The 288,358-nt window shown below is 39.3% G+C and overlaps 7 protein-coding genes across 13 annotated transcripts; 2 read left to right on the top strand and 5 right to left on the bottom strand.

Moving 5' to 3' along the window:
• Positions 1 to 112,425: 112,425 nt before the first annotated feature.
• Positions 112,426 to 117,148, bottom strand: colec11 (collectin sub-family member 11). 2 transcript variants are annotated; one of them, XM_063007286.1, is made up of 7 exons: positions 117,066 to 117,148; positions 116,290 to 116,425; positions 115,450 to 115,521; positions 114,428 to 114,499; positions 114,282 to 114,335; positions 114,079 to 114,174; positions 112,426 to 113,131 (listed from the first exon to the last, which is right to left on the bottom strand). In XM_063007286.1, exons 2-7 carry the CDS (start codon positions 116,402 to 116,404, stop codon positions 112,722 to 112,724), a joined length of 819 nt encoding a protein of 272 aa, XP_062863356.1. In that variant the 5' UTR covers positions 116,405 to 116,425; positions 117,066 to 117,148; the 3' UTR covers positions 112,426 to 112,721. The 2 variants fall into 2 exon arrangements, with proteins under 2 accessions (XP_062863356.1, XP_062863357.1); XM_063007287.1 differs by having other exon boundaries at positions 112,426 to 113,113.
• Positions 117,149 to 136,890: 19,742 nt separating this feature from the next.
• On the top strand, positions 136,891 to 137,982 carry htr1b (5-hydroxytryptamine (serotonin) receptor 1B). The gene is made up of 2 exons (XM_063007907.1): positions 136,891 to 137,676; positions 137,716 to 137,982. The coding sequence occupies exons 1-2, from the start codon at positions 136,891 to 136,893 to the stop codon at positions 137,980 to 137,982; spliced, it is 1,053 nt and encodes a 350-aa protein (XP_062863977.1).
• A 13,756-nt stretch (positions 137,983 to 151,738) lies between these two features.
• impg1b (interphotoreceptor matrix proteoglycan 1b) lies at positions 151,739 to 169,268 on the top strand. Its single transcript, XM_063007906.1, has 17 exons — positions 151,739 to 151,805; positions 153,731 to 153,943; positions 154,252 to 154,418; positions 154,540 to 154,580; positions 155,988 to 156,019; positions 156,102 to 156,145; positions 156,229 to 156,357; positions 158,505 to 158,563; positions 160,071 to 160,255; positions 160,356 to 160,600; positions 162,647 to 163,147; positions 163,994 to 164,078; positions 165,595 to 165,810; positions 165,912 to 166,122; positions 167,480 to 167,710; positions 167,794 to 167,977; positions 169,182 to 169,268. Exons 1-17 carry the CDS (start codon positions 151,739 to 151,741, stop codon positions 169,266 to 169,268), a joined length of 2,697 nt encoding a protein of 898 aa, XP_062863976.1.
• A 1,307-nt stretch (positions 169,269 to 170,575) lies between these two features.
• Positions 170,576 to 227,570, bottom strand: myo6b (myosin VIb). The gene is made up of 32 exons (XM_063006855.1): positions 227,480 to 227,570; positions 221,628 to 221,769; positions 218,594 to 218,663; positions 218,419 to 218,492; positions 215,879 to 216,008; positions 215,679 to 215,784; positions 214,553 to 214,608; positions 214,369 to 214,466; positions 213,919 to 214,083; positions 212,508 to 212,588; positions 210,880 to 211,060; positions 208,748 to 208,892; positions 198,514 to 198,671; positions 198,210 to 198,301; positions 197,416 to 197,488; positions 195,639 to 195,766; positions 193,343 to 193,438; positions 191,646 to 191,810; positions 190,791 to 190,829; positions 189,571 to 189,664; positions 188,995 to 189,125; positions 188,822 to 188,899; positions 187,861 to 187,990; positions 187,614 to 187,704; positions 186,929 to 187,079; positions 184,982 to 185,190; positions 183,601 to 183,679; positions 182,018 to 182,178; positions 176,864 to 176,967; positions 173,327 to 173,458; positions 171,781 to 171,999; positions 170,576 to 171,698 (listed from the first exon to the last, which is right to left on the bottom strand). The coding sequence occupies exons 2-32, from the start codon at positions 221,742 to 221,744 to the stop codon at positions 171,499 to 171,501; spliced, it is 3,753 nt and encodes a 1,250-aa protein (XP_062862925.1). The 5' UTR covers positions 221,745 to 221,769; positions 227,480 to 227,570; the 3' UTR covers positions 170,576 to 171,498.
• A 1,997-nt stretch (positions 227,571 to 229,567) lies between these two features.
• senp6b (SUMO specific peptidase 6b) lies at positions 229,568 to 242,267 on the bottom strand. 2 transcript variants are annotated; one of them, XM_063007649.1, is made up of 18 exons: positions 242,207 to 242,267; positions 240,240 to 240,395; positions 240,122 to 240,162; positions 239,712 to 239,815; positions 239,457 to 239,621; positions 239,305 to 239,338; positions 238,261 to 238,416; positions 237,905 to 238,089; positions 234,906 to 235,024; positions 233,726 to 233,842; positions 233,527 to 233,649; positions 233,356 to 233,448; positions 233,077 to 233,267; positions 231,847 to 231,905; positions 231,711 to 231,760; positions 231,535 to 231,603; positions 231,306 to 231,456; positions 229,568 to 230,240 (listed from the first exon to the last, which is right to left on the bottom strand). In XM_063007649.1, exons 2-18 carry the CDS (start codon positions 240,374 to 240,376, stop codon positions 230,103 to 230,105), a joined length of 1,932 nt encoding a protein of 643 aa, XP_062863719.1. In that variant the 5' UTR covers positions 240,377 to 240,395; positions 242,207 to 242,267; the 3' UTR covers positions 229,568 to 230,102. The 2 variants fall into 2 exon arrangements, with proteins under 2 accessions (XP_062863719.1, XP_062863720.1); XM_063007650.1 differs by having other exon boundaries at positions 234,906 to 234,994.
• Positions 242,268 to 243,826: 1,559 nt separating this feature from the next.
• On the bottom strand, positions 243,827 to 254,708 carry mapre3a (microtubule-associated protein, RP/EB family, member 3a). Of its 4 annotated transcripts, none has more exons than XM_063007210.1 (7): positions 254,608 to 254,708; positions 251,670 to 251,793; positions 251,414 to 251,559; positions 250,742 to 250,937; positions 247,442 to 247,578; positions 245,708 to 245,860; positions 243,827 to 245,583 (listed from the first exon to the last, which is right to left on the bottom strand). In XM_063007210.1, the coding sequence occupies exons 2-7, from the start codon at positions 251,788 to 251,790 to the stop codon at positions 245,515 to 245,517; spliced, it is 822 nt and encodes a 273-aa protein (XP_062863280.1). In that variant the 5' UTR covers positions 251,791 to 251,793; positions 254,608 to 254,708; the 3' UTR covers positions 243,827 to 245,514. The 4 variants fall into 4 exon arrangements, with proteins under 4 accessions (XP_062863280.1, XP_062863281.1, XP_062863279.1 ...); XM_063007211.1 differs by lacking the exon at positions 254,608 to 254,708 and adding an exon at positions 252,016 to 252,902; XM_063007209.1 differs by lacking the exon at positions 254,608 to 254,708 and having other exon boundaries at positions 251,670 to 252,902.
• A 7,618-nt stretch (positions 254,709 to 262,326) lies between these two features.
• dpysl5a (dihydropyrimidinase like 5a) lies at positions 262,327 to 287,321 on the bottom strand. Of its 2 annotated transcripts, none has more exons than XM_063007574.1 (13): positions 287,234 to 287,321; positions 279,505 to 279,773; positions 273,779 to 273,937; positions 271,811 to 271,990; positions 271,634 to 271,702; positions 271,438 to 271,482; positions 269,438 to 269,513; positions 269,105 to 269,261; positions 268,834 to 268,975; positions 267,342 to 267,484; positions 266,949 to 267,156; positions 265,722 to 265,890; positions 262,327 to 264,227 (listed from the first exon to the last, which is right to left on the bottom strand). In XM_063007574.1, the coding sequence occupies exons 2-13, from the start codon at positions 279,763 to 279,765 to the stop codon at positions 264,142 to 264,144; spliced, it is 1,695 nt and encodes a 564-aa protein (XP_062863644.1). In that variant the 5' UTR covers positions 279,766 to 279,773; positions 287,234 to 287,321; the 3' UTR covers positions 262,327 to 264,141. The 2 variants fall into 2 exon arrangements, with proteins under 2 accessions (XP_062863644.1, XP_062863645.1); XM_063007575.1 differs by lacking the exon at positions 287,234 to 287,321 and adding an exon at positions 286,864 to 287,075.
• Positions 287,322 to 288,358: the final 1,037 nt, after the last annotated feature.

Here is a 288,358-nt window from a genome sequence, read left to right as displayed (position 1 = left end):
AAGGCTATGTTCCAAACTCCCAGATATTGTTCGTTCCGTGATCCAGTATATCAGAATACTAATACAAACAAGCAGTTAATTTCAAGTGTAGTTATAATGGTAGGGATGGATAGATAGATGTGATGATAGGATTTTGTATGTTTAAGCATGTTAAAAAACACAAAACAATATGGCAGTTGCTTATATATAAGTTCAGAGGTTCTGTTTATTCATTAATTAATTTGTACTGCTTTATCCTTAGGGACAGTGGTAGCCTAGTAAGTAGAGCTTTGAACTATCAGTTGAAAGGTTGAGAGTTCGAATCCCAGCTCTGCCAAGCAGCCACTGTTGGGCCCTTAAGCAAGGTCCTTAACCCTCTCTGCTCCTGCGCCCTGCGCTCTGACTCCAGCTTTCAAACAAGCCGAAGTCTGGTCTCAAGCGACAATGGCCAAAATTTCACTATTAGTATCCTCAGTTTGCAGATGATTAGGAAAAGTGATGTAACACAGTGGTAAACATGCCATTTGTCTTTTTTTTTTAGTGTGTTGCAGGCTTCAAATTCTACATTATGTTCAAAAGATGAATCAACAATCAGCAAGTTAGCACCCAGGTGGCACAGCAGAATATTCCGCTAGCACACCAGCGCCGAGATTCTGAGCTCCTCAGTTCGAAACTCAGCGTTGCCACCGGTTGACTGGGCATAATCGGCCATGCCTGCAGCAGACACGTCTCTGCTAGGGTGGGATGACCGGACTATGTGGGTGGGGTCTTCACAGACTGTTAGGCCCTTGAGCAAGGTCCTTAACCCTGTCTGCTCCAGCGGCACTGTGCAATGGCCATGCACTCTGACCCCAGCTTCCAGACAAGCTGGGATATGCGAAGAATATATGTACAAATAAAGACAGTCTTTTTCCTTTTTTTTTTTCAGGATCACCGTGGTCCTGGTATTGCCCAGAGACACTGAGCACAAAGCAGGACTATATGCTGACTAGGCACCCAACTAAAAACTACAAAATTGCCGCTCAGGTGGTGCAGCGGTAAAAAGACACGCTGCAACCAGAGCTAGATTCTGAGTACATCTTATCAAATCCAGCTCTGCTTCACCGGTTCGAGGCTGAGTGGCTGTATGAGCAACGATTGGCCGGTTGCTCAGTTGGGGGGGCGGGACAAAGAACCGGATGTGGGTCTCTCTCTGTCAGAATGCAATTACGACCTCTGCCGGCTGATTAAAGGTGCCTGCACAGAGATGAGGAAGAGTGCCCTTAGGGTGAGTCTCTCCGCATGCAACGCTAAGTGGCACAACACTCATCAATGTGTGGGTGGCAAAAATGCATCCGGCTGCTGCCCATGTTTCGGAGTGGATATGGGTTAGCTTCAATGTCCTTGGTCAGGGCAGGGTTCGGCATAGACAGAGAGGAAGCGCGATGCAAATTAAACAATTGGATGTGCTAAAGGGGGAGAAAAAGGGGAATTTTTTTTTTTTAAAACTACAAAATTTCCTAAAAATAAATGAACAAATAAATGTAATCAAGAGCCTGGTAGTGGTTTGCGTTCAGTCATAGCACTGGAACAAACTTAACACCTTCTACAGAGTAAAAGAGAATTCGAATTATATCCTGGCAAAATAACAATGAAACTGTAAGTAAAAAGAGAGATAGAAACTATGTATCTGGAATCCATAATACCAGAGCCTTTCAGCTGAACCAGTGTGTGTGTTGTTTTTATTTTGACTATTAGTCAGGACTGACCTTGAGGATTGACAGTGGGCCGTTGACATCAATCATTCACGTGAACACTTCTGTCTGCTTCTTTACAAAGTGAGCTTCAGGAATACAATATTCTCAAAGCTGCCATCTGATCATCACAGCCAAGCTGTAGCTGTCAACTCATGTCAGCATCCATTTACGCACCTTTTGGGCTTTTACTGAATCTAGTGTTTCTACAACATCAATGCAGCAATGTTTCTCCCAGAATCCTTCAGATAGAAACCCTGCAGTGTAACAAATCAGTTCATCTGTGATGTAAGACTTGTGTTTACAGTTGTAGGAAAGTGAACCATGAAGGGAGTTTTGTAAAATGCAATAAAAAGAAGAATCTGTGATTTGTTAATAGTTTCCCATGTTTTCACTGATCAACTTCATTATATTTTTTTCTTCTTTTTCTCCAAATTTTCCCCCCAGTTTTCTCAGCTAATCTATTCGTATCCAATTACCCTGATTGCGTTACCCTCACTTCTACCGATACAACCCTCCACTGCTGACTGAGGAGCTTTGCAACTGACACACGCCCCCTCCGACACGTGATCAGTACTGACTGCATCTTTTTACCTGCACAAGGCGAGTTCATATGTGGATCAGCCCTGTGCACGGAAAAGCCACACCCTGATCAGCATTATTCCCCTACTCAATCAGCCAGCAGAGGTCGTAATTGCACCAGTTAAGAGGAACCCTGGTCCGGCTTACCCACCCTGTGAACAACAGCCCATTGTTGTTTATGTAGCCGCCCAGCCCAGCCGGATAGCAGAGCTGATATTCGATGCAAAGTATTCGAAATCCCAGCTCTGGTGCGCTAGCATGTTTTACTTTAACTTCATTGTATTTTGTAAATATAAACACAATTAAAATTTGATGCCTGAAACACACTCTGAGGCAAAAAATAATCAAATATTAATAGAATATTGAGGGTACAGTGTTTTGAAACATTCCACAATAACCAGGGGTGCTGGTAATTCAAAATTAGATTTAAAAGGAGGTATCAAAATTAAATAACATTTTTACCATCTTCCATACATATTGTGACAAATTCAGGGCACCCAGAGACAATTTAGGCTGTGATTGGCAAGGCCAAAAAGCACTGCTGAGTGTGCAACTGACTTTAGAGCTCTCAATACATTGCATGAGAAGCTATCATGTAGTCACTTGGGCTTCGGAAAACCAGGAAAAAAATGGTCAGGACCCCCACAGAACCACCACAGAGCAGGTATTATTTAGGTGGTGGATCATTCTCAGCACTGCCGTGACTATGACCTGGTGGTGGTGTGTGTGTTGTGCTGGTATAAGTGGATCAGACACAGCAATGCTGCTGGAGTTTTCTAGCGGTCACAGGACGCTGCCTATGGGGTGCTTTTTGGTTGGTGAACTATTTTCACTCCAGCAGTGACACTGAGGTGTTTAAAACCTCCATCGGCATTGCTGAAATTGAGCATCATGAAACTGAGAATTGGACAACAGCGACCATAGACTGTTAAGCAGCTGAGGTGTGGTATCAAGCAATAATGGACAAAAAATACTATTAGTATCCTGAGTTTCCAGATGATTAGGAAGTCTAATTATTAGTAAAGGTGATGTAAAACAGTGGTAAACTTGTCTTTGTCCAAAACTTTTGGATGTTTTTGACAGTTGGAAGAAAATCAAAATACAGACAAAAAACTCCAGGCAACAACTAAATGAAATGTGCTACAATTCTTCCCATTATTAAGTATTTTGGAAAAAAATTCTTAAACTGCCTGTGCTTGTAGCAATCACTTATCAAAGAACATAAAACCATTCTATAAAAGCATGATTTTAAGTCAAGGTTAATGTTAACCCTGCAGTATATGATAAACCAACCATGGCACATTCTAGGAAAAAAATCTGTAATTCTGTAAATTGGTCTTTATTGTGTGGGCACAAGAAGGACAAAAAACTAGCCTCAATACAATGCAGTGCACTGTTTATTTACTTACACTGTTGCTAGTTTCTGCACTCATAAAAAGCACATTTTCCAAAGTCATACATCAACTCTGAGACATGCAGCTGAAAGAAAATACAAAAAAATAAGATTTTCACAGTTTCATGAGCTGCGAGAGCTCCTCCTAGTCATTCAGCAGTAAATAAGCTGTCTCACTGAAATGATCCATTGCGTTGTATCTGGAGTTGCACTATACAGTAAGCTGGAAGGTTTTCATTTTCTCTGAGCTTGCTGTGTTGACAATTCAGAACAGTTCTTAACCATTCATTATTTTCTCACTGTAAATCATTACCATGACATGATCATCATCATAATGTAATGGGCCCACCTGCTGTGTAGATTAGCAAGGGGGTGCAGGGCAAACACGGTTACAGAATCATGCACTTCTGCTTTGCCATATCTGGCCAGCAAAGAGGGCATGGAGGCGCAGATAATTGATAGTCATCTGCGCCTGGTTAAGTGTTAACTGAAACTGTTTCTATATATGGTGTCTTTTTAGAGTTGCTGGATCTTGGATCTTGGACTTGGAACCACAATCCTGGGCTTGGTTTGGTCTGGTTTTCCACAGGCCCCACAGATACTAGCCTTTTGAAGTTCTTTTTATAAGAACTTGGTTGTTGCGTGCACTCTGAGCAGCTTGCCATATTGTGACAACCAATTTCCATCCTTTTCCATCTTTCTATGTTGCTGTGGATGTTTTGTGTCCTTTATTTGTTACTTTGTTTGGTTTTATTTCACCCACAGTGGTATTTATTTTCCCTTTTTAACATTTTGTTTATGGCTTTTTAGCCACCAAATTGTTCTACCTTGGTTAAGCATCCTGCTAATTGTATTCTTTTTTTAGATCTTGCACGTTTGGGGCTGCACCTGGTGCCTCATTTTCAAGGCATTACCCACTCTGTTGCACATGGTTGCCATTTCATTTCAGGTACATGTACAGTTTTTGAGTCTTTTAAAATAAAATAGATATACTACAATGTTACTTTTTCTGTCACTAATGTGGTATTCTCAGTACCCGCAATACAAATAGGCAACAGTGTATTGTGTAGATTTCTAACTTACACTAACTGGTTTCAGATTCTTATACAAATTGTAGTATATGAAAGAAAGCATTGGCCAAAAACAAAAAAAAGTCATTTTATTTAGGTAAAAAAGGTTATGCAACACCCACATCAACCAATTATGGGTAAAAAGCTGGACTTATGATTTTAACTCTTTGTATAAGTATGTCTAATGTATGTGTAGTTTTGCGGTAGATGTAAAAGAACACTCCACAAAGTTCCACAGAGTATCCCAATGGGTTTTGGGGTCATCAGTGGTTTTTAAATTAAAAGGCAGTGATTACTCCCATACATTTTGTAAAGAAGCACTCATGTTCTATGTTCTCTCTGTTTGGATATAATGGTTCTCAGTGTGGTTTGCTGGAATCCCCGTTTCCAGACTAATGTTTCAATAACTTTTCTTTAATCGTGGTATAGTGTGCTGCTTGTTAAGACCTTTTAGCCTACTTTACATAGCCGATTAGATCCTATTTAAGTGATGTTTAAATTCAGCAAGGCTGACAGTAATTGGGCCTGGTTGTATCTAGTCTAATTAAAGCCAGTCAATAATTACATTAGGTTCATTGGTTGGTGAGTAACTAAAGGGTCAATTAGCTTTATACACAGGCCTATTGGGTGTTAAATAAATTATTGATTTAATAAATAAAACAATCTCAATGTAATAAATCTATATGTTGCCTTATAATATATGCTTAATAATTTAGTATTTTTGTTTTGTAATTTAAGATTTAAAACAACTAATGGTGAGAAATTTGCAAAATAGAAGAAATCAGGATGGGGCAAATACTTTTGACAGAACTTTACTTTATAGAGGTTTAAAGTGTAATAATGTACACCGACTAGGCATAACATTATGACCACTGACAGGTGAAGTGAATAACACTGATTATCTCTTCATCATGACACCTGTTAGTGGGTGGGATATATTAGGCAGCAAGTGAACATTTTATCCTCAAAGTTGATGTGTTAGAAGCAGGAAAAATGGGCAAGTGTAATATGCGTCGCTTACCTGGGGAACACATGGCACCAGGATGCACTATGGGAAGAAGTCAAGCCGACGAAGGCAGTGTGATGCTTTGGGCAATGTTCTGCTGGGAAAGCTTGGGTCCTGCCAGCCATGTGGACGTTACTTTGACACGTACCACCTACCTAAGCATTGTTGCAGACCATGTACACCCTTACATGAAAATGGTATTCCCTGATGGCTGTGGCCTCTTTCAGCAGGATAATACGCACTGCGCCAAAGTGAAGTTCATGCCTCGATGGGTCAGGGCTGTTTTGGCAGCAAAAGGGGGACAACATAATATTAAGAAGGTGGTCATAATGTTGTGCCTGCTATTTTGCTATTTGTTTTACAACTCCGCTGGTACTGTAACAATACTAGGTGTTCATTCTAAACACCCAGTAAATTAACAAATGAGATTTGCTTTATTAGACTTAATTTTCTACTGCATTTTTCTGTATGACATAAAACCAAATGTTAGTTTTAAAGAAATGATTAGCAGATGTGACTGAAAAAAGTGCTCTACACAGATATAACCTGACAACCCTGAAAGCGTGCATTGCAAAGGGGGTAATTATTCAAGCCCTTTTTGATAAAGACATCCAAAAAGTTGCTGACATAGTTTGCCAACTCCAGACATGGTCCTAAAACATTATGGCTGATTATTCACAAAACGTCCGATCTGCATTGTAAATTATGCATGTTTAGATCTTAAGGGAACTTAACTGAACATGTGAAGAATTTGGATTGTTCTTACTGTGATGTTAAAGCCAACTTATCCTATCATTTAAACCACATAAAAGTTAACAAGCAGATCAAATTAGCACATATGGATCAGATGCATTACTTTATAATTTTAAATGGTTTTTAGTTGGCTGATCTTTCGATGACTTGGCTGTTATGCTTTAATGATCCAGAGTAATTAATGTGTTTTATTGCATTCAGCATCTGGTCTGTTAACTTGATCTGAAACTAATTTGGCGTGTGATAATGACATCAGGTTTTCACTGGAATCTGGGCAAAAAAAGTTACCTCAGTTATGTCAGTCTTTCTGTTGTAGTGGAATATTTACAAAACTAAGTATTACTGACTTTTACAATGCATGATTTAATAATATTTTATTTTCATTTTATTTCCAAGTTTTACCACTTCTTTACTCTGGTCAATGAAAACACATTGGTCAGGGTGACGATGGGTTTGGCTTCCTTAGTATGACTCTGTCGTCCTTACACATAGAAAATTATAGCAAAGTCTGCAGATGCCTGACTGGCTGACAGCACCTCTGTGGATTCAAACCCTGGATCATAGCAGTATTGAGCTAGTGATCCAACTGCGTACCCAAGTACCCACCTAACAAAATGTTTTACCAAAATACACTTTAGCATGAATGCTAAAGCATGAAATATCTCATTCACAGTGACGGTACAAACAGGAGTCAAGGTGTATAACCATGACGTCCAGAGTGTATCAAAAGACATGGATAAATGGTTGGGTTTTCCCCCATTTTTTCTACAATTTAGTCTTTTCTATTACTTTTTATTATTATTATTATTGTCTTTATGCATTTTCTCCCCTTTTTCTCCCTTTTTAGCGCATCCAATTGCCCGATTGCGTCATGCTTCCTCTCCACCAATGTCTATCCCTGCTCTGATTGAGGAGAACGAAGCTAACCCACACCCCCTTTGACACGTGTGCAGCATGCCGTATGCATCTTATCACCTACACTTTGACGAGTGCAGTGCAGCTCAGTGTTGTGTAAGGAAAAGACACACCCTGAGAGCACTCTTTTCTTATTTCTGTGCAGGCACCATTAATCAGCCAGCAGAGGTCGTAAATGCACCAGTCATGAGAGAGAGAGACCCCATCCGGCTTGGTCCCATCTTTATCTGAACAACAGGCCAATCGTTGTTCATGTGGCCGCTCAGCCTTAGCCGGCAGGCAGAGCTGAGATTCGATACGATGTATTCGAGATCCAGCTCTGGTTCCAGCGTGTGTTTTTACCGCTGCACCACCTGAGCGGCCGTCTTTTCTATTTCTTGATTGTGAATTATAATTTATGTTATATAGTTGGTTTTATACACATGCGAGAAGTGGGTGTGGCTGAAACACCTAAACTCAATACTTAGGAGGAGTGTCCACACCACAATCTAAATTATTAAGGAAAAGGCTACATGCTTGTTAAATAAAATAGACCGCAATCACTATGGTTACTATGTGGAAGTTTGTATTGTATGATCGAACTGTAAACCCACATCTGTGTGGGTTTCTTATTAGAAATGTTGTTTTTAATAAAAGCTTTCAGAGATACAGTCAAGCTGGAAAGTCTGCACACCCCCTTCACCTTCTCCACGTTTTATAAAGTTACACACTCATTCTATAATAGATTGAGTTCTTTTTTTGCCTCAAATATCTACACACAATCGCGTGAAAACAGGGTTTAGATAATATGGGGTTATGTATCTGAACACACCCTTAGCCTAATACTTGGTTGATGCACCTTTGGCAGCAATTACAACTTCAAGTCGTCTTGGGAAAGAAGCTACAGGCTTGGCACACCTGTTTCTGGACATTTTTGCCCATTCCTCTTGGCATATCCTTGCATGATTCGTCAGGTTGGATGGGGAGCATCTGTACACAGCCATTTTCGGCTCCTTCCACAGATGTTCGATTGGATTCAGGTCTGGGCTCTGGCTGGGGCACTCAAGGACATTCACAGACCTTCTCTGAAGCCACTCCTTTGTTCTCCTGGCTGTGTGCTTTGGGTCATTGTCATGTTGGAAGGTAAACCTTCACCCCAGTCTGAGGCCCTTCTTCAAGGATCTCGGTGTACTTAGCTGCATTCATCTTTCCCTCTATCAGGACTAGTCGCCCCAGTCCCACTGCTGAAAAAAACATCCCCACATCATGATGCTGCCACCGCCATGCTTCACTGTATGGATGGCATTAGCCAGGTGATGAGCAGTGCCTGGTTTCCTCCACACATGAAGCTTGGTATTCAGGCCAAAAAGTTTAATTTTGGTGTCATCAGACCAGAGAATCATTTTTCTCATGGTTTGAGAGTCCTCTAGGTGCCTTTTACTATGGAGTGGCTTCCGTCTGGCCACTCTACCATAAAGGCGGGATTTGTGGAGTGCTGCACAAATGTCTAAAAACCTGCTTTCACTTTGTCATTATGGGCTATTTTGTGTAGAATTTTGTGACATAAAAAAACTCAATCTTTTATAAAATGAGTCTGTAATGTAATAAAACGTGGAGAAGGTGAAAGGGGTGTGCAGACTTTCCGGCTTGACTGTATGCCAAGTTCACACTACACGACTTTCCAAGTCTTCAGGTCGCTGTACAGTTCACACTACACAACTGGATCTCTTGTAATCGGGAGTCTTTCAAGTCGGTGTGACTTTCACACTACACGACTGATCAGCGACAGGGGGTTTCACACTACACCATCTATCACCAACTGGAATCGCAGGCGAGCTTCTCTGGTCTCCCAAACTACATCTTGTCACGGAAACAAACGCGAGAAGTGACGAGGGGTTTACTGATACCACGTCCAAAAATGCACGTCAACAAGTAGCGAGCGATCAAAGTTGTTAATGCGCTGATATGCGGCGTTAAATCAAGGAGAAAAAATATAATGAATCTGAGTGGATTTGGTTTGGATTGATCTATAGTGAGCTGGAGGTTAATAAATATTTTTTGCAATGCAACGTGGGTGTTATGTTTTGTAGAAAACAATCAGGTCAGAAATACTGTAAAACTTGTGTGTGTGTGTGCCGATGTATTCTGATATAAAATATATTACGCCCCTGTCCCACTTTTCACAACACCTCCCCTGCGTTTTCCCTCACACTGTATCTAGCGTTCTCATTGGCTGTTCGACACCTCACTCATTGCCAGTCGGGCAACTCAGGTCTAGGTATCTGACATGCTAGAAATCTCACTTCGGCGAGCCGCTCGGATCCAGTTGTTGGGTAGTTCACACATAGCGATTGAGAGTCGAGTTTCGATCGCCAAGCGAACGCCGAGCGAATGCCGAGTTGCTCCCAAGCCGGTAAATCTATCGCCGACCAGTCTGTGAGCGAAAATCAGGGCAAAAATCGTGTAGTGTGAATTAGGCATAAAAGGTTTGGATAATATTATTTGCCCTTATGGTCCAGTTCCACCTCACCTCTAATCAGGATGAAACAGTTAGTGAATTAAAGAATAAACAAATGAACAAATTGATAACTTCATGAATACATAAATGTGATGTATCTAACTAGTATGTTATGGCTCAGCTTTTATTGACTTTAACAAATCCCAGGAAAGGGAGGAAGAGGAAGAAATACTTTTAGAATTAAATCAGTTTAAACCTGCCATGTGTTATTACAGCAAGTTGTGTTGAGATCAAGAGCAAGGCTTTTTTAGTTCAGGAGGGTTTTCTAATCTTGTTAATGCTCCAGCCAAGACATCCCGATGCCAAATACCATCAAAAGCAGTGCCTTTGATCCTCTAGCCAAGGCATTAAAAATACTGGAATGTGGTAGTGCCTGCATGTGCCAGGTGTATACAACTCAGTAATTAGGTCTGAATTAAATTAAAGTACTGTTGAACATATTCTGCCCCATGTTAAACCAATATCTGATGTGCCAGAATCAATATTCACACGTCTCTAAACCATCAGAACTCTTATCGGCATGACTGTATAAAAAGACTTTATGGTCAGGTAAAAGCCATGACTTTCAAACGTTTTTTCCTCACATCAAAGAGGTCGGATGAAACTCTAACCCCTTGCAGAGTATCTGTGAGGATTAAAGACATGTTTTACTGTTTACACATGGTGAGAGGTGTCAGTTAGGTCTTCACTTCCACTTTATAATGAGAGGAAAGAGATTTCTTGGCATGCAGCTGAGAAACACCCATAGCTTATGCCATAATCATTAAAAGGTATACACTGAGGTCTATACTTTTTGGAAAGGTTTTTATTTTCTAATACATTATACAGTGGTTCCTTGAAACTCAATGTCAATTGGTTCTAGGAGAAACGTTGAGTTTTAAGGTATTTTCTTCCCATAAGGAGATATGGGAAACCTGTTAATGCGTTCCATGGTTCCATAGAACATATATTTTAAGCTAATGTAAAATAATGGGGTTGTTTTTGAAACTTATATACTGAAAATAACACAAATATAATATAAAAAACACTGCATTACAATTAACAACTGTTAAAAATACAATAAAACCTGCACTTAACCTTTACTTCTTTATTGTTTCCTTATGCTTCTTAATCGTGGAGATGCTTGATCTTGGAATACTGGATCTTGGAATTCTTTAGCGATTTCAGTAAGGACGCATTCACATGAGAAGCAACAAAACAGCTTTTGCGCTGACTGTGCCGTTATTTCCTATAAAGTGTGACGTGCACAAAGCTTAACATGACTTATTGTACTACAACAATAAATAAGGAATTTCATTAGTGGAGAGAACTTATGAGCAGTAATAATTAAGATGGGTTTACTGTTCCTATGTCGTTCTTTCCTTCGACTCTTTTGGAAAACCTGATTTTTAGAATTTCTCTGAGCTATAACACAGGTTTAAAAGTGAAACAGGAGGAATATCCAGCTAAACACAGATACATGTGTATCTGTTTCTTTACATACTTTTTAGCCGCTTTCACCCTGTTCTTCAATGGTCAGGACCACCACAGGACCAGCACAGAGCAGGTGTTATTTAGGTGTTGGATCATTCTCAGCACTGCAGTGACAATGACATGGTGGTGGTGTGTTAGTGTGTGTTGTGATGGTATGAGTGGATCAGACACAGCAGCGCTGCTGGAGTTTTTAAATACCGTGTCCACTCACTGTCCAGTCTATCAGACACTCCTATCTAGTTGGTTTCACCTTGTAGATGTAAAGTCAGAGACGATCGCTCATCTATTGCTGCTGTTTGAGTTGGTCATCTTCTAGACCTTCATCAGGACGCTGCCCATGGCGCACTGTTGGCTGGATATATTTTTGGTTGGTGGATTATTCTCAGTCCAGCAGTGACACTGAGGTGTTTAAAAACTCCAGCAGCATTGCTGTGTCTGATCCATTCATACCAGCACAACACACACTACCACACCACCACCATGTCAGTGTCACTGCAGTGCTGAGAATGATCCACGACCCAAATAATACCTGCTCTGTGGTGGTCCTGTGGGGGTCCTGACCATTGAAGAACAGCATAAAGGGGGCTAACAAATCATGCAGAGAAACAGATGGACTACAGACAGTAATTCTAGAACTACAAATTGCTTCTATATGGTAAGTGGAGCTGATAAAATGGACAGTGAGTGTAGAAACAAGGAGGTGGTTTTAATGTTATGTCTAATCAGTGTATTTTCTAATACGTTTATATGATGTGATATATCCCATTTCTAGGTAGTAGAACCAAAGCTCATGTGCAGAGTGCATCCAGTGTCCAGGTCTTTCATTAATGCTTGTAGTAACTGAGATTATTAACAGGATCCGCCTGATTTTGAAGAATTCCTGCAGACTACAACTCAAAATTCCCAATTTGGCGCTAGGGTTTCCATCCATGAAATAATTAGACAGAGATACATGAGATATGGAGCAGTATGTACTGTATATAGTCTACTTTCTCATATCATTACATTATGTAGGAATTAAATAGTGCAGTGGTCTCAGTGATGTCGGACCCATCAAACACACAGAAGCACTAGGCTTTGCCCTACATTCTGGAACAGATACTTCAAACTCAACAAGCATGATGTAATAGCATCTTCTCCACTGGGTCTCTAGTACCTTGAGGAATGAAACCATTAACCATGATGTGCACTTTCTGAAACCTGCGAGCTCTGGGACATCTTAGAGTCTTAGAGGTTATTTCCAGCCTTCAAGTTTTCACTGCTTTAACAGGTGCCAGAGGACAAAGTGGAATTTCATCAAAATTGGCGATGTCTTCTGTGTATGCTAAGCTGTGATGGTTGTATTGGACATTTTAGAGGTCTCTTAGGCTGAAAATCTTTAGGGTGCTTATATTTAAATGTAAATGTGATTTGGACAGCATAAAAAGATCCATGGCCTAAAAAAACCCAATAATCTTCATTTTGTCTCATTAAAGTACATTCATATGAAATATTCAGTGGATAATATACTGATTTAATATTTATAGAACTAGAACTTTTAAACTAAAATACTACTATAATATTTTATGTGGAGAAGCCTTAGACCTCTATTAAATTTACATTAAAAATATCAAATCTAGTCTTTTTACTGGACATTTGATCTAACAACCAGTAATGGCCATTTACCATTACACCCGGACTTCTTTTAAAATGTACAGATCTAGTATTTATCTGCATAAATTATATATTACTGCTCTAGAAATACTGTTTTATTCTGAACTGGTATATTTTCTCACTTAGTAATTGAAACACTACTTCTTTGTCTGAAAGAAGAACTTGTTTATGTGTTTATATGGTATAGAGTCAAAAGTATACAACCATAAACTTGAGGGATGGCTTCAAGGTATTATGATTGGCTATAGCTGGTGTCTCCTCTGTGCCCATATGAATTGGGCTAGTATGACTGCACCTATTAAAAGGTGTACGGCATTGTATCAAGTCTTGGCTCTGAATGCTGGCTAGGCTGAGTGGCCACATGAACAACGATTGGCCTGTTGTTCAAATAGGGGTGGGGTATTGAGCCGGATAGGGACTCTCATAACTAATGCAATTACAACCTCTGCTGGCTGATTGATGGCACCTGCCTAGAGATGAGAAAAGAGTGCTCTCAGGGTGTGTCTCTCCGTACACAACGCTGAGCTGCACTGCACTCGTCAAAGTGTAGGTGATAAGATGCATACGGCTGCTGCCCACGTGTCAGAGGGGGCGTGGGTTAGCTTTGTTCTCCTCAATCGGAGCCAGGGCCAGCATTAGTGGAAAGGAAGCATGGCGCAATCGGGCAATTGGACGCGCTTAAAGTCGGGAGAAAAACGGGAGGAAAAGCATGAAGAAAAATATATACATATAATAAAAAAGTGTATGGATCAGTGGTCGCCTGCCAAGATTGGATATCATCTGCATTATGGTGGCCCTCAAAAGGCCGATTGTAACATATCCTGCTGTGATTGCAGTTGGACAATTTGTTGTTTTTCTTGGAGGCTAAATTCTGTGTTTGGTGTCAAAATGCCAAATGTATACTGTATATTTATAATGTCTAGCTACATTTACATTGTACTCCTTTACCACAGACACAGCATCATAACACATTTCTTCTTGAAACACAAACTTATATTCACTTTCTCATCATTCAATAAATTCTCTTCCTTCTGCTTCAATTTTGTCTTCTTGTACATTTTGGGATTATTTGTAAATATTTCTCAACATCACTTGTTGGAAAATCGTTTCAGTTAAACGCTGATGTGGAAACACTGCCATCTAATGGCAGGATGCGGTCACTCTGCGGGTCACAAAATCATTTACATTTACATTTTTGGCATTTAGCAGACGCTCTTATCCAGAGCGACTTACAGAAGTGATTCCATAGTGAACATTACCTTACTCTAGTTTAAGTAGTTTTTTGAGGGGGTTTTTTGCAGGAAATGATTAAGAGTGTTAGTAAGTAAGTACATGTCAGCTTAAGTGTTTAGTAAAAAGGTGCGTTTTTAATTCAGACAGACAGAGGAAGTTTGTTCCACCACTTGGGTGCAAGTACAGAGAAGAGCCTTCATGCTTGTCTTCCTCGAGTCCTGGGTGGAGGATCAAGTCGAGTGAGACTAGTAGCTTGGGGCTGGTCTATTTTTGGCTTTGTAGGTGAGCATCAGTGTTTTAAACTGAATGCGTGCAGCTATAGGAAGCCAGTGAAGAAAACACAGCAGTCGGGTGATGTGGCATGCATTGTGGGAGATGCAGTTTATGTACGATTTTACAGTGTATTTTAAGACAATAATACATTTTATAAGTTTGACACGTAATCTAGATTGATACCTTTTTTAATTGGACCTACATAGAGGAAAGACCAGAATTCTGATTTAGTTTAAAAATGCTTTTTAATCGCCTTTTCTAACTACAAATACTCATGGAACTAAATGACAGTGACCAAAGCCATGATTTGACCCAGTTCCCCAGAACCTATTTTGCTTGGCAGCTCCCACCCTATCAGTTGTACCACAAAACAGTTTTGGCAGTTTTTTTTTTTCGCCGGATGCTCTTCTTGACACAACCCTCCCTGTTTATCCGGGCTTGGGACCGGCACTACAATGCACTGGTTTGTGCATCTAGCGGCTAGGTATCTATAGGACAATTCAGTGTTTCCAATTAGCCTGGTGGCATGTTTTTGGACTGTGGGAGGAAACCGGAGCACCCGGAGGAAACCCACGCGAACACGGGGAGAACGTGCAAACTCCGCACAGAAAGAACCCGAACCACCCCATCTGGGGATCAAACACAGGACCTTCTTGCTGTGAGGCGACAGTGCTACCCACTAAGCCACCGTGCCGCCCACATTAAAATTTTCAATTAAAGTTTTAATACTTAATAACACTAAAAGTCAATTGTTTGTTTTGTTTATTTATTCTAATCCCTATATTTGTATTCCTCACTCTCAAACTCAGCAATAACAAATCCTCTTTTCATCGTAATTGGATTAATTTTGTAATTGAAACGCACTTTATCTTCCTCTTTCATGCAGCTTAGTGTTAGTTGGGACTTTGGGACCAGTTCAGGGCTTGTGAAGCACCTTGACCAATTAGGCCAAAGGTGTCATCCTTCTAGGAAATTAAGACTTCTCTCTCTGACTGTCTAATTTATGCTCATTAACTGACAGTCTCACTCATTTGCTCTGCAACTAATCCTTTTGGTTCTGTGCAATCCCTTCCCTAGTGGAACGGAACACAGTCTGCCTTTCCTTGACCTCCCCTCTACTGAGAGCTAATCAGGCTCACCTGGGCATTTCCCCTATGGCCTAAAAGGTTTAACTCAGCAATCTAGCGATGGGTTATGGGGTTGTGATTAACAGACAAACACAAGATGCCAAGGACTCTCTGCTTAAGTTTGGGTTTGTAAATCACATATGGGGCGATAGGAATGGATGGGGAATGCACATCAAAGACAGGAGGTCAGATAGATGGATTAGCTAATATTCATACCTATTCCCTTTATTGTTTACTGATGTGCATGTTAATTAACTTGATAAAAGTCATGACATTCAGGTGTCTGCTTACTTTTGGCAAAATTGTGAACTTTTTATTTAATCCCATTTGCCATTTTTGATGATCATGCATTTGACTACACTGTTTATTTAAATCCATTAATTTTTTAACTCATCTGCGAAAGCAGGACTTAGATGAGCTCAACCCAGCCCTGGTTCTGGACTGCTTTGCTTTGGGGGGCAGTGAGAAAATCTGGGGGGGCAATGCACTGACATGCGTATATTTGCTTTATAAGCAAACGCTTCATATTTGCTTCAGTGTAAATTAAGCAGGTGTTGAGAAGACAGAGCAAACAGTAGTAATAACATGCCGACACATCCCCTGTTCTGACTTTTGTGTCAGCCATACTTTTTCCATGCCCTTGTAATTCACACAAGAACTACTGTTCCTAAATAAAAGGGCTATTCTAAGAAAAAAATAATTTTGTTTCCTAACGTCTCACGGTCGTCACAATATTACTAGTTACGAAGCTAACCCACGCCCCCTCCGACACGTGGGCAGCATGCCGTATGCATCTTATCACCTACACTTTGACGAGTGCAGTGTAGCTCAGCGTTGTGTACGGAGAGGACACACCCTGAGAGCACTCTTTTCTCATCTCTGTGCAGGTGCCATCAATCAGCCGGCAGAGGTCGTAATTGCACCAGTCATGGGAGAGAGACCCCATTCGGCTTAGTCCCGCCCATATCTGGACAACAGGCCAATCGTTGTTCATGTGGCCGCTCAGCCTTAGCCGGCAGGCGGAGCTGAGATTCGATACGATGTATTCGAGATCCCAGCTCTGGTTCCAGCGTGTGTTTTTACTGCTGTGCCACCTGAGCGGCCCATTTGATGCATTTTAATCAGCGTTTTGCTTTATGCACTTTTTAAAGGGCAGTGATAGCTCAGTGGTTAAGGTACTGGACTAGTAAACAGAAGGTTGCCGGTTCAAGCCCCGCCACCACCAAGTTGCCACTGTTGGGTCCCTGAGCAAGGCCCTTAACCCTCAATTGCTCATTGTGTAAGTCGCTTTGGATAAAAAGCGTCTGCTAAATGCTGAAAATGTAAAAAATGTAAATGTAAACGCTCCCTTGATTAACTAAAAATTTACCAAATAGCTTTTTGAAATATATTTGATGGTTGTTTTCTCCTTGTTTACTGCAGAGTTTGTTTGTACAATTTTATTCATTTTTGGTAAAAACACATGCTGCAACCGGAGCTGGATCTCGAGTACGTCGTATCGAATCCAGCTCTGCCTTACCGGCCGAGGCTGAGCGGCTATATGAACAACGATTGGCCTGTTGTTCAGATGGGCGGGACTAAGGTCAGAAGTGGGTCTCTCTCTGTCAGAATGGTGCAGTTACGACCTCTGCTGGCTGATTAGAGGCGCCTACACAGAAACGAGGAAGGAGTGCTCTTAGGGTGTGTCTCTCCGCACGCAAAGCTAGGTGGCGCAACATTCGTAAATGTGTGGGTGGCAAGATGCATACGGCTTGCTGCTCACGTGTCGGAGGGGATGTGGGTTAGCTTCGATCTCCTCGGCAAAGAGGAGGCGTGATGCAAATTGGGCTATTGGACGCGCTAAATAAAAAAAATAATAATAATAAATAAATAAAATACAAGAAAAACAAATAAATGTTGATTTTGGAAAATTAAAATACGACCCGTTTTTCAATTTCTGTTTGTTATTTAAAGCGAAACTGAAAACTGAAACTTTTTTTAATTTTGGGATTTGAAGTGAAAAACGAATGACCAAAGGTACGCAGACCCTTTTGCTTGTGTTGCGCTTTGGGGGGCAGTGAGAAAATCAAGGGGGCTCAACCAACGAATCTATCAAACACCATGAATCTTATAAACACCTTCAAACTGCAATTTAGTGAAAGAAAAGCTCATGTAATGCAGCGGCGGCGCACACACCCTGAGACGTTTCTTTTACTTTAGGCTTAAAAGATTATCTCAGTATTGAAGACAGTAATGATGTGACATTCCTTACATTTTAAAATGAATTTTAAATTATTATAACATCGCCAAAGGCCAAATAATAATGCAGCCTCTGACATTCACATTCGGTACATTATAAAATGTTAAACAGTGACCAATGGTTTAATATTTGCCATCCGGCAGCCACAATGCGTTATTATCTTGATAAAGGACCATATTTAGAGGGACCATGTGTTCTAAACTTTTTTTTTTTTTTTAAATAAAGGCTGACAGTGAATATGTATACACCTTCACATTGTCTAAACTGAAGCTGGTTGAGATACATGGCATGATATAAACTCACACAGCGAGACAACAGGGTGAAATATGAATAAGTTACATATTGTATTAATATGTAATTCAGTAATTCACTATTTAAAAAGGCTTGAGGTTATGTAATTATCTGTGATTTCTGTAAGCTTGACTTAGAATACAGACATGCCGGTGGGGGCAGTACATTTTGATGTCAAGTGAAACACAGAAGTAAATCTTGCATCCTCAGTCCAAGAGTAAAAAAGAAGAAACTCCATCGTGCAGCTGCCTTTTATGTTCAGTGTCAGTATGAACAGGGATTGCAATAGAGGTGGAATTCTCAAACTTTTGCATGTCACCGCCCACCAATTAATCATTACTATGCATAGGCCTTCAAATTAGTTATTACTTAAAAAACATAATGTCACATATCCAGCCTGTCTGTGCTCCTGGAATGCTCCTATGTGCCACTCTCTCTGGAAGCACATGTTAGAGGAGTGTTTGTTTTTACTGCCAAGTCAACACCCCCTTACCATGATTGGTAAGCTGCCAATTAACCACAGCTGCACCTTGTTTTAGGAATAATGCTTAGAGGATCAGTCACTGGAGAATATTTTGATTTGATTTGTCTTGATTTTGGTTTGTTTTTGTCATGCTCTTGGCTAGTCCATGCTCTTGTATTGTTTTCTCCCACAGTCCAAAGACATGCAAGTGAGGTGAATTGGAGATTCCAAATTGTCCATGACTGTTTGACATTAAACCTGTGAACTAACTGTTATGTCATTAATGTAACCAAAGTGTGCAAAACATGATGTTAAAATCCTAATAAATAAACTGTTGCAACAGATTCCAGTTCTGAACCAAGTTTGTGTGTCCAAGAAGAAGTGGATTCTATATTAATACCCATGGTTTTGGTTATGATTAGACATACTATTGTAATAGTGTAATATGACACTGTATAATACAGTATTATGTGGTGCCCTGACTGGCTAAGTACATATAAATGGCTGTAAAATATCTCTATAGGATATAAAAATGTACTTAAATATAGTGTTCTCAGTTCATAATCTTAACCACAGAGACATTTCTTATAATTATAGCATGCTTAAAAAGATTTCATATCAAATAAATGACATAATTCAGATTAAAAGAGAGGAATCTGGAACAAAGACCAAAAGAAATACCCCAGGGTGCTTCATCATTTGTTTCTTATCAGGGAATGAGTCTTGATAATATCCCTTCTCATGACTTCAGAGGCATCTTACCTCACTGCAGATCTCATTAGTGACCCATTAATCTCATTAGGGAATGCTGAGACACCACGGCTCAATGACCAAACATGAATTTCTAAGCGGGTGTTGGAAAAACAGGTGTGGGTGTTGGGGTCCTTTCTTCAGGTTTAATCTGAGATGATACAGAAGTAAACCAAACATAATGAGTAATACATTTTAAAATTCAGGCAACGTTCTATGATTCACAACTGTTTTATTGTTCCTCTGCCTTGTGCCCATAATTCGTTTACATTTTCGGCATTTAGCAGATGCCTTTATCCAACGCGACTTACAGTACTGTGACAGTATACAATCTGGGCAATTAAGGCTTAAGGGCCTTGCTCAAGGGCCCAACAGCAACAACCTGGCAGCAGAGATGTTCGCAAGTCACAAAATACGAGTCCGAGTCGAGTCACGAGTCTTTAGGCTAGAGTCCGAGTCAAGTCACGAGTCTTTAGGCTAGGGTCTGAGTCAAGTCACGAGTCTTTAGGCTAGAGTCCGAGTCAAGTCACGAGTCTTTAGGCTAGGGTCCGAGTCAAGTCACGAGTCTTTAGGCTAGAGTCCGAGTCAAATCACGAGTCTTTAGGCTAGGGTCCGAGTCAAGTCACGAGTCTTTAGGCTAGGGTCTGAGTCAAATCACGAGTCTTTAGGCTAGGGTCCGAGTCAAGTCACGAGTCTTTAGGCTAGAGTCCGAGTCAAGTCACGAGTCTTTAGGCTAGGGTCCGAGTCAAGTCACGAGTCTTTAGGCTAGAGTCCGAGTCAAATCACGAGTCTTTAGGCTAGGGTCCGAGTCAAGTCACGAGTCTTTAGGCTAGGGTCCAAGTCAAATCACGAGTCTTTAGGCTAGGGTCCGAGATAAGTCACGAGTCTTTAGGCTAGAGTCCGAGTCAAGTCACGAGTCTTTAGGCTAGGGTCCGAGTCAAGTCACGAGTCTTTAGGCTTGGGTCCGAGTCAAGTCACGAGTCTTTAGACTTGGGTCCGAGTCAAGTCACGAGTCTTTAGGCTAGAGTCCGAGTCAAGTCACAAGTCTTTAGGCTAGAGTCTGAGTCAAGTCACAAGTCTTTAGGCTAGGGTCCGAGTCAAAACATATATTGGAAATGTAGCAGAGAAATAAACAAATAATCTGTAAGTTCAGATAAAAAAACAGATTAGGGACTGTATTTTGCCATTTTACTTCGTGCCTTTACTTTCCTAGGTACCAGTTAAAAGCTTAAACTGACGTTTTGTTTTCATTGCAAATCATGGCATAGTGTCCAAAATCCCAAACACAGCAAACAAATCCATAATACTGCTTACTTTAGCTTATGTTGTTCCAGATGCTATTACATTTATAACCGTGTGTCCCATTAGAAATATAATCCGTTATTTTGTAAATGTGCTTATAATTAAAAACCTCCAAACTTTTCCCGGGTGTGAAGTAAAACACTAACTTGTTAGAAAGCCAATCAAGCGTTTCATTGACACATCATCTGTGTGACTCTGCAAACTAAATACATGCAAAGAACAGCATTTCTTACTAAAAATTATATATCAGAAGGTCTGATTGGTTCAGAAAGCAATTCTTACAATCATTAGCACCAATTCTGTAGGAGCGTTCCATTCACATTATCTGTTACTGTGAAGTGCACTACGTAGGGTATTCCACCATGAAGCGACGCTTCATCACTACGCTGGAAGCTGGCTGTAACATTAACCCATTGCGTGTGTTGCGGTTTAAAACGGCCGGAGCGTTATTAGAGAGCAGAAAATGACATGATCATAATGATGTCGGATCATATATATATAAATATTTAATTGTCACACGTAACTAATGTTGCTGACTTTTGTTGTCCACAAGTCATTTTATGCGAGTCACGAGTCGAGTCCCCATCTCTGCCTGGCAGTGGTGGGGCTTGAACAGGTGACCCTCTGATTAATAGTCCAGTACCTTAACCACTAGGCTACAACTGCCCTCATTCATGCCAAGAGGACCACAGACTATGACATGCTCCCTCCGACATGACTAAAACCATATGGCTTTTCTTTCTGGCTGTTTTTTGTTTGTTTGATTGTTTGTATGTTTGTTTTCCAGTCAGCTGCAGCCTCCTACACAGACCTGTAACATGTACAGACAAACACAATATGTTCCTAGTATTTTCTCTGACAGTAGGAGTAGCTGTTATAGCGGCAACAGGGTGAGAGTGTCAAATCTTTACATACTCAAGTATGGACCCAGCCAGGCCGGTGGCATCGCTAAGACTTGAACTTGGGTCTCAGTGGTGGTGGACTAGGGGTATACAATGATCAGGCATAACATTATGACCACCTTCCTAATATTGTGTTGGTCCCCCTTTTGCTGCCAAAACAGCCCTGCAGCTGTGATGCACTGTGTATTCTGATAAATTTCTGTCAGAACCAGCATTAACTTCTTCAGCAATCTGAGCTACAGTAGCTCGTCTGTTGGATCAGATCACACCGGCTAGCCTTCGCTCCCCACGTGCATTAATGAGCCTTGGCTGCCCATGTCACCGGTGCAGACCACTGCAGACCGTGAACACCCCACAAGAGCTGCAGTTTTGGAGATGCTCTGACTCGGTCGTCTAGCCATCACAATTTGGCCCTCGTCAAACTCGCTCAAAGCCTTACACTTGCCCATTTTTCCTGCTTCTAACACATCAACTTTGAGGATAAAATGTTCACTTGCTGCCTAATACATCCCACCTACTAACAGGTGCCGTGATGAAGAGATAATCAGTGTTATTCACTTCACCTGTCACTGGTCATAATGTTATGCCTGGTCGGTGTAGACCACGGCATTACCTGCATGCCTTACATGTTCTTTTCTAACCAGATTGATGTTTCATAAGCATAGACAGAGTAAAACATCACTAATAAAATGCTTATGTGAGTTTTACAATAATTATAGGACATGGACTAATGACCATATTTTAGTTCATTTGGTTCAACTTGGGTCATTAATCTGGCTCATTAATTATTGCAGAAAAAGCTGCATTGCTGGTAAAGTGTAGCATTTCACATAACATGAAATCTCTGTTAGTGATGAAGTGAATGTTGGTTGAGCAATTTTTGTGAGATATTATCAACAAGCAATTTGCTAAGTGCACAAATTTGCTCGCACTTCATATTTAAAGTGAAAATATTGCATCACACAGGGAATTAACACAAGAGTCCAATACATCTTTACATTCTCCTGAGAGATTCTTATCGCTGCTATCTTCTGCAAGTTTAACGTTGTTTATAAACACAGAAATTGCAGTTTACTGGGGAATGACTAATCCCCAGTCTCATTACTTATATTACTTATCTTATAATTGCTCTGGACTTATTTTCTAAAGACAAATTAAGCCTGGATTTGGACGAAATTAAAAGAGAGTAATTCTTTGTAAGTCATTGTAGGTTTTAAAAATACAAGCCTCCCGAACAACCTGAATTTTTACTCAAAAACTGATCCTTCAGTGTTTTTACTGAACAAATTGGTCATTTCTAATCCAGGCTGGAGAGGTATGTGAACCTCTAGAACACGTGTCAAACTCAAGGCCGTAGCCTAGTGGTTAAGGCACAGGACTAGTAATCCAAAGGTTGCTGGTTCAAGCCCCACCACTGCTAGGTTGCTGCTGTTGGGCCCTTGAGCAAGGCCCTTCAGTTGCTCAGACTGTAATGTAAGTCGCTTTGGATAAAGGCGTCTGCTAAATGCTGAAAATGTAAATGTACATAAACTGCATATCCCACAATTTTGTGACCCGCAAAGTGACCGCATCCCGCCACTAAATGGCAGTGTTTCTACATCAGCATTTAACTGAGACAGTTTTCCAACAAGTGATGTTGAGAAATATCTACAAATAATCCCAAAATGTACAAGAAGAGAAAATTGAATGATTGGAAATGTGGAAAGATGGGAAAGTAAATATTTGTGCTTTAAGAAGAAAAACCGGTACGTCTCTTGTGTTATGAGGCCGTGTCTGTGGTAAAGGAATACACTATAAATGTAGATAAACATTATAAATATGCAGTATACATAATTTGGCATTTTGACACCAAACACAGAATTTAGTCTCCAAGAAAAACGACTAATTGTCCAAGACTTAAAATTCAGACTGCAATCACAGCAGGATACGTTCCAATCGGCCCTTTGAGGGCCACCATAATGCAGATGTGGCCCTCGGGGAAAATGAGTTTGACACCCCTGGTCTAGAATATCAACTTCTTTGAAAGTAAATTGTTCCAAAGAATAAAATGAAATTGGAGGTCTGGGCTATAAAAAATCCACATCTTAAAATGCTGTGGAATGACCTTTAGAGGGCCGGTTACCAAGAAAAAATAGCAAACTGTTCTAAAATTGCTCTTTGTAGTTCTGATCAGCAGTTCTGATCTGGAATACAGGATACAGGAAATTGCTACTGAAGGAGGTTTTACATGTTTAAATAAAGGGCTTACATACTTTTGCAGCATTCATTGTGAATCACTGAATATGACTATTAAGTGCAAATGTTTGTGTTACTAATTCAAACAGATATGTGCTTATCTATTATTGACATACATCGATTAGGCATAACATTATGACCACCTTCCTAATATTGTGTTGGTCCTCATTTGGTGCCAAAACAGCCCTGCAACTGTGATGCACTGTGTATTCTGACACCTTTCTATCAGAGCCAGCATTAACTTCTTCAGCAATTTGAGCTACAGTAGCTCGTCTGTTGGATCGGACCACACCAGCTAGTTTTCGATCCCCACAGGCATTAATGAGCCTTGGCCGCCCATGACCTTGTCGCCGGTTTACAACTGTTCCTTCCTTGGACCACTTTTTTTTTTTTTCCCAACTTTTATCCCCATTCTAATCGTGTCCAATTACCCTGATTGTGTCCTCTATACTTATTCGACCCTTTGCCGCTGACTGAGGACGCCACTCAACTGACTTGCGCCCCCTCCGGCACGCAGTCAGTACAGCCTGCATTTTTCACCTGCACGAGCCGAGTTCATACACCGAGAGACACTGCGCACGGAGGGTCACACCCCCCTCAATGTTATTCCTCAGCCCTGTGCAGGCGCCGTCAGTCAACCAGCAGGGGCCGCAGTCGCACCAGTAATGAGGACCTATGATCCGACTCTACCTCTAAGTTCCTGAACAACAGCCAAACGTTGTTCATACTGCCGCCCAACCCAGTCGGAAAGGTAGAGCTGAGTTTCGATACGATGCATCTAGAAACCCAACTTTACCGCTGCGCCACCTGAGCGGCTTCCTTGGACCACTTTTGATAGATACTGAGCACTGCAGACTGGGAACACCCAACAAGAGCTGCAGTTTTGGAGATGCTCTGACCCAGTCGTCTAGCCATCACAATCCTCAAATCCTTTGCATGCCCATTTTTCCCGCTTCTAACACATCAACTTTGAGGATAAAATGTTCACTTGCTGCCTAATACATCCGACCCACTAACAGGTGCCGTGATGAAGAGATAATCAGTGCTGTTCACTGCACCTGTCACTGGTCATAATGTTATGCCTGGTCGGTGTAAGTTTAGATCACTCCAGTGACTAATTCAGGAATTTCTGAATAGTTCAAATACTAATTTCTTGCATAGCTTGAAACACAACCGTGAATAGTGCCAGCACTGGTTCAGAGTGGTCTGTGACAAATTACTGCTACGCTTTACCCATGACTAAGGACAATTTGACATATGATGTGTGCCACATTTATTGAAGCTAATAAAAGTGCTGGCTAGGCCATTAACCTCCAACAGGAAGAGGAAAGCTGTTTGATGCATTCAGATTGGCAACTGCCAGTATTTCACCATGACACATTAGGAAATGAATAATTAAAGTGTTCAACATAATGGTCATACTGGAAATTAAGAGTGGCAAGATAAAACAAAAGGGTGGCAATAATTTCTTAGTCAATTGTCTTAAAAACCAATCAACAGATATGTCTGTGCTCCCTGAAGATAAAACACCATGTGGAATCCAATGAAATAAATAGGTTTTTGATGGCAGTGCCAGCGTAGTTGCGGCTATTAGGCTGGAGAACTCTCAGGATGGAAGTGGCATCCTGGAGCGAAGAGATCATGAAAATTTAAATAGGAAATTTACACGAGAAAGAGCATGGCACTGGCAGTGGAGAGGGCATGCCTGAGGACATATGTGTTTTCAAAGGAAGGAACACTATGCTGGAGATAAATAGTCAAACCGGCTGGTGATGTGTGCATGCGAATTGCTTCTAGAAAGCAAGGAAGAAGCGTGGCATGCTGAGAAGGAACGTTTTAAAACAGAAACTATATTATTAAACTCTTTTAAATACAATAAAAAGTTAATAGATTTTGACGACAAATGTGCCATGATTACATACACCGATCAGCCATAACATTAAAACCACTTCCTTGTTTCTACACTCACTGTCCATTTTATCAGCTCCACTTACCATATAGAAGCACTTTGTAGTTCTACAATTACTAACTGTAGTCCATCTGTTTTTCTGAATGCTTTTGTTACCCCCCTTTCATGCTGTTCTTCAATAGTCAGGACCACCACAGAGTAGGTATTATTTGGGTGTTGGATCATTCTCAGCACTGCAGTGACACTGACATGGTGGTGGTGCGTTAGTGTGTGTTGTGCTGGTACGAGCGGATCAGACACAGCAGCGCTGCTGGAGTTTTTTTATTATTTTATTTTCTTCATGCATTTTCTCCCTTTTTTCTCCCTCGCCCAATTGCCAGATTGCGTCGTACTTCCTCTCCACCAATGCCGATCCCTGCTCTGATTGAGGAGAACGACGCTAACCCACGCCCCCTCCGACACGTGGGCAGCATGCCGTATGCATCTTATCGCCTGCACTTTGACGAGTGCAGTGCAGCTCAGCGTTGTGTACGGAGAGACACACCCTAAGAGCACTCTTTTCTCATCTCTGTGCAGGCGCCATCAATCAGCCAGCAGAGGTCGTAATTGCACCAGTCATGGGAGAGAGACCCCATCCGGCTTAGTCCCGCCCACATCTGAACAACAGGCCAATCGTTGTTCACGTGGCCGCTCAGCCTTAGCCGGTAGGCAGAGCTGAGATTCGAAACGATGTATTCGAGATCCCAGCTCTGGTTCCAGAGTGTTTTTATCGCTGCGCCACCTGAGCGGCACTGCTAGAGTTTTTTCTTAAACACCTCACTGTCCCTGCTGGACTAAAAATAGTCCACCAACCCAAAATATATCCAGCTAACAGTGCCCCGTGACCACTGATGAGGGTCTAGAAGATGACCACCTCAAACAGCAGCAATAGATGAATGATCGTCTCTGACTTTACATCTACAAGGTGGACCAACTAGGTAGGAGTGTCTAATAGAGTGGACAGTGAGTGGACACAGTATTTAAAAACTCCAGCAGCGCTGCTGTTTCTGATCCACTCTTATCAGTACAACACACACTAACACACCACCAACATGTCAGTGTCACTGCTGTGCTGAGAATGATCCACCACCTAAATAATACCTGCTCTGTAGTGGTCCTGGGAGAGTCCTGACCATTGAAGAACAGCATGAAAGGGGGCTAACAAAGCATGCAGAGAAACAGATGGACTACTGTACAGACAGTAATTGTAGAACTACAAAGTGCTTCTATATGGTAAGTGGAGCTGATAAAAGTGTAGAAACAAGGAGGTGGTTTTAATGTTATGGCTGATCAGTGTATGTCCGTTAAGTGTGAAGTCCTTTCTCACAAGTGTAAACAATGCAGTAAAAAACTAACTTTTTTTAAATATATAAAGTTCAGACTACAGTGTTGCACAGAATGGTTAATGTGAAAAACAGTGTGTTGGAGCTAAATGCTGTGCTGCTACACATGATAAATCTTTAGAACTGAATAAAATGGCGAGTTTGTTTTTAAGCTTTGAGGACGTTATGGATTATGGAACACTTTCAGTGTTTGGGTGACTTTAAAGAGTAAAAAAAAAACTGTATTTTGCAGTGTTTAGTTTTAGTTTTATTCAAAGCCTAATCTTGCCATAAAAGGTCTGCGATAGCAGATGCAACTAGAAAGTTGGGTGCTTACTTTTCTACAGCACTGTGTATTAATGCACATGTTAAGAAATGAGTTTTCTGCATCTGCCGGGTGACACAGTGGCTATATGGGTAGCACTGTTGCCTCACAGCAAGAAGGTCCTGGGTTCGATCCCCAGGTGGGGCGGCCCGGGTCCTTTCTGTGTGGAATTCCCCATGGGTTTCCTCTGGGTGCTCCGGTTTTCTCCCAACAAACAAACAAACTGCATCTGCCCTTGATAGCTGTAAACGCTATTATGTAGGGAAGTCTGGTTAAAATCCAGTAAATTTTAAGAGCAAGCTTGATAGCTTAATCTGCTTCAGCTTTATCTATCTAATTAATTCCTAAAATGATAAATGTACCTTCAATTAGGTTAACACATTTAGTGATGTGCATTCGTTCCCTCCCATTTATATATTATTAAACCCTTTGCTGCATTTAATTATCCCCACCAAAACCCCCAAGCTTTGAAGAGAATGTGATTCTGAGCTGTTGGCTGCTAAACTAGACGCTGAGCGAGGTAAAGAAATTAGGTAAAAGAAAAGCTACAGAACAAGCGGAGTGGGCAGCTGTTGTGTGAAATGGAAAGCACATGTGAGAATGCCATTGCATACTGCCATTGCATTCTTGTTTCCACTTGGGTAATCAGAAGCAGTGTGTGCAGCCACTCAGTAAACACTGGCATAGGATGGAACAAACTAATTGCCATGCTTCATTTTCATCAGCCTGGGGATGGTAAAGTGTGGCATGGGGGACTGTATTTATTCTCTACTCTTCTCTGATGACTGATTTCAAGAGTAAAATGTTAGTTATTCCATTTGACAGGCAATCAGGGCCTTGACCATGAGCGTGGGTGCTCTCTCAGATGTCTTTTCTTTGAGAAAAAACCTAGAAGTGCCTAGAAGCTAGAAACTCCATTACACAATCTTTGGTGTATACGTTTTACTTTATTAAGCCTTGTAAATATAAAGACATGTGATATTAAAGAACAAATAAATAAGAAGAAATCAATGTAAAAGCTGTTAGACGGGTGTTTTGGATAATACAAGTGAGCAAATAAACCCCACCAGACCTTGAGGAATAGACTGCTAGAAATGCTGAGCGTTCCTACAGGCCTAGCAGGATGCTCCACAGATTGTTTGAGATAGGAAAGGTAAAAAAGGGTTTAATATTATCGTTGCTGGCGCTCGGGTGGTGCAGTGATAAATTGCGCTAGCCCACCATTGCTGGGATCCAGAATTCAAATCCCCAGATGTGTTATCAACTAGTCAGGCATCTACATACAGACGGACATGACTGAATATGATGTCCTTTATGGACAAAACAAGGTCCACAAAGACAAAGTTAAGAGGGATTAATAAATTGGTGGGTAGAAACTTAAGTGGCCTACTTAGAAGTCTGATCTCAACCCCTTTGACCCCCAACTTACATGAATAAAATACACTGGACTGTTGATTGTGAGCCTGGCCTTGTTGTTCAACGTTAGTATCTGACCTCATATGATCCTCTCTATGTACAAAATGGGCACAAATTTCCACAGATACTTTACTAAAAGTCAAAAAATAAAGGCTTGTACAGCCTTACTGTTGCAAATGGTTTTGGAATCATTTGTTTAATAAGCTCACGGTGAGGTTTGTACATAAATGTGGCCATAAACGCAGCTCTTACAGGGGATTATGTCTTAAATAAATGTATGGCGGGTGGACCAGACCCTGGGACGTATTACCATCCTGTGTGGGGTCTGAAACTGCATTGCTTTTAGTGATTCCTGGAAAAACTGACCCACTACAAGCATGACCAGGATAAAGTGATGGTAAAAAATATATATAATTTTAAAGTATTGCTACTGCAACAGCAATCTCTGTTTGGTCTAGGCTTTAGCATGAGTAGTGGTGGAAAAACACACAGGGCATAGCATGATCTCCAAATTTTGGTTGGTTGTTTGTTTATTAGGATTTTAACATCATGTTTTACACTTTTGATTACATTCATGACAGGAAACGGTAGTCACTCATTACACAAGATTCATCAGTTCACAAGGTTATATCGAACACAGTCTTGGACTATTTAGTTTCTCCATTTCACCTCACTTGCATGTCTTTGGACTGTAGGAGGAAACCGGAGCACCTGGAGGAAACCTCCCTGGCTTTCAGGAAGAATATATGGCAGCTGTAAAGCCAGCATGGGGATGGTGTAAGTGGTACATGTATTTTAATAGGGAATTGGAAATGATTAAATTGGAAGAAAAGAGGGAATGCAAAAGTTGACTTCATTTTTAAACTAAGATTTATTACCTGATTGATATGATCATATGAGTCATTCTTTATACCAGGGGTGTTAAACTCATTTTCACTGAGGGCCACTTTTGCATTATGGTGGCCCTCAAAGGGCCAATTGTAATGTATCCTGCTGTGATTGCAGTCTGCCTTTTAAGTCTTGGACAATTTGTTGTTTTTCTTGGAGACTAAATTCTGTGTTTGGTGTCAAAATGGCAAATTTATACTGTATATTTATAGTGTATATCTACATTTATATTGTACTCCTTTACCACAGACACGGCCTCATAACACAAGAGACGTACCGGTTTTTCTTCTTGAAGCACAAACTTGTATTCACTTTCCCATCTTTCATTAAATTCTCTTCCTTCTGCTTTAATTTTCTCTTCTTGTACATTTTGGGATTATTTGTAAATATTTCTCAACATCACTTGGGTCACAGCGGGTCACTAAATCGGCAGGCATATGTAAGATTTTACAGTGTATTTTAAGATAATCATACGTCTTTTAAGCTCTCGCTGGCCACATAAAATGACGTGGCCTTGAGTTTGACACATGCTTTATACTGTCTACAAGTAGGAAAGTACACATGCGGTGAACACCAAGAGTATCTGGTAGATTTTTTATTTTTTTTGTAAAAACATAAATTTGTAAAACAGACATTAATTGATTTGAATGAATTGAATAAGACAAGTGCAAAGAAGAGAAATTAGAATTCTGACTCTAAGAAGCACTTGCTGGTAGTGTTAAAGATCCATTTCCATTAATTCATGTTTTAATTACTTAAAGAGCTAAAAAAAAATGTCGCTTGCTTCACGCTGCTATTAATCATCCGACACTTTTTCATGCACACTTATTTAGAATAGCCTCGATAATTTCTGCATATTATTTATTCGTAATGTCTAACCATGCAATTTGCATATTTCAATATGCCCGTACTCTCTTATCCATACTGCTTAAATACTATAGCATTAAAAAGATTTGAGTGACGCCTGAGTGAATAAGTGTTTCAAAGCATTACAGATATGCGCAGTACATGCATAATGATTCCCAGCAATCTACAACATGAATTTTATTGCCCATTTATTTAATAACAGGCTGAAAAGAAACACTCATTGTTCAGTTTTAATATGCATTCATTAAAAATGTCCCTCTTTGTGTGCTTCCGCTCTTTTTGCAACTAAGGCCACATAAATCTTAATTATTATATTTTTATTTATCATTAATCCCTTATTTAATGGTTAAACTACAGCAGCTATCGAACAGAGACTGTGCGGCAATGCCTTTAAGAGCTCTAAAATTACAGCAATTAGTGGTGTTCAGTGCCGAGGCACTTAAACTGGGCTAACTGTCAAACTGCACATTACAGAGGTCAGGGTCTGTAGTGCACTAGGTCTGCGACACCGCTAAAGGGAGCATGTACACTTGTCCTTGATACTGGTGCCCATAGCTTGATTTGGTCAGATTCAGCCTGGCTGAACAGGTGCTCCACTCAGACGAGCCCATCAATCTGCCCACAGCTGTCTCTGTGGGATTCAGGGTTAATTATCATTAGATTATTCATTAAAAAGAGAGATGGCAAAGGCAAAAATACAGGGAATGATAGAGAGAGACAGTTGGTTCAAAGAAAAAAGAAAGACAGGTTATAACCCAAATTGTTACAGCTTACAATATACACCGACCAGGCATAACATTATGACCACTGACAGGTGAAGTGAATAACACTGATTATCTCTTCATCACAGCACCTGTTAGTGGGTGGGATATATTAGGCAGCAAGTGAACATTTTATCCTCAAAGTTGATGTGTTAGGAGCAGGAAAAATGTGCAAGCGTAAGGATTTGAGCGAGTTTGAAGAGGGCCAAATTGTGATGGCTAGACGACTGAGTCAGAGCATCTCCAAAACTGCAGCTCTTGTGGGGTGTTCCCGGTCTGCAGTGGTCAGTATCTATCAAAAGTGGTCCAAGGAAGGAACAGTGGTAAACCGGAGACAGGGTCATGGGCGGCCAAGGCTCATTGATGCTTGTGGGGAGTGAAGGCTGGCCTGTGTGGTCCGATCCAACAGACAAGCTTTTGTAGCTCGAATTGCTGAAGAGGTTAATGCTGGATTTGATAGAACGGTGTCAGAATACACAGTGCATTGCAGTTTAGGAAGGTGGTCATAATGTTATGCCTGATCGGTGTATAAATGATGTGCTGAACTTTTCAACTGTGAAATAAAATATGGTGGTGCATGCTTTATAGGGAAATATGATAGGGTTTTTGATAGGGTGTAATGTAATGCCACCAAAATATATATTACACCACTTTAATATTCTCTATCAGATATCAGTAAGGCTGTAACTAATTTACGACCTTGAAAATCGCATCACGGACCGTGAAATGAGCCGTTTCTTGTTAAATGAGCCGTTTCCTGTGAAATAAGCAGTTTCCTGTGAAATATGCAACTTGCTGTAAAATTCTAAATGTAAGGTTTGTGTTTAGCGATTTAACATTTTCCATTCGCGAAGCATATATGAAGGCAGTCCTCGCAGTCATACACCATTAGAATTTAATGTAACAGATTTTTCTGTGGTGTAGTGTGCTGACAATGTTTGATGTACTGTATGTGTTTATGTATTGAGTGCATTTTGTCCCTCTTGGGGATTCCATAAAGTATGCTTCCCTACACACGTGATCATCTCACTGTAGTCTGCGCTCAAAAGAACAAGCCAGTAAAGTATTATGCTCTTGATAATTTGTCCATGTACAGTTTATTTCTTTCTTTATAAACTCAGCAAACTCTAAAGACGCTCAGTTACATTAGCAGTTGGTTAGACAAAATGTCCAAGATGTCGAAGTCTAAAGCAGCTAAAAACACTACTCGGGTAACTGAGTTTGGAAAACTCCCAACCGATTATGTGGACGCAGAGGATGGTGTGTCAAAACACGGAGAAGAATTTTGGTCTTTAAGAGGGAGCTATTAGGGTGGGCGGTGCTGTGTATTGTAGCTACCATTGATTCTATCATTCAATTTATGAGTGTTATTTAATGACTGCTGTGAAATGTTGCAGTTTTGCACATTTTCCTGTAAATTTAGTAGGGCCCAGGTATCAGATATGTTACATAAATTCTATTAAAAATGTTATACGTCCAACCTTGTGGCAAAAGTTTAGTTTTTCCTGTACCAAAATGACTGACATGACGTCAACAAGGTCCACAAAGACAGCTTAGTTATAGGGATTGATGAATTGGTAGGAAGAAACTTCAGTAGCCTACTCAGAAGCCTGACCTCAACCTATTGACCCCCCCCTCCCCCAACTTAAATAAATAAAATAAATTGGACTGTTAATTGTGAGTCTGGCCTTGTTGTCCAACCCTAATGTTTGACCTCATATGATCCTCTCTATGTACCAGGCACGTGCACAGATAGACCCCTAGTGGTGCTCAAGCACCTGCCCTTTTGCCCGGATGAGAAAAGTGCCCTTTCTGCTGGAGCACGATTTTTTTACAAATGAGGAATAATTTTGCTTGGTAATTAACATTACAAACTAATATATGTAGAAGACTAAACATAATGCTCTATGATATAGAACAGCATACAAAAAATTATGAATAAATAGGAAAATGTTATTTAGCTGTCTATTTGATTTTATTGGCATAATAATAGGCCCACTGTTAACATTAACTACCCAAAGTGGGTTTCTGATTTGAAATCAAAGGTAGGTCTTAAGTTGAGCTACATGACAGTCTGGTGAGGTAAATTGATACTAGTAATGGTATATTATTAGTGTAATGCTTCAACTCTGTCAGAAAACAGTAAAATGATGTATACTGTGTTCTCCCCTTTATAGAGATTTAGTAAGTCACTCTTGATTATTATGCACAACATGATTTATCTCATTTACAATTATTATTTAATATATTGTTTGGTTATTAAAAAGCGTGCACAATATGGCCTTGTTTTTGCCTGTTGTTCATTTATTTATGCAATTTGATCATTTGAGTTATTTGATTAGATGTGTATTGATTGTGTTAACAAAAATAAATATATAAGTTAAATATCCTACTCTGTTTTTTTATTTATTATTATTAATAATTTTGGCAATGGGTGCCATTTTTTTTGGCTTGAGCACCTGCCCTTCAAAAATGTCTATGCACATGCCTGCTACAGTATGTACTATGTACAAAATGGGCACAAATTTCCACAGAGACTTTCCTAAAACCCGAAAAGTGAAGGCTGTTATAGCCTCAATGTTGCAAATGGTTTTGGAATCATATGTTTAATAAGCACGGTCAGGTGTTCATATAAATGTGGCCATATAGTGTAGCTCTTACAGGGGATTATGTCTCTTTATTAAATGGTCATCGTTTTGTAAATACATTTCACAAAATTGTTCGAAAAAACTTAAATAAAGTTAATAAAGTAAAAATTGTATTGCCCTTACTTTGTTATATAAATTCATTTACATTATTTACTTTATAATAAAAGTAATAAATAATCTTAGCAAAATACATTTATTTAAAGTGTTATAAAAAGTTAAATGGAACCAAAACTTTATACTTAATCAAACCTTTGCCAAAATGTCTTTATTTACTCCCTTATTCTTGCTGTAAACTCCAATATTTTAGGCCTCAGACGTACTCCAGGCAAAACATTTTCACAAATTGTCTAAGACATTCTGTAGGCTTAGCCAATACACAATATGCCTCCCCACTAGCAAATTTTCAGTAGGGAAAAACTAAAATGTCTGGGTAGAACACTATCATTACAGCAATCATTCCTCTGCGCCGTATCCACATTGCTTTAAACGTATCTTAAACGCTCAAGCAGACTTTTCTAAAACCACTATCATTCCACACAGACTGTTATCTCTACAGGCAATCTGCATCTCGTTGGATGGGTGAGCCGTGGGAATAGAAACCAGACACCTGTCTCAAAAGCGTCTGTGTTTTTTAAACTGTATTCTGCTCTCCTACTGGCTGGGCATATCAGGACAGTAGCCAGACACCCAGAGCACATGATAGTGAGAGGGCAGTATATTACAGGTTTCATGCTTTAAAGGCCAACTATCATCATGTTCACCATTTTTATTCTGGTTATTGCTGTTATTCAGAAGAATAAGCTCTATTTCATTTCTTACACACATTTTATTTCTTGATCTGTTCTCTGAATACTGTCATTGTATTGGTCAGGCATTTGAAACAGAATTGAAATAGGATTTTTAGTCCTTTTTTAAGTCCTGGCTGCAGGCAGCTTTTCTATAAGCTATAAATACAGCAGGTATGGACAGGCTTTATGCCTTGAGACATGTTTGATGGCAGGTGTTATAATAATAAAAGTATGAGAAACAATTTTCACATGGTTGTGTCCTTTTGTACAAAGCGACATCTGTTACACCTTAACCTCGACCCAATTAAACCCTTTTGGGATAAATTGGAATGTCAGTTACGAATCCCTTTCTTTCACTATTAGTGCCTGACCACAAAAATGGAGGAAGTCTCACTCACTCACTGTCTTAACCGCTTATCCAATCAGGGTCGTGGGTTGTGGTGCTGGAGCCTATCCTAGCTTTTCAATTGGCGCAAGGCACACAGTAACACCCTGGATGGGGCACCAGTCCATCGCAGGGCAGACACACATACATACACACACACACACACACACACACACACACACACACACACACACACACGTACACACCCATTCACCTATAGGGCAATTCAGTGTCTCCAATTAACCTGGCGGAGCTCTCGCAGGAAACCCACGCAGACACGGGGAGAACATGCAAACTCTGCACAGATAGGACCCGGACCGCCCTGCCTGGGGATCGAACCCAGGACCATCTTGCCGTGAGGCGACAGTGCTACCCACTTAGCCACCGTGCTGCCTGGAGGAAGTCTATAGCTACAAAAAAGATGGGTGAAGGGCTGCTTCTAAATTAATGCTTGTATTTTTTAAATTACAGCTTTATAGCACACACAAGTTTACCATTTAACTTTAATAAAACGTTATTTCTTTTGAAGAAGTAAACAATTAAAAACATATTTGTTTTGTTGTGTTTTTTTGAGCAAAGTACTTTTTTGGTGGTGTCCCACTTATAGCAGAAATTTAGACAGACATTCATAACAGACCATAAGGGTTAAAGCACTTTTTCAGGGGCTTGCAATTATACAAAGACATAATTAACATTTCCCCATCAATTATGAACTGAGAGCAACGGGAGTCCAATGGATGTGCTTCAAGCTATTTTCAATTGGCCTCCCCTATTCTCTAAGCCATTTAGTGAACACGACTGCTAAGCACTTGTTCCCTACATGAATGCAGCCATCCCTGCCTAACATTCAGCTTTGATCAGGAGTCTTATTAGACATAAAAGCTGAATCCATTGAGTCCCGCACAAGCTCTCCTATGCTGTTTCTTGTCCTTGCCTCTTACAAAAGAAGAATGAACCATGAACAATGGAAAATACGCTGGACCTTATTTATCTGTGATTTTACCTTTTTTTTTTTTTTTTTTTGCCATTAGTGAGTACAGCTGTGAGGCTAAACGTTCACCCAACCCCCTCTTGTGGTGACTCGGGTCTTGCTGTGATGTAATTCATTTTAAAACTCTAGCAGCGGTCATTTATTCATTCATTCATTCATTCATTTATTGTTTCCCCCGTTCCTATTTACTGAACACCAGGACGTCACCGTGCGCCATTAACATATAGAGTCTTTATTTAAATCCCATTCCCTTCCCATCCATTTTAAGAGTGATGCTGCCAGGCAATAAAGGCGGCGTGGCGTGCGGGCCGAGTGCGCTCTAATTTGATCATTTGATCCAATTGCGGAGTAAACAGTCAGCTGATGGATGCCATCTCATTACAATGGGAAAGTGAGAGTTTAATTTCCTGTACATGTTCCATCTTTATTAATGTCAAGAACAGCAGGTTGTCAATTGCATTAGGGCTCAGCTCGCTTGCTAGGGATCCCACATGACACAAACAAGGTCTTCTCACAGAGGTTAGACAACTTACACAGAACTGCAACAGCTGCCACGCTCTTTCTGCCACAAACTCAGAAATTAATGTACACGCTGCTGAGACTAACCTTTTAACGATTACACTATATGGCTATAAGTATGTTGACAGTAGGGCAGTTGTAGCCAAGCGTACTGGACTAGTAGTCAAAAGGTCACTGGTTCAAGCCCCACCACTGCCAGGTTGTCACTGTTGGGCCCATGAGCAAGGACCTTAACCTTCCACTGCTCAGACTGTATACTGTCACAGTACTGTAAGTCGCTTTGAATAAATGGGTCTGGCCCGCTTGCAGTGAATGTGTGGAGAATTTAGAAACGAAAAATGCGACAACAACGACCCTGTACCGTTGTACATCTTAAGACGTGTTTGCAGGAAGAACGAGACAAAATAAAAGCTGAAACACTAAATCACTTGGTCTCCTCTGTGCCAAAACGTCTTTAAAGTGTGGTGAAAAGGAATGGCAACATTACAAAGTGGTAAATGCTTTACTGTCCCAACTTTTTTGCAATGTGTTGCTGGCCTGAAATGCAGGAATGAATGTTTATTAATAAATGAAATGAAGTTGAGCAGATAAAACATGAAATATCTCAGGTTCATCCTGACTGCAATCAAATAAAAGTCAAAATAAATGTAAGAAACTGTGTTTTTTTATTATTTGCATTTTCCATGCTGTCCCAACTCTTTCTGATTTGGGGGTGTATTTGGGAAGGCTTACCACAAGATTTTAAAGTTTGGGTGAGAATTTTCAGGAGTATTTGTTAGGTCAATATGTTGTATAAGACGCCTTGTTTTGTTTTCAATGTTCCGATTTGTTACAAAGGTGTTTAGTAGGTCTTCAGGTCAGAGCTCTGTAAAGACCACTGCAGTTCCTTTATCAAACCATCTAACCATATTTTTTGGACCTTTCTTTGTTCAGAGGGGTACATCTCTGTTTAGAAAAACAAATGTTCCAAATGTCTTTAGACAATTTTAAAATGTGGGAATGTTTTAATTAGGAAATTATTAGTGTAATTTAATTTAACAGCAATTTACAACTAGACACAGCAAAGGCATGAGCATAATAAAACTTTTAACCAGATACACAAGTGTCTACTTTCTCAGCACAGAATGGCTAGAGATGTCAATAAAACACTTGGTAGGAAAGCATAAAATGTTTAAAAAATGACAAACTGTATGCAAACTTCACTTCTAACTGTTTCTCTCTGTCACATCCATTGCTGACAGGTGCATAAACTCAAGACAAACCCTGAAAGCAGAATTGGTAATACTGAACGGCCTCTGTGACTGTCAACGAGGCACCTTCACAATACACCACCTTTATAACAAGTCAAATTTAAATTTTATGTTCTGCTGGAATTACCCAACTTTTAAAAGTTTATGCTTACATAGTGAAGTAAAAGTTTCCAGGAGAAACAATACCAAAAATGGTATTAAGGCGCATAGAGCATAAACATTGTTTAAAGCAGTGTGAGTAATGAATGCCACTGTCAGCCTGAAGCATCTGGGATTAGTTTGCCATGGCTTAGCAGTCACAAACAAGTGCTGAGCATCAGCCAGTCCACCACTGGACTCTGGAGCAAGAGAAAATGTATCTAACAAGACAAATCAAAATATTTATCTTATAGTTGGAGACCAAATCTTGATTGGACTGACACTAGATTGCTACTGTAGCGTTTAATGTACACTTTAATAAAAGAGAGGGTGAGGGTGTTACTGTGAGCCTTGCGCCCATTGAAAAGCTGGGATAGGCTCCAGCACACACACACACACCCCCTCGCGATCCTAAGTGGATAAGCAGTTAAGAAAGTGAGAGTGAGTGGTTCCACTGAAGGCAAAAATGTGATTCCAGCTTTGTACACAAAGTGTGTTTTTCAAGGACAGTGTCACAGTATGCTGTACGAGATCCCTAAAAATGGCTTGACAGGTTTGGTGTGAAGGAACTTGACCAGTCGGGGCCACAGAGTCCTGATTGTAACCTCAGCATTAGCTTTGGGATTAATTGCAAACAACAAGAAGGCACTCTCAACCAAGACTTGCAAACTCATTAATAGCTGAATTAAAGGTTTTAAAATTACAAAACTACTGTTACTGTTAAAACTACTGTATGGCAAAACGGCAGGACCAACTTCATATCAATAACTTTATTTTAAAATGTAATGCTGTCCAGTCTGATTTAGTTATATTTATTATATTCATTCAAGAGGGTTAAGGGCTTTGCTCAGGGGTCCAACAGTGGCAACTTGGTGGTATTGGGGCTTGAACCAGCAACCTTAAAATTACTAGTTCAGTGTAAGTAGTAACTGCTAAACCTTCACTGCCCTGTTTAAGTGTCAGGTGTGTTTTTGAATATATAGTGAATGTCTCACAAAGGTAAATCTATAAAAGAGACTGTTATGGCTTACAGATGTTTCAGAAAAATACATGTAAAAAAGCATTGAGGCCAGTCTGCCTGAAATTAATGTACTTCCACAAAAAACATACTTCATTCTTATTTACTTTAAAGTACCTAAAATCACCTCTGTTTGAGTACATATCACTGTACCACAAAGGCTTCAAGTCAATTAAAGTCAAATTAATTTGCATAAATAGGGCTTTGTACAGTGAACATTATCTCTAAGCAACTGTACAGATTCCAGGGTCAAAACCCCCTGATGACCCACTTGTAATTTAGAATAGACCGTATATTTTAAATAAGCAGAATAATTCACTATACAAATCCCACATGAGACAGAAAGCCTCTGAAAGAGAAAGAATAATACATTATGAGAATGGGCTGTTAAGACAGAAGTACTAGAACGCATGAGTAAGTCGTGTACGTCACTGCCAAAGCTTGTGTATGTCTCAGAATTTATGATCTCCAAAGTTCATGATCATTACTATGCTAACTTTATATTGATTGCCAGAGCCTGTATGGGCTGTATATGAGCTGTTCCCTGGATGCTACTGAAATATGCGGTCTTAAGTGATCTCCTAATCCAGGTGCAACACGTGTAAGGAGTTCATCATTCAATAGCATGTTTTAGAACTGGTGTATGAAGTTCACCCACTGATCTCCCCCTGCACTCTAAGCTTAGGTGAACAACTGTGCAGTCCAAACTAGGCATAGATGAAAGCCTAAATTATTTAGGTTCACGACTGTTCACCTGTGCCGAAAATCAATGTTCACAAAGACATGGTTTAAAAACTGGAATAAAAAATAACTCTAATTGATCTGACTTCAACTGTGGTGAACACCTTTAGGATGCCTCGTCCAACGTTAGTGCCTTACCATTTTTCTTTCAGCAAGAGTCCATGGCATACGTCTGCACTCTCATATGTGGCAAAACCACTTCTGTGCTGGGTGTGGCAATGTTTTATCTTATAGAGTAAGGCAAGTAAGGCTCACTTGGCTGCTACGCTACCTTAAGCATCGCACACTATGCAGATTTGCCACATTTGACTTGCAGTTTTGTGGTTTAATTTGATTAAACTTTTACCCAGTTTGCGGTCAACCTTTCAATGTTCCGTCAATGAGACAAACTGTTTACACGATGAGTTTATATAAAGCAAAGAACAAACATGGTGGAGAAAAACTGCTTTTCACTTTTTACAAAACCCAGAACTGCTGTAGTCAATATACGAGGGATCTTCAAAAAGTTTCTGCACTTTTATATTTTGGTTGGAAACAGTGAGGGTGTGAGGAGTAGTAATTGGTCATGTCTGAGAGACTGAGAGAGAGCTTATAGGCCAGATTTAGCACCATCTGATTTCCACATTTTTGGACGCCCAAAGAAGCTTTAAGGGGAAGAAGATTTTCATGTGATGATTATGTGAAAGCAGCGGTACATCAGTGATGTAATTTGTTTTTGAAATAGAGTTTAAATAAGGTGCCGAAACTTTTTAAAGAACCCTTGTATCATTGTGATACACTACTCCACATGATGACCCATACCACTGTTTTAATCTTAAATACATTTCATACAAAACTGCATTTAAATTTATTGTCAATACTGTCAGTCTATATTTCAGCAGTTTATAATAATAAAAACATGTTTTTAGTGAATTTTGGATTCTTAAACTCATAGTAGATGTTTTAAATGCATCACATCAGGCATAAAGACCTAAGTGACAAAGATAAGGGCCAAACTTTGTTAAAGTATCTTCTAAACAGCAAGTGGTGCTCACAGTCAGACATGGCATTGGAACCGGCTGGCTTGTTTATTCGCTGATCACATGGTACCAGGATGAACTGTCCTTGTACCAGGTACTACAGATTTCCTTTAGATGTGTTGTCTGGCAGATTCCTGATCTTCGTGAGTCAGAGCTGTTTTGATGGCATATGAGGCGGGTGTTCTTAATGTTCTGTCTCATTTGTGTGTGTAATGCAGAATCAAGCCTCCATGGGCACTTCTTGTTTTGTATAGGGCATAAAAAGTTACCCTTGACATTATCAGCAGTCTGACGAGTCCGGAGGCTAAAATACTGCTGAGACTGTGACCTGCTTTAGTTCTTATCCAAATAGGAGAGAGGAAAAGCCAAACTTCATGGAGCTGCCCACAGGGGAGTGTCCCTAATTAAACAGTGATTAAATTAATGGCTGATATAAGCGAAATATAAGTTGACTGACAGATTGTTTTTATCGTTTATACTCCCTCCTGAGTTTATATGCTGTGCACAAGCTCACCAATCACCTCCCAGGCCTTGGCCTTAACTTTTCATTTCTTAATCTCTTTATGTCATCAACTTTGTCTAGTCCCTCTGATACAGATATCATTGTATATGTGGCATCTTTAAAGGTGTGCCCATGAACTTTGCTAATTTTCTATAATATTTGAATATGTTCTCATATTTCAGCTATTGTATGCTTAGAAGGAAAACGTTACTTTTTGCGGGTGCTTCAAACTCTTTAATCATAATCCAACCAATCAGGACACAGTGGTGTCTCTACTGGTCTGTCAATATTGCTGCAAGTCACAATGTTACTTTGAACAAATCAGGACCCAGACAGCTCAATCTTGGAATCAAACCCAGAACCTTCTTGCTGTGAGGTGACAGTGCTACCCACCGAGCCACCGTGCCCCCCATTCAATAAAACAAGAAGCCAAATACTTTATCCGTTATTAAAAATCGCAGGTGCTAGACTGGCCTGTCTGCAGTTCGGACCTGTCTTCCATTAAAACGTGTTGCATTTTAAAGCATAAAAAATGTTTTTAGTTGGACGTCTAAACACCTGAATGAAAAAAACTGAATTAATTAAATAAAGAATAAACAGTAATAAACATCCCTCTGTCCCAAAGTTCAAACTGTATCAAACATATTCCAGGCATTACAGGTACATAAAAATAAACTTGATGGCAATACATTTCTTAGTAAAATCAATTATTGTGTTTTTTATTATTGCAGTGTACTGTGTAAATATGGCAGCTTCAAATAAAGATGGATTGTAATTCTGCTCTGTGAGGGTGGCTTTAAAATATCAGCTATTGATTCTATGCTCAGGTGCAAGCATATGAATATTCCTGAGTCTACAGAGCACACAAAGGCTTCATATACACAACTCTGCAAATAGCTGTGCTTTAAATAGGTCTTAACAGTCGACTGCTGTAGTCCAAAGCTACAACATTCCCAACACTCCTAACTGTAAAGATATTATCAACATAATAAAATATTATTGACATAAGTCTTTAACTTTGTCAGAAAAGGTCAGAAACAGAAGTGGCAGTCACATTTAAACAGTCAACAATGGTGCATTTCTCTTGCCTTTACTGTTCAGTCATTTACAACAAACAAAAAATAGTGACGCATGATTACTAAACACACAGATTTTCCTATAGAATCAGGCAAACACGTTAATATAATAAAATAAGTGTATGAGTTTGAAGTGTATGTGGTGATTACTGGTGTGTTATTGGTTTAGGGGTCATAATATAACTTTTACAAATTAATCTGAAATGCATAACTAATTGATAGCTATATAAATAAATATAAATATATATCTATTTATAAAATAACTTTTTTTGCATTTTTCCCAATCTAGTCTTATCCAATTACCTGATTTAATTATGCAACCTCTCTACTGATGTTGATCTCCACCCTGGTTAAGGAGAGCCGAGACTGACACACGCCCCATCTGACACCTGTGCAGTAGATGGCTGCATCTTTTCGCATGCACGAGGCGAGTTCAAATAGATTACTGATGTTCCTTTTAAGAGTAGCTTACCAAATCGATCATTGCAATTATTCATTTATCCCTTATAGATAGAAAAGAATGCATTTATTTGTCATATATACATATACAGGTGTACAGTACAAAGAAGTTATTTCTTCAAATATCTCAGCTTGTTTGGAAGCTGGGGTCAGAGCACAGGGTCAGCCATTGTACGGCGCCCCTGGAGCAGACAGGGTTAAGGGCCTTGCTCAAGGGCCCAACAGTGGCAGTATGGCAGTACTGGGGTTCAAACTCTTAACCATTCAATTGATAGCCCAAAGCTCTACCCACTAGGCTACCACTGTCTACCACTGTTATGATTAGTCAGGTCATGATTAGTCTAATATGAAAATACAGAATTCTACAAAGTAGATGGAAATACACCTTGGCCAGGGTGCCGGTCACAGAGCTTTATTTGGAAATGTAATCAAGTACATAAAAGCATGCATTAATGCATAAATTTAAATCACCAAAAAAACAGATGCCCATTTTTGGAAAATTTTGGATATTTTGTAAGACCACTACATTCTTCTTCTTCTACATTCTTCTTCTTTTTACTCTTCATTTTTGGCTGTTCTCATTAAGGGTCAATCCACAGAAATTAACATTCTTTGGACCTTTCCTGCTTCTGCCTGGCGGTTCCATTCTCAGTACCCTTTCTTCAGATATATCTTTCATCCTTTCTCTGCACATGCCCAAACCATTTCACCTCACTAACTTTGTTCAAAACCTCCTACCTGCACTGTCCCTCTAACAAACTTGTTCCTAATCTTGTCCATCTTTGTCACTTCCAATGACAATCTCAGCAAGACATAATAAATACATAAATAAATAGTAAGAACAATGTGTTGCCACCTGGTAATGAGCTTGTTAATTATTTCAAAAGCATTTGCATTATTCTGGAGTGTCTACAGTTTGATACAACTCTGATTTCAGTACTGCAGCCCAAAAGTTAGCCAAGTTAGGAAATGATCTAGCTTATAACCTAAATTGCATTGGCCAATTAATTGCAATGCCTATTAAAATAGCATAAAATAGCCGATTGCTTTTGCTTTACCGGTATTAGACAGCTGGAGGCAGTTGCCCTAAAAGCCTTGAGTTATATTTATTTATTTAAAATAAAAAAATCCAATTAAAAATCAGGGAAGGATCACAAATCACAGCATGGCTGTGTTGCATTTTAGCAAGTATGACATGTGCAGGTTGGCATAATCTTGCCAGGCCAGCTGACCTCATCATCCTTGACATTTTGCACAGCTCACAGTACTGTATGTTTCTGTCCTCCCACAGCTCAGTGGCCAATCTTTTTAGCTGAGTAACAGCAGTCAAAGCTGGGGACCTCGGGCTTGCTGTAGCAGGAAAGCCAATCTGAGCGCACTGCAACCTATTCTAGCTATCTGGGACTAATCTCTGAGGAAGGCTGTCAAGTCCATGCATGTACAGTTTTGATGGAACGGAGCGGTAAATGCTTCATAAAGCTTTCATAAATATGTAATCGGTGGGCTAATGGCTGTTGCTGAAACCTGTTTTAGCCCCTCGCTAATAGCTGGGGGCACAGTGGGAGTTTTAGTGGAAAAGGGGATTTAGAATAACCTTAACATTTGCTTCTGCTAAATTCAGCCTGACTTTGATCTAGTGCTAAACTAAACGGTGGTGAGTTCAGGTATTTGAAGAAAATTGTGTCAGATTGAACACTTGAATTTCACATAGAACAAAATGTAGAAAAACCACAAAAAACTATTATGGGATAAAAGCATTTATCTTCAGTTCACTACCTGAAAATTGGGTATTGCTTAGTCTTAGTTTTTTTTTTTTTTATAGCAACCACAATTGTTGTATTTCTTGCATTAGCAGATATTCATAATATCCTTCATTTTTTATGATTTATTACAATAAAGTACCACAAAGAGGTGATTTAAGCTGGTGCAGTGGGATATTCCACTAGCACACCAGATTCTGAACACCCTGGTTCAAGTCTCTACTCTGCTACCGTTCGGCTGGGCGCCATCTAGCGGGCACAATTGGCAGTGCCTGCAGCAGACACAAATTGGCCACCGTGTCTGCTGGGTTGGGGAAATGACCGGACTAAGTGGGTGGGGTCTTCAAACGCTGTGCAAGGACCCTGGTTAGCAGAAAGAGGCGGGCGTAAAGAAGGGGTCCGCTAGGACTGTGCACGCATCAAAGGCAACAAGAGCAGCAAATATACCCTCCTCGAATGCAATCAGGGATCCACAGCAGCGGAAGTCAAATTGACTATGCTAAATTGGGAGAATGCATGAATAAATATAAAAAATAACCCAGGTTTTATTTAATATGCACAAATGTAAAAAAATAAAGAACACTTCAATTTCTAATTAACATCTTATAATTGCAGCCCAGCCAAGTAGCTACTACTACTAAGTAGTAGTACTAAGTAGCTACTAGTAGCTACTAAAAAATACTAATAGCTTTGCTGTGATTTCAATCACTGTGATTTCAGTATTAAAGATTTGCCCTGTAAAGTGATTTGCTTGCTAGTCATGGCTTTATTTTTGTTTGGCTGCAACTGGCATACTTTCATACTAAATAGCATGTCAAATTAGTGCACTAGAGTACACCAAATGTACCAATAGCATTTTAATGTATGTAATATATAGTATGAAATTTGGGATGCAGCACTTAAAGGACAGTGGTAGCTCACTAGTTGAGGTACTGGAATAGTAATCAGAAGGTTGCTGGTTCATTTTATTTTGGCTGCAACTGGCATACTTTCATATTAAATAGCATGTCAAATTAGTGCACTACCAAATGTGCCAATAGTATTTTGTTGTATGTAATATATAGTATGAAATTTAGGATGCAGCACTTGGGCAGTGGTAGCTGGTACTGAAATAGTAATCAGAAAGCTGCTGGTTCAAGCCCCACCACCACCAGGTTGCCACTGTTTGGCCCCAGAGCAAGTCCCTTAACCCTTAACTGCTCAAATTGTATTCAGTCATAATGGTAAGTCGCTTTGGATAAAAGTGTCTGCTAAATGCTACAAATGTAAATGTAATGTAAATTACAGTCAAATCAGTTGATTATCAAGTTAGCTAGCTAATAAACAAAATTGCATTTGCCATGGGTAGTAATGACTGGCATTTCACTCCTCTTCCATAAAATGGGACAGTGGTAGCCTAGTGGGTAGAGCTTTGGGCTATCAACTAAAAAGTTGAGAGTTTGAATCCCAGCTTTGCCATGCAGCCACTGTTGAGCTCTTGAGCAAGGCCCTTAACCCTCTCGGCTCCAGACTGACCCTGCGCTCTGACCCCAGCTCCTTAACAAGTTGGAACATGAAGAAAAAAGAATTTTGTTGCACTGTACATGTGTATATATGACAAATAAAGGCATTCTATTATATTCTATTAATAGCCAAACGAGTCATAAAAAATGTTAGCACACAGATAATAGAGCTGCTAGCTAAGTAATAACTTGAAATCACATGTAAATTAGGACTTTTATATCAGTGTTTCTATTGATTATTTATAATACATGATATATATGTAAATACAATGTGCGTACAACTAACAGGCTATGCAGTTCTTACTGAAGACCCTCTAATTATCAGAATATCCCTCTAATAAATCTCTAATTATCAGAATATCAGATGTGATTGGCACAGGTTTGAGCCTTAAACACTAATGTCACAAATAACCAGCACAAACAAAGAAAGGTTGAAGTACCATATTTAAACTCTTTAAAATGAATTAACATTAACATCACTTAGACATTACATTTTAGTCCAAGGCCCAGATTCCACCTGTGATCTTGTCTCTGCCCGGTCCGGAAGAGCTGACGCCAGATCAATGTGCCCTTGGTTGTAAGAGAGTAATGCTCATCCGAATGGCTGTATTTATCCATAAACCCTAAGTCTCACACACAATGAGAAATGGCGAGATAAGAACCCAGAGAACATTTCTCTTGACATTCACGACAGCAAGCCCATCAGTCATGCTGTCAGAGCCAGTGGCCTGGGCTGGTTTAGGATTTATGAGGAATAATGATGGGTTGAAAATAGCAGTATAGCTTTGCCTTTACATTTGGTTGGAGGTGTTATTATTTTGGCTTTGGACTGTTGTGTGTCTGGATTGAGATTTTCGTCTGGCTGCTTATTCAGTTTTAGGATTTGGAGACTTATGATGGTATAAAAATGTGAATACATTGAGGGAAAAAGAAAAAGCACTATGACCCATACATACTACTGAAACAGACAATAATCGTAATAATACTAATGTGTGTGTGTATATATATATACAGTGTATCACAAAAGTGAGTACACCCCTCACATTTCTGCAGATATTTAAGTATATCTTTTCATGGGACAACACTGACAAAATGACACTTTGACACAATGAAAAGTAGTCTGTGTGCAGCTTATATAACAGTGTAAATTTATTCTTCCCTCAAAATAACTCAATATACAGCCATTAATGTCTAAACCACCGGCAACAAAAGTGAGTACACCCCTAAGAGACTACACCCCTAAATGTCCAAATTGAGCACTGCTTGTCATTTTCCCTCCAAAATGTCATGTGATTTGTTAGTGTTACTAGGTCTCAGGTGTGCATAGGGAGCAGGTGTGTTCAATTTAGTAGTACAGCGCTCACACTCTCTCATACTGGTCACTGAAAGTTCCAACATGGCACCTCATGGCAAAGAACTCTCTGAGGATCTTAAAAGACGAATTGTTGCGCTACATGAAGATGGCCAAGGCTACAAGAAGATTGCCAACACCCTGAAACTGAGCTGCAGCATAGTGGCCAAGATCATCCAGCGTTTTAAAAGAGCAGGGTCCACTCAGAACAGACCTCGCGTTGGTCGTCCAAAGAAGCTGAGTGCACGTGCTCAGCGTCACATCCAACTGCTGTCTTTGAAAGATAGGCGCAGGAGTGCTGTCAGCATTGCTGCAGAGATTGAAAAGGTGGGGGGTCAGCCTGTCAGTGCTCAGACCATACGCCGCACACTACATTAAATTGGTCTGCATGGCTGTCACCCCAGAAGGAAGCCTCTTCTGAAGTCTCTACACAAGAAAGCCCGCAAACAGTTTGCTGAAGACATGTCAACAAAGGACATGGATTACTGGAACCATGTCCTATGGTCTGATGAGACCAAGATTAATTTGTTTGGTTCAGATGGTCTCAAGCATGTGTGGCGGCAATCAGGTGAGGAGTACAAAGATAAGTGTGTCATGCCTACAGTCAAGCATGGTGGTGGGAATGCCATGGTCTGGGGCTGCATGAGTGCAGCAGGTGTTGGGGAGTTACATTTCATTGAAGGACACATGAACTCCAATATGTACTGTGAAATACTGAGCAGAGCATGATCCCCTCCCTCCGGAAACTGGGTCGCAGGGCAGTGTTCCAGCATGATAATGACCCCAAACACACCTCTAAGACGACCACTGCTTTATTGAAGAGGCTGAGGGTAAAGGTGATGGACTGGCCAAGCATGTCTCCAGACCTAAACCCAATAGAACATCTTTGGGGCATCCTCAAGCGGAAGGTGGAGGAGCGCAAAGTCTCGAATATCCGCCAGCTCCGTGATGTCGTCATGGAGGAGTGGAAAAGCATTCCAGTGGCAACCTGTGAAGCTCTGGTAAACTCCATGCCCAGGAGAGTTAAGGCAGTTCTGGGAAATAATGGTGGCCACACAAAATATTGACACTTCAGGAACTTTCACTAAGGGGTGTACTCACTTTTGTTGCCAGTGGTTTAGACATTAATGGCTGTATATTGAGTTATTTTGAGGGAAGAATAAATTTACACTGTTATATAAGCTGCACACAGACTACTTTTCATTGTGTCAAAGTGTCATTTTGTCAGTGTTGTCCCATGAAAAGATATACTTAAATATCTGCAGAAATGTGAGGGGTGTACTCACTTTTGTGATACACTGTATATACTGATCAGCCAAAACATTAAAAACACCTTGTTTCTACACTCACTGTCCGTTTTATCAGCTCCACTTACCATATAGAAGCACTTTGTAGTTCTACAATTACTGACTGTAGTCCATCTATTTCTCTACATATTTTTTTAGCCTGCTTTCACCCTGTTCTTCAATGGTCAGGACCCCCACCGAGCAGGATGATTCTCAGCACTGCAGTGACACTGACATGGTGGTGGTGTGTTAGTGTGCACTGTGCTGGTATGAGTGGATCAGACACACCAGTGCTGCTGGAGTTTTTAAATACCATGTCTACTCACTGTCCACTCTATTAGACACTCCTACCTAGTTGGTCCACCTTGTAGATGTAAAGTCAGAGACGATCGCTCATCTATTGCTGCTGTTTGAGTTGGTCGTCTTCTAGACCTTCATCAGTGGTCACAGGACGCAGCCCACAGGGCGCTGTTGGCTGTTTTTTTTCTTGGTTGGTGGACTATTCTCAGTCCAGCAGTGACAGTGAGGTGTTTAAAAACTCCAGCAGCGCTGCTGTGTCTGATCCACTCATACCAGCACAACACACACTAACACACCACCACCATGTCATTATCACTGCAGTGCTGAGAATGACCCACCACCCAAATATTACCTACTCTGTAGTGGTCCTGTGGGGGTCCTGACCATTGAAGAACAGGGTGAAAGCAGGCTAAAATTGTGTGTAGATAAACAGATGGAGTACAGTCAGTAATTGTAGAACTACAAATTGCTTCTATATGGTAAGTGGAGCCGATAACATGGACAATATGTGTAGAAACAAGGAGGTGGTTTTAATGTTATGGCTGATCGGTGTATAAGCAATAGCTAGAGTAAATTCAAGTTAAAACATGTCCCAAAATGCTTTGAACACAGGAGACCTTTCAGGAAAATAGTATTAAGACCAAAAGCTTTTTGTGATGTAGCCAGTGGAGAATCTGTAACATCAGACTAACATGTAGGTGACAACTTAATCAATTGCTTCTTTCTCTAGGACAAATGAGAACTGCAAATTACTTGTTTAAGATTAAGACCAAGCGAGATTGAGCTATAAAGCAATTCTGAAGTACAAGCTCTCCAAAGAAACGTTTTTAAAGACATCTAAAAATGCTGTTTGTCTGAAATGCTCTGTAATCATGAATGTACACTTTTCCAATATAGTGCTGTAACAAAGTCACTTTTGTACTTTGTTTAGAACTGGCAAGTTTTCTCCAACCCTAAAGTCATGAAAGACTCTTGCTGCTCACTTTTGTTTGTGAAATGGGCTTTGTTGGGCTGAGACTAGGAGAAAAATAGTCTGTCAGCTGCGAGTAAGCTGTCTCTATGAATTAGGAACTGAGAATTAATAACCAGTTAAAGGACAAATCCAAATTTAATAAGCTGCCGCTGAGTTCTTAAAAATAAAAGAAAAAGGATGGTGTAAAAAAAGTTGTCAGAAACAAAAGAGCTAGACAAAAACAAGGTCCAATGGGCGCCTAGGTGGCACAGCGGGATATTCAGCTAGCACACCAGCTCTGTGATTCTAAACTCCCAGATTTTGAATCTCAGCTCTGCTAGAAGTTAACTGGGCGCCCTCTGGGTGGCAAAAGACACTGTGTAAGGACCCTGGGTAGTAGCCTGAGGCGCCTGTACAGAAGTGGAGGAACGCGGTAATCAGTGTGTGACTCTCATTGTGCAAAACTGGCATCCAGTGCGAATCCACTAAAGTGCTGGTGAATAATAAGGGGTCAGTGGACTGTGCAAATGTAGGTGGAAATATACCCTTCCCAAAAACGATCAGGGTCTCCAGCATCGGTGGACTAATTGGCCAAAAAAAAAAAAACAAGCTCAATGTCTCAGCTTCATAAATGTACAAAGTACAAAGACATAGAGCTAGCTAGAGTTGGCCAACAAGGCCGGAATTTAAAGGCCCACACCGGCTACAGTAAGTTAATGCTTAGTGAGGCACAGAGCTTGTCTATTTTAGGAACCACACTGTCATTCATCTGCACCTCCATGCCCCCTGTCTGTGCATAATGGCAAGGCAGTTGGGCATTATACTGTAATCCACACCCCCTGCCAAACTGTAGTGCAGGTGGGTTGATTACACATACAGTGCCTTGCAAAAGTATTCAGCCCCCTTGAACTTTTCAACCTTTTGCCACATTTCAGGCTTCAAACATAACGATATGAAATTGTAATTTTTTGTGAAGAATCAACAACAAGTGGGACACAATCGTGAAGTGGAACGAAATTTATTGGATATTTTAAACTTTTTTTAGAAATAAAAAACTGAAAAGTGGGGCGTGCAATATTATTCGGCCCCCTTGCGTTAATACTTTGTAGCGCCACCTTTTGCTGCGATTACAGCTGCAAGTCGCTTGGGGTATGTCTCTATCAGTTTTGCACATCGAGAGACATAAATTTTTGCCCATTCTTCCTTGCAAAACAGCTCGAGCTCAGTGAGGTTGGATGGAGAGCGTTTGTGAACAGCAGTTTTCAGCTCTTTCCACAGATTCTCGATGAGATTCAGGTCTGGACTTTGACTTGGCCATTCTAACACCTGGATACGTTTATTTGTGAACCATTCCATTGTAGATTTTGCTTTATGTTTTGGATCATTGTCTTGTTGGAAGATAAATCTCCGTCCCAGTCTCAGGTCTTTTGCAGACTGCAACAGGTTCTCTTCCAGAATGGTCCTGTATTTGGCTCCATCCATCTTCCCATCAATTTTAACCATCTTCCCTGTCCCTGCTGAAGAAAAGCAGGCCCAAACCATGATGCTGCCACCACCATGTTTGACAGTGGGGATGGTGTGTTCAGGGTGATGAGCTGTGTTGCTTTTACGCCAAACATAACGTTTTGCATTGTGGCCAAAAAGTTCGATTTTGGTTTCATCTGACCAGAGCACCTTCTTCCACATGTTTGGTGTGTCTCCCAGGTGACTTTTTATAGATATCTTTGAGAAATGGCTTTCTTCTTGCCACTCTTCCATAAAGGCCAGATTTGTGCAGTGTACGACTGATTGTGTCCTATGGACAGAGTCTCCCACCTCAGCTGTAGATCTCTGCAGTTCATTCAGAGTGATCATGGGCCTCTTGGCTGCATCTCTGATCAGTCTTCTCCTTGTTTGAGCTGAAAGTTTAGAGGGACGGCCGGGTCTTGGTAGATTTGCAGTGGTCTGATACTCCTTCCATTTCAATATGATCGCTTGCACAGTGCTCCTTGAGATGTTTAAAGCTTGGGAAATCTTTTTGTATCCAAATCCAGCTTTAAACTTCTCCACAACAGTATCTCGGACCTGCCTGGTGTGTTCCTTGGTCTTCATGATGCTCTCTGCGCTTTAAACAGAACTCTGAGACTGTCACAGAGCAGGTGCATTTATACGGAGACTTGATTACACACAGGTGGATTCTATTTATCACCATCAGTCATTTAGGTCAACATTGGATCATTCAGAGATCCTAACTGAACTTCTGGAGTGAGTTTGCTGCACTGAAAGTAAAGGGGCTGAATAATATTGCACGCCCCACTTTTTAGTTTTTTATTTCTAAAAAAAGTTTCAAATATCCAATAAATTTCGTTCCACTTCACGATTGTGTCGCACTTGTTGTTGATTCTTCACAAAAAATTAAAATTTCATATCGTTATGTTTGAAGCCTGAAATGTGGCAAAAGGTTGAAAAGTTCAAGGGGGCCGAATACTTTTGCAAGGCACTGTATGTGTAATAAGAAGAAGATATACTTTATTTGTCATATATACATATACAGATGTACAGTACAATGAAATTCTTTCTTCACATATCCCAGCTTGTTTGGAAGCTGGGGTCAGAGCGCAGGGTCAGCCATCGTACGGCACCCCTGGAGCAGACAGGGTTAAGGGCCTTGCTCAAGGACCCAACAGTGGCTGCAAAGCAGAGCCTGGATTTGAACCGCCAATCTTCCGGTTGATAGCCCAAAGCTCTACCCACTAGGCTACCAAGTGGACAACTCTGTACTAATGACTAATGTTCTGGAATTGATTATCCAACAAGCTCATAATGAGGTGTTACATATTTTTGACCAGATAATGTATATTGTTGTACCTGCTCAGAAATCCCAGTGCCATGCAAAGGCAATTCGAGCTGTTATACATAATCTTTGCATTTTTTTGGAGACTGTGGGTTAGTAAAGTTAAACTATTGGTCACTGTAAAATCCATTATTAAATGGTAATGACAGCATATAGAAAATATTTCTGGGTCAAAGAATTTCTTATGACTTTTAAAGATACAGAACTGCGAGGCCGCTTGGCATTTCTTGAAATGTACCCTTGCAAAAGTCAGATTAAAGGTTTATTTAATTTTTTCTGCAGTTGTGTGGTTCTCTATGCAATATTGTAGGGTTTATATTTTCATTCCCCGTGGGCAATATTTTTGCCAACGAAATAGCAAAAAATTCAAGGCAAAAGCAGACAGATGGGCTGCTGCCACACATTTGATAAAAGACTTGTCAAACGAACTAATAAAACCCCAGTATGTGAAGCTTCTTATTGAAGCCTTACTGCTTGCTTTTTGCTGCTACTGTTTTCTTCGGAGTTCATCGACACCACATTGTCTGGCTACAAACTAACCTTAAAAGCCAAGTCGGCAAATCTTGGGAGCGAGCGCACAGCCTGCCTTGCTTTGCCTTTTCAGCAGGAAGTACAGGAGAGAGAGGCATTTTTCAATGCATTTAGATGAGACCTTTAACAAAAGGTCTCTAATGCAGATATCACTGATTCCTAGGAGAGGCTACCTGAGTGAGTCTGGCTGACAGCAATGTCACTGCTTGCATTGAAAGTGATTGATTCAATTTTTATGCTCCCGTGCTTCATTTCTGTGCCATTACTATGAGACTGTGCTACCATGAGTCTGTTCTGTCATTAAAATAGGAAGGATATGTCTAACGAATGAATTGCTACAATTACCACTTTACCTGCTGTTTCATCTGGGTTGAAGTGTCAGTGATGACAGCTTAGAAGCAAATGCCTACAAATATTAACTACATATAACTGTTCCATCTAGTCTTTTTGGAGCATGGCTTCTATAAGGCAAAATGAATGTATGACAAATAACCAGCAATAAAGCCTAAGATATCCTGCACATCTGAATAATTTTGTGTCTTATACAGTGCTGAAGCACTGTAATAATTAAGGCTGACTCTGGCCTTTTGGGGGCTTTCAACATAACTGTGAAAGGTCTAAAATAAAAATGTACAGAAATGGCTGTAAAACTTGTGTAATATTAAAGTAAACAAACATGTCACATTTTACTCAAACATGAGGGAGGCACGGTGGCTAAGTGGGTAGCCTCACAGCAAGAAGGTCCTGGGTTCGATCCCAAGGTGGGGCGGTCCGGGTCCTTTCTGTGTGGAGTTTGCACGTTCTCCCAGTGTCCGCGTGGGTTTCCTCCGGGTGCTCCGGTTTTCTCCTACAGTCCAAAGACATGCAAGTGAGGTGAATTGGAGATACTAAATTGTCCATGACTGTGTTCGATATAACCTTGTGAACTGATGAATCTTGTGTAATGAGTGACTACCGTTCCTGTCAAAGTGTAAAACATGACGTTAAAATCCTAATAAACAAACAAACAAACTCAAACATGACATAAAGCAATTATACAATCTCAAATCTCAAAATCTTTAAACACTATGTAAAATCAGATGTATTTATTTGTATAGCGCTTTTTACAATAAACATCATCTTAAAGCAACATTACAGAATCCAGGACCAACAGACCAAAAACCCCTGTTGAGCAAGCCGAGATGTGCATCAAAGGAGAGATCTGAATCTATTGTGACACCCAAGTTTTTAACGTCTGAGCTGGATGAGAAAGTGAGAAGGTGTCAGGTTAACTGGAGCTATTAAAGCCTCCTCTAGGTATGAGTGTGTGAGGGAATAGGGTGTTTCCCATCTTTCGCCTAGTAAATTGCACCCACTGTGATCCTGAGTAGGATAAAGCGGTAGTAAAACAGACCGGAAGAAATACATGAATAAATTAATTACTATTATTACAACTATTATTTAATTTGAAGCATTATTATCTGGAATTGTGAATGACCTCACAAATGATCTTTGAACCGAATGGGCACAAATTTCCATAGACACAGTCCCATATCCTATTAAATTTTTTTTAATCATTGTCATAATCCTAAAAACCTTAAAACTTAAAACAACCTTAAAACAACAACATATGTCTATTTCTTTTTCCATTTATTTATTTATTTATATACATTCATATATATCTGTGTATCTTTGTGCGTGGGGTTTGTTAACCATCTATGCTTACACAGTATATTTTAAATATGTGACAGTGGTAATCAGTGGACAGTTGTTATGAGGCCCCCTGGTGGCTGCAAGTCTCTTAGCATCTGTTCGTGTAGCTTATTGAGCAGAGCTGACTAAGCCTATCAGTACCAATTACAAAGCTGCTTCTAGGTGAGAAAGTGCAACCACGCAGATCCCAAAAGGCCATCGTAGAAAACTGCAGGGATGAGTTTTTGTTTCATTCCGTTAAAACAGTGACAGAATGTTACCAACTGTCGCTAATGTCTAGCAGGGCTCCATGCAGACAATGGGTTTAGGTATAATGAAGTGCCTTTAGGAGGAACTATCGGATGTAGTGCTCAGCGCAGTGTCCTTGAGGGGAAAGGTAAATTTGCTAAGTTAATCACTTAATGAGGCCAATTAAACACGACGAGCTCAGGTGTAATGAGTGCCACCTCTGCTCTAAGCCTGCAGCAAATGAGCCAGATTTCTCTCTGCGGGCAAGAAGCGTATGGCCGGAGCTAATCTTTTATCCGCTCCCGGCACTAGCCACTTAGCCACTTAGGTCATTTAGTAGAGAGACGCAAAGTGACAGGTAATGTATGCCAATATTTTCTGTACAACAACAAACCAGCAATTAACTTATTATATAAAAGGTCAGGACATTAAAAAAAGCTATTAGATTAAATTAAAGGATAAGAATGTATAAATTGTCACTAAGAACATTATTTTTATTATATTTTAAACATTAGCTATGAAAAAACTACAATAAAAATGTAATGACAATCGTAAAAGAAAATCACTCTTGTATTAACTTGTTTTAAAAAAAACATAATGAAATAAACTATAATTTTGAGCATTGTTCTCGAATAAAGACAAAATATCAGAATTAGTTTCTTAGTTGTACCTGTTTCCTGTTTTCTATTCTAACTTTACAACAGTAAAATAGTCTTTAAAAACAAATATTTCTTCTGAATAAATCAGAGATGGGGACTTGAGTCCGAGTCGCACGTAAGTCGCACACACAGCGACTTCAGACTCGACTCGGACTCGTTTCAAATGACTCGGACTCGACTTGTGACTCGCAAAAAATGACTTGAAGACAACGAAAGTCAGCAGCATGTGTTAACATTAGTTACGTGTGACAATTATATATATATATATATTAGGGCTGTCAAACGATTAAAAATTTTAATCGCGATTAATCTCAGAATTTCATATAGTTAATCGCGATTAATCGCATTTTTAAAAAATCTGTGTAAATGTTATAGAAAACAAGTTTTTTTAAGTGAAATGTTACTATTAAAATGGTGAACACATTTTATGCTAAATGTTCTTATGTTAAAAACTGCTGGGACAAGAGAAAACTGTAAGGAAGTTTTATTCACTCACATACTAGGCAGTAATACTATCCAGCAGAGACCCTTGACTTCATATATATGCAGACATTCCAAGTCTCCCGGAAAGTTCCGGGAGTCTCCCGCATATACATAGCGACTCCCTGATGCCCACAAATGAGATAAAATCTCCCAGAATCTAGAACGAGCACCGAAGAGAGCGCACACACACGCGCAGGCGACACAGACTTTTTCCCCGGTCGCGTATTAAATCTGTTATCTAATATACAATCTAGCGCACTGTGTAGGGAACATAAATCTGTTATCTAATATACTGTACAATCTAGCGCACTGTGTAGGGAACATAAATCAATAGTTTAATATACCGTCTAGTGCACTAAGTAGGGAACATGAATTCACATCTAAAATAATATCTAGTGCACCATGTAGGGAACCTAAATCCGTTTTTTTTGTGGTCCCGGGGAGGGGGCGTGTCTGGGGTGTGTGTGTGTGTGTGTGTATGTGTGTGTGTGTGTGTGTAATCTTCTGAGTACCTCCCGGAAATAAGTTTTTACAACTTGGGATGTCTGGATGACTCGCAGGGCCAAAAAGAATTTGCGTTAACGGCACTATTTTGATCCGACATCATTCTGATTGTGTCATTTTCTGCTCTCTGATAACGCCCCAGCCGGTTTAACCTGCGACGCATTCAATGGGTAAATGTTCCAGCCAGCTTCCGGTATAGTGATGAAGCATTGCTCCCTACTTAAAATGGTGGAATACCCTACGTAGTGCACTTCACTGGAACAGCTGGTGTGAATGAAACGCTCCCCCAGAATTGGGGCTTCTGAACCAATCAGACCTTCTGATTTAAATTTTTAGTAAGAAATGCTGTTATTTGTATTTGTTTAGTTTGCAGCGTCACACAGATGATGTCAATGAAATCCTTGAGTTAGTGTTTTACTTCACAACCGAGAAAAGTTTGGAGGTATTTAATTATATGCACATTTACAAACTAACGGATTATATTCCTAATGGGACGACACACGATTATAAATTTAATAGCATCTGGAAGAACATAAGCTAAGGTTATGGATTTTTTTGCTGTGATTTGGATTTTGGCTGCTGTGCCTGATTTATTTTGAGCTTTTGTTTTGCAATAAAAACAAAACGTCAGTTTAAGCTTTTAACTGGTACCTAGGAAAGTAAAGGCACAAAGTAAAACGGCAAAATACAGTTGCTAATCTGTTGTTGTTTTTTATCTGAACTTACATATTATTTATTTCTACGCTAAATTGTCAATATATGTTTTGTGTAGATTATAAAGACTTGTGACTTGACTCGGACTCTAGCCTAAAGACTCGTTACTTGACTCGGACTCGTATTTTGTGACTTGTGAACATCTCTGGAATAAACACAAAGGACATTCATTCATTTTTGACTAACCACTTCATCCTAGTCAGGGTTGTGGTGGCACCTGCACCAGCTGGAATCACTGGGCACAAGGTTCAAATACACTCTAGACAAGATGCCTGTACATTGTAGAGGTACCACACACTCATACAATGTATTAATTTAAAATTTTACTTAGTTACTCCTAGGATCATTTGAAGTAGCCAATAACCCTCACCCCCTTAGTGATTAGGCTTCACTTTTTTGCACTTTCCATAAGACTTAGGAGTGTAACTGTGGGAATATGTGCCCAATAAATCAAAGCACATTTGTAAGTTTAGGTAATAATGCTGGACATGAAGGTCTGTCTTATAAAATTCATTCCATGTAATTCACCACAGTTAGATACTTTTGGCACTCACTCAGTCACTCCTAGGGTTATTTGGAATAGCCAATATGCCATCTACATTTTTAGAAGGTGAAATGAAACCTATGCTGACATGGTAGGAGCATACAAACAACCAGAGCAAGTTGACAGCACCCAAAGATCCTTGAAACTGTGTGGTGCCTCCAGTGAAAATACACACCAAAGTGCACTAAATAAATACAAAGGACATTCATTCATTTATTCATTCATTGATTGTTACTAACCACTTTATCCTAGTCAGGGTTGTTGTGGCACCTGCACCAACTGGAATCACTGGGCACAAGGTTCAAAGACTAGACAGGATGCCAGTACATTGTAGAGGCACCACGCACACTCATACAGTTCATTTACTCAAAATTTCACTCAGTCACCCATATGGTTATTTGGAGTAGTCAGTATGCCATCTTCATTTTTGGGACATGGTAAGAGCATACCAACAGCCAGAGCAAAGGTGACAGCACCCAAAGATCCTTGTGATTGTGTGGTGCACATTCTGCTCTGGCCTATATCTGGCACAAACTTTCTGAAAATGCTCTTCATGGGCCGCACAGGTGGTGCAGCATTAAAACACGCTAGCACACCAGAGCTGACATTTCGAACTTGTCGGTTCGAAACTCAGTTCTGCCATCCGGCAAGCTGGGCACCTCCACGAACACAAATTGGCTTGTTGTTTATACAGGGTGTGAGCCGGACAGGACCTCATAACTGATGCAATTACAACCTCTGTTGGTTGATTGATGGCACCTGCACAAAGATGAGGGATAGTAAGTGACCAGGGTGTGTCTCTCCGTACACAAAGCTGATCCGCATATGAAATCGCCTCATGCAGGTGAAAAGATGCACTCGGCTACTTCACACGTCTCGGCTCTCCTCAACCAGGGTGGAGATCAACATCAGTAGAGAGGAAGCATAATGCAATCAGGTAATTGGATATGACTAGATTGGGAGGAAAAATTGAAAAAATGCAAAAAAAAAAAAAAAGAATTCAATTTTGACGTTGCAATTAATACAGTTCTACAAAAAAGTCTACTATTTCACTTTTGTATCACTGACGTAAGCTTTCACCATGACCTTCACATCCTCTAATATATTTTCATTACCCCAACATGAATGAAGCTCCAACAGAATCGAAGGGCTTTGACCAGCCACCATAAGTCAGAGCACTAAAAAATTATGCTCTCTTTAATCAATTACAGTCACCTTTGGAGAAATACATTCAGCGACAGGAACATGACAGGAACAGATAAAGGACAATATTCTTTCTGCATGTCTCTATTGAGACAAAGCTCATTGTAACAGCACGTCTGAGACACGCATCTCACTGAATGTCACTGCTTTAGTTGATTTACATACGCATTAAGCAAAGCAGATGCAGCCAGCACTGCCATCACACAGGACGGTGGAGATTTATAAGGCTATGATCACAGCTAAAATTTCCTAAAGAGGGGCACGCGTGGCAGGTAAATAATGGTCTTCATAAAAATTTTATAGCACACCGATGAAACAACATAAATCTTTTATAAAGACGTTGGAGCCTCTTGATATTCAAAGCAGATACCACTCTGAGGAAATATTAAAAATGATAACTGAATTATTATGTGTATAGAACAGCAGCATCATTTCAAATGCAAACACAATATAGACTGTTCAAACTGGCATAACAGGAACATATTTTATGTGCATCTCCGCCATCTGCATGCACCAGTTATGTCAATCCCAATACCCAGTCTGTCTTTAACAACTCTTCTAAGTTGTTACCTGGTACAAACAAATTCAGATTTCCACTTATATTGTTACTAACTGCTTTATTATGGTCAGGGTTGCAGTGACCATTGCCACCCGAAAACACTAAGTGCACTAAGGTAGGAAAACACTCGGACATAGTGGCAATCCATCACAGGTCACCACACTTCTCCCCTAATATAGTCGTATTCAATTACCCTGATTGCGTTACACTTCTACCAATACAACCCTCCACCGCTGACTGAAGAGCTTCGCAACTGACACACGCCCCCTCCGACACGTGCTCAGTACCAACTGCCTCTTTTCACCTGCACGAGGCGAGTTCATATGCGGATCAGCCTTGTGCACGGAGAGCCACACCCTGAGCAGCATTATTCCTCAACTCTGCACAGGTGCCATCAATCAGCCAGCAGAAGTCGTAATTACACCAGTTATGAGGAACCCTGGTCCGGCTCATCTTACCCTGAACAACAGCCAATCGTTGTTAATGTGACCCATTGTTTTTATTTAATCGGTTTAATTTGTGTACACATTACATTTTGGTAAATTGTCTAAAAGTATTTAGTTTAAAAACATCCAGTGACAAGCATTTTGTGAAAATATTAAACTACACAACAAAAAAATCTTATTTATTTTTCATTAAATAGTTAGTAGTGTCATTGATGTGATGGCCCTCTGTGACTACTAAATAATTACTAAGAAAATACTAAGGAAAGACTTCACAAAGCCTCATTACTTCTCAATGCTAATTAATCAATGTGACTGCACCATATAGCTGAAAATGTATGGACACCTGACTATAAGTTGGTTGGACATTTTAAATAAAAATGCATTAATACAGTTGTTCCCTCATCCCCTTTGTGACTAGCCTTCACTCTTCTGCCCTTTCAATAAGTTTTAGGAGTGTAACTCTGGGAATTTGTCCCATAATGTTGGACAAGGCCTATCTTATAAAATCCATTCCATTGAATTCACCCCAGTTAGAAATGGGTGTGGCTAAAAGACCTAAACTCAATAATCAAGAGGGTTTTCAGATACTTTTGGCAATGTAATGTGTTTTATTGGGAAAAAATAGTTTTGGTAATAAGGGGGCACGATGGGTAGCACTGTCACCTCACAGCAAGAAGGTCCTGGGTTTGATCCCCAGGTGGGGCGGTCCGGGTCGTTTCTGTGCTAAGTTTGCATGCACTCCACGTGTCTGCCTGGGTTTCCTCCGGGAGCTCCGGTTTTCTCCTACAGTCTAAAAACATGCAGTCAGGTTAATTGGAAACACTAAATTGCCAAATAGGTGAATGGGTGTGTGTATGAGTGTGTGTGTGTGTGTGTGTGTGTGTGTGTGTGTGTGTGTATGTGTGTCTGCCCTGCAATGGCACCCCATCCAGGGTGTTACTGTGTTTTACCACCACCCACCCCATCCCCCCTCGCAACTCTGATTGGATCATCGGTTAAGAAAGTAAGTGAGTGAGTTTTGGTGATGCACCAAAGTGATGATAGTTTGCTAGTGGCAAAGACATACAAAAAGAATTTGTGCATAATGCTTTTTTATAAGACGACATGGCTCAAAAGTGAGAGTGTGAAGCTTACTGAAAACACTCTTCACTAGTTACATAGTTTATGTATAATTTATTGGAACACCTGGCCGCTTACATGTGTACCACACCGCTGCAGCACCCATAACGCTGTCACTGCAGAGTCAGCACCATGGCCAGCAACTACAGCAACATTTCCAACAGTGCACAGTAACTGCAAGATATGCCTAATGCCAGGTTCACACTACACAACTTTCAAGTCGTCAGGTCACTACAGTTCACACTACACAACTGGATTTCTTGTAATCAGGAGTCTTTTAAGTCGCTGTGTACACAACTGATCAGTGATAGGGGGTTTCACACTACACGATCTACCATCAGGAGGAATCGCAGATGAGTCTGTCTGGTCTCCCAAACTATGTTTTGTCACGAAAACACACAGAAGAAGTGACGAGGGGTTTAATGATACCACGTCCAAAAAAGCACGTCAACAATAAGCGAGCGATCAAAGTTGTTTGTGCGCTGATGTGCAGCGTAAAAGCAAAGATGAAAAATAAATGAATCTGAGTGTATTTGGCTACCTGAACAGCAGGGATTGTCTGTTCTGTAGTGAGTTGAAAGTTAATAAAAAAAAATTTCAATGCAACGTGGGTGTTATGTTTTGTCGAGAACAATAAGGTCAGAAATACTGTAAAACTTGTGTGAGCCGACGTTTTCTGATAGGCATGCTGGACATCTCTCTTCAGTCGGCGAGCGCTGCCTCTGAGCCGACTAATCTAGCGGCGACCAGTCGGCGAGCAAAAATCAGGGTAAAAATCATAAAGTGTGGACTAGGCATAAGGCAGTGCTGGTCCCAGTATTGGTGAGTGTGTTACCTTCAATAGATTCCAGCCTGGCCCTGACCCACTGGGACAACGCCAGTATTAAAAAAAATACATTCATTATTCCTTACATTTATTAAAATCTTGTTAATGGGCAGAATGGCGGTGCAATTAAACTCCAGAAATCAGTCTTTATCTTTGTTTGTCAATGTCTGTATGTCATGGTTTCCCTGCTTCTATGTGAGTTTTATCCATACCTCCCAAAAACATATCCCAAATTTATGGTTCAAGTTTACTTTAAATGAGTGCAGATATAAAACCATATAAGTATTGTGATGGTGATTGTCTGTGGCCAGTGCTGGTTGTGAAGTCTGACAGCAGTAGGAAGAAATGAACTGTGATATCTCTCCTTCAAGCAACAGGAGCTGCCCAGTGCTGCCACTGTCTCATACAGTGGGTGTGAGGTGTTCCCCATTAGGGATGACAGCTTGGCCATCATCCTTCTATCCCCTACTGCCTCCATTGAGTCCAGGGTGCAGCCCAGGACAGAAGTTATACTAGTTATACTTGTTATTGGCAGCATGGTTACACAACCAAGCACAAGGGTTAAAGATTCACAAAAACATGCTGGTGGGTTAAATGGCTATTTTTATGTTTTTATGAGTCCATTAGTGTGTGTAACAGTGTATAAAATAATGTGTCATGCTATGTTATTCACTAGCGCACTGTAAAAGAGGGTGGTACCTTGTAGCTCAACGTCCCCTAAACTCAAAATCTTTAAAACTCAACACCCTTCATCGAGAAATTTGTACCCTTAAACTCAACATTTCTCTTAAATGTTTTTAGTTTCTTTAAAAATATATATATTTATTTTATTTTAATTAACAATAACCAAACACTTTGTTCAGCGCTCGGCTTGAGTGGTGCAGTAAAACATTATCAAAGAGCGAATATGAGACAAATCTGCATTTGTGTGGAATAACCATCAAATCCACTCTGAAATGTATCTGTGTTTAGCTGGATTTTTTTCTCCTGTTTCACTTTTAAACTTGTGTTACAGCTCGTGGTTCTAAGAAATTGTGAGAACTAACTGTTTTCATTTTATCTTTAGTGTATAAGTGTCAAAAACAACCCCATCATTTTACATTAGTCTAAAATATATACAGTTCCACGGGACCACGGAATGCATTAACAGGTTTCCCATACATCTTTATGGGAAAAATACTTTAAAACTCAACGCCTTTTAAACTCAAAGCCACTCCCAGAACCAATTGACGTTGAGTTTCAAGGTACCACTGTATTAAGAAATGAAGTACTTAGTGGAATACTTTCCAGTGATGACAGCTTATGGGCATCTGGCCTGATACCTTGGCAGACAAATTTGGATGATGGTACCATCTTCTTATTTGATGCTGTTTTTAATTCGTATTACTCACTCACTCACTTTCTTAACCACTTAGCCAATCAGGGTTGCGGGGGGGGGGGGGGGCTGGAGCCTATCCCAGCTTTTCAATGGGGGCAAGGCACACAGTAACACCCTGGACAGAGCACCAGTCCATCGCAGAGCAGACACACATACACACACACACACACGCACACACATTCACCTATAGGGCAATTCAGTGTATCCAATTAACCTGACTGCATGCTTTTGGACTGTGGGAGGAAACCGGAGCTCCCGGAGGAAACCCACGCAGACACGGGGAGAACATGCAAATCCGAAAGGAGCCAGACCGGACCGCCCCGCCTGGGGATCGAACCCAGTACCTTCTTGCTGTGAGGCGACAGTGCTACCCACCGAGCCACCGTGCCACCCTAATTTGTATTAGTACATACAAATTCATTTTTTTATGTTTTAATTAAGATAATGAATCACTTTTTTTACTGTTGACTGTACAGTATATTGTTTTATGTTTTAACACATTTAATGTTGATCATGTACGTTTTTGACCAAACCAAAACACAGTACCAGTATTAAATTGCTTTAATTATACACAAAACCCCAGAGCAGCAGCAATTACACTTCAAATTGTGAAGACACTGTTTTTCTATTTATGTGAAAAAGTTAAACAAAGTTATTAAAACCATGACTTAAGGCCAGTGCAAAGCCCTTACTCTACATAGTAACTATAGTCTAGTATGTGAGCAACATGTTTAATTGTTGATCCATGTTGTTAGATGCTTCTACTGTTTTTAATCAGTGGAATAATGCCACTCCAGGGATGGCAAGCCTCTCTGTAGAGCAGTTACGCTCCTTCGGACTAAGCTTGCTGATTAAGCAGAATGTCAGGACCTCCCTATTTCTAAAAAGTTCATCAGATTAAAAAAGAAACACATAAAATAATGTAGGATTAATTATTCATAAGTGCCACAGTAAAACCCATTCAGGACCTTTGCTTCTTAATAATTAATTCCAGCAATTAGGCAGCTTACTGTGCATGGAGCGTTAGGGCTCATGCAATATTCATAACAATTCATAATTATGCAGAACACTTCTTATAGAAAAAGTTCTACCCACAGCAGGACTGTCAGTATAAAGAAATTTTTATTTGGTTTATAACAACATTTTGATTCCTCTCTCTGTGGCCTCATGTAATTTCTGCAGAATAAAGGAAAATATGCATTTGGGATGCATCTAAAGCTTTGGAGGCTAAAGAATAAAGTGCATAGTATGCACAAAAGACTACTCTGTAAAGTATTAAGTTTAAATATTAAGTTTATAAACAGAAGAAGCAAAAATAATAATAGAACTTAAGTGTTGCAATGTTAGTGGGTATTGTGTATTTAAATATTCTGTACATTATGTTCAGCTCAGCATGGAAGAAGTGTTAAAACTGTTGATAAAGCTTTGAGAAAATGTAAAAAATACTACTACTCTAGACATCCTCAACTAGTTTGGCTTTCATCTTGTGACACAGTTCAAAGCTGGCTATGAACAGAGCAAATTGTTAATCAAAGCCGCTGTGGAACAAAGCAGTGGTGACTTCACAATGCCCATAATAAAAACAGAATTCAAGATCACACAGACAGCTCAGTATTGTCGTCCTTATATGGTAGAGCTTCCGACTAGGCCAAGAGCTGGATTGTAGACAGGGTAGAGTGGGCAGTTTCTTAGGACACCAGAGCACTAGGGGTGCCATTCAACCAGTAAACAAATCAGTAACGTAAATTAAAGTTAGTAAATAAAAATGGAATAAAATCTGATTTTTTAGGCAACTGTGAGACAAAAAAGTTTTTTACTTAAATTGTTGCAAATTTACAGCTATTACAGGAAGGAAAAAAAAAAAACATGGTAATGGAATGCTAGTTACAAACCCCATTTACAGAAAAGTTCTGAAAAACGCAATAAAGATAAGAATCTGTGATTTGTTATATTCTTGAATATTTATTTAAATAATAATAAAAGTAGAAGGAAAATATTTCCAGTGTTGTCACTGATCAACTTCATTGTAGTTTGTGAATAAAAACCCATTTTAAATTTGATGCCTTTAACACTTCAACATGTTTACCCCTGTGTTCCAACAGCTTTTGTATTAATAAGACTTTTTAATGGTTTGGGAACTGAGGACACTAATTGTTTGAATTTTTGTCCATTCTTGCTTGATATGAGACTTGAGCTGCTCAAGTCATGGTTGCCATTGTCTGATTCTCCTTTTCATGTTGCACCATCCATTTAAAAAGAAGACAGATCTGGACTGCAGGCAGGCCAGTCAAGCACTTGCTTTTGTGTCTATAAAGCTGTACGGAATGAGGCCTGGCATTGTCTGGCTGAAATAATCATGGACTTCCTGGGAAAAGACGTTGCTTTGATGGCAGCATCCTTTCCCAATATCTCAATTCACCCATGCTATGGGCAGTGAGGCACTCCCTTACCATGACAGATGTTGCCTTTTGCACCTTTTACTGATAACGGTCTGGGCTCATCTGACCACAACACACGTTTTCACTGTCCGAGATAAGCCCGGCCTAGAGAACTCGTAGGCACTCCTGTATAGAATTGATGTATGGCTTTCTTATTGTTAACAGAGTTTCAGCTTGTGTTTCTTTGCATTTGGTTTGTATATAAAACAGATATCAGTTCTTTTGCACATTTCTCCCAGTTTATTAAATTGTGAATTTGTACATTTTTCCCAGATTATTTAAAACTAATAATGCACTCAGTGATATCTTTATGAATCATTAGAATTTAATTCATGTTTGCTACTTTATCAAATGCAGGTGGAAGGAGATGTCTAAACTTTTTTTTTCTTACTGGATATTATGCTGGTACAACAGGTGGTACTGGAAATAAATTGAGACAAACCGTGAAGCTCACAACAATACTGCAGTTACTAAAGATACATGATTTAATGGAGACAGAATGATTACTTATATTTATTTATTTATTTTTTAATTTTCTATTTTCCCCAATTTTTCTCCCCTAATCTAGTCGTGTCCAATTACCCTGATTGCGTCCTCTATACTGATTCGACCCTTCACCGCTGACTGAGGACGCCTCTCAACTGACATTCGCCCCCTCCGGCATGTACAGTCAGTACAGACTGCATTTTTCACCTGCACGAGTCAAGTTCATACACTGACGGGCACTGTGTGTATGGAGGGCCACACCCCCATCAGGATTATTCCTCAGCCCTGTGCAGACGCCATCAGGGGCCGCAGCTGCACCAGTCATGAGGACCTATGATCCGACTTTTTTACCCTCTAAGCCTGAACAACAGCCAATCGTTGTTCATCCTGCCGCCCAGCCCAGTCGGAAAGGCAGAGCTGAGATTTGATACGATGTATTCGAAACCCCAACTCTGGTGCACTAGCGTACTTTTACCGCTGCGCCACCTGAGTGGCCGATTTACTTATATTTTTATATTTACCCTTTGAATCAACAATAAGAAATAAGCCAGAGCCTAAAGTCAGAGACCATTCTCAACCTACATGTGACAGACAAGTTTAATTGGACCAAATTAAAGTAGACAAAGGAGTTGTTTTATTTTATTGTAAGAGAAGTCAATACGTGGACAGCTATGAAGTTAAAATAAAACAGTAAGCTATAACTACGGTAGTTCTATATTTACAAATGCTTGTGACTAGTCAGTGTAGCCACTAAGATGCGTCAATATAAAAGGCCTAACGGCTATACAATAGCCAAATTTCCATGTTAAGCAATGCAATTTATTATGTATTTGTTTATTGAAAATATAATTAAATATCACATACACAGTTGCAGTTTTAGAATCCTATTACATAAATGATTTTCAATTTAATCACTATAGTTTACATACTGTATATCTAGCAGCCGTAATACATAAGGTGACATGTTTAAATGTGTCCTTTTTTAAATGTGGTAGGTAGCCCAGTCTGATGTACAAAGCACATAATATTTCACAAAATAAGCAGAGCTCTGTCCCCAATCAAACCCCTAAGGAAACATAGACGGTAAAAATCATTGGGGATCGTTCTGACTGCCAGAGGGAGGCTGGAATACTAATTTCTGGTAAGAACAGGTTTAACAGCCTTCCTGGTACAGCAAAGTCTGAAGAGCTGAAGCTGTTATAACGTAACCATGATAAAAACAAGCACAGAACAGATTAATGTACCTGGCAGCACTATACTAAAATAGGGTTTTATATAAACCTGAGCATGACACGATTTATTTACGTGTGATTGAGAATGAACTATCCAAAATACAGAACAATTCCAAGTCGAATATGCCATCACTGCAGGGTTCACAATAGCCGGCAGCTCTCGTGAAGTTCACAAATTGCATACTTCAACCCTTCTAGGTGCGTGACAGCCCTAAAGTCCATCCCATTGAGCTGAAATATGGAGGAGGATGAAGGAAATATGGCTAATAGACTCTGAAATACAAAAAATCAAGCCAGACCGAGCAGCATGCTGTGAGCCTTATACAGAGGACGCTGAACAGTGGGGGCTGGGATCGTGTTAGCATACATCATATGCCTTAGATGAGAGTGGCAATGTCCAGCCGGGTTGGCGGAACTGCCTCGCTTATTCTACCCTGTGGAATTCAGCACAGACAATAGGCACAAGCAGAGCTAACAACCTTCTTTGGTACCACAGTAGTAATCTGCTAGGAATAAATTGCTAATACGAGATGCAAGGCACATAACATCAGGGAGGGAAACGGGTCTAACGGTAATGAGATAGAAAAAGCTTGGAAATAGGCTTTAATGAAGCAATCTGCGATTCCTTAGCTGTAGCTCATTACAACAAAATAGGTCAAAAATGTTAGGGGTAGTAGGTGTTTAAAAGGTAATTGTTCCCTTTTTGTTTGATTTTGTTACCTTAAATTAGTTCTAAGACATTTTTAGACATTTCACAAAGCAAACATAACATAATGGACAAAGTTTTCAGTGCCCATTTAATTTGCCAAAAGTAACGCAAATGTCTAGCACATACAATTATCCCTTTAATAACTAGTTGCACCACCTGTGGCAAAAATCACAGCAACTACTGTACATGCTGTCTGTAATAAAATATTATTTTTTACATTGCTATATAAGAACATTTAAGAAGAAACAATAGGACATTGAAGCCCACTGTTGAAGATCTCAAAGATCACCAACTCAAACAGCAGCAATAGTTGAGCGATTGTCTCTGACTTTACATCTACAAGGTGGACCAACTAGGTAGGAGTGTCCAGCAGCGATGCTGTGTCTGATCCACTAATTCCAGCACAACACACACTAACACACCACCACCATGTCAGTGTCACTGCAGTGCTGAGAATGATCCACCACCCAAATAATACCTGCTTTGTGGTGGTCCTGTGGGAGTCCTGGTCATTGAAGAACAGGGTGAAAGCAGGCTAACAAAGAATGTAGAGAAACAGATGGACTACAGTCAGTAATTGTAGAACTACAAAGTGCTATGGTAAGTGGAGCTGATAAAATGTACAGTGAGTGTAAAAAGTTCAACTCAGCTTTAGCTTATAGACAGAATGTACATTCCTTTATCTTTAAATCCTCTAGGTCTTGTTTAGCAAAGAACCCCAACACCATTACAATACCTCTACCACGTTTGGTGGTTTGTCACATGGTTTAACTATAGAATGCTGTATTTGCTTTTTGCCAAATATGAGACCATTATCCCAGAAAGATTGGAGATCATCAAGGTAGTTTTTTGCAAATGTCAGATAAACACTGATGCTTCTCTTGGTAAGATTAGTTTTCTATTTACCATCTTTTGTTTAGTAACATAAAGGGGAATTACCTTACACAAGGGTTATATGGGTGTTGGACAACTTTTGTTTTATGAATTGATATTCATACTCAAGTTTGTGTCAAGCAATTAACAGCAGGACGATTTCTTTTCACAGCTCTGTATATAGACCCATTTATGGTCTATATCCAAGGCCTGACAAAAAAGAAGTCATTTCAATTTGTCCTCTAGACAAACCCAGCTGTATTACAGACCAAAGACATCTGTGATTAAAGAGGCATCCAGATGGTATCTATAATAAATTAAAGCTTTTTCCTTCACTAGATGACATTCTGGAGACATGCGAAGGTAGTTCAGAGTGTATTAGACATCTTCAATCTAGATCATGTTGCTGTGATTGAACAGAGGCTTTGCTTTTACTTTTATAGACCTTTGCTTAACTATATCTATATTCTACACAGCTTAGAGGATTTCTGCTTTTTGTGTCATGCAGATCATTTTTGATCTAAGGACGTTTAAACGCATATTGTTCATCATTCAGTAAAGGGCGGCACGGTGGCTTAGTGGGTAGCACTGTCGCCTCAAGTGCTACCAAGAAGGTCCTGGGTTCGATCCCCAGGTGGGTGCGGAGTTTGCATGATCTCCCCGTGTCCGCGTGGGATTCCTCCGGGTGCTCCGGTTTCCTCCCACAGTCCAAAAACATGCCACCAGGCTAATTGGAAACACTGAATTGTCCTATAGATACCTAGCCACTAGATGCACAAACCAGTGCATTGTAGTGCCGGTCCCAAGCCCGGATAAAATAGTGGGGGTTGTGTCAGGAAGGGCATCCGGCGTAAAAATTGTGCCAAATCGATGCGCGGATCGTGATCTGCCGAGAGCCGACTCCACAACCGAACGGAACAAAGGCCAAGGAAAAAGAAGAAAAGAAAGAAAAGTTCATCATTCAGTAAAGATGTCGTCATTCAACCTGTTCAATTGAATAATGCACAGTATTTTATATTACATTTTTGATGCATTTATGTGTGCCAATAAGGGTTTATCTAAGCATTTGGATAATGATAAAATGTACAAAAAACTGCTGTGCATGTTATGATGCTTTAGATACATTTTCTCAAAACATATGCACCATTGTAATAAAAAACTATGTAAATGTAACTGACTGTAGTCCATCTGTTTCTCTGAATGCTTTGTTATCCCCCTTTCATGCTGTTCTTCAATGGTCAAGACTCTCCCAGGACCACCACAGAGCAGGTATTATTTGGGTGGTGGGTCATTCTCAGCACTGCAGTGACACTGACATGGTGGTGGTGTGTTAGTGTATGTTGTGCTGGTATGAGTGGATCAGACACAGCAGCGCTGATGGAGTTTTTAAACACCTCACTGTCACTACTGGACTGAGAATAGTCCACCAACCAGAAACATCCAGCCAACAGCGCCCCATGGGCAGCATCCTGTGACCACTGATGAAGGTCTAGAAGATGGCCAACTCAAACAGCAGCAATAGATGAGCGATCGTCTCTGACTTGACATCTACAAGGTGGAGCAACTAGGTAGGAGTGTCTAATAGAGTGGACAGTGAGTGGACACGGTATTTAAAAACTCCAGCAGCGCTGCTGTGTCTGATCCACTCATACCAGCACAACACACCAACATTTCACCACCATGTCAGTGTCACTGCAGTGCTGAGAATGATCCACCACCTAAATAATAACTGCTCTGTGGTGGTCCTGTGGGGGTCATCGAAGACCAGGGTGAAAGCAGGTTAAAAAGGTATGAAGAGAAACAGATAGACTACAGTCAGTAATTGTAGAACTTTAAAGTGCTTCTATATGGTAAGTGGAGCTGATAAAATGGACAGTAAGTGTAAAAACAAGGAGGTGGTTTTAATGTTATGGCTAATCAGTGTATAATGTGATAGCAAAATAATAGTATAATGTGAATCACAAAACAACACATATATAAATAAATATGTATTATAGTTTGTTCTTAGTTATCACATTTATCAGTCTTTTCTAACTTACCAGTGCTTAACCCATGAAAAACACCAAGTAAGAAGAAACAAGCAGAGACCTTATCATGTGAAAACATATAGCTAAAGTGTCCATGGAATATAAAGCAAAGATAGATGAGCTAGTTGTCCTTAGTGGTTAGATGGTCTATTGAGGAAATTCTGGGCATCTAAGGCTGATTAATGACTGCCCTCTTCTTAATAAACAGTAATTGAATGGTGAGCTACAGTTAAAGTATCCACTTTAAAAAAAAGAGAAGGGAGTGCATGAGGTCCCTGGCAGAATCAGGGGTTGATTATAGTTGACCTTGTGTGTGAAACAGCTAACCTAAGCTGGGCAACTGTAGCCAGAAAGAACACAAGATAAATGAGCAGATATTGTATTGGCAGAGAAAAGAAGGATCAATGAGGTAATCAATTTCTATTTGATTTTTTTATCACAAAAATCTGTGGAGGAGGAAGACGATTGATCAAACCTGACTGGACACATCGGCATATCCAACAATATTAATTAAGAAAAACTGCTTAGGTGACTGATAAATCAGCTAATGTCATTAAACACTAAATGAACCATTGTTACAGGCAAAACTCAGTGTTGGGCAGTGATGTCACTAGTAGTGAGGCTATTTGTATTAGGTCATTTTCTCAGGATCAAGACTGAAGCACCTTAAGCGGTAAAAGTAGATTTATAAATGCTATATTGTACCATTTTCTTACTGTGCAGATTTTTGTATGTATTGTATGTATACGGTAAAGTACGCTAGCGCACCAGAGTTGGGGTTTCGAATATATCATATCGAATCTCAGCTCTGCCTTTCCGACTGGGCTGGGTGACAGCATGAACAATGATTGGCTGTTGTTCATGGTTAGGGTTAAAAAAGTCGGATCATAGGTCCTCATAACTGGTGCGACTGCGGCCCCTGCTGGCTGACTGATGAGCGATCGCCCCTGCACAGGGCTGAGGAATAATGCTGATGGGGGTGTGGCCCTCCATACACAGTGCCCGTCGGTGTATGAACTCGACTCGTGCAGGTGAAAAAATGCAGTCTGTACTGACTGTACGTGCCAGAGGGGGCGCATGTCAGTTGAAAGGCGTCCTCAGTCAGCGGTGAAGGGTCGAATCAGTATAGAGGACGCAATCAGGGTAATTGGACACGACTAGATTAGAGGAGAAAATTGGGGGGAAAAGTAGGAAAAATTATAAAATAAAATAAAAAATTCACTAATGTTTAGTTTATAGCCAACATGTAATTTTGGTAAGTACAGTGGTACCTTGTAACTCAACGTCCCCTAAACTAAACGCCCTTTGTGGAGAAATGTGTACCCTAAAACTCAGCATTTCCCTTAAACTCAAAATGGTCAGTTTGTTTTTTAAAAATGTATTTATTTAATTTCAAATAAAAAATGAACAGTCAGCAGAGATGAATCTGCATTTGTGTGGAATAACTGTCAGATTCACTTTGAAAGCTCCACGTGTATCTGTGTTTAGCTGGATTTTCCTCACTGTTTCACTTTTAAATTTGTGTTACAGCTCGGGGTTCTGAGAAATTGTAAGAATTGTAAGAATTGTACGCTGTTTTTTTAAATTGTATTTCAGTGTTCTTACATTAAGGGCGGCACGGTGGCTCGGTGGGTAGCACTGTCGCCTCACAGCAATAAGGTCCTGGGTTTGATCCCCAGGCAGGGTGGTCCGGGTGCTTTCTGTGTGGAGTTTGCATGTTCTCCCTGTGTCTGTGTGGGTTTCCTCCGGGAGTTCCGGTTTCCTCCCACAGTCCAAAAACATGCAGTCAGGTTAATTGGAGACACTGAATTGCCCTGTAGGTGAAAGTGTGTGTGTATCTGTGTGTGCCCTGCGATTGACTGGCGCCCGGTCCAGGGTGTTACTGTGTGCCTTGCGCCCATTGAAAAGCTGGGATAGGCTCTAGCGACCCTAATTGGATAAGCGGTTAAGTGAGTGAGTGAGTGAGTGAGTGTTCTTACATTATATTTCTGTTATTTTCAGTATATAAGAGTCAAAAACAACCCCAACAACACCATACATCCTTATAGGAAAAAATACCTTGAAACTCGACGCCTTTAAAACTCAGGGCCAGTCCCAGAACTAATTGATGTTGAGTTTCAAGGTACCACTATACAGTGTATCACAAAAGTGAGTACACCCCTCACATTTCTGCAAATATTTCATTATATCTTTTCATGGGACAACACTATAGACATGAAACTTGGATATAACTTAGAGTAGTCAGTGTACAGCTTGTATAGCAGTGTAGATTTACTGTCTTCTGAAAATAACTCAACACACAGCCATTAATGTCTAAATAGCTGGCAACATAAGTGAGTACACCCCACAGTGAACATGTCCAAATTGTGCCCAAATGTGTCGTTGTCCCTGCCTGGTGTCATGTGTCAAGGTCCCAGGTGTAAATGGGGAGCAGGGCTGTTAAATTTGGTGTTTTGGGTACAATTCTCTCATACTGGCCACTGGATATTCAACATGGCACCTCATGGCAAAGAACTCTCTGAGGATGTGAGAAATAGAATTGTTGCTCTCCACAAAGATGGCCTGGGCTATAAGAAGATTGCTAACACCCTGAAACTGAGCTACAGCATGGTGGCCAAGGTCATACAGCGGTTTTCCAGGACAGGTTCCACTCGGAACAGGCTTCGCCAGGGTCGACCAAAGAAGTTGAGTCCACGTGTTCGGCGTCATATCCAGAGGTTGGCTTTAAAAAATAGACACATGAGTGCTGCCAGCATTGCTGCAGAGGTTGAAGACGTGGGAGGTCAGCCTGTCAGTGCTCAGACCATACGCCGCACACTGCATCAACTCGGTCTGCATGGTCGTCATCCCAGAAGGAAGCTGACGCACAAGAAAGCCAGCAAACAGTTTGCTAAAGACAAGCAGTCCAAGAACATGGATTACTGGAATGCCCTGTGGTCTGACGAGACCAAGATAAACTTGTTTGGCTCAGATGGTGTCCAGCATGTGTGGCGGCGCCCTGGTGAGAAGTACCAAGACAACTGTATCTTGCCTACAGTCAAGCATGGTGGTGGTAGCATCATGGTCTTGGGCTGCATGAGTGTTGCTGGCACTGGGGAGCTGCAGTTCATTGAGGGAAACATGAATTCCAACATGTACTGTGACATTCTGAAACAGAGCATGATCCCCTCCCTTCGAAAACTGGGCCTCATGGCAGTTTTCCAACAGGATAACGACCCCAAACACAACCTCCAAGATGACAACTGCCTTGCTGAGGAAGCTGAAGGTAAAGGTGATGGACTAAACCCAATTGAGCACCTGTGGCGCATCCTCAAGTGGAAGGTGGAGGAGTTCAAGGTGTCTAACATCCACCAGCTCCGTGATGTCATCATGGAGGAGTGGAAGAGGATTCCAGTAGCAACCTGTGCAGCTCTGGTGAATTCCATGCCCAGGAGGGTTAAGGCAGTGCTGGATAATAATGGTGGTCACACAAAATATTGACACTTTGGGCACAATTTGGACATGTTCACTGTGGGGTGTACTCACTTATGTTGCCAGCCATGTAGACATTAATGGCTGTGTGTTGAGTTATTTTCAGAAGACAGTAAATCTACACTGCTATACAAGTTGTACACTGACTACTCTAAGTTATATCCAAGTTTTATGTCTATAGTGTCGTCCCATGAAAAGATATAATAAAATATTTGCAGAAATGTGAGGGGTGTACTCACTTTTGTGATACACTGTATATGCATTCATTTAAAAAAAGAATAGCAGATGACAATCACTTGAGGGTGTTTTAATACACAAATTTAATGTCATATTTTCTTGGTTAGTAAAATAATTTTCTAACATATAGAGGGGGCAAATTTACAATTCAGATAAAAAAAAACAGCAAGTGTGTATACATTTTGGGCCTTTTTGTATATAGTTTTACAGAATGAGTTATTTTATGACGGATCTTCAAAAAGTTTCCACACTTTTATATTTTGGTTAAAAACGGTGAGGGTGGGGGGATTGGTAGTAATTGGTCATGTCTGAGAGACTGAGAGAGCTAATAGAGTTAGCACCATCTGATTTCCACCTTTTTGGACACTCAAAGAAGCTTTAAGGGGAAGAAGATTTTCATGTGATGATGATGTGAAAGCAGTGGTGCATCAGTGGCTATGCATTTAACCAAAAACCTTTTTTGCTGATGGCATTAAAAAGTTGGTACGACGCTGGGAAAAATGTGTCGTAAGGTGACTGATGTAATTTGTTTTTAAAATTCTTAATAAATAAAGTTTTAAAAAGTGTGGAAACTTTTTGAAGAACCCTTGTATTAATATATAAAGCCTCAGTGTAGATACAATTCTTTTCTGTAAATAATATAATAATTTTGCTGTAGCTGAGATTCTTTTGTAAAGTACTGTACTTGATGCCTATTTATTATTCTTAGTGTTTTTACACTTTATTCTAAATTTGATGGTTTAAACGTATTTTATAAAACTTGGGACAGGGACATGTTTAGCACTGTATTAAATGTGTTCGCTTCTTATTAACCTTTTGAATCATTTGGGAACTAAGGACACTAACTGTTATAGCTGTAAAAATGGATTTTCCCCATTGTTAATTAATATAACACTTTAGCAGCCTAATACACCAGAGCCTCTGTTGTTATAGATTGCGCTTCATAATGTGCTACATGTTTACAGTTAGAATCTGATTTACACTAGCACCTTCACTCGCTTACAGTGAAGCCATGCTGTAGTAATGTGCAGTGTGGTGAAACAGTAAGGAACGTCTCTAAAAAGAAAAAAAGACATTGTCTAGATTGCATCTTATATTGTTCCAGAAGGAGTATGTACAGTATAATACGTCTTCACAGATGTGTACCCATGCTATATGCACTGATACACTCCCATACCCCGACAGATGCTGACTTTTAATCTTTGCGATGTGAACGCCACAGACACATTACACAACTTTCAAAGTTGCCAGATTGCTGACAGTTCACACTACACAACTTGATTGTTGTAGTGGTTTGCACACTATCTGACTGATCAGTGATATTGGGTCACACATTACAACAGAAGATATTGCAGACGGGTCTGTCTGGTCTCTCAAACTATGTTTTGTCACAAAAACACACACGAGAAGTGACAAGGGGGATGACATGATACCATGCGTGAGACAGGATCCAAGCTGTTTGTGTGCTGATATGCAGCACAAAACTAAAAGGAAAAAGAAAACAATATGGGTGAAGGAGTGGATTGGGATACACTGCCAGCAGGTATTGTCTATTCTGCAGAGAGAGGTGAAGGTAAATAATATTTTTGCAATTAAAACGTAGGTATTACGGTTTTGGGACATCTGTCCGAGACCTCCAAAACCTGTTAGCAGGCAGTGCTAAATTTGCGGTAGCTCAGTAGTTTAGATACTGGACTAGTATTTGCAAAGTTGCCAGTTCCACAGCTGCCAGGTTGCCAGTTTTTTGGGGGTTTTTTCAGTTTGTTTCCACATACCTTTGGCAACAGTATGCATTATTATTGTTCCCTAATACACACAGAATAGCTGAGATTGCATTTGTTATATAAAGAAAAGTACCAATTAAAGGAAAAATGTAAACTGTACTGGAGAAACTAAACACCAGTCTTTTAAAAGAGATCCCCTTAATTGGTGTTTTGACATTTAAAATTGTTCTTTTTTTTAGAGGACAAATTGACACAAGCCATTGCAGCAAAATGGACCTGTGGTCCAGTTTTAAAGCCAAACACATGTTCTTAAGATATACTGAGAGTTGTAAAAATACCAATACATGAATAGATTTATACTCTTGCAATCTTTGTAGAGACTACATTTTTGTAATAGAGGGTTCATACATAATTGATACAAGTAGACATATTAGCTTTGAACATTTATTTGGAGTTGTTTGTCATTTATAGGAGCTGAGTAATAACTCACAACGGCTACAAACTAGTGCCACAATGTACATATTGCTGTCAAACTCCTGATGCATAGATCTACTCACAGACCACAGTCGTGTATTACTGTGCTGGATAATAAACATGGTTAGGCAGGCATAGAGTATTGTTCCGCCAATATGTGTGCACAGGGAATACATGCTTTCAACTAGAGAATATTTATAGAGCATTGTAGAGCGTGGGGAAAACATGGGTAATGGTTATTATTCTACAGTCCCTGTGTGTGCGCCCAATGTGATTAATACTTACTCGTCTTTGGTGGATTGAATGGTGTGAAGGCTATAGCCATCAAAAGACAACCCCGTCCGCACACTAAATCAAATATTGTTTTGAGCAGCAATGATGAGTCTGCCAATTAGTTGGGTGAGGAGTAAAGGGAATTGCCACTATTATACGCCTGCCATTCACTAGATCTATAGTGCATCGGGTTCGGCCATTTGCGTATGTTCCTAAATGTGATAAGTAATGAATATGACTATTGATGAGGCCTTTAACAAGGTAATAACCATGGTCCCTAGTCAATAATCATTTCAATAAGAATATCTTTATAATGAAAATGTGTAATTCAGCGAAAATCACCAAGCAAAACAGTACCCAGTGGTGTAATTGCGTTTGTCTGAAATTATAGTTTTCATTAAAGCCAATGCTATATGTTATTGATTGTTTAAATAAGACTCTTTCTCTTTCTCTATTTTAAAGTGGTGTAAAATTGCATGCCATTGTAATATTCACTATTGTACGCATTCATTAATGTTATGAGACTTACATTCTGCAAGATTACCAGACCAGAAAAGGCTCAGTTTTTACATGGTACCTTTTTGTCAAGCTTATACATCTGAGAGTAAATATCCTTCTTTTATCAACACTGTTACTGTTGTCAATAAAACATGAACAACACAGATGATATGCATATTGTACAGTATATGAACCAAAAATACGTAGTATGAAATGTTTAGCCCTTATCTGTGCTTTATTCAAAAATAAATTCTGTCACATTAGTGTAACATTACTTACCAGCATCTATGTAAATGGTTTTCTAAAGGTTAGTATTTGTAAAAACGAAATACAGTAGACCCTTGACTTACGAATTGAATTGGTTCCTAAGTCAAAATGTTCCCATAAGAAATAATAGAATAAATAAATAGAATTGATCCGAGCCAGCCCTCCCAAATCACCCCCTTACCTAACCTTTCTAATATCTTAAATGGTCTTTTTTGTTATAAATACAAGTATATTTTCCCTTAAATCTTAAATTATAAAATAAAAAATTTTGTAATAAACAATTATAAACAATAATACACAGTAGTACTGTACATAAAACACACATCACATTTCACTACAGTATGTGTGCTGTACCATACATCATAATACTGTACATTTCTTTCTTTTTTATAAAATGTACAGTGTATCACAAAAGTGAGTACACCCCTCACATTTCTGCAAATATTTTATTATATCTTTTCATGGGACAACACTATAGAAATAAAACTTGGATATAACTTAGAGTAGTCAGTGTACAACTTGTATAGCAGTGTAGATTTACTGTCTTCTGAAAATAACTCAACACACAGCCATTAATGTCTTAATGGCTGGCAACATAAGTGAGTACACCCCACAGTGAACATGTCCAAATTGTGCCCAAAGTGTCAATATTTTGTGTGACCACCATTATTATCCAGCACTGCCTTAACCCTCCTGGGCATGGAATTCACCAGCGCAGCACAGGTTGCTACTGGAATCCTCTTCCACTCCTCCATGATGACATCACGGAGCTGGTGGATGTTAGACACCTTGAACTCCTCCACCTTCCACTTTAGGATGCGCCACAGGTGCTCAATTGGGTTTAGTCCATCACCTTTACCTTCAGCTTCCTCAGCAAGGCAGTTGTCATCTTGGAGGTTGTGTTTGGGGTCGTTATCCTGTTGGAAAACTGCCATGAGGCCCAGTTTTCGAAGGGAGGGGATCATGCTCTGTTTCAGAATGTCACAGTACATGTTGGAATTCATGTTTCCCTCAATGAACTGCAGCTCCCCAGTGCCAGCAACACTCATGCAGCCCAAGACCATGATGCTACCACCACCATGCTTGACTGTAGGCAAGATACAGTTGTCTTGGTACTTCTTACCAGGGCGCCGCCACACATGCTGGACACCATCTGAGCCAAACAAGTTTATCTTGGTCTCGTCAGACCACAGGGCATTCCAGTAATCCATGTTCTTGGACTGCTTGTCTTCAGCAAACTGTTTGCGGGCTTTCTTGTGCGTCAGCTTCCTTCTGGGATGACGACCATGCAGACCGAGTTGATGCAGTGTGCGGCGTATGGTCTGAGCACTGACAGGCTGACCTCCCACGTCTTCAACCTCTGCAGCAATGCTGGCAGCACTCATGTGTCTATTTTTTAAAGCCAACCTCTGGATATGACGCCGAACACGTGGACTCAACTTCTTTGGTCGACCCTGGCGAAGCCTGTTCCGAGTGGAACCTGTCCTGGAAAACCGCTGTATGACCTTGGCCACCATGCTGTAGCTCAGTTTCAGGGTGTTAGCAATCTTCTTATAGCCCAGGCCATCTTTGTGGAGAGCAACAATTCTATTTCTCACATCCTCAGAGAGTTCTTTGCCATGAGGTGCCATGTTGAATATCCAGTGGCCAGTATGAGAGAATTGTACCCAAAACACCAAATTTAACACACCTGCTCCCCATTCACACCTGGGACCTTGACACATGACACCAGGGAGGGACAACGACACATTTGGGCACAATTTGGACATGTTCACTGTGGGGTGTACTCACTTATGTTGCCAGCTATTTAGACATTAATGGCTGTGTGTTGAGTTATTTTCAGAAGACAGTAAATCTACACTGCTATACAAGCTGTACACTGACTACTCTAAGTTATATCCAAGTTTCATGTCTATAGTGTTGTCCCATGAAAAGATATAATGAAATATTTGCAGAAATGTGAGGGGTGTACTCACTTTTGTGATACACTGTATCTACCAGAAACAAAATTAACTCTTTATTTCAATAGTATTGTATTTTGTAGGTGTAATTGCACGAAAGAAAGAATACTTTACTGAGCCGAGTTCCTTCTTCTCTCTCACTCACTGTCCCCGCTGTCTGATACACAGTGACAGCTACTGGCAGGAATAATTATACAACAACAAATAGTAATCGATTTGTTCATTTTCTCACCACTCATTTTCATTTTTCGTAACCCAAAATGTTCGTATGGTAAACCGTTCATAATTCAAGGGTCTACTGTACCTACAAAAATGAAGCAAAGTAGTATAGGATATCCACATAGATTGGAATGGAATAGAATAGAATGCCACGTAATATAAAAAACCCACATAAAATATAAAAGCTTTTACTCAGGTTGTGAGGAAAGGGGGGACCTGTTAGGCCATGTCACCATTTTTGTTTCAACTTTTTTAAATGGAAAGGTAGGTGTATGGCACATCAGACTGGTAGAGAACAATGGTGTGCTTAATGCTCTAACTTTTTGTTGCAGGTATCAAATTCTACATGTGTTTATATTTTACAAAATACAATACAGTTGATCAGTGAATACATACACTTTATGCCTGCACAGTTTTATACCTCTATAATAGCATGGCTGTTTCAACCATCAACTCTGCCATAAGCCAATCAGTGCCATGCAAACACCAAAGCCTGTATAAGGTGAAGTTAAAGTGAAATCTTAATCAGAGAATGACTTTTTAAGGACTCTACCCCCCACCCATTCCTCATGGATATTTGTATTACAGTTGCCCCTTCATGACCAGCTTGTCTTCCATTTGAAACAAAAAGACAAATCACACTCCCAACTTATTATGCTCAATAATGCACCTGTGTTTTGATATTCAGCAGAATGCAAGGTCAAAGTATGAATTGCATGTGTGTTTTTGTCATCCTCCTCACCTGATCTATAAGCATATCCACCTTGATGTTAATATCATCTCAGACCACAGACGCTTCCATCATTTCCCTCCTTTTGACTTTGGCTCAGAACGTGGTGTCCTCTGAGGAGAGTAATTAATCACATTTACTTTTGGGTCGGAGGATCCTGCCATTCTATGCTATCTCGGATACTTCCTCCTGCAACAGTAAATGTGATCAATGCCTCTGTCAGAGCGCTTATTTATGAAGAACCTATTCAGGGAAAGGCCATTGAGTAGTTTGATCTTCCTGATAATGTTATGCAAAGTTTATGTGAAAAATTAACGTGCAAGATACAGTGTTACAGGGTTGATTTTCTTTATTTATTTATTCATTTATTCATTCATTTATGCATAAAATAAAAAGGGAGCAGAGTATAGAGTCAAATATTAACTGTAATGAAGTAAGAATAAAAATAAATGACAAATGAATCATTAGTATTTGCTTTATCCTGGTCAGGGTTGTGAAGGGTCTGGATCTTGAAAACACTTGGTTCAGGACAAGAACAGACCATAAACAGAGCAACAGCCCATCTCAGGGCTACACATGCTAACTCTTACCTGTGGTAAATTTAGAGTAGCTTATCCACTTATTGACATGTATTTATGAGAGAAAATTAACTAGCTACTGTGTAGAATACAAAATCTTAGCAATCATGTTTAAATTTGACATAAGTGACATACCATAAGACTACCATCCAATAGTAAGCCAAAATCTTTGTAGGCCTCATGACAAAACTGCCTTAGGACAACAAATTGCCCCAGAGGAGGCGTGATGTGAAGTGGGCCCCACCTGTAAATCCATGTTATACAAGAAGTGTTCTATTTGGTGAGGTTGGGGTGCATTGCCGGTCCTGTCTGGTTTTGAGGGTTCCATGTGTTTTATTTTTTGGAGAACTAAGTTGTTGCTGGTTGCCAGAGCAGCCTGTCGTTTTGTGACATTAATTTCTCAGTTTAGCATTATACCTAACATTGGCAACCTGAACTAGCAGTTTTCCTATAAATAGTCTGGTATTGTAACTGGCCTTAATGGTATTGCCTTATGATTTTGCTTGTAATTCTTGTGCAGATGCCGTGCTATTTTTTGTATTGCTCCAAGTTTAGTATGCATTGCATTAGCAATATGCACTAAACATTGAGTATGCATGTGAACGAGAGGTGCAATATGTAATCTGGGTCTTTTCTAAGTAAAAATGGGTGCAAACAGCTACACATCGAGCCCACAGTGTAAATGACATGAATGATTAGTATGACTGCAGTGCCAGTGACTTCCACCTGCTCAGTTTGAGTAAGTAAATGACTGCATGTTTGAATTACCCACCAGCTTTATGAGATGCTTTGCATCCAGAGAAACAAACCCAATCCTGAATAAAACTTCAGGTTATATATAATTTAAATATTTTACCCCTACTTCTAATTAAATATACAATATACAATACATTTAATCACTATATTTTCCAATGGAATTACAGAATGTAGTGGAAGTGAAAAGAGTGTCTGATGGAGTAATGAGTGTGAAGCTGGAAATTGATGGACTGATATTGAATGTCATTGATGCATATGCCCCACAAGTGGGATGTGAGATAGAGGAGAAAGGAGATTTCTTGAGTGAGTTAGATAAAGTGGTGAAGAGGGTACCCAAAGAAGAAAGAGTTATGATTGGGTCTGACTTCTGTGGACATGCTGGTGAAGGGAATGGAGGCGAAGAGGATGTGTTGAGTAGATATGGTGTTAAGGACAAATAAGGAAAGGCAGATGATGGTAGATTTTGCCGAAAATTATGGGAATGGCTATATTGAACACATTTTGTATAGGGTGACATATAAAAGTGGGGGAAGGTGCACAGAGGTGGACTATGCCCTATGCTGGAGAAGTAACCTAAAAGAGATTGGAGACTGTAAGGTGGTGGCAGGGGAGATTGTAGTTGGACGGCATTGGATGGTGGTCTGATGATGGTGGTCTAAGATGTCTTTGGAGGTGAAGAGGCGAAAGAAAGTGATGGTGGGACCATGGATAAGTTAAAAAGAAGAAGACTGTAGTGTGAAATTCAGAGAAAAGGTGAGACAGGCGGTGGTCAAACTGGGCAATGATTGCAAAAGTGGTGAGCTAAAAAAGTACTGGGTGTGACACCTGGACAGAGCAGAGATGAAGAGAGTAGATGGGAGGAAGGAAACTTGAGAGTGGAAAGTATTAAAGTATCAAAGACATATGGCTTTTTAAGAGTGGTTAAGAGTGGTTAAGAGTGACGAGGATGGGCAAGATTAGGAGTGGGTTTATTAAGGGAACAGTGCAGGTAGACTGATTTGGAGAAGGTGGCGAGAGGAGATTGAGATGGTTTGGGCATGTGCAGAAGAAGGATGAGAGATATACTGGGAGAAGGGTGTTAAAAATGGAGCCACCAGGCAAGAGCAGGAGAGGAAGGCCAAAATGAAGGTACATTGATGCCTTAAAGGACAAGTACAGTAGGTGGTTGGGGTTACAGAGGAGGATGCTCAGGACAGATCTAGATGGAGACAAATGATCTGCTGTGGCGACCTCTAATAGGAGCTGCTGGATGAAGAAGAAGATTTTTTTCAGTGAAATGCAAACTACATTCTTTACTGCTCCTGATGTTCACAGGAAAGACAATACGCTCTAATGATAGGCTGTCATGAGATACACACCTCCTGCTATTGGTAATGTCAACAGCACTCGCAAACATGACATGCTTTATTACCCCACTGAAGCAACTGATGTAGTTAGGAGAAAAGCTTTTGCTTTGCTTTTTTTCGGCTTTTGCCATTAGTGATGCCGTTATGAGAATGCCTTTCCACATGGGATGATCATGTGTCCAGAGCAGGCGCTGTAGTTTTGGAAGGAGCACTTTTATAAGCCTGCTTGCAGACATCTCTGCCGGCACTAATGTGAGCTTGACGCGGCCGAGGGAAATTTAACTCTATCACCAGGACTGCTGCCTTGGCTCTTATGCGTGAAATGATGGCAGCTTTGAGGCGGCTGCAATTACACACTGAATGACCTCATAGGATCCGGCTGAGGTGATGCACTGAAATGCACATTAAACTTCCTTTGTATCATAGGTGCTGTCAGAATCAAAATAATGCAAGATCATCAAGGTAAATCATTAAAGAATGTGTATTATTTTAATGTGTACTTTGTGACCACCTCATTTTATTGTGGTTTTTGCTCTTAGTAACATTAAATATTGAGTATATTATGCAGTCCCCTAAGTCTTAATACTCCACCTTTTATAATGTTACCTACAGTATATGGGTAGAATTACACAAACAGCTGACCATAAGCTTGTAGGACATCACATGCAATTTAAGGACAATAGAAAATCTTCTATGAATTTAAACCTTTTAAAACATTTGTCACTGTCTACATTTATGCAAGCTGATGGAAATGTAAAAAGGTAGTGTGTTAAGTCCCACTTACTGTCAAATGCCCTATGTTTCATGATCTCAGGCTTGTTGTTCATTTTAATTCTGCTGCATCCCCCTTGACACTCTTGCTGGCTAAGAAAGGCCTAGCTGGCCTAGAACGGCTAGCACATGCCTTATCCAAAACACACGTAAAGCCATTGGCTGCATTTTTACATTGCACATTGCACAGCCTCAGCACATACTATGGATGATTCTATCTCTTTGTATTTGTTGCCGCTTATGTTGGCACTATAACCAAACAGCCTTTCCTTCCTGAGATGTGGCCGATGGGCTGCCCAGTTAGGCTGGTGCCACCACCATTACTCCGGTCTCAGAGACGTTAGGCTAGTCTATCAGACTGCCGCACCACCCAATTTTTTATTTATTAGTTAATTTTCTTTCATTACACTTTTAAATGCTCACAGTTTGTTCTTTTTGTTTGGTACCTCTATGTTTTATGTATATTAATATTTTAGTTTACTTCAACTGACTTTTTAAAAGCCTTTTTTTCTTCCCAAGAACTAATATGCTGTATAAGTGTTTATTAAATTTAATGTTATGTATTTTAAAGCACTGTTTTAAAAGTTTTGCAGTTTAGTATTTCTTATGCAATGCTTTTTTTAAAGAACCAAACCAAGTTTTTTTAATTATGTAAGTATTCTATAGACAGCTGCCAGCAAATTCCCATGCCATGAATTTGTGTGTACAGATAAATTTATCAATATTATTTTTGTGTACTTACAGTATGTACATGGCCAAATGAATAAGGATGGCACTTTAACCTTGTAAGTCACTGCTAACAGATTCATAAAATCAAGAATTCAAGCATTAAGTTGTCATTCTATTTATAAAAAAGATGCATTTAAGTTTATGTAGGCTAATTCTTTGTAATAAAAAAAAATTTGCACTAATATGAGCTGTACTGGGGAGATTAGTGATTTTCAGTGTGGCAATGTCTCCTCCCATGATGTAGGATTATTTAATTTCTGCTCTGCTATAGGGGTCCTAAACTCTAAACTTGTTGAACTCTACAGCAACTATAACATCTCAGCCACAGAGTAATAAAGCAAACAAATTACATAACAGAACCAACCAGTGCCACATTTAGCAGATAGACATAGTCTGTTTTCAGATACAGCACTTACTACCAAGTTTTCTTACTCTGGAAGCTGCAAAAGAAGTCAAATGCCATAAAAATGTTCATATGTTATACATAAGATATAAGGATGTAGATTTTGACATGATACTCCATAACTTGATCATGTAGTGTGTAGTGGTAGTATCAGGCAGTGGTAGCTCAATGGTTAAGATACAGGACTAGTAATCAGAAGGTTGCTGGTTTAAGCTTCACATCTGCCAGCTTGCCACTGTTGGGCCCTTGAGCAAGGCCCTCAACCCTCAATTGCTTCCAAGTGTTCTTAAGCAAATGTAAGACTTAAGCAGATTAAGCAAAGTTGTACAAAGCTTATTGATAGCTATCAAAATGGGATCTATGTTTGTTTGTTTATTGGGATTTTAACGTCATGTTTTACACTTTGGTTACATTTATGACAGGAACGGTAGTTACTTATTACACAAGATTCTTTAGTTCACAAGTTTATTTTGAACACAGTCATGGGCAATTTACTATCTCCAATTCACCTCACTTGCATGTCTTTGGACTGTGGGAGGAAATCCAGGCAGACATGGGGAGAACATGCAAACCACACAGAAAGGACCTGGACCGCCCCACCTGGGAATTGAACCCAGGACCCAGGACAGTGCTACCCACCGAGCCACCGTGGGATCTATGTAAAAATAGCTAGAGGATATAATGTATACTAAGTGTTTTCTATTTTTTCAACCAATAACATTTTAAAGAAAAACCTAAATAAACTTATAAAAGTTCAGTCACAGTAAAAGAACAGTTGTAGAAATCATACATGTCTGTAAGACATAAAGTATATACTGTATAATCATTTGACCTGCAGTGTAACTTCAGATCATCACTTACTAAGCTACTGGGTGGCACAATGGCTTGGTGGGTAGCACTGTCACCTCACAGCAAGAAGGTCCTTTTTGTGTGGAGTTTGCATGTTCTTTGCATGTTCTTTCTGTGTGGGTTTCCTCCCACAGTCCAAAGACCTGCAATGAGGTAAACTGGAGATACAAAATTGTCCATGACTGTGTTTGACATTAAACCTTTCCTGTAGGGCTGTCAAACGATTAAAATTTTTAATCGCGATTAATCTCAGAATTTCATATAGTTAATCGCGATTAATCGCATTTAAAAAAATCTGTGTAAATGTTATAGAAAACAAGGATTTTTATGTGAAATGTTACAATTAAAATGGTGAACACATTTTATGCTAAATGTACTGATGTTAAAAACTGCTGGGACAAGAGAAAACTGTAAGGGAGTTTTATTCACTCACATACTAGGCAGTAAATGTCAGATTGTAGTTTAGAATTTCTCCATCAGCAAACATTGTAGATCAGCGGTGCTTTAGTTGGGATAAGGCGTAGTTATTGTAACAGACTTTTCTGTGGTTGTATTGTGACAATGGTTTGATGGCCGTTTCTACACGAAGTGAGTGTGTTTTGACCCTTTGGGGCTTCCATAGTGCATGGACTAACGTGCTTGACTCAGCTTTCCGGTATTTGGTACCTTAACAGAATAAGTTAATAAAAGTGTTGTGCTCCCGACAACTTGTGAATATAGCGTGTATTTATTTCTTTATAAGTGCATCACTACAACGCTCGGTTACATTATGTTAACAAACCGCAAATGAAAAACGGTGGCAAGTCCGACATTACAATGTTTGTTTTAATGTCGGACTTGCCACCGTTTTTCATTTGCGGTTTGTTAACATAATGTAACCGAGCGTTGTAGTTCTACCAGTCAAGTCTCAACATGAACTAGAATTTGCGTTAACGGCACTATTATTTTTAATCGCGTTAAATTGAAATCGCGTTAATGCGTTATTATCGCGTTAACTTCGACAGCCCTACTTTCCTGTCATGAATGTAACCAAAGTGTGTAAAACATGGTAAAATCCTAATAAATGAATAAACTAAGCCACTACTGAATTAAAGTACAGTGCAAAACTTGTTCTTCCCCAATTTCTTTTTGCTTTACATTTTCTATTGACCTCAATATTTCACAAGCCGAAATGCTTTGTGGCTCCCCAGTGACTGATGCTGTATTGAATTTGTGTGGTCCCAATACATTTGTGGCACAAGCTATCAATCACCAGAGAGCTCAGCAAACTGATCATTTATTAATGAAAGCGAGCAGCCATGAATTTCTAAATGCATTCGTCTTATTTATCATCGCAGATCAAACAATGGGAGTCCAAACAGGCTTAAAGAAGAGGCAGTTGGACTGAATAACTTAGTCGTAGGCAGACAATGGATGGTATTAATGAATAGAAAATGACTAGAGGACTGGAATGAAGGAAAAAAGAGTGAGCTCAGTGGGGAGAGGAGTTGTGGCGAGAGTGATGCTTTGACAGCAGGATGCATGTCTGCATTAATGCCCCCACAAAAGGCAATTTTCCTCCAACTGGCAGTGCATATCTACCATAGGTAGGAAAATGAGCTGTTTTTGTCCCGAGTGAGAGGAAGGGAAGTTTAATGTACTTTTTTTTTTTTTACTGCAGCTTGGCAGTCGACTCTGCGAAGAGGCTGCTCAGGGGCACTTCACTGATCTCCGGCTTCCACTGGAATGCACTCCAGGCTGTGGAGTTTGCAGGCCCACTAATACAGGGTCTGGGGAATAGCTGAATATTTTGTGCCTTGCCAATGATGGGCAACAAAACAAAAACAAGGGTCCAAAAAATATTTTAAAGAGATATGGGTTCATCTGAGTTCAAGAAAAATTTCATCGAACAATGTATAACAGTGTTTGTGGACCACTAGAAAATCAAACTGATTTATAAAGACAGTGTCCATTCATCTTTAGTAAAATTCAGCTTCCTGGAGCTGTGCAGCACCTGCAATAAAAGCGCACAAAAAAATAAGTACTAAGTAAAATCAAGAAAGCCAGTCTGTTTTTAATATTATTTTCACTAACTTCTGCATTCTGATCACAGTTGTGGTTGGTCCAATGCCATTCAAGTCGAATCAAATATACTTACAGTATGTATGACCATTAGCTAATATCCATAGTGACCGCCGTGTGCAGCACCGACAGCAGTTCTTAGATTCACTAAGGTCCTGGTAGGTTGTCACAGGTATCTGAAGCCACGCTGACTTCAGCTGCTGGAGGGTGAGTAGGGGAGGATCCATAGAATGAACACGGCGATCTAGGTGGTCCCACAGATGCTAAATTGAGTTCAAGTCTGGGGAATTAGCGAGTCTGGGTAGAAGTTGTAAGTCTTAGACATGCTCTTCCAACCAGTGTCAGATGTTTCTGGCCGTGTGACATGTCGCAGCGTCTTGCTGGAAGAGCCCATCCACCCTAGGGAAGACAATTTTTCCCATGGTACTTTTACGCATGACAGCAATGAGGGATATATGTGCACTAAAGCACTATTTTTACTAACTACTGCATTCCGATCAGAGTTGTGGTTGGTCCAATGCCATTCAAGTCAAATCAAATATACTTATATTACAACAGACATTAAATTCTGTTTTCCTTTCCACAATATTTCTGGTTTATTCCTCAATAGAAATTATTTCCATTTCCATTTTTTATGTTTTAGAAAAAGTAGATATCTAATCTAAATCTAATCTACATCCCTGACTGTGATATCACTTCTGCGGGCAAACATTTAAAGGCAAATGTATTCTAGGTTCTGTGACAGCAGCTATGAGACCTGGCATACAGGAACCTCCTGCTGTACTATTGAGCCACTCCCTCTGCCTGGGCACGACAAGCCTGGCAGGCAGCAGCTGGGTGGGCGTCAACACAAATCCCCCCAGAGAGACTGCTTCCCAAACACATGAGGCTGCCTTTGGAATGGCAGCTACTGTGAAAAGGACAAGGTGGGGGGCACTAGGATGGCACGGCTTCATATCGCCGATTTAGCTTTGCTCTGCGTGACCTGATCCCAAACTCCTACAGCTGAGGAGGCTCCGGTCAATGCGATTCCACTTCGCTTTACCCTCAAGTTCAACTTTTTACTACAGCGCATTCAACATCTGTTCCACCAACAGGAAAACACAGAGAGTCAATGCGCTGGTGCTTTTATCTGCTGCCACAAAGCCATGGCGACTGAACACCTTACAGCATAATTTTTCAATGCTCTGAAAAACCCAAATTACTTAAACGTACAGCTCACAGGACTGTGCGACATGTGCTTTAAATGCAATGCATTCATGATTCTTAGAAAACAGGACAAATCCCTTCAGTGACCTTCCCTCTTTCTGGCAAACTGTTGATAACAGCTTTAATATCTCCCAAAAACATGACATCATCGAATGATGTAAGAGGCTAGAGAAAGAGAGAAAAACGTTTGGTGGTGATCAGGAAGGAAAAGATGAGACTTTGTCTCCCTCCTGTGGTTGGTAGACCAATGCTAGTCTATGTGAGTTGTGCTACTGGTGTCCTAAAGCAGACTTCATTCATACATTCATTCACTGTTTGTTTTACCACAGCTTAATCCTAGTCAGGGTAGCGGTGGGTCAGGTTCACCAGTGGTTTCTGGCCTTGTACACTTATTGTCATGTTTATCATTTTGGGTATGGGAGGAATATGGGGTCCTCAAAGGAAACAGTCTTCACACAGACTGTAACCAGAGGTCTGAGGAAACTGGGCTGTGCAGCAACAATAGCTACTGTGGTACCATGTCAATCAGGATAACACAGTCATTCATTTGCAGGCTTTTTGTATTTTTAATAATGTTTTTAGTAATGTTACCAAGGAGGTTTAAAACTACCAAATAAAATTGTCTAGGTATGGTTATCTTGTGTAAAGTCTATTAGAACTGTTATACAGTGAATTACACAGTCGAGTCACATTATTATGACCACTAGCTAATATCCAGATTAATCACCGTATGCAGCATGGACAACAGCCAGACGGGCTGGGAGTGATTCAGTAAGCTCTTGGTAGGTTGTCACAGGTATCTGGAGCCATGCTGACTTCAGCTGCTGGAGAGTGAGTGGGAGATCGAGGTGGTCCCACAGATGCTCAATTGAGTTCAAATGTTGGGAATTAGGGGGTCTGGGTAGAAGTTGTAAGTCTTGGTCATGTTCTTCCAACCAATATTAGATGTTTCTGGCCATGTGACATGTCACAGTGTCTTACTGGAAGATCCCATTCACCCCAGGGAAGACAATTTTACCCATGACAGCAAGGAGGGATACAGTATATGTGCAGACAGCCTATAGCACAACTTATATACCCACCAAGTGAGCTCATGAAACATGGCTTTCTTTTATGAGCTACGGCACGGTGGCTCGGTGGGTAGCACTGTCGCCTCACAGCAAGAAGGTCCTGGTCCTTTCTATGTGGAGTTTGCATGTTCTCTCCGTGTATGTGTGGGTTTCCTCCAGTCAGGTGAATTGGAGATATAAAATTGTCCATGACTGTGTTTGATATTAAACTTGTGAACTGATGAATCTAGTGTAACGAGTAACTACCATTTCTGTCATGAATGTAACCAAAATGTGTGAAACATGACCTTAAAATCTTAATATAAAAATAGATAAATCTTTCATGAGCCATGCGCTTCTGCTTTTGAAAGTAGAAACTGGTCATAAAATGTGACTCGACTGTGTATAAATATTAATTGAGTTCTTTTAATGACAGACGTTATGTATTATGTTTAAAATGGAAATCAACTTGAATAATACTAATAAATAATAAAGGTGGCAATGATGCACCTTTGGCAGGTTTTTGTGTGATTGGAAGAAAACTGGAGTACCCAGTGCAAACCCATGTGGACACATAGCGAACAATGCAAACACCTAATACAGTGCCTGAAGTGTGATATTACTGAATGCTTTGCTTTCTCTGTCTCAGAGTGCTTCAAACATGCTCAATGAGTTTTAGTTCATGTTATCTGTGGAGGAAAGTCCATAACAGTCAGCACTCATTGATCGTCTTTGGCCTTCAAGTCATTTTTGCAAAGCTTTGATATTTGTAATGAAATGAAAACATTGTATTGAATTTAATACAATTGTTAAATAAATTTATTAATGTTCTCTGAATACTAGTCTAATAATATTTCTTAATGACATTGTTAATTAATGTGGTCTGCTCATGTCTGCAGCAATGTCTACATCCCTGTCTACATACATTTGTCGGCACGGTGGCTAAGTGGGTAGCACTGTCGCCTCACAGCAGAAAGGTCTTGGGTTCGATTCCCAGGTGGGGCGGTCCGGGTCCTTTCTGTGTGGAGTTTGCATGTTCTCCCCATGTCCGTGTGGGCATACTCCACAGACATGCAAGTGAAGTGAATTGAAGACGCTAAATTGTCCCAGACCTTGTGTAATGAGTAACTACCGTTCCTGTCATGAATGTAACCAAAGTGTAAAAACATGACGTTAAAATCCTAATAAATAAACAATAAACAGTATAAATTTGTAAACCATAAAGACTGGAACAAAAAGAAAACACAAGACAATGTGCAGGTTTTGTGAACAAGGTTTCAAAAAATTTATAAGAGGGGCTCAAAGGGATGAAACTTAGATACGTAAAACTGTAAAAGAGTTGAATGATTAGGTAAATATGAACAGATTACACAGCTAAACCTTTATGTTTAATGACAGTTTAATGAGACTTTGATGGCTCTTCTATCTTCATTCTATCAAAGACAATTTGCCACTTTCTTCAAATTATTTCCTCCTCTCAATCAAGTTGATGATGCATAAGAAGTCAATTAGAGAACAACACCTATGCAGCAGCCATAAGAACCACCTCACTATCACATCAATTGGCACACACAAAGCCATCATTTTTCTCACTTACAATAAACAGATGTCACACACTCCTCCTCAGAGATGTCCCACAGCCCAAACTGCTGATGGAGCAGAATTCCTCCTATACTTTTATTTGTAAGGTCTTATGTTAGTGCAGACTGTAGTAAAGCGCAAAGTGCATACTTCCACCCACAACTCTATCACAAACCAATTTATCCTCATTGTGTGGGAGTAAGAGAGGCTTTTGGTGGGCTCCCTTGGCAAGAGTGCTCAGCCCATAAGGCTGGTTGCACTTGATCAAGTGGCTCTTGCTCTGTGCTTTGGGACTGCCTGATCGAGATGGAGCTAAGAAGAACTCAATGCCTTCTAGAGACAGTGATTGATGAAAGGAATCTCCCTCTCTGCAACTCCTACTGCTAGCGATTGGACTGATTGGAGATGTTATTGAGATTCTGTAAGAGCAATGTGTCATTCTACTAACTGATGCCCCACACACGAAAAGAAAAGAATGGAAGTCTTGTCAATGTTAGATTTTTCTTTCTACAGGAACTTGTGTAAAAGGTAAAAGGACGTATTGCTGTACAATAAAAGCACCCGTTTAGTAGCAGGAACAATTCAGTATACAGTGTATCACGAAAGTGAGTACACCCCTCACATTTCTGCAAATATTTCATTATATCTTTTCATGGAACAACACTATAGACATGAAACTTGGATATAACTTAGAGTAGTCAGTGTACATCTTGTATAGCAGTGTAGATTTACTGTCTTCTGAAAATAACTCAACACACAGCCATTAATGTCTAAATAGCTGGCAACATAAGTGAGTACACCCCACAGTGAACATGTCCAAATTGTGCCCAAATGTGTCATTGTCCCTCCCTGGTGTCATGTGTCAAGGTCCCAGGTGTAAATGGGGAGCAGGGCTGTTAAATTTGGTGTTTTGGGTACAATTCTCTCATACTGGCCACTGGATATTCAACATGGCACCTCATGGCAAAGAACTCTCTGAGGATGTGAGAAATAGAATTGTTGCTCTCCACAAAGATGGCCTGGGCTATAAGAAGATTGCTAACACCCTGAAACTGAGCTACAGCATGGTGGCCAAGGTCATACAGCGGTTTTCCAGGACAGGTTCCACTCGGAACAGGCTTCGCCAGGGTCGACCAAAGAAGTTGAGTCCACGTGTTCGGCGTCATATCCAGAGGTTGGCTTTAAAAAATAGACACATGAGTGCTGCCAGCATTGCTGCAGAGGTTGAAGACGTGGGAGGTCAGCCTGTCAGTGCTCAGACCATACGCCGCACACTGCATCAACTCGGTCTGCATGGTCGTCATCCCAGAAGGAAGCTGACGCACAAGAAAGCCCGCAAACAGTTTGCTGAAGACAAGCAGTCCAACAATATGGATTACTGGAATGCCCTGTGGTCTGACGAGACCAAGATAAACTTGTTTGGCTCAGATGGTGTCCAGCATGTGTGGCGGCGCCCTGGTGAGAAGTACCAAGACAACTGTATCTTGCCTACAGTCAAGTATGGTGGTGGTAGCATCATGGTCTTGGGCTGCATGAGTGTTGCTGGCACTGGGGAGCTGCAGTTCATTGAGGGAAACATGAATTCCAACATGTACTGTGACATTCTGAAACAGAGCATGATCCCCTCCCTTCGAAAACTGGGCCTCAGGGCAGTTTTCCAACAGGATAACGACCCCAAACACAACCTCCAAGATGACAACTGCCTTGCTGAGGAAGCTGAAGGTAAAGGTGATGGACTAAACCCAATTGAGCACCTGTGGTGCATCCTCAAGTGGAAGGTGGAGGAGTTCAAGGTGTCTAACATCCACCAGCTCCGTGATGTCATCATGGAGGAGTGGAAGAGGATTCCAGTAGCAACCTGTGCAGCTCTGGTGAATTCCATGCCCAGGAGGGTTAAGGCAGTGATAATAATGGTGGTCACACAAAATATTGACACTTTAGGCACAATTTGGACATGTTCACTGTGGGGTGTACTCACTTATGTTGCCAGCCATTTAGACATTAATGGCTGTGTGTTGAGTTATTTTCAGAAGACAGTAAATCTACACTGCTATACAAGTTGTACACTGACTACTCTAAGTTATATCCAAGTTTCATGTCTACAGTGTTGTCCCATGAAAAGATATAATGAAATATTTGCAGAAATGTGAGGGGTGTACTCACTTTTGTGATACACTGTATATGACTAAATACAAAAAAAATTAGGACGTTTTGTAAATCTGTGATGTGTCAATTGTATTGAAACTTTATTTAAATAATACTCATAAATCTATCTATCTATCTATTTATATATACATTGATCAGCCATAACATTAAAACCACCTCCTTGTTTCTACACACACTGTCCATTTTATCAGCTCCACTTACCATACAGAAGCACTTTGTAATTCTACAATTACTGACTGTAGTCCATCTGTTTCTCTGCATGCTTTGTTAGCCCTCTTTCACCCTGTTCTTCAATGGTCAGGACCCCCACAGGACCACTACAGAGCAGGTATTATTTAGGTGGTGGATCATTCTCAGCACTGCAGTGACACTGACATGGTGGTGGTGTGTTAGTGTGTGTTGTGCTGGTATGAGTGGATCAGACACAGCAGCGTTGTTGGAGTTTTTAAATACCGTGTCCACTCACTGTCCACTCTCTAAGACACTTCTACCTAGTTGGTCCACCTTGTAGATGTAAAGTTGGAGACGATCGCTCATCTATTGCTGCTGTTTGAGTTGGTCATCTTCTAGAACTTCATCAGTGGTCACAGGACGCTGCCCACGGGGCGCTGCTGGCCGGATATTTTTGGTTGGTGGACTATTCTCAGTCCAGCAGTGACAGTGAGGTGTTTGAAAACTCCATCAGCGCTGCTGTGTCTGATCCACTCCAGCACAACACACATCAACACACCACCACCATGTCAGTGTCACTGCAGAATGATCCACCACTCAAACAATACCTGCTCTGTGGGGGTCCTGGGAGAGTCCTGACCTTTAAAGACTTTAAAGAACAGGGTGAAAGGGGGCTAACAAAGCATGTAGAGAAACTGATGGACTACAGTCTATAATAGTAGAACTACAAAAGTGCTTCTATAAGGTAAGTGGAGCTGATAAAATGGACAGCATGGGTAGAAACAAGGAGGTGGTTTTAATGTTATGGCTGATCGGTGTATATAAATATGGATATTCAATATTGGTGTTTTATAGTTGCACTCTGTGATAGATCTACTGTAAATGCAGCAGATATTCTGCTTTTCTGTATATTTTAATAAGTTTATGGACTGTAGATGGTATCTTTTTCTTACTAAGCAGTTGAACTATTCCCTAAAGCTTAAACCCATCCTTGCTCAACCCATTCTCTTCCACACTGTGTCATAAAAATATGTAATACATTAAATATATCGTATATTATGAATTAAAAATATATAAAGTGGGTCCAAAACTGTTCATTCTAATGCTTATGTGCTTCATTTCATGCTTTCATGCTTTTCCGTGTAAGAACATGAATTTACTTCCATTTTGGCAAAAAAAGATTCATCAAATGTTTCTCTGATAATTAGTGATGCTCAGTGGAAAAGTTAAACCAGAAAATAGTGCTGATTTGCAGTAATTCATTTGCTATAAGAACTAGATTTGCCCAAGGGTTTGCCATCAAGCAGTTCCAGCAGGGAGACACGGAAATTAAACCTTACTTGATGGTGCATGGCTCATTAATGTTTTTCCTCCAGTGTGCCGGGACAATTATGTTGCTGTGAACTACGGGTCGAATCTGTGATGGAGACAAAATGAACAGCTCCCTGCTGAATGTCTGAGGGATGTATTGCTCTGCCATTCATCGCAAGATCTGACATATTTCCAACACTAACGTTGTAATGTGAAGTTGTAATGAGTTCATATTTGTGTTTTATTGCTCAGAAATAAGAATGTAAAAGATGACTCGGAGCAAAACAGTACCTTTAAGCCACATCCATTACAAAGATAACATTATACGGCAAGTTTTTTTATAGGTAATGGAAACTGGAAAATAGTAAATATTATTTACATTAATTTTAGTAGCCAAAATATTAGCTAAAAAAAAAAATAAAACTATAACCAGAAGTATTGCTTATAATACTGACCAAAACAAAATAAAAATTAGTGGTAAATAATTTTACATTTAGTTTGTCCTTAAGACATATGATCTATTTTTATGGATTTTTCTCCCAGTTTACATGACAGCCACACACCTGGGCAGGTAAGGGGCTAGCACATGCTTCCTCTAAGCCACGTGAAGCCAGTCGTTGCATCTTTTCTGCAGCTCATGTAACATCTTTAAACAATCACTTCTGTACACATAAGATCACAAATATCAAATTAGCCTTAGAGCACAAAACTACCACGACCAAAGTAGGTACACTGTTGTTAGGTTTAGGTGCTTTTACTATTTTCTTTAAAACACTCTTTTGGTCATTCTGGCCAAATAACTGTAATAAATCTTTGGGGCGGCACGGGTAGCACTGTCGCCTCACAGCAAGCAGGTCCTGGGTTCGATTCCCAGGTGTCGCGGTCCAGGTCCTTTCTGTTTGGAGTTTGCATGTTCTTTCCATATCTGCGTGGGTTTCCTCCAGGAGCTCCGGTGTTCTTTCCACATTCCAGAGACATGCAAGTGAGGTTAATTGAAGATACCAAATTGTCCATGACTGTGTTTGATATTGAAGATCTAAACTGATGAATCGTGTGTAACCAGTAACTACCTGCCATAAATGTAACCAATGTGTGTAAAACAAGATGTTAAAATCCAAATAAATAAATCCCACAGTCCAAAGACATGCAAGTGACTTCAATTGAACTGATGAATCTTGTGTAACCAGTAACTACCTGTCCTATCATGAATGTAACCAAAGTATGTAAAACATGATGTTAAAATTATAATTAATAAATAATAAATCTTAGTTTCACCAAAACACAAAACTCTCTTCTAGGAAGGTTTTTCTTTGTCAGTGTAACCAGCAACAAATTTCAGGAAAGCTTAAAAATGTCTATTCTGGAACAGTGGCTATTAAAAAAACACAATGAATTTATGAAAGAACTTTAATTAATTTCATTTATTTTACGCAGCAAAGTGTATTCCAATCAATTATTTTTTTTTAAAGTGAATAAAAATCATCCAAATCATAAGAATACCATGGTATTCTTTAGCGTAATTTACTGCTGCACTAGTTATTATGATTATTATTAGTAGCTGATAATGTCTGTATGTAGACATCCCACCGGCCAGTAATACTTTTAGGTGTTCGAACCCTGATTTCCAGCAGTAGTTATTATTATAATAATAATAATAATTATTATTATTATTATTGTGTTGATTCCTATTCTAGGTGACAATATGGATGACATACATGCACCTTACAATGTATGTGTGTATGTAAATGTTTAACTAAAACTCAAGCTTAGTGAAGATACAGTATTTATTTAAGGATTTGCTTTTAAAACTACTGTAGTATGTTAAAGAGTGTTGATTTGCATGAAAAAATATAGCATTGTCCCAAACCACTGGGATACAGCATAGGTAGCAAAGTCCTTGCTTAAAAGTATTATAAAACGAGTACAATAGTAATTACTACTTACAACTATTTAGTGATTAACATGAAGAATACAATGCAGAATTTTCTTCTGGAAATGTGTATTAACATGACCATTTGGTTAATCCATAAGGGGTAAAACACATCATGAGTAATAAGTATTCTTTTTGTAAGTTGCTTACAAAAACAAACCTCCAACATATGTTTCTGATGTCTTCCATTCATAAGCTTTAAATGACCCCAGAAAATCAAGTATGTGCTTAACATAAGATACTAAACAAGGTCATTAACATCATTACAGACCACATTACAGTGTGTGCACTTTTATTAGATAGTGATTTCTCAGCCTGAGGCTAGGTCATAGGGTTGTCAATAAAGCTATTAGTATTTTTCAGTACTGCTATTATTGGTCAAGATGTGTAACGGTCACACTCTGTAGTCTAATTAATAATACAAGTGTATTGATCTGGGAAAGTGTGTATTTTATAAACGCATGATATGAATCTTTATAAAACAGTGACCTGGCATCCCAAATTATTTTGCAACACTTATCTATCACTGAAATGTGTATTACAGTTATAACACTGACACACAAAACATGATGTAACAAGATTTTACTGAATTAACCGGAAAACCAACAGCTTTGTGCTTATTATCTGAAATATATAGTATTTATACATTAAATTTTATATTTTTATATATATGCAGTTGCAATCGGCAAGCTGGAATGTTCAACTCGTCTCACCTTAAAAAGTATTTTTTATAAGCCATTTAGGTAAGTGCTAACAAGATTCAGAAACCTCTGTTGTGGAATATTTGCTGATTCTTCTCATGCAAGCTTATTTTGATGGGTTTCAGGCTGCAACTGATTTCTTTAAATCCCACTCAATATTTTATAAGTAATTAAAGTCTGGAGACGAGGCCGCTCAGGTGGCGCAGCGGTAAAAACACACGCTGTTCACCAGAGCTGAGATCTCGAATACATTGTATGGAATCTCGGCTCTGCCTGCCGGCTGAGGCTGGGCAGCCACATGAACAACGATTGGCCTTTTGTTCAGATAGGGGCGGGATTAAGCCGGATGGGGACTCTCTCTCAGACTAGTGCGATTACGACCTCTGCTGGCTGGTTGGTGGCGCCTGCACGGACATGGGAAAGGAGTGCGGTAGAGGGTGTGGCTCTCCGTACACAGCGCTGTACTGCACTGTACTCGTCAAGTGTAGGTGATAAGATGTTCGATTGCTGTGCATGTGTCGGAGGGGGCGTGGAGCAGCCTCGTCCTCCTCAATCAGGAGCAGGGAACAGCATTAGTGAGAGGATGATCGACGGGCAGAAATTGGATGTGCTAAAGTGGGAGAAAAAGGGGGGGGGGGGTTAGGGGGGGCTGGAGACTAAAAAGGTCACCCCAGGGTGTACCAGGACTGATTTTTTTAACCAACTTTGGTTGACTTGGAGATGTGCTTGTGATCATCGTCTTGCTGAAGAGTTCACTTATCACCAGTGTTTAATTTCACCACAGAAGACATAACATTCCTCCTCAAAATGCCATGATATTTGATAGCACTTTGGCTTCTTAACAGTCTGGGGTCTCTGTTGTAAATTGTGCTTTATAATGCTCCACAGGTTTTTAACAGACAGGTCTGGACTGCAGACAGGCCCTTTCATTACCTTAACCAACTCACTACAATGCCATAATGTAGTAGTACATGCAGAATTTGGCTTGACATTGTGTCTGAAACAAGCTAGTATGGCATTGAATAAGACGTAGTCTAGATGGCAGCATATCAAGCCCCAAGCTTTATTGTGCATTCACAGATGTGCACCTTACTCAGGCCATTGGCACTAACACATACTAGCATATGTTGCTCCAAAATGTGTATGTAGCCCCCAGCATTAATGCTGGCTTCACAGATGTGTGTGTTACCCATGCCATTAGCACTAACACATGCCGACTTTCTATTTTTGTGTTGGTAACAGTCAGATTGTTCTTTTTTTTTGGCCTGAAAGAATCGAAAACAACTTAAAAGGTGGATTTGTCAGACCCCAGCACTTATTTACAGCCCAAAAAAGTGACCAACATTGATGTTGTTGATATATGGCCTATGCTCTGCATTGTAGAGTGTAACAAACTGTGTTTACTGACAGTGGTTTTCTGAAAGCCATGAGGTTACCATGTATGCTTTTAATGCGGTGCCATCTGAGGTATTGGAGATTAAAGGCATTTGATATTGGTTTTTGGTCTTGCCCTTTATGCACAAATATTTTTCTCGGTTCTCTGAATCATTAAGTAATTTTGTGGGCTGAAGATGGTGACATCCCTAAATTACTTTAAATAGTGCTTGGATAACAGTTCTTCTAAAATTGTTAGACAATTTGCTAATGAAACCAATCTTGCGAATAGCTAAACCTTTTATTAATGCCCTTGTTATAATCATTACAGCATCTTGTATGTTTAAATGGTTTTTTTCTAGCATTCACAGCATTCCTTGTCTTAATTCGCCCCTGAACACTTTTGGGATCGCTGCAAGCATCAAATGTTTAATTCAATACCTGTAAAAGACACTTTACGAATCTGCTTTACAAAGAACATTTGTTAGTGTTCTGGCGGACTGAGTTGGTCTTAAGGAGATTATGAGCTGTTTTGGAAGTTTGATTTAACTGGTGTGCACAATTTCATGTTGGTTAAGCAAACTGTATAAAGAGCTTGAAAAGTGAATTCCATATTGATCAATGTATGTAATCAACTAAAATAAACAAACAAGCATATAAGTAGTATAACAGTGTAATAAAAGTGTTAGTTTAATGCAAACAAAATGCAGCCTTTCAACTGAACGTTTTTTGTTTATAAAAATAGGAAAAATAAAATTTGACTAACATCTGTTACAGAAACTTTACAGCGTTAAGCTAAATTCCGCTCTGTACCACGCAACCTCCGAGCCACTAGTCTCGCTCGACTTGAGCCTCCACCCAGGACTAAAGGAAGACAAGCATCAAGGCTCTTCTCTGTTCTAGCACCCAAGTGGTGGAATGAACATCCTCTGTCTGTCCGAAACATCTGAGTCTCTTGCTGTCTTTAAAAAACGATTAAAAACCCACCTTTTTACTAAACACTTAAGCTGACTTGTACCTATTTACTAACATTTTTTGCATTTAAAAAAAAACAAAACACTTTGGTTCTAACAGGTTTCAGCAGATTTGTGTTCTTTGACGGTTGTTTACTAAAACTTGAGAAATGAAATGTTTACTATGGAAGCACTTCTGTAAGTCGCTCTGGATAAGAGCATCTGCTAAATGCAGAAAATGTAAATGTAAATGTTAAGTATACTTAATAGAAATAACAATAATAATAATTAGTGTGATTGCCTAAAGGCAATCATACTATTGTTATCCGTTAGTCATATTATTAGTGTGATTGCAGAATGCAAGCACTTAGTGTGATTGCAGAATGCAAGCACACTATTGTTATTGTTATTTTCGTTTTCAATATATTATTATTATTCTGCCCGTTTTTTGTCCGTGCTTCTTCTCCCGCAGTTTTCGAGATATCGACCCCGTTCCAGCGCCAAATCGTCCGGCCCATACGGGAATAGAGCGCTTGTATACAACTTTTTGATCGAACCAACACTGTGGGCACAGTGCCCGTTTTAAGGTGCCCGTTTTTCCCCATTGACTCCCATTCATTTTGAAATGAATTTCGAGCTATCAACGCCGTTCCAACCCTTGATCGACCGGGTCATTAATTAGCGCCCAAATCCAAAAAATCATCCGGATACGCCCATCCGTGTGGCATTTATGCCCGTTTTTGCCCGAATTTTTGGACAAAAATCTTGACACCTTTGGCTTTCCACAGAACGTCAACGTGATGACGTAGACGGCATCTTCAGGCCGTTCTGAGAATAGAAAATGGCGGCCGCCAAAAAATCTGACTTATTTTGGTCTGTAACTAAAGTATTAGTGATTTTTAAGATGAAAACGCTGCACAGAATGAAATTATAGTGCAGTTAGACTTTGCAGTGAGCGTCATATCGTTCGCGCTGCAACAGAAACAAAGATATTTATATCCGTTAGCTTCAAGGCTAACGGATGCATTGAAATCAATGGGAATTGCTAAATGCTAAAAGAGGGACCGAAGTCTGAGTGCACTATGCCTGAAATCTGTAAATGAGACACAGCCGATCATAGATTGCGCAATACCATGGCCCCTGCAGTGATAATCACATGTAAATGAATGAGTACTGATTTGTAAGCAGTACAAACGTGCAGAAATGCATTTTTTTACAGGTTTGGCTTTTCAAACACACCCAGAGTGAACTTGTGCTCACACCACAGCTTGTGCACAGATACAGTGGCCTGTCTGGGAGAAAGTATTCACACCCCACGCACCGCACCACTTCTAAACGCATGCGCGCCCCCGACCTGCGCACGCCCGCCGACCGGCACACGGCAATCACACTCGCATTTTCTCCGGAAATGCACTCTCTAGTTATTATTATTCTGCCGGTTTTTTGTCCGTGCTTCTCCTCCCGCAGTTTTCGAGATATCGACCCCGTTCCAGCGCCAAATCGTCCGGCCCATACGGGAATGGAGCGCTTGTATACAACTTTTTGATACGCCCGCGCGTTCGCCCGCCACGCCCGCTTTTGTAGCGTTTTTTGGTCCCATTGACTTCCATTCATTTTTTAGAATGGGATTTTCCTATACTCAAATCGAGAGCTAGGATTTAAAGATAAAGTATTTACCCCCCCCCCCGTCCCCCAAACACACACTGTAGCTCTTCTATACAGCATTTAGATACGCTCACTTCCCACTGATGTAACCCCACTCACATACAGCATTTAGATACGCTTACTTCCCACTGAGCATGGGGATTCGAACCCACGCCCACCTGCCACGCCCGGTTTATGTCCCCATTCACTTCCATTCATTTTTTGAAAGTTCGAGATATCAACGCCGTTCCAACTCTATATCGTAAAGCTCACTGATGTAACCCCGACTCAGATACAGCATGGGGATTCGAACCCACACCCACCTGCCACGCCCGGTTTTCAGCCCCATTCACTTCCATTCATTTTTTGAAAGTTTGAGATATCAACGCCGTTCCAACTCTAAATCGTAAAGTCCACTGATGTAACCCCTACTTGGGTACAGCATGGGGATTCGAACCCACGCCCAACTGCCACGCCCGGTTTTCAGCCCCATTCACTTCTATTCATTTTTTGAAAGTTCGAGATATCAACGCCGTTCCAACTCTAAATCATAAAGCCCACTGATGTAACCCCGACTTGGGTACAGCATGGGGATTCGAACCCACGCCCACCTGCCACGCCCGTTTTTTCTGCTCCATTCACTTCCATTCATTTTTTGAAAGTTCGAGATATCGACGCCGTTCCAACTCTAAATCGTAAAGCTCACTGATGTAACCCCGACTTGGGTACAGCATGGGGATTCGAACCCACGCCCACCTGCCACGCCCGGTTTTCGGCCCCATTCACTTCTATTCATTTTTTGAAAGTTCGAGATATCAACGCCGTTCCAACTCTAAATCATAAAGCCCACTGATGTAACCCCGACTTGGGTACAGCATGGGGATTCGAACCCACACCCACCTGCCACGCCCGGTTTTTGTCCCCATTCACTTCCATTCATTTTTTGAAAGTTTGAGATATCGACGCCGTTCCAACTCTAAATCATAAAGCCCACTGATGTAACCCCGACTTGGGTACAGCATGGGGATTCGAACTTACCCCCACCTGCCACGCCCGTTTTTCGGCTCCATTTACTTCCATTCATTTTTTGAAAGTTTGAGATATCAACACCGTTCCAACTTTAAATCGTAAAGCTCACTGATGTAACCCCGACTCAGATACAACATGGGGATTCGAACCCACGCCCACCTGCCACGCCCGGTTTTTGTCCCTATTCACTTCCATTCATTTTTTGAAAGTTTGAGACATCAACACCGTTACAACTTTAAATCGTAAAGCCCACTGATGTAACCCCGACTCAGATACAGCATGGGGATTCGAACCCACGCCCATCTGCCACGCCCGGTTTTTGTCCCCATTCACTTCCATTCATTTTTTGAAAGTTCGAGATATTGACGCCGTTCCAACTCTAAATCGTAATGCCCAATGATGACACCCCTACATGGGTACAGCATGGGGACTCGAACCCATGCCCACCTGCCACGCCCGTTTTTTGGCTTTATTTACTTCCATTCATTTTTTGAAAGTTCGAGATATCAATGCCGTTCCAACTCTAAATCGTGAAGCCCACTGATGACTCTCCGAGTTGGATAGAGCATGGGGATTCGAACCCACGCCCGATCGGCACACGGCAATCACACTCGCATTTTCTCCGGAAATGCACATCTCTAGTTATTATTTTTATTTTTATTATTATTCTGCCCGTTTTTGTCCGCGTTTCTTCGTCCGCAGTTTTCGAGATATCGACGCCGTTCCAACGCCAAAACGTCCGGCCCATACGGGAATAGATCGCTTGTATACAGGTTTTCGATCCGTTTGCCCGGTCGCCCGCCACGCCCGTTTTTCCGGAAATTTTTTCCCATAGACTTCCATTCATTTTGGAAAAAATGTTGAGATATCGACGCGGTTCCAACTCTAAATCGTCCAGCACGTTATTGACATCACTTTGTGTTTTTTGCTTTTCGCTCCGCCCGCCCGTTCACCCCCCACGCCCGCTTTTTTACCGTTTTTTGGTCCCATTGACTTCCATTCATTTTTCCTGAATGGTTGTTGAATGGTTATTTCTGTAACCTTTATTTAACCTATAAGAGTCCCATTCACTTCCATTCATTTTTTGAAACTTTGAGATATCGACGCTGTTCCAACTCTAAATCGTAAAGCCCACTGATGTAACCCCGACTCAGGTACAGCATGGGGATTCGAACCCACGCCCACCTGCCACGCCCGTTTTTCGGCTCCATTCACTTCCATTCATTTTTTGAAAGTTTGAGATATCGACGCTGTTCCAACTCTAAATCGTAAAGCCCACTGATGTAACCCCGACTCAGGTACAGCATGGGGATTCGAACCCACGCCCAACTGCCACGCCCGGTTTTCGGCTCCATTCACTTCCATTCATTTTTTGAAAGTTTGAGATATCAACGCCGTTCCAACTCTATATCGTAAAGCCCACTGATGACACCCCAACATGGGTACAGCATGGGGATTCGAACCCACGCCCACCTGCCACGCCCGTTTTTCGGCTCCATTCACTTCCATTCATTTTTTGAAAGTTTGAGATATCAACGCCGTTCCAACTCTAAATTGTAAAGCCCACTGATGTAACCCCGACATGGGTACAGCATGGGGATTCGAACCCACACCCACCTGCCACGCCCGTTTTTCGGCTCCATTCACTTCCATTCATTTTTTGAAAGTTTGAGATATCAACGCCGTTCCAACTCTAAATTGTAAAGCCCACTGATGTAACCCCGACATGGGTACAGCATGGGGATTCGAACCCATGCCCACCTGCCACGCCCGTTTTTCGGCTCCATTCACTTCCATTCATTTTTTGAAAGTTTGAGATATTGACGCCGTTCCAACTCTAAATCGTAAAGCCCACTGATGACACCCCGACATGGGTACAGCATGGGGATTCGAACCCACACCCACCTGCCACGCCCGTTTTTCGGCTGCATTCACTTCCATTCATTTTTTGAAAGTTTGAGATATCAACACCGTTCCAACTCTATATCATAAAGCCCACTGATGACACCCCGACTTGGGTACAGCATGGGGATTCAAACCCACGCCCACCTGCCACACCCGGTTTTTGGTCCCATTCACTTCCATTCATTTTTTGAAAGTTCGAGATATCGACGCCGTTCCAACTCTAAATCGTAAAGCCCACTGATGTAACCCCGACTTGGGTACAGCATGGGGATTGGAACCCACGCCCACCTGCCACGCCCGGTTTTTGGTCCCATTCACTTCTATTCATTTTTTGAAAGTTTGAGATATCGACGCCGTTCCAACTCTAAATCGGAAAACCCACTGATGTAACCCCGACTCAGATACAGCATGGGGATTCGAACCCACACCCACCTGCCACGCCCGGTTTTCGGCTCCATTCACTTCCATTCATTTTTTGAAAGTTTGAGATATCAACACCGTTCCAACTCTATATCGTAAAGCCCACTGATGTAACCCCGACTTGGGTACAGCATGGGGATTCGAACCCACGCCCACCTGCCACGCCCGGTTTTTGGTCCCATTCACTTCCATTCATTTTTTGAAAGTTCGAGATATCGACGCCATTCCAACTATAAATTGTAAAGCCCCCTGATGTAACCCCGACTCAGATACAGCATGGGGATTCGAACCCACACCCACCTGCCACGCCCGTTTTTCAGCTCCATTCACTTCCATTCATTTTTTGAAAGTTTGAGATATCGACGCCGTTCCAACTCTAAATCGTAAAGCCCACTGATGTAACCCCGACTTGGGTACAGCATGGGGATTCGAACCCACGCCCACCGGCCACGCCCGGTTTTTGGTCCCATACACTTCCATTCATTTTTTGAAAGTTCGAGATATCGACGCCTTTCCAACTCTAAATCGGAAAACCCACTGATGTAACCCCGACTCAGATACAGCATGGGGATTCGAACCCACACCCACCTGCCACGCCCGGTTTTCGGCTCCATTCACTTCCATTCATTTTTTGAAAGTTTGAGATATCAACACCGTTCCAACTCTATATCGTAAAGCCCACTGATGTAACCCCGACTTGGGTACAGCATGGGGATTCGAACCCACGCCCACCTGCCACGCCCGGTTTTTGGTCCCATTCACTTCCATTCATTTTTTGAAAGTTCGAGATATCGACGCCATTCCAACTATAAATTGTAAAGCCCCCTGATGTAACCCCGACTCAGATACAGCATGGGGATTCGAACCCACACCCACCTGCCACGCCCGTTTTTCAGCTCCATTCACTTCTTGAAAGTTTGAGATATCGACGCCGTTCCAACTCTAAATCGTAAAGCCCACTGATGTAACCCCGACTTGGGTACAGCATGGGGATTCGAACCCACGCCCACCTGCCACGCCCGGTTTTTGGTCCCATACACTTCCATTCATTTTTTGAAAGTTCGAGATATCGACGCCGTTCCAACTCTAAATTGTAAAGCCCACTGATGACACCCCAATATGGGTACAGCATGGGGATTCGAACCCACGCCCACCTGCCACGCCCAGTTTTCGGCTCCATTCACTTCCACTCATTTATTGAAAGTTTGAGATATCAACACCGTTCCAACTCTGTATCGTAAAGCCCACTGATGTAACTCCGACTTGGGTACAGCATGGGGATTTGAACCCACGCCCACCTGCCACGCCCGGTTTTTGGTCCCATTCACTTCCATTCATTTTTTGAAAGTTTGAGATATCAACGCCGTTCCAACTCTAAATCGTAAAACCCACTGATGTAACCCCAAGTTGGATAAAGCATTGGGATACGCACGCCTGCCAGAACGGCACACGGCAATCACACTCGCATTTTCTCCGGAAATGCACTCTCTAGTTATTAGTGTGATTGCAGTAAGGCAATCACACTATTGTTATTGTTAAGTCATATTATTATTATTAGTGTGATTGCAGAATGCAAGCACACTATTGTTATCCGTTAGTCATATTATTATTATTATTATTCTGCCCGTTTTTTGTCCGGCTTTCTTCGTCCGCAGTTTTTGAGATATCGACCCCGTTCCAACGCCAAATCGTCCGGCCCATACGGGAATCAACTGCTTGTATACAGCTTTTTGATCCGCCCGCCCGTTTGCCCGCCACGCCCGCTTTTGTAGCGTTTTTTGGTCCCATTGACTTCCATTCATTTTTTAGAATGGCATTTTCCTATACCCGCCCTCGACTCAAATCGAGAGCTAGGATTTAAAGATAAAGTATTTACCCCCCCATCCCCCAAACACACACTGTAGCTCTTCTATACAGCATTTAGATACGCTCACTTCCCACTGATGTAACCCCACTCACATACAACATTTAGATACGCTCACTTTCCACTGAGCATGGGGATTCGAACCCAAGCCCACCTGCCACGCCCGGTTTTTGGTCTTATTCACTTCCATTCATTTTTTGAAAGTTCGAGATATCGACGCCGTTCCAACTCTATATCGTAAAGCCCACTGATGACACCCCAACTAGGGTACAGCATGGGGATTCGAACCCATGCCCACCTGCCACGCCCGGTTTTTGGTCCCATTCATTTCCATTCATTTTTTGAAATTTCGAGATATCGACGCCGTTCCAACTCTATATCGTAAAGCCCACTGATGACACCCCAACTAGGGTACAGCATGGGGATTCAAACCCACACCCACCTGCCACGCCCTGTTTTTGGTCCCATTCACTTCCATTCATTTTTTGAAAGTTTGAGATATCAACACCGTTCCAACTCTAAATCGTAAAGCCCCCTGATGTAACCCCGACTTGGGTACAGCATGGGGATTCGAACCCACGCCCACCTGCCACGCCCGTTTTTTGGTCCCATTCACTTCCATTCATTTTTTGAAAGTTCGAGATATCAACGTCGTTCCAACTCTAAATCGTAAAGCTTCCTGATGACACCCCAACATGGGTACAGCATGGGGATTCGAACCCACGCCCACCTGCCACGCCCGTTTTTTGGTCCCATTCACTTCCATTCATTTTTTGAAAGTTCGAGATATCAACACCGTTCCAACTCTAAATCGTAAAGCTCCCTGATGACACCCCAACATGGGTACAGCATGGGGATTCAAACCCACGCCCACCTGCCACGCCCGTTTTTTGGTCCCATTCACTTCCATTCATTTTTTGAAAGTTCGAGATATCAACGTCGTTCCAACTCTAAATCGTAAAGCTCCCTGATGACACCCCAACATGGGTACAGCATGGGGATTCGAACCCACGCCCACCTGCCACGCCCGTTTTTTGGTCCCATTCACTTCCATTCATTTTTTGAAAGTTCGAGATATCAACGTCGTTCCAACTCTAAATCGTAAAGCCCCCTGATGACACCCCGACTTGGGTACAGCATGGGGATTGGAACCTACGCCCACCTGCCACGCCCGGTTTTCGGCTCCATTCACTTCCATTCATTTTTTGAAAGTTCGAAATATCAACGTCGTTCCAACTCTAAATTGTAAAGCCCCCTGATGTAACCCCAACATGGGTACAGCATGGGGATTCGAACCCACGCCCACCTGCCACGCCCGGTTTTTGGTCCCATTCACTTCCATTCATTTTTTGAAAGTTCGAGATATAGACGCCGTTCCAACTCTAAATCGTAAAGCCCACTGATGTAACCCCGACTTGGGTACAGCATGGGGATTCGAACCCACACCAACCTGCCACGCCCAGTTTTTGGTCCCATTCACTTCCATTCATTTTTTAAAAGTTCGAGATATCAACACCGTTCCAACTCTAAATCGTAAAGCTCCCTGATGACACCCCAACATGGGTACAGCATGGGGATTCAAACCCACGCCCACCTGCCACGCCCGTTTTTTGGTCCCATTCACTTCCATTCATTTTTTGAAAGTTCGAGATATCAACGTCGTTCCAACTCTAAATCGTAAAGCTCCCTGATGACACCCCAACATGGGTACAGCATGGGGATTCGAACCCACGCCCACCTGCCACGCCCGTTTTTTGGTCCCATTCACTTCCATTCATTTTTTGAAAGTTCGAGATATCAACGTCGTTCCAACTCTAAATCGTAAAGCCCCCTGATGACACCCCGACTTGGGTACAGCATGGGGATTGGAACCTACGCCCACCTGCCACGCCCGGTTTTCGGCTCCATTCACTTCCATTCATTTTTTGAAAGTTCGAAATATCAACGTCGTTCCAACTCTAAATTGTAAAGCCCCCTGATGTAACCCCAACATGGGTACAGCATGGGGATTCGAACCCACGCCCACCTGCCACGCCCGGTTTTTGGTCCCATTCACTTCCATTCATTTTTTGAAAGTTCGAGATATAGACGCCGTTCCAACTCTAAATCGTAAAGCCCACTGATGTAACCCCGACTTGGGTACAGCATGGGGATTCGAACCCACACCAACCTGCCACGCCCAGTTTTTGGTCCCATTCACTTCCATTCATTTTTTAAAAGTTTGAGATATCAACACCGTTCCAACTCTATATCGTAAAGCCCACTGATGTAACCCCGACATGGGTACAGCATGGGGATTCGAACCCATGCCCACCTGCCACGCCCGTTTTTCGGCTCTATTCACTTCCATTCATTTTTTGAAAATTTGAGATATCGATGCCGTTCCAACTCTAAATTGTAAAGCCCACTGATGTAACCCCGACTCAGGTATAGCATGGGGATTCGAACCCACACCCACCTGCCACGCCCGTTTTTCGGCTCCATTCACTTCCATTCATTTTTTGAAAATTTGAGATATCGACGCCGTTCCAACTCTAAATCGTAAAGCCCACTGATGTAATCCCGACATGGGTACAGTATGGGGATTCGAACCCACGCCCACCTGCCACGCCCGTTTTTCGGCTCCATTCACTTCTATTCATTTTTTGAAAGATTGAGATATCGACGCCGTTCCAACTCTAAATCGTAAAGCCCACTGATGTAACCCCGACTCAGGTACAGCATGGGGATTCGAACCAACGCCCACCTGCCACGCCCGTTTTTCGGCTCCATTCACTTCTATTCATTTTTTGAAAGATTGAGATATCGACGCCGTTCCAACTCTAAATCGTAAAGTCCACTGATGTAACCCCGACTCAGGTACAGCATGGGGATTCGAACCAACGCCCACCTGCCACGCCCGTTTTTCGGCTTCATTCACTTCCATTCATTTTTTGAAAGATCGAGATATCGACGCCGTTTCAACTCTAAATCATAAAGCCTACTGATGACACCCCGAGTTGGATAAAGCATTGGGATACGCACACCCGCCCGACCGGCACACGGCAATCACACTCGCATTTTCTCCGGAAATGCACTCTCTAGTTATTATTATTACTATAATTGTTATTGTTATTATTATTGTTATTATAAAAACAAATTGTATTTATATACATATGTACATGTAAAATAATGTATAGTATAAAATTAATTAGAAGCTAAAAAATGCTGTCTTATTTACATGACGTTCAGTACCTACAGTTTCATGTTCCGCCGCATGGCGGCGCTGGTTCTTGGCAGTTTATTTAAACTTGTGTTTGTTTAAGTGTTGTGTTATTCTTAGTGTTTCGTTTGCGTTTAATTTGTGACTTTAATATTTGTCGGCGTCACCTATCAGGTACAAGTATTTCTTGTTGTTTTTCTTTACGTTAGTAAGTTAACAAAACAATTAAAAAAAATATTGAACTATCGAACGACTTATTGTATTAGCTACGTTATTGGGTTGTTTATAGAGGCTTATAGGGTTTCTAGGTTGTTTTTAAGGGTTTATTCGACTTAAGGCTTAAGTCATGAGTGTTTGAACGTAAAGCGAGATGTAATTAAGGACAGGACACAAGAAACTAGGCTGGGTGTGTAAATAGTGAAGACCACAGTAAGCTGATGTTTTTGTAAAAATGTAACCAACCTCTAGAGGGCAGCAAACTGCAATAAATAACACTGACGCGATTACACGTTCACCATTAACACATGGTGCACATGGTGCATTAACTCATTCATATGCTCCTAAACTATTAATACATCTTACTTTGTTAATGAATCGTGTTACTATTACTATTTGTGTGGTCTAGTGACAACTAAAAAGGCAGCCTAGACATGACACAAATACTCACAAAGTGTTTTATTCTAACACAGAAGGATGTGTTTCAGTGACAGTAAAAGAACAATTGCCCTAACCAATTAAATTGTAGAAACATAAACTATTTGACCAAAAAGATGTGGACACCCTGATAAATATTTAGTTGCCAACAGGTATACAAAACCAATCAGTCTGTGAAAAGTCTTTTCCAGTTTCCTGATGACTGTAGCCCTGTGCACAAAGCAAGAGCTATTAAGTCACAATTCCTACATACACAATCCAAAGGCTTTCTGAAAAAATGAAGACTAATAAAGCCACAAAAGGGGGCATTTTCATGCATTTAGATTCGGAAAGGGATGTCTAACAAATAGTCACACACTGCTGGAGTTTAATCAGTAAAATCATAAGAAAACAAGTCAAAAATAAATTCTTGATTATGTACATAATGTTGGCATTTTTATTTACTACAACAACATGACTATTATAAAAGAAAACATTAAAAGATAACACTTCTATTACAACACCATAAACTTATCTTATTTAAGTTCTCATGAGCCTCTGTAAGTATTGCATATTAACTGTAAGCAGAGCATAAACAATTTTGCATGATAAGCTGCAAACACCCTCCTGTGTAATCTCTCATGCTTCCCTCCGTCCAGAGTAACACTCAAATCTGGTCTTTGTCGAACTCACACACAAAGTTCATGGTTGAGGAACAGGCCAAGTCGACCCACTCCCCAGAGAAAACAAGCTCCACACAGTCCTCGTCCTCATAGGCGTTATTGGGCTCTCCTTCCCGCCACTTGGTGAAGGTAGTCATAGGAGTGTGATCCACATACACAAATTGGCCCTCACGTTCTAGGTCATTAATGCCAATGTACACTCTGCGAAGGCCGGCGTCAGTGATGTAGGCTGCAATAGCCCTGTTAGCAGCGGCGTCTTTGGGCATTGCCAGGTGCCCACCTCTGCCCTGGCAGTAGAGCTCAGCATCTCTGTAACGCTTCTCCTCCTTCACCAGCAAGTAGACTTTACTGTCCGTCTCTTTGATGCCAGCAACAGCTGCAGGGGAGGGCAGTGCTGAAAAGTGAGCACTGGCATTTCTGTAAACACACTACAACACCCAGCATAGACAACAATGCATTGTACAAGACAGAACAGTCACTGTTTTTTTCTTCTGTAAACTAATATGAACTGTAGTTATGGAAAATGCCATGACACTGACAGGATAAAGCAGCTGATGAAAATAATAAAAAAATTAAATAAAAAAAATGCAAATGGAGATAACAGGGTTTCGTATATACAAGAGTTTGTATATACGAGGGCTCTTCAAAAAGTTTTTGCACTTTTTTTTACTCTGTTTATTAAGAATTTTAAAAGCTAATTACATCACTCTTCTACATAGTCACCTTCCGATACATTTTTCCCAGTATTGTACCAACTTTTTAATGCCATCAGCTAAAAATGTTTTTGGTTGAGCGTGTAGCCGCTGATGCACCACTGCTTTCACATCATCATCACATGAAAATCTTCTTCCCCTTAAAGCTTCTTTGAGTGGTCCAAAAAGGTGAAAATCAGATGACGCTAAATCCGGACTATAAGCTCTCTCTCAATCTCTCAGACATGACCAATTACCACTCCTCCTGCCCTCATTGTTTCCATTAAAAATATAAAAGTGCAGAAACTTTTTGAAGATCCCTCGTATTTTCTCTGGGTTGGTAACAAGTTAAATCAGATATAAAGCTAAGGTTGGGTAGTAATGAAGTGTTAAAAGATGTAACAGTTGAAATACTGTACTATTAGATACTGCATGTTTAACAATGGCAGTAATCAGAATAAAATTACATTCTTAAAATGTTTAAAAGGCTTTGATCTTTACTGTCATCTACTTCAGATGTTTGGTTTAGTTGGGATGTTTGCATGTATTAACTGAATTCAAATTTGGTGACATTACAAACAGGCTTTGCTTATTTGCTTGTTAGGGTTTCACATGCTCTATTTAGGTAATAAGAAATACAAGAACCTACCATTTTTAATAAACTTTAGTTCATTGGTTAGCTGCGTTACTTGATTATCCATTTCACCAATCATCTTCCGCAAGGGAGCACACTCACAGGGGAGCCCTAGTGAAACAAGACACGTTATACATTTCATCCATGTAAAAACCTTTTAAAAATAAACTTAATTAAGAAAAGTGATACACTGGATATTATGTTAGCAGTGCTTTTACCTGGGTCTCCATTTTCACCCTTTGGACCTGAATCTCCCATATCACCTTTTAATCCTATAAAGAGTTTATACACAAATGAAGTAGTAAAATCTTTTTAAAAACATCTAAACACATGAAAGACCAACTTTACCATTGTGCAATTTTACCTTTGAATCCAGGGGGGCCCATTTTTCCATAACGTCCCATGATACCTTTTTCTCCCTTGAGACCAGAAGGACCTAAATGATGAAATGTTAATTGTTTATCTTAAAAGCCAAAAATAACTCTAAGTGTAGAACATTTTAGATGTTTAATCTGACTAAGGGTTTTTTTTAAAGGACAGGATGGCCGCATACTGGCTAGATTCAATACTGTAATTACTTTATGGCCACCTTTATTTGGACATTATATATAATATATATATATATATAAAGAGAGAGAGAGAGAGATGCCTTTTCTCCCCTTTTTTTCCCGACTTTTTAGCGCATCCAATTTCCCGCTTGCGTCACGCTTCCTCTCCACTAATGCCGAACCCCACTCTGATTTGAGGAGAACGAAGCTAACCCACACCCCCTCCGACACGTGGGCAGCAGCCGTATGCATTTTGTCACCCACACTAGGTGAGTGCATATATGCGAATCAGCCTTGTGTACGGAGGGACACATCCTGATCCGCACTTATTGCCCGCCTCTGTGCAGGCGCCATCAACCAGCCAGCAGAGGTCGTAGTGCATCAGCGACTACTATCAGCGACTACGATCTGATTGAGACACTGTTGCAATTATCAGAAGAATATGGTGAAAGTAACATGGCCCTCTATATGTGCCAAGGATCTTAGTAAAAATCTACGTTTGACCAGTGTGAAGATGCAGCCAGCATCTTGTTGGCTGAATTATTATTATGAGTACCATGGTCTTATTTTCCCTTGATAACGCTGCAGTAAACATTTGTCAGCACTAATGTATTTTGGCCCATTAAACTAAACCAAACTCTTTCTGCTGTTCTTTATTCCCTAAGGAACCATGTGATCATAGTCCATTGGTAAAATGCCATTTTAATTCCAGGGGTGTTCATATCCCCTATTCATATTCATGCCAAAAATAATCCTCAGTTATATTTGCATTAGCATTTGTATCAGAGGATTTGCATATATTTTCACTAACAGTAATTAAGTTTGATTCATACAGTACCAGTTTCTCCAGATGGCCCTAGTTTGCCAGGTCTTCCAGGTACCCCTTTATCCCCTTTCTCTCCTATTTCTCCTGCAGAATCACACAAATATGCTTATCTTTGAAAAAAGCAATTATATTTGATTATCTTCTATCTGGTACTTTATTTACATTTAGCTGATGCAGTTTTGAGAGTCATTTACATTTAGCTGATATATTTCACCTGATCCAAACAATAGTTCCACTGACTAATAATAATCTGTGAAAATATGAGGGTAGAATATGGGTAGAATTTTGGCCTAAGCTAGAACTAAAGTTGGGACATCTATGTAATAAGAGAGAAAAGTATGTGGACTCCTAAATGTGATATTGATGGATACCCCTTTTCAAAACCAACCACAATAATATGGATTTATTTTATTCATGCATTTTCTCCCAATTTAGTGTAGTCAATTTGTCTTCCACTGCTGGGGGATCCCTGACTGCAGTCGAGAAGGGAATATTGCTGCTCACGCCTCCTTCGACCCGCGTGCAACCCTTAGTGGAACCCTGAGATTTGGTGCCCATTCAGTCAAAAGAAAATTTGTGTATCAATACACCCCAAATGTGTTTAACAAGGTTGATGTCAGGGATCTGTGCAGGCCACTGGAGTTTCTTTATGCCACACTGGATTAAACATAGCTTTATGCATGGGGCATAGTAATGCTAGAAAACTATGCAGTTTATTTTTATAAATGATACACTTTTTAGCAATGGACATTGCTAAAACTTTTAATCTTTATAACTCGGAACGGTGTCCACATACTTTTTGCCATATTGTGTTTTTGTGTATAGCAGATAATGATGTGTGATGTGGCCTACCTTTAAGACCAGGAACGAGGATTTGGACTGAGCAGGGATCATCTCCCATATACTGACCACTGGCCAACCTTACCAGTGTCAGACTCAGCACAAAGACCAACACACACAACCCCATGATCCTTTTCTGGAAGCACTGCTAATGTAATGAAACATATAAGCAATTGTGACCTTATTATTACAGCTGTACACAATGAAACTATTGGCAATATTAAAGACATAGAAGAAACAGATATTCACAGCATTGAGTATACTCATAAAATATTGATGTCAATATTGATGTTTGACACATTTGGCCAGTTTTGGTGGCTCATGTATTACATATCAACAAATTGTATTTTTGCGAGTTAACCTTTAACAATCTTAGAGGCATAATGCATAACAAATTTTCATTAGCTGTGCCAATTGCACTATTAAGTTGGCAGAATGATGGATTGAGTCTTTACATACAGTGGAAAAGCAAATAAACCTACTGAAGGTGAGTTGTAGCTTCACCAGTTATGTGCAAACAAGTGACCATAGATGTAACTCTAACATCCACACTGACTGAACTGTATTTACCAGGCAAATACATAAAGCACCATGTCAGCTCGTGCCACTCCTTATCCGGCAACGTTTACAAGCACAGCAGGTACCAAATGTACATTTAATAAAAAAAGGTGTGACCACTAACAGGAAGCTATTACAGATATCCCAGACTTTAATAAACCCTAACTGTTCAATAAACTGAAATGAGCATGCCTTGTACCACAGCAGCAGGTATCGTAAAAATAACTTACCCTGTATTGGAAAACCCAGTGTGGATACAGCACAGCTGACTTCAGACTGAGTAATGCCTGTGGCCTGAGTAATTCACTGCTAAAACAAGAGATGAGTCTGAGAGAGAGTATGTATACACAAACATACAGATAAGACCAGCACTGCTTCACTCCTCTCTGATAACAGCATCCAAAAGCAGTGGGGTCACTGACGGTTCTCCTCTTAACAGATAGCACTGTAAATCCCACATTCTCGACATTCATTAGCTTTTACAAAGACAGCATGGTGACTATGCTAATTAAAATAAATAATTAATTTCCACATTATTGCATCATAGACATGGTTTGATTTTCATAACTTAAAACCCACAAACAATTACACTATTATCACTCTGTATAAGCACTTTGAGTTATTTACAGGGAGTTGGTAGCTTAGCGTTTGACTTGTCGTCAGACTATATATCACTTATAAACCACTGTTGGGCCCTTGAGCAAGACCCTTAACCCGTTGGATAAAAGTGTCAAGTCAACTTTATTTATATAGTGCATTTTACAATAGACATTTTCTCAAAGCAACTTTACAGAATCCAGGACCAACAGATACAAAAACAAAAACCCCTGTTGAACAAGCCGAGGGCGACAGTGACAAGGAAAAACTCCCTTAAAATGACAGGAAGAAACCTTGAGAGGAACCAGACTCAGCAGGGACCCATCCATCTTGGCTGGCCTGGAGAATAATTGAATAAATAGGATTTACATACACACACAAATTTAAATGAACTAAAAGTTATAACTAGCAAAAATAATTGAAGTTATTATTCGGTCCAGTCTGTGATAAAGTATGTAGTGAGATCTTGACATTCTTGGTGCAAACACGCCAGGTCTCTGTCACATCTGGCAGGAGCAGCATTGTTGGCACGGCAGTCTCGACTTCATTCCTTAACCTCGGGTGGGTAAACAGGTTTCCCTCAGAACCACCTCGGGGTAAAACAACAGAAGATGTAGTTACAATGTGAAATCTTTAAGAGTAAAATATCACTTTAAAAAGTATCTGCTCAATTCTGTAAATGTAAATGCAAATTTACATTCCAGACCAGGGGCGGCTCGTTGCTTAGGGCGATCGGGCGACGCAACACCAAAAGGCGAAAGGGAAGAAATTTTTCTATCACAGCTGTGACTGTTCTGGAGTCAGTCTTGCCTCTAAACATCGTCGTCCAATCAGCGTCGTGTTGTGTTCCGTAGAGTACCGTCCCTTCGGTCTAACTGAAAATCGCCCCGGATCGCTCTCATAGACTCTCACGTTAAGGCTCTTTTTTTTTTAACTGCAGGCACTGCGATACATTCTGAATGAGTTCCGGGAGGGCTCGCACTTACGAGCTTGCGGCACACGTAGCCTGGTGTCGCGATCTCGTCACCATGACTACCATTACCTCAGTTCAGAGCAACTCCATCGTGTAATCAGGATAAATTAGCAACTTAAGAATTAGGGCCACACAGACCAAAGTATCTACAAAGGGGGGGAAATCATATAAGTAACAAGTAAATTACAAGTAAGTAATGTAATTTTTAAATTGTGAATTGTGATTGCACTTATTTTATCTCCCCAATTGTTTAATTGTACTTCTTTATTCATTGCACATCAGCCCCGATTGCCAATCTTTATTCTGGATCTGCTGCACCTAAAATAAAATGCTATCTGATGAAGACTGAATGAAATTGTTAGTGTGAAGGCTTTACTTAATTTTATGATTAATGGTAAAGCTGGTCTCTCTCCATGTTCAAAGTTATTTGTGAGGGCAAACTGACAGATGACTTAAGATGTTAATTATTTAAGCTTTAATTTACCTATTGAATGGGTCACCTTGGCCATCATCGCAACAGTTGCCCGCCCTGAGAGATTTGGGAGGAGCCGCAACTGTTCCAGACTTAAAAATGTACGTGAATTGTGTGCAGGACCCTTCTCCAAAGGTCAGACCGTTTTGGGATTACTTATGGCACCAGGCTGCAATGTGTACTCACCTCCACAGGGGGACACCAAATCTTTGCGATACGTTTTTGTTTTTTTTATCGCTGATGCTTTATTTCGATACTTTCTTGTTCGGTTCACTCACCCACAGAATGAAAAACTCATCAGCATCTTTTAAATGACTCTACATCTCTGAGCCCTCTACTGTGAGGTCCGAGGCTCAAGCCATCATGTGGTCACAATTATCGACCATCAGAAAAATTACAGGCAAAAGTAATACAATGATGGACTAGCAGAGCAGTTCCCAATATGCCCAGAGCATTTACGCATCATAATGCTGGAAAAGAAATGCAGCAGTCATTTTGCACAGATGTCAGCATCAATGCATCAAGATCAAAATATACTGAAGCAGTTTTGGGCTGAGGCATTTTGGGATGGGATATTGATTAAATTAGGAAAGATTTAGTATAGACTCAATAATAGCAATTTAATCACTTGCATGCTATAAAAAATGACAAATGGGGAATGCTGTTAAGGAACACTGCATGCAAAGCAATAATATGTGCCTTTCAATATTTCCACAGTAAAATAGCAAATGATTTAAATACAATTAAGTATAAAATATAATTAAAACATTTATATTATTAAAACATTTATTAATAAATTAATTAATTAAAAAAGTAAAGATTTAAATAAATGTATGCATTACTGATATAGAAATTGAAACCAATTATTGGTCAGGGTTTAAATGCAATAGGACTGTTGTAGCTGCAATCAAAGATTTTCAGTCCCAACTGCTTTACTTTTCAATAAACCAATCAAACAAGAACTACACAGATCAGCCATAACATTAAAACCACCTCCTTGTTTCTACACACACTGTCCATTTTATCAGCTAGACTTACCATATAGAAGCACTTTGTAGTTCTACAATTAGTGACTGTAGTCCATCTGTTACTCTGCATGCTTTGTTAGCCCCATTTTGTGCTGTTCTTCAATGGTCAGGACCCCCACAGAGCAGGTATTATTTGGGTGTTGGATCATTTTCAGCACTGCAGTGACACTGACATGGTGGTGGTGTGTTAGTGTGTGTTGTGCTGGTATGAGTGGATAAGACACAGAAATGCTGATGCAGTTTATAAACACATTTTACATTTACATTTTCTGCATTTAGCAGATGTTCTTATCCAGAGCGACTTACAGAAGTGCTTCCATAGTAAACATTTCATTTCTCAAGTTTTAGTAAACAACAGTCAAAGAACACGAATCTGCTGAAACCTGTTTTTTTTTTTTTTTTTTTTTTTTTTTTTTTTTTTTTTTTTTTTTTTGGAAATGGAAAAACATGTTAGTAAATAGGAGGTGTTTAGTAAAAAGGTGGGTTTTTGGGTCTGGGTGGTGGATCATTCTCAGCACTGTAGTGACACTAACATAGTGGTGGTGTGTTAGTGTGTGTTGTGCTGGTATGAGTGGATCAGTCACAGCAGTGCTGATGGAGTTTTTAAACACCTCACTATCACTGCTGGACTGAGAATAGTCCACCAACCAAAAAATATCCAGCCAACAGCGCCCCATGGGCAGCGTCCTGTGACCACTGATGAAGGTCTAGAAGATGACCAGCTCAAACAGCAGCAATAGATGAGCGATCGTCTCTGACTTTACATTCACAAGGTGGAGCAACTAGGTAGGAGTGTCTAATAGAGTGGACAGTGAGTGGACACGGTATTAAAAAACTCCAGCAGCGCTGCTGTGTCTGATCCACTCATACCAGCACAACACACACTAACACACCACCACCATGTCATTGCCACTGCAGTGCTGAGAATGATCCACCTGTGGGGGGTCCTGACCATTGAAGAACAGGGTGAAAGCAGGTTAAAAAAAAGTATGTAGCGAAACAGATGGACTACAGTGAGTAATTGTAGAACTACAAAGTGCTTCTATATGGTAAGTGGGGCTGATAAAATGGACAGTGAGTGTAGAAACAAGGAGGTGGTTTTAATGTTATGGCTGATCGGTGTATTTAAATAGCTCAACACAAGGGGTTTCTCCAAATTCAACTCAAAATGCCACTTTTAGACTACTGCAGTCTCAGAATTATTCAAACCCTGAATAGAATCCCTCATAAGAGTACACCTTTGTGAATCAGGTGTTACCTCAGGCTAACTAATATAATGACTTGCTTATTAGTTGTGTTGAGCTATGTAAATTGCTCTTATTATGATTGTTTTATTGACAACACTTATACTTAATTTGCAAGGGGGTTGAATAAATTTTATTGCAACTGTAGATTGTAAATGCTTTAGGAAAGCAGATGTTTTTCTAAAAATAGATATAGCTTATAAACATGGTAGGACATTGGTACTGATTATTTATTAGTAAGACACAACAATCCTACAATAGATAAATTAGAAATTTAATAAATCAGAAATTTAAATATCTATTTTGCAATGCACTGAAAAGACATTGGTGTATGATTTTAGCAGAAGTGCTTAATCTGCTGCCTGTGGGCCACTTGATGCCCTAGACAATGTGAAGTGCAGATGGCAATTTTACATTTTAGGTTCAGACATTATTGGGCCTTTCAAGATGATCTTTTGTCCATTTTTAGAGAAATCTGAGGATTATACTTTTTACCACGTTAGAAGGAACTGAGTACATTGTACATTGCTTATTTTGTGTGTAGAAAGAAAGTTATCTTATTCCACATAAATAGTGTTTTAGGGTGGTAGTATGTAGCCAAGCTGGCTGACAAAACAATTTCAAATGTCTATAAAAAGGAGTCTCATGTGATCTGACTGTGTATTATTTCTGAAAACCCTAAGTGAAACAAAGATGATAAATGCTTAAACTTTTTTTGTCTATTTTGAAGATTCAAATGACTGTAACTGCTTAATTATGGCAGCGTGTGGTGCCCTGAAAACTAAAGTGTGTGGTGTGTTTTTGGAAATACACCTGTTCAAAGTGTATTTTCGCGTTGAGCCACCCGGTGGTGTCAAAGCCACTGCACCTTGATCAGGCTGAATGAATGAATGAATGAATGAATGAATGAATGAATGAATGAATGAATGAATGAATGAATGAATGAAAAAGCATAGATTCTGATTCCTGTTTGTGTGACATATCCCTTATTCTGCATGGTTTTCTTTCAAATTCCAAAAGTTCAGCAGCTGGTGGACTAGGTACCTTGAAATGCTTTAATATACTGTATAAGCAAATGTGTAAATGGGTGAGTAAATTATGCTCCTCAATGGATTGACATTCTATGCGGTGTCCAATGTGCCCAGTGTTTCCAGGTAGGCTCTGCAACCCATCTGGGGCAGTTTTAGCTCAGAGAAAAGAGACAAATATATAAAAAAAAAAGCTCATGCAAGATGTACGGCCACAGCTGGATCTGTGTTTTGTTCCCTGCAGCAGAACTATTCATGATACAACTTCAATCTTTTTTTTTTCAAGTATAGAAAGTGCATACAATGTGTTCCTTTTAGCTTAGCCCCTGGTTACCTGAAGCGGTTTTAGTTTAGCACTGCTCTGATTCAAAGAGGCAGAAAAGCAGAACTGCATGTGTATTATTGCACTCTATCGATCCAAAGCCCTGAGAGAATAAAGCCTGGCCTACCTAAGCATTTACATCCATCAGGTCCTTTCTGACCTAAAGTCACCCTTATAGGCTACATGAAAGGATATTTAGGGACTTCTATTACCATACATTTGATCGAAATCTCATATCATTATTGCATAGATGCCATGTAAATTACACAAACAGCTAGGAAAATAAAAATGTGAACAACCCATATAACAGTAACAGTAACATCTTATTGATTTTGGGTTGGAATTGACCTCCTCATCAATGTAATAGTACTCATAAATAGTACTAATATGAGTACTTAACAAAATAGAAACAAAATCGCTTTTGCTCCTGCTGGAAATGAACCTGAAAACCGTTATTGAAAATATATTCTAAACAATACCATGTGTCTCAATTATATGTGTCTCAATTAATAAAGCACATTTCCATATATTCATTGTTTAGACTAAAAGTAGACTAATGAAAATAGCTGCACATAATTACAAAGTTATTTGTGCATTTCATCACATATTGGTTTGCTATTTTATCCTAGACTCAAAGCAGTTTTCCATTATAGACAAATCTATCACAGGGAATCTCACACCCATGAAGAAAACCCATGACGTCAAAGAAAGACCATTGCAAGCTCTACAGTAACCTGTAAAAACCCACCTCACAGCATTTTAAGATAAGAAAGCTCTTCAGTAAGTAAATATCATACATGCCTAAAATATAGTGGTGGTAGCATCATGTTATTAAAATGTTATTTTGCAGCTTGTTCTGGAACGCTGGTCAGAATTAACAGAAAATTAACAGAGGAGGGCGGAGCTCTGTGTATTATGCTAGACCACAGCTGCTGAGATCTCAAGTTTTTGACTTGTCAGCAGGCACAATTGTCTGTGCCTGAAGAAGGGAGGTTGACAGGGTTTCTCACTGTCGCTGCAAATGCAACCTCTGCTAGCTGGTTCTAGACACCTTAATAAGGAATAGGAGACAGAAACAGTATTAGTGTGTCTTCACATATGCAGTACAACTCTTTTTGAGACTGCACACGTGTCTGAGGGGGCACATGATAGACTGCAACTGTTCTATGTTAGGGTGCAAGCGGTGGAGAAAGTTTTAAATGAAAATGAATGATTTGGTAGGAAAAAATGGGGAAAAATTCTTGGGAAAATAAAAGTTGCACACTACAAGGAGCCTACGATTTTAATTCAACATTTAATCAACCAATGTTTAAACATTTTCTTCCATTTTTGTCTTCAAACCAAAAAAAATTAAATTTTGAATTTAACAGTCAAATGTATTCAAAAGTTTTTACTGAATGATTAATTAACTTTAACATATGTAATAAAGGGCATCAAAATGACTTGTGTATAGACATTGTTGTGACGTGTTTGTCACATAAGCTGTATATGTGCATGATTACACACAGGCTGAGGCAATTCTCTGATTATCAATGGACTGCAGATATTGCAATTGCATGCTACAATGCCATTACCCACTATATCAGAGGGGAACCTCAGACAGGGCCAAGATACAGTATATAAATAATACAGTATAATATAATAAGTCTTCAGTTGTAATTTTATTTTATCTACTCATAATTTTAAAATCAATTTTTAAACAAATACAAATCAAAGCAAATAAAATCTTTATACCTGCCTATTCAATTTGTGTTGGAATGTGAAGGATTAAATTACAGAAGCTCATTTGTCAGCCTGCGGTTGCTGCCAAAAAGAATGTTGTACTGTGATTTGGTGGTCTATTTATAGATTTTTAGAGGGCCAAGCAATAGGAATTTAATAAAAGACCAATTTCAAATGACAGTAAAATTGACCAATCATGATTTTGCAATTGTATTTATCTGCAGAATCAAATGGGCGATAAATAAAATAAGCTTAAAATAGTTGGCATTCTAAGCTTTTGTAATACAGTCTGGGGTGGGGTGGATGGATAAAGGGCCAAAGTCATGGTTCGCTACTTTACACACATTATTTTCTTTAAAGCAAATTTAAGCTTTTATCTAGGAATAAAGTTTGTTTTTCCAATCAAGTTCTGTTTGCAATCCAAGAAAACTGATGCACCATATGAAATTGTATATTATTTTTGCACATTTATTTGATTATTTTCCAATATAGAGAATTTTTCTTATACCTTTAGTACACGAATTATTGCAGAGTACACAAAAACACCTGTGCCAGAGATTAAGTGTTAGTGTGTGGGAGGGCTCTGAGGTAATGCATCTTCATCAGTTCTGAATCAAGCTTCAGAACAGACACATTCAAACCTTCAGATATCCTCCCTTACAAATTAAATAAAGTAGCATTTTTTAGGTTTGAGATAAATACAAGGAGAAAATATAATCCCTAAACCAAATGTCACCCTCTCCTGATGGCTGTCAACTCCAAAACAATTACCACATCTTATTAAAAACAATCAAATCATATCTGGAGGGAATGTACAATATATTCATTAAGACTGAAATGAGCTTCTGTCTCTAATAATCCACACTAAAACCTTTTTAAACAGTGTTCTCTTCATAATGCATTTACAACAGAATAAAGCTGTCAAAAACCTGCAGTGTAGATAGACACAAATAGATAAACAAAGAGCCAGGGTGCTATCAACTGTCACATCTAAAAGGGTCTGTCCTCCATTTTAGCAAGAATCATTATAGAATGGGGAATTGAATCTCAGCAACTGACCCAGTATCATTCACTCTGTAGATGGAACTGTGACCAAACATTTAAATGTTCAATTGAAAGCTTGATCAAGCAGGAAAATACATTAGCACTGACACATACTATAATTTAGAGCATTTATTTACATTTTCTAATTATTATTCACAGTAACCTGTTGGCATAGCTGATGGATTGGGTGTTGCACAGCAACATAGGCCCAAAAGACCATGCTTTAATCCTTGCCCGACCTCGTCGACTGTGTGTTTGCATAGGTTTCTTTCAGGTACTCTGGTTTTCTCCCACTTCTCAATAGCATGCCAAAGGTCTCTTGGTGTTTAAGTGGATGTGATGTATAGTGCATTCTTGTCTTGAGGTCAGTGGTGTTAGAACTTTTAAATAAGCTGAAAGTGATACAAGCAACCGCAAAGGATGGGCTTCTTTGATTTAACCCGCCACATTTCAACACAAACTGAATAGGCATGTATGAGGGTTTATGTGCTTAGATTAGAATTTTTAATTGTTGGTTGTCAAATTATTAATAAATAAAATAACAGTAGAACTGATCACATATTATATTATATGATATTGTAACAATTTGGGCTAGGACAAGACAAGAGGGGGCAGACACACATGCAGAGATGATTTACAAAACATTTAATAATAGAAAACACAACCTATGCTAAATGCTAATGCTAAATACAAAAAAACAAGAACCTAAACCTGAAGCTAAGCCAACACATGCAACATGACTAACACAAGACATGAACTAGACTAAACAAAACTTCGAAACATGGACAAGAGCACAGACAAGAGAATGGACTAACAAGAAGCATGGACTAACAAGACGCGCATGGACTATCAGACAGGAGCAAACATGAGCTTCGCTTCGAACCGAACCAAACCAAACCGTAGTCAGATTCAAAATAGTCCCCAATTCACTGATCCCAAGCTCCCTCAAAGAGGTTCAGCTGTGGCTAATTAGCAGGGGTCCAATCACAGTGAGGGGGCATTGGCTTCCAAAATATGCTTCCAAGGCCATTTACTGTTCAAGCATAACTGTGCCCCTGTGCACAAAGCAGATCAATAAAGACATGAAGAAAGAGCATGTAGACATGAAGAATTTTGACTGAATAGGCAAAGATTTTCACAGACATACTTTAAAGTCTCATGAGAAGCCTTCTCAAAAGAGTGAGTTTATTTGTTGTTGTAGCTGAAAAGATCACATATAGGTCACTTCTTTCTTTTTTTTTTTCATTTTCTCCCCGGATTTAGCCCAATTATGCCAGCTAGATGGCGCCCAGCTGACCGGAGGCAACACCGAGTTTCGAACCGAGAAGTTCAGAAACTTGTTGTTAGTGTGCAAGCGGAATATACCGCTGCACCACCTGGGTGTTCATAGGTCACTTTTTAGTGCAATTTGTTTTTAAATTTAAATGTCCAACAAGCTCATGGTTAAGTGTCAAAATTAGTGGTGGGCAGATCGATCCAAATATCGATATTATCGATACCAATGTTGGTATTGGTATCGGATCGATACTAGTGTGATGGGATCGATACTTTAGTTTTACTTTTTCTTCGCAATATTCAGTACGTAAAGATCATGTGTGTACAGACTCCGCTCCTCTCACATCTTACATCCACACCTTGCTTCTCCCCTCCTGCTCTGATGTGTTTTGTTGTGGTACCGTCACGTTGTTATGTTGTTCAAATCCTAACAGACATCAGTACATTGGTAGGCATTGGAAGATTGTAAGTTTTTGAATACTTTGCAGATACAGAAATAGGGGCGCTTTTATGGAAATAATAGTGTAAACTATACGTACGTAAAGTGAGTACGGACGCACCTTACACACATGAATCGGAGCATGTGCAGTGAGGCTCTTATTCCATTTTTTGTTGAATGAGTGCTCTTTTCTTTCAACTTTGTGCTTATAAAAGGACACATACAGTATATTCGGTCACTATTAAAAATTTACAAATGTATTCACCCAGCAAACACAACTATGCGTTGGCCGCTTTGTGGTGAAACGCCTCGATGGTAACGTTGTGAGAAAGTAAAGGATACAGAAACAAGAAATCGAACCGCTTTAAACATCTGAATTTATTTACAACCCTACTGAGAGCCGCTACTTACAAAAAATTATGTATTACAGTAATACACCTAAAGGTCATGAAAATTCATTCAGATTTAGCAATTTGATGATGCATCTACTGTACCTTAATTATTAAAAAGTATTGGTATCGATATTGGCGATACTGGCCCTGTATTTACTTGGTATCGGATCGATACCAAATTTTGTCGTATCGCACACCACTAGTCCAAATACTCTTGGCCATACAGTGTATTTCTGATTAACCAAAATGCTGTGGGAAATAAACAAAATTACTGTATAACTGTAAATTATCTTTTGCAAAATGTTGTGACTTTAGGTTGATTTGAAAAAAAATGATAATAATCTCTTGTAGAAAAGCCAAATATTACCACACAGTAATAACAGTTCACAGTGTGAAATACAGAAATCTGGCAGACCTAAATATAATAAAAGACTGTAAATGTATTTACTGCAGCAGAATTTCATTTTGCAAGTACTTACTGTCATACTTTCTAAAGTAACCTAAAGCCATAATGTATTAACTATTAATAAAGTGAAAAACATTCATTCTTCAAAACATTGTCTGGTGTGCAGTAAAAATTCTAAATACTGACACAGTGGCAATATTAAAGGCATTGCTCTGTGAAACCACACATTAACTCTGGCAGGGCATAAATATGAGGATCTCAGTGTTAGTGCTGCAGGACAACTTTTCTTTCATTCTTCCACACAGCCTGGGTGTCAATGAGATGTGTTTTCTGTCTCAGCCTGGCACAAGAGAGATGCAAAGAAAGGAATGAACTTAAGATCCTGTTGGATTGGCCTGAGGGGGTATGGAATTTTCTCTCAAGCTATTGAGCAGTGAAGTGTCTAAGAAGCACTTATTGACTCTACACACTTGACAGAGTTCTTGACTTTAAGCAGGGTTTGGACTTCATTGTGTGCCAATACAAATGCTTTTTTGAGACGTGAGATTTGTTTTATAGCTAACCAGATGTAAATACTAAATTCATTCATTATTAATTCAATAACATTTATTATAAGAACAGTATGAGAATTTTAATGCTGAACATATTTGTCATTGTGACTACTAAACAGCAGCAGTGCTCTTTTTGATTGATTTTATGGAATGCATCAGGCAGACACAACCCCCTCAAAATGTCTGGTTTATTGTACAAACCAACACTGTCTTATAATTTCTCAAAATAACACAATTACACAAAACTTAACTTTTAGGAAACCAAAAGTTTAGTTTAGTAACCTTACAAAATATAGATAGGGGTGGGACATTAAAGTCGGATAGGGTCTCTCTCCCATAACTAATGCAATTACGACCTCTGCTGGCTGATTGAAGGCGCCTGCACAAAGACGGAAAAAGAATGCTGTCAGGGTGTGTCTCTCCATACACAGTGCTGATCCGCATTGCACTCATCAAAGTGTAGGTGACAAAATGCTTACGCTGCTGCCCACGTGCCGGAGGGGGCATGGGTTAGCTTTGTTCTCCACAATTAGAGCGGGGATCGGCATTGGTGGAGAGGAAGCATGACACAGTCGGGCAATTGGACGCGCTAAAAGGGAGAAAAAGAGGAGAAAATGCTTAAACAAAATATTTAAAAAACCTAAATATAAATATAAAAAAAGTAATTGTCCCACTGATGGTAAGATTCAAGGTAAAGAAGATTTAAAGTCTATAGCACTGGCTAGCTAAACTGCATTTTTCATTTAATTTAGCTAACTAGTCAATTAATCAAGAGGGAGTTTTTGTTTTGTTAAATATAATCATACATTTAGGTTACACATTTAAAAACTCACATTACTTACGTTATATGTATTTATTCAAATGTTTTACCCACATACAAATCCCATTACCAAATGAGTAAATACTTTTGATACTTTTGAAGATTCAAAAAGAGTTTCAGTGTTTTTACTGGCCAACTTAATTGTATGTTGTAAATATAAACAAATTTAGAATTTAAAATCCAATTACCCAATCTACTGATGTTGATCTCCACCCTGGTTGAGAAGAGCCGAGACTAACACACGCCCCCTCCGCCACATGTGCAATAGACGACTGCATCTTTTAACCTGCTTGAGGTGAGTTCATATGCAGATCAGCTTTGTGTACAGAGAGACACACCCTGATTAACGCAGTATCCCTCATCTCTGTGCAGGCGTCATTAATCAGCCAGCAGAGGTCGTAATTGCATCAATTATAAGGAATCCCTGTCCGGCAACCACCTTGTTTGACAGCCAATCGATGTTCATGTGGGTGTCCAGCCTGTCGGATGGCAGAACTGAGATTTAAAAGAACAAGTTCAGAATGTCAGCTCTGGTGTGCCAGCATGTTTTACCACCTTTCTTTTTTATTATACTTTTTAATGCTTTGGAAACTAATTGTTGGAGTTTTGCAAGTGCCTATTCTTGCTTGAGTTCAGCTGCTCTGTGGTCCTTGGTTGTCGTTGTCTGATTTTTCTTTTCATGATGTGCTATACATTTTTAAAGGGAGACAAGAGTAGCCAGTCAAGCAAAAGCATTCTGTGTCTAAAAGGTTACACTGTTGTAGCACATTTAAAATGATTTTCAATATATGGCGCTGCATGAATGGTTCCTTCACACATATGCATGTCACCCATGCAGTGGGCACTGATGCACCCCATACCATGACAGATGTTTTTTGCACCTTTTGCAGATAACAGTCTGGGTGGTACCTATTGTTTTTGACATGAAAAACTCACATAATCCCTTTTTTCCCCATAAACAAGCTGAAATGTGAACTCATTCGACCCCAGCACACATTTTCACTGTCTTTTGGTCCATCTGAGAGAAGCTAATCCAGAGAACTCAGAGCTCAAGCTTATTAGAACTTGGCGGCAGTTCTTCATAGAGTCAACATATAGCATTCTCTTGGCGTCTTTAGACTTACAGATTGCATTTCTTGTTAACTGACAATCATTTTCCAAACTAATCCAAAATCCATGTGGTTTTATTTATTACAGTAGCATAACGTTTTCTCATGCAAAGCCATCTGAGGGTTTGATGGTCAAATATTGTACATTTAATAGTGGTTTCCAGCTTTGCCCTGCACAGGCTGAGATTTCTCTGGATTTCCTGAAACTTTTCACAATATTTTGTACATTAAGTGGTGGAAATGTTCTTTTTTTTAACTGATTGGTAATTCTTTCACAAAGTTCTTTGAGTAATTATTTGACTCAAAGTGTTGAGCCTTTAGTGGATCCTCCTTGTAGACCCAATCATGATACCATCATTTGAAAACCAATTCATTAATTCCAATTTATGGTTGAATTTTTCAAAATGATGTAACTTGGCACCCAGGTGGCTCAGCTGGATATTCTGCTAGCACACCAGCTACCGGTTGTCACCGGTCAGCTGGGCCCATCTAGCGAGCATAATTGGCAGTACCTGCAGGGAGGGATGACCGTACTATGTGGGCGGGGTCTTCAAACGCTGTGTAAGGACCCTGATTAGCGGATAGAGGCACCTGTGCAGGTTGAATGGGTGGAAAAGGGTTCCGTTAAGGGCTGCGCGCAGGTCGGAGGAGGCGTGAGTAGCAATATACCCACCTCAACTGCAAAAAATCAGGGATCCCCAGCAGCGGAAGACAAATTGACTACACTAAATTGGGAGAAAAATGCATAAAAAATAAAAATTAAAAAAAAACTTTTTTAATTGTATTTTGTGCTTGTCACAACTTTTTTTGAGTGTGCTACAAATTCTAAGTTTGGGCATTATTACAAAATACAATCAAGTTAATCAGTCAAAACATTAAAAGTTCATTGTATTGTCAGATAAATAAAGTTCCAGCAGAATAAACAAATCACAAATACTTGGTTTTACTGAAGTAAACTTTTCTGGAACTGGGGTTTATACAAGCATTAACACTTTTACTCTGACATAGTTAGTTAATACTCTGTGTTAGTTAAAAACAGATACATTAAAAAATAATAATTAAGCAGGTGCCAAAGTAGCCGAAGTAAGCTTTTATAAATGTCACTAATGTGATCTAAATTGACATGAACCTAACAAAATAACTGAAAACAAGAACTGGTCTGAACGAAAACTGTTGCCGCATGGGTTCAGATTTTGAATGTGCAGTTCTTTCTGTGTGTATATGATGCCGTAACTAAGTTTTCAAACCCAGTGTGAACCTGTCAATATATGAGGCCAGTAATAAGCACGACCCACCATTCTTCTAGAGTTAGAGCAGTAGGCTCTAATGTAATTGTAGTCTTTGAACAATGTTAGAGGCAGGAGCGGATCAGAGTTCCATGTGATCAGTGAGCGCTTAATTCGTTTACAGCCAGCTCGTCCTGCGGAGTTTCGTTCACTCTACTGAGTGTACTCTCCTATTACCCCAGTCATAAAAGGATTAGGTTTTGATGCAGCTAAATTTTACTGACAGCCTATTTTTCTAAATCTAAACAGCCTTATTATTATGAATGTTGCCTGCAGGGAAAGCAGCATCAACCCTCTGTGTTTGTGAACAGGGCATGATGATTATTATGTCTAAGCTGTAATCATTTTCTTAGAAGTACAAAAATAGCTAAGCTTTTTAAAAGGTATACGGTTACATGTTTTAGATCAATTAAAGCTTTCTTAGCACATACAATGGGGGGAGGTGGGGATTACACTTCTTTGTGATTAAGAGAACCCTTAAATCACACAGTGGATCTCAAACAAAAGCTCTGTTCACATGTTGCAGGGAATTTTCCTGCACCCGGAGGAAACCAGGGTCCACTGCACCAGCATAAGGTCTGACAATGACTATCAGAATTTCATAACATTGGGCTTTGAATCTCAGCAGTGCTATCGGCCAGTCAGGCGTCTACACAGACATAATTGGCTATGTCTGGGCAAACAACTTAGCTGTTGAGAGGGGCACTTGTACTGAGAAACTGAGTAAGGTTTTGTCCGGAAGGGCATTCGCTGTGTTTGGACATTATGGGAAAGTGCACATAAAAAAAAGTGTTTCTTACATTTACTTTGATTTTTATTTGATTACAGACAGTATGAACTTAAGATATATTTTGTCTGGTCAACTTCATTTCATTTGTTAGTATACATCCATTTTAGGTCTGCAACACATTCCAAAAAAGTTAGGATGGTAAAGCATTTACCACTTTGTAATGTTGCCATTCTACTAGTGATGAAGTGTTTCAGGTGTTAATTTGTCCCATTCTTCCTGCAAACACTTCTTAAGGTGTGCAACAGTACGGGTTGTCATTGTTGCATTTCTTGTTTTACGATTTTTCTCACATTCTCTATTGGGGACAAGTCAGGAGTGCAGGAAGGTCAGTCCAGTACCTATACCCTCTTCTTCTTCTGCCATGCCTTTGTAATGTGTGCAGCATGTGGTTTTGCATTGTCTTGAAGGCATCATATGTTGCTTCAAAATGTACTTTTCTGCATTATTGTTGCCATCACAGAAGTGTAAATTACCTTTGCCAAGGGCACATACACATCCCCATACCATGACAGACCTGTTTCTGATAACTGAGTCTGAATGGTCCTTTTCTTCTTTGGTCTAGAGTATACAGCGTCCGCTCCTTCCAAAACAGATCTGAACTTCTGATTCATCTGTCCACAATACATGTTGTGTAATGGTCCATCCCAGATGCCACAGAGCCTAGAGAACTCGACGCCAATTCTGGACATGGTTAACATAAGGCTTCTTTTTTGCACAGTAAGGTTTTAGGTGGCATTTATGAATATAACTCTGTATTGTAGTTCTTGACGAAGGTTTGCCAAAGTAATTCCCTGCCTGTGTGGTTATATCAGCTATTAATGAATAATGGTTCTTGATGCAGTGCCGTCTGAGGGATCGACAATCACAGGTGTTTAGCTTAGGCCTGCACCCCTTCCTTTATGCACTGAAATTCCTCCAGATTCCTTGAATCGTTTAATGATATTATGCACTGGAGAAATATGCAAATCCCTTCCAGACTTTTTGGTTTTGTTTTTGGAAGAAAACCATTTTTAAGCATTTTAATATCTTTCTTATGCATTTGCTGATAAACTGGAGATCTTTTGTCCATCTTTGCTTCTCTTTGACTCAGCCTTTTGTGGAAACTGCTTTTGTACCACATCATTATTTACTTATTATTTATCATTATTTACTTTGTTTTTACCTCATTACTAGCCATAAATTGGCCCCCACCCAAAATTTTTTTAATGTTTTGCAGGCATAAAATGCAGGAATAGATGTATATTAACAACAACATAAAATTAACTAGACAAAACTGTCTGCAATGAAATAAAAATCTAACTAATTAAACTAAGATTAACATTTTCTAATTTGGTGTTGTATCAGAGCAAAAACAGTTATGTTTAATACATACATCTGGGTACGCTGTATGTTTTACAGGTTTGCATGTAGCATTGCACAACCAGGTGAACACCTTTCATTATCCACAGTTATATAAGATTTTTCATTTCGCCTTCACATAATAATGAACATCTGGCATGCTGGCCAATGTCTGAGCAAACAGTAGTAAAGTTTGTTGCACAGATCACAGAATCTACTGATTAGCGGTAGTTCTCTTAAGGCAAGTTTGTTTTATGATGCGTTTGTTTTACGGCTCTAGACAAAGGCTTCCAACAAATTTTAATGACATTTCATTGGGCTAATTCACGTTGTTTATGAGTGTATTTAGTTGCAACATGTCAACATCTTGTTGCAGAAAATGTTGCAAACACTTGTCACATGGTAGTATGTTCACACTATTGAGTTCTGTATTTGTTTACAGAACAACTATAGGCAATTATTCATGAATCTAAAATAGGTCTCCTATAATCTCTATCCAGGGAAAGGTTCTGTTATAGGTGGATAAGGTCAGATTATTTTAAATATGGGTTCAAATTAAAATCTAGTGCAATAACATATCAGAGCTCAAAATATGTGTATTTGTCAGATATTTATCATTTCCCTGCTCTAACTCACCTATAAGGTATTTTACTCATACTGAATTTGAGCAGCATGAGAAATATGACCTAAATCTGTATGACCTAAAGTTGGGTTAACACATAATTAACCCATTGTGAACCAACTGTCCTTAATTTGCTTCAGCTGTAATTTGTTATATAAGCATCACTCAGAGATGTGTTCAAGGTATGTTGCAACAAACGTTTGAAGCATGACACCTAGTGAAGTAGCTTATTTGCTTTGTTGGTGTACTATTACTGGGGTACTGTATATTTTTTTTTTTTTATTTTTTTTTTTTATGCATTTTCTCCCCTTTTTCTTCCTTTTAGTGCATCCAATTGCCTGACTGCGTCATGCTTCCTCTCCATCAATGCCGATCCCTGCTCTGATTGAGGAGAACAAAGCTAACCCACGCCCCCTCCGACATGTGGGCAGTGTGCCGTATGCATCTTATCACCTACACTTTGACGAGTGCAGTGCAGCTCAGCGTTGTGTACGGAGAGACACACCCTGAGAGCACTCTTTTCTCATCTCTGTGCAGGCGCCAGTCATGAGAGAAAGAGAGAACTCATCCGGCTTAGTCCCGCCCATATCTTAACAACAGGCCAATCGTTGTTCATGTGGCTGTTCAGCCTAGCCAGCAGGCAGAGCTGAGATTCGATACGATGTATTCAAGATCCCAGCTCTGGTTCCAGCATGTGTTTTCAATGCTGCGCTACCTGAGCGGCCCGTTTTGAAATGTTCTTTCTACTGGTAAACAAACGCAATTAATTGTATAATAGATCAATCTTAACAGATATATTTTTTAAATAAATTCAGCAGCACTGTTTTTATAATCACTGGTTTTCTGTTTAATTTTTACTGCTGTGATGTGTACCCTGGGAATGCCAGTTTTACTGTGGTTTAATAATGAATTGGCATTCTGTGCATATACTTAACTGCTATTACCATACAAAGCAGGTAATTTTACTATACAGTTCAACTATACACTATATTTATCTATACAGTTTACCATACAGTCCAACATGTGTTACCAAATGGCAACTTTTTTAAGAACAGTGCATCTTGGGTTTTGCCTAATGCTACGTTGTCAGTGTTTTGTGTGGGGACACATTATGCCAAGCTTTTTCTCAGGTTTAAATGAAAGCCTAGCTTGTTTATTTATCAAACATAGTCTAGATTCTATTACCAATACCCAGAATCAATTCTGGGCCTGTGCCATCATAACGGGATTGTATTTATACAGACACATTTAAACCATCAACTGACTGTGCTACTTTATCATTGTGCCACATAAAAATATGTAATTTTTAGATGTTTTTTTATGAGAGTTTATACACTAAAAAAGTTTAGATATTATTAATAATATCAATATTGATATCAACCTGCATAGGACCAATCTTCCATATGATAACCACATCTGTAAAAAATACATACTGGTTCAATATCCAAACTTGGCATTGTTCTGCATTACTGTCCCAGTGACTGTTGCCTGTGGAAAAAGAAGTACTTACTAGTTGAAGGGTTTTAAGGTCTCTTTGTAATTTTCAATGTCACATATTCCTATAGATTACATAATAATGATAATAATAATAATAATAAATACCTTGTTACCTTGTTTCTCTTTATGTGATTAATAGTATATATTGCTTAGTAAAACAGTAGTAAAACAGTCATGATGGGGCATTTGTAGCCTAGTGGTTAAGGTACTGGACTAGTAATCAAAAGGTCACTGGTTCAAGCCTCACCACTGCCAGGTTGTAACTGTTGGGCCCTTGAGCAAGGCCCTTAACCCTCAATTGCTTAGACAATATACTGTCACAGTACTGTAAGTCGCTTTGGATAAAAGCATCTGCTAAATGCCGAAACTGTAAATGTTTAAAATGTCATGTGGCTTGGTATCAGGTGCGTGGCTGATAATTGTCCTTTTCTGTTTCTGGGTTTTACTAAGGAGCGGCATGTACAAATTTCCCCATGCGTCTGACTGGCACAATCAGGCCATGTATTTGTTAATCTGGATATTTCCAAAAAGCTGTTTATTTCACCCTGAGTTTACTGATTTTGAGCATGTTAACGCATTCAGCAACCCCGTCATGCCCTGTGTGGTGCCTTGGCTCAGGTGTGTGCATGGAGTGTTCTTTAATGTGCATTGTATGAAGATCAATCTTCATGGTTCTAGGGCACTAAGACCCAGCAGTGGCTCCTCTGCATCACTGAAAATCATCAAAGCTTCAAGTTTTCCATCAGAGAGCGTTAAAGCAGGGGAGGCTGCGAATGCGCAAGAGCATCGGTGGCACCAATCTATACACAATGCTGGTGACCTCGCTATTAGGAAAATCTTTTCTACAGTTGGATTAAGACTCTCACTCTCATCATGGAATGTGTACTAACGAGCTTGTACAACTTTCTGGATGGTTTACTGTCGTTTTTATAGAGTAACTGAGCTTTGTAAACTTGGATGCTTTTTTTCATGATTAAACAGGATAAGACCTGAAACATACAAGCTGATGATGGATTTCAAAAATAACACGAAAAAAAGGATTCTGCTAAGGATATGAAAAGAAAACCTAAAAAACACCTTGTGTGCGCATATTGACTGGCATGGATCAGTTCAGCACAACTCCAGTATACCTGAATGGATCAGAAGCGCCGGATGCGCTTAGTTTAGACGCACCAAGCCTCGCTTTCCAGGTGACTTTAGGTTCGATTCTCGGTGCCATTACACTCGCCACTACACTGTCCAATGCCTTCGTGATCGCCACCATCTCCCGATCTCGGAAACTGCAAACCCCGGCTAACTTTCTGATCGCGTCCTTGGCGCTCACCGACCTGCTGGTGTCCGTGTTGGTGATGCCCGTGAGCGCGCTTTACACGGTAAGCCATACGTGGACGTTAGGACAGATCGTGTGCGATATCTGGCTGTCCTCGGACATCACCTGTTGCACAGCGTCCATTCTTCACCTGTGCGTAATCGCTTTGGATAGGTACTGGGCCATCACGGATGCGGTGGAGTACGCAAAAAGGCGCACTACTACGCGAGCGGCGGGTATGGTCGCTACAGCATGGGTGATCGCCATTTCCATCTGTCTGCCCCCCTTCTTCTGGCGCAAGGAGAAATCTGAAGAGGTAACCAGCTGCACCGTGAATACAGATCACATTTTTTACACGCTGTATTCCACCTTCGGGGCATTTTACATCCCCACGCTTTTACTCGTTGCCCTATACGGGAGGATTTATGTAGAAGCTCGGCGACGTATCTTAAAACAGTCGCCTAGAAAGTTTGGGAAAAGACTCACCTCTGCGCAATTGGTGACAAACTCACCTGGATCAACATCTTTAACCTCAGCTGCTCCGTTTCACTGTGACTCAGTGATCAGTGACAGCCAAGTAAAAATCACAGTCTCTGATTCACTCCTGGAGAAAAAGAGGATTTCTGCAGCCAGAGAGAGAAAAGCTACAAAAACCTTGGGCATCATATTAGGAGCCTATATAGTGTGCTGGTTACCATTTTTCATCTACACCCTGCTGGTGCCACTGTGCCCATCTTGCCATTTGTATCCTGAACTGTTTGATTTTTTCACTTGGCTCGGTTACCTCAACTCTCTCATTAATCCCATCATATATACCATGGCCAACGATGACTTTAAAACTGCCTTGCAGAAACTTGTAAGATTTCGATGTTGTGCGTCCTGAACTATTGACCTTCTGTTATAGAAGCATCTTGGTGAAGAACAAAAATGGACATGGCGTTTAACACAGGGCATCATACACTCAATCAAAGAAGAAAGAGGGGGTAGTAGGTGCAAGTTTTCATGTTTTGCTATAGTATGCAAATGTTATGCTACAGTATGTCGGTTAAAAAAAGATTCTATGTACAGGAACGTTATGTTTACCTGGGGCATATCACCAAAAATAATGCCCTTACTGACCCACCATAAACATAAAAAATACTTAATAATTTGCCTTCGTTAACAGTTTTAACCTAGTCAGTGTTAATGTGGGTCCAGGATAAAGCATACACCCTGGACAAGATGCCAATTCACAGCACACACCCATTCACTTATTCACAACCATGGGTATTTGAAGTAGTAAATTTCAATTTTGCATGTTTTAGGGAACCGTGGCAGAATCAGAATATCTGGAGGAAACCCACTGGGAAAACACATAAGAGAACTGCTTACAGACACGCAAGCATTGAACATGTCCTGTGTGGCATCCATTGTACCATGCCACGTGCAACGGATACACGCTTATAAAATTAAAACATAAATGTTGTCAATGTAAATTATCATATTAAAATAAGAAGAATAAGGGTTTGAATACTGAGTAGAATACAAAAAAGTAACCCTGGTGTACCCCTAAAATGGTTCACTTTTATTCCATGCTGATGTCCATTTTAATGATGTCAATCTTTCTGTTCAAATGTCAGAATAAAGTCTTGATGTCTAATTTGTTTTGCATGTTTTATTATATGAACAGTTTTTCAGGGTTAATCACTGGAAAATATTGGCACTTTCAATATACACTGATCAGCCATAACATTAAAACCACCTCCTTGTTTTTACACTCATTGTCTATTTTATCAGCTAGACTTACAATATAGGAACACTTTGTAGTTCTACAATTACTGACTGCACTATTTATTTTTAGCCACCACACAGCAGGTATTATTTAGGTGGTGGATCATTCTCAGCACTGCAGTGACACTGACATGGTGGTGGTGTGTTAGTGTGTGTTGTGCTGGTATGAGTGGATCAGACACAGCAGCGCTGCTGGAGTTTTTAAATACCGTGTCCACTCACTGTCCGCTCTATCAGACACTTCTACCTAGTTGGTTCACCTTGTAGATGTAAAGTCAGAGACTTTACATCTATTGCTCATCTATTGCTGCTGTTTGAGTTGGTCATCTTCTAGACCTTCATCAGTGGTCACAGGACGCTGCCCATGGGGCGCTGTTGGCTGGATGTTTTTGGTTGGTGGACTATTCTCAGTCCAGCAGTGACAGTGAGGTGTTTAAAAACTCCATCAGCACTGCTGTGTCTGATCCTTTCATACCAGCACAACACACACTAACACACCACCACCATGTCAGTGTCACTGCAGTGCTGAGAATGATCCACCACCCAAATAATACCTGCTCTGTAGTGGTCCTGTGGGGGTCCTGACCATTGAAGAACAGCATTAAAATGGGGCTAACAAAGCATGCAGAGAAACAGATGGACTACAGTCAGTAATTGTAGAACTACAAAGTGCTTCTATATGGTAAGTGGAGCTGATAAAATGGACAGTGAGTGTAGAAACATGGAGGTGGTTTTAATGTTATGGTTGATCAGTGTATATGACTTTAATTGAAGTAAATTGTTTTTAAAAAAATTTTAACAATTTGTCACATGTATTTGGCAACCCCAAATTCTTATGTTTAATATGTAAATTAAACATGTTTCTATTTATATTTAACTTTACAGATATTTGTTCACTGTCATCTGGCACTGGCACTTGAATAACCACTAAAGACTTCCCAACCAGAGTTGGGAAGAGAGTTAAAAACTAAAGTCTAATTAAAATCTCTTATCATTACACAGGGGGAAGCAAATACACAAATGAAATTAATAAAAAATGTACAGTATTTACCTTTATAAATCTAATGGTTCTTTATCAGAAAATGTACACATTTACTGTTTAGGGCAATGATTGAAACATTTGAAACAAGTTGTAAATTAGCCCATTACCAAGTGTCACCTTGTGAGAACCATGAGTTTTGTAGTAGTAACAGGGATTAATAGTGTTTCCCTCACATAAGTTCATCTACTGTAGTGTATAATTTGACATACAATTGACATACAGGTAAACTACTGACGTCTTTAATTTTTTAGCTATAGAGTGTTTTAATGTGTACTTAGACATTTTGACTAGGCCTTAGCTGTCACTAATACCTGAGATGAATAGTAAATTAGATATTATACAGTTTGACTGAAGAATTGTATGATTGTTTTGTCTTGAATATATACAGCAGATTCAGAAATTATTCAGACCCCTTGACTGCATTCAAGAGCAAACATGACATGTATTGCATTTTCTGCAAATTTTAGTAAAAGAATGAAACTAAATCATTATGTAAATCATATGGATGGCCTGTGAAATTCTTAGATTAAAAAGAATACAGAAAGTGTATTTTGGATGCAGTTCCTTTTAACCAAGTTTATATGTTTAGCTTCTTCTGGAATGCTGAGGTCCTTATTTGTATGGCTGGATATGCTTGATGAGATTTTGGGGATTTTTTGACCCATTGATATTACACTGCAGGTACAGTAGCCAATACGTGTGCTCACAATAGTACTAGTGTTATTAAGTTTCAGTTAAATACCACTGTAAACTGCTATTATATCATGGCTGCTAAGCAACTGATGCATAATGAAATTAAATGAATCACTTGATGGAATGAAATAAATAATATGTGCATTTATAAAACCCACTCTTCCATTACATATTCCTAACCAAATATCTGAACACAGTAAACTCTTTTCTGACCAGTAAGTACAACAACAGACAGCAATATCAAATGTATTATTAGTGTTACATGCACTGTTTACTTTGCTTTGTTTGCTTGGAAGAGTTATCCTTTATTGATTACCACTAATAACCGAGACCCCACAGTCAGCTGTTTACAAAAGTTAATAAAGCATTAAAGGAAAATGGTAATGTTTTATAATCTTTTTATAGTAGAAATGCCTGTGTAATACCTGAGCTTTTTAAAATGCATTCTTTCTTGTATAGCACCCAGTTGGACTAGCCCACCACCACTAAGATATTGAGTTTAGATCTTAATTGTGCTGTCAACTGCTATAAATTTCTTGCAGTGAATGAGGTACACTGGTAGGTAATGCTGAATGAGATCATATAAAGTCTTAAAGTATTAAAGCTCTAAGTCAAACATTTATTATTTTAGATGTTAAAAATACAGTTGATAGATTTTTCACAAAGAGTAAATAATACTTTAACTGGCAGCAAAGTGAAAAAAGTCAATGTTTTATTATTGAGTGGTGCTAACTTAATGTAGTCAAATTCAGCATCGATCCTTTACACACTGACCTTTGAAGGTGCAACCAATGTGCATAGGTTATTAAAATTGATTTTAGTCCTTTTTTTTTTTTTAAGTAAACACAGTGGGGTGAGGCTCCCTTAAGTAAAACTTGACCCAAGAGGGTAATAACATGGTCACTGGGATCAGGCGCAGTTTTTTTCTATAGACTATATACTGAGGACATGTTTAGATGTTGAGATGTTTAGTAATAATTTGATCACGATGCCCCACCTACAGGTCATAATGTAGGTTTTTTTTTTCTCCAATTTCCCCTGCCAATTTTATCCCCTAATCTAGTCATATTCAATTACCCTGATTGCATTACGCTTCACCTCTACCGATACAACCCTCCACTGCTAAGTGAGGAGCCTCGCAAGAGACACGTGAGCAGTACCGACTGCATCTTTTCACCTGCATGAGGCGAGTTCATATGCGGATCAGCCTTGTGCACGGAGAGACGCACCCTGATCAGCATTATTCCTCAACTTTGCGCAGGCACCATCAATCAGCCAGCAGAGGTCGTAATTGCACCAGTTATGAGGAACCCTGGTCTGGCTTGTCCCACCATATGAACAACTGTCAATCGCTGTTCATGTAGCCGCCTGGCAGAGCTAAGATTCGATACGATGTATTCAAAATCTCAGCTTTGGTGTGCTAGCGTATTTTACTGCTGTGCCACCTGAGCGGCCCAAATGATTCATTTTTCTTGGGAGTTTTAACTGATACCTTTATTAACTGAATACATTGAATTTAGGTGGTAATAAATTCACCAGGTCACCGTGTTAAAATACTTAAGTAGTGAAAATGACCAATGCTTAGAAGTCTACTAGGACATTTCAAAAGTGATAAAAATGACAAAATATGATTGAAAAAAAAACAGAATACAGATTAATAATCAGGTGATGCTGAAGATGCAACATTTTTTGTGTGCGTACCCACATGAAGAACAGATTGCCTCTGTCAGTGTAGATGATTTGTGACTATACTTTAGTTCTACTAATACAGATTATGTGCTACACTACACTTATGTGCTTCAAGGTTGTTCCCATCATCACATTAAGTGGGTGAGCTGGCAGATCTCTTATTATATTAGGCCACTTCACACTGTTTCTATTTGTGTGTGTGTAGGAGAGGAGTTGTGACATTTTTAGACTCACAAGGGGGTCACACCCTAGAAAACAGTTTAAAACCTCTGCTTTGACTTTATACTGTCCCTGCACTTTATACCCATAAAAAAAAACATGCACATCTAATACCAACCAGGCAGGATTTACACCCAATCTAATACAAGTTTAAAAATAAAAACTAGTTATTTTTAAATACATTTTAATGCGAATAAATTGTACACCTAAAAAGTACAGTCAGGTGTAGCTCTTGTTTGGTTGGTCTAAAAACCCTTCAGCCACACTTGGCCCTTTTGTGGAAGGTTTTACTGCAGTTAAAACTTTAAAATGTTAATTTGCTAATTTGAATAAAAAGAATAAAATACAAATATGTTAAATCAATGTTAGGTTTGAGTGTGCTATACACACGCCAGGGCCAAAAATGTATAAATCTAAACATTTATACATAGTATAAATGATTACATTGTGTAATTTCACTGCAATAAAGTTAAGTGTTTTCACATTGAAGTAAAATCAATGTGACTTCTCCTTCAATCAATGCTTTCCCTTTCCTCCATTCAAGTAATTTTCCTGCCTTCATGCTGGCCAAGGAGAGCTGCAGACTAGTGTTCCCTCTTTTTCCTCTTTAGTTAAGCAATTGTCCCCAAATAGATCCATTCCTACTCTATCTACAGCACTTTTTCAAAATCCCTTTTGTCTAAATGTCACAATATTTTGTTTATTTCCCACAGTATTTTGGTTGACCAGTGATATACTATATGACCAAAAGTATTTGGACACCTGACCATGAGCTTGTTGGACATTCCATATCCCATATCAAAAAGAAATGGTATTAAAATAGAGTGACCTCTATGTGAACTTTTAGCTAGAATGAAAGCTAATCTTCTGAGAAGTCTTCTGGGAATTTGTGCCCATTCAGTCCAAAGAACATTTGTATGACTGGGCACTGATGTTGGTCAAGAAAGACTTGACTGATGTTCCAGTTTATTATAAAGCTGTAAAGTCTTTATAGACCTTGCTTTGTGCACAGGGGCACAGCAATGCTGGAACAGGAAAGCGCCTTTTCTAAACTGTTGCTGCAAAGTTAAAAGCATAAAATGTCCTGTATATTATTAAAATAATAGATAGATAGATAGATAGATAGATAGATAGATAGATAGATAGATAGATAGATAGATAGATAGATAGATAGATAGATAGATAGATAGATAGATAGATAGATAGATAGATAGATAGATAGATAGATAGATAGATAGATACTTTATTTATCCCGAAGGAAATTATTGGTCTCCAGTAGTTTAACAAAGAAGCGAAAACTTAAACAAATACAAAATAAGGTAAGTAAGTAAATAAGGTGCATTAATGCAGCATTTGCAAATTGTGCATCTTGTACAAATGTACTCACTACTTTTGCTCTTGTTAGAATTATTAATTCTCTCTATGCAACAATGACTTTAAGGTCAAGTCCCTGCTAATATAAACAGGATATAAACAAAATGCCTGCTCTTTTAACTTCTATCTGTACCATTTAATGAATTTTATTCAACACCTTCAATGAAACCATGTTCCAGCAAATGTTCCAATGTTTCAGCCAATTATCCAGGATGAACTTTGCCAGGGGGGTTCTATTTGCATAGCAGATGCGTCGGCAGGCTTCTCCTGATTATCACAATTGTAAGTCATTTTGAATAGAGGCAGCTATTAAATGTTGTAAATGTTGTTCATCCGTGCAAAATATATACAGAAGGACTGTTTACCTTGCAACAAACAGAAGCTGAAAGACATGCTGGTAATGTTCTGGTACCAGAGAACCACAGGATTTCTTCCTATGTCTTGGTGGGTCAGAGCTGTTTTCACAGCATATTGGCTAGGTAGTCTAATATTTGTATAGCGGATGCAATAAATTGGTACCCTGTCCAGGGTTTATTTCTGCCTTGCTCCCTGTTCTACTGCTACCATGATAGGGATAATAAAACAGTTTAGCTGACATTCCAGAAATTTTAATATTGCTATTTCAAAAAAGAAGTTTGCAGCAGTTTTTTCAACAGCTGAAACTCTGTTAAAATATAATTTATTTATTTTTAGAATGCTTATTTTTAGAATTAGTTACAGTAGACCTTTAAAGAATTTAAAACAGGGTTGGACATTTTGCTGTTGAGGTGTTGACTGGCCAATCAACAATGTCCAAGCTTAAAATGAATCAGCAGCTTTAATATGTATCTGCATCTGTATCTGTGTGCTCTTGGACCATGTGTTTATTACATAATTGTATAATATTTTAACCTTAAAGCATCTTCCCGTGCACCTGTTAACCTGTTAATCACTTGAGTTTACAACCCCTGGCAACATTTATGGAGACACCACACTTAAAGGATGATCACCCAGCTTAATTACTTCTACTACAGCAAAACACAACAAATCTGAACACTCTGGCTCAGTAAAAAATATATTATTTAAATTATTAATGTCATTTGCATTTCTGAAACAAATTCCGGCACAAGTCTGTCTGTATTTAATAGGGAGATCTTACATGGCTTCAACAAGAGACTTCTCAGTTGAAACAATATAAACAATCCATTAAGATTAAAATCCAGCACTGATTGTGGCAAAAGATGTTGGTTGTTTCCAGTCAGCTGTGTCTAAATATTGATAGAAAGAATAGAAAACTCAAAGTTATATGCCTTAAAAATTGAAAATGCACAACAAAAGAACTAAAAAAAACAATGGGTGGAATGAGGAGTCAGTGTTTGTGACAGAACTGTAAGAAATCGGCTGAATGAAATTGGATTTATATCTATATAAAAAACAGCACTAAGACCTAAACAGAAGAAAACAATGTTGCAGTGGCTTAAGAAAAGGAATAATGGAGTATGGATGATTGCATGAAAAAAAAATGTAGTGATGAATCATGCATCTGCTTCAGCCATGGAGATGATGCTGAGACTTTAGTCTGGTGATGCTCTACTAAAACATATAAATATGAATCCCTAAAGAAAACAATCAAATTTCCTACTCTATAATGATATTGGCTTACATGTCAGATAATTGACCAGGGAAGATACAGATCATTAATGCACAGGTGTACACTAAAGTTCTGCACCATCACCAGTTCCTACTATCAGTATCGGTTTCTCAGGATGATCGACACATTTTGCTTCTAGGCAAGATGCATTAAGTTTTTCTTCAAGAAAGGCTTACTAACTCAAGGGCATGGGTCAGTAGTAGTCCAGATCTTAATTCGATTGACGATTTATGGTGGAAATTAAAGTAATTCATCATGACAGGGCTCTATTCTGCACCACTGATCTGTAAAATGCTATTCAGGAAAGTTCGAGCCATGGTCAGCAAGCAGTCCAGATCTCAATTTGATTAAAGATTTTAGGTGAAAATTAAAAGAATTGGTCATGACAAGGATTTATCCTGCACAGTGTCTGTAAAATGCTATTCAAGAAAGTTGGAAACGGCTTCAATCTTGTTGAATACTTAGCTTTTAATTTTTTTTACATTAGTGATGTCATAACATACAGTCATTTACATACAGTATATGTCATAAAGAATTCAGGCTGTCATAAAATCTAATAACTTATAACTAATAATTGATTTTTTTTTTCCTCTAGTTCATCTGAAAAAAGATGTCATCTATGAAATGTATTTTATTTAATGTTTTGAGGTGTATTTTACAAAGTTGGGTAAATAACCTCCACAACTGTTAAATTCATAATTTTTGGCTGTGCACAAAGAAGGCTGAAGTTTTTTTTTTACAAGGGGGCGCTACTAGCACTGTAGTTTTTTTTTTGTGTGTGTTGGAATTTGTCACGCTGGTGCTTTGGATCAATGACACTTTGTCCTTGTTTAGTATCATCTAACGCTTTCTGCAAGAACAGGGCTTAATCCGCAATTTATTGTTTTACCAGAAATAGTTCTGAACAGCAATAAAATACATTTGTTTTATGTGCATTTTTTGTAAGTATAGTATTTGTTAAATGTAAATTACAAACAATTATAATTAAAGCAGTTAAAAAAACACCCTAAAATAAAACGTAATCACTGCTAATCACCTACAACTCAAATAAATATTTATAATAAATATTTATTAATAATATAACATACTAAAATAATGAGGGAAATATATATTTTTTTATTCTTTAAAAGAGATACATATGTATAACATATTCCTTTAAAAACCCAGCCTTGCTTTACTAATAGCTAATCCCCTTCACAGTTTATTGTGAGCAGACTGCTCTACTTTCTGATGCAGCCAGTGACCTCCTATGTTCCTCTATTCATGTAATACATCTGCTCACTAGAAAGAGTCTTGCAATGAAGATTCAGTCACATATGTTTTTATATAGAATTTTATATACCAAAGACAACTTGAGTAAATTATTGTTTTATTTATTAAAGGCAAAATGTTTAAGGTTTTGTCTCATGCTTTGAATTGTGATCCTGTTACATAACCAGTTTGCACCTGCTCTTCACTTGGTGAACTGATGACCAGACAGTCTCCTTGAGAGTTTTTTGTGAGAGCGAATTTGGCTAGTAGGCTGATTAAATTCTTAAGCACACCAAAGCAACATTGGTAAACACCTGGCCATGAGCTTGTAGACAGCGTATATAACAATAATCTATACATTGTGGAAGATGATGTCAAATAATATGCCAAAAACACACTGTTGTATATTTAATGGTCATAAACATCCCTTTAGTGCTTAATGAAATAAGGGATGTGAATTTTTATTTGTGTGGAAGGGAACTATTAGCAGTAATCTTTATTTTATTTACCTAGAATATATACTACATTATACAGGATGGGCATGTGTGCTACTGTAAACAGCATCAATTTATTTCAAATTGTGTTAATTCACATTAAATCATATGCATGTTCTTATTTTCATGGTCCTTTAAGATGCACATTTATAGGTGTTTTAGAAGTGGCAAAAAATCTGGGTGTTTTTTTTTTTATAGAACAGCTTTTTATTTATTCATTATAAATCTTGTAAACCATTTATCATTTTTCAGTGCAGACAGTGTTCATGCTGAAGCTTTTAAGCAGTATTTAATCATGCATCCTGGTGGTATCCAAGTCCTCCACCTGCAAAGCTGTTAAAAAGGTTAAAAAGGTACATCTTGTTACACCGTAGAATAAAATTAAAATAATAGTTTAGAATTGGCTGTAGCTGCTTGTCCATAACATACTGAATTAAAAAATGAACTAGTAATTATTTTATGAAATAAAATGTTATGAAATGGATTTAATCAACAGTTCCTTTAAGTTGCCAAGTAAATCCATATTGTCATTTTTTAAGCAAAACAGTTCTATTCAATAGTCAAACTGACTGATGGAAAAATAAAAAGTCAATGCTTAAAATTTAGCACAACTCTTAAAATGATCATTGTTTTACAAGGAGTCACAACCTTTAACCTACTGTGGATTTTCTAAAAATATAAAAGTGGACATACACACTTATTTTATATTTACACACTTTGACATATCATCTTTGTGGGGTGGTCTTCTAATACTGTGGTAGTGATTTTGATTGAGGTGGTTAGTTCTCTGAGCTTATATAAATAGTACTAATGCATCCATTACAAAGCAACTTACAAATGACACTTGATACAGTTCAAGCAATTGAGGGTTAAAGGTTTTGTTTAGGGGCCCAACTGTGGCAACTTAGTGGTGGGGTTTACACCCCAAACTTTCTGATTATGATTACTAGTTCAGAACCTTAACCCATAAGCGAATCAGACTAAGAGACATGAGTTAACTTGCTGAATAAAATGTTCACTACCAAACTGTGGTAACCAAAAGTGGTACTTAGCTAGTCACCTTCACCAAATGTCATGCTAGTATGACATTTCCAATTTACAAAAACATATTCATGCACAAATCTTGGTTTTTAATTAGATAAATATTAGCTGCTCAGGTGGCGCATCGGTAAAACACGCTAGCACACCAGAGCTGGGATTTCGAATACATCGTATTGAATCTCAGCTCTGCCATCCGGCTGGGCTGGGCGGCTGCATGAACAATGATTGGCTGTTGTTTATAGGGTAGAACAAGCCGGATAGGGACTCCTCATAACTGAGCAAATTACGACCTCTGCTGGCTGGTTGATAGCGTCTGCACTGAGTCAAGGAATAATGCTGATCAGGGTGTGGCTCTCTGTGCACAAAGCTGATCCACATATGAACCGCCTTCTGCAGGCGTGTGACAGTCTCGCTCTCCTCAATCGGGGTGGGGGTCAGCTCCAGTGGAGAGGAAGCATAACGCAATTGGGTATAAATTGGACACACACAAAAAACGGGAGAAAAAAAGGGAGAAAATGCATAAAAAAAAAGAGATAAATATTAAATGTGGTCAAAGGGGCAGCTGTAGCTCAGTGGTAAGGGGTTAAATATCTGAAGGTCAAATTTCAGCTGTGCCAAGGCCCAAAATCATATGCCGTATAATGACTTACTCTGTACTATGCTTCTAAACAAGCTGGGATTTGTGAAAGAAGATAATTTAATTGCATGTAAATGTATGGAATCTGTATAACCAACAACATGGTTCTGTCAAAACAGCCAATCACACATCAGCATGGTTCAGCGTAAATAAGGGATTCTGACAAAGATGTAACGTCTCACCACGTCTGTTTAACATCCCTGAAAAACAAGTGGTGAGGAAGGCACTACCAGGATTTGCCAAAGGATTTAGAATTGGTGAAAATACCTTTATCAATTTCTGGTGTGACTCTGTGTATCAACAAAACTACAAAGCAATATAACATACTGATAAATGCAGCTAAACAAAAGCAACAAACACCGAAAAATACTGGAGATTATGGTAAAAGGTTGGAACAGGTGCACTTTTTATGTTTGGGTAAAGTATCAAATACAACAGAATGTGCTGGTGAAGTCATAAATGAAAATGGGCATGGAGGTGATGATAAATTGACAAGGATATGGAAAAAGAAGTCAATAAGCACCATCACCAAGCTACAAATGATGATAGCCTTGGTCTGGCCAGTAGCCACATATTGATGTGTAGCCTGGACACGATGAAGAGATGCATTCAGGCTTTTGAAAACAAGTGCAACAGAAAACCTCATGATGACCACTGAGCAAGCTTAAAAGATGGCCAGAACAGAAAAGGTGCTATGATACTTTTGGCATGTGATGAAGCACCAACTTCAATTCTAGATGTCTCAAAATATAGCATGTAAAATATATTTTCCTAACTATGTAACCATGTCATACACTGAGAGCTCTTTAGAACTGCCCATAAAAGTCATCCACTTAGCCGAGAAGAAAGCTGACCCATTTTTAACGGTAATTAAGAACTTCTGTACACAGAGACTAAATTGCTTTGCACTAAGCAATTTACATTTACTGCTCAAAACACATCTTAATGGACTGCAAGGTGAATGACTTTTGTATGCAAATGATGCCACTGTGTCAGCTGTGCTAGAGATGTTCCAGGCTGTTTTATAACTGTGTAGAATAGCCGGATAGAAACCATTATCTAAGAAGACACATTGAGCAATGTTTTTTGAAGTGATGTCCAAAGGGACTTTGCCATTTTGATGAGCAAATTAACCCCACAGGGAGTCGTGCATTTCAAGAATTGGTTCTGACTCATACCGTGCTTTGGAATTCAGGCAATCCTGTGTAGGCTGGTGAGATCTGCCCGTAAGTGCACTTGAGTGATCATAGCTTTTTTTATTGATTCTGCATGACACACACTCAATAATTGTTGATTAGTTCTTTAAGCCCTTTATCTTCTTTATCTCCATGAATGCTTGCTAATGAGCAGCAGAAAAGAGAATACCACCATCACGCTGTGAATAACTAACTCTAATTTGCCATGAGAAACTGTAAGTGATGGTGGGATAAAAGTAAAAGCTGCTGATTAGTTAAGAATTAGTTAAAGAAGCACTGCCCATCGTTTTTTGATATGACTTCTTTTTTTGTGCACCTGACACCTACAGGCTGGTTGCACTCATGTGGTTATTTTGCAAACCACTGTATTGGTTTGTATTGGAGTAAATCACTTAAAATTCTTCTTATTTTTTTTGCTGCTCCTGTTTCAATCACTTGAAAATCTTCTTCTTCTCCATCTTGTGCTGTCCTAAACATCATCCTCTGTCACACTAACAACCATGTCCTCTGTTACCTCATCCATAAACCTCTTAAATAGTAGACAGTCTGCACTTTATAAAGTAAGTGGACTTATTCAAGGCCCCCAAAGCAATTTTACTCCTTCCATTTATGTTGGTTGGGTAAAAATAAAAAAATAAGACAATTAAGATGGTTAGTTTTCTATGTAGATTGTGGCTTTAAAATAATGCTCAAGTTTTCAGTAGCTACATTGACTTAATTAGGGTCACTGTGGATCCGGCAGCATCTGAAAACAAAGGGATCTGTTCCCATCTGTTGCTGGGTATCAATTATTTACTCACCCACTCACACACGACTATGGGCAATTATGTATAGCCAGATGAAGGGAAGTACAAAACCTTTTATAGACAATAACCTTAAGGTGAGATTCAAACCCAGATCCCATTGGTACTTCTAATCTGCAAGTACGCCCTTACTACCATTATTAATTGTTTAAATAATGAATTATTTAATCTAAAATGTTTTTGTCTTCATCCAAGTCAGAATAGATAAACACATTCTGTACACAGTACCCACTTTCCCCAAATGTTTGGTTTCAATAGAGCCAGCACCCTGTTCCAGCAGGCAGAGTTCTCTCCAAAACCCTTTCTGGCAAATGGCAAAAAAGCAGAGGGAGGAACCTTTGTTGAATTATTCACTTTGGTGATACTATAGAGAGGAAAGAGAGTCTGCACTGGTCTGTTGGAGTGGGACTGGAAGCACGTACTAAAAAGATGAAGACAGTCTGCCACATGAAGCCAGAGTGATTAGAAGTGGGTGGGTGGTAAACAGATTAGTTCAAGCAAAGGTCTGCATTTTTAACCTTCTTACTCTAACACCACCATCTACACACATCACCCATTGCTCTTTTACAGCCTGTGCCGGGACACATACTGCTGCTGCCCTCAGGGATTACATTTTTGCCCCAGGTCTAGATTGTCTACCAGGACAAATAAGTTAGCTGGCCCCCTTTTTTCAAGTCCTTTCACGGAAAACCTGTACTCGGTGTTTTTCGTCATCACTCATCAGGCTCCAGATAGGTCACTATGTCCCCTGTTCCCCAAATGACCAGCTTTGAATCAAAAAGGACATAAAGCAACACAACATGTCCTTGAAAACAGGACTATTCTTCACCCTGCTCTTGTTTACCCTTCGAGCTACCAGAACCAAAGGTAAGCCTGCATTCAGGAAAAAAATGGTGTTTGCTTGGCTTGTTTGCATTGTCATGACATTTAACAGTAGCTTTGGAACTATGTTTAATTGATTACAGTTGAAAGAAAAAATGGTTGTAAACCCTTTGGATATACCTGGATATTTTTTTGCATTAAATACTTATACTGGCTGCTAATCAGATATGCACAGCAAAGCAGCTCATGGGATGATTTTTTAGAGAATGTTTATTAAGAATTACTGATTTTTGGATTTTTTTTTCATTATCATACTTCTTTTAACTTATAAGTTTTCTACATGCCTTTCTAGCTTTCTATGCCTTGGTTTTAGCCTTTCAAAGATAAATATTTTGTCATAGATTAGCATTTAGTTTGCTATTAGTAACCAACTAGAACCCAACATTTGTATTTTTATTCAGCTCTGTATGACAATAAGGTTTAATATGCATAGAAATTTCATAATACATTTTAAACAGGTATTTTGTGCCTCTCTGGTTCAGCTTTTGTGCACTCTTTTCATAAGAAAAACAATAGTCATTTGTTTGTGACCATGTGAGACACTAATCTTTTCTGGCTTGTTGCTGCCCCAAAGAGCCCTCACCGCGCCTCCTAGAACTAAACAAATTTAGCATCAGTGCTCCTCATGTTCACACATGTGCACCCAAAGAGGCATTCAGTTCCCCAGTTTCACAGCGACCACAAATTATTGTGACCCATGATACCACTGAATGGCAAATGCAAAACTGTTCTTACTGTGCACAGTTACTAAAAAGTTTAGTACATCTTTAGTATCTAGATTTTTGCAGTGCAGTATAATATACAAGCTATACAACTGCATTCTGACTATTTTCATAGCACAAAAAATTTAATTAAATGTAAAAAGAGTTGTCCATATACTTCTGGCCGTATAGTGTATATCAACTGTTATTAGCTGTGTTGTTTTGTACAGTGTTATTTCTATGAATGGTCTTATGCTAATGCTGCTAAATGCATCCTACTTATAAGGGCTTAATTTCTTAAGGTTTGTGAAATGTGTAATCTAATCACACAAAGTACTATAGAGACCCAATTCTACCCAAGCTTAGCTAAACAACATGGCACCACCTTGATCTGACGTGAAACAAAAGAGCCAAAGCAGGGCCAAGAACAGATTTCTCGAACAGGATGAAATTGGTGAAAAGTAAACTGACCTAATTTGAAGAGATTTACTCTACAGCTGACAAAGATACAAAGGCTAATCTTTGTGAGCATGCTTGTAACAGTTGTGTTTTGTTGTTAAATACCGCTTATTCAATTAGGGTTGCGGGGTGGGGGGTCGGGTGCTGGAGCCTATCCCACCTTTTTAATGGGCGCAAGGCACACAGTAACACCCTGGACGGGGCGCCAGTCCATCACAGGGCAGACACACACATACACACACACACACACACACACACACACACACACACACACCTATAGGGCAATTCAGGGTCTCCAATTAACCTGACTGGATGTTTTTGGAGTGTGGGAGGAAACCTAATAAAAATGTCCCTAGGTGCAGTGGTAGCTCAGCTATGAGGATGAAGTGTGGATGAGTGTGGATGAAACAGCTATACTCAATTAGAAGAGTTGTCCACCTATACCTCTGGCCACATAGTGTATATCAACTGTATGATGTACAGTGTATATGATACCAACATTTTTCTTTAGTGTGTATTTCTTTTTCTAATATGATTTCTAATGTTGTAGATAATAATCAACAGAACATCTGTGTTGAGGGAAAACTGTGTAAACAGTATTTGTTTAAATCCTCACTAGTATTTACGGTTAGCATGTAGAAGTTTTTACTGAAGGGGGAGCTATTGGCACTGTAGTAATTTCCACGCTTCAGCGAAAAAATAACGCAGATGCTATCAATGATGATTCGTGTCCATATTTCTTATTTGTAGACCCAAGCAAAGGCAACTTATTTGGGGTCAGAAATGTCAAACATCAGCAATTCTTAGAGTCTACACACCCAGCCAGGCAGCTGCCAGCTTCTCAAGGCTCAACCAAACATCAAGTGAAGAGATCAACGCTATTTAACACAGGAGTCAAAATATGTCCTGAAGAGAACATGGCTGAGGTCATAGCCAGCCATATAGCATACTACAAACTGAGAGGTATGCATTCCCACATTGTAAATAGTGAGCTATTCATTTTCAGTTTGTTAATCAATCCCTCATTGTAATCTGTAAGGCAACAGAAACTAAATGTTGAAAGCAGGTTTGGCTTTAACAAAGCATTCTGTTGTAAATAGTGTCTTTTGGCTATGTAGTGCATTTTGTCAGAGTTAACACTGGTGTAGTCAATCATGTCTGTTTATCAACTGTGTAGCAACTGGCTAGCCGAGTTTCAAACCAGGTGGGCTAGCATAATAGACCACTGCAATAAGTAATATATCACTGAATATATTAAATATATTAAATAGTCTGCCAGGAAGCTGTATGGGAAGCATTCCAGATTTTTCTGGACAGAGTACCTGATGCTGTGGAGTACCATGAGTGGATGAATACATGTCAGAGAGACTCACTGTGTATAGACGACTTGGCTCGGAACTTCAGTAGCAACCAGGAACACATAGATATGGTAACTAAGGTAAGAGTTCTTGAGTAGACGATAAATTAAAAGAAACAAATAGAGTATGTACAACATTATCAACAAAAATACACAATACTTAATTAATAATAAATAATTATGGCCTTTTTGTCTTCCACAGAGCCTACTGACAACCACAAAGATTCAAAATGAACCTAAGAGGTAAGAATTTGCAGGCATGGATTTACTAGGTTGGTATTAAAGTCACTTAGCTCTTCAGTACAGCTCATTCCTTGGCCAGTGTTTGTCTAAGGTAATTGGACGGCTATTTGCTTTACTTTGTGAGTTTTACACCAGACTTTGGCTAACCTATTAGAAGTGGTGGAAACATATTTATGACCATATAGTGTCTAGGCTAATGGTAGCGATGTAAAGTTACAGTTTTTATGACAGCAATTTAGATCAAGTCTGACACCTAAGTCCCACTTATTTGCTGTCTTGACTAATAAGAGCTATTCATTTTCAGTTTGTTAATCAATCCCTCATTGTAATCTGTGAGGCAACAGAAACTAAATGTTTAAAGCAGGTTTGGCTTTAACAAAGCATTCCGTCATAAATGGTGTCCACATGCTTTTGGCTATGTCGTGCATTTTGTCAAAGTTAACACTGGTGTAGTCAATCATGTCTGTGTAGCAATTGCCTAGATCGAGTCTGACACTTAAATTCCACTTATTTGCTGTCTTGACTAGTAAGAGCTATTTATTATCGGTTTGTTAACCAGGTTGCCAATGGCCATGTCTCCAGGCCACCCCCACTTTGATGCGACTCTGCTGGCCATTGGCTTTCTGGCTGTAAACTACTCACGTAAAATCATGGCTATTATAGCGTATTTGGAATTTTTGCATAGAAACACATACATCGCTTTGAATATGACTAAGAATCAAAAATATGATTCCAGACATGAATATAATATAAAATATAAACATTAACATATGACAAATTTGGGGTTACAGATGTGGTGCAGTGGTTCAAAATGCTAGCCCAACACTTCTGAAAGCTTAACCTCCTGACTTTGAATCTCAGTGGTGCTATCAACCAGACCAGACAACCAATAGGCATGATTGGCTGTACCTGAGGAATAGAAAGTCAACAGGGTTTCACTGTCACTGCAAAAATGCAATATCTGCTGTCTGGTCCAGGGACCTGCATGACAGGTAGATGATTCACTGAAGCACAGGGATATAGCAGGTTGTAAGAGTCCACTGTTGGCTCCATGGCTCTTCTTGTTCAAAATCAACTTTTGCAACAGGGAACTGGAAAAGGACTGAGGGAAAAGGAAAATTTCAAAAGTTGAAAGTGTTAAAGTTGAAGGTGTTACACCACATGAGATTGATCTGGTGAGTGTATCGTAATCTCTTGAACTCTCTTGAACTCTCTTGAACTCTCTATCTTTATGAATTTGCATAAAGATATTAAAGAATGTACATAGATTATTTGTAACTTAAAGGCCACTGTTAAAGGCCTTTAATGGTAAATATGTATTTGTATTTCTGGGATTGAAATGCTCTTTTTTAAGCATGAAGCAAAGAATAAAATTATTTATGCTTGTGTTTTTTCTCTGACTGTCAGTGCCCTGGCCACATCTGCACCAGGCAAGAAATGTAAGCTGTTACTAGTTATCCAAGAAACATTTTGTTTATTCTTGCAAAATACTGTCAACAAACTAAAGCTTTTGTGTTTTAGGTTTAAAACACTCTGCAGAGCTAAATGCCATGAAAACAGAAAAGGTACAGACTGCACCAGTTTGCTTTACAACACATAATTTAATAAGTTTTAACTAAATCAGTGAATGACATTCCAATGCCTGCAGAGCAGTGCTCCATCTATGAAGCATGTAATAGAGTTCAGTGTGAAAGTGAAGGACACAGGCTATAGTGAGCTGCTGAAAGACCCTGGATCATTACAGTATCAAGATGCTACTCGTCAGCTTCAAGAGCAGGTGAGATCATACTGTACCTTCATCTATATCTCACTGCACACCAGTGAGTGGGCACACAGGTGTACCTAATAGTAGGTTGTTTTCTTGAGAGAAGCTGCTCAGTAGGGTTGTGGGAAAATTGCCCAGGAGTCAGGCCTCATTATCTTCCATTCATCAAGTTTCTGTAGCCCTGGTGCAAAATTCAGCACTTGATATTTTTGCCAAACACATCCGAACCAGCCGAGTAGTTATTTCTGCTTGCATAAGCATAGCATTGTTAAATCAACACTGAGGTTTTCATGTTGTTTACATTTAAGAGATCATAAACAGTATAGCTTGTAAGGAAGTGGGCAAGCTTGCTTTAGATTTGTAGAAATATGTCTGAGTCTGAGTAAGAAGCCATGTAGAGTCCAAGGTGCCAGACTTGAGTTCGTGTTGTGGTCAGTGGGCTTTTTATTAGAGATTACAAGTAGATTTAAAAGTGGGGTTTAAAACATAAATAAAATAACAATAACATTTTAGATAAACCTGTTTAACATGTTAATAATAATATGTTTCACAGCAACAACAAAGCTGACAACTAAATTATTTGAATTTTATTAAATTTAGTCCTGATGCCACACAGTTACTGGATCCACATTTGATCATTGCCTCCAGTTACTGTCTGTATGTAGTTTGGAATGTTTTGCCTGTGTTTTCAGGGGTTTTATTGGTGTATTTTGTAATCTATCTACCTAACAAACAGTAAGTCTTTTATCTACTCTTAGCTGCCCTAGGTATGAGTAAAATGTTTACATTTAATATGTAAAAATGAATAAATTCATTTGCCACTTAACAGTAAAGTCTAGTATATTATATATAACATGTATACATTGTAATTTTTCATAGTGTCACACTGCTAGCCTCTGTGTGCTCATATGTGCCACGCCCCCCTTCTCCGTGAGCACACTCACTCCTGCCATGCCTCACTCCTGTTTGGTCCTCCTGAGCAATCAGCCCCAGCTGATCCTAATCAGGGACCATTTAAAAGGATAGCTGAGGAACAGGCTGGTGGGGGTTATTTGGTTTGGATTTGTTTCATGGTGACTCCGTTTGACTGATGTATCTCTGTTTCATATAGATCCTGATCTATTCTGGTTTGTTCTTGTCTTTGCCTTTGTCATGTTTAGTCTGTTTAGTTATGTTGCACTCTTGTCTGTTTCTTAGCCTTAGCCTTAGCCTTAGCCTTCTGTCTGTTTAGGCCTGTTCAGTCTGTTTAGCCCAGTTAGTCTGTTTAGTCCTGTTCAGTCTGTTTAGTCCTGTTTAGTCCTGTTCAGTCTGTTTAGTCCTGTTTAGTCCTGTTTAGTCCTGTTTAGTCCTGTTCAGTCTGTTTAGTCCTGTTCAGTCTGTTTAGTCCTGTTCAGTCTGTTTAGTCCTGTTCAGTCTGTTTAGTCCTGTTCAATCTGTTTAGTCCTGTTAGTCTGTTTAGTCCTGTTCAGTCTGTTTAGTCCTGTTTAGTCCTGTTCAGTCTGTTTAGTCCTGTTTAGTCCTGTTCAGTCTGTTTAGTCCTGTTTAGTCCTGTTTAGTCCTGTTCAGTCTGTTTAGTCCTGTTCAGTCTGTTTAGTCCTGTTCAGTCTGTTTAGTCCTGTTCAGTCTGTTTAGTCCTGTTCAATCTGTTTAGTCCTGTTAGTCTGTTTAGCCCTGTTCAGTCTGTTTAGCCCTGTTCAGTCTGTTTAGTCCTGTCTAGTTCTTGTTTAGCTTAGGGTTTAGGTTTCCTGTGTGTTTAGTTTAGCTTTAGTTAGCTTAGCATAGGTTGTGTGTTTGGTTTTGTGTACCCTTGTCTTGTTCTACCCTGTCTTGTCTTGTTGTTAAATATACCAGTTTGTTACATCTCTGCGTGTGTGTCCGCCCCTTCTTGTTTGTCATAGCCCATACCGCGTGACACAGACATAAGCATGGGGTTATAACATGTTTAATATTTACATTTGTTTTACATGGGTGGTGTATGTTAGATGGAGCATTCCATTACAAATTCCAGTTTTTGCTCAGATGCACTGAACATGTTCTGGTGGCTTGTGGTGGCCCAGCACTTTATTAAGACACCATATTGTATGTATATTGTATAAATGTTATATTCATTTAAGTTCCATAGCTAAGTCTTGCTAAAATGCTTGTTTGTGTTACTACAGATGCTGCAAAATTTCAATAAACTACCTGGGTTTAAGGAGATAAGACTGTTGGAAATTCAGTGAGTTGACACAGTTTGTGGTCACCGTTGTCTGATTTTGCTCCTCATGATGCACCATACGTTTTCAATAAGAGACAGGTCTGGATTGAAGGCTGGCCATTCACTGATGCACTCCCATACCATGATAGATCACCCAAAACATTAAAAGTCAGTTAATTTGTCAGTTAAATAATGTTTCAAAGGAATAAACAAATGACACACTCAAATGTTCCAACTTTTTGGAACTGGGGTTTGTACCTTGCAAATAAAGGGAGCAATTTAGCTAATTCCACTGTACCCATTATATGTACTCATTTTTTAATCTGTAGAACATTCAGTTTATATTTTTGTGAAGATTTTAGAAATGCTTTTACAGCAATTTCCTTCATATATAGACCATGTGTACCATGTTTTTTGTAATGTCCTTAAAATTTATCAAACAGGCCTTTACAACTAACCCAATTCCAAAAATGTAGGCATAGTAGGTAATATGTATTTTAAAGACATTTAATTGTAAGCGCTATAATCACAGTGTTTACTGTAGGAATTATATTTACCGGGTGATAAGGAGCACATGATTTTCACCATACATATTGCTTGCTTTTTTATTATTTGTTGTTTATTTAGGTGGGCTGTCATATGCCTTTTACTCAACAGTAGCAATTTTTGTCACACTGCCATAAGGGCTTAATTGTAGAGAGCTGTATAGATGGTTGTCCATCCACCAGGTCTTTCTTAACACATAAAGTTTGGTACATAAAGCTTTTAAGAGTTATCGTTGGGTTCTTTCTTGCCCAGATGGCCAATCTAGCTACGGTTGTGCTAGACTTCTTCCCATTTATAATTAAGAAGAACTCTGTGGTAATGGAAACACTCTCAGCCTTGGATATTGTTTTATAGTCTTGCTGTGATGTATACCTTGCCACAGACAGTTTCTTGGACTTCATGGCTTGGTTTTTGTTTGGCAATGCAGTGTAAATTATGGGCCCTAATAGATCCAGGTGTGTGCCTTTTTCAAACTATGTCAAATGCATTCAAATTGCAACAGGTGGATGTTAATTCCAGCCACAAGCATACAGGATGCACCTGACCACTATTTGGAGTGTCACAGCAAGATGTCAATTTTTAAAAAAGCTTATTTGTAATTATCTGTGATTGATAAATATAAAATAAAAAAAAATTTTAATCAAATCAACAACACTAAAATACTTTCTACCACTGTATGCTGCAACCTACACAACATATTTCTCAAGGACATCAGCACGGATAGTAAGCGAAGGAGTGCAGGTGTTGGGCTAATCGATTTAAAGCCTGGAAGAGTCTCTTATTGAAAATCGGTGGATTCATATTTTTCCTACTGTTCCACTCTGTTTTTTATTTTTGTTGTACAATATAAAGCTTTAATCTCTGAAACAATTAATGAAATAATTCACCATTAAAGAGTCATTAATAATTCAGGATGTTTAATATAAATATATTAAAATAATAAACTACTATGTCTGTTTTTCTGAACAAATCACCTGAGCAGACCTGGGGGAGTTGGCTTGCACTGTGCAGTGATTTTTGAGACAGAACCAGACTTGACAGAAGCAGGGTCCTCAGAGACTTCTGGTGAAACTGCCACAGAAATAGTCCTGAAAGACATGATATTGACAATCCTAAGGAAGGATATTTCCCTGGCTCTGGATATTGTTTTTCTCAGCACTGACCCAAGTATAATTTTTTTTTATTGAAATGATAAGTAAAACATCCTGCTTTATACAGATGTATCTTGTGCTATGTATCAGATTTGTCTATGACATGTGTCTTGCAGACAGAACAACAGATATTACAAGATATAAACATGGAGATATTAGCACAGAAGCTACAGTCAACATCTATACAGAGGGTTCTAGAGCAATAGGTGCTTCTGAGGAAAATGATGAGGTGATGGAGAACACTACTCAGAAAATTTCACCTCCAGTAACTGCCGTGGTAACAGATTCGTCACCACCTACAGGCACCAACTGGAGGAATCTGAGAAGAGAAATATCACTGAGGCCACAGGAACCACGGCAGGTGATGCTTTGTTTCCTTCTTAAATAGCATAACCGAGTGTAAAAATGATTTACTGTTCAGAAACACAACCTCTGGTCACATGAATAATTGTTTTTTAATTAAAGTTAACACAACCTCTACAAAAATCTTAATGCACAGTTAATATACTGTACATCTCATAAATCTTAAAATAGAAGAAAAAATAATTGTGGTATGTGCAAAAGCTTAGACACATTACTAGTAAATACTTAATGACTCTTTCTTGGCAGATATCACAGCTTGCAAATGGATTTTGTTTTGCAGAGAGCCGTGTTCATTAAATACAGCTTTTCCCCACTAAACACAATTTGGAAAAGAGTTCAGTTTTGCTTCATCAGTCCACAGCACTTGTTTTCAAAATGTTTTTGGCTTATTTCCTGTTTAGTCACTTTAGATTTAGTCAGATAAGTTTCTCTCTCATGTAGGATTTTGCCTTTTCTTTTCTTTTGGCTTTTTGGCCGTTTCTAAAAATGCAAATTGTGAGCTGCAAGCAGTTTGTTATTTTTATAGCCTCTTCCTGCTTCCTTTTCAGACCCTTAGCTTCTTAGATGTCCATATGTTTATGCAATAACAAGGTTTAAAAAGTCAAAATTTATTATTGTCAATTATGCTATTATTTAAAAATCTGCCTAACTGCAACAAATTAGTCAGTTAGTAACATTAACATTAATTAAGCACTGAAATTGGAATGCTTTGACTATGCCAGCTTTTTTATTTGTCTTTCTATTAGTTAAGTGTATTAAATATAAAATAAAAGTCAATTAAGGTTTGCAGGCCAAAACACTTATTTAGACAAAATGTAATTAACTTATATAGAAACAGGGCAGCACGGTGGCTCGGTGGGTAGCACTGTCGCCTCACAGCAAGATGGTCCCGAGTTCGATCCCCAGGCAGGGCGGTCCGGGTCCTTTCCGTGTGGAGTTTGCATGTTCTCCTCATGTCTGTGTGGGTTTCCCTCTGGAGCTCCGGTTTCCTCCCACAGTCCAAAAACATGCAGTCAGGTTCATTGGAGACACTGAATTGCCCTATCAGTGAATGGGTGTAAATGTGTGTGTATGTGTGTCTGCCCTGCGATGGACTGGTGCCCCATCCAGGGTGTTACTGTGTCCCTTGCGCTCATTGAAAAGCTGGGATAGGCTCCAGCACAAAGCTGGGATAGGCTCCAGCACAAAGCTGCAGCACAAAGCTAATTGTCAAGCCTAATTGGATAAGTGAGTGAGTGAGTATATAGGTACATAAAACTTTACATATATAGATTTTTGACAATGTCTTCTTTCACCTATTAATTGGATTAACGATAGATAGTCTATTATTTATTTAATTTGATACAGTGTTTTATAACAAAACTCAAACCTCAAAGCTTTCCAAAATATACTGTAAAGAAGATCAATAAGTACTGACTGTCATGGACTTTCCTCCATGGTCATCTGACCTAAACTATCAAGAGTTTATGTAGGCAAAGAAAGTCCAACATTCAGTGATATCACAAGATGCTCTTTGGAATGCTGGAATAACATGGATTATCAGACTTTGCAAATTCCTGCATTCATGTAAAATATTATAAGAATAATTTTTAATGCAAATTATGCTAATTGTCTAAATTGTAATTAAACTGTATTTGTATTAAATTTAAGAAAAATGCATAATTAATTAATTATTACTAGTACATTGTACATTAAATAACAAAACAATAGTTGTTTGTTTAATGGTTTATAGAAGGTTTACACAGTTTCATATATCATAATGAATTTTATGGTTGATGCATGTGTACAGTCACCAACTCATACTACTTTCTTGTTTTAAAGGATATAAGAGGAAGACTACTTTAAATGACACTTTATATAAGCCTGAAGTCCAGCAGAATCTTGAAAATGCAACTGCTGTCACACCGGGACTTCAGAATCTGAATTTCTCTAAAGCGATAGCATCTACTTCAAATGAGCATTCAGTGGATTTGATTGCATTGCGGTAACAGATGTTTTAATGACAGAACAATCATCAGTAATGCCATTCCTCACACCCTCTAAGAGGCCTATAATGAAAACAGGATCTGACACTGTTGTATCTTTAAACATCCCTTCAGAAGCTTCAGAAATCAGCAGTGATACTGCGAGCGCTGAGGGGCCTAGCGGAAGTGATCCTATTAAGTTAATGTTTTCTTCATTATCCAGCACTGTGGAAACCATTCAACCTGTGCAATCTGGCACAACACCTGATTCCGCTCTTCCTGAAACCATACAGCGTGCCTCACCAATTACTTCTGGAAACATCTTCTATAAGGGAAAGCATCAAACAAAAGAATGTGAGAGAAATGACTACGGCAACAAATTGCCTTTTGAAACAGAGAAGGATCCACAGTTATCTGTTCCTACTTTAAACACTATTACACCCATAATCATGGCTCCCAACCACACCAATGGCCTAGTGGTGTTCTTCAGTCTGCAGGTGACCAATTTGATGATCTCAGAGGATTTTTTTAATGAAAGTTCTTTGGAATACAAATCCCTAGAGAACACTTTTCTCGAATTGGTAGGTAACCCTTTTTTCTCCCAGGCTATTGTGAACACATTCAAATTACTGTTCACACTGTTATGTCTTTAGTCAAAAATGTATGCAGGGAACATTGAGCTTTTAGCATTATTAAAATGTTACTTGAAGCCAACTCTACACTAAATTGTTCTGACACATACAGTTGTGGTGAACATTATCAACACCCCTGAATGTTAAGTACAGGTACACCATGTCCAATATCTCCTGAATTAAAGTATTTAGTGAAACTGCTTGGATAAACACTGTATGGATAAAAGTATTGGGACACACCTGGGACACACCTCTTAATTATTAAATGCAGGTGTTTCATTCAGCCCCATTGTCTCTGGTGTATAAAATGTATAAAATTAAGATCTCACTGAATTCGAGCACGGCACTGTAATAGGATGCTCCCAGTGCAGCATCAGTTTGTAAATTTTTTTCCCTTCTAGATATTCCATGATCAACTGTGAGTGCTATTATTGAAAAGTGGAAAAGTGAAAAAGTTAAAAGCATTTAGGAACCCAGCAACTCAGCCATAAAGTGGCAGACCACAAAGTTAGTCCTTAAAGTATTATTTAGATCAAATATACACAAATTCCCCACAGAGACTAGTCTTAAAGACTTATAATAAACCTAGCAGAGAGGAGGCTATTATTGCTTAAAAAGGGGGGGGGGGGGAGTAGTGTATCACTCACAAAGCACTGAAAGTCTTTGAGGCAGTCCTTATACCAACATTATTTCTACAGAATCAAAACTGGTAAAAACAAAAATGTAAAAATAGTCATTTATGCAAAAATTTAATGAATGTTGTATTTCATCAGTCTACTGGTTTCTTTTCACTAGAAGCAATTCTCTGAAACCAGTAACCAAGGGACCTCCAGTGAACAGACTCAAAGGGGACAGCAGATATTAGCCTCAATACTATTTCATAGTGATATTATTCAATATTTTACTTAACACTTGAATGGATTTTGAAAGGATTTAATTACCATTTTTACATCAATCTTAAGGCCAATTAATTTTCAAAATATACAACATATATAAAAGAGTCTCCATTCTTTCTAAACACTTGCTTGATTTTGACTACATAGCATAGTCTGTGGCTCTTCTTGTTCAGATGACTTATAATTAGAAATTGGAAATTACTAGATTAATTTATTACGGCACGGTGGCTAAGTGGGTAGCACTGTCGCCTCACAGCAAGAAGGTCCTGGGTTCAAACCCCAGGTAGGGCGGTCCGGGTCCTTTCTGTGTGGAGTTTGCATGTTCTCCCCGTGTCTGCGTGGGTTTACTCCGGGTGCTCCGGTTTCCTCCCACAGTCCAAAGACATGCAAGTGAGGTAAATTGAAGATACTAAATTGTCCATGACTGTTCGATATAACCTTGTGAACTGAAGAAACTTGTGTAATGAATAACTACCGTTCCTGTCATGAATGTAACCAAAGTGTAAAAACATGACGTTAAAATCCTAATAAACAAATAAACTAGATTAAGAATAAATAATGGAAAAATCCAAAACAAAATAGACAAACATTTTTATAACAAATAAACAATTCTAGCTTAAGTATGTTTCTATTAAATAATTTGTTTCACCATACATGTTAATAAACGTGTGTTGTGGTTTACAGTGGTTCAGTGGTTCACATACTTTTTTTCACCAAGTGCCACCTTTAATCAAATTTAAAACCTTCAAGTATCACCTGTATTATACAGTATGTTATAGGTACACACATGACAGACAGTTATTTGTAGACCCTTTGCAGTAGGCACATACTATTTCAGTAAAAGCTAAAGGCTTTTTAGAACTGTCCTCTCAGTCCCAGTATAAATAAATAGCAAACCAAGATGCTATGCCATATTGTAGGCATTTTTTCTATTTGTGTTGATATTAACACCAGATGTCTCATGGCAAGTGTTTTTTTTTTTTTTTAATCTTTTTGGCAAAATGTGAATATCTTAAAAACATATGTCTCAAAAGTCTTAAGATGACAGTAATGCAATGTGTGATCGTTGTACAGTGTGTAAGTAGCCTGCATCTATACAGTTACACACAACAATATATACACCCTTTACCTTATAAAAAAATCTGGTACCTCCAGTGGTACTTGTAACACAGTCTAAATTATCCCAAATAATCATGTAGACCCTGGACTGCATAGTCAAAAGTAAATTCCAGGCAGTAATTGCTCCATTTTAGGTCTCCATGTTAGGTACCAACCAAATCTTTACATTGTTCCCATGCATACATGCATAATGCACAAGATGACATTTCTTATAAGTGAAATCCTGTTAAACGTTTTGTTCTTAATTCAAATATCAAAGACTTTTGTAATATTGTAATATGAAAACTTGAGTTTTTTATAAGTGATGAACTACAGAATATTAGTCTACTGACATTAGATCTGAGAAGCTAATGTTTTTCCTCATTTCATTTTTTCAGCTACTCATGCATTTACAATCCAATATGACTGGGTTAAATGAGCTGTACATCTTCAGCTTCAGAAATGGCAGTGTGGTGGTAAACAGCAGGACGAAGTTAGTAAAACCAGTGTTGCAGAACGTTACCAAGAATGTACAGTGCATACTAGAAGATTTCTGTAATAACGCTTCTAATAGACTAGATGTTGAAATTAATGCCCAGTCAGTAGATGTTGCTGCAGGTAAGAGATGGTGTAGCTCAGCATTATCTGCCATGGTTCTAAATAATTATGTTTATAAATGTATGTATCTAATGCAGGCACTGATCCGTGTCTTTTCTTAGCTGAACATAATGATCCATGCTGGTACATGGACTGTAATGAGTTCTCTCACTGTGTGGTGAACACATTGACCACTGAGGCTGAGTGTGTATGTGACCCTGGCTACAGAGTGGTGGATGGTCTGCGCTGTCAGAGCATATGTAATCTCGAGCCCAACTACTGCCTAAATGGGGGTTTATGTGAAAACATACCAGAACTTGGAGTGACTTGCAGGTACTCAAAAACAACTCATTTCAGTCTGCACTGCCTTGCATAAGTATTTACCCCTCTGTATTTTGTCACATTTTGTAGGGTTACAACCTGAAATCAGAATGGAATTACAGTAAAGTAAAGTGGACAAAACATATTATTTAAAAAAGATAAAAAGTTTAAGTAAATAATTATTCAACCCTCAAGTTAATACTAAGCCAGGAATCACCTTACTAAAATTGCAAGTTGTAGTTTGTCAGAAGAGTTTAAGGATGATCAGTAAGCGGCAAATGTCATATCTTACTACAGCTTTACAATTCAGACATTCTAGGACATTCAGGTTATTGGTATAAAGGCATTTAATTGCAATTTGAGTTGTACTGTACTTTTAGTGGAATTGCTCAGTTTTTGGCTCCACTAAGTGTGCTTTCAAGTTTCTAGATTCATTATAAGGAAAATCATCCCTACAACATGATACTACCATGATTATGCTTCACTGTGAATGCTGTTCTTAGGGTGATGAGCACTTGAGCAACATTGGTTTTCCTAGAATATATATCTCATTAGATAAATGAATAATAGTTAGATTAGACACATTTACTATACCCCATGCTTTTAGCAACTGTAATAGATTTAATACATGTCTGTTAAATGTATTTTATATAAATCCAAACTAGTACATTTGGTACTTGTAGACTTTACTCAGTTGTGTAACTTCTGACATTGAATATACTCTAATTAAAAATTATCTGCATTTTATTTTCTTTACTGCATTGTACAGTATCAACCAACATGATCCTCTAGTTTAATTTTAATGATAATACTGCTAAATTACATGCTAAATTATTCTTAATGGTTTATCAAGGACTATTTAGATGGTTAAAGGTTTTGCTGTATCTGATGTTTATGTGCCTTAAATACTTTTCTTAAACTACTTTATGGTTTAAAGGCTTTAAAGGTTTCCAACAAGGAAAAAAGAAACCATCAAAACCACAAAATCCAGATGGTATGGTACAACAGATTGCAGTTATAAATCTAAATCCAGTTGTTCACCTTACAGGGCTTCAATCAAGCAAAAATGATGCGTTTTTAGGCACTAATAGTTGTAATATTTGGAAATACATTAATTTTAAACTGGTTGAGTAGAAATAAGCAGTGCCTTTCTTTGGCTGAGTTGATTAAGTGGGGTTTTATTAAGCATATAATACACTAGATAGTCACCACACTTTTTTGCTGATCTGTCTTAAAAAAACAACTGCACCAAATTGCATAGGTGCTTTGATATGGTATGGGGAGCCTAAAGGGAGCCTAAATTTAAAATTACACTGTGCTAGCATAACATAAAATACTAACACTAACATTTTTTCTTTACTGAATCTAGATGTCCTGTAGGAAAATACTGGTACTATCAAGGAGCACGCTGCAATGAACTGTTGTCTCTGCCAGCCGACCCATTTCTTTTTGTAGCCTGTCTGGTTCCAACCATCAGCATGCCTATCACAGCACAAACCAGTGTCAGACTTCCAAGTCTGACACTGGTTTGTGCTGTGATAGGCATGCTGATTTTCATTAACAAGAAATGTATACGAACCAGAAAGACAGTGACACTATCGTAAGCATTTTAAATATGTGATGTTTTTCACTTTTTCAAACTGTAAGCTAAAAGTGGTTAAAAAAACTGTTTTTGCATTATAGGAATTCACACTCGTCCCTCCCACTGGGGGGCATTATGAGAGTAAATCCAGTTTATGAGAATGATGAGAATATCCTGACTTGCGTATCAAGCATCAGCTATTCCAGAACCACTGATTCTGGGTCATCTAAATCCTCTGACCTGGGTACTTTTCAGTCAGTTAAAAACATACAGCTTGATCCTAAGGTATACATATATACACTAGCTTAAATGTACTGTCATAAAATGTCTGATGAGCTGTACTAAGCAATTTTTACTGAACTAACACAGTGCTTTGGGATCTGCTGTAACATGTTAAAACAGTTATACCAATTAATACACTACATGTTCAACAGAGTGTGCTTTATAACCCATTCCCTCATTTACTTATCATGTGCCAGGACCAATCATTAAGAGGAAACACCTATTTACAGGGACTTTACTGCATGTATAGCACTGGTGTTTGTAGCTGCAGCAGTGTCTAGGTGTTTTCATGTAATGATTTTCTCCAATTTGATTACATTTATTCAGATTATAGATCAACACTGAGATGTGTGTGTACACTCTGCTTAATAATCTGATTGAAATCTCTGTTTACATGCGTGCTACAAGTAATCTGATCAAAATGATGCTCATGTGTAGAGTCCAAGAGGAGCATCAGTATGCTACATACGTTTTTCATTTGGCTTTTTTTTTTTTTGGTTTAAGATTATGATAGTAGAGCGTATCTGTTTATTTGCTCTATAGTTTGTGTGAACCCCAGTGTCCTTCCTTTTTTTTCTTACTGTGTGCTTTATGGCCTGGTTCCATTACTCTGGAAAAGCTCAGAGACATTTAAGGCTCTAGGACTCCATGAAAGCACATTAAGTCAATATTTTGCTAAAGGTGGGACAACCAGTAAATTAATTACTTTTACTGACATGGGAGAAGGTCCTGGGTTCGGTCCCCAGGTGGGGCGGTCCGGGTCCTTTCTGTGTGGAGATCTCCCACAGTTTAAAGACATGCAGGTGAGGTGAATTGGAGATGCAGGATTGTCCATGACTGTGTTCGATATAACCTTGTGTGAACTGATGAATCGTGTGTGATGAGTGGCTACCGTTCCTGTCATGAATATAGCCAAAGTGTAAAACATGATGAAAAAAAAAGTAAAATATGTAGTTATGTGCATGAATACCTTGAAAATATGTTCTGATTTTCTATTTAAGAAAGACAAGCCACTAACCTTTTTTCGTATTTTTGTAAAATAGTAGGTTTTGTAAGCCACCAGTTCTAAGTATATAGAATTTTTAAATATTATTCATGTTAAAGTGCTATTGTGAAATAATAACTGTATTTATTATTAAAGCTATTCATTACATTAAACTATAAACATGAATAAATGTAAATGTTATTCACAAAATGTTCTCTTTAGGAGTGTAGGCTGTCTAATGAACACAGGATGTTGTGTTGTCTTCCAAGGCAATCTGACAGTGGAGGACTTCAAGTGACTGTGTTATGATGGCAGTTCTATAGCCAGCTGGAGTGTCGGAGCTCAAATTGGCACCAAAGGTCAAATGCCACTGTTTGCAGACAAGTGAAACATGTGCAAGCTCTGGAAACTAATAAATAAGAAAATGGACTTCTGTGAGTATCAGACCAGTAATAAGCAGTGAGAGCTTGTGTGAAATTTGTGCAAATTGATACCTCACAATGAGCTACGTTTTTTTCGGTTGCATTCGCTGCCATTATAATACGGAGTGGGCAAGCAAGAACACATTCAGTGACTTGTTTTTATTAAATATATGTCCATGGCATATATTCACTTCAAATTTAAGCAAGTATGAGTGTAAATGCAGCATGTCCACCTGCAATGTCTGGCGGAAAGAAGATGCAGGTTAATGGAAAGTTTAGTTCTCTTTAAACTCCACTTAAATGCTGCACATTTTCTTGCTACACCTAGAGATATCTCTTTAAAAGTATACCTGGGACTTGACTGTGGACTCTGAATCTTAATTTCTGCCTGCTCTTGCTGGCTCTCTTGATAGCATTCTTCAGCTCTAGCTTTTGGGAACTTTTGGTTAGTAAACAATAATACCTTTCTTTTTTTGTAGCTGGCGGTGGGCCCTGTTTGTTTCAAGTTTTCCCTATTGGTGGCTTGGCAGTATTTAGCTTCTGCTGCCTGAGTTCTCGTCTTGTTTCTCTTGTGTTTGTGACTAGTTGGTGGATTAAGTAGCTGGTGGAGTTGCACACAAGCATTTTTGGTTTCTGCTCAAGTATTTAGCTGCATTTTCTTTGTTTCCTGATGCTTGCATGGAGTGCAGTGTTTTTGCTCCAGAGATGCGTTCAGGTTACTTTGTTACCATTTTCATTTCCACTTCGAATTGCAGCTTTGGTTTTGTTTGTTTTGTTTAGTCTGAATATGGTTCAGCTACAGTACTGTTTTGCCTTTCTGCCTGTGTTAAGCCCTACAACTGGGTTCACCTCCTTAACATTCCACACATGGCGGCACTTGTGCCAGCCACCCGTCACCCCCCAACAGTAAATCTGAAATTAATTTAAGCAGTGGACATATATTAAATGGTTACATTAAGTGGTACAACACTTGTTTGACCTTAGTAAGAGCATACAACTTAACAGTATACTCTCTCTAAAATATTTAATAAGCTGTTTATATAATAGGATTAATGTTATATATTTAAATATACAGATTCTTAAATGTTTAAAATGTTTAGATTTAATAACCTTGCTGAAAAGAATTCCTGGCATGTTAACCAATCATTTGTCTTTTTAAAATTCAGACCAAATGACTCTAGGATTGATGTTTGGTTTTTATTCTTCAACTATTCAGAGAGCAGAACAAAATAAACAAGTTTGTTTCTTACAGTTCTCAGGATTTATTGAATTGCATACCTTCTGTGGGGCTTTTTGAATGATCACATTTCCAGCAATAAACAGTGGTGAAATGTGACACATATTGTACAAATGTATTTTGGAAAGTATGCACAGATCACAGAATCAGTCTTAAAACAAGTCCAGAATGTAAGTGTGGGCAACCAGGACAGGGTCTGATATAGCAATCTTTATTGTTTTTTAGTTCTTTTTGTTCTTTTTTCACCTACTATAAGGAATATTTGTAAGTGAAGAAGTGCTTCCAAAACAACTGACTGTATAACAGAAGAATTGCTGGGTGCTGTATAACGCAAGAATTGCTGAGTTGTAAAAGTTTCTGAAATGAAACACAGTTCTATTTGTGGTATTAGGAGTGGTATTGATATAACAATGATGTACAAAATGAATGTAGTGAAAGCATATTTAAAAGACTGAAATATTACCAAACTTAATATAACTAACTTCAACACAGGGCACAAAACAATGTTCTATAACACACAGTCTTTTGGGGAAATTTGGAAGGACACAGAGAAATTATGTAAATTTCTGAAATAAATGAACAGGATCTAAATGTGTGTCCTACTGAATACCCTTTATAATAATGAATAAAACATGAAGGCATAAGAAAGCTTTTTAAAATGAGGACTGAAATGCAAATTACCACAGCAAAGTAACTAAATTGTCAAAATTACTTTAAAAGTACTAAAAAATCATTATCCAGCTCTCATTAAGATGTGAGCAATTTCTAGATACCCATTATGACTGAGAGGTCCTGGTCCCTTTGTGTAGGATCTAGTACAGTACCCTATCAATGCAGACAGTTTTGACTGACAGGCAGATGCACAAACTCAAATCCCCCTTCATTTAAGCATGTTCTGAAGCATGGCTGTGGCATACGTGGGTCGGGCTTGTTTGCTCTCAATGGCGTTTCTGAGATACTGGATCCCCCCACAGCGCTCCCAGATCTCTTCAAACTGACGTGGCAGAATCTCGGCTCCACGCTTCCGTGTCAGGCCGGTCTCCTCCAGACTCAGCTCACACATCTCCATGTCATCCTTACCTGTAACACAATGTTATAATGGTTGCTCAATCTAGATAATGATTCTAAATTATTAAGTTCTGTATGGGAAGCTTTTGGTTACCTGCTACCAGAAGAATGGGCTGCTTGTCTGGGTGCAGCTCCATTTGCCTGGCGATCCAGGGTCCATCAAAATGAGCGTACCACCAGCCCTTTTTCTTATTCTGAGGGTCTTTATACTGGTCTGCAGGGCGGATGAAGGGGATGCGGAAGTAGCGCTGTTGCCGGTTTACTGCAATCTCCTGCTGCCGGGCAGGAACAGGTGGAGCTGGGTTCTGCTGAGCTGAAACCCCAATTAGAAAAACATTTCATTAGTGGTTCTTAACATGACCATTGTTGTATTTGTTATACACTATATGACAAAAAGTATGTAGACAGATATTAAATTAGGGTGTTTCAGCCTCACCCATTGTTAAGAAGTGTAAAAAAAATCAATTGTATAAAATAAATTACATGTTTAAAAGTTTGGAAGTGGTCTAAGCCCATTGCCTACGCCCTTGTGCAAAGAGTTCAGAAAAAAACAAGGTGTAAGAAAACTTTAAGAGACATGCAATCCTCAACCCCTTTAAACACCTTTGCGATTAACTGGAATGCTGACTGTGAGCCAGGTCTTGTCATCCAACATCAATGCCTTACCTTACAAATGATTTTTACTAAATGGGCACATATTCTCACAAACACCCTTCAAAATTATAGAAATATTTTGTTACTGCCAAAATAATCCCCACAGTTTTGGAACAACATATCCAGCAAGCTCATGGTCAGAAGTGCCTAGTATTGGCATTGAGGTGCTTAAAAATCCCAAAAATGCTGCACCTGTTCCACTAGCTGTGCTTGGAGCAGAACAGCACACACTGCCATATTTTACTATCTGAGAATGGTCCACCACCCAAGTAAAATCTGGACAGTGGGACCCTATGATATCTTGTGGTAAATAAGGTACAGAGGGTAATACAGTGTACAAAGCAACAGCTTTTGCAGACAGTAATTGTTTACTCACAAACGTCATCTGTATGGTAGGTGGAACTTATACAATAATTAATGAATGTACATACCAAGCACAAATCTATAAAAAAACAATCTGCTTTCGAGGTAAGGTAAAAAAATCACACATAAGTCTTTCAAAATGGGTGAGATCATAAAAAGATGTGTAGCTTTAATAAAGTGGCTTGTCTTACACAAACATTTAAAAAGAGAAGTTTCATCAGGCAGGCAAACACAGCAGCATGTCTTTTAAGCTGGAAAATGACAAAGCATATTGAGACTGAACACACCAGCGTATTCTGTGAGAAGTGCTTCTAGCTGTGTGCATAAGCACATCACCGTGGTAAAGCTAATCAGAGCCCGGCTGTGACTGGATGCTGAAAGGCGCTTTAAAAAAACAAAACATGCGAAGACGCTGGTTCACCTGTGATGTGCTGCACTGCAGCAGCACTTCCACAACACTAACGTATGGTGGAACGTACGAAACGTCTTAAAAGTATGTGCACCACATTATGTAAATTCAGTTCTGCAGGAGCAAAAGAGAATGAAACTACAGCACTTTAAATTAAATAAATAAAATGTTTGATGTGTGTAAAGTACGGTATGTACAGCAACAGATGTATTACCATAGTCCGTGACTGATTTGGGAGCTCTCTGCTCAGCTTCAGTATTGCGCTTCTTGTTCTTTGATTTCCATGCATGGTAGACCTTTAGACGGCGGTGGAATTCCTCTCTGCATGCTGCAAGTAGCTCGATATCTACAGAGAAGTGATAGTATAGGAGTTTACAGTATAATATCAATTACATCAATGTTCAGATTTAATTGTTTCTAACAGGTGAAGAGGTGAAAGCTGTAGATAAAATCTGAGACATAAATGGAAAAGATCTGTAGCATAGGAACAGACTTGCAATAGTTCATTTTCTGAGCAGCCCTGTCAGATTGTACCTTTACCTGTAATTAGTTTGTGATATAATAATAATAGGTTTTTCCTAGGTAAAGTTCTTAGGAAATAATTATGTTCAGTTGCTCTGATTACATTCAGCTCATTTTCACACTGGGATGAAATACACAAAACCCAACCCAAGATCAAATCTGTGCTTGTTTGGCTGATGGCAGCATCATTATAGGACTGCATTCATACAGACAGTCTTCCAAACACTGACTTGATTGCACAACTTTTAGCATCATGTTGAATAAGCAGATTTCAATAACAGATAAACAGATGAATGCTGGATTTATCAAGATAGGTCAGCACCTAGTCATACACATTAAATAATGTAAAGTTTAATTTTTAACATAAGCAAATACAGGTATGGCTAAAACTGTGTGTAGTAATGTGGTAAGTGGTTAAGTACTGGACTATATCTGAAAGTCAAGGGTTCTGAAAGCTCAGTGATCATTGTTGGGATCCTTGGATTGTGTTCCTTCTCATCTCTAATCAAACGTTTAAGTTAATCAAATGTTTGTACCACAATAACTGCAAATAAGTGCTTCATATAGCTCTGAATAAGATTTCTGCACTTATGTTTCTGTACAAACTGCTTCAGTTTTCTCAGCATCTAGGTGCTTGAGTTTCAGCTTTTCCTACAGGCCTGCCAATGGGGTTGAGGTCCAAACCTATTATAGACCAGTTCAGATTTGTCAGATTTTTTCCATTTCTGGGTGCTTATTTGAGGTATGCTCTGGATCATTATTCTGCTGGGGGATCCATGACCTGTGACTGAAATAACTTTATGTACGTTCCACTTCACAAATCCCAGCAATGTAGCAATATGATTTCTATTTTCAAGGATTACACTTGCAGAACTTGCTCACATCTACTGGAATTTCAAGAATGAACATGCCTGGCACAGATTTAAGGTACTCGGTGCTAGAGGCTGCAAACCAACCAAGTCTCCATGTTTAACGTTAAGAATATTAACAAAGAGTTGGTGTAAAGTCTCTAATTTTCCTTGAAGTACTGTTTTTTTTTCTTTGTAAGACGTAGGGTTCCCCTGAGTTTTCTACTATATAGCTCACTTTCATTTAGACAACAAATGGGTTGCCTTGAAAATGAGCTTGAAGGTTAACTCAGATCTGTGCACGTGGACTTTTCCCCTCACCATTCAGTCAATCCTTCTATGTAATATAGGGTCAATTTTATTTTGTGGCCGTGCTCAGAGATGTTGGCTACAGTTCAAGGGACTTAATAATGTTGGCAACAGTGGTCACAGGGATAATACACTTTTTAAAGATAGATTTGGCTATTACATTTTCTACCCTCCTCAACTACATGTTCTTTATTTCCATTTCCATGTTGCATGATAAACAGTGACAACATCATGAAACATCATGAAATATACACCTATCAGCCATAACATTAAAACCACCTCCTTGTTTCTACACTCACTGTCCATTTTATCAGCACCATTTAACATATATAGTCCATCTCTTTCTCTGCATGCTTTGTTACCCCCTTTAATGCTGTTCTTCAATGGTCAGGACTCTACCAGGACCACCACAGAGTAGGTATTATTTGGGTGGTGGATCATTCTCAGCACTGCAGTGACACTGACATGGTGGTGGTGTGTGTTAGTGCATCTACAAGGTGGACCAACTAGGTAGGAGTGTCTAATAGAGTGGACAGTGAGTGGACACAGTATTTAAAAACTCCAGCAGCGCTGCTGTGTCTGATCCACTCATACCAGCACAACACACATTAACACACCACCATCATGTCAGTGTCATTGCAGTGCTGAGAATGATCCACCACCCAAATAATACCTGTTCTGTAGTGGTCCTGGGAGAGTCCTGACCATTGAAGAACAGCATGAAAGGGAGCTAACAAAGTATGTAGAAAAACAGATGGACTACAGTCAGTAATTGTTGTGCTTCTATATGGTAGGTGGAGCTGATCAAATGGACTAAGTGTAGAAACAAGGAGGCGGTGTTAATGTTATGGCTGATCGGTGTATATACATTGTATATATATATATATATTTTTAATCTTTAGTAAAACGAAACAATAAACTATAAACATATTTTAAATTCTGTTTATATATATATATAAACAGAATTTAAAATATGTTTATAGTTTATTGTTTCGTTTTACTAAAGATTAAAAATATGCATGTATGAATGACAAAAGACTAAGTTTGGTCAGATTATTATGAAATGCCGGTCAAACTGGGAAGATGTAAAGTAAAATTAGTTTTTATTACTACTTTTCATTAAGAAAGAGATGTATCACAGTGTTCTGTGTGAATGAGAGAAGAGGGCAGTGGACATGTGTTGTTGCAAGAAGGTTAGGTGGTGAAGGTGGAGGCATTAAAATAATTGGGTTGGAGTGAAAATGGTAGGGAAGAGGAGGGGAAGGCCAAACAGGAGGATTATGGATACAGAGATGGAGGACATGCAGGTGGTTTGTGAGACACAAGAGAATGTTTATGACAAAGCAAAATAGAGACAAATGATCCACTGTGGCGACCCTTAATGGGAGCAGCCGAAAGAAGAGGATGATTTAACAGTGTAAGGGCCAAGATGTTGTTTCGTTTCATTTCTTTTTTCCCTTTTTGTACTATAATCAAACTATTACCCCATAATATTCTTTTTTTCTGATGTTAGATTAATCTGAACAGTTTAACTGTTAACCATTTTTTTTTTAATTAAAGTGAATGCTGAATAGCCTATGTAGCCCTACTAATTGTTTGTCAATTGTCAAGACTCGCCTTGTTCAGCGAGCTGTACCATAAATTAGAGCAACTTTACATAGTACCTTAGAATTATGTTTAAATATGACTTTCATCATGTTGTTTATGGGTGTAAAAAAATCATACTCTTTCATAAATAAAGAAATAATCTTTCATAATAACCAGTGTTTAGTGACCAAAATAATTTCAAATGGCACTGGATTTGCTAATTGTCTCTAAGGTTGTTCAATTTCAGTTGTATCCTTTTTTTTTTTTGCATTTTGATGTAGAGCATCCACAACATGTATGTAAATACAGATTTTAAATATTAGCCATGGTTATACATATTAGTAGATTTTTATTTTGTAAATTAATAAATGATAATAGCATGTTGAAGGTAACATGAGAAATCTTTTTAAAAATGTAACATGCAGGTAACTATTTCCGGAAAATACTGCTCTGCAAGCTGTTAAAAAGGGAGCACCTTCACTTACCACAAGAAGTGTTTATAGCATCTCGCAGCTCAGCATATTTCCACTTGCTTAGGTCATACTTCTTCACCCCTGTGGCTGCTTTGCTGGCTTGTACTTGCGGCCCCCTGAAAGAAACACACATGAGCTGCTTTTCTTAGGAATCAGAATCAGCAACTTTAACTGGCCTGATTTAATAGGTTGTGGGTAAGAAGCCCACACTTTGATCAAATGTCATACTGTGTTAACTAACAGCAGGCTAAATCAATATAGCACTAAGAAAACCGGGTCATGCTTCAAGAATAATAAGTCTGTAGGAAAGCTGGCACTGAAGGTCAGAGTGCGTCTGGTAGGGCAGCAGAGAGAACAGAAAAAAGGTGAATTAATTATGTGAATGTGGCTGGGGTGAGCAATAGGCTGAGGTCTGGGTTCGATGCATGCTGTATTTTTTTTTTTTTTGTTTAAAAAGAAAACTATAACTTACAACATAGCTACTAATAAATTGGGTTTGCAGTTTTTTCCAGCTTTTTATTATAGATTACAACTTAAACAACTCTTTACACCAAATTAGCTCTGAAGCACTCATTCAAAATGCTAATTAGTATGTACTGTCAAGAGCAATGCTTTTAGGTTTGGGATGGTCCCACCAGCTTTTCGTATGCAAAACATCATGTGCAAAATTATAATTATGTCAACAGAATTTGCAACAGGCAAATTGAGCATTTGAGGCATTTAACTCAATTGGCTGGGACTAAATGCAACATTACCAACCTAGACTACAAATCATCTGATAAAGTGTCGCAACATGATTCATAATTAGTCAGGAGACTGAATTTACTTAATTAGAATGTGTGAATGGCTTTCATGGTTGAGTTGTCTATTGTTTACAAGAGCCCAGTTTGTTTTCTTGCAGTTATTCAGACAGGCAAAAAAGATTTTTTTTTTCTCTGGCTGCTCCCGCATTTTGGAATCACCACAATGGATCATTCTGGTCCACATACATGATTTGGCACGGTTTTAATGTCAGATACCCTTGGTGACACAACTGTCCTTATTTCTGTTCAGGCTTGGAACCAGCAGTGAAAGTGCAATTTTTGTTCAGGCTTGGAACCAGCAGTGGAAGTGCACTGACAAGTGCACCTCCCAGTGGCTCAGCTGCTTAGCAGTCTGCCCTCAGTCTGTATAAATGGCCGACTGGGCAATAGCATATTTTACCTCAATGCCACCTGAGCCGCAGGCAAAACAGGCAGATAAACTAATAGTGTACTATGGATACCTTATTTTAATTCAAATCTCAGAGGTGCTATCAGCTGGTTGGGTGTCTACACAGACATGATTGGCTATGTCTGAGAGGGGATTGCCAAAGCTTTGCAATGGATTGGTACCCTATACAGAGTATTATTGCCTTCTGCAGGACAGCTCGGTGGGTAGCACTGTCACCTCACAGGAAGAAGGTCCTGTGTTCGATCCCCAGTTGGGGTGGTCCGGGTCCTTTCTGTGTGGAGTTTGCATGTACTCCCCCTTGTGTCTACGTGGGTTTCCTCCAGATGCTCCGGTTTCCTCCCACAGTCCAAAGTAAAGTGAATTGGAGATACAAAATTGTCCATGACTGTGTTCGACATGAAAATTGTGAACTGATGAATCTTGTGTAACGAGTAACTACCGTTTCCTGTCATGAATGAAACCAAAGTGTGTAAAACATGACGCTAAAATCATAATAAATAAATAAATACTGCCTTGTGCCCATTGTTTCCCATTGGAAATGTATCTGCAATGACCCTGACCAGGACAAAATACGTTATATAAATGAAAAGAAAAAAAAATCCACTATTACGAATTATGATTATTTAGATAAACATCATTAAAACACTGCATTTATTATAAACACTTTGTAAGACTAGATATCATTTTAAAAGAAGCAAATGTGGGAAAATGTTTGTTAGTCAGTGTCATTTTAAGTTTCTGTACCTGTCAGAAAAGCTGAACACATTGTATTCACAGATACTTTTGAAAGCTATAATAAACAAATGTTTAACCCCATGAAAGTAATCATCAGTCAGGTGGTCTCACTGCTCAGCTCACTCGGTTGTCAGCAAGAATCATGCACGAATGCACAAACACAAACAAATTAATGTCTGTCAATTTACAATGAACAGTTCATGCTCAGTCTTTGGAAAGCTAATTTGCATATCAGAAGAAGAGATAAAATATAGCTATTTAGACAAAATGCAGTGCTGCAGTTTAACACAATGGCTAGGAAACCAACTTACTTTTTTCCGTCATATATATATACAGTGTATCACAAAAGTGAGTACACCCCTCACATTTCTGCAGATATTTAAGTATATCTTTTCATGGGACAACACTGACAAAATGATACTTTGACACAATGAAAAGTAGTCTGTGTGCAGCTTATATAACAGTGTAAATTTATTCTTTCCTCAAAATAACTCAATATACAGCCATTAATGTCTAAACCACCGGCAACAAAAGTGAGTACACCCCTTAGTGAAAGTTCCTGAAGTGTCAATATTTTGTGTGGCCACCATTATTTCCCAGAACTGCCTTAACTCTCCTGGGCATGGAGTTTACCAGAGCTTCACAGGTTGCCACTGGAATGCTTTTCCACTCCTCCATGACGACATCACGGAGCTGGCGGATATTCGAGACTTTGCGCTCCTCCACCTTCCGCTTGAGGATGCCCCAAAGATGTTCTATTGGGTTTAGGTCTGGAGACATGCTTGGCCAGTCCATCACCTTTACCCTCAGCCTCTTCAATAAAGCAGTGGTTGTCTTAGAGGTGTGTTTGGGGTCATTATCATGCTGGAACACTGCCCTGCGACCCAGTTTCCGGAGGGAGGGGATCATGCTCTGCTTCAGTATTTCACAGTACATATTGTTCATGTGTCCCTCAATGAAATGTAACTCCCCAACACCTGCTGCACTCATGCAGCCCCAGACCATGGCATTCCCACCACCATGCTTGACTGTAGGCATGACACACTTATCTTTGTACTCCTCACCTGATTGCCGCCACACATGCTTGAGACCATCTGAACCAAACAAATGAATCTTGGTCTCATCAGACCATAGGACATGGTTCCAGTAATCCATGTCCTTTGTTGACATGTCTTCAGCAAACTGTTTGCGGGCTTTCTTGTGTAGAGACTTCAGAAGAGGCTTCCTTCTGGGGTGACAGCCATGCAGACCAATTTGATGTAGTGTGCGGCGTATGGTCTGAGCACTGACAGGCTGACCCCCCACCTTTTCAATCTCTGCAGCAATGCTGACAGCACTCCTGCGCCTATCTTTCAAAGACAACAGTTGGATGTGACGCTGAGCACGTGCACTCAGCTTCTTTGGACGACCAACGCGAGTCTGTTCTGAGTGGACCCTGCTCTTTTAAAACGCTGGATGATTTTGGCCACTGTGCTGCAGCTCAGTTTCAGGGTGTTGGCAATCTTCTTGTAGCCTTGGCCATCTTCATGTAGCACAACAATTCGTCTTTTAAGATCCTCAGAGAGTTCTTTGCCATGAGGTGCCATGTTGGAACTTTCAGTGACCAGTATGAGAGAGTGTGAGAGCTGTACTACTAAATTGAACACACCTGCTCCCTATGCACACCTGAGACCTAGTAAGACTAACAAATCACATGACATTTTGGAGGGAAAATGACAAGCAGTGCTCAATTTGGACATTTAGGGGTGTAGTCTCTTAGGGGTGTACTCACTTTTGTTGCCGGTGGTTTAGACATTAATGGCTGTATATTGAGTTATTTTGAGGGAAGAATAAATTTACACTGTTATATAAGCTGCACACAGACTACTTTTCATTGTGTCAAAGTGTCATTTTGTCAGTGTTGTCCCATGAAAAGATATACTTAAATATCTGCAGAAATGTGAGGGGTGTACTCACTTTTGTGATACACTGTATATATATATATATATACTGTATATGTATATAAAGTACCACCATAAATGCCAGCAGCTCCCTTAAGTATATTTAATGTAATTTGTTTTCTTTTACATTTTAGTTATTAATTTGTTTTGATAAACTATTTGCAAGTAGTCAGGTCACAGTAATCACATCTGAAATATCCGTAGGCCTAAATCCATAATTTGTATAACAAATTACTAGTTAATATTAGTGAGTGAGTTTGTGTGTGTGTGTGTGTGTGTGTGTGTGTGTTGGTGGTGTTGGGGGGGGTTTGTAAGCACAGATCAGTGCACATCTAGTGCCAGTCCCAAGCATTGATAAATAGCAGGGTAGTGTCACGAAGGACATCAGAGTAACACCTGTGCCAAATCATATTTGTGGATGAATGATCAGCTGTGACAACCCCTAACAAAAGCCACTGGAAGGAGTCATTCATTTAATTAATATTAAAAACTAGAAAGGTTACATGGTCATCTAGGTTGATAAAATAGTAAGAAAAGATGAAAGGACTTGTTTGTTTATTAGGATTTTAAGGTCATGTTTTACACTCTTCGGTTACATCCATGACAGGAACAGTAGTTACTCATTACACAAGATTCATCAGTTCACAAGGTTATATCGAACACAGACATGGACAATTTAGTATCTCCAATTCACCTCACCTGCATGTCTTTGGACTGTGGGAGGAAACCGGAGCGTCCGGAGGAAACCCACGCAGACACGGGGAGAACATTCAAACTCCACACAGAAAGGACCCGGACCGCCCCATCTTGGGACTGAACCCAGGACCTTCTTGCTGTGAGGCGACAGTGCTACCCACTTGGCCACCGTGCCGGATAGGACTTGTAACCAGGCTAAGTATGTGAAAGTCAGGTATAGGCGGCTGTTCGGTTTGCTCCACTTTTCTCCATGTAGAAAACAAAATCATGTAGGAACAATCAAGGCTAAGGCCGTTTGAATCAAGTATTCAGTTGCCTTGTCCATGTGTGAATAAATGTATGTGTGGGTCTGTCAGCAATATTTTTTCTTGGTTGGACTACGTTTGTTTGCATCACAAAGTTTCACATAAAAAAGCTGTTTGCTTGGATGCAGTTTGAATATTTTACCTATTTATACAACAGCAGGCTCTTTTTACATGGAAATTTCAGTGTGAGTGCAAACTGTGATGGGAATAATTTGCAGCTCTGAATAGAGGATTCTTTCTGACACTGGCTTGATGCTACTTGTGTTTGCGTGTCATACCTGCGAAGACTGAGGTCCATCTGGGACTCATCCTGGATGAGTTCAGACTCACTCTGAGCGATCCTCATGGCCAGCTCTCTGTCTCTCTTCTCCTGCTCAAACATTGCTTGGCTTTGAGTTTCCTCCTCCCGCTCCAGAGCAAGCTGAATGTCCAGCTCTGCCTGCACCACAAAACAAACATACACAATTGGAAATAAAGCATGCACACACACAGATGTCTACATTCTGACTTAAACATCCAAAAGAGATCTAATCTGGTTCCACCTGAAAACACTGCGTAATCGTTTTAAATCATGTCAGTGTGAGCACCTGGTCGGCCTAAAGCGCCACCGAGATTCCACCCAGGTCTCAGTGGTGTCGGGCCACCTGAGCACCTCACATGCATTCACTCATGAGTAATATTGCATAAGTGGGGAATGGTGTTTTACTGCTAAAATAGAATTCTCCAGCTTTTAGCCCACTGCTAATTGCACATAACTGTAGCACACTTCTGTAAAAGAGCTAAAACATCTGCATCATAATAAAATTAAAACAATCTTAACTTGCAGCCCCCTCCACAATTATTGGCATCCCTGGTAAAATGAGTAGCTTTAAAGGTCCTAGACAGTCTAATCAACTTAAAATATAAATAGAACAATGTTTGTTGCATTTTGTATTTAAGACTTTGTAGAGGTGCCAATAAATGTAGCACATATGGTTTTGTTAAATATAGTTATTTCTTGAGAGATTGTTTTCTCAGAATAAACCTCAATAAGGGGTTGTATTTTTCACCTTTTTCCAGTATGAGATTAATAAATAAGTTATTTCACTAAAACTAGAATTTGTATATCCCTTTTTACTCATATTTATCAGATGTATTTTAGTCCTTTTAACTACAGAAAAAAGGAATAATTGTCCTTGGTAATTGTACATGAATTTTAGCAATTTGCACTAAATTCTGACTCAAACATCAGCATAGCTTTATGACAAATGATGATTAACGTTCCTTTAATTGTTAACTGTTTAGTTTTGGTGGGCTTGTTCTCAAATTTCTGTTTCTGACGGAAAAGCCCAGCTGGCACCAACATTTATGTAAAAAGCAAAGTCACTTCCATCACCTTGATTTAAAAGCTTGACTCTTGCCTTTATATTTTCATCCCTTGACTGGCTGATTGGATAGGGACTGAATATAAAGGTGCACATGTTTTATGAACTTATGCATGAACATTGCACTGATAGCTGACTGTCAGGTTCAGAACCCCATCAAGACTGACACTCAGAGGGTGTGCTGGCTTGTTTAAGTACTTTGGATGTGAAGTAGCTAAGCAAGGCATTGTAAATGAGTCTTTAATGAAGTCTTGCCACTGGAGGCATATAAAAAACTACCCATGAGAAGAGCTGAGTCTAAATAAGTGCAAAGCTGCTGAGGCAGCTCTACAAGGCTCAAGCTTGTAACTGTGCACACACACACAAATAACATTAAAACTACCAACTAATAGTGTAGCCCCCGCTTAACACCAAGCTGGATTCCACAAGACCTGTGCTATCTGTCTGATATTAGTGTACATACAATGTCAACATATATACACATAAACGTGTAATACCTGGAGGATTCGTTCCTCCTCTTCCCTCCTCTTTCTCTCCTCCTCCCCCTGCTTTCTCTTCTGCTCCATATTTGCTTTCCTGGGTTAAGACAGGATAAGAATGGATATTATTCTAATGGAAAAAACACAATGCATGTAAAAATTCTGTTGATTAACAGTGTGAATTCCAGATGCATTTTTGCTTATTTTTAATAAGTTATAGGTTTAGTAGGGCTTGTCTTATGTTACTATAAAACAACACACCACTTAGATTCTAAATTACTCTTTTTACCACTGTCTAGAAACTGACCAGTCAACAAAAATAGAGCAAACTTGCATACATGCCCAATATTACAGTTTTGTATATATGATACATATTTTACACAAAACAAAGATGGTAAAATGTAGCAACTACAGAAGTAAGAAATTACAGTCCTAAACCAACTTAGAAGGGTTCAGGGACTGGCAGAAGCAACCAACTAATATAGGAACAACCAATATTTTCACCAGTATTATTATGGCTAGTAAATGTCATTTAACACAATTTAATGGGAAATCAAATTTACATCAGTATGCAGTCTATTTAAAAAGATTAAAACTGCATATTGATTAGCAAGATATTAGTTCAGTCAAGTCTAAAAAACAATTTTTCAGTCATAATAAATCTAATCTCTCATATACAGGCTAAACATACGCTCTAATTCTTTAGAAGAACTAATTAAAGTGTTGAAATAAGACAAATATTTGTAAAATGTTTTGTTAAGACTGCTATTTCAGTGAGTGTGTGTGTGTATTGATTGTGTGTATATTCTTTTGGTATCTGCCTAAGTAAAAAAGATAAAGCTTAAAAACATTTTTTGGCAGGGTACCTGATAATTTTATCTGAAAGCTGATCAAACCTCCCATTTTTCACAACTGGTAAACAGAAACTTTACCTCAGAAACTTCATTAAACTTTAATAAATTATCAGTCTACAAACATCACAAAACTGAAGGATTCACTATTACTACTGAGCATTACCACTGTTTTTCTTTTGACTGCTCCTGTATTAGGGGCTGCCACAGCTGATCATTCTGGTCCGATTCTGGTACCTGATTTGCCACAGATGATTTCCTTGGGAACTGTAAAGTGCACGTCTCAATGGCTATTGAGAGCCATTTTTTTTTATTGGGGCCCCCCCCAAGTAACAGAGTATAGGTAAGACAGAAAATCTGTAGCTAATGGGTGCAACAGGTTTTGTTTTATTTTTAAAATATCATTTCTATATATTTAAAGCACTGGGCTGTCCAACTGAGATGCAGACTAATTATATCAACGCGCTGTGTAAGGCAAACAATGTGCATGACAGCCTTTTTGTGACACATTTTCATTGATGTCCTTTTTCCGATAAAGTGAGACTTACGTCCGACGGTCCTCTTCCTCTTGCTTACGTAGTTGTGCCTCTTCCTCACGCCTTTTTCTCTCCTTTTCCATATCCTTCTGAATTAGTTTCAGTCGCTCCATCTCCTCCTCCTCCTGCTTTTTCTTCTGCATGGAAGACAGCAGCTGTTCCAAACGCTTCAACATGCCCTCATACTCCTGTTCAATTTCTTTGCGACTCATCACGGTGGTCTGATACACAAAACACAAAAACATGTTATAAACAATTGCTAGGGAAAACATTTGTAAACTACTTGGCATTATTAGTATTTTACATTTACATTTACAGCATTTAGCAGACGCTTTTATCCAAAGCGACTTACACAATGAGCAGAACACGATGAGCAATTGAGGGTTACGAGCCTTGCTCAGGGACCCAACAGTGGCAACTTGGTGGTGGCAGGGCTTGAACCGGCAACCTTCTGTTTACTAGTCCAGTACCTTAACCACTGAGCTATCACTGGCCCTAGATAGATTTTAGTATGAATGAACCCTAAACTCAGTTGGATTACCAACTGGAAGGTTGTGAATATTTTCATGATATTATGAACATTAGATGTAATCTTGCTCTGAAAAACATTGTCTTTGAACTTACTGACAATTCTCTCAAGAGAAGATTGGTACAACGTGGTGAACCATGACCCATTATTGCTTGCAAAGACTAAGCCTTTGGTGGATGCTTGGTTTATAGTTAATAGTTGATTACCTTGCCTGTAACCAGTAAAAAACTACTAATTGTGGAACATTCAAGAACAGTGTTACTTGTGTAAACCTAGTTCTATTTTGCCTTTGTTCCAACTTTTTAGGTGTGTTGCAGGCATAACATTTCCCTATTTTTTTATATTCACAAAATACAATACACAATTTCATCACTGAAAACACTAAACATGCTTTCTTTGTACTTTTATAATTTAAAAAAAGTTCAAGCAATTTAACAAATTACAGTGCTTCTTTTTGCAGTGTCCCAGCTTTTCTGGGAATGGGGGTTGTATATTTAAAGTAAGGCAATCACGTACAAGGGTTCAGCTCTGCTGTCAGGTAGTTATCAGTGTGATGAAGAGGAGGGCACAGGCTCTGAACCACACTGTCAACAGTAAACATTTGGCCTGACACATGAAGGTCACAGTGGAAGAATGAAAAGAGTAAACAGCAATGAGTTCACACTAGAGAGGGCTTTATATATATGGGCCAATTGTTTGTGGACACCCAACTGGAAGTTTCACATTCTAAACCATGAGCATTAATATGTTTGGTCCCTTCTAAGCATGAAACAGTCCTTACTTAAAGATTTTAAAAAATGGCTTTAAGGATTCAGAATTTAGAATTCTATTTACAGCATTTAGCAGGCACTCTAATCCAGAATGACTTACAGATGTGCTTTCCTTGTACAACTAGACAGGGACACAAATCTGCTAAAAATATAAAGTAGAATCTGTTGCAGCAGGTGAATGATGGATATGGGAGGACCTGTCAGAAGGAAGCTGCAGTAGTCCAGCCTCAAGAGACCAAACAGGCATTTAAGTGGCTTTCCTAGATAGTAATAACTGAATTCTACTGATGTTGTAGCCAAAAAAATGGCATTACTGGGTTCAATTGCTTGTGCAAATCTTGCTAAAGAACTATTAACCACACTGTATATTTGAAAAATAATAAGACACATTAAGAAGACCCCTGTCAGAACTGTGTTCTGTTAACACACATATTAAAGAGAAGAAAAAAGAGGAGGGTTAATGTCTCTTCCTCATGCTGTGCAATGACTCATGCCTGTTCAATTACAAATGACCAACCAACACCAGGTTCTCAAATTTAAAGACAACACAATGCACAGGTGTGTGCTTTGTCCCAGATAAAATCATTGAATTGATGTAGAAAGAACCCACTGTGTTATTTTCAAAGCATTGCAATAATAATATAATACACCATAATTCACCTTAATCTTGGTCAAAAGAAAGTCGATGGAGGTGGCCAGCTCCTGAATCTGCTTGCTCATCTCTTGCTTGCCCTCCTTCAGCCCATTTACAGCTTCGTTAAACTTTTCCATTCTTTTTTTTAGATTTTGCACCTTAACCAGACCGTTAATTCTGCCACACAACACAAACACTCCACTTAATTAATGAAGAATTGGTGATACATGCAAAATATACTGGCTCATATAATAAGTGAATTATACTAGGGATCTTCAAAACGTTTCAGCACTTTTATAATTTCATTGGAAATGGTGAGGGTGGGTGGAGTAGTAATTGGTCATGTCTCAGAGAATGAGAGAGAGCTTATAGTCCTGATTTAGCGCCATCTGATTTCCACCTTTTTGGACTGCTCAAAGAAGCTTTAAGAGGAAGATTTTCATGTGATGATGGTGTGAAAGCAGTGGTAAATCAGTGGCTACCAAAACAACCAAAATCTTTTTTTGCTGATGGCATTAAAAAGTTGGTACGATGCTGAGAAAAATGCATCAGAAGGTGACTGTAGAAAAGTGATGTAATTTGTTGTTAAAATTCTTAATAAATATAGTGAAAAAAAAAGTGCGTAACCTTTTTGAAGAACCCTCATAATTATGGAAATGGAAATTTAGTTGAGAGAGTAAAAACTCGCTTTTCTAGGAGCAGAGCACCCACCGAGGCTTATGTCTCTTCTTGCACAACCACATGCGGATGGTTTTCTGAATCTTTATGCAGGCGATGGCCCTGTACATGATTTTGTTTTTCACTGTGTGAGAAAGGAAAAAGGGACAAGCAGAAGACACTTTCTCATTTAGGAGCATAATTATGTATGAGACTATGTCCCCTCTTTACAAAAGCCCTGTTAAGTGTCCTTAAGCTCAGTCCCGAACAATAACAATGACTGCAGTCAAAGAAAACTTACATTTAATGACAGACAGGCCGCACCACTGGACCTTCTTCCATCGACTGCAAACCAGCCACTTGTTCACCCGCTGGACCAGCTCTGCCAAGTGCTCTGGGTCAGACCTCATGATCTGATCAAACTCTGCAAACTGAGATGCAAACAGTCACCTTTGATACTACATTGACTGATTTCATTTATGTTCTTCAGATCAAATAAAATATAGATAAACTAAAATATGTATGTTAATGTATAACTGATAATTGGGAGAGATTGGATTGCACTTTATATCCCAATAAAACACAGTTGATATTCAAAATGTTTGGTTTATCTTAAACTAAGTTGTGTTTTCGAACTGTAGCAAAGCAGAGATAAACAAGTGCTGAATTGAAATTCTCGGCTGGTGCTGAAATTACACATTAGCGCCTGAGAGACCAAACCAGAACCAAAAAATTATGTCTCATTTGGGACAGCACTGATGCTGATTATTCAAATAAAAATAGATGTACAGATGGGAGCAATATTCCACTTGCACTGGACAAACATCCTTTTCAGTGGTGGAAACTTACAGTGCAGAGTTGACAAAGCTAGCAAGTTTTGACATATGCTAATTGTTCATATACAAACTTCAGTCTCTGGAGATAGGGTATTTTCAGCCACTGGTCTGAGAGTCAGCAGTACTTAATTGGACATTGCATGTGGACAAGCTGGCATTTTCTTAAAAAATAATTAGGTTTTAAGCCCCATGGTAGGACCATGTTGTATAAGCTATTGTTGTATCTTTGCTAGAAAAGTGCAATCTTTTTATCATTATAATATTGTCATTTTATAAAGCTAAAGGCATGTTGACTTAAAACACTGAATGTAATTTTTAAATTGATGGGCAGCTAATCATAAACATTTAATGACTGTCAATTATCAGCATCCTTAGACTGTGCTAATATTAATGTAAATATTTTCCAGTCAGTTATGTAATGCCCACCTTGCCAGGCCGGAAGAACACCTTGGTCAGTCCAAATTTGTAATCATTTTCGTTAAGTCCCAGTGCTTTAAACAGAGCCTTAAATGGAAACAAAAGGAAAACAGTCACTCACCAAAACAGTAAAACTGTAAAAAGAAAAGACAGCAAGAGCAGCATTAAACAGCTGGGCTTACTTTACAGAAAAGTCGAGGGTCCAGTCTGGAAAGCTTATCGGGCATGTATTGCTTGTACATGTTATAGAGCTCGTGGAAAGGTGCTCGGGAAGGAAACCCGCCCTGCATTAGATCAAGTACTGAAACCATTCCTGGGAAAAGCAAAAAGAGATTTAAAATAAGTAGGCAAATAAACTGTAGAAGATAAAAAGATCAATTTAAACACTACAATGTAAACTGACCCTCTCCAGACACTATGCACTGTTTTTGCTTGCTAAACAGGCTACTTCTTTAAAAAGATTCACTAATAAAGACTCCACAGGCTAAAATGACCATTAAACGATGATAGAAACAATGAAAGGCTTACAATAATGCATCTTCCCAGTGGGAAATTTATACATTTAAAAAATGGCTAGATATTAATGAGCTGTGTGTAACGATGATGTATTTCCAGACTAAATATTTAATGCTCTACTAGTACTGTGAAAAATTTATGAAAATAAAGTAACAAAAAAGCATAAATAAATGATGACAAATGGCTGAACAGAACAGCAAGGGCAATGTGTGCTTTGTGTCTAGGCCCAAAAGCCATCGTACCCGAACACTGCAGCTGGGATAGAATCTGTGCTCCCTCAAACTGGTGGCTCACCATCTTTAGATTGGGTTTCACACAGCGGATAAAGCTGGATCCCTTTAGTAAACAAACACAGATACAACAGACAGTGCTTCAGTTTCGATCCAAAATGAATTAAACTACAGATTTGCAGATCTTATAAATCTCTTTCAGCAGCCCTCTGAGCAGAATAAGAAGTAAATCAATGCCTCATCAGTCTCCAGCAAAACTTACAAACTCGTCTTCTGTTTCGTACTTTTTATTGTTTTCGTGTCTTGGATAAATAAAGAAGGGGTAGCGTGTGAAAGGGAAGTAAAAACTGTTACCAACTGTTTTTAAATCTGTTCTTTAATGTTCTGTCGATCTATTAAGCAACGTATTTTATTTGAACTGGGTAGAATATGGCTGTATTTAGGTGTGTGAATGGCACTTGCACCAGCAGCTGGCCAATTGCAAATTTAAAGTCAAGTCAAGTCAACTTTATTTTTAAAGCATATTTAAAGACTACAAGAGCCAAACAAAGTGCTGTACAATATAAAATAAGACAATAAAACCATAAAAGTAACAGTAATGAATAACAGAGGACAGTAAAATAATGAATAAAAATACAAATACAAAAACAAACTTATTAAGGGCAATGAAATGCCTGAGAGTATAAGTGTGTTTTTAAATTGGACTTAAAAACATCAATTGTGGATGACATCCTAATAAAAACAGGCAGGCTATTCCACAGTTTTGGGGCAACAACGGAAAAAGCTCTGTCACCTTTTGACTTAAGTCTAGATTTGGGAGTGTATAACAGCAGCTGATTGGAGTATCTTAAAACTCATGAGGTTGAAACAGAAGCAAAGGAAATAATGGACACAAGGGAAAGTCTTATTGTGGCATTTCCCTGCTTTTGTAATTTTCAGTGTTTAACTCTCAAAAGATGTAGAAAATCTGCCAACAAAAACATAATTGGCCGATCAGGGTCTCTGAAGAAGCCAATGGACCAAGAACTGCATTAAGTCATATGACAAAGAAAATGACAGTTGAGCCTGAATTGTTTATTAAACAAAATTAAATGTTTACTTAAATGAAAGCCAGAAAAAATAGTTATGCTTATTTTACATGATTTTTAATCTATTGTTTAAGCCATATTTCTCAGGACTGTAAGACCAACAGGACTTTGTAATTTTTTGTAAGATTAAGAACAGATACTCACTGTGCTGCGAAGTTTTTCAAGTAGAAGAATTAACTGTGTCTGCAAAAGTTAATAAATGTAAATTAGATTTATAACATTTTGTGTTTTTGCCGCCCCCAAAAAATATGTTAATGCTGTACACTAGATGCATAGTACAATAGAGAAATAGACAAAACTGTCTCATGCAAACAACATTCAGACACCAGATTAAAAACAAGCAAACTAAAAAAAGAAAAAGACATACATCTTCACTAGTGATACAATGAACATCTCACTGCTGCATTACATCCCTACAAATCGATTGCGTAGCAATCAAGACAGGAAACAAGCTGAGAAAGTCTTTATTGTGGGTGCACACAATTAGATTCACATTGTAACCATTTGTTATGTTTCCCATGGCTATATGTCATTGCTCAATATAAATTTTTAGCAACAGCAAAATGTAAACTTGGTGACGAACACAGACATAGATGGTTAAAAAAAGCAGGGTATGTAGCAAGGTTTAGATCTGTGATGGCATAGTGAGTTATGGTCAGTTACAATTCTCCAGCAATGGTGGCAGACCAGCCTTACCAATTTGAAAGGTTTGGTCTTTGTCCTTTATCTTCTTTGTTTCTGCCATTTTTGTAAAAAAATTTAAGACATATAAGCTTTTCTCTTGAATGAAGAGGACATTAGAAAGTCTAAAAGAAGAGAGGAGAAAGAGGGTAAAACAGGAAGAGAGGACAAATTAGGAAATCAGGTAAAAAGTCAGAACATTAGGAATAAAGAGTCTCCCACAGAAACCTGGGGAAATTACCAGAAAAAAAAACACAAGCATTTTCTAGCATTCATGTTTCTAGAACTACTTGAATGTTCTTGAATTCTTGAATTCACCTTAAACTTGTTTCCCACGCTGATGAAGCTGAGTTTGCCAGCCTTTTGCTTTGAGTCTTTAGAGTTGTTCTCAAAAAGATCCCGAACAAATTTGTCCTTTGACTCACACACAAGGCACTCCAAGGACATGTGAAGGGCATCATTATTCTTCTCCACAAACCGGGTCTGCTCACACATATAGTCACCACCAGACAAAAAAGCCATATGCATAGTTTTAATCTCATACACAGAACACAAATCAAAGTAAAAATAAACTTTAAATTTTTTATATTCATAAACAATGCTAAGTGTAACATAAAAAATACAAGTGTAACAATGTGAAGTGACAATCTTTAGTTGGGCTATGTTTATAAGAACAATGATGAAACAATAATCACAAGTATTTAAGAAAGTAATGACAGCAATTATAGCATACACATTTGTCATTTAGGTGGTATATTAGTGTACAGTATGAGATGTAGTGTACAGTTGGTGCACGCCGTCTGTAAAGAAATCACTTACTGAAATCAATAACAAACGTTTTTTTCCTTCTGATTACTTGTCCATTACACTAAGACACCCTTGCCCTGTATGAATAGCAACTATTAGATAGAAAACTAATTGCTCGATAATGACACCCTCTCAGGGGAATGACATTAGGCATGATATTTATGGGCCGATTAGGGGAGAAAAACTCTTCAGTAGATATTTGACTGCCCATTACATTGCTTTTGCGACTTTCAATTTGCATTTTGGCCCCTGCTACACTGATTTAGTATCCACAAGAAAAAAAACCTCAATATATAACTGATGCTGATGATGCTTTTTAAAGACCCTGCTGACACGTGTTAAAAGTTGCTGAGAATTCCTTTGTGAATGCATCATAAAAGCAACATTGTATTACAGTCTGGTATGGGAACTGCACTAATGCGAACCGCAAGGCACTGCAGCGAGTGGTGAAAACGGCCCAGTGCATCACAGGGACTCCACTTCCACCCATTGAGGATGTCCAGAAGAAACGTTGTCTGCGTCAAGCTCGCAGCATTTTTAAGGACTCCTCCCATCCTGTACACAGACTGTGGCAGGCGCTTCAGGAGACCAGCAGATTAAGGAACAGTTTTTTCCTCAGAGCTGTCTCCTTACTGAACTCTGTCCCCCGTTAACCCCCCCACATCTCTCCTCCTGGTAAAGGTTGCACTACAAACCTTTTTCTGCTTAGTATAATATATCATTTGTACATACCTCATACCTCATTTGTACATATCCCATTTGTTCATAATTTCCACCTATACCGTATACATCTGTCTATTATGTTTATAGCACCTCAATCTGTATCATCTTAATCTGTTTATTATGTCTATAGCACTCCTATCTATATATCATGTTTATAGTACATTCACTAATATATTCACTTGTATATCTTGTTCATACCACTGCCCGTATTCTGTAAATAATGTATATCATAGATACTGTACATCCTACACTTGCTGCTTATTGCACTTCTGGTTAGATGCTAAACTATTGTACTTGTGCAATGACAATAAAGTTGAATCTAATCTAATCTAATCTAATTGTAATATAAACACTAACTCACATAACATAATTTTAAACAGTATAAAAGGAAAATCAGATCATATTTAAAACAACTATATAAAATGTTTGAAAAATAACCATATAGCTCCAGCATTAAGGATGTCTGAGTGGAGGCAGATACGCACCGTCTCGTAGCACACAGCTCCGGCAAAATGCCTGATAATGAATCCCTCGTCGTCTCTTATGTTCCGGTGAATTGCCAGCTTGGACTTTCTCGGAATCTAAAACAGATATTAATTTATGATTTGGACCAAACCATCTGACCAACTACCTTCAAGCTGTAAAGTGTGAGTCAACAGAATATAACACAGTGTTTTTCATTACAAATCATATTATTAGTGTTACAATTTGAATAAAAAGTCAGTTCTTTTTTATTTACATACATTTCTTAATTTTTAACATTTCATGTTTATAATAGGTAAACAGCTGGAAATTATTAACTAAAAGTCTGATGAGTAGATGAGATTTACTTGCTCAAAGTCTTCTGAGCATGTGCTTCAATGGAAAGGATAACGTTCTAAAAAAAAGGAAACCAGTTTATTTAAAACTCGATTATAATGAAAGTGTTTGGCCATTTGTTGGAACAATCACTAAATGCATTTCTAAATAATTAAATTAAACCTTAAGTGGTTGTATTTATTTTACAAATCGGACTGTGTGTGTATGTGTGTAATAAATAATGAATAACACAAAGCCGGAAAGTTAAGGGAACTACATAAGAACGTTTTATTTCATTCCCATTATCGTCTCACTCTAAAGACTCTTCTGTTAGACCCAAACTATCTTGAGTTCACATTTTTCTTAAAGGTTAGAGTGGTGGTGGATATTTAGCTATGGAACGATTAATCAGATATAGATTCCAATCAGCCAGTTTCCAGTTTGATATTTCTGTGAAATTTCACACAGCACTGTTGCATCCCTCATAGCCAAATTCCAAGAAACCGGGACTGTGGACAACAAGCCACGTAGTGGTCATCCGAAGACCGCTACCGACAAAGAAACCTCAACAATGGTTTTGACAGACTTTGCGAAAAAGTCCGCGATGCAGCACGGTGTCAGTCAGTCATCCCTTGTACGGATTCTTCATACCAATAAGTGGCACCCCTTTAAGATCCAGTTGCAGCAGAGACGTGTCGTGGGCGTTAGACCAACATCAACGGGATCCCGCATTCGTACAGGGCATTCTGTTTAGTGACAAGGCCAATTTTTATGTCAGTGGTGATGTCAACCGCCAGAACCTGAGGTATTGGAGTGACGAAAACCTGCACTGGACGGCAGACACCAAAGTCGTAGGTGATGTGAAGGTTATGGTGTGGTGTGGAATATGGGGCTCAGCGCTACCTGACAATGCTACAGGAAACAGTGTTCCCATCCATTCTGACCGAAGATGGCAGTGTCCCCTGTTATTTCCAACAGGATGGGACTCCACCACACTACGGAGCAGGTGTTCGTCAGTGGCTGGATATTCCAGTGATAGCTCAGTGGTTAAGGTACTGGACTAGTAAACAGAAGGTTGCCGGTTCAAGCCCTGCCACCACCAAGTTGCCACAGTTGGGTCCCTGAGCAAGGCCCTTAACCCTCAATTGCTCATCGTGTTCTGCTCATTGTGTACGTCGCTTTGGATAAAAGCGTCTGCTAAATGCTGAAAATGTAAAAATGTAAATGTATTCCATTCCCTGGTAATTGGATTGGCCGTCGTGGTCCTGTGGAATGGCCGCCCAGATCACCCGACCTCACACCACTCGACTTTTATCTCTGGGGTCATCTCAAACAAATAGTGTATGCTGAGAAAATCCGCAACAAACACCACCTCCAGCACCGCATCGTGGAGGCTCGTGACAGCATTTCTCCAGAGAATCTCAAGCGGGTTCATAACGATTGGATCCAGCGCCTTCAGCTCTGTGTTCAGCACCAGGGACAACACATTGAACACGTCAATATTGCAAATCTGATTGCGGCAATCGATTTCTGAGACAATTCTGGTCTTCGATATGCTACATGACCACCTTTCCATTGGAAAAACTTGCCCTTGATCCAATATGGCAGCTTTCAAGATGGTGACCATGTTCCGGACATAGCCTAAAAGATAGGCCCCCTCACCCATTACTTGCTGGGGTATTCAGATATGTCATTTTCCCTTTCGTTTCTGAAATAAAAGAGTGTCCTGATACTTTTGACTCACCCTGTACAGTGCTTCCTGGTGTAATTGAGTGGGTAAAGAGGTTAACATGTTATGGCCTGCAATGGATTTTTTCCTGTCTAGGTCTTTGTTTTGGCTTGCGCTTAGTGTTTTTGCATAGACTTAATTAACAAAAAAAAACAAAAAAAAATTTATTTTTCATGTACCAATTTATAACCAGAATTTGATCAAAGCAATAATCTCTGGATTATTGAAACTAAGAAATAAAGGTCATTGCTAACCGTCAGGCGGAAATGATCTTTGTGCTTGCTGTGAACAGCCTCTGCAAAGTGCTGGTCGCTGGGCTGAGGCAGACGGTTTTCCTCATCTAGAATGTCCAGAATCCCCACTAGCTTTGCCTCAATCAGGTCTGCAGAGGGAAAAACCAACATTATACAATGCAGCATGAGTTGAAGAGAGCATAAAGCATTAGCATATCTTGACCCAGATGATCAACTGTTATCCACAGCGTGTCCGTTCCAAACAAATTTAACAGGACGAAGGTAAAGCTGGGGAGCACCTGGCGTTATTTGGTATTCATCATGAGGATATCTGCAAGGGGCATAATTTATCAGCTTTACATGCGGGCGACCAAGGACTAGACGTAAGCACATTCATGTATTTGCATGAGCAGACACCTGTGCTTAAATGAGCGCTGACTGATGAGGGGAAATAGAGGAGAGTCCCAATGTGTCCATTTGCAAGTCACTAGGTTCTGCAATAGGCTGCATTATTAATGAGAGTATTAGCATGTCGACTGAATGGAAAGTGTCTGTAACCGCTGTGCCAACTGTCCACTCCCGATGGATGGAAGGCTGTTTATTAGGACAACCTGTAATCGATAAAGCTGATAAAAGCCTGGCCCGAACATAATGTTACAGTAGCTGTACAATCTTTAAATGAAACAAACAAATGAAAACGTTTTGCAGCTGGCATTTATCAGCCAGTTACTGTGACATTGCTGTGCCAGAGTATATCACCACCCAGACCCATGTGTAGCTGTTTATTATCAGGTTTCTTGTAAGAGGCCATTGGAAAAGCTGCAGTAGTGACAGTGTGCCTGGAGAATATGCTATCGATGTGTCTAGGAAAGTCTAGCAAGTCATAGAAAGTTCACAAATTGGTCGAGTCAAAAATGAAGTTCCAAAGTTCAACAAACCAAGATTTGCAGAAGGTCATATAAAGAGGACACAGGTCATTTTGACAGCATCTCCATTCTAACAGGACTGGGCTATTGTCTCTTTGCATAGGAAGAGACCAAAAATGCATAAACTGGTATTTTAAGAACATATTTTAAAATATTGTAATGATAAGAAGAAAAATGTTGCAGTGGTTTCCCTTATTTAGCTTAAGTGATGAAAAAACATTTCAGGAACCGATCATTATGCAGGTTTATGGTTACCTTTGGTTAAGACTTTCAAATTGCTTCCAACATGCTGTCTACATACACTACACTGATTACAACTATGTGGCTTTTTTGTTGAAGGTTGGGATGTTGAGTGTTAAACCTACAACTCCCACCACCAACCGACTGGCTGAAAGCAAAGCTGGGGATACAAACACTAAATCCCAACTGTAGTGGGCTAGTGTAATTTACCACCCGGGCAGCACGGTGGCTAGGTGGGTAGCACTGTCGCCTCACAGCAAGAAGGTCCTGGGTTCGATCCCCAGGTGGGGCAGTCCGGGTCCTTTCTGTGTGGAGTTTGCATGTTCTCCCCGTGTCAGCGTGGGTTTACTACGGGTGCTCCGGTCTCCTCCTACAGTCCAAAGGCATGCAAGTGAGGTAAATTGAAGATGACTGTGTTCGATTTCACCTTGTGAACTGATGAACCTTGTGTAATGAGTAACTACCGTTTCCTGTCATGAATGGAACCCGAAGAGTGTAAAACATGACGTTACAATCCTAATAAACAAACAAACAATTTACCACCCAAGTACAGTTACCACGCAGGCATCCAATAATGTTATCTGACTTTAAAGAAAAGGTAAAAAACAATACATGCAGTTAGTGATACTAACCTATGCAGTCTTGATTATCAACATAATGAACTTCATTCACTCCCAAGCCTTCCTTCTGATACAGCTCTTGCTCCTTCAACAGCACAAACATGATGTCAGTAGTAGCTTTTACAAATAACACGGACTCAAGTTCAAACATTATTGTATATATGAAACATAAATTTAACATAAATACTGTCATATTAACACCATTTACACTAATACTTCAAATCCATTTTTGGCCATTTTCCACAGTACTATAAAACATACACAACTACACATGGTATCTGACATTTTGCCATTTCAGATATATAAAAATGGCTTAATAAAATCAGTTTATAAAGAAATACTGTTCAAGTTTGCAAGATTCTGCAAACAATGCCAGTGCATGACAAAAATCTCTAAACCAAAGGTTATGAAAGTGCACAATTTGTCCTTTTTATGATCACACACCCATAGTATTTAAGCTGTAAACAATTATTTGATTTTATTATTTTTAATTCAAATAACAATAATAATAGTAATAATATTATTATTAATAATAATAATAATACTAATAATGTATCTCATGCATAATTCACAGACTTTACCACAAAAAACCCTTCAAAACCCTAATTTGAGCTGAGGGATGGACATTATTTGCCTGCCACTACTTAGACACATGGCCGTGTCATCTCCAGTCTGAACATCCAACAAAATACAGTCCAAACCTATAGCCTGATCAAACAAATGAGCAGATCAGATCTGCAGCTTAAGTATAGCCATGGACCTTTTACATTACAAAGAGTGAAAGTATTAACAAATTGACAACTTACCTCTTTCAGTATGCGCTCATTAAAAAACTGTTGCAGTTTTTCATTGCAGTAGTTGATACAGAACTGCTCAAAGCTGTTGTGCTCAAAATACTCTACAGGGAAACAAAATAAAACAATATACTATACAGCACTGTATACAGTACTATCAAAGTAAATTTATCTCAACAGACATAAACACAAACTAAATATTAATTCGACCAATGTTATGTCAACATAAGGTTTGCATAAAAAACACTAGGATTTAAGGGTACTTGACATACACCTTCATAACAGACCTCCATTAATAACTGATGCACACACTTACCAAAACCAGCAATGTCCAGTACACCGATGAAGTTTGAGGAGGTCTTAAAGGGAAAGCAACGATTGACGCGTGTAACCACATGATCAAAAAGACGACTGTAAATGGCCTTGGCCAGGGCATCACGTGCATTGTTGGCCTGCTCCACCTTCAGTGGCACCCTAGAGAGCAAGATAGTGGGAAAACTCAAGAACTTAGCCAGAGCTTTTGCAAATGCAAACTTAGCAATGTACATCTATTTGGCTTCATTTCCACCCAATCTAAACGCTGTCACCCTTAGTTACTTTAAGGTATTCTTACACACAAAATGTAAAGACCATAAAACAAAAACAGAATTTAAAAAATAAAGACATTTGCTGTAAATCCTGTCTAGACAGTGCTCACTGTGCTCTCTCTCTCTCTCTCTCTCTCTCTGACTATACAGAATTTGTTTTATACCTGCAAATTTGGTGGTGCATTAAGTATATTTTGTATACCTTCCTGAGAAATGCTTGTTTTTTATTTAATGGGATGAACTATACTTGGGACATGGTCAATATACTTGGAGAAACGTCCTGTATCCTATGTGCAAGAAATACTGAGCATTATCCTCCAATCAATTTGCTTAATTATTAAGATAATAAAGAATAAACACATTGAAAAAACAAAAATGATAAAAAAATAAAATATATTAAAATGTATGTCTATAAATGTAAATCTATTTTGCACAGAATTAAAAATAAGGACCATTAAAAGGCCTAGCCTATTAACTACAAATTAGCCAGGGTTTTATCTATTGCACCATGTATGATAGAGTAAATTTACCTATTACTTAATTTATCCTGAAAGTGTGAGTTAAACCAATAATAAATAATAGTTTAGCATAGAGTAATTAGGGTTGCTGTTTCATCTTGATCAGGGCCATGGTTCTGACTCTGGGTGCAATTACATTCCTTATTGTTGTGAATACAATTGTGGTTTTATTTGTTAAATGTTTAGTGTGTAATAATACAGCCTATTGTTGCCAAATATATTTAGCAAATTCAGTTTAGCTGATTTTGAAAGTTAACTTGTTTTTGGCTTAGCTGAATCAGTGATGAATGACAGATGAGGACGCGAAGGCAAAACTTATTAGGAATTACTGCACTAGCCTTTCTCACAGCACTTACATGATATCCCTGGTGGCTCCCCATATAAACAAATATATGATTAATGTACTGAAACTACCTCCAGTTTAGCATCTGTGGTTGTTTAAATATTAATCAAATAGGCATGCTTAGTCCTTGAAACAACAGCAGATTGAAATCGTTACTAAAGAAAACATGCTATTTTCAAAACAATTAATTTTTCACTTTCTCCTGTAAGAAAACAGCTTGGAAAAATCTCCTTTCTTTTACTGCAGAGCTGCAGATAGATAGGCTCATCTAATGAATCCTACAATGCAAGCAATACAATACAAATTAGCCAGAAATAATAAAACATAAGCCTTTTAGTGCCGACTAGACTACTCCAAATAATGAGTTTGCTAGATTTAATTAAAATGGACATATTTCTAAATCAATAAGGCTCATGTTGGCTATTTTCATTACAGGTTTATAGAACAAATCAAGTATGAGAACTCAATAAAAAAAAATCAACAATTGATTGAGTTCAATTGATGAAAAGTAATATGACATCTACATCTTGGAAGGGTGAGCTGTGATACATACATAAATATATCCTTCAGGATATAGTTAGGTTTAATGCAAACAGATAATTCGAGAAAAATTCAGAAAATCAAGGATTTTTTTAGAATCAGCTGCTAAGTGACTGGTAAGAATACAGCTCAGAAGAGCTTTCCGATTATCATTATTGATCAAAAAGGAAAAAAAATAATTACAAACATCTGCACAGTGGGATTTGATTAACAGCAATTTTTGATTACCAGCACTAAAACAGATCTGACAGTTAACAGTTTGTGAGTTGCCATATGTTTCTCTGTGATAGCACATATCAAAGAGGTCAAACGGTAGTTGTCTGAATTTCTAATTTATCATATGGGTGGGCTTCCCCAGAACCACTGTGTACAACACAGTAACACACCGGCCATCCTCCCCTCAGACATAGCCAATTATGTCTGTATGTACACACCTAATCTAGCATAATGAACTTTGAATTCAAACCCTAGCATAATTTATGGCTGCACCACCAAGTGTTTTAGTAAAATAAAAAAAATACCGATCAGCCATAACATTAAAACCTACACACATTGTCCATTTTATCAGCTCCATTTACCATATAGAAGCACTTTGTAGTTCTACAATTACTAACTGTAGTCCATCTGTTTCTCTGCATGCTTTGTTAGCCCCCTTTCACCCTGTTCTTCAATGGTCAGGACTCTCCCAGGACCACTACAGAGCAGGTATTATTTAGGTGGTGGATCATTCTCAGCACTGCAGTGACACTGACATGGTGGTGGTGTGTTAATATGTGTTGTGCTGGTATGCGTGGATCAGACACAGCAAGGCTGATGGAGTCTTTAAACACCTCACTGTCCCTGCTGGACTGAGAATAGTCCACCAACCAAAAATATCCAGTCAACAGCACCCCGTGGGCAGCGTCCTGTGACCACTGATGAAGGTCTAGAAGATGACCAACTCAAACAGCAGCAATAGATGAGCGATTGTCTCTGACTTTACATCTACAAGGTGGACCAACTAGGTAGGAGTGTCTTATAGAGTGGACAGTGAGTGGACACGGTATTTAAAAACTCCAGCAGCGCTGCTGTGTCTGATCCACTCATACCAGCACAACACACACTAACACACCACCACCATGTCATTGTCACTGCTGTGCTGAGAATGATCCACGACCTAAATAATACATGCTCTGTGGGGGTCCTGACCATTAAAGAACAGCAGGTTAAAAAAGCATGCAGAGAAACCGATGGACTACAGTCAGTAATTGTAGAACTACAAAGTGCTTCTATATGATAAGTGGAGCTGATAAAATGGACAGTGAGTGTAGAACCAAAGAGGTGGTTTTAATGTTATGGCTGATGAATGTACATATATGTACAAGTGGTATAATGTTACCAGCAAAGAAAATTAAAACACAAATTTTTTTTGTATGAAAATTACACGTCAGCTAAAATTACACAATTGTACCAGGCCCAACTACAAAGTGTCTGCAATAAACGTAAAGCATTATTTACATTATATTATTCACAATAGCAGCAAGAAAGAAAATCTAGCATGCATAAATCAATACAACCCAGTTACATAAAGGAGCAAAAATGTAGGCTCTATTCCAATGGGCTCACTTACATTTTGATGACCATAATAACTTTCTATTCAGTCTCATTTGTTATAATGAATGTTTTATTGCAAACAGTAAAAACTGTCGACCTAATATTCTCTAATAAATCACTTATTCTCTGACTGTCAGAAATGAGAAGAGAGAAAGATGGCAAAAGAAAAATAGATGTGTAGAAGCTGTTTGAACTATGTGAACACTAAATATGTAAATATATCTACAGTGGTGACCAATTTAAATCAGTACATTTTTACATTCCTATGTGTTATGAGGAATGCAGACGGACCCAAGGATGCAGAGTAAAAAACAGGATTTTATTAAATGACAAATAAATAAGAACAAAGAGAAATAACGAAAACAAAAAACAACTCAGGCAAAGTGCCGAGTGACGCCGCTGGACCGCTGGCAAACTGAATGAGAGGGGAGAACACAAAAATAACAAAACACAGGAGGCGAGGCGCGAACCCGGATCGCCTAGTCACGAGGCGTTCGCGCTGCTCGCTGCGCTATTAGAGCGCGGTTTACGGAAATAACGCTTGCGCTTTAGAGGAGGCGTAGCCGACGCAAGCGCTCGGGAAAAACAGTGAGATCGCTAAGGGAAAATAAAACACAAAAAGCAGGCAATAACAATCGGCCGGCGTGTCACCAGCGGTGGTAAGTCCGCTGGGAAGAGCCGGTGTGAGAGTTAAAGAATAAAGGATTCTGCTGAGGTGCGGATTCGAACCGGGAATACGGCGGGAGGCAGCAGAAGCCCAACCCACACAACCAAACCGGATCTGGGGAATCCGCTAGGCAGAACGGCCAAAGAGGAAGAGCTGAGGATGCGGTTGAGGCTAATGATAGCCAAATGCTAACCGCAATTCCCAGCAAGGAACGCTGCGCTGCAAAACAAAGACAGCGCGAGGGCTGTACGAAGTCGCACCACCTTTCCCTACCAGGTAACCAAAATCCTATAATACCTCCGCCTTTCGACGTACACACCCGCCGCTCTACAAAGCGCCCGGGGCTACCCAAAACTGTCCCTGAAAAACGAAGCGACTTGAGCAGTACTGTACCGAAATAAAGAGAAAGGTGCGACGCCGGCAACCAGATGACACCCCCTTAAATAGGGGAATCACAGGTGCCGCGCGTTAGCACCTAATGAGCTGGCCTAGTATTTAAGGCCGAGCTCTTTGTTGTTCTGTAACGCCTGCGACGCTGTGACCTGATGGTACTATCACCAAACGTCGCAGGCACCCTAACAGTACCCCCCCCTCTAGGGACAGCTCCCGAGGTCCCAAGACCCGCGGTTCGGTTTCTCCTGAACTCACGGATCAGTTCGGGGTCCAGGATCTGGCGAGCCGGTACCCACGAACGCTCCTCGGGGCCGTAACCTTCCCAATCCACCAAGTATTGGGTGCTACCCTGCACCCTCCTGCTATCCAGGAGGCGGCGGACCGTGAATGCAGGGGCACCCTGGATGATACGAGGGGCGGGAGGTTGGGGGAGGGGTCTAGCTCCCTCGCACGCAAATGGGCGAAGTTGGGAGACATGAAAGGTTGGGTGTGCCCTCATCCTGGGGGGCAACTCCAACCTGTATGTCACCGGATTTATCCGTCTGACCACCTTAAACGGGCCAATGTACCTGGGTGCCAGCTTGTGAGGGGCACCTTTGACGGGGAGATCCCTCGTCGACAGGAGAACTCGTTGGCCCGGCCGGAACATGAGGGCCGGCTGCCGCTTGCGATCAGCAGTACGCTTCATGGAGCGTTGCGCGGCTAGAAGAGCCTGCCTTGCTTTTCGCCAAGCGGCACGGCAACGACGGATGTGTTGACGCACAGTTGGGACCGCCACCTCTTGTTCCTGCTCGGGAAACAGTGGAGGAGGGTACCCAAACTGTGCCTCAAATGGTGACATTCCTAATGCGGCGTGGTGCAGGGTATTGTGGGCGAATTCAGCCCACAACAGTTTATCCGCCCAAGTGGCTGGATTCCCTGCAGTGAGGCACCGAAGCATCTTGCCCAGATCCTGGATAACCCGTTCCGACTGCCCGTTGGACTCGGGGTGGTACCCCGAGGATAAGCTTGCCGTTGCCCCTAGGAGTTGGCAAAAAGACCGCCAGGTCTGACTGATAAACTGCGGGCCCCGATCCGACACAATGTCGGATGGGACCCCATGTGCTCTCACCACATGTTGCAGTATCGCCTGGGCGGTCGCCATGGCAGACGGTAGCTTGGGCAGAGGAACGAACAGGCAAGATTTAGTGAACCGGTCAACAATCACCAGTACCACCGTGAATCCCCTGGATTTGGGCAAGCCCGTAACAAAATCCAGTGCCAGATGGGACCACGGTCTTGACGGTACTGGTAATGGATGGAGAAGTCCTCTAGGACGCTCTCTAGTGCTCTTATTAGTCGCACAGATAGCACAGGCTCGGACAAAGTCCTTGACCTGTATCTCCATCCCCGGCCACCAAAATCTTCGGCGCAGTAGCTCCAGGGTCTTAGAAACTCCTGGATGAGCCGCAAATGGGGACGCGTGGACCCATTCCAACACCTGATGACGGACTGTAGTGGGCACAAACAGCCGATCAGGTGGACCTCCACCGGGGTCGGGTTCCACAGCTTGGGCGTCCCTAATGACTTTTGATATGCCCCACACCATTGGGGCAGCAATCAGACTCGGGGGGATGATAGGCTCAGGCTCGGTTTTGGGTCCGGTCGACTCCCACTGCCTGGATAAAGCGTCAGGCTTGCCATTCTTCGACCCTGGTCTATAAGACAGGGTGAAGTGGAAGCGACTGAAAAATAGGGACCACCGAGCCTGCCGGGAGTTCATCCTCTTAGCCTGCTGGATAAACGACAGATTTTTATGGTCTGTCCAGATCAGGAAGGGATGCTTCGCCCCCTCAAGCCAATGTCGCCATTCATCAAGCGCTAGCTTGATGGCTAAAAGCTCCTTATCCCCCACCGGGTAGTTACGCTCGGCGGGAGTTAGACGATGTGAAAAGAAAGCGCATGGGTGGAGCTTCTTTTCGGGACCCACTCTCTGGGACAGCACTGCCCCAACCCCGACATCAGAGGCATCTACTTCTACTATGAAGGACTCCTCTGGGTCGGGCAACTGCAAAACCGGAGCAGTGGTAAGGAGAGTCTTAAGCCTGTTAAAGGCTTGCTGGGCCTGCATCGACCATTTGAACGGTCCCTTGCCTGTCAGGGCCGTCAAAGGAGCGGCGACGGTGCTAAAGTTCCGAATGAACCGCCTGAAAAAATTTGCAAAGCCTAAAAATCTTTGCACTTGGCGTACGGAACTAGGAGTTGGCCAGTCCTCCACAGATTTCACTTTAGCCGGATCCATACGTATGGCACCTTGGGAAATGATAAACCCCAAAAATGAAATAGATGGGGCATGAAAAACGGATTTCTCTAGCTTGACGAACAAACGTTGCTCGAACAACAGCTGGAGAACCCGACGGACGTGCCTAACGTGTTCTTCAATGGACCGGCTAAAGATCAGGATATCGTCTAAATATACATAGACGTATCTATCAAGGGCTTCCCGCAAAGCCTCATTGATAAAGCGTTGGAAGACCGCGGGGGCATTCATTAACCCAAAGGGCATCACCCGGTACTCGTAGTGTCCCGTGGGCGTAATGAACGCAGTCTTCCATTCGTCCCCCTGCCTGATCCGGATCAGGTTATACGCACTGCGTAAATCGAGCTTAGAAAAAATGGTAGCTCGCTGAAGTGCTTCAAAAGCTGTGGCCATCAGCGGCAGTGGATACCGATCCTTGATCGTGATGGCGTTCAGACCCCGATAGTCGATACAGGGGCGCAACGATCCGTCCTTCTTCCCAACGAAGAAGAAGCCTGCCCCAGCTGGGGAGGACGACGGACGGATGAACCCCTGATCGATTGCCTCCTTGACATACTCCTCCATGGCTTGCCTTTCGGGAGCCGACAGGGAAAAAAGGCGCCCCCTAGGAGGAGTAGTGCCAGGAAGCAGGTTGATGGCACAGTCAAAGGGTCTGTGGGGGGGCAAGTCCCGCGCCCGGGACTTGCTAAAGACCTCACGTAGGTCATGGTACACAGGGGGTACCTGGGTCAGATCGGGGGCCATCGCTTCAGACGATGGTGGCGCCGGCGACATACTCGCTGGCAGCAAGCATGCGTCATGGCACCTGGTTCCCCAAGCAAAGATTGACCCAGATACCCAATCGATCTGGGGATTGTGCTTTCTGAGCCAGGAGTGTCCCAGGACCACTTGGAGCTGAGGGACCTGGGTCACCAAAAAGGTGATCCGCTCCTCGTGGTTCCCCAGACGCATCGTGAGGGGACGCGTCTGGTAAGTTATGGGACTCCCAGCTACCGCTCGGTCGTCCACAGCGTGGACGGTTATGGGCACCCGTAGCGGTTGAAGCGCAATCCCCATCCTGTGCACCAGGCGGCGGTCGATGAAGCTCTCCACCGCACCCGAATCGACACACACCAGGAGGTCCGTAGAACCCGAGCCCCAGAGCAACACGGCATCCAGGAACAAACCATGTTGAGGGATGGTGGGTCGGCCCACCCTCGACTCCCCGCCTCGAGGGTGGCCTACTCGTTTAACCGAGCCCGGCTTCTCGAGGGGGGGTCGGAAGGTAAGGTGGGCCTTTGGGTCGTCCCTAGCTGCATGGGCTCGGGATCCAGGTCACGGGGCACCGGACGGGACGGTCCTGGGAATCGGGCGCCAAGAGGGTACGACGTCCGCTCCCGGGCCCGCTGTCGGAGCCTGGTGTCGATATTGGTGGCCAGGGCGTAAAAGGCCTTGAGTGAGGTGGGGAGCTCACGAGTAGCCAACTCGTCTTTGACCTTCTCCCCCAGCCCGCGGTGGAAAATGGCATGCAGCGCCCCCTCATCCCAGCCGCACTCTGCCGCAAGGGTACGGAACTCAATCACATATTCCGCTACTGATCGCCCCCCTTGCGACAGCTCTAATAGGCGTGGACCCGCGTCTCTTCCTCCCACTGGGTGAAAAAACGTGTCCCTGAGTGCCTCCCGAAAGGAGGACTCTGAGAAGCACTCCGGGGCATCCTGCTCCCAGAGAGCAGTGGCCCACTCTAAGGCTTTGCCAGTGAGTAATGAGATCACGTAGGCGACCTTCGAGCGCTCTGAGGGAAAGCGGACGGGCTGCAACTCAAAGATGAGGGAGCACTGGAGGAGGAACCCCCTGCACTTTTTTGCCTCACCCGAGAAACGTTCGGGGGGCGGCAAAGGGGTCTCTGGTCCGGTGACTGGGGAAGCGGGAGTGGAGGGCGACTGGCGCTCCGAGCTGACCGCCAATGCCGGCAACAGCTGGGCGATCTCGGCTATTCGGTTGGCGAGCTCATTAAGCGCCAGCTCGTGTCTGCCCAAGGTTACCCCCTGGTGACGCAAAACATCAGTCACGGGGGGCGACTCTGCTGGGTCCATTATTGGTCGCACCTTTCTGTTATGAGGAATGCAGACGGACCCAAGGATGCAGAGTAAAAAACAGGATTTTATTAAATGACAAATAAATAAGAACAAAGAGAAATAACGAAAACAAAAAACAACTCAGGCAAAGTGCCGAGTGACGCCGCTGGACCGCTGGCAAACTGAATGAGAGGGGAGAACACAAAAATAACAAAACACAGGAGGCGAGGCGCGAACCCGGATCGCCTAGTCACGAGGCGTTCGCGCTGCTCGCTGCGCTATTAGAGCGCGGTTTACGGAAATAACGCTTGCGCTTTAGAGGAGGCGTAGCCGACGCAAGCGCTCGGGAAAAACAGTGAGATCGCTAAGGGAAAATAAAACACAAAAAGCAGGCAATAACAATCGGCCGGCGTGTCACCAGCGGTGGTAAGTCCGCTGGGAAGAGCCGGTGTGAGAGTTAAAGAATAAAGGATTCTGCTGAGGTGCGGATTCGAACCGGGAATACGGCGGGAGGCAGCAGAAGCCCAACCCACACAACCAAACCGGATCTGGGGAATCCGCTAGGCAGAACGGCCAAAGAGGAAGAGCTGAGGATGCGGTTGAGGCTAATGATAGCCAAATGCTAACCGCAATTCCCAGCAAGGAACGCTGCGCTGCAAAACAAAGACAGCGCGAGGGCTGTACGAAGTCGCACCACCTTTCCCTACCAGGTAACCAAAATCCTATAATACCTCCGCCTTTCGACGTACACACCCGCCGCTCTACAAAGCGCCCGGGGCTACCCAAAACTGTCCCTGAAAAACGAAGCGACTTGAGCAGTACTGTACCGAAATAAAGAGAAAGGTGCGACGCCGGCAACCAGATGACACCCCCTTAAATAGGGGAATCACAGGTGCCGCGCGTTAGCACCTAATGAGCTGGCCTAGTATTTAAGGCCGAGCTCTTTGTTGTTCTGTAACGCCTGCGACGCTGTGACCTGATGGTACTATCACCAAACGTCGCAGGCACCCTAACACTATGCTAATGTTAAAATGTAAATAACTATGCTGGACAGTCCATTTTACAACCAGTTGGACTAATATTGACTGAGCTCCCCTTTGCTATAAAGACCTCAAATCATCTGAGAATTTCGACAAAGTCTGCCATAAAGATGAAGGCATATTAATTCTATATAATTTACTTTATTCACCTGTTAGTAAATAACCTTGGGTATGGCTAAAACTAAATAATGAGGACGGATGTTTATATGCTTTCTCGGTTAGTCTGGTAGTTACAAAAGTAACTTCTGAATAGTTAGGGATTTATTTGATGTGCTCATAGAACTTTTCAAACAGTTAAATGACATGGCATGGAAAGTTCTGGAATTGTTTAATACAAGATCAATAAAAATACATGTTTGCATTTTGAGATGGTCACTTCAAATCAAGCTTCTTTTTAATATCTGTGTATTTGTAATGTTTTCCAGCACCCATGATGTAGTGTTTGTGTGTGTGTGTTTGTGTGTGTGTGTGTGTGTGTGTGTGTGTGTGTGTGTGTGTGTGCGTGCATCTTACTTGATGACTGTTCCTTTGGTGCCCCCTGCAGTGGTGAGCATTACCCTGGTGGTAAGACTGACTCTCAGATCATCCTGGTCCAGGCCTAGGAGCTCAGCACAGTACTGCAAAGTCTGACTTGATTGGTTCTTCAGGATGCAACCACCTGCCAAAAAAAATAGATAATTTGTGTCTTGACTAATAAAGAAAAACTATTATTTTACTTACCAGGTCGGTATTAATCAATTATGTACAACCCATGCTGTAAAATGTGGACATTTGTGTCTGATCATTTGTAGAGCCATTATTAGTTTTTTTTATAGCAGCTAAAAAGACTTTCCAATAGTGTCAAGGTATTTTAGACTGTTTTCAGAAATTAATAGCCCTCTTAAGGACACACCAGTTCATTTTGGCCATTTAAAAAACAATAAAAATATTTTGTAAATGTTCTCACTTTCTTGTATGCAACTTCTCCAGTCCATAAAAGAGCAAAAAAGCCCAAATCCTAGTGCTCCTTCTATTATGCTTTAGGTTTATGCTTATGCTCTAAGCATCACTGATAGAACATTAACGACTCAGTAGATGCCTTGTTAAAAAAGTGAGGCACTTCAACAACCTATACCTTCAAACTTATTTCATTAATTGGAACAACTAAAATGGATAATTTTTTATGTATTCAGTCTAACAGCAGACCTCAGTGCATAAGGTTGGGAGGCTGGGAGATACTCAGGTCATGTTAAGGCAAATGTACCCCTGTTACACAAAGGTTTTCATCATTATTCTGAGAGCATGTAAAAAGAGGATTAGGACTCAAAAGAGAGACTATAAAAGAAGTTACAACAGAGTAACTTGCTAATGGTGTTCTATTCTGACAATGAAAAAACCCATACATGGCTCACTAATGAGCTTATAGTGTTAGCGGTACAGTGTTAGGTGGGTGAAGGTGTGTGTGCGACCACACAGAAGTGCAAGAGTGCATAATGAACATATAATTAGCTGAAGATAGAAAATAAAAGTGTTCCTTTTTCTTAAACAGCACAAAATGTACCAGACTAGCACACACACATTTATCCTTTCTGTTACATAGGTATGAATATATTTATATCAGAGTCTTTGTATTTGATTCATGTACTTATATTAAACGTTTACAGATAAGTCAAGGGTTTGTGCAATTACTATGCAAAATATTTTCTCACATTTCCATGTAGTGTAGAAATAAACAGCACCGATTATTCATTACTCAAGTAAAGGCCATTAGTCATTGGTAGTCAATACAGTAAATGGTTTTGAAAAATATGCATATTTATATAATGAATGATTGCACTCATTTATCTATAGTAACTGCATCACTTTTCATCAGGGTTGTGAATGGTCCACAATGATCCACTGAGGGCAGTGATAGCTCAGTGGTTAAGGTACTGGACTAGTAAACAGAAGGTTGCCGGTTCAAGCCCCGCCACCACCAAGTTGCCACTGTTGGGTCCCTGAGCAAGGCCCTTAACCCTCAGTTGCTCATTGTGTAAGTCGCTTTGGATAAAAGCGTCTGCTAAATGCTGAAAATGTAAATGTAAATGGTCCATAGCCAATCCACTTATCTGCAAGTTTTTGGGCAGTGTGAGAAAACCAGAGTGGGCTCGATGGGCAGCACTGTCGCCCCACAGCGGGAAGGTCCTGGGTCTGATTTCCTGGTTCAGAGATCTAGGCCCATTCTGTGTGGAGTGTGCATTTTCTCCCTGTGCCTGCATGGGTTTCCTCCCACAGTCCAAAGACGTGTAAGTTAGCTGAATTTACTGTGTTCAAAATTGGACAAAGTGTAAAACATGACATAAATCCTAATAAATTAATAAATAATCATGGTAATTGAATTCCTAGTCTGTATACCTTGATTGACTCCTTCTGGATGGGACTGCAAAATGCAGAATGTGTGACTATGCACTATTTACTGTTGTGGATCTGAATGGGCATGGATATGATAAAACCCTACAGACAGAACAAGCTGGCAGAATCTTCAAAAATGTTCTGGTTTGATCCAGTGTTTGTAAATCATATAAAACCACCTAGCAAAAACTTCACTATGATTTTTTTTAACAAAGCTTTATGATTACATAATTTCAAGTAAACACCATTTCACAAACAGGAAAAGGTATATCTACCAGAGGTGCTTCCATTCTCTTCAAAGTCTATGTTGCCCAGATGCAGAACTCCTGCCACCACTCTGAAGAGATTGAGCTTCTCAGTGTCATCCAAGCCGATCCTTTTCATGGCTACGCACATCCTATTAAAGTCCCCAACATCATCCAATTGAGGGTCTTTCAGAGCTCCAACTTTTACATGCTAAGGAAACATGCCACAAATAATCAAAACATTACAGCAGTGATGCTAATCAGGTCGGATAATAATTACATGCGCTGTGCTATTAACAGTACAAATAGTACCCAAAGAATAAGTCACATATGAAAACACATTTTACATTTACATCTACAATCAATTTTAAAACAATGGCTAAATCATACAGTGACTTAAACACTTGGAGTTCGGGTGGTACAGGAGTCTATTATGCTAACCCTAATCTGAATCTCAGCTGTGCTATCAAATAAGAGTCTACACAGACAAGATGGGCTATGTCTGAGGGGATAATAGCCGAAGCTCTGGATTGGCTTCCTGTTCTGGTATCCTTGCCTTGCATTTTCCAATTCCAATGAGAAACTTTGGGAGCAACTCTGAGCAGACAATCCTACACCAATGCTGTATTTTTAAATCTGCAATTTAATTAAGTAGCAAAACATTCCACTCAATCACAGCAACATTTTAACATCCCAAAATTAGATATCTCAGTTAAATCAAACTGCATTTATTAAAGGCCATTGCAGGCTTTGACCTCAGTTTAATTAAGCTGATGTTAAGGATTGAATATGTTGATTTTAGCAATTGTTTAGCAAGTTATATTTTACCTTACAGCACAGTGGTCTTCAAATAAAGCAGTTCAATATATGAGATATCAAACAAAATGTCAATGCAGTCCATGAGCATGCAGTTTCCTCACAGCAAAAGCATGCACTGAAGAAAAAAGGTTTATAGAAGGGCAAACAAGAATAGTCTTGTAAGAAATATCACCTTTTTGTCCTGGATTTTAAAGAAAGTAAAGAAACAAAATGTTTAGTAATAATTTTAAATAATAAAGTAAAAGAAAATAAAACATGAAACCTTGGGCAGTGATAACCCACTTAAGAGTCAGACCACGTCAATGTGATCTGCTCTAAAAAGCATCACAATTATATCATTTTTGTTCTACTATTGTACATTTCACTATGTTACTACTGTTCATTAATAAGCACTAATGCTTACAGATAAGCTAATAAATAATAATAATAAAAACCTTAATACTTGCATTCTGCCACTTTTGCAGCATATATGGTAAAAATGTTGGAAACCATGGCACATCTACAGCCCACTGTTTAACAGATTAAGCAACCTTTTATTAACACTATATCTAACCTGTCCACTAGGGATAAGATGGTCTAGTAAACGTTTAACTCATTTTTTAACTTCTAAAATGTCAAGCCACTACCCATATTAACTATCTGCACAACCTCCTAACCCTGAAATCAGTCAAAAAAGAATCCAAAACAGTAAACATAACAAAATTCCTAATAACTGTTTTATGCAGAATATGCACAGCTGTGGACAGTCCATCTGATTTAATGCACATTAACCAGGATCAAATTAATAAATGATTAGAAAAACATTGTTAACACGTTGCTTCTAGCAAAACACAACATACCTCAGGGCTCATCCGGTTCTGCATGATCTGCTTATCTGAATCCTTGCTTGCAAAGTATCTGGTGCAGCCCCGATTTAGATACTAAATAAAATCAAACAAAGATTTTGCTGTCATAATTCATAAGCATTGCACTACATGTTTTAATCAATAGAGTTTCATATTGATGGGAGACGATTATTTTATTTCATTTTCATCAACTACTTTATCCTGGTCAGGGTCGAGATAAGTCTGTTTTCACCAGGAAACACTGGGTGCAAGGAAGAAATACCCTGGACAGCCTGCCAATCCATCGCAGGGCTTCGAGCAACCCCCTTCTGACATAAACAATAATATCTGTGAAGGCTACCAACCAGCAAATAGCACTGCTGAGATTCTACCTGGATATCAGTGATGGGCTAGTTTAAAAGTGTATTTCTGCCTTGTGCCCAGTCTTTTTGGGGAAACCGGACCCACCATGACCAGAATAAAGCTGTGGTAAAAATAAAATTATCTGAATACAACACAAGCTTAGAACGATGTTGTAAAATAAACACTAAGCACATATGCCATCTAGTGGCACAACTGACTCACAATACAAGAGAGCTCATGAAGTGAAACGGCCAACGAAACACTTATGTTTACTTAATACGAAAAAAAAAAAAGACACTTCACCAATTGACAATTGGTTAGGCTGTCACAACTTGGGAAGTGAGGGCACAGATTGGTGTAGCAGTAAAAGTTAAACTTTTTATAGTTGTAAAAGTTAAATTTATGCTTAATATAACATCTTAGGTGTCAAAAGTCTGAACGTCTCGAGGTCCAGAGAACACAACATTCATCATTTCTTAAAAACCATGATTCTGAAGTCTGAATTTCTAAGGAGTTCCCAACAACACTGGTCAACTTTCTCAACTTTGTTCCATGTTTTTTTTAGTTTAGCTCAGTTAATTGTACCAAACTGAACAGTAAAGGCACAACAGTGCTACAATACAAATGTTTTACAAGGTTTTACTGACTACACACTGTTTTAAAAAGTCAACCATACTATTCCTATAGAACTTATAGAGCTCTCATCCTTCGCAGAACTAATGAATAACAAACAAAGTTCTTACACAGAGCTGTACTCTAGCACATTTTGCTTTGGGAATGAAGTGTTTGTTAGAGGCATTCAGACAAAAACAGGGGTCCCCACCATTAAAATGGTCCAATTATCCTAGTTGGATGTGCATTAAAGGATAAATATAGCATGAATAATGTCCGAAAGAGTGATCACCATTATTAATTAAAACATAGCTGGTGAAACATAAGAAGCTAAAACACCCACTTAGTGTGTATGACTTGATTTAGATGGCATTTTAAACAGTTTTAACACATTTAATTAGAAAAAAATGCAGTGTTGTTTGTGGGAAGTGGGGTCTATTAATAAACTAACCCGAAAATTTTCTGGTGAGTTCAAGTGCAGCATGTTCTTTATATCTTCAGAGGCACCAGCACAGAGCCTGTAGAATATGTGGTAATTGCGCTCATCTGAGCTCTGCATGCAGATGCGAGACTTCTCCAGCAGATAATGTGAGACAAATCCACCCACCACGGCATTCTGTAAAAGATACGGTAAAGAGCAAAAGCATGAAAACATATAGAATACACACAGAAACTCGTCTTAAAGTGTAGTACATTTACATTTAGACTAATCACACTTCTTTGATTCTTCTTCTACCATAGACTTTCTACCAACTTTTTCACAGCCGAGAATTGGAAACAACTAGATTAAGAGAAAAGGTGGAAAATGTCCCAGGGAAAAAAGGTTAAAACTTTATGACAGTGACATGCATTTTTACAATGTATTAAACTACTTAATAATCTGCACATAGCATTTTTTTACCTTTTCATTAAAATGGATTTCCACAAATTTCCCAAAACGACTGCTGTTGTTGTTCCGGACAGTCTTTGCGTTTCCAAATGCCTCGAGCAGTGGGTTAGCTGCAAGAAGTTACACAGGTGATTCACTTCTGATACAAAAGTAACCAAAAACAGCTTAAGGTAAACACGCAGTTAATTAGGCTCACCTTCTACAATTCTTTCATCAATATCCTGACCAGTACCATATGAACTAGTTAAATATCTGAAAAGAGAGAAAATACAGATGTGTAAACAATGTACTGATCTGCATATTTTGTCTTTTAATGTGTGGACAACTGATTGTTACAATAATAAAAGTTAACTTAATTTCTCATCGAAAAATGGTCTTAATGTGAAGTTGTTTTCACAATCTTTGCTATAAAAGCCTTTATTCTTTGCTAACACTTTCGTTCTTTTTCTGGAACACATCTGAGGCGGATTGATGGGCCTGGATTGATGGGCTTGGCAAACAAGGAAAGCTGTTTATTTATGTACTCTACTTAGCGCACAGGAAATCAAATCATTTTGTCATAATAAAAAGGTCTTCATTAATTGTTTCCAATAAGTAGGAAGCACATATTCACTGAATGAAATTATCTGTAACTGAGGCTGAAACTGAGAAGCCACTCTGTAACCATCTACAAACAGCCCAAACCATTGTTCCTCCTCTATCAAATATTTCTCTGGCATTTTCCAGCTCCCAGATTAACCAGTCAGACTGCCAGATAATAAAGTGTGATTCCACTGCTCCAGAGTTCAATTGTGCTGTGCTTTAGAGCACTACAGTCAAAGTTTGACATTGTGCATGCTGAACTGTATATGGCTGCTTTCCTATGGAACCCAATCCATAAAGTTTCAAGTAATCCATGTGCAGGCAGTTGATTTTTTACACTTTTGCACTTTAAGGCTCAGCAGTCCCATACGTGAGCTTCTGTAGTCAGTCAATCTGTGGCTGAGCTGTTGTTGCTTCTAGTTAGATCAGAAGCTTGCAGGTTTAAGCCTGCATCTGCCAAGTTGCCAATGTTGGATCCCTAAGGCCCTTAAAGCTTAATTGCTTTACATTGTATCAGTCACAACTGTACCACAAATGCTTATGACAGATCCACTTTGAATGACCCAATTTACTGCCATTGGTTGTCTATAAAAATGCATGGCAGTATGCTTACTTCTATGCAACTTTTAAAAAGACTGATGTTAAAACAGCCAAGCCAACTAATAAGAAAAGGTGTCCACATACTTTTGGCCACATAGTGCCACATCACATTACTCTCGATATAAGTATTTTTATCAGACCTGAGAACAAACTTTGTGTTTTCTGTTTTTCCAGCACCGGATTCACCAGACACAATGATGGACTGACTCATCTTCAGCACCTTCATATCTCGATAGGCCTTGTCAGCTAAAAGATGGATTGAAAAACAAAAAAATTAAAAAGAGATCAATAAAAAAACTATGTTTTTAAATGAAGTCTTTTCATGACATCATGCACTTACCAATTGCATAAACATGTGGTGGAAGCGTTCCTAAAGAGCGGCCCTGGTAACTCTTAATGGTCTCCGGGGAGTAAAGTTTGGGGATGTCATAGTAAGGGTTTACAGCAATCAGAATGTTAGCCACAAAACTCTGAAAAAAAAAAAAAAAAAAACATAAAACGCTTTACATTTACATTTTTATATTATATTTAAAAATATGGTGAAAGCTGTAAAAGTGAAGTGCACTGTTAGCAAAGAGTTTATATATACAGCTGGCACCCTTGGAAAAAAATAGGTTTATAAAAGGTCATTAAAATAATTAAGGTTAATTATATCTTACACTAACAATAAAATACATTTTTATAGGGCTTTTTTTCTTCTTAATAATTAAAATTTGCTTAAAAATTATTTTAACATCATGTATCACAATTGTTGGCACCATTTTATTTAATTAGATAAAATAAGAGGCTTGCTTTTCCCATGCCTTACAACAAGAAAGTAGGTAGGTAAGGTGGGTAAGGTAGTAAGACAGACAGATTTAGCAGATGCTCTTATTTAGAGTGACATAGAGAAGTGCTTCCTCAGCAGACATTTCCTTACTCTAGAACAAACAGACGGCAGTCTAGGAACACAAATCTGATAAAACCATGATAGAACAAAAGTCTAGGTTGAACTTTTTTTAAAGACAGATAAATGGATAGATTAGTAAGCACAGGTTAGTTTCAATTTAAGTGCTTAGGAAAGAAGTAAGTCTTTAATCATCTTTCAAAGTGGATGGACGACCATGTGTGTGCTAGTACAAAGAATAGCCTTGATGCCTAATTTCCACGAGTTCTGAGAGGTGGTTCAAGACGAGCTAGACTGGTGGCTCAAAGGGTGCTTGGTACAGAACAGCGTTTGATAAGGTAGCTTAAGGCTGGTACATTTTTGACTTTGAAGGCATTTACATTATTGATCTACATGTATATTGAATGCAATTAGGCACAAACACATATTTTATTACCCTATTGACCAGGAGTGCAAACAATGCTGCCATTGACTGTATATTGTATGGGTAAAAAAAGATTTTAAGTAAATTACTAGTTAACATTAGTCAGCCTAGGAGAGACGTCATGTGATGGCTGAAAATGTTTCCCTCAGCAGCCCATTAGTGGAGTCTATACAAACAGGCTACTGTCTACCTGCTGCTGTTCAGGGCTGACGGGTTAGCTTTAGCACACTACTTGGTGCTACCTCGCAGGACCTAATTAAGTGCATCAGGCAATTTGATAGTGTGTGGGCAGGATAAGCCAGGTCATCTGAGATGTGCAGCCACAGCTGGGCACGGCCTCTACACTCAACATGACACACTTGGGACTGACAGCATCCAGACTACTGGAGGCTATTCTAATAAAAATGATCTGCACCAACAACATGCCAATCAGTCCCTCAAATAAGTCTATTTCTTACATACATTTTAAGCATAGCATAAAAAAACTACTGTTAAACTACCTTTTTTATAACAATACAATAAACCATTGGTTTTAAGATAAGTCTTTGATGTAATCTATTTCTCAAATATTTCAGAAAGTGTTCAGACACCTTGACTTTGTGTTGTTTTGTGTTCCAGTGCATTCTGTTTGCTTTAATTATCCTTTAGGCGTGTCTAGAACTCAATCCACCTGTTCTGATGTGATCTGATTGGGTCTACAAATGCCCACAGCGTTGTCAGGACAGAAACCAAGACTAAGTCCAAAGAGTTGTGGATCTCTGTAATCAAGTTGTGGCAAGGCCTAGATAATGACAAGGGTAGAGAACAATATCTAAGGCTGTAAGTGTTTCCAGGGCCACAGTGGTCTTTTACTTTGGTCATTGTGGCTAATTAAGTGTGGATTAATGAGGAAAAAGGGCAATTACAGACCCAAAGGTTAGTTACTCTTTAAGTGCTTACTAAAGAGGTGGATTTTTAATCATCTTTTGAAGACCACAAAAAGCCCAGCTGAAGGTGGGTTTGGCATAAAAAAATGACTACAGTGAAAAACATTTTATGCCAACTCTTATGTATGGTGTGATGTTGTGAGGCTGTTTCCTTCTAAAGACCCTGTCACAGTACATGGCAGGACATTCTATATTAAAATCAATCCGCATCTGCCAGTAAACTAAAATGGGTCATGGAGGATCCTGGATCTTACAGAATAATGATCCAATTATCCAAATAGGAACACAAAAATAGTTTACTGAACACATCATGGTCATCTCAGTCCTCTAAGCTAAGTCCACTAAGTAAACTAAGTGAACAAGAGAGGACCTAGGACCTAAGGGTGCCATTAATTGTAGCGAGAACTGCATATTCATGCAAAATCACAATGTTTGCAAAAATTTATGCAAAACATCAAGATGTCTTAATGCTACCTGAATCAATTGTATATGTTGCATAATGATACAATATTCTCTGACTTAAGCTGTGTTTATTCTTTAATATAAAACATCTCATCCAAATAACATTTCACTACTACTACTAATTATAATAATAATACCAACATATTAATATGACCAAGGAAAGTGAAAGTAGCATTGCTTACATAGATGAGGTCTTTACTGTAACGAACCCGTATGTTGTTTAGAAGGGTGGCTTCATTTAAGTACATAAGAGAACCTGGGAAAAAAAACGTAAGATGAGTAAACACACAGTCACATAACAAACATTGTGATACACATTGCGATTTATTTCAACAAGTAAGTAAGTTGTAGACTTACAGTTGTCCTCTACATGTTTGTTGACATCATCTTCAGCTGGGAAGACTTGGTTGATAGGAGCCAGGAATGTCTGAAAATCCAAATATCATCAACTTTATTGATAATTAAAGTTTTTGTGATAATTTGATCATCTCATAAAGGGTGCACTTACTGTATCAACTTATCAAAAAAATAATTAATTGACATTCTTTAAGTATCTGAAAAGATTTAATGCAAACAAGCCATGTTATTCCACACACAAGTGTTTAAACGTTATTTGGAGTGGTCCAGACTTGCATATTAAAACAACCCATAGCAAGTGACCTTTTGCACGCACACAGGACTCCAGTGACAACAGTTGAGTAAAATATGCTGCTTTTTTAACATTAGGTTTGAAATAAGTGTAAAAAATTTTTTTGAATGACTACATATGCGTAAACCAAATCTCTACAATATACATTAAGCTTAAAATGGCGTGGTGCATTATATTAACTTAAAATTTTACTGTGGTTTTTATTAGGAAATGTATTATTATTTTTGAATATTTATCATTTTAAAACTAAACCAACTAACTGAATAATCAAAGAAATAATCAACAGAATAACAGCCATAATAATAATCAGCCATATATGTAAACAAAGTAAGCTTCTCTAATTCTCTAATTTGAGTCAATGTCCTAGACTAGATCTAGACAACTAGATTGATCAGAAGGTTTCTGGTTCAAGCCCCGCCACCACCAAGTTGCCACTGTTGGGTCCCTGAGGAAGGCCCTTAACCCTCAGTTGCTCATTGTGTAAGTCGCTTTGGATAAAAGCGTCTGCTAAATGCTGAAAATGTAAATGTAAATGGTTCATGCCCCATCATCGGCAAGTTGTCACTGTTCGGCCCTTGAGCAAGCCCCTCAACCTTCAAATGCTTGGATTCTTTTCTGTCACATTTAGCCCTTGGGTCAAACTTTGGCTATGTTTGTTTTAGGTTGTTTTATGCAGAGACCAGAATTGGCATGTCTAAACATACATTAAATCGGATCCAGCATCCAGCAAAAGTCCAAAATAAAATGCTTGATATTTTTAGAATACAATAATTTATATTAGAATTTATATTAGAATTAATATTACAAATGTTTTAACAGTAAATAATGTGCCATATTGGCATATACACACATGCCCAATACAATAAAATTCTTTTTTAGCACAGGGTTAGTTATTGTACAGCTCCCCTGGAGCTGAGAGAATTAGGGGCCTTGCTCAAGGGCCCAACAGTGCTCACTTTTGTAAAAATGTCTCTCCTACCAACCTTTGTCTTATTCTGTTTGTTAATATGGGGTTTTAAGCTACAACAGTATCCAAGGATGCTAGCCATTTAGTATGGGAGTCTGCCATGCTAGCTTTTGTGAGCAGTAAAAGATGTGAAGAATAAAATCAGAAAAAGGAAAGTCAGCTTAAACCTGTGTGTTCTTTTCTCAGACATATGCTACACTGGTGGTCTGATCTTGTTCAGTTTAATATAAAAGATCAAAAAAATACTGTCCAGTGCATCTTTAACCTTAGCTAAGACAGACAGTCGAACAACTGTTAAAAGGCCTATATAATAAGCTCATTAATGTCCAGTAAGGATTACAAGCAGATGTACCACAAGCCACAAATCAATCATACATGCATTCACCACAACACTACATTATTTACAGAGGGCAAGAGCCTCACGGGTAACCACACTTTTCCCAAAACAGATAAGCTAATCTCCTCAGTGTTTAGTTTCTAATTCCACTAAGCATAATATTAGCCTAAGAAATTCCAGACCATTAATTCGATTTGAGACAGAAAAACTAATAAAAATGATTCTACTACAATGACTATCACAACAACTGGAACGACTACAGCAAAACTGATGTACTGACAGCATGAGCCAAAGCTTTTGTCTGATGCACGGGTACTTCACTCTTCTAATAAACTCAACCTGAGCGTAACATGATCAGTACACCTGCTGCAGAAAGGAGTCATTACTTATTAACCAGCACTGCAAGTGACACCCTTCTACAGCATAAGCCTGTACTGTGTCCATGAGTTTGCACATTTGTTCTTTTAAACAGCTATAGATGTAAACTAAAATAGATAAATAAATAAATAACGAAACCAATCAATAAATAAAATGTAGCAAAAAATACATTTTAAAAACAGTAAATACATGGTGTAAAATAGACAGAGCATGATTATACATTTCTGCTGACTGACAACTTCAGAAAAGCACTATACAAACAAAATAATTCACATTAAACAAAACCTTTGTTTGTTTTTGGTATGTTCTTAACAAAGCACATTAATGAGGCTGGTTTTACATTTAGAAGCACCACTGTCAGTTCTAATCATTGATGGTGCTAACGAGAATTTGGGATAGCAGGAATCCCTGTGTTAATGGTGTATAGAGTGTTCCTTGTGGATAAGTACTACAGAGAAATGTTTTTCTTTTTTTTTCAAGAACAACAACCAATTCATTTTCATTAACTGCTTTAACCGCCTGGTCAAGATCACGGTGAGTCTGGTTTTACTGGGAAACACTGGGAATACACAGGAATACACTGAAAAGATGCCAGCCACTCACAGGGCCCCAATCACCTCCCTCAGACATAACAAATCATGTCAATACCACCGAACCCAGATCGTTTTTCAAAACAGTTTTGTTAATTAACAAACACATCAATCCATACAAAACTAAAGTTAAAATTTTGATAAAACAAGAAATTTTATGAGACTAACAGCATGACTACTAGTTTATTTATTTAATGTACACTATGGCCAAAATTATGTAAACACCTGACCATGAACATGTTGGACCACCCATTCCAAAACCATTTCTATTTCTGCCACATTTGTCCAGATCCATTTTTCACACAGGGTATGAAGTGACAAATAGAGATGTGGTAAAGAAAGTAAAGCTTAACTCAGGCCATGTCTGCCAACCATGATTAAAAAAATAAGTCATGCACACCTGGCCGCGATGATGAACAAGGTTTTCAGTGGCATACTCTCAGAAGCACTCTACTAAAATGCTGACTTACCTTGCTTCGATGATTCAGAGGTTCAATAGTGAGTGAGTCAGCACCGATGTCTACAATCATGCCCAGCTGGAACCCATCTGTTGGGTGGGGTGCCCACACAGGCTTCCCATCATCCATTGCACTCCCAGTTTAAACGGCAGCTCTACCAGAACCCAAAGAGACAAAAGAGACAAAAATAAGTCTATGAGCTATTAAAAAAATGATCAAATTAGTTAAACTCTAATATAGTGAATGTGTCATATGTATTTAAAAATCAGCAATTACAACAGAGTATTAAAATAACAATCTGTGAATGGAAAACTTATATCACTGACAGTACATTTATATTTAATCATTTAGACAATGCAGTTGCCTAGGCAAATATGGTGGCAAGTTGGAAGAACTAGGATTTAAACCCACAACACAGCAATTTACTGTAGCTTAAACATTGAGTCCAAAATAGTCTTTGTTTATTAGGACTACTAAATTAGGACTTGGAATAGTATTCAAACCTAACAGCAGGGTATTGCAACACAATGACAGTTAGCTCAGTGGTCCATCAAAGAAGACACAAGATTTACACAGCAACCAACTTGGAAAACAATTAAAAGGGTTACGAAACAGACACTTGTGATTTAAAGCACAGGGCAGTAAGATAACCCTGAGCTCATGTGTGTTTAAAGCCAGGTTCATCAAAGCTCCCAGTGTAATCCGTGACAACTGTTTCCTTGGTTCTTATTCATTAACAGTGCTAAAGCCTCTCACCATGTCCTCAGAGATTACTATAGCACAATTATTAAATGTTCAGGCATCACTTCTCTCTGTGTGTTAAATGTGTGCTCTTACTGTCTGCTAAGCATAAACTGTATCTGTGCCCATCAGCAGAACCTCAATTAAAACATAAAACAGCAAACACTAATAAAATTATGCAATTATTTAAGATTAGGATTTCAAAAAAAGACACAGAAATATTAAGACAGACTATTCAATTACAGTTGAGACCATTAACTGATAATAGTTTTGACAATGATCAAAGCAAATAAAGACAAACAATACGTTTTTAAACATGAATAGCTCCAGAATGAAAATATATGTCTGTTATGTTACCACAACATGGCACGATGGCTAAGTGGGTAGCACTGTCGCCTCACAGCAAGAAGGTCCTGGGTTCGATCCCCAGGTGGGGCGGTCCAGGTCCTTTCAGTGTGGAGTTTGCATGTTCTCCCCGTGTCTGCGTGGGTTTACTCCGGTTTCCTCCCACAGACCAAAGACATGCAAGTGAGGTGAATTGAAGATACTAAATGGTCCATGACTGTGTTCGATATAACCTTGTGAATTGATGAAGCTTGTGTAACGAGTAACTACAATTTCTGTCGTGGCTGTAACCGAAGGGAGTAAAATATGACGTTCAAAATCCAAATAAACAAACAAACAAACCACAACAAAGCTCACTTTTAGTGATCCAGTGAACTAAGAGATAACTAAGAAGACACACAACCAACTGTGATGACAGTCAGTATACATCTTAAAATACTCAAAAACTAGAAGGACTCTGCAACAAAGCCATAGCCGCAACCATTTGGACAATTTTGATAATTTTAGGTTACAATGAACACATTCTTTACATAATAGCAAATAGAAACAATAGCATTGCATTTAACAAAAAATGGAACATAAAATATTAAATGTTTTCCATTTTTAATATGGTATATTTAGCAAATAAACAGCAATTAGGCAATAAAATGTGTTAACCAATTATTACTTAAAAAATAAACACATCAAATTTGACATGGGGTGTCCAAACATTTGCATAATTGGTACAAATAAATTTAGGAATGTTAGCATAAGACTGAAAATAGCTACTTAATTTAAAACTTAAATTTAAAAAACTTAATTTAAGTATTCCCCTTAAAAAAAAAAAGAATAAAAAAAGAAAAAAAGAATAACAATTGTCATAATTCTACCATCCACAAAGATTCTTATAAACAAAACAAAAGTAATCTGTTGATGCATGCTCAATAATCCAGGTACACAAATCCACAAAGTTGAATCAGTTCATCTGGACACAAGTTTGTTGTAGAGATACGTTTCGTCACTCAATCCGAATGACTGAAGAAGTCATTCGGATTGAGTGACGAAACGTATCTCTACAACAAACTTGTGTCCAGATGAACTGATTCAACTTTGTGGAAAACAAAAGTAACCATATACTGTATATTGAACTTTTTTTTATTTAGATGATTAACTACAGTTTGAAGTTTAAACTCTTACTCTTAAGCAATCGTCCATAATTTACGTAGCAGTTTAAACACTACTGTTGTGATTATTTTAATGTTTAATGCTACATATTTCTTTCTTTAGAGCTGGTCATTAACTGTTAAACATTAATTATACAAAACACTATATGTCATCTAGCTCAAGTTTAACAACAAAAATGTCCTGATCCCCAGCACTATAATGGGACTAGGTGAGGCCACTTCAATGCTTACTTGGTTACTTGATTATGTACATTATGTTTCAGCAGTCCATGATGGCTTTGTCCATTGGCCCATGATGTGTGTCTCGTGAATTACTTGTGCAGCAATAAATGAATCCTGTCAGCAAACTAAGGTGAGATATCTGACTGTGTTATATGGTTAATGAGAAGGGATTCATGATGCTCAAGAAATGGAAAACAATCTTGAGTGTTCCCTGGTGACTTCAGCACAGTGGTTGCCAATGGTGTCAGTTTGGGGTCAAAGGACAAAAGGGAGTTTCCTTTACCACATATGAAGCATCCTCCCCACCAACCCCTCCCTTACTTCCTGCTCCCAAAGCAGGCTTGGGATATGGAAAACATTGTAATATCCAAACAAACCTAACAGGATGCAGGGCTGTCTCACAATGTTTTTTTTTTTTTTTTTTGTAGTTAGCATTTTTACTGAAGTGGATACATTGTAAAGGATATATGTAAAAACATCAGTTACACTACAGCGAGCTGTATTTAGGAATCTATCTGTTATATTAGCGCAAAAATAGTTCCATTACCATAAACTAAACACAAATGGTTGTGATTAGCACAGGGTTTTAAAAAATCAGTCATAGGTCTTCTGGCATACAAAACACCCCACGTTTGTGGTTTTACTCACTAAAGCCAACATTAGAGCAGTTTTTCCTAATAGTCCTGTGTATAAACTTTTAAAGCCATCGGTCATGAGCCAGTTCTGACTTTTTTTTACTTTTAGAGTTGTTTTATAAAGTACTTTTACACATGTTTATACAGTATGTCCTTAAATTTAAATGGAAATAGAGTATTGCTCCAGCTGTCAGGACACTGAAGTCTGGTTGGATTACAATTACAAAAGTGTAAAGAATGGTGCTTGAGTGGCGCAACAGTCTAACGTGCTAGCATAACACTGCAATGGGTGCAAACTCTCCATCTTAGCAGAGCCACCAAACTTGCCTGGCAGACACAAGCACAATTAACTATGTTTAAGAGAGAGAAGGTGGGATGAGGCCTCTTTCCACTGGCGTTGCGATATGCAATCTCCGGTACTTGTCCGGGCGCCTGCGTGAGAGGGGAGGGAGGGTCACATGAAGCTTAGCATAGCATAGGATCATTGTCCTGCTGCATAACCCAACTGCACTTGAGCTTTAGGTCACAAACGAACATTCTTCTTCGGGATTTTCTGTTCTTTAATCAGTAAGGACAAGTTGTTTAGGTCCTGGAAAGCAAAGCCCCAGAACATCACACTACCACCACTATTTTTTACTGATGATATGATGTTTTATGGTGGACAATGTTGCATCCTATTGCTTTCATAACCTCTAATCAATTCTGAGGCCTCTCTTATGTAATCTTCACCCATTCTTCTCGTGCAAAAGCTTCCAGCTATTGAGGTTTGAGGGTTTTCATGCTGCAACTGCTTACCAAATGTTTTTTATTGAATTTAAATCTGGAGAATGAGAGGCCATTCCAGAATGTTCCAGGACTGATTCCTTAACCAAGCTTTAGTTTACTTGGAAGTTGATGATGTCTTGCTGGAAAGTCTAATTATCACCAAGGTTTAATTTCATTACAAAAGGGTTCAAAATTTCTTCACAGAATGCCTTGGTATTTCTGTGAATCCATAATGCCAGTCACATGGTAAGAACTTTCAGTTCCAACCAAAAAATAAACATTCCAAAATCATCAGTGACCCACCTACATGCTTGACCGTGATGATAGTATACTTCTGGTCTTAAGCCTCCCCTTTCTTGTGCCAGACATACTGATCCATATGGACATACAGTTCCGGGTTTCATTCATCACTCCATAGAACTGTGTCTCAGAACTACATAAATTCTTTCTGGTATACTCCATTCAACCCTTTTAGTGCTTTTTGGTCAACAGCAACGTGCATTTTGGAAGCCAGGCATGAAGTCCTTGTTTGTTAAGGTTGTTCTTATGGTTACCACTGACACCTTTGTAAGTCTTTTGCAGTAACAATGGGGGGTTTGTTGTCCTGATGTGGTTTCTCTTTAAGGCTTTCTTCTGCAGCCAGAAAGGTTCGCTGCTGCACCCTATGTTTGGAACTTCTGGACAAATACTCCCTATGTTGTCTATAGAAATGTCCAAGGATCTTCTCTCTAAGCTTTTGTTACAGCTCTTTCATTTCCACCATGGTTGCAACACATCTTGTACACATTTGGTGTTTATGGAACACCTCATAGCTGATGTAAATTAAAGATGTTATTGAGTTACCAATGGTTTAATCGTGTTGTAACTGAACTTTGGGTCATATAGAGTAGAAGCAGCTTTTGAGATCAGCAATATTATGCAGGGGTTGAATAATTGTTACATGGCAGTGGTAATAAAATATCCAGCTACTCTGTAATTCTTTTTCTTTGTTAATTTGCTGTAGCATTCAACTGATGTAGAATGGTTTAGAGCTAAGAATCCTTTTTTTCTGTTGGGGTATAATACAGTACTTGCTATTGTAACTGTATATGTTAAGGTGGTTCACAAGGCCTGGGGAACAATGAATTTGACTAAATTCACCAGCATTGTGAGTGACCTATGAAAACCTAATCAAAACCAGTTTTCCAACCAGTATCAGAGAATCACCCATTTATAAGTTTCTATTGAGGTAAATATATTTAATCTAAAACTTGGGATCTAGTTGTATAAAACACTCCTAACTCCTGTGATGTAGGCGGCACTGTCGCCTCACAGCAAGAAGGTCCTGGGTTCGATCCCCAGGTGGGGCGGTCCGGGTCCTTTCTGTGTGGAGTTTGCATGTTCTCCCCGTGTCCGCGTGGGTTTCCTCCGGTTGCTCCGGTTTCCTCCCACAGTCCAAAGACATGCAAGTAAAGTAAATTGGAGATACTAAATTGTCCATTCGATATAACCTTGTGTGAACTGATGAACCTTGTGTGATGAGTAACCAAAGTGTAAAAACATGACGTTAAAATCCTAATAAACAAACAAACTCCTGTGATGTATGAAATACATGTAAGAAAATGTACTGTTACGTGTATCGTTAATACCTACAATAAAAAGTTAAACAATTCTGACAGACGCACCGAGGTTTTGATATTATTCTAGATAACCGTTAGGTTTGTTAGTTTATACTCTGTACAAACATCACAGTTTTGTTTAAAGTATTCGCACTAAGATAGCGATAAATATTATTATAATAATAATATAATAATATTATAAACACTCCTCACAGAAACACCGACTGACCTGTTAGCATGTTAGCTCCGGTCACTGTAGCTACTGTATAATGCCACTAAACTAAACGTTCATATTCACTGAGCTTTAGCGGTATAGCGTTAGCTAACCGGTCAACTCTATAGTCAGTATGCATAAAACACATACAAAAGCACACTTAATAAAAGAAAGTACTTACAGTTAGATTTGTTTAGAAGAGAGTGCAAACAAGCGCTTTTAAGTGATAAAAGCGTTGTTTTTGGAGCAGCAGGAGAGAGAACCAGCTCTCCTCACTCCGGCTTCCCACACTAGTCCCGTACACAACGAGCGCTGACGTCAACGCGAACGCCACAGTATTACCCTAACCAGTATCAAAACATCCAAATATATAATCCTTTAAAGAAAAAAGAAATACAACTAATATCACTAAACCTTAAGAATTCCCTATACACACCGAGTTTTAAAATTATAACCACAATTCTAGGTCAAATATTGCTCTAGAAGTCTCCAATGACCACTATGAGGCACTGCCTCCAGAACTTGGGGTGGAGTGTGAAAAGCAGCTTCAGCATCCTTAGTCTTGCCTGAAGATGTACCACGAATGCAGATTCCAACTTCATTTCTTTTTAATTAGCTTGAAACCCAAAACATTTAGAAGTATTTCAGAAGTAGAAACCCAATACTCGGTTGAAAGGCACCTCTGTAAATCTAATTAGGACACTTGATCCATGTCTCTGTTTGCAACAGCCTCAGGTTACCTGGCAAAGCCGGGATGGCTGTGAAAGGTTTCTCTACATGTGTACACTGTACCTTGTTTTCCATGCTACACACTTTTCCTATTGTGGACTCCAACAAAACAGTTACACGTACTTCGGGCTGCTTTGTTACCACATACGTCAGTGATTGAACTTATATTTAGTATCCAAAGTGTAGCCAAGAACTTTCCCCAAATAAACCCTAGGCTGATCCTAAAATTAATGAACCAGGTGACTGGGTCATCAGGTAATCTAGTAACTTGGTAACTAAGTGCAGTGACAAATCCTAAAACAAATATTTTAGGTATATTCTGCTACTTCAAAAAAGAAAATAAATAAATAAAGGCACCGAGTTTGTGTAAGAGGACTGTAAGACTCACATTGCTGGTGAAATTTGGATGAGGTATAACATTTAACCATACAGAGTATAGCCAATGTTTACATGCATTTATTTGTTTGTTTGTTTTATTAGGATTTTAACATCATGTTTTACACTTTTGGTTACATTCATGACAGGAACGGTAGTTACTCATTACACAAGATTCATCAGTTCACGAGGTTATACTGAACACAGTCATGGACAATTTAGTGTCTCCAATTTACTTACTTGCATGTCTTTGGACTGTGGGAGGAAACCGGAGCACCCAGAGGAAACCCACACGGACACGGGGAGAACATGCAAACTCCACACAGAAAGGACCCGGACCGCCCCACCTGGGGATCGAACCCAGAACCTTCTTGCTGTGAGGCAACAGTGCTACCCACTTAGCCACCGTGCCACCCACATGCATTTAATAACGGTCAAACATACCAAGTTTTAATGGTCACACGCACACACCACGTTTTAACACATTTTATTTTAGCAATTTTTTTACATTTTTAACACTTTATATAAATCCTGCTGTAATCCCATTGGGTAAACTAAATGTTGACTAATATGCTGCTGAATGTACAGCAGTGACAAATCTTATTCCATTCTAGAATAAACTTACTAATTATGCTTATGTTTTTAATGTAATGGTCCAACTCTATTCAATGGATTAGTACTTCACACACATGGAAAAAGTTCAGATTAAATCAGTTAGTCAGATTGAAACATACACAGAGCTGCAAATGTGTTAACCAAACAAACATTACATAAAATTTTTGGACCCTGTGCAAATAGACATATTTGGCTAATATAGCCTGAAACCAATACAAAGGAGGTGGAACGGTAATGAGAAAATGAAAAAACTCTACCTGTTCTGCTATACAGCATCAAATTATTGTCAAAAAAATATTGCAGCCCTGTGGAAATTAATTGGAGTCCAATAAAAAGCCAATTCAATTCTTTGTACAGCTACTTCCAGGACAATTATTTTAAAAAGACAAACAGGCATTTTCATGGGCCTGTCCAATGCTACATTTTTAAACTTACATAGCTGCACTGTATTAGTTACAGAGGAAGAAAATGTTTAAAGTATATGGGTAATATGGGTAACCAATGAAATAATGCAACATATAGGTCAAAAAATTGCATGGTTACACACAACATAATTTATAATTTATTACTTTACAACAGATGCCACACGGTTGGTCTGAGACACAGCCTAGAAGCTCTGGACTAGTGGTAACCCCTTCAGTAATGTTCTACATTGTCACAGGCAGAGGTAACCAAATAAGAAAGTAATAAACAACATTCTTTTTAAAACAGTCCTTACAATGCCAATGTTTGGTCCACTAGTTACAGCAACACCTTAATTAAAACAGTAGACTTAAGTTACCACACATTCCATATGTTGAACTACAGAACAGATGGTGAATTCTTAAGAGCCAGGGGCTACTAATAATTAAAGAGTAACTTAGTAGGTCTTATTTTTGAATAGCACAAAAAGACATTCCCTTATTCCTTAAAGTCAGAAAAAATACAAGATCAACTTAAGTCAATTATATTATATACTATATTTAACAAAATTATCTATTGTCAAAAATAACATAAAAACACAGAAATATAATACACACTTTGAGGTTCTATTACCCAGAGCTGAATCCTTCCACAGGTTTAAATTTGCAACACAATAAAGGCATTCAGTCTCCAATATAAGTATGCTGTTGATGGTGGAGTTTGTAGATCAGACGTTTCATTCTCTCCCGCTTTTTCTTCACCAGCTTCAGTGGAAACCAACCACTTAGATCCATGGCATGATGAAAAAGTTGTGGTGGGTTCTAAAAAATATATTAGAACTGAAAATAACTCACTAAAGCAAACCACTACCCACAGAACTTTATTAAGGTTTAATAAATCTGATCAGAAACTGGGCTTACACAGAAGTTTCGTGTAGCTTTATCTTCATTAAACCGGTACAATCAAAACTGTTGTCAATTATTGTGTCCTTTTAAGTAAAGAACTACATTAATAAGAACAATTTGTCTAAAACCTGAGCAAATAAAGAGTGGGGAAAAACTGAGAATGAAAATTATCTAAACGAATAAGTAGAATCACATGCACGAAAACAGCAGTTGAGGTGGGGAGGAGGAGCAAAACAGTGCTGCTGTGTCCCAAATAACATCCTACATAAAAGATGGTGGGCTAAATTAGATTTAAACCAACTGTGAGGCTAGCACACCCTATAGGGACATGAACAAAAATTAAAATTGTTTAGACATTTTGTACACTTTGACCTTCACACAACTGACAATTTCCAATATTAAACAGACTATAATCTAATCCTTACATCTCAAGCATCTCTTACTTAGTTTGAATTAATATTTTTTTACTTTTATATCAAGCATTTCTTGATTAAATATTTGATGAGGAAGGCTGTTATAGTAGACAGGCCAATCTAGGGTATCTGCATTTAAATGAACCCAAAATAAAATGACTGTTTTGCATCCAGAATCCACACATCGTAGTGGCGTTTAGAGGGTTCAGATTGCAATCTTAGCACTGCAGCAAATGCAACATAAACATTCTGCACACATTTAATATAACATTCCTTTTAAAAATTTTCATTACAACAGCACTTTGAAATGTCAGGTAGAACATGGTGTTAGTGACAACACTGTCTTTGTGGGGTGAGTGACGGTTCGATTCAGCACCTGTGACAGCAGCTATTTTTCTTGTAACACTGATGCCAAACAGTTATTGCTTGTCTGGCCTATTTATTTCAGCCCCTCTTTGTGTGTGTGAATCTTTTATTTGAAAAGATTCAGTGGGCAGCCAACCCTACCAAACACAATGTCCCTCACACCTGGTAAACAAAAACATTTACATTTGGGTATAAGACTTACGGTGATGAAGCTTTCCACATACTGTAGAAGGAAAAGCCCACAGTCAGTGAAATTATCTTGCTGTGGGACCTGCAAACTCCATCCTTTCATTGCTCCTTTCCCAAAACTCTGCACAGAGCCCTTTTTTACCCACCACTCCATCTCCAGGTACCTTTTATCAATAACAATTACACACATACAAAACAAGTCCAGCTGCAATACAAATAAATTGTTGCATTTTAAGACTTACTCCTGCAGCACTTGCACCACTGCTGGTTTAGAACTACAGCTAAGCGAATCCATGATGAGAATGCAGAATCTACAAATAAAAAACAAACCAATTGTCCAAGATCAATTCATTATGAATAAATAATGCCTCAAAGTAAACAAACTTGAAAACAGTGGAGACCTGAACATCTCACTTACTGTTTAGAAGGAATGCTGCCCAAGACGTCTCTTTTAGTGGTGCCTTTATACTAAAAAAAGGCATTTTTAACACTTTACTAATAATACACCAAACTTACTGCGCACACAAATATGCAACCACAATCAGATAGATTACCTGAACTTCATCCTCCATGTCATCATCTGAGACGAAGCAAAACCCATCATCAGGATCACCTTTAACAAACACTGCTTGTTATAAAAGGCACATTTGACCGGCAATAAAATGAACATGTCTTAGTCAAAAGTCAACTTTAAGGTGTTAGCCGGTGCCTTAGTGAAACACAGGTCAAACACTCATATGACATATCAAATTATATTTTTATATAACAACAGCCCTAATGGTGGAGTATTTGTATTTGCTAACATAATAAAGAATAATTTAGTGAGAAGTGTCATTTTGGAGGTTTTGGATTCACATCATTTTAGTAGAGTATAAAAATAGAAGAGAATAAACTGTACTTTAATATTTAAATGCTCAGTCAAGCATTGCCAAGGGTTGAGTCGTTGTGGGGTGCATTGTGTTTTTTTGTTGTCGAGTTGTGGGTGTGTTTTTTAATGGTGGTGCAAAAATAAACCAGCAAGTAAATCCATTTACACTGGCCACTCTGTAAACAGTAACTACCAGGCAAGTTTAAATGTGCATACTGAATTACATGCTGAGTTGTAGTTCAGCACTGTGCTCCAGTGACAATAGACACAATTAAGTTTAAGCACAGTATAATAAAGCTTTTACGTATGTGTTCATGTTTCAATAGTTAAAACCAAAAATTAAGTCCAAACCAGTTAACTTTAATCCTGCCTAATATTAGGACACAATGTTTCAAAGTATTGCATGTTTTTACAAGCAAGTACACTTCAATGTTTAAACCACATTTTTTTAGATTTGTTTTGGGGTCCATCAATATAAATAGAGTATATCAAGCTATGAACAGAAAATTCAAGTTAGTATGCGGCTGTAATCATGGCTGTGCACGTCACACATGATGCAAAACAACTACACCAGATCTGAGTGGGTTTTTAAAAAGTCAGATGAAAACTATCATGTGGGTATGGAGAACAAATAAAATCATGTAGTATTTTCATATCAGTCTGTTATGACTAACACATACCTTACATGGCAGCTGGCCTAGATAAAAGCAAGTTCTTGCCCACCAAAGTGTGCCAATACAAGAAAGTAACACCACTTGGCATCATGTCATGGTTTATATTGCCAACCTTCTGTTTTCATTTGACACACTTTTTGGGCATTACCTTTTCCAAGTAACAGCTGATTGCCAGAGAAGCCTGAAGCCATTTTTTACATAGCAGACAATTCACAATGCATCAGAGATGATTTTCTTTTTACCTTTAGATGAACTCCACTTGGAAAGCCGATCAGATGATGTGCTTCTGTAGAAAAGTGACATTGGATTTGGAAGAGAAGGGCTGGGAGTAAATTCTAAGCTCTCCTCATTTGTGTAATTAAAACAGTGATCTGCAATGGAAAGTTGTGAAGCTTTGCCTGGAAAACAGATTACAGCCAGGTACCAGTGAGACCTGAAGAAAAAAAAGAAAATTGAGTTTAAAGAGACAATCAAATAATATTGTAATGAGGCTGATAGAAACTCATAAAAGTGAAACTTACGCCTGATTAATCGGAACAAAAATGAAGTCCTTTTCAAATAGATCCAAATGTCTGGTCCATGTTTTCACCCGATTATGCCTCCTCTCTTTAGTGCTGCAGAAAAGCTGATAGACATGATGTTTGGGAAATGTAAGCGTCATGCAGTTCTACATGTTCGAGCTCTATACTCACGATAAATCTGTGGTGCTTGAAAGGTCAGTCAGTTCTTCATGAGTAAGGCTCTTGAAGAAAAAGGAGCTGAACACATGACACCTGTTGGCATCCTCCTTCTGTAGCCTCTCACAAACCAAGTATCTAATAAGCACAAAAAATACAATGTAACTTATCACACTAAATACAATTAAAAACTTAGATTAAAGTTGTCACTTACTTTAAATAGAAATCTATTATTACATCATTTAGGAATTCTCCCTCATCAAGGCAAGCAATGTCCTCCTCAGTGATGGAAAAGCCACCTTTGGCAGGAGGAGGAGGGTATACAACCAGTCTGAAAAATAAACATTAGAAACAACTCAAAAGCCCAGTCTGGTGCACCAAAATTAATTAATTAATTTCCATGTGCACTCAGGCAAACTCAGCCTGACACATTCAGTCGATAAAAGTCTTGGAGAACTTTGAGGAATGCTGGGGATCATTGTCTTCTTTAAAGACCCAATGATGCCCAAGCTTCAGCTTTCTCACAGAAGGTACAACTTTTTCCTCTAGGATTCTTAAATACTTGATTAAATCCATCTTGCTCTCCACACGCTGCAGGTTTCCAGATAAAGCAAAGCAGCCCCAGAGGATCACAGAGCCACTGCGATGCTTCACTGTAGGCAGGGTGTTCCTATCAGCGTACGCTTCATTATTTTTGCTCCAGACATACGGCTGAGTTTAGGAATGGAGACCTTCAGTACATGCCTTGCTGTGCAAACTGAAACCTAAAATCTTGCTGGAGGTCTTTTGCAGTCACTCGAGGGTTTCTGACCACCTGCCTCCACAGGAATCTGATGGCAGCCAGTGATAGCTTACCCATTTTGCCACATCCAGGTAGTGCAACCAGTGTTCCTTTAACTTTAAGCTTGCAAACTATGCTTCCAGTGGTATCTCTAGTAAAATTTAGTGTATTTCCTTTTCCTTATTTGTGCAAAGCAATTAGCTCTTCTCCTAACTACTTGAACAACACACTTAGTAGCCACATTTCTAACACAATGGAATGTCAGTCAACAAATGCCTAATCAGTCAAGGTATTTAATGTGTTTTATCTCAAGCACACCCAATGCAGCTAATGAAGCTTGAGACAAAATAAATAAATAAATAAATAAATGAAGGATTGAATAATTCTGAGACTATAGTGGTCATTAAAAGTTGCATTTTGTTTTGAATTTGGAGAAACCATTTGTTATTAACTGTGTTTAACTATTAAAATAGTTCTTGTCTGGATTACAGATTGCTAGCAATGTCTGGCTAAGAGTTGTATTATTCATGGAAAACTGCCCAAGATATTAGGGTTCCTAAACTTGGCCCAGGACTCTTTCTTTGTAGTAAATACCAGATATGAAACTACTGACATTTTTGCTGGCTGAGTCCGATAGGATGTGCAGTCCATCCACTCATCGTCATCACTCTTGGAGACTCTTGGAACAGTAGCCATCTCACTCTGTGTATTAGTGAAAGAGTCAGTTAACTCCTGATCCAAAAAAGGAGACAAAGATATTATCAAAAAATTATTAAAATATTAAATATGGGCCCCAAGACATTTTATATAAATTCTGTATACCCAGATTTGTGTAAAAATACTGCAAAATACTTTGTAATGCAATGTGTGGGGTAAGTCAAAATACCTATTTACCTATAGTGTGGATATTAATGTTAACTTTTAAATAAATAAGTGGAAATGTTTTTGAAGTTTTTCCAATATTAATAACAAACCAAAAACTAAAATTGCTTATTCACAAAAGTATTTAAATACTTAGAACATTGCCACAGTCAAAAGAGACACCCAAAGGGTCCTCACTGACAACATATTATTTGAATGGTGTACCACTCAGCACTGCAGTGATCTTGTGGAGTCCATGTTTTGGAGGATCAGAGCTGTTTTGACAGCATATTAGGCAGGTGGTCCTAATGTTTTAGCACATCACTGCTCAGGAAAGAATACAATCACATTCATCTGTACAGGAGTCTTAAAGTTTGGCCAAATTATTTTACTACAGGGCATTTTAAAAGCACTCCACTGCTGCTTAATCAAGGCAAGGCAAGGCAAGTTTATTTGTATAGCACCTTTCATACACAGTGGCAATTCAAAGTGCTTTACATAAGGAAAAATTAAAAGCATTAAAACATTCCTGAGATCTAGAACCTCAGAAAGACTTCTTGCAAACATTTAGTTACAATTAAGAACATGAAATTCAAACAAGAGAGATAAAAATTAAGAACATGAAAAATTAAAAGAAAATATTGTAAAATATACCCTATAATTTGGGAAATACGAAATTAAAACAAGAGAGATAAGCAATTAAAACATGAAAACTAAAAGAAAATATAGTAGAATATACACTACAATTTAGAATGTACACTACTCTATAAAAAGAATTATTAAGAGCATGAAAAACTAAAAGAAATAGGGTAATAGCAAAAATTTCGAGCTCAATCATAGGCACAAGAAAAAAGAAATGTTTTTAACCTGCATTTAAACATTTCTACATTTGCGGAACATCTAATATCTCCTGGCAGTCTGTTCCAGTTATATGCAGCCCAACAGCTAAATGCTGCTTCACCGTGTTTAGTTTGGACTCTGAGCTCAACTAGCTGACCTGAGTCCATGGATCTAAGAGATCTACTAGGTTTATATTCTCTAAACATATCTGAGATGTATTCTGGGCCGAACCCATTCAGTGATTTATAGACCAGTAGCAGCACTTTAAATTCTATTCTGTAACTAACTGGAAGCCAGTGTAGAGATTTTAGAACTGGAGTGATGTGCTCAGTTCTCTTCGTCTTAGTTAAAACTCTAGCAGCAGCGTTCTGAATGAGCTGTAACTGTTTAATGGTCTTTTTGGGAAGTCTAGTTAAGAGACCATTACAATAGTCCACCCTACTGGAGATAAAAGCATGGATCAGCTTCTCTAGGTCTTGTTGGCACACTAGACCCTTGATTTTGGCTATATTTCTAAGATGGTAGAAGGCTGTTTTGGTGATGGTTTTAATATGGCTGGTGAATGTAAGATCTGAGTCTATTAGAACGCCAAGATTTCGGACTTGGTCTTTGGTTTTTAGAGCCCGGGAACTGAGGTGCTCACTGACACTAGACCTCTTTTCTTTGCTGCCAAACACCACAATCTCTGTTTTGTCCTCATTTAACTGTAAAAAATTCTGGCTCATCCAGTTATTGATGTCCTCCAGACACTGACACAGTGAATCTATTGGGCTGTAATCATCTGGTGAGAGAGCCAGATATATCTGTGTGTCATCTGCATAACTATGGTAATCAATGTTGTTAGCCTGTAGCATTTGGCCTAATGGAAGCATATAAAGATTGAACAGAAGAGGTCCGAGAACTGATCCCTGGGGGATTCCACATGTCATAGCCACCCTGTCAGATTCACAGCTGCCAATAGTGACGAAGTAACTCCGGTCTTCTAAATAAGACCTGAACCAATTAAGGACTGTTCCGGAAAGTCCAACACAGTTTTCCAACCTATCCAGCAATATTCTATGATCTACAGTGTCAAAGGCAGCACTAAGATCCAGTAAAACCAGAACTGATATTTTACCCGAGTCAGTATTCAGCCGTAGATCATTTAACACTTTTATGAGAGCCGTTTCAGTGCTGTGGTGAGCTCAAAAGCCTGACTGAAATTTGTCAAAATAACCACTGGAATTAAAAAAAACTGCTGACTTGATTGTAAACAACTTTCTCAATGATCTTAGCTATGAAAGGAAGATTTGAGATCGGCCTGTAGTTGTTTAACACAGACGCATCCAGAGTTCTCTTTTTTAGGAGTGGCTTAATGGCAGCTGTTTTCAGTGACTTTGGGAAAACGCCTGATGCTAGTGAGCCATTAACTATTTGTTGCAAATCAGTTTTTACAGAGTTAAAAATAGTTTTAAAAAATTCAGATGGCAGCATGTCGATGATTTAAGATGCTGAACTGTTTTCTCCAGAGTTTTTTGGTCTATTGTATTAAATTGTGACATAATAGTCATGTTATTTTTAGGTGTCTTTAGGGGCGGCATGGTTTCATCGTTTGACTGAGTGGCGTTGATGGTCAGTCTAATAGTTTTGATTTTTTCACAGAAGAAATGAGCAAATTCATTACATTTCTCTGTGGACAGAAGTTCTGGTGTGATCCGTTTTGGAGGATTTGTAAGCTTGTCGACCCCGTTGAATAGAGTGCAGGTGTTGTTGATGTTCCTGTTAATGATCTTAGAGAAGTGCAGCTGTCTAGCCCTGCATAACTCCGAGTTAAAACTACAAAGGCTTTGCTTATAGAGATCATAGTGGATTTGAAGTTTAGTTAATCAGTTTGCTTTCTTACAAAAAAACAAAACAAATGAGTTAACTCACCCTCATTTTATGAGTTTGTTGAACTGCCTTAAGCTTATCATTGGCTTCCTCAATCGTAAGCTTGACCAAGAAGTTGTTCATGTTTTTAAGCCTGCCAATCTCCATAAACATTTCTTGAAGTGTAACCTTTTCCAGCACTGTTGGCTCATTCTCAAAGACAAAGGTGACTTTTTTAAATTCTACATCTGTAAAGATAGAAGAAATCATTGAGACGTGATGGATTACTACTTCTTTATCTCAGTCCATCTCAGTGCATTATTGGGCCTTTTATCAACAATTTCTGAATTGCAGTAAGGGTTTAGATTAGAAGCAGAAACAGAGATGTTTGTAAATACCTGCAAATCTTTGTTACTTACTCTTGCTGCTGTCATACTCGGCTTCAATGTCTGTGGGCATGGAAAGCTGGTTTCTCAGACGGGAGCAGGATGCAGCAGTAGTCTGCAAAAACAGAGCTGGCAGTCCATGTGCTGTACACCACTCACATCGGATGACCTCTGATACATCAAGTTGCACTTTTTCAAAAAAAGAACAGAAAACATACATGACAAACATGAAATATTTTGTAATTTTTTCCACATGTTCCAGTTTTCCAAGTTTTAGACATAATTATTTTACAATATTTAAATTTAGCAAATAACCAATACTTGCATTGTAACAGGCAGAGGTTTGTGTTAGCATATTTTTTACATAAAATTGGCAGTGATAGCTCAGTGGTTAAGGTGCTGGACTAGTAAACAGAAGGGTGCCGGTTCAAGCCCCGCCACCACCAAGTTACTCTTTACACAAGTTTCGTCAGTTCACACAAGGTTATATCAAGCACAGTCATGGACAATTTAGTGTCTCCAATTCACCTCACTTGCATGTCTTTGGGCTGTGGGAGGAAACCGGAGCATCCGGAGGAAACCCACGCGGACACGGGGAGAACATGCAAACCACACAGAAAGGACCAGGACCGCCCCACCTGGGGATCGAACCCAGGACCTTCTTGCTGTGAGGCAACAGTGCTACCCACTTAGCCACCGTGCCGCCCCAGTAATTCCAGTAAAAATACTTAGAGCCAAACATATAAATTCAAAGAGATTTTGTGCTTTTAAAATGTAACTTTGACAATGACAAATGACAAATTCCTGCAATCATGTTAAAAATCTAGTAGCAATGCTTCCCAGAAAAGTGGAAGCTACATACAGTAAAGAAGGGGGACATATTTTATAATTCCTGTTTAAAATAATAATTTAAATTGGACATTTTATAGTGTTATGATTAATCTAATTAGTCATTTATTTGTGACAACAAGAAAATGCATGTACAGCAAATTGTTTTAAGGACAAAAAAGATGTACTTGTAAACATTTAAATTTGAGTAATAGCTAACAAGTACAACATCCATAACATGCCTCCTACCTTGGTTTGCAAACTCAATGTACTCCAGTGAAAACTGTATCAGAAACACACAATTTTCAAAGTTAATTATTTGCATACACACACACACACATTACAAAATGAATAGTCTTCAACCATGGCAGTAAGTCTTGAAAACACAAATGCAAGCTCACCGTGACAGGCCCACTGTAAATTTTTTGGAATGTTCCAACTTTAAGGCTTCTGACATTGAGGGTAACTTTGTTAAATCCCTTCATGACTTTCCACTTTAAGCAAGATGACCCTGTAATGGAGATTGATGCCTTTGCTGATCGTTTTTGTGGCACGACATTTCCGCACTGCAAAGCAACACACACATTAACCACATTAGCGGACAAATCATGATTAAGTTCAACAACACTATTCACAGTAGGTTAGCTTAACAATACCTTGTCTTTCATTCGATACTTTCGTGAAAGTTTGACTACAGACTTTACATCAGAAGAAAACGTCAGTTTGTCTGAATTGGCACCTTCATGGTTGACAATCAAGCCTGGTAAACAATTTTAAAACAAAGTTATTTCAATATTTTACACACATTGACAGTGGTTATTATATTTGAAACCTTAATGCAGGATCACACACTTTTGGATATTCAAACATTAAACACAACACAAGTCCTTTCACATTTGTCAAATAGTGCACTACAGAGCAGCATTTCAAACATGGAGATCACTTGTCACTTACAGAAGCCACTAATGTGTTTAGACAATAATGCTGTAGCCGTATCTCCTGCACTGCTTTATATACAAAATAAGACATCGGAGTGATCTATTTGAAACAGAAAAGGTCAACTTACAATCTTCATTTATTAGCGGCACCTCTTCTGTACTGCCATTACTGTAAAATTTTGAAATTAGAAATATTAGAAATAATTAACAAAATTATAATAAAGCTCACAGTATGCTGTAGCAAACCTCTTAGCATCCTTTCTCCTGCCAGACAAAAGTGCATGATGGAAGTGACGTCCCTGAAGGACAACACTTTGTGTTGGTGATGCATGTTGGGTAAATGAGAATGAAAAACTAATCCTGCCCTCTGGAGTTTGTGGCATGATTGGAAAGCATTACAACCTACACAATTAAAAAAAGTGTCATTCAGTATGCTCAAAGAAACGTATTTAAAACATATCAGACAGTATAAATGCAAACTTTGGCTATGTTAATGTTTGAGAAGTATCTGAAAAATTAAGGAACCAGTGGATTGTAATCATATACAATTCTAAGCATAAGAATGCCAGAGTTTAACACCAAAATCCAACAGTTTAATTACAGAAATGTATTTTTTATTATCTAACACACACTGTAAACTTAAACCTTGTATTTACACTTATTGGCCATTTAGGCAGGTGAACTTTGCAGGTAAAACATTACTGACTTTAGTTCTTCCTCTGATTTATATAAACAGAGTGACATTATTTGTCCAGTTTTGTCAATGATTTTCAAGGATTCTCATTCCAAAGCTTTACACTGCTGACTGTGTGTAACAATGTTTTGTTTATTTAGCACAGTTATATTAATTGGCATCCATATAGATTGTTGTTTAATGCTATGTGACCTCTCATTTAGTTCTGTAAAACAACATTGCACTACAGTATTAAATTTATATCAAGCTTATTTTATAAAATGTGACAACAGCAACAGAAAGGACGATAACAATAAATTACAATCTGTGCAACAATTGCATTATGTCGCAGGCGTACTTAAAGGTGCAGTTAGTATGCGGTACATAATTTGTGTGGTTTTCTAATTAGTTAAGGACACAAGACACTGTGACTATTTCTAGTTGGCAATGTAATCTTTATACATTTTTATCTGTACACACTTTTTCTATGATCAGACAGTATCGCCAAGTCTTATACATAAGCAGGTGAATCACTGATAAAACCCCAATAATGCTGCTTCACCCGATACTAATACATATAACAACTGTGGGGCGACACGGTGGCTAAGTGGGAAGCACTGTCGCCTCATAGCAAGAAGGTCCTGGGTTCGATCCCCAGGTGGGGCGGTCCGGGTCCTTTCTGTGTGGAGTTTGCATGTTCTCCCCGTGTCTGCGTGGGTTTCCTCCGGGTGCTCCGGTTTCCTCCCACAGTCCAAAGACATGCAAGTGAGGTGAATTGGAGATACTAATTTGTCCATGACTGTGTTTGATATAACCTTGTGAACTGATGAACCTTGTGTGTAATTAGTAACTACCGTTCCTGTCATGAACGTAGCCAAAGAGTGTAAAACAGGATCCTAATAAACAAACAAATAACAACCGTGGTAAGAATGGTACACGTTCACCACCAAATCTATTCAGTGATGGTCCCTTCTTAATGATGGATGAAGTATAGGGGAGCAAACTAATTGTGTACACTATCAGAAAGGCTACATTAAGCAATTGTTTACCTATAAAGTACACCTACCAAATAAAACGACGAATGTGTTTAATTAAAATACTGTGTAACTACAAGTAAAATCAGAAAAATTAAGAACAATAAGCTCAACACATCTAGTTGTTTACACTAAACTAAGGGACTGTCTGAAAATGTAAGAAACAATAAATAACGATTAATGCTAATATAAATGACTGTTCGGTTAAGCTACCTTAAGGCCATAAGTGTTCCTTAAATCAGTATTACTTACAACTGACCTTTATCACTAATGTTACTAATAATTATAATCCAGGTCAGTATAAAAATCTAAATACCAGAGCAGATTGTGTCCCGACCTCTTACAAGAGACTATTTGTTTGATAAATATTGTGTATGGAGCACCATGACCTGTAGCCATGAGCTGATTTTTGTAGGGGCCTTATAAGCTACCTCTTATCATAACTTTACAATCACCGACTAAACAGTCATTATGCATTGACCCAAAATTCGGCTTTAATTACTCACCACTTCAAAACTGCTGAAGTTACTCTAAGTTAGCAAACAAATTTAAACACTAGTGTGTCCCACCCACTCCAGCTACTCGGGTGCGCCGAGCCTAAACTGCGCAAGCGCAGAACGCGACCAATTAAACTATTAATACCGGCGTTAACAAACTGTCAGCTGCACCAGTAAACGACGTTCCGGTTACTTTTAGTGAGTCATTTCAATTGGCTCCACTCACCTATAATAGTCGGATTAACATTTTAAACATTTTACTCTAACTCATCATATACATTAATTAAATAATATGAATATGCAGTTACCCAAGTAAATACGTTGAGCCTGGCGAGCGTACATACAACTAAAACCGTTGCTGCGTGATAGCTAACACTGAGGATTTCATTGTGTCATCATTAATGTTTAAAATATTTTTTACTTATACAATCGTGAAATGAAAACATAGTAAATTTTGTTCGTCATTCTAGTTTACAGTTTTCATCCAAAAGCCTAGGCATTTATTTTATTTGAGAAAACCACTCTTTACAGCACCCAGAGTCTGCGTTCCAAAGAGTCGACTCTTTCGCGAGTTCAGTTCAGATGCAGTCAAGAGAGTGTGTACATCATGTAATCAAACCCAGGTCCACAGGCTTCACCATCTGCTGAAACTGGTCTGTTTTTTAATAGACCGTTATTGTAAAGCTATAGGCATTGTAATTTAGGGAGTTGGTACATAATTTATTAAAAACTACATACAGTAGCACATTTTTAATTGACTAAATTATTTATGCAGATGTTTAATACTCAACATCAACAAATACTTATCTAATCACAGGGCAAAAGGGCACCAGGGATTTCTATATGCACCTGCATGAATATGTGGATAGTTCTGTCTGAAACATCAAAATACAGGAAAGGTTATGTGCTGTCATCGCTTTGCTGCTGCTATAAACCCTATTTCCAGAAAAGTTGGTATGTTTTGCAAAACATAGTAAACATAGAATCACTGATTAACTTTATTGTATTTTGTAAATATAAACACATTTAATATTTAATTCATGCAACACACTTCAACAGTTATTGGGACAGAGGCTTGTCTACCTGTGTTCCATCACCTTTCCAATTAATGAGATTTGGACTGGAAATGGTTTGAACTAAGAACACCAGGTGTTGCAGTTTTGCAGGCGAAATTTTGCTTTTGCAGGAAGTCCCATGGTTATTTCAGCAAGACAATGCCAGGTCTCATGCTGCGTGGATAACAACAGTGTGGCTTTGTAGACACAGTGTGTGTGTGTTTGCAGGACTCTCGGACGAGGCGATCATTGTCCATATAGGTGCCCAGCCTGCCGGTAGCAGAGCTAAAATTCGATCTTGTGAGTTTGAAATGACAGCTCTTGTGTGCTAGTGTGTTTTACCACATTTTATTTACATTCTATGCTTAGATATACAATAGAAAACCTAAAGTATTAAGACATCTGACAATGAGCTTATTGTACAACCAAATCCGCAACCATGGGCACTGAAATACCTTATTTTACAGTGCTGGAAATTCTGACAAAAAGTCTGACCTTTAGTTTAAAAAATGAGCTAATAAAACAGCTGCGGAACTGCTGTAAAATGCCATAGAACCACAAGCTTAAAGACAGGCATTGTACAACTTTTTATTTACTCAATAAAATGCAAAACAATTTATGCAAACACTATCATGTTCTATTATTATGTAGACAAAAATAAATGTGAGTGAGAGTCTTGACGCAAATGGTAGTTGAATCAGACTGTAAAGGCAGCACAATGCTTTTAACAGACGGCATTCCATCACATCTGGGCCTTTTTTACATTCTCCTAACATGACGTGTAGGCATTAACACATGGTCACAAAAAGCACAGCTCATGCTATTCAATAGTAATGTCAAATAAATATTAAAATAAAGTTAGCAGCAAAAACTTAAATAAATACCATTCAATCAGTAGTGTTACTGTTTTGACTCGTTAATATCAAATACAGCTTTAAAACAGGCTTCATTATGTGAAAATGAGCAGTACTGAATTATTACACACAATCAAACTAAACAAACGCTCTAATAAAAAAATACAACTATTGCACTCATTCAATATACATGTATAACATTCACATGCTCCCAATAGATATGCAGCAACTAAATGGTAAAGGGAAACATCCTAGTGTTTGGTTTTTAATAGATTTTCATTGTAAATGTCACTTTCTCCTTAATTTGTCAACCTTCATTATATCCCTGTAATTCCTAAGTCACATAAACACCCAAAAATCCCCTTCCTTCATCAATCCTTCATTAAATTCCAATAAGCCACACAAAGTAAAGGAACTGACAGTACTTGTCCTAAATGTAATAATGTAACAAAGTTACTCGTTAGCTCAACTGTAGGTCCCAATAAGGGCAGTAATAGTGCAAGTTTGGTGGCCACTAAGTAGAGATACTTACTAATGCTGTAAAAGCGGCTTAAAAATGAGTACAGAAAGGGTTATGCGATGATGTCTGTGGTCATAAACTGATCACGTGAGACACCACTGAAGGTGCAGAATTCGGCCAAACACTAAAACACTGTTTTAAGCTTGGTGTGGGATTGCTCTATTCCTCCTCCACATTGTGTTATTTTATGTGTTTTTACCAAAGACTTTTAACCAAAAACTAAACTGTTATTGAGACCAAACCACAGGCTGGCCTTAGTGTTACTGAACAGGCGTTATTTTTTCTAGCCCACACTTTCACATGTTCTGCATTTATGAAACTATAATCGTGGCTGGTAGATATGACCCAGGTTGAATGTTATTCCCTACATTCAAGTTAAATAGCTATTAAATTTGTAGTTTAGTATGGACAGGTTGCCATATTTCAGCATAGCCTTATTGCAAACAGTCTGCAAGTCTGCAAACCCCTATGCCAGTAGTGGAATTAGTGTATTATAAATAACCCAAGTAGAGAGACATGCAAACCTATGCAGATAATAAGGCTTTTAACTGCATTCTAGACAGCCTTCCTCAAAACATTGCTTACTGCGGTAAGTCCATTGTGCTACCCTCAGTGTCCGATAGTTGTGTTCATTCTCCATGTTGTGATGTTAAACATGCTAAGACAGCTAGGATACATTACTGCTGTTGCTATTCTCTGAGGGGGGTTACTGAGACTTTGAGATGTAGTGCCTGATTTGGAGTGGAATGAGACAAACAGATACATAGTACGAACAGGGCATTCATAGTTACAGAGGTAATGTCGGAGATATTAACAGCGTGCAATGGGGAGTGGTGGAGAATGGGGACATGGAAAGCAAGGGAAAAAGGGAGGAAGGGGAGGGGGCGCTTAGTATTCATCCTGGTCCAAGTGGGCCTGCTCCTTTATTTCTTCATCCTCTGGCGCTGCAAATCCTTCCTGCATTTCGAGAAGCAAAATATGTTTTAGTAAAGAGATGAAACATCTTTTGATTTTATGGTACTGAATGTGGAATTATCAATAAACTTAAAAATGCACTTGTATTAGGAACAGCCATGCCTACCTCTGTGGCATAAAGGATGTTAATTATCTTGGTGAGGATGGGGCTGCTCTCACACTCATTTTCCTGGCAGATCAATTCAATGTCTCGCAGTTTGCTGAAGTAAAAGTCTCTTTCCTTCTCCAGACCATCTACAGTTAATTTTAATTCCATTAACTTAACATGAGAAAATAGAAAAGAAGAACAGGTAAAGTATGTTAACACACCATAGTGGCAGAGGTAAATACAGTCTGAATATAATATCTAATCATAGACAAAAGTGTTGGGACACCCCATCTAGTTTTTGTGTTTTCATGTGTTTCAGCCACAGCAACACTGCTAACAGGTATAATAAATCAATTCTACAAAAAATAAGCATCCAACTTTGCAAACAATAGTTTATAGTAGGAAAGGTCTTTTCCTGATCTGGCATTACTGTGCAAGTTTTATAAAGACATAAAGAAAACCCTGGTTTAAAAAAAACTCTAGTGGTTAGCACTATATGTATTTATATAAAACAAACATTTTAGTTGTACTTAACTCTTCATTTGGGAATGTATTCTCAAATAACAAGCTTTATAGACATGGCTTAATTTTCCTAAATATCAGGTTCAATGTAGACACAAAGCTTTATAAATTTGGAGGCCCCTGTATACTTTAAAACATAGCCTAAACATTCTCATCTAAAAACCTACAGTTAGGACATTTAGTAAAATGAATTTACTGAATTATTCTCTTGAATCTTTACTCAACTGACAAAGTACAGACTTTTTTCACATAAGCACAAGTAATTTCTGACATAAGTAAAAGTTTGTCATTTTACTTTTGTCATAATCCTGGTATTTTATGGTCATATCTAAAAGGGTTACTAATAGGGAATATAATTTTGGCAGGATATTTGCCTAGATGTTTGGAAAAAGAAATGGCAAAAAAGAGGTTTACATTTAGACTTAATTGTTTAAATAAAATATATTTTGCCTTTATTTCCCTTAAATGGATCTTTAACCAAATTAAACTGAACCTCTCAAACTCGAGACCCAGATAATCAAACTGAAACTCACTAATATTTACTCATTATATGAAGAACCAATTCACTAGAAAATACAAAAGTCCATCTCCAGCATCAAGATGGATTAAAGAAATAATTCAATAAAGCCTGAAGACCACAAAACAAGACAGGCTGTACTGGAGAAAAACTGCATATGGACGATTGCATAATAAGTCTGGGCTAAAACAGGAGCAGTGGTGGCTTAGTAGTTAAGGTACTAGACTAGTGATCAGAAGATTGCTGGTTTAAGCCCCACAATAACTCCAACAATGCCATTTGCCATTTTTGAACTACAACAGGTGTCGTACTATTTCATCAGATAATGTGATGTAGGCGTATATAATCCAATCTTAACCTCTCCAATCTACCAGTCCAGTCAGGGCCACCTAATTTCTAATTATAATTATTAAACATATTCAGTATTTGTGGTGTGGGAAAACAGAGAAAAAAGTCTGTGTTTATTCCTGTGACTATAACAGCCTACACTATTCTGGAAAGGCTTTTCACAAAATGCTCCTGTGAGCCTGTGGAAATTTTTGTCTATTTAATTAAAAGAGCTATGTGAGCTAAGGCACTGGCTCGCAATCAACGTTCCAATTTATCCCAAAGGTGTCCCTTTAAAAAAGTTTGCACATGTTAAGAATGAAACACCTGACCCCACCTCCACCCCATGTAACAATGGACCGTCCTTACCCTCCCAGTGACTCTACCTGTTGATTGAGCTCCGTGATCTCTGCATCGCCCCCTCCATTTCGAGCCAAACTGGGGTTCTTCTTGATGGTGGTGTTCATCACCCTCTGTGGCGTGGGCATGTTTTTGGGTACTGTCGGCGATGTTCTTTGGGGCCCTGAAATTAGAATATGTTGATAAAGATGTTCAGCCGTCAGTTCAATACCTTCCTGCAGTACAAGTATTTCATGCAGTAAGCTGATGTTGCATCATTAGAAAATATGTAATTAAAATGGATCAAAGTACACTATATGGACAAAAGTACTGGGACACCCCTATTAATTTTTGAATTTATGTGTTTTAGCCACAATTGCTAACAGTAATAAAGCAATAATATAAAAAAAATATTTTAGTTTAGGAAACCTTTCCTGTTCCAGCATTACTGAGCCCCCGTGCACAAGCATACTGTATCTATAAAGACAAAAAGAAGAGTGGCTGTTGTTATAGCCAAGTTCACAAAGAGGTCACTCTATTTAAATATCATTTGTTTTTAAAATGAGATGTCCAATAAGCTCATGGTCAGGTATCCAAATACTTTTGGCCGTATAGTGTAACAACATGTAATGATTTGCTAGGCTAAAGGCCCAGTTACACCAGAAACGCTTTGCAAAGTGGTAATGGTCAGGCAGATTTTTATCTGGAAATGGTTAATCCCTGTTGTTCAGTTAGCAACTTAGCCGCTGCATTTTTGTTGTACTTCATCTTCATTTGGGAATTAATTCTGCTTTTACAAACTTTGTACACAGTGTTTAATGTCTCAAAATTAGGATTTAAAAGTCAGGTTAAATGTGGACACAAAGCTTTGTGAATTTGGAGTTTAATCTGCATTGTCTGTCCAAGTCACAAGTAGCAAGCTAAGCTAAGAGCCCCTGTATACAATGAAACATAACCAAAAACATTTAGATGTTCTATTCTACGTTGGTATATCTACATGTAATATAAAATAATCTGCATATTCTCTTGAATCTTTATTTAACTGACAAAGTACAACGAAATTACATAATGTTTCGGCTAACTACTGTGATTGCATTTTGTAAATATAACCATAAAAATAGTCTGTACTGTATTTAAGAATAGTACGTATCATAGAATATTTAAGTTTTGGCGTTTTAAGACACTCCTGCAGGTGGTTTGGTAACAGGTGAGAATATTATGATTGGGTATAAAAGGAGGATTCACCAAAGGCTCAGTCTCTGCAAAAGCAATGATGGGTCACGGCACACTGCTTTTGAGAAAGACTTTCTAGAGAACTGTCAAGCAATTCAAAAAGACGATATATCAGTGTAAGGTCTTTTACCATCTACCATACATAATATGGTAAGATTCTACAGATAGACATCTACAATGTAGGGCAGGGCCAGAAATTACTGTTGAATGTGTGTAGTCATTTTGTGAAAAACCTTCATGCTACTGTAACAAATGTATCCAAATAGGCCCTAAAATACTTATCCGTTATTATAATACTTATAATTAATCTCAGGTAGACCAAAAGACAGTCAAAATATTTGCAGTTGTCATGAGTCAACGTTTTAACTTGTTTTGGGGGAAAAAAAACAAGTTCTCTGTGCCAGAGACAAAAAGGACCAGACTCTTATCAGTGAAAGGTTTGTCTAAAAGCCAACATCTATCCTGGTATGGGCATCAGTACCCATGGCATGGGTTACTTGCATAAGTGTGAGGGTACCATTGAAGCCGTATGTTGGAATTTTAGAGAGACATTTGTAAACGTTACAATGATGTCTTATCTCAGGAAGTCCATGGTTATTTTAGCAAGACAATGCCAGGCCTCATTGTGGTGTACACTGTACTAGTCACAACAGTGTAGTTTTTCTAAGAGGGTTTGTATATAATTTAGACTTCTGATCAATTGCAAACCATGTTGCTTCATTTGTATTGAATAACTTTTTATTTAACAATTTGGGTAAACAGTGTAACACCTCTACAGTCAACAGAGCAGAGTAGACGAGAACAGTGTGGTGGCACCAGCCTGATCTATTTGGGTTTGGAGAACGGATGGTATACTGTTGCAGTTGTAGCCTAGTGGTTAAGGTACTGGACTAGTAAGCAGAAGGTTGCTGGTTCAAACCCCACCACTGCAGGTTGCTGTTGGGCCCCTGAGCAAGGCCCTTAATCCTCAATTGCTTAGACTGTATAATGTAAGTCGCTTTGGATAAAAGCTGCTGAAAATGTAAATGTTGTCTTTTTGCTTATGCAACAGCGCCATCTGGTGTCTGGTCAAAGCGTGTTACAAACGGTGGGAAGGGTACTTCAGTCATGCGCGTTACAGCTCTAGTGTGGAGTTTACCACTGTCCAGTACTCCTTGGCCAGCGTTGATGACATGCATGAGGCAGAGAATAATAATTCGGTAAGGCAGAGAATAATAATTCGGTGGGGCAATTGGTGTGTGTGAGTGTGTGTGTGTGTGTGTTACATCCAAAAACCTGGTGTAACAAGGCCTTAAATGTGTTGTTTAATGCCTGGGTAGGGTCAGCATTTTAGTTTAAAGCTGCATGGACATTATGTCAGTTCTGTGACTTTGGTTAAGCCTAAGTAAGCTCAAAAAAGAAATTCCTAAATCATTTTCTTTAGTTTAACCATAGTCACATGTATAAAAAATATTAGAGACTGAAGTGCAGACGCACTCCCAATCCAGACCAATGGCAACACAGAGTCAACTGACATCAGTTTACTGTACAAATTAATAATATAATAAAAAGTATACTTGGCCTAGAAATTCCTGAAAGTTACAGTTAAGGGACAGTGGTAGCCTAGTGGGTAGAGCTTTGGGCTATCAATCGGAAGATTGTCGGTTCAAATCCAGCCTCTGCTATGCAGCCACTGTTGGGCCCTTAAACCTGTCTGCTCCAAGGGCGCCATACAATGGCTGACGTTGCGCTCTGACCCCAAGCTTCCAAACAAGCTGGGATTCGTGGAAAAAGAATTTATGACAAATAAAGGCATTCTTCTTTAAAAAAAAATTTCTTCTCAACAGTATGTATGATTTATTACTTGGACTAGGGCTAGTCAGGGTTGACTCAAAAGCACTAAATTTTGCAGGTTACAGGGTCCTGTCCTAATGCATTATGTATTGTGTGCTTGCATTATGTTTGTTTCAATGCCATTTAGCTGAATATTTTACCACAAGATGCGATTTCACACTTTCCAACAATATGGAAGCTTGAGCAGGAGTAGTAATGCTGAAGGCCGTGCACAAACCGGCCACTTGCAGTAGAAGCTTAGCAATGGATGCAGCAGAGGTGCAGTAGAATCATGGGATTACCTGGACCGGTTCTCTTGGGTTTGTAGGAAAAGTGATCACCTGGATTCGGGACAGGAGCGATCTCTTGGCCTTGTCGAGCTTGATTAGGATCGTACTCTTTGCCGTCGTAGTTCGCATCGAAGAATTTCTTAAACCACTGGACGAATTCAAAGTTGTCTTGAAACTTCCCTTTTACAAGCTTTTCCACTGGAATTATCTGATGGTCAAACAGGAAAAGTAAAGGAAAATCAGTTGTGTTGAGGTGATCAATGCAATACACAAGGTTTTAGTAGCTTTAATTAACCTGAAACCAGAGCACCTGAAGGAAACCCATACAGACACAGGGAGAACATGTAAACTCCACACAAAAAAACCCAGACCGTTCCACCTGTGAACTGAACCCACTACCTTCTTGCTGTGAGGCAACAGTGCTACCCACCAATCCACCATGCCCATCATGAGTCATTTTCAGAAGTAATCAACATTAATCTCATTTCATAATAAAGTCTGTTCTTACCATTACTGACATTTAAATGCATACTGCATTTGCATACTGTTACATCTTTTCTACTGAGTGGTCAAGGCCATGAGCTGGGATATTTAATATATTTGATAACCTGTATAAAAATAGAAAACGTACTTCTCAGTAACATGATGCAATAAGTACATATATGAAACAAAAAACATACTTACTTTATCAACTCCCATCCTTTTGAAAGCTGCCTGAAGAACTTTGAAGTTGTGTATATACTCATGCTCTAGCTTTGCTTGAAATTTTACCTTTTTTAAAAAAATGCATCCAGGAAATAACATGTCCATGAACTGACAATATGCTGCACCTATGGGGGGACAAACAAATAAATCTGATGATGAATGGCATCGATCACACAGTGATTTTAAATCAATTAAATATGTTGATCCGTGCGCTGATGAACATAGTGAGACTTACCCGAACATAACTGTTCTATTTTGGTGTAGCTGAGCTGGAGAGAGTCATTAACCCATGCCAGCATGTCATGTCGACTCAGGTTCTCGTTGGTAACAGACGTGGAGTATACATTTACCGCCATTCCCTACATTGTGCAAAAGATGTAAAAACAATTAGTTGGCATTAGATTAAATGAACCAAAAATCTAAATAAGGTCAAAAATAAATAAATGAAAACAGTGGATAAAACAGAACTACTTTTTTTTTAATCTATAAACAGTTTTGCAGCTATCCATAGCCTGGGCATCTAAAGCTTAAAGCCCTGCCATCACAATCCTTGAACTTTAATGATCAGTAGTTAATCCTACCAGATTAGACTGAGTTTCTTCTGTGCTGCAAAGAAATCACCAAGTGCAAACATCTGCTCCATCCAGCCTGTGGGCTACATTCAGCCATGTGATTTGAACAAATTAAAGCATTTCTATGATGTGTGTCTTGAGACATTTTACTGAAAGATACACATTTACTATTAGTGAGAGAAAATCAGTGACTTTATGGTTTATCATTACAGTTGTTGTGGATAAAACAGGGGTGTGAAAATCCTTGTTTGTAGTTGATCCATTTTATCTTGAATGATTTAACAGTGCACCGTAGTTCCCCAAAACCAAACTTTCAATGTCTTAACATTCCTTGCTTAGTGCACAAGAGTACAGTCATGCCCTGGCCTCTTGGAATAGAAAACGGCCTGCCCAAAACTGTTGCTACAAATTTGGAAGCATATAATTTATATTATATATTTGATTCTTTTTCCCTTAGGATGTGGCTAAAACACCAAAGCTCCATCATAAAAATAAATATCCACATTCTGGTCCTACAGTGTACAAACACAACAATGAATTTGATGAAGTTTGTGCTATTTCTCTGTTAAACAAACAAAAATACAGCATGGATTTTACTATTACGGTATTTGTATATGTTGAGCTTTAAGATACTGGCTGCATCTTTATTATTTAATGATTTATTGTGTTATAGTACTGCTAACCAGTGACTTTCAGATATATTCAGTGCACATGCGCACTTTACACATTCTTTCAGTGAAAGAGTGCTGAAAAGAAAAATCACAAACTGTGACGCTGGGTCTGGGAAAAGCTGGGTTTGATCCTTACTAGTCCTTTAGTCATCGTCTGTAAGTAGTTCTGCACGTTTTATATACTCTTAAAACATGCAAAAAGTGGACTGGCAGTAATTCTAGTGGCAAATGGGTGTGTGTCACCCAGCAGTAAACTGGTGCCCTGTCCTGGATGCATTCCCAGGTGTTACCTGATCCAACCTGACCCTGACAGCATAAAGCAGTGTGTGAATTTAAATAAATAAATGTAAAATAGATTACAAATTACTCCACGGCTTAGAAATAAGATGAACCCAAATAAACCAGATCATTGCTTAAAGTGTAATATGAAAGGAGCTGACTTTGTACATTGTATCTGGGCCTGCAGATATATTCAGGACTTTTGGGGAAAAGTCTTATTAAAACTAAAATAAATTTTTGGGAATAAGTTGACAATGGATCCACTTTGTTTTATTATGGGAGTCCCAAACCCGGACATTAAAGGGATAAATAAACAGAAGCTTTCGTGTTCACTGACTTACGCTGCACGCAAAGTTATTTTGTTGAAGTGGATCTCTGACAGACCCCCAACACTCTCTGACTGGCATAAAGTAATTTTTGATTTTTTGCCAATGGAATATTTAACATACTGGGCTAAAGATAACCTCAAACAATGGTATAATATCTAGACTGTCTTTTTGGACTATACTGTGGACTGTGTAGCCTAGCGGTTAAGGTACTGAACTAGTAATCTGAAGGTTGCCGGTTCAAGCCTCACCACTGCCAGGTTGCCACTGTTGGGCCCTTGAGCAAGGCCCTTAACCCTCGATTGCTTAGATTGTATACTGTCACAGTACTGTATGTCGCTTTGGATAAAAGCGTCTGCTAAATGCTGAAAATGTAAATGTAAAATACTGGTGATCGAATTTCAAGAATATTCTTTGAAAAAATAATAAAGAGTGGCTAGGTTTTTAGAAGTTTGTATTATAAAAATGTAAGTTAGGGGTTTGTATATGTAAATGTACTTTCTTGTAGTTTTTATTTACGGCTGTATAAATAGGTGTAAATCGAACATTGAATACAGTGTAGGAGGCTTTGGATATTGTATATGTAAATAATGTGTAGTGATCACTGTTTGTTTGTATGTAAGTTCAAGTATAACAATGTGAAAATGAATAAAAATACTTATTAAAAAATAAATAAATAAATGTAAAATGTACTTGTTGCTGTAAGCAGTAGTGGTGTTGTTATAAAAGTATTGAGTACACCTGTAACAGAAGTGGCAGTCAGTGGAAGTGTGTTACAGTTATAGTGGTGATACAGTATGTAGCACATTGGACTGATCAGCTGTAGTGTGAGCACGTTGTACATGTGCTGCAGTTTCAGAACCGCTGCACTGACACATACCGGTTAGCTACAGCATGATTCTGATTCACTGCGCATTACTGACAGAACTCACTTTCTTTAAAGAATCAACATTATAATAATAATAATGATAATAACGTAGACACGCAGTAGCAGATTTGACTCTATTTTCTCAGCAGTCTGTGCAGTAAACAAGCAGCGAGCCTTTACTGTCACCGCAGGCCAGACCCCAGCATGCCTTCACCGTCTCACTGTCACGTGCTACTTCTGGACTGTTCTGATTTGAATCATGAGTGCAGTAATAGAAAGATGAGTAGTAGAAATACCACGCTGCTTCGCTAATAATCCGTTATCATGGCAGGCCTGGCAGATCTGTATAGCACACCCCTCTCATATACTAACACAACCACAAGGCCCCGAATAAAAAAGAGCTACTTGTTTTTCATTACATAAACAAATGCAAACTTTACATCTCATCAGTACTTACTGTATTATTACTGGGTTTGTTCTGCTGAGATTTCCGATGTAACCCACGTAACGCCTCCTGTCAAAATCCCAGACTAGCGCTGCTGGGGTTAGCGTTTACTGCACGGCGTACTGAGAGTCGATTCCTATAAGAGTCGATTCTCCGATTCATGAGTCAAAGATCAAGAGTCGACTCGGTGAAATTCATTTTGATGTACTGAGTTCCAAATTAGAAAATCGAACAATTAACATAGTGGTGCACAATTCAATAAAATAAAGCAATAAGCCACGAGAGGCCGTGCGTTACTGCGATTTTATCACGGGGAAGGATGTTTTGGCTCGACGCGAAGCGGAGTACCTGAAACGTTTTCCCCGTGATAAAATCATAGCAGTAACGCACGGTCTCGAGTGGCTTATTACTGGCTTTTATAAAATGGTGGTCAACATAAAATATAATAAAATACAACAATGTTTAATTCATAAATGTTTTTATTTACAAAAACACACATTCTTCCGCGACATCAGGTAGTCCGTTAACAGTGTTGCTAAGCAACATGAGGGCAAACATAACATTCACATTGAACATTCCTCCCCAAACACTGTTACACTATTTCTTGGACGAAACACCCGCTTAATGATTAGGATTACTGTTTATATTAATCTGGACATTTCTATGTATAGTACATGACTTAAAATAGTGTTCAACCAAGTTTGTACTTTTTTTTCCAGTGGCGTATTATTTTTGGAATGATGTGAGGTGGTCATAGGTGTGCGTATATCGGGGATTTTACAACGGCTTCGGACGCGGCTCAGCCAATCAGATTTTAGGACCGGAACTATCCGTTTTATAATAAACATTTTACTTATCGAGGCAAATATAATTTAGACTTAATAACTAAGTTTGTTAAGTTTTTATTTTGTTAGATAAAGATGTTGACAAAACATACAAAAAATGTTTTCCCCTCTAGCTGTTATTAATTTTAAGTAAACATTTGATAAGAAAAACAATAATCATTATAAAACAATAATTTATTAAAATATAATCCAGTGCACTTCTGTACATAATTGATGTATGGCTTTCTCTTCTCATGATAGAGATTGCAGGTTGCACGTGTTTATGCAGAATTTTACGAGACAGTGTTATTTAGAGGTACTCCAAAGCCCATTTGGCTATGTTTATCACAGTACAGTGGACCCTTGACTTACGAATTTAATTGCTTCCGACGGGCTGTTCTTTAGTCTTCTTAATGTTTGTTAGTTGAACCTATTTTGTCCATAAGAAATAATGTAAATAGAATTAATCTGTGCCAGACCTCCCAAACCACCCCCTTACCCAACCTTTCTAATGTCTTAAATGGTCTTTTTTGTTATAAATACAAGTATATTTTCCCTTAAATCTAAAATTATAGAATAGATAATACTGTAATAAACAATAATAAACAACAATACACAGTAGTACTTTACTGTACATAAAAACACACATCATATTTCAGTACAGTACGTGTGCTGTACCATACACCATAATACATTTCTTTTTTTTTATTAAATGTATCTACCAGAAACAACAATAACTCTCATATTTCTCTATTATTTCCTTCTTTATTTTAATAGTGTTGTATTTGTAGGTGTAATTGCACAAAAGAAAGAATACGTTATTATTTCCTTCTTCTCTCTCACTAACTGTCCCCTCTGTCTGATACACAGTGACAGCTACTGGCAGGAGTAATTATACAACACAACAAATAGTAATCGATTTGTTCATTTTCTCACCACTATGCTTTCTCGGCACATTCTTTGGGACTTTTTAATATAGAATTTTACAAAATATAAAGAAAACACTGAAAAAACACCGTCCTCTGTCCGAATGTTCGCTCACTGTGTATACAGTGTATCACAAAAGTGAGTACACCCCTCACATTTCTGCAGATATTTAAGTATATCTTTTCATGGGACAACACTGACAAAATGACACTTTGACACAATGAAAAGTAGTCTGTGTGCAGCTTACATAACAGTGTAAATTTATTCTTCCCTCCAAATAACTCAATATACAGCCATTAATGTCTAAACCACCGGCAACAAAAGTGAGTACACCCCTTAGTGAAAGTTCCTGAAGTGTCAATATTTTGTGTGGCCACCATTATTTCCCAGAACTGCCTTAACTCTCCTGGGCATGGAGTTTACCAGAGCTTCACAGGTTGCCACTGGAATGCTTTTCCACTCCTCCATGACGACATCACGGAGCTGGCGGATATTCGAGACTTTGCGCTCCTCCACCTTCCGCTTGAGGATGCCCCAAAGATGTTCTATTGGGTTTAGGTCTGGAGAAATGCTTGGCCAGTCCATCACCTTTACCCTCAGCCTCTTCAATAAAGCAGTGGTCGTCTTAGAGGTGTGTTTGGGGTCATTATCATGCTGGAACACTGCCCTGCGACCCAGTTTCCGGAGGGAGGGGATCATGCTCTGCTTCGGTATTTCACAGTACATATTGGAGTTAATGTGTCCCTCAATGAAATGTAACTCCCCAACACCTGCTGCACTCATGCAGCCCCAGACCATGGCATTCCCACCACCATGCTTGACTGTAGGCATGACACACTTATCTTTGTACTCCTCACCTGATTGCCGCCACACATGCTTGAGACCATCTGAACCAAACAAATTAATCTTGGTCTCATCAGACCATAGGACATGGTTCCAGTAATCCATGTCCTTTGTTGACATGTCTTCAGCAAACTGTTTGCGGGCTTTCTTGTGTAGAGACTTCAGAAGAGGCTTCCTTCTGGGGTGACAGCCATGCAGACCAATTTGATGTAGTGTGCGGCGTATGGTCTGAGCACTGACAGGCTGACCCCCCACCTTTTCAATCTCTGCAGCAATGCTGACAGCACTCCTGCGCCTATCTTTCAAAGACAGCAGTTGGATGTGACGCTGAGCACGTGCACTCAGCTTCTTTGGACGACCAACGCGAGGTCTGTTCTGAGTGGACCCTGCTCTTTTAAAACGCTGGATGATCTTGGCCACTGTGCTGCAGCTCAGTTTCAGGGTGTTGGCAATCTTCTTGTAGCCTTGGCCATCTTCATGTAGCGCAACAATTCGTCTTTTAAGATCCTCAGAGAGTTCTTTGCCATGAGATGCCATGTTGGAACTTTCAGTGACCAGTATGAGAGAGTGTGAGAGCTGTACTACTAAATTGAACACACCTGCTCCCTATGCACACCTGAGACCTAGTAACACTAACAAATCCCATGATATTTTGGAGGGAAAATGACAAGCAGTGCTCAATTTGGACATTTAGGGGTGTAGTCTCTTAGGGGTGTACTCACTTTTGTTGCCGGTGGTTTAGACATTAATGGCTGTATATTGAGTTATTTTGAGGGAAGAATAAATTTACACTGTTATATAAGCTGCACACAGACTACCTTTCATTGTGTTAAAGTGTCATTTTGTCAGTGTTGTCCCATGAAAAGATATACTTAAATATCTGCAGAAATGTGAGGGGTGTACTCACTTTTGTGATACACTGTATATATAGAGAGAGATGGTCAGAGTCAACTTGTTCGTGACGTCACGTGTTTTGCTAATTTCGGTTCGTAATCCAAAATTTGTTCGTACGTTAAGTTGAAAAAGATCGCTCGTAACCCAAAATGTTCGTATGGTAAACAGTTTGTAACTCAAGGGTCTACTGTATCATTCTTCTTCAATCTTCTTCTTCTTTTCTTGATGGTTTCTTGATGGTTTACATTTACAGCATTTACCAGACGCTTTTATCCAAAGCGACTTACACAATGAGCGGAACACGATGAGCAATTGAGGGTTAAGGGCCTTGCTTAGGGACCCAACAGTGGCAACTTGGTGGTGGCGGGGCTTGAACCAGCAACCTTCTGCTTACTAGTCCAGTACCTTAACCAATGAGCTATCACTGGCCCAGAAATGCTTTCTGAGGGATCAAAGGTCATGCATTTTCAACAGGGCTTTCTGGCCTTGCCCTAGGCAGAATATTTATTTTACAATATTATGTACAGTAGATATTAAAATACCTGAATTATTTGCAGGTAGGCCATGACCTATCTTTGTAAACAAAAATTAATTCTTTGGTGGATCCTCTTATTATATTCAACCATGATTTCCTCACTTGTTACCAATTTACCTGCCTTCATTTGTTCAATTTGTTGCCATACTCCAAATACAAGTCAGGAAATGCAAATACTCAGCTTAATTCCAAATCACTGAGTTTCCTTGTTATATTTATTTATTTTATTTTATATATTTTTTATTTATTTCAGTGAAGCACAGGTGTATTTTAACAGGTTGAAACAGCCCTGTTTTCTCACCATACTTGTATTACTTTGCTGACCCCTGGTTCTTCTTAAACAGTTTAATCAATCTCCGGCCCATGGGTCATTTGTGTCCTGTGAGACATATTGGTGCACAAAGTGCATAGTACTTTTTACCTAGTGCTTATTGAACCAATGCCTTAATGCAAAAGTGTGGTCGGCAAGACGGACTCTGCCTTACTGGTACCGGTGCCTTACGATTGGCCGGTTGCTCAGTTGGGGTGTGGGACAAAGAACCGAATGTGGGTCTCTCTCTGTCAGAATGCGATTACGACCTCTGCCGGCTGATTAGAGGCGCCTGCACAGAGATGAGACAGAGTGCCCTTAGGGTGTGTCTCTCCGCATGCAACGCTAGGTGGCACAACACTCATCAATGTGTGGGTGGCAAAAATGCATCCGGCTGCTGCCCGTGTTTCAAAGGGGATATGGGTTAGCTTCGATCTCCTCAGTTAGGGCAGGGTTCGGCATAGACAGAGAGGAAGCACGATGCAAATTGAACAATTGGATACGCTAAAGGGGGAGAAGAAGGGGAAAAATTTAAATAATAATAATCTTTTAAAGATTAACATTGTTTAAACTGGCCAACTGCATTTCTATAAAAAATACAGATTATGATTATCATTGTATCGGAAGAAAAATGATATATTTGTAAATTTGTTCTCAGTGCAACATCTAAGTCGACTCTCTCATGTCCAAAAACTTGGAATCAGAATTTGAGTCGATTCTTTAAATCCTGGAGTCGGTCAGCACTAGTGATGTGCAGTGTTTTATAACGGTCCGCCCCCGCTGCTACTGCGCATGCTTACAACAGCTTGCTTTCACTCCTTGGTCGAGACGGCGGCTGAATTTTAAACGGCTTCTTTTTGCCTGTAGTAGTGCACTACACCAGATACAAAATGATGCCATATACACCCTACATAGTGCACTTCTTTCAAAACACTGAGTTTAATAAAAATACACTGGGGTTTCATGTCGCTCTTTTGTGTCGCAAAATTTGAACACATAAAACAATTGCATGAGTGACTACACATTGTATCTGGTACAAGTGTCTGCCACAAAATACTTATGGACAGTGTAGGTTTACTGTCTATGTAGTAATACATCCCTGCTGTTATACACAATTTGTCAACCCCCTCCTGTTAATCCGTAAGTAAAAAAATATGTATATTGTAAACTGAAATAAACACATGGTAGCCTAGTAGGTTGAGAGTTCGAATCCTGGCTCTACACTGTTGGACCCTTGAGCCAGGTCTGTAACCCAGACAAAAACTCAAAACTAGAAAGTGTACTAGATAACTTGTTATGTTTTTTACATAATGCTTTAGGTAGCGCATTAGTTAACAGATTTAGGTTCCCTACATAGTGCACTAGATTGTATATTAGAAAAGAATTTACGTTCCTTACTTAGTGCACTAGATAGTGTACTAGATAATAGACTTATGTTTCTTACATAATGCTTTAGGTAGCGCATTAGTTAACAGATTTAGGTTCCCTACATAGTGCACTAAATTGTATATCAGATAACGGATTTATGTTCCCTACATAGTGCACTAGATGGTATTTTAGATATGAATTTATGTTCTCTACTTAGTGCACTAGACAGTATATTAGACTATTGATTTATGTTCCCTACACAGTGCGCTAGATTGTATATCAGATCACGGAATTAATACGCAATGGGGAAAAAAACCATCGCAAAGCATCACACACTAATTTATACACTCACACTCACATACAGGTGCAACTCAGAGCAGTAACCACACCTACTGGCACGTTTTCAAGCCCAGAGAAAAGCCACACACAGACATGTGGAGTACATACACCTGTTCGTTCTAACCTGTAATAAATTGCATTTCTCAAAATGTCCACTAGGTGGAGACAAACCGCTAATTAAAGAAACAGTGGCCGCATCTCATGTCAAGCACGTTGAATGAGGCGCGATCTACCTGCGTGCACTGTGAGTCTTATATTACTTCACACAAAATAATGTCAAAAGCATGTAGACACAGCTTCTAATGTTTAAGTGTGACACCAATTACTAACAGGTGTATAAAATTACTATTATAAAACGGATAGTTCCGGTCCTAAAATCTAATTGGCTGAGCCGCGTTCGAAGCCGTTGTAAAATCCCTGATATACGCGCACCTATGACCACCTCACATCATTCCATATTAATACGCCACTGGAAAAAAAAGTACTTGGTTGAACACTATTTAAAGTCATGTACTATACATAGAAATGTTCAGATTAATATAAACAGTAATCCTAATCATTAAGCGAGTGTTTCGTCCAAGAAATAGTGTAATAGTGTTTGTGGAGGAATGTTTACTGCGAATGTTATGTTCGCCCTCATGTTGCCTAGCAACACTGTTAACGGACTACCTGATGTCGCGGAGGAATGCTTTTTGTAAGTGTTTTTGTAAATAAAAACATTTATAAATTGAACATTGTTGTATTTTATTATATTTTATGTTGACCGCCGTTTTATAAAAGCCAGTAATAAGCCACTCGAGACCGTGCGTTACTGCTATGATTTTATCACGGGGAAAGACGTTTCAGGTACTCCGCTTTGCGTCGAGCCAAAACATCCTTTCCCTGATAAAATCGCAGTAACGCACGGCCTCTCGTGGCTTATTGCTTTAACATATAATTAATGTGCACAAAGTAAAGTCCATAAAGACATGATTTAATAGATTTGGTTTGAAGAAGCTTAAGTAGATTGCACAGAACCCTAAACTCAACAACTTCTTAGTGAACTAAAACATCAAATTACATATTTATGTAGAGGATGTTATAGCCTCTAGAGATATTTTACAATGGAACATCCAACAAGCATATGCTTAGGTGTTTTTTTTTATATTTTTCCCACTTTTTCCCCCCTAACCTAGTCGTGTCCAATTACCCTGATTGTGTCCTCCATCCTCATTCGACCCTGAGGACGCCTCTCAACTGACATACGCCCCCTCCGGCATGTACAGCCAGTACAGACTGCATTTTTAACCCGCACGAGTCGAGTTCATACACTGACGAGCACTGTGTATGGAGGGCCACACCCCCATCAGCATTATTCCTCAGCCCTGTGCAGGCGCCATCAGTCAGCCAGCAGGGGCCGCAGTTGCACCAGTTATGAGGACCTATGATCCGACTTTCATACCCTATAACCCTGAACAACAGCCAATCATTGGTCATGCAGCCACCCAGCCCAGTTGGAAAGGCAGAGCTGAGATTTGAGAACACATCACCTCCTTAACCACCCTCCTAGTTAGTCAACGGTGTGTGGTGTGCTGCAATATTGCATGCATGTATTGATTGATGTAACTCTGATTGATGTTCGATCCAGAAGTATCAAATTCAGGATGGGACAGGGTTTATTTGTACTTCTGAGAGAAACATAAAACATACAGTTCTGGTGAATACATACAAGGTTTATATTAAAATGAGATTGCAATACAGTTAAATCAAAAAGAAAAACAAATATCAAACATACATGAATACTCAGCACCAATCAGCACCAATAAATCTATGTTTTATTGTATTTGTTAGACTGTTACACTATGACACCTGTGCTATAACAACATCTGATTCATGTACTCTGTTTAGTGGGGTCTCCCAATGCATTCAGCTGTACAACTGAAGTGTGTTCTGAAATAAAAACCTGACACAATTAGTAAATCTCCTAGAATCTGGTAATTAAGTATGTTTCTGAGCTCTTAAGAAAGCGAGAGTGTAAATGATCTTAATGCTGCACTAGAAAACCAGAGCTGCTTCATATTTTCATCATGAACAGGGTCGCAGTTGGTCTGGGGCCTACTTTAAAAAGTGTAGGGCAGGAATACACCCTGGAGAGGGCGCCAGTTCATCAGAGGTCAACAACATTTATTCACATCAATTTAAAGCATCCAATCCACTTTCTTTGCGTTCTTGAAGAACACAGACTGCCCTGTCTGACTGAAAATGTAAAAAACTTTTAAAGCTGCCAGATGTAACTTTTAGGTATGTGTTATTGCGAGTATGTTAGATATCATCAGTTGTGCTGTACACAGATTATTCTGATGGTTGCTTTTGGCAATTTATTTCACAATCATTTTTGTACTGACATCTGAGACCTAATATCAGACCCAACAGCTCATACTATGAAGGGCTTTGAGGAGACTCAAAGCAGCACAAACCTGCATATTGCATTGTAGCGCTTGCCTTGTAACAAGTTGAGAGAATGCACAGTCTTGTAGTTGAGCATTCTATGAGTGTTAACTTGTGTTAACTTCTAAAGGCATTAGGAAATCCCAGGTAAAATGAGAAAATCACTAATCAGTGACACTGTAAACATTATATTAAGTTCTGGGAGATACTGTTACTTCACTATAAATACAAACAAATAAAAAAAAGCTACTGATAACAGTGATACATGTCTAACACACACTTGTTGCCAGTCACAAGGTGGAAAACATGCTGAACCAATAACCCCCAAAAATTCAAGATGTACACACACAGATTTGCTAAACTGTCACTGGTATTTACTAGCTCAAACATTTTTCACTAGCTTTTGAATGTTCCTAAAATCAATAGTCAGGAGAATAAAAATTGCACTAAAATACAGAAACGATACTGAGACAGCAGTTTAGAAGCAGTTTTACATGTTACTTGATAACCACAACGAGTGTACAGGTAACAAATGGAGAGGCAGGATATTACTGTACATAAGTGCAATTTCAGAGACCAAACACTGAGGTAAACGTAATGTGCCCAAACCATGGGAAAAAAAACCTGCTAAATAAATATACACAAGTCCAAATCCTTTAGCTGCAGTAATGTGAAACCTGCTCAATTTTATACCAAATGTCCAATTACTATGTCTCTAAGTGGAATCTGTGTTGCATATTACAGTGCACTGTTATTAATATTGTGATAAACAGGGTCAGAAGTGCCATGTTCAATTTACCATAACCATATTCAAACAAACTATGAAAACCAGATTGCAAATGGAATTCATTAATAACCACATCTCTCACAAACACTTCACACAAGCTCTATAAACATACAGGTACCTTGTTTTGCCATGTTCCTTGTTCTTATGACATCATTACATTACATGTGGGGTTTCAGTTATGCTAACAGCAAAAGTGACTAAGGTTAGATCATTTTGGTCAGTGTGAAATAATGTTAGGTGTTTAGTTTCTGGTTTCGTTGTTCACTGGTTCCAAAACGTGCAGCAGCTGATGTTACCATATGCCACTGGATCTGCCACCGGGAGGAGCTAGGATCCTTTGTGAAGATCGCTTTGGGAGGTTATCGTCAATCTGGACACCTGTCGAAACATAAATGCATACAGCTAGTACATGTTACATTCAAACAGCAAGATTACGTTCTTAATTTCCAACCTGATTTCATGTGTAGCTTTTTTATATTAGCGGTTTAGGGGTGTCCAAACTGTTTTAACTGAAACTGTTGCTCAGTTACTTAAATGTGCTCATTTTTCTCTATTTATTAATGCATTTTCTCAATTTTTTCATGTTTTTGCATAGCCAATTAGTCTTCCGCTGCTGAGGATCCCGATTACGTTTGAGGAGGGTATATTTGCCTGCTCCACGCCCCTTCCGACACATGCGCAGTCCCTCAACCCCATCTTTTTCACCCATGCTTCAGTGGATTTGCACACGAGGCTCATTCACTTCTGCACAGATGCCCTTGTCTGCTAACCAGGTTCCTTTAAAGTGTTTGAGGACCCCACCCACATGGTCCAGTCTGTTCCCACCCAGCAGACTCGACAGCCAATTTTTTTCTGCTGCAGGCACTGCCATTTGTGCCTGCTAAGTGGCGCCTAGACGACTGTTAGTAGAGCTGAGATTTGAACCGGGGTGTTCAGAATCTCAGCGCTGGTGTGCTAGCGGAATATCACCACCTGGGCACCTAAATGTGCTTATTTTTATTCATTTTCATCAACTGCTTCATCCTGGTCAGGGTCAAGGTGCATTCGATTTCACCAGGAAACACAGGGCACAAGGCAGAAATACCCATTACGGGCGCTAATCCATCACAGGGCTTTGGCCATCTTTTCCCCTGAGAACCTGGATCTCTGCGTTGGCGTGCTAGCATAATAGACCGCTGCACTACTGAAGTGCCGTTTTAGAAAACATAAAAAAGCTACAAAACAGGTTAGATTAGCTTCATAACATTAATTCATATTGTTTTTACGTCATGTCAGGGCACAAATGTTTCTATATTAGTAGTAGCATGACTGGCTGAGTGGACCACTCATCTGCATCACTACAGTAATGTGCGTGTATATGGTGGGTATATTTGATGACATGACATAAAACAATAACTGCATATACTACATAGGTGTGCATGATCGCCTGGCCACAGTCTTATACAAACATTTGGACACCCCTGGTTAAATTCCACGTTTTGCTCATTATCAACATCAATGTTACCGCACAATTACTTCTTATTTGCTGAAATTTTATTTCATTCCATGTTCATCTACCACTTGTTCCTGGTCAGGGTTGCGGCTGATCTGATTCCACTAAGAAACCCTGGGTGCAAGGCAGGAATACCACGCCTTTCTTAGACATAGTCCTTAGCACCAATGAGATTCAAACCCAGATCTCGGCACATATCTGTTAGTGTAATAGACAGCTGTGCCGTGCCTATAATGTAATTATTAGGGAGAGACATAAAATGTGGAAAAGTTATTTATTTGTTCATTCATTTATTTAAAACACAGAACTTGACCAGGAGTGTCTGAACATTTTTATACTTCCAGACACATTATAGCCAGTGTGAAACCAGGGTAAGGTACCAGATAAGCTGAAGCTTGACTCATGCAGGTCTCTCACTCCACCGTGACGAGTGCAGGGGCGCTGGGCCATGTCTCCGGATTCTGGAGCCACATCCTTCTTTCCTGCGTTCTGCACTGCTGCCACTTCCCCAGTGTAAGGAGTACGGTCCACTCCCTTTAGAGCCTGGCACTAAGAGAAAAAAAAATTCACTCAGGTCTGCCATGTAGTCATCACAGTTACGTATTCCATATCACAGTCCTGAATGAAGAAAATAGTAATGTACAAACACCCATGATAAATATTAAAATTTACATTTGGCAGACACTTTTATCCAAAGCAACACACTAGTGACATGAGTCAGGGGCTTAAAAATGAAAGCAGGTGGAAGGGCTTGAGGCCCTGATCAGTAGTACCAGTACTCTAATGATTGAGACACCACTGCCCCAAAGTTAACTCATGGCAAAACTGCACAAACAATTCAAAGCTTTTTCTGTCAACTTTTCCACTTTTCACAAACACTTTTAAGGCGTTAAGAACCCAGTACCTACCAACATTGAGAACCTACCACAGACAGTGTTGAAACACCCGTTTGATGCCAAAGGACAATTAAAGATATAGAGTCTCGTACAGAAGGGCTACTGGGGCTCAAATTGCAGATAATTTTAATACTGGTGATTCTCACAAGCCTGGTAGTGTGCTTGCAGGTCAGTCAAAATGCCCATAAAAACCCCTGTCCACTGTCAAAAGCACCTACAATAAGCATGCCAATAAGCATTTGAACTGGACATCGGAGCAATGGAAGAGGGTCATAAAGTACGATTAATCCTGGTGTCTCCTCGACTATGCGAATGGCCGAGCATGTGTGTTACTATTAGCCCGGTAAAAGATGTCACCAGGGTGCACTGCAGTACTACACACCTCGCAACAAATACAAGTTGAACGACTTGCTGGTAATATTCTGGTACCAGATACCACAGGACTCATTAAAGTGTCTTGGCGGGTCATAATGCTTCGGCTCATGTATAATTAGCCAAACAAAAATGCATTGTATACATTAATGTGTTAAGGTGGCTCTTTTGATCTACAATAGATAAAAACCAACAATTTTTAATGATCTACAGATTATTTAAAGGTGTCGGTTCCTTAATTATAAAACTAAGTGATCTGAGTGCAAAAATGTCCACAAATTATGCATATCTGGCCCTATAGGTAATACATTTACAAACTTTTAGGGGTTCTGGCAGTACCTTTTCTCTCTGCACCATTTTCTTGTAGAGATAGTCTGGAAATGTTCTGAGTGGGTAGAACTTTCCAGAACCCTCGGCACAGGTGAACATTCCGTTTTCATAGACCACACGACCACGGCTAATGGTGACCAGCGGCACACCGTGACAGCGCAGACCCTCGTACAGGTTCACATCTCCACCTTGCCATTGTGTGGTCACAGAGATAGTCCTGCACAAACAGAATGCACACATGTCTTTAAAAGGGATACGCATTTCCTAGATGTGCATGGGTACAAGTTATGTGTAGTAGCTGCTATACATTTCAGAATTTGTTTCTGATTAAACGGTGCAAATTCAAAGCAATATCACACAAATATGAAGACAGATTAAGGTTTTACTCTTAGTGGTGTTTACCTGGTTGACTCAGGGTCCCAGACCACCACATCAGCATCAGCTCCAGGAATAATCCTGCCTTTCCTGGGGTACAGGTTGTAGATCTTTGCAGCATTGGAGCTTGTGACAGCAACAAATCGATTTTCATCCATCTTCCCTCCAACCTACAAAAAAAAGTATATATTGATAACTTGATATTTTACTATGTACTGTTTGGTGGTATCAGTAATGAAGACTGACAGACCAGATGTCCTTGTGATGGATTGCAATTTATACAACAGGTAGTTCCGACCTTACAATCTGATTGGTTGAGAAGCGTTCTAAACGTGCTGATATTCGTTATAACAGCACGGTCTTTTCACACCACAGTGGTATTACTCCGCTGACGCGTTGCCAGTAACGACAAGCTTCATGCACACAAACGCGCACGCAGGCAACACAGACTTTTTCTCCCGGTCACGTTTTAAATCCGTTATCTGATATACAATCTAGCGCACTGTGTAGGGAACATAACCAATTGTCTAATTCACTATCTAGTGCACTATGTAGGGAACATATATCCATGATCTGATACACAATCTAGTGCACTATGTAGGAAACATTAATGTGTTTGTAACGCGAACAGTTAGCTTAATAGCCCTGTTAGCAGTATCTAGAAGTTCTGTTTTCACCCATATCCTTTGGTGTGTGCGAGAGGTTTTTTTATTTCTTTTTTTTCCCTTCGGAGGTTCTTGACTTTTTCTTCTTGTTGTTCTTACCTCCCTGAAATGAGTTTTTGCAACTTGGGATGTCTGCTTTGTAGTGTTAAACTTTATATTCGTTGTGGAACTACTTTTTGGCGGAAGGTATTGTCAATATTAAAGCATATTTATTATGAAATTCAGGGCTTCTTTGATTTATTTTCTTTATTTATTTTGTAAAAACTGTTGTATAAAAGCAATAGAACACTCGAGGTCGTGTGTTATCGCGAATAACATCACGGCTGTGATTTGGTCGCAGGCACGAACCGAAGGTGAGTTCTATCCCTCTCGTGTTCTATTGCTTAAATATAATATCTTTGGAGGTACTATTAACACTAAAAGGTATCTACACATTCCTCCTTTAGGAACCTCAATGCGTTTTTTCAACACGACAATGCCAAGACAGATTTTGCATGTTACAATAGCATGGCTGTGTATTCGGAGTGTGCAGGTGCTACATGCAGTCCAGGCCTGTCTCTCATTAAAATATGTGACGCATTATAAAGTGTAAAGCATAACAATGGAGGCTCTGTCCGGTTGCACTGCCTAACTTACTTATGCTCCTTAGTCATCAAACGAAAGTGTTCTATAGTTGGTAAACACAATCCTGTCCTAATTTTTTTGGAATATGCAACAAGCATTCAAACTGCTGTATGGGCACAATGCGGAGAAAAATATGCTCAAGTTCCTAAAGTGAACAGGACCCCGCTGTGACCCAGACAAGGATAAAGAGGTTGCTGAAAATAAATGGTCTTACAAAAGGTGAAACCTACCACTCCTTTCTCCCAGATTACACTCATGCGGTCCTGCACACCAGGTACTCCATGAGGGATCTTAGTGAAGTCATCTTTGCCCATGGCTTTCTGTTTGGTGGTCAAGGGTCGGTGGTCTGAAGTTACCACATTCAGAGTGTCACTAAGGCAACAGAAATAGGAGTGAGAACAAATATTATGTAAACATATAATAACTTTGTTCTATTCACAAATCTTAATCTTCTCTATAAATACAGTAACGTTCTTATGTGTAAGTTCAGATGAAACCTACCTTCCCAGCAGGCTTAGTAGGAAGTTGGGTGTGTTGGGGTCCAGCCTCAGAGGGGGCACAGTGACATATGCGGCAGCATGGGCCCAGTCCTGGTGATAGTACTGAAGCCCGTTAATAACTGCATGGGCAGTGGTGGTCTCCCCGTGCACCACTTTGCCTACGCAGACACCAACAATGATTATTTAATTATTATAACTTGTATAGAACAGTAAATGTCTATCATTGATATCAATCAATTACTATGCTAGAAACCACAAACCAACACACCGCATGTGTCATAAAAACAGACACTTAATAAGCGCTAAGTAGATACAGATACAGGCGTGCCCTTACCGTGCATCTTTCCTGAGGCCAAAACATCTCCAGCTGACATACTGGATACATTCACCAGGTATAAAGGACAATGAGCCTAAACAAAATAATAAATTAACACACATTTGATACCAGATTTATTAGCATCCTACTATCCATCCTAAATAAATGATGCCTTTGCACTTTATGACTGCAATATTTTTGACATAGGTGGTATAGATAACATTCTAGGGGAGCATCTGTTATCACTGTATGGGTCACTGTCAAATGGGTTGACTAAAAGGTTAGAAGGCAATGCTAATACCATACAACCAGTCTGGCAGGGGGAGCCAGAGCTGTACATAAAAGCAACAAAAACCCACTTTACCATACATGTCATTGTAACTGGTGAAAAAGCTTGTCTGTAAGGATCAGGAAACCCTTAGTTCAATGCAAACACTAGCCAAGTAAATCTAAGTACTGTATCTTAATCCTGACCCTCTGAAGTTTACTCTCTAAAAAGTTGCCAGATATTAAAAAAGTACTCATTTTCCATATTTTAGGCTAATACAGGTCTGATATGATTCTCAGAGCATTTTTGCCAGACAGATTAAATAAATGCACATTATCTGCATGCCTAAACTGTTGATGTTTTTTCTATCACCATCATACAATTAAAACTTACTACATTAACAGTACAGCTTATGAGCTAAAACGCCCACAGAATGTTTAATTCTATTTTTAGAAGCAAAAAACCTAACCAAGGATTTTCACTGTGTTCAAATATTAATCTGTTATTCCACTGAGACTGCACTGGGAGGCAGAGAAGCAACCTGTGTTGGCTGTTAAAATGCATATATAGCAGAAGTTCTAGAGCCAGTCAGCCATTATAAATATATAATGTAAACAGAACACATTTAGCTGCTCACAGATCCCAGAGGAGCCACATATGAAAGCCCTACAAATGAAGACTACAAGAGCATGATATTTAAAACTATTAGCAATTAACTTGACCAGGGCTAGCAGAAGATAGGGTTTTAACCACATTCAATGGCCTAGACTGGGCATTAACACAATTCAAATTCAAATATATTTTCTTAATGACTGACTGCAAGCTCTCTGACTGGCCATTAAGAAAGTTACATTTCTGCCATAGACAGGGTATTTAGTTTTATTGACACAATCAACTTTTTAAATGTCTTAATTTTCCTGTTTTACCACCTTATCCCGGTCAGGGTCGCACTGGGTCTGGTTTCCCTGAAATAAACGCAGTAACACAACCGGGTGAGGATGCCAATCCATTGCAGGGCCTCGGACACTGCCCCCCAGACAAAGTCCATCATGTCTGTATGTAGTCTTTATGTAGAAAGATTTGAAGTGTCTGTGTGAATTTGTGCCGATTTAGTCAAAAGGGCAATTGGATGAGAAGGCCTGGCTCACACTGGACATTCTAATTCATCCCAAGGGTGTTCAGTATTCCTCCACAATAAACTATCAAACCCTGACTTTATGTGGCTGAAACTTAGGAAGGGTGTCGTAATACTTTTGCCCATATAATAAGTTTACATAAGTTTTGGTATTTTATAGCTAAAACATTTTATGAAACACCACTACTGTATTCATGTGTGGTGCAAATCTGGTAATAAATACAGACCGAGGACTGAGACTGAGTAAGACTCAAATTGGTTCAAAGTGTGTGCACCACAGAAAACAGCAAGCAGTGTTGCAACAGTTAAAACCCACTACATTTCACTGCACAGCAGCCTGAAAATCTCTCATTCCAAGGATATTTTGAAGGCTGAAATGTCCTAATTGCATAATTTTGGCAACACTGAACAAGTTGATGTGCACAAGAGAAGATGAAACAACATCTTTTAATTTTTAGTTCTACATTTCTTATAGATTCAGAATTTTTACTTAGTTTTTTATGACCTTTTCATAACTGCTGCTATTTTTCCTGTCAGAATATCATTGATGATTATAAACACCTGACCAACCTCATGTCAGCAAAATTCAAATAAAAAGCATTCCACAGTACTCACTCTATTCGCGATGGTGATTGCTCGGTGGACTGCCTCTGCCTCCAGCTAAAAATAGAAAATAAAGAAACAGACAAATATCACTACTGCAACCAAATGATCAGCAGCACAAATAATAGTTAAAAAAACTATTTTCAAAAAAAACTAGAGGTCTAAAACTTTTTCACATAAAATTAGGGTTCAATCAGCCACACTGTACCTCCTCAGGTCTGCTGATCTCTATGCCCTCTGGTCCACTGATACCCAGATCCAATGCTTCCTTGGCACCCTAGAGCAAATTCCAAAAAAAATAAGAAAAGAACATTAACAGGACACAATAAAAAAGGCAATATTCATTTAAAAAAACTAAATAAAACTACTAAATTCAGGTCTCTACCTCTGCTACCAGTTCTCCATTCTCAGCATGCACACGGGCAATGGCTCCGATGTCCTTACAATGCTGCAACGCCTGGAAGAGCTCGCTGTCCTTCAGCATGTACACATCCTTATACGCCATGAACATCTGAAAGGAGTTCACTCCTTGTTCTCTCACCAGTGTCTCCATCTGACCTTTTACCTGCCAACAATTGAGTTTGGTAACAAATATGTTATTTCAAAGTGCTATTAAAAAGTAGACAGTATGACTAGAGTAAGAAGAGAAGGAATCATGTAGTCCAACAGTCTGCAAAATATGAGGGTTCCTGAGGTTTCCGTACTTTTAACTCTATTCATTAAGAATTTCCCAGCGAAGTACCAACTTTTTAATGCCATCAGCAAAAAATGTTTTTGGTTGAGAGCATAGCCACTGATGCACCAAAGCTTCTTTAAATGGTCCAAAAAGGTAAAAATCAGATGGCGCTGAATCCAGACTATAAGCTCTTTCTCAGTCTCTCAGACACAACCAATTACTACTCCTCCCGCCCTCACCGATTCCAAAGAAAATATAGGTGTGGAAACTTTTTGAAGATCCCTCGTATTTACAAAAACCACTTTGTATTCGTTTAAGATGCTGGACAGTTTTGTCACAGACCCTACAACCTGTAACATAGTTTGCAGGTGGGAAATTGGCCATTTTCTATGCTAAACCTACCACACTCATGCATTTTGTAAGTGTGCAATAGTGTGCAATTACTGATTATAGCCCATCTGCCCATGTTGTCAGGCACTGATGGTGATCAAAAAAGCCTGGCTTACAATTAATTAAAAGTTCCTCCACACCAGTTCTATTAAACTATGCCTTTGACCTTGCTTTGTGGACAGGGTCAGGGTCATGCCAGAACTGTAAAGGGCTTTCCCCAGACTGCTTCCACAAAACTGGAGGCATATAATTTATTTCACAGTTTATGTTATCTATAGCATTGAGTATGGCTAAAATACATGATGTCAATAATTAGGAGGGGTGTCTTTCGACCAAAGAGTGAATATAACAAAATCTGGTGGAAATTAACATGGAGCTGGGCTCTATGTATACAATATGGCTCTGTGTGAAATCCAACACTGGCAGGTGATAAGAAGCGATCAGAGACTGAATATATGTTGGAGGGGGCATGTGGTTAATTGGCTCTTTTTGATCAGTGCAAGCGGAAGCGGATTCACAGTCGGCAATTGGAAACGAGTACATCAGGAGATAATGATTTCATTTTTATAGTAATGAGAGGTATTTTTGGCTGCATTCTGTGGATCATATGCATCACTGAGACGGGCTACAATATACTACTTTCCAGCTTTCACAGACTGTGCTAATGAACTGTGCACATCCACTTCATTAAAATGCAGCCTTCTGCAAGCAAGCTGTGTTTGCACACACATGCGCAGTTGCAGAAAAAAAGAGCGATTGGATTACCCATACACAAGCCGAATTAACTCCTTAGTAGCAAAAAGAGAATATGGCCATAATCAGATTTGGATAATCCAAGTTGCTGTCTACATGACCATTTGAATAATCTGATTACTGCCAGGTCCTGAGCTGAGAAATATACTTAATTGTGTACTTGTTAGTTTATCTTAGACTTATCCTGGTTAGGGTCACGACAGGCCCAGCTTCACCAAGAAACACTGAGAGCAAGGATTAACCCCCCTCTTTCCCCATCAGTCATAGCCAATCATGTCTGTGTAGATGCCAAGTCAGCCGATGTCACCGGTAAGATTCGAACCCGGTTCTCAGCTGTGGTGGGGTAGCATAACAGACCATACTATAACATGTATGCCTGTATGACTACAAGCAGAGACAGTGCTATTATGGATGTGCCAAAAAGTTTACAAGAAGTGTACTACAGCTGGACGGTACAAAAATCCTGTAAGAGACAAATCTGCATAGCACACATGCACCATCAATTTATGAATTAATTTGTGTTGGAATGTGTACCTTGGGACTCCACGAAGTAACAGACACATGAAGAGCGTAGTCACAGCAGGTCTTGGCATCAGCATGGGATCGGCATTTCTCATAAGCATCCAGCAAGGACTCATTCTTCTCAGGCAGCACATGGCCTATCACCATTGTCGTACCTCCAGCCAGGGCAGCCTGGCAATTACAACACATTCTGATGGTCAGTTCATTTGTTTTGACATAGTCTAGGTAATGTGCTACAGTTAAAGGTCATTTCTTAATCGGAACAACACTTTACCAAATAGACATAATATAGCTTACCCGAGCAATAATCATAAAGAATGTTTTTAAAGTAATATGAAAGATCTAAGTCACAAGAACAGTCAAATACACCATTCACACACATTCACAAGAGGGAGTGTGAAGCCACAGTACCCAAACCAAAGATAAATAAAAACGATTCAGAATTTTTCAGGAATGTGTAATCACTTTGTTGAAGATCAAATAGTATTTTATGAATTAATAATTCAAATTCCCAAAGCAATTTCTTTGATGAGTAAAAATCTGATAATACCACAGGTCCCGTGGTGTTCAGAAGTTACTGTTCCATGTTTTATATACACATATTTATAAGCAGTGCTGTTACAGTTAACTGACCTGCTTGGAAAATAAGACAGCTAAAGAAACTTTGGCACATTTCTATGGTGCGTAGGGCTCTTCTTCCATCTGTCAGCTAGTACAATGAAATGGACCAGTGAGATTTTAGTCCCATTGTCTAGCAGCACAATGGTGTGACTGAGAGGCTAGTTCACCAATCTTTGCAGCAGCTCCCATGGTATCTATGGTAAAAGGATCTGATCTGCATTTGTGTCCCTGCTTGTTTAAGATCATGGTAGCATTGTGACGTTTCGGGGTTCAAGAATAAAACTTGCTTTGCCTGCGATTAACAAGCACAGTTCAGATAACAACTGCCTCGTTTGTCATCTCAAACACTACAGCGCTCTGAGAGTAAGAGTGTGCATGAGCATGTGTGTGCAGCCTGACGATGAAATCATCCACAAGCTCGCCTTTCAGGGTTTGTGGTGACCCATGGGATTAGGTTGGACAGGGCAGCCAACAACACATCCACATTCCATATTTAAACTATAATGGGTCATATGTTGTGTACTCTGGAAATAAATATATGATGTACTAATAAATACTTTAACGATATGTAGAATATATAAAAAGCAGACATTAGCGGTGCATGATGGGTGCAACAATACACAAAATTCACATTATAATACATATTGCCATTTTAGCCACCAGCATATTATTCATTTTTGGAATAAAAAGAGAACTTGCCAGCCTTTATTTAAGACCTAATTGTTGACCTAAATTGACCTATATTGGCAAAAAACCTTAAAAAAAAACTTAAAGAATATTTTAGTACTTCTCGTGAGAGATAAAGAAGATAGAGATCTACCTTGTAGTGTGTACTTTAAATTTTTTATTGATATTAGAAGCCATGGAAGGTGCCTAATCTCATCCTGGTGTTCATCCTCATTTATCAAATTATCCTCATTGCTCTAGTAAAATGTGTGTATAGGGGCATCATGCTAAAATAGGAAGTACAATTAGAGCCCCTGGTCTTGTAAAAATTATTTTATGGCTGTTATATGAGCACACAAAGCAATTACTGAACAAAATGATTTCCAGGAGATTGTTGCCCATGAGTTTGTTTTATTAATTTTTTCTATTTTATTTATGCATTTTCTCCAATTTTCTCCAAATTTAGCATAGTCAATTTGTCTTCCGCTGCTGGGGGATCACTGATTGCAGTATATTGCTGCTCACGCCTCCACCAACCCACGCGCAGCGCTTAGCGGAACCCTTTTTCACCGATGCATTCTGCACAGGCGCCTATCTATCTATCAGCGGTTACACCGTTCACAGCGCTTACACAGCGTTTGAAGACTTCACCCACATAGTCCGGTCATCCCGCCCCAGCAGAAACGAGTCGGCTGCAGGCACTGCGTCCGCTAGATGGCGCCCAGCCGACCGGTGGCAAGGCCGAGTTTCGAACCCGAGAAGTTTAGAATATCAGCGCTGGTGTGCTAGCGGAATATCCCGCTGTGCCACCTGAGCACCGCCAGTGTGAGTTTAAATCCTCGATGAAAATCATATGTCAAAGCTCTTGCTGTCAGAGGCCACTAATAAAAATGATCTTACACTGTACAATGTTTTTACAGCAATAAAAAAAAACCAAGTGTTTGGTTTAGCCATATTTAAAATAGGTGAACATTGGCTACAAATGTATTTATTACCTTAAACAAGCTTCTGATAAGTAGATCAAATCTACCTGCTCAAAGTCATCTGAGCATGTGCTTCAATGGGAACATTAAAACTCAAAAAAATTTACGTGGTCAATTTTACAAATTGCAATATCTATTCCTTCGCACTTCCCTAAATACGTAAATACTGTAGATGTGTCGGGTATTTTAAATTGCCCTGGGTGTGAGTAAGTGAATGCGTGAGTGCATATTAGCCTGTGATAAACTGAAACTAATATAAAATATTATGAGTGGCATAAAAAAATATATTATTTTTTACATGACAATCTTTATATGACAATAAATCGTCATCTAAAATTATATAATCATAAAAGTTCTAGTGGCAGTCAGCATCCTACATGTATAGGGATCCAATACATATATTTTGGACTAGAAAACATGTCTTATTGTATAACACAGTTAATCCCAGCTTCCAGTCCCCTCACTTCCGACAACACAGTTTAGGCTCAGTAGATTTGAGGATAAGCCTTTTGCTCTGTGCTCCCAGTAATTTGAGAGCTCCAGCCATGCCATGCCATTCAAGTAGAATTCACTAGGCTTTCAGTAGAACCCAGCAGATGGTGGGCCTCCCAAGTGTTCAGGCAAAAAAAAAAATCAATCTGTGTATTACTTTGGCTCCAGTCATCTACAGATGCAGCAAGACATCTGGGCCGTATCTAGTTTCACAACAGAGTAAAGTGAAGTGAGACCTTAACAAAAGCTATGCTATACGAAGGTAAAATAAATGCTTTCCTTTCACATAAATGGCATATTTTAATACATAACTGGATTATCTTTGCATTCAAAAATATTACCAACAGTTACAAAATGCACTTACACATAACCTCAGGTTTCCAATTTACCAATGTTAACAGGCTGACTGTGTCTCCCTTATCTACCTTATCTACTTAACTACCTATCAGGGACCAAGAAGGATGTGATGCACATGCTTTCTTTTTTCACTTCATTGTCATTAACTGCTTATCTTGGTTAATCTTGGTTAGGGTCTCAGCAGGTCCGGTTATAATGGAAAACAACAATAGCATGTGCTTCCACTAAAACTCATCACCTCTTTTCAAACTGCTACTTACACAGTGTTAAAGGGCAGATAAACATGCTTACTCTCACAAACATCCATGGCATGCAAGTATTATGCTCATCATTAACAAAAGACAGGAATGTCTCATCTACTAATACTCCCAACAGTTGAAGTAGCATTGTCAAGATTAATATTACAATGATTGAAGATATGTAATGGATCCACCTGCTATGTAAATTGTTGGGGAATGCAATTTACAGAATCATGCACATCCCCCATTCCATTAAGACAGGCATGGTGTCATGAAGGCACCAGTGATTCATTATACTTGGTGATTGGTTAGCTAGCTTTATTGTGTTAACCAGTTTTCATTCTTACTCTATTCCCTTTTCTGTCTACTAATGTCATTGCAGGCTGCAGATGTTCTGTGCCTTCTATTGATACTTTGTTCATTTCTGTTATTTTGACCACCTCTTTTTCCAACTGCTCCTTTTGTTGTATTGTTCTACCTTGATTACGCAACCTGTAAATTGAGTTCATTTTTAAATCTTGCAGGTACAGGGCTACACCTGGTGTCAGTCAAATGCTTAAGTGCTTAATTCCAATTTGCTCCTCAAATCTAATTAATTTTTAAGGTGAATACATTGGTATTTTATAGCACCCAATGAAAAGACACTGATCCGAACTATAGAACCAAGCAACAATGTGCAGAATGGCACTTCTAAGATTCATTAAAGACTATACAGATTTGAATTTAGTCTTACTGTGGCTGAGTCAACTTAACTTGTCTGTTATTACTAATGTTGATTATGATAAACATATGATAAACCTGCCGCCTACAACCAAGCAGTCTAATGTGCTAGCCCACCAGCACTTTGATTTCAAGCTCTTGGGGTCGAAGAACCAGGTCGTGCTATTGACCAGACTGGTCATCTAAACAGGCACAACTGGCCATGCCTGAAGGAAGAAGGTTAACTGGGCTTCAATGATGCTGTATAATTCAACTTCTGCTGTCTGGTCAAGGCATCTGCACTAGAGATGGGACGATCGATCGGCTATGAATCGGTATCGGCCGATTTTTAATCAAAATATGCTATCGGCGATCGGCGATATTTCCTAAAAGTAGCCGATTCGATCGTGTGATATATAAAGACCATGTTAAGTTAACAGCTCAGTGGATTGATCCAGACTTTGAGCTACGACGCGCCAACCATCACATCACCATTCATCAACCATCGTACAGAAACCATCGTGAAAGCTCTTCATGACCTAAAATAACATCATTAACGTTGTGCATCATACATACGATGTAATTTTGCTGATTGTAATATTTACTTTAAAAAGATAATTCAACCCGGTCACATCTGAGTCGATTCTATCAGCACGTTATATAAACTCCTGGTTCACTTTGGTAAATCGTGAGCGGTTCTTACTTGTGATGTAGATGAGAACAGAAAATGTTACAGAGCCAATCAGAGGCAAAAGTTTATTCATTACCAAATTCGTTAGTTCAGGATCATCTGCTAAACTTTTAGGGTAATCAGAACTTTTAGCTCCACAGACGGAACGAGTCTGACTCGGTGACCGCTCTGTGGTAATAGCGGTTTAATTAAGCTTTTTAATGAAGCTTTTTAATGTAAGAAAGTCACACAAAATGTTCTGTAGTAGCTGGTGTTTATTTAAAACCACAGCATTTATTAATAACAGTAAAAACGGAGAGAGAAACTTACGCGTCACATTTGACTCCTGAATCAGAATCATTTAAAGCGACACTGTGAACAAAGCGTTTTTTTTAAAGAAACACACACACGCTGTTGCTTTCGGTTTATTTTCACTGTGAGGCTCTTTTTAAGTTTTTTTCAGACTAAACTGGATAACATTAAACCTGTGTGTGTGTGTGTGGTCAGTTAGACTAATAAGATATGTCTCCTGTGGGTGAAAAAAATAATTGTTTGGTTACTTTATTATTTACTGCTGATTTTGCGCTAAAAATTGCATGTACCCCCCCCCCCCCCCCCCCCCCCCGCGATCGAAATCGACTATCGTCCGATTGCCCTGAAAGGAGATCGGAGATCGCAATCGGTGCCAAAAACCCCGATCGTCCCATCTCTAATCTGCACTAATGTTGGGGTTTTCAAGGAGTTCATAGCGCGTCTCTGGTGTGAGACTCTCGCGGCGACGATTGCCAACACAGGGGTTGAGAATGGTAGCGCTGTCATAGATAGAAACCGGCGCATGCTCACTGAGGGTGAGTCTTAAATCAATGGTCTGAATGGTGGTTAGCCGGTTAATCACTGGTATCAGATTCCATATGCTTTTTAAGATGAAATAAAATCCTTTCTATACATAAGCAAAAGAAAGAGATTTAAACTCACGCTCCTAAATGTGCCAGTAAAATTATGAAAAAGTACCTTGGTGCCACTGTAAAAGTCATCAGCAGTGGTGACATTCATAAAGCTCTCCTGAAGATGCACACTTGTGTCGATGCCACCAGGCAGCACTAGCTTGCTCGTCGCATCTATCACCTTGGCTCCTCCTGGGATCATCAGCTCTTTGCCCACCTGCTGGATGATGCCATTCTCAATGTACACGTCAGCCTCCTGGGTAAAATCATCATTCACCACTTTGCCTCCCTTTATGAGGATGCGCACTGTTGCTGGACCAGAAGACATGATTCCACCTGCAAACATGGCACACAAATAACATTTATGATTAGATATAAATAGTAATGTAAAGTTAACACTGGGTCTTTAACTGGTTGTATGTTTCTATATATTGATACAAGCCCTAAGAAAGACTTATAAGGTCATCAGGTCCAGAAATCAGGGTTAAGACTAATTATTACCCTTCAAGAACCAGAGATTGCAGCAGGTTATAAGTAGGCAGCAGGTTGCAGTAGGCACTTGTTTTCCAAGTGCTCATTAATAAGTCTTCATTTTTATTTTAGCCTTTCCCTTAAACGGCTGTGTAAAAGAATGCAATCCAACATACTTAAATAAGCAAACTGTGACTGCAATCAGAAAACGGCTTGTGCTGGACGAAAAGCACCAGGTGTAACAACCCCCCTGCCATGGAGATGTGCAGGAAAGCACAATTTACAAAATCATGTCCATTTGCCATTTGGGGGCATGAAGATGCAGCTGATTCTTCTTAACTGACAGTCACCTGCACCTCACCTCAGTGTTAATTTACTCCAGGTGGAAGTGTTTCTATTTATCACTGTTTCTTTCTCGCAGACTTGCCAGCTTCTTGTTGACAACTTGCTTTTCTCGGAAACCATGATGCCAGACTCTTTCCGGTCCTGGCACAGATGCGGTACTCTTGATCTTTTCTGGGAAAATTGGGCATCTACACAGCCGGTGTTGTGCCACCTTGATTGGCCCTTTCTGAAGTTGGCCCCTTGTATGGATCCACACTGAGTGTAACTAGTGCCAGTTAGTGGAGTGGCAGTTGGGCTTGTTCATGGCTGCCCCTGGCTTGATCTGGGTTTTCTTTCTTTCCTTTTCTTTCTGAGAATTATTTTGGCAGCTGTTTTTTTATTTACCATTTAACCCTTTTGATTAGAGATGGGACGATCGATCGGCTACGAATCGGTATCGGCCGATTTTTAATCAAAATATGCTATCGGGGATCGGCGATATTTCCTAAAAGTAGCCGATCCGATCGTGTGATATATAAAGACCATGTTAAGTTAACAGCTCAGTGGATTGATCCAGACTTTGAGCTACGAAGCACCAACCATCACATCACCATTCATCAACAATCGTACAGAAACCATCGTGAAAGCTCTTACGATGTAATTTTGCTGATTGTAATATTTACTTTAAAAAGATAATTCAACCCGGTCACATCTGAGTCGATTCTATCAGCACTGGTTCACTTTGGTAAATCGTAAGCGGTTCTTACTTGTGATGTACAGTAGATGAGAACAGAAGATGTTACAGAGCCAATCCGAGGCAAAAGTTTATTCATTAGCAAATTCGTTAGTTCAGGATCATCTGCTGAACTTTTAGAAAACTTTTAGCTCCTTAGACGGAACGAGTCTGACTCGGTTACAGATCTGTGGTAATAACAGTTTAATGAAGCTTTTTAATCTAAGAGAGTCACACAAAATGTTCTGTAGTAACTGGTGTTTATTTAAAACCACGACATTTAATTAATAACAGTAAACACGGAGAGATAACTGAGAAGAGAAACTTACGCTTCACATAAAAACGAATCAACTCATGAATCAATGAATCACTTATAGCGATACTGTGAACAAAGCGTCGCTTCTAAAGGCACAAACACACACACACACGCCCGCGCTGCTCCGGTTTATCTTTACTGTGAGGCTCTTTTTAAGTTTATTTACTGCTAATCCCCCCCCCCCTTCCCATCGGAATCGGCTGTCGACCGATGTCCCTGAAAGGAGATCGGAATCGGTGCCAAAAACCTTGATCGGTCCATCTCTACTTTTGATCATGGCTTTTTAGCCTGAGTATTGCTGTTCATTGGTTAAGCATCCTGCATACTGGGTTTATTTTAGATTCTTCAGTGGCGAGGCACGACCCGCCCTATTACACCAGGTTGAAATCTTCACCAAGGTATAGCAGGCTTATGCTTACTACTGAAGCACATGCTTTCAAAATAAATTGTGTCTGACATTGATGTGGCTGTTGTATTGGCCCTGACACTGATATTTGGTATTGGTTCACACATCTCAAATATAAGTGATGAACTTTTCAAATGAGTCTTTCACGCTGTTTAATTGACATGGCGTAATGTGTTTTAATTTAATGCAATTTCTTGCAAAATACAAACAAGCACAAATCCAACCTCAGCCATCGAGTAAAAAAGGGCTTTCTCAGTCACTATCTGAAGTCGTTCAGTATGGCTCAATAAAACAGTGTCTGTGAAAAAGAAAATACAGTGATGGAACAGTTAAATATAGACATAACTTCTTTCTCTGCCAACCACTTTTTCCATGGCACTGTAGCCCTTCTCCTCGAACATAATGTTTTCATTCACTTTTTCCACGAAACACTCAAATGAGAGGGTTTGGAAGGCAGTTTACATACAGAACCATTTCAGTTCAGCCTGAATCACAAAGGTTTACATCCACAAAGTACAATTACAGTTCGGGCTGAAAGATCAAACTGGACGCTAAACTGACTTTAGATGAACTCGATGTCAGTTCTGAGCTTTACTAATGTCTGTTTGCTGCAAGAGCCACTGACTCGGGCCAAGCACTGCAGCAAATCAGTCAATGAACAAGCATTCAAACCCTAAACGCTCTTTTTTAAACATAACTGATTGTCACAGCCTGGCATTTGTATCAATTTGACAAGTAACTTTTTTAGTTTAAACAAAAACTATTAAAAATAGAATAGATTTTTATGGATTTCAGAAATAACACTTTTTTGAGCATTTTCTCATGTGTTATGCTTTTACCACAAACCATTGTCTTAAAGATGTTTTGTTTCTGTGTATGTTCTATAGTGTATAATTACACATGCAACTAGTAAAATTATTCACTCAAGACGGTAGTGTTGAGTGTTTTAGGTACCGTTATGGACACACATTCTTCCTTTGTATACATATGAACAATAGATCAACCTCTGTATACACATGTGCATAACAGCTCAGCCTTTGTACAGCATTACAAGCAGGTCCATATTATTTCCCATGCTTTTGGAACGGGATCTTCAAAAGATCTTTAAAATTTCGCCATGTAATGTATGATCACCAGGGTTAAGACTAGGACTCTAGATTAGATAAGGACTGAGCCACTCAAGAACCTTAATTTTATGCCACTGCAGTATCGTGCTTTAGGTCGTTGTTTTTTTCTTCTTCTTCTTTGCAGCTCTTCCATAAAGAGTCAGCCCCTCACAACTCAGTCAGAGTGATAGTGTCCACACATGCCCTTTAAACCAGTGCACTTTCAGTTTGCTGAATACGTAAAGAAACAGTCTGACATAGATATTGTAGCTAGAGTGTCATTTTTCAATTTTTATTTCATTTTTTTTATTTTGTACCACTACTTTATTATGGTCAGGGTCGCCATGGGTCTGGTTTCCCCAGAATTAATGGGTGCAATGCAGTAACACACCCCGGACAGTCAAACCAATCCCTTGCAGGACTTCGGCCATGCCCCTGCCCAGACATAGCGAATCATGTCTGTAGGTAGACGCCCAACTGTTGTTTTTGATTCCTTCATATACATGAGCATGAATATCAAGCTGCTATTCCAATACAAAAAATCCGAATAATTTTTAAATGTCTGTTTATTACTAAGTTGTAGAAAGGCATTGGATTCTATTTTTCCTATTTATTTATGCATTTTTCTCCCATTTTTCTCCTGATTTAGCATAGTCAATTTGTCTTCCACTGCTGGGGATCCCTGATTGCTTTCAAGGAGGGTATATTTTCTGCTCACGCCTCCTCCGACCCCTGCGCAGTCCTTAGCAGACCCCTGCTTTTCGCCCACAGGCGCCTCTATCTGCTAATCAGGGTTCATGCACAGCGTTAGAAGACTCCACCCACATAGTCCGGTCATCCCACCCTAGCAGACACGATGGTTAATTAGTGACTGCTGCAGGCACTGCCAATCGTGCCCACTAGATGGCGCCCAGCCGACCGGTGGCAATGCCGAGTTTCGAACCGAGAAGTTCAGAATCTCAGCACTAGTGTGCTAGAGATAAATATTCTGCCGTGCCAGCTGGGACATAGGACAAAAATGACTTCTAAACATGCAAAACCTGATGAAATTCCTGATGATATTCAATTTTGTTTTGTTAATTTTGTTTTGGGGTCTATTACACCAACCCACCACTTTTAAAATGTGGATTAGAATCTCATATATGGGCACATATGGGCTTTGTCTAGTGAAAAGGAGGGGGGATGGCCAAAGTCCTGCGATGTTCGGGTGCTCTGTCCCAGTGAAACCGGACTTGCTGTCGGTTGATAAAAATGAAATAAAAAAAATTACATTAAGATTAACACAAGTACAACTCACGTTTGAAATGTGCAGTCTGAGACAATAAAAAATAAAGGGCTGACTGCTTTTTAAAGATATAATTTGGTGTATTCGAGGAATTAGCTGCTACATGTTTAGAATGATGTGATGAACATGGACGACAGTGTGGAACAGCTGCTTCTGTCATGACTGTGCAAACAGCAGCGTCAGTCCCTATAAAGAAATAATGAAGCTTTAAATCGGGGGTTTGGATGGTTCTGACCCAGATTGCACAGCATACACAGAAATGTGACATTTCACCGTGTGGGCCCATTAAAATAAAGATACGGCAGATTCCCAGCATGCTTGCACCCCCATCTGCTTCAAGCCCCTGACTGAGGAGGGAGGGGTGGTTGTCAAGGGAGCGGGTGGAGCTGGGTGTGCCCTCACGCCTCTGTCTTTACTATACTATATTAAGCCGCAATACAGTGCACGTTACGTACGTCTCCGTTCTCTCGGAACAGCCCAGGCACGAATTAGTCACACATTTGTTCCTCTGCATGGCTAATGCAGGCAGATTTTGCCATGACCCAATTCTGAATTTAGCATATTCCACACACATGCAATGCTCTGTCAACAAAGAGTGCACAAACCCTTATAGGCTGCTGATTCCACTGCCCAAAGCAGTGTGCGATCCATATGTGATATAAATCATCACAACCAAAACATTAGGACCACCCTCTAAAATGTGTGTTCTGTAACATGGCCCGTGCCAATCAGAGATATATTACATGTTGGACTAAATGTAGATACTTGAATTACAGCATAGATGCTCACAGGCAGTACGCACCCAACAGTGGTCCATGGAAGGACGAATCACAAACTGCCGACAAGCTGATGGGCGGCCAAGATGCTACCTTTGATCCCAGAGGACTTGAAGGCTACGGCATCTGGTATGACCAGCAGAAGAGCTATTGTGGTTCAAATTGGTGATCAATTTAACCCTAGTGATGGGGCGAATGAGTCACAACACACAGTGATCAAAACCGCAGTGTATGGGGCTGCATAGTTGCCGCCCAGTCACGGTGACCATGCTAACTCATGCCCACCATCAAATGAACAGATATCAGAACTGAATATCAGAGTAATATTAGAAGGTCAACTGATCAGACAAGATTTTTTTTCAAGATCATGTGGACATGTGAATTGATTAGTAGAGATGGCATCAGGATGCACTGTAGAACAATCTACCCCACAACATGCAGAAGTAAAAGGACCTGCTGGTAATGGCAAAGCACCGGTTACCACAGGACTCCATCAGATGTCCATGTCTCAGTGGAATTTTGCACAAAGATTTTTTGTGGAGCAGTGGTGTACAGCAGTTTTGAGGGCTAGCGACAGATGTTTGTTGTAGTTAAGATCACGACTTCAACTGACCATTCATATTAAAACAACAGATGTGCTTCAATAGTGACCTTTTGGTATTGTTTTGCTTTGGGGTCAACTTCTTTCACAGACCTTATTGTTGTGTAGACCATTCTCTTTCCTATCAGTGCTGATCAGATTAAATTCCCTGCTGCAAGATTCCACACACCATAATGCCACCACCACCACATTTGACAAATGTGGCAATGGTGTTACCAGGCAGGTTGTTGTTATAGATCTATGCTATTCAGGTTTTTAACTCAGAATCATTGACTTTAGTCACAAGTGCTTTTTTCTTGCAACTTTCAAGATGTATTAAAGGTTCTGGGTGTAAAATCTTAGCTATTGTTTATCCAGTTACAGTCACAAACAAGCAACAGGTGTTCATATATAGTTTTTTCAATGAGTTTAGAGGAATAGCCTAGTCTAGGCAGTGTGTCTATAGTTTTTTTCTTTTCTTTTCCTTTTTTTTTTTTAACCAAACTAAGCTCTAAGGAATGGCCTGTGCATTTGAGATGGGCTTTTCTGCTCTCAATTTGCTTTAGGTGCAAAGCAAGTGTGTGAATGGGTGAGAACATGAACATGCTGTGTGATAAACTGGATCCATGACAAAAGAGCACTTCTGGTATGGTCAGTGTTTTCTGCTAAAGCTGGATCAATCGGTGATTCTGATCAGGATGAGTCCATTTATTTGTTTGTTTATTAGGATTTTAACGTCATGTTTTACACTCTGGGTTACATCCATGACAGGAACGGTAGTCACTCATTACACAAGGTTCATCAGTTCACACAAGGTTATATCAAACACAGGCCTGGACAATTTTTGTATCTCCAATTCACCTCATTTGTATGTCTTTGGACTGTGGGAGGAAACCGGAGCACCCGGAAGAAAACCCACGCAGACACAGGGAGAAAGGACCCGGACCGGCCCACCTGGGATCGAACCCAGGACCTTCTTGCCGCGAGGCGACAGTGCTACCCACCGAGCCACCGTGCCGCCTCGGTTATTTAAGATGAATACATTGAATAAATACTTAACAACAGTGACAAAACCAAGCCGCTGTGTGTCATACAGTGTAGGCTGACTGGGCTCTAATTCAGAATTATGTACTGTGCTATAACTGGTGGCTCAGCAGGTAATATGGGTGCTGCATAGCAACATAGATCCTGGGAATCCAGGTTCAAATGAATCAAATTAATGAATCAAAAAGTGTTTCATTCATATAAGTGGTGAAATGTGAGCCTTGGTAGAAAGAGGCTGCATTCTATATATTGTTTATGAAGCACATCACACACAAAGGGGTGACCAAGCCCTTCCACTAATGAAGACATGGATGACAGGGTGCTGGCCACACGTCCTGTTATATATCAATACTATATATAATACAATACCTGTATCAATACTCACACTAACACAAGCTGTCCATTTCTGTCCATTCATTATCCATCTGTTAGGTTGTGTTACGACAGCAATATCAACTGAGCCTCCATAAATCATGTTTATAGCTATGCGCCTGGTCCATTCCAGCAAGGTAAAACTAAACAACGTCCAAATGTTTGTTTCATTTCCAAACATTTACCATTTTCGAGCAAATCGAGGGTACAGAGGCTGTCACACCCGGATGGAGCAACGACGAGCAGGACCAACCAACCCGCCCAACGTTCCTCACAAAACGACAGCCGTGTAACGGTCATTTAGCACAACCAGCGTCTTTCAAACCAGTACATAATTTGACACAACATAAAAATGAAATATAATTAAAGCATAACAAGCTTACCTTTTGGAAATATTCCACAACACGGTCTTTCAGTTCTGTGAGACGATAACGCTGGGTGACACCCGCAAGCAGTCTCAGGCAGATGCAGGTTGCGCTGGTAACCGACCCTCTAATGATTCGATTCTCCTTCCTTAAAAAGAAAACGGCCTCACAAGAGTCGACTCCAAAGCTTCCGAGTCAGTGTCACATAGTTCAATCGATTCGAAGCCTGGATCTCAGGGGTTGTGAGCTAGCCTGTTTTACTGGGATGCCACCCTAGCACTCTTAGACAGTACGACTGAAATATAAGCCTACAATAGTTTAGTTTTTAAATATGACTAAATATAGTTTTCCAAAATTCCAAAACATTGACTGATATTTATGCAATATTATGCAGGGAACAAAGAACACACGTTAATATAAACACATTAACGTAGAATTGAACAACTATTTGCTAACAGCTTGATTCATTCTATCCAGATTGGCCTTTCCAGCGCAAAAATTGTGTAAGAAACCAATTAAATTGTTTGTTTTACCAATGTGCAGAATGACATCATACATCCCGGCCTGAGTCTCCTTCTGCAGTCTGGACAGTGACTGAGGGTTCTCGTTGCCCATGTCACCGAACAGAGCAAATCTGGGGCTGAAACTTGTACTCTCGTTTAGAGCGGTGAAAAAGAAAATATCACTCCAGCCTGCTTCACTGCCCCAGTGATAGACTGTAAACCACAAACACACACACACACACACACACACACAAACACACACACAAGGTTCCAATTGGACAGATATACAGTAGAAGACAAAAAGTCCACTAGTATATTTGCAGTTTAATAAAGCAATAAGCCACTCGAGACCATGCGTTACTGCGATTCATAGCAGTAACGCACGGTCTCGAGTGGCTTATTGCTTTTATAAAACGGCGGTCAACATAAAATATAATAAAATACAACAATGTTCAATTTATAAATGTTTTTATTTACAAAAAGCATTCCTCCGCGACATCAGGTAGTCCGTTAACAGTGTTGCTAGGCAACATGAGGGCGAACATAACATTCGCAATAAACATTCGCAATAAACATTCCTCCACAAACACTATTACACTATTTCTTGGACGAAACACCCGCTTAATGATGGCGGGTGTTT

The sequence above is a fragment of the Trichomycterus rosablanca genome, chromosome 13 (assembly GCF_030014385.1).
Source record: "Trichomycterus rosablanca isolate fTriRos1 chromosome 13, fTriRos1.hap1, whole genome shotgun sequence".
Lineage (NCBI taxonomy): Eukaryota > Metazoa > Chordata > Actinopteri > Siluriformes > Trichomycteridae > Trichomycterus > Trichomycterus rosablanca.
This window is presented reverse-complemented; position numbering and strand designations above follow the sequence as displayed.

Excerpts from the sequence above, each read along its gene's own strand:
- colec11 (XM_063007286.1), bottom strand. The coding sequence starts at position 116,404 with ATGGGGTTGTGTGTGTTGGTCTTTGTGCTGAGTCTGACACTGGTAAGG. Across the intron at positions 114,336-114,427 it reads GGGCCCCCCTGGATTCAAAG|GATTAAAAGGTGATATGGGA; the intron begins GTAAAATTGCAC and ends AACTCTTTATAG. Across the intron at positions 114,175-114,281 it reads GGGTGAAAATGGAGACCCAG|GGCTCCCCTGTGAGTGTGCT; the intron begins GTAAAAGCACTG and ends TTGTTTCACTAG.
- impg1b (XM_063007906.1), top strand. The coding sequence starts at position 151,739 with ATGTCCTTGAAAACAGGACTATTCTTCACCCTGCTCTTGTTTACCCTT. Across the intron at positions 160,601-162,646 it reads GGCCACAGGAACCACGGCAG|AGGCCTATAATGAAAACAGG; the intron begins GTGATGCTTTGT and ends ACACCCTCTAAG. Across the intron at positions 167,978-169,181 it reads ACATACAGCTTGATCCTAAG|GAGTGTAGGCTGTCTAATGA; the intron begins GTATACATATAT and ends TGTTCTCTTTAG.
- dpysl5a (XM_063007574.1), bottom strand. The coding sequence starts at position 279,765 with ATGTCTTCTGGTCCAGCAACAGTGCGCATCCTCATAAAGGGAGGCAAA. Across the intron at positions 271,703-271,810 it reads ATGGAGAACTGGTAGCAGAG|GGTGCCAAGGAAGCATTGGA; the intron begins GTAGAGACCTGA and ends AATTTGCTCTAG. Across the intron at positions 269,514-271,437 it reads CAATCACCATCGCGAATAGA|GCTCATTGTCCTTTATACCT; the intron begins GTGAGTACTGTG and ends TATTTTGTTTAG.
- htr1b (XM_063007907.1), top strand. The coding sequence starts at position 136,891 with ATGGATCAGTTCAGCACAACTCCAGTATACCTGAATGGATCAGAAGCG. Across the intron at positions 137,677-137,715 it reads CAGTGATCAGTGACAGCCAA|AGGATTTCTGCAGCCAGAGA; the intron begins GTAAAAATCACA and ends CTGGAGAAAAAG.
- myo6b (XM_063006855.1), bottom strand. The coding sequence starts at position 221,744 with ATGGATGATGGGAAGCCTGTGTGGGCACCCCACCCAACAGATGGGTTC. Across the intron at positions 198,302-198,513 it reads ACTGGACATTGCTGGTTTTG|AGTATTTTGAGCACAACAGC; the intron begins GTAAGTGTGTGC and ends GTTTCCCTGTAG. Across the intron at positions 187,080-187,613 it reads AAGAAGAGACATAAGCCTCG|AATTAACGGTCTGGTTAAGG; the intron begins GTGGGTGCTCTG and ends GTTGTGTGGCAG.
- senp6b (XM_063007649.1), bottom strand. The coding sequence starts at position 240,376 with ATGCCACAAACTCCAGAGGGCAGGATTAGTTTTTCATTCTCATTTACC. Across the intron at positions 233,650-233,725 it reads ATAATAGATTTCTATTTAAA|ATACTTGGTTTGTGAGAGGC; the intron begins GTAAGTGACAAC and ends TGTGCTTATTAG. Across the intron at positions 231,761-231,846 it reads ACATGGAGGATGAAGTTCAG|TATAAAGGCACCACTAAAAG; the intron begins GTAATCTATCTG and ends GCCTTTTTTTAG.
- mapre3a (XM_063007210.1), bottom strand. The coding sequence starts at position 251,790 with ATGGCGGTAAATGTATACTCCACGTCTGTTACCAACGAGAACCTGAGT. Across the intron at positions 251,560-251,669 it reads AATAGAACAGTTATGTTCGG|GTGCAGCATATTGTCAGTTC; the intron begins GTAAGTCTCACT and ends GTCCCCCCATAG. Across the intron at positions 245,584-245,707 it reads ACATCCTTTATGCCACAGAG|GAAGGATTTGCAGCGCCAGA; the intron begins GTAGGCATGGCT and ends CTCGAAATGCAG.